Genomic DNA, 238990 nt, shown 5'->3' on the forward strand with positions numbered 1-238990 from the left:
GTACCTTGGTACACATGATAATAAAGAACCACTCAATCAGGAAGTGGCTTCTATACCCATGTTTGATTATGCCATGACAGTTCATGGGATGTGAAGTCAATGTTCACAGCCCCTAGGGTCACTACATCCTGATTATATGGTACCTCTGGTAGATCTGTCCTGTGCGTGGGAGGGGACAACACCATTATGTCAATGAGATCTGAGATGGTGGCTTTGAATCTGACTAGTCTGTGAGACACCCAATTTAGCCACCAGTTCCCAGATGCTTGTGAGGACTTTGCAAGGTCAATAGACCTGGAAGTGCCATTCGTTCAGACAAAGAAATGTTGATACAGCTGAGTGGTTTATGTTAGGGACATTATTGCAGGTTGAATTTTTTTTTCAAAGAGAACCGATTCTTTCACTAACAGAATTTTAATCCCACTGAACCAGCTGTGGAATTTCACCTTTCATCTCCAAATCATCTGTGCAAGCTTCTCTTTCGCTAATTCAGCAGTTTAACTGCTGTACACTGTCCTCTATATTAGTATTGATTGTTCGTTTGCTGTTTACACCTCCTTTAGAACATTTTTTTATTTCTTTAACACACACAAAGTGCTGGAATAACTGTATTTGACATTGTCACTTGTGCTTTGTCATTCCTTTTGTCCTATTAACTTTCTATGCTTTGAACTTTATTACACACTATTCCTCTTTGTTCATCCCTTCCCTCCCCATGTTGCTGTGTGTGTATTTGTTTTAAACCTGCTATACCTCTAATCTTTTTCCAATAATGATCTGTGACAATCCGTGTCAAAAGAGTAAGCAGTTTCTTTCTCCACGGGTGTTTAATTGTTGAATATATTCAACAATTAGAGTTTTTATTTTGCTATTTATAACATCTAATGTATTTTGGTTTTCAGAATCAATATTTTTTCATGTACAGGTATACAAAATGTATTAGCTTATTTTATTATTTTTTTCCATTTAAGATTCTTACATCAAATTCTTAGAAATGGATGAAATAACGCGTATGCTAAGCCTGACAGCTATGCTGAAATGTTCTAATTTCATCGGAAATTTAAACAGGCAAAAGTTGGAATACTCTAAACAATCTCGGTTGATTTATACAAGGGAGTACTTGCAGTAAAATTCAGATAATCTGTCAGTTGCCTATTCCAAAATACTAATGGTTCAATATTTGGTTCACTGGATGATGTTTTCACGCTCCCTTCCCACTCACTGGGGTCTGGTTCCCTATGTTCCTTCCCATTTGCTGGGATCTGGATACGGCAATCGCTTCCACTCATCGAGCTCGAAATCCCATGCTCCCTTTAAACTCAAAAAAAGACACAAAGTACTCGAGTAACTCAGTGTCTCTGGAGAATGTGGATAGGTGACGTTTTGGGTCAGGACTTTGTTCAGACTCGGTTCCCTTTAAACTTACCTGGCTCACTGGAACATTTATCGTAATACTGTTTAACATTAAAGGAATAACTGGAATACCGGGTTATTTATAGAAATAACATTCAACGATCCAGGGAAGCTGTCAGTCCAGCACCACTGAACCATCGAGCATGCTGGATTATAGAAGTTTCATTGGGCTTGATTTGGAGAGTCTAGTATGAAGGTTAATTTGACTGATGTTTGGGATTATGGAATTGTCATATGAACAGTGGTTGAGTGGGCTTTGCTTCCAAGTGAACAATCTCATTAGTCCCTTTCCCACTTTTTTTTGTAACGTTTATTCTTTCTCACTTGTGCCCATCTCCTCTTTGATTCAAACCCCTTCTGTGGTGGTCTTTACGGATGCCAATTAACCTAACAGCATGTCTTTGGGATGTGGAAGGAAACGGGATCACCTGAAGTAAATCTACATGGTCATGGGGAGAAAGTGAAAATTGCACACAGTGGCATCCAAGGTCAGATTGAACCCAAGTCCCTGGAGTCATGAGGCATCAACTATTCAAGGCAATGATTAATAAAGTTTTGTATTTTAGGTGATTAAGAGATTATGGTTGGAGTTGAGGGCAGAATGGTAGAGCAACTTGAAGGAATGAACTTCCCACATTTAATATATTGTTATGTATTTATTTTTAATGCAAATTATGAACAGCCACAGAAATGAAATTGTAGCTTGTGGCCAGAAATAAGTTTACTCCAAATAATTTTACATATGTGTAACAAATGAATTGCAATTTACACAAAAATATTATAGCTTTATTGCTGGTGCAAAACTTTTGCGCAAAATAAAATCTGTACATTTATATATGGGCAGGTGTATTAAAAGAAAGACAAAGCTTTGCCTCAAGCCATAAAGTATACCAGGAATACTTTACAAATATTCAGAAATCCATAAAACACAAGGAAAAAGTTTGAAAAAATTAACTTTCGTTGGTTTTGTTTGTAACAATTCCGAAAAAGGTGCAAGATTAATTCCATGCTATCAAAAGAGCTAAGTTCCAGCTTAATGGTACCAAATTATTTTGTAGCCCAGACATTAATGTATATCATTATGAAACTCTTATCAGAACTCCAAATGGTTTTGGTTTTACTTATCACTCAAGATCTATGTGTAAATTTAGAAACTCTTAATGTACTAATATATCTTATTTACATAATACATTTATTATTTTCTTTTGCATCCAATTCATTTAGTACTTTGATTGAACCTTAAATAGTTATTTGCTAAAAATGCATATTTTTGCAACTGCAAACTTTTTACCACATTCATAATTTAATATAGCAATTTAGGACTCTGGTTCTAAGTCACATCTGTTTGTATTTTAAAAATAAAATTACACTGATTGTGACCTTGAAATGCCACAGAGGGATCTCACTGCTGCAACTAATTTTTACTGATGACTAGCAAAATATTGAAGTGGAGCCAGGAATTGCACAGAGCTCTTTCACGCTTGGTATTTGATAAAACTCTGGTTACAGGCATTTTCCTTGTGATTTTTATTGAACACTTCTCCCATTGAAAAAGTACTTTTACAAGAAAATTTCAGTTACAATTTGCAGAATAAGCAGATACATTAAAAAAAATAGTATTGATCACGGAATGAACTTTCTCTAAATGAATATTGCGATTAGCGAAGTAAGTGAAGTTTTGGAATACAGCATTTTCTAATTTCAGGCGTTGTTTTGATAATAGAACAGTCTTATGTCCGGTACAGTACAGCAAAGCACAGAATAAAGCTTACTTGCATTTCCCCCAAAACGAGTCACAATTGGAACTGCAAAAGATTAATCACCTTTTCCATTTCTGGGTCAGCTTTTCTTGTGACAGAATTTACACTGTTAGTTTCAATGCCAAGTTGTACATTTTACAGTAGTAGGCCTCTCCCATGAGTTTGAACTCATAGGAGATAATCTATTTATTAACCCGTTATAGCATGTTAAAATTTAGCTCACTATTCTGAAAGATCGCAACTAAATGTTGCTATGTTTTTAATACCTTAATAGTTGGCTGTTAAGTTATTTATTTAAAAATTGAAGGGAAGGTCCACTGTTGAAATGATTTCTTCACATGTGCAAGAAAATTCTAATGGTTGTTTAAATGAGATTCCTTTCATTTGACAATTATTGTCATTTTTATTACAAAAATAGAGGCACACGTCGATTGATAACACAAGTCCAGTTGTCTGCACTTCAGCTGGAACCACAAAGATGATTTCATTCTCCAGATTAACAATTTCTCCATCGATCTTCTGGCCCACAAAGAGCCACTCATGGTCTACAAATGAAAAAAACATAAAATAGAAATTAGATGTCTGTATTTGAAGTTAATATGCAATATAATTAACCTTATAAGACAGATAAAATATTCATAATAAAAAGTTCTGCCTCAATTAATCATCACTCAAGACCAAACTCTAAAATGCGCATGAAGCTCTCAAGGGACCAAATTCTAGGATATTGCAATCCCTTTCATTCCTTTGCTTCATTCATTAATTTTCTACATGTATTGTCTTTTTTACATTAGTTTCATTTGTTCAAGGCTGTAAGAAGTGCAGCACTGCAAAAAATATATATGTCGAGCATCAGGGGAAAATGTACAGAATTGACCAGTACACGTGATTCAAACAGATGTGGGCGGTTCTGTTGCAAGGTTAACCATCTCATCTTTACCCTTTCTACAAACACTGCCTTATCTTTGGGGTATTTCCAGTATTTGCCTTCTGGTTTCAGGTTTCAGCAAGCCCTATCAACTGCATGTCACAGCTTCAAACGTCACTTGTCTATTTTCTCCCTTTCTCTGCCTCACTGTCATCATTAATCTGTTCATCAGATGTCTCCGTAACTAGGGCAACACTGGCCTTACTCTGACAGAAATATTTCCTAGTATTTACCCTCACCCCGTCTTAAAATTCACTTTGCCAGTTCTTAGAAACAGTCTTGACTTGAAATGTAAACCGTTTGTCTTTCCAACTACGCTGTCTGAGATGAATTTTATTGTTCTATTTTTATTTCAATATTCCAGCATCTGCAGTATTTTAATTAAAAAAATATCTTAGTCTATTATTCTGTCCTAAACCCAAAGGATATTAAATTGGAAGAAAATGTTTCTCTTGAAAAGATAAAACCTTACTGTCCCTTCTTTTCATAAACTGTGTTAAACTCCTACTTTGATCACTTGAAATAGAATGCCTCCGATACTGGAGACAATCTTGTTCCACTGAGGGATAAAAGGCTTCTATTTATGTCTAGGAAAGAACTGCAGATGCTGGTTTAAATCGAAGGTAGACACAAAATGCTGGAGTAACTCAACGTGATATCACCCATTCCTTCTCTCCAGAGATGCTGCCTGTCCCGCTCTGTTTGCTCTGCAGACCAGTAAACATGTACATTATTTTATACAGTGCCCTCCATAATGTTTGAGACAAAGACCCATCATTTATTTATTTGCCTCTACATGCCACAATTTGAGATTTGTAATAGAAAAAAGTCACATGTGGTTAAAGTGCACATTGTCAGATTTTATTAAAGGGTATTTTTACACATTTTGGTTTCACTATGTGGAAATTACAGCAATGTTTATACATAGTCCCCCCATTTCAGGGCACCATAATGTTTGGGACACATGGCTTCACAGGCGTTTGTAATTGCTCAGGTGAGTTTAAATGCCGCCTTAATGCAGGAATAAGAGAGCTCTCAGCACTTAGTCTTTCCTCCAGTCTTTCCATCACCTTTGGAAACTTTTATTGCTGTTTATCAACATGAGGACCAAAGTTGTGCTAATGAAAGTCAAAGAAGCCATTATGAGACTGAGAAACACAAATAAAATTGTTAGAGACATCAGCCAAACCTTAGGCTTACCAAAATCAACTGTTTGGAACATCATTAAGAAGTAAGAGAGCACTGGTGAGCTTACTAATCACAAAGGGACTGGCAGGCCAAGGAAGACCTCCACAGCTGATGACAGAAGAATTCTCTCTATAATAAAGAAAAATCCCCAAACAGCTGTCCGACAGATCAGAAACATTCTTCAGGAGTCAGGTGTGGATTTGCCAATAACCACTGTCCACAGAAGACTTCATGAACAGAAATACAGAGGCTACACTGCAAGATGCAAACCACTGGTTAGCCCCAAAAATAGGATGGCCAGGTTACAGTTTGCAAAGTACTTAAAAGAGCAACCACAGTTCTGGAAAAAGGTCTTGAGGACAGATGAAACGAGGATTAACATATCAGAGTGATGCCAAGAGCAAAGTATGGTGGAGAGAAGGAACTGCCCAAGATCCAAAGCATATCACTTCATCTGTGAAACACTGTGCTGGGGGGTGTTATGGCCTGGGCATATATGGCTGCTGAAGGTACTGGCTCACTTATCTTCATTGATGATACAACTGCTAATGGGTAGTAGCATAATGAATTCTGAAGTGTATAGACACATCCTAATCAACCAATCTGAACCCAATTGAGCATGCCTTTTATATGCTGAAGAGAAAACTGAAGGGCCCCCAAAACACGCATAAGCTAAAGATGGCTGCAATACAGGCCTGGCAGAGCATCACTAGAGAAGACACCCAGCAACTGGTGATGTCCATGAATCGCAGACTTCAAGCAGTCATTGCATGCAAAGGATATGCAACAAAATACTAAACATGACTACTTTTTGCATCACCCAATTTGCTGATCTGATTTCTAGCATTTTGCCCAAATTTGACCGGATCATGATTCTTGGTGACTTTAATATTCATGTTTGCTGTCCCACTAAGCCTCTTGTGAGTGAATTTATGCACCTGGTTGAGTCCTTCAATCTGACTCTTCACACCACGGGACCCACTCACAAGTTAGGCCATACTCTCGACCTAGTGTTATCGTCCGGATTCCCAATCAACAACATTGAAACTACTGAAGCCTGTCTATCGGACCACAGCGCTATCATTTTTGACGCATCTCTGCCTTTATCTCCCGCAAAATCTCATCTCCCTGTTCGCTACTCCCGCGACATAAATTCATTGACTGCCAGTAAATTCTCCGAGGCTCTCACAGCTGCCCCCAACATCTGCACTATTGAGGCCTCTCCCCCCCATCTCAGCACTGAGGATCTCGCCTCTTTATTTAATATCACTTGCTCTTCCATCCTGGATTCTATCGCTCCCCTTAAAATGAAAAAGCCTAAGCCCAAAGGTCGGCCGTGGCTCAATGACACCACCAAAGCCCTAAGAAGGGAGTGCAGAAAATCAGAAAGGAGATGGAAATGTGACAAGCTTCAAATTTCCTTCGAAATTCTGAGAAACAATCTTCTCAAATACCAGGAAGCAGTGAAGTCTGCTAGAGCACAATACTTCTCCGACCTTATTTCCAAAAACTCTCATAACTCCAAGGTCCTATTTAGAACAATTACCTCTGTCATATGTCCCGCCCCCAGTACCAGCTTAGTTGGGTCCCCTGCTAAGTGCGAAGAATTCGCTAAATTTTTCACCAACAAAGTTGAGAATATTAGAATGAACATTTCCCCTCCCACCCGTGACCTAGCTGTCTCACTAGTCTGCTCATCTAAATTGGACTGCTTCCAACCCGTCACTCTATCCTCCCTTGCAAAGCTTATCTCCGCTATGAAACCTGCAACCTGCCCCCTTGATCCTGCCCCCACTGCCCTTCTGAAGGATGTCATTGCAAAAGTTGGTCCCAGCATCCTCTCTATTATCAACAGTTCTCTGGCCACTGGCACTGTTCCAACCAGTTTCAAGCACGCGGTGGTCCAGCCCCTACTGAAAAAACCTAACCTAGACCCCACCTTGCCTAGCAACTACAGACCCATTTCCAAACTGCCATTCCTGTCAAAAGTCCTTGAAAAGGCAATCCTTAACCAATTAGTGCCCTACCTGCACCAAAACACCATCCTGGAAAGTTTCCAGTCAGGTTTCAGAGCCCACCACAGCACAGAGTCTGCCTTGTTGAAGGTACACAACGACCTGCTTCTCGCCATCGGCACCGGCGACTGTGCAATCCTGCTCCTTCTCGACCTCAGCGCAGCATTCGATACAGTGGACCACACCATCCTTATTGACCGTCTCCGGTACGCGGTTGGCATTGATGGCACTGCCCTGAGCTGGTTCGCTTCGTACCTCAAAGATAGGAGTTTCGCCATCAACATAGGCAGTTATTCCTCTGCTCCAGCTAGCCTCTCCTGCGGAGTTCCACAAGGCTCAATCCTAGGCCCCATTCTCTTTTCTCTATACATGCTCCCCCTTGGCCAAATCATTCAAAGGCACGGCATTTCTTTCCACTGCTATGCCGATGACACTCAGCTTTACCTCCCCCTGAAACCCAACAACCAGTCAAATTTAAACAGCCTCTCACACTGCCTTGAGGACATAAAATGTTGGATGGCACAGAACTTCCTCCAATTAAATGAGAGCAAGTCTGAGGTCATCCTATTCGGCCCCCCCGACTCTATCAAATTGATAACAGGCAGTCTTGGAAGCCTATCCTGCCTAGTCAAACCGCATGTCAAAAACCTCGGCATGATATTTGACTCTGCATTAAAATTTGATAAGCAAGTCAACGCTGTGGTAAAAGCCAGCTTCTTCCAACTTCGAACCATAGCTAAAATCAAACCTTTCCTCAAATTCGACGACACAGAAAAAATCATTCACGCTTTCATTTCCTCCCGCCTAGACTACTGCAACTCCCTATACACTGGGATCAGCCAATCTTCCCTGTCCCGCCTGCAACTGGTCCAAAACGCCGCAGCGAGACTCCTGACGGGTACCCGTAAAAGGGACCACATCACCCCGATTCTGGCCTCTCTCCACTGGCTCCCTGTACGGTACAGAATCAACTTCAAGCTCCTCCTATTCACGTATAAAGCCCTAAATGGACACTCCCCCCCCTACATCAAAAATCTTCTAACCCCCCTCTCTAACTCCAGGTCCCTCAGATCGGCCGACTTGGGGCTATTCACTATCCCACGGTCTAGGCTTAAACTCAGGGGTGACCGCACTTTTGCGGTTGCAGCTCCTAGACTGTGGAACAGCATCCCTCTCCCGATCAGAACTGCCCCCTCCATCGACTCCTTTAAGTCCAGGCTCAAAACATATTTCTACTCCCTAGCGTTTGAGGCTCATTGAGGAGGCGCTGTGAACTGTTTGCGTGCTACTGTATGTTTTCATTTTTTTTTCTATTGGAACCTAATCAAATGTACAGCACTTTGGTCAACGTGGGTTGTTTTTAAATGTGCTATACAAATAAAATTGACTTGACTTGACTTGACTTTCATTGACATGACATTGCTGTGTCCCAAACACTATGGTGCCCTGAAATGGGAGGACCTTGTCTAAACACTGCTGTAATTTCTACATGGTGAAACCAAAATGTATAAAAATGGTATTTGTTAAAGTCTGACAATGTGCACTTTAACCACATGTGATTTTTTCTATTACAAATCTCAAACTGAGACAAATAAATAAATGATGGGTCTTTCCAAACATTATGGAGGGCACTCTATATGCAAAATACTTGAAAGGAGAAACAAATAAATGTGTTTAACTCATTTTTATCAAAGTGAATAATAAATTCATTCTCTTAAGGAGTTTACAAACCCTCTTGAAAGTTTGGACAGCAATTATATATCTAATTACACCCTTACAATCTATTACACCTGGAAATTAAGACAAACAATATTTAACATTGTAACTTAGCAACTATATCTTGTACACGGAAGATTGCTTATTTGCAAAATTATTGTTGTAATTAGTTTGATTGTGTGGCATAAATAACTATGATGTACCATAATGATAACATTAAAACGTTACCTTCTGCCCAGAGAGCCCAGAAACTTGGTGCCCCCTCAGTGAGCTTTGCTCCTTCTGGAAGTTCAATTTTCAAACGGAACTGCAGTGTCTGACAAGTTCTTACAACTAACGGTGTCTGTTGCACTGAAACTGCAGATTTTGGCAAACTAGAACCTTTCTTAGGTTTTATAGATTGGGAAGAATCTACAGCATCGACGAAAGTGACTGGTAGCTACAGAAAATGAAAGATAATGGAAAATTACAACCATTGCTAAGATCGAATGGGAATTTATAATCCCGTTTTTAGGGTAATATAACTTTAAATTCAACATTCAGTTCTTTGTATAGAAAATTGATTTATGGTTTGCCAAAAGAAGTTTTGATATTCACAGAATTGTGATAGTCTGAAACAAATAGAGAATGAGTATGGAAAGTGGGGAAAGAAAAATGTGCTGGTGAATTAAATATTAAAAACATGCAAAAAGGGGTCAAGAACTGTATGTGGGATTGGAAATTGGCAAATTGCATTCCCGAGACAGGGAATCAAATGAAACCTAGTTTCAAATATTAGTATAAATCTGATTTACAATAATGGAATATACCAAGAATGGATTAGGAGAGAGGGATTGTGCACAAAGGGATTGTACACAAATTCCAGCGGTAAAAAAATGTTACTGAGCAAATATCTTGGTCTGATGGTTGATGCAATAAAATGCCTGAAGTGAAGGCATGGCATTGCTGTGGTGAAACTGGAAATGGAATTTTAAGGAGAATTAGTGTTGGCCACTTTTTGCTTCCTTGAATCTAGAAGAGGGAAACGATGATTTTCAAGGCCAAATGGTAAAGGACTCTGCAAATTCCTTCTCCAACAATGAGACAGCTACAAGATTGGAGATAATGGTGAAGTATTTACCACTAACTAACTACACACAATGAAAAGGTATAATGCTTTTTTCTTTGCATCATTCATTATGTGACCGTCCTTTCCTCTGCGCCTATTGCAACTTAACTTTATGATACTTTAAACTTACTCACATCCTAAAAAAAGTTAAAGGATGCTGCTTGCAGAAATGGTTAACCACGTATTTGATGCAAGATATGAAATAATTTGGTGAGAAATATAACTTACCTTGGCTGAGAAATATAACTTACCACAGATACTGTCTCCATTTCCAAATCCAGTACTTTAATTTGATGATTGTTGGTATCGGCTACATATAGGACATTACCATTTTCTCCAACACATACATCTCCAGGCTCATTAAATGTGGCTTGTTTGAAATTAGGACCAATTACATTACTGGCTTTGCCAGTTCCTGCCAGTGTAGTACAGTGTTTTGTTTTTGGATTTATTACTTTGATCTGAGTACAAAAGACGTAAATATGTATAACAGTGCCCCATAAAAGGGAAACATTTAGGTAGTCAATATAAGAGTGTAAAAACATTTTTTCACTAATCAACTTGATATTTTAAAAATACTTTAAGAAGTATGTGAATTGCTGTGTCCCTTGATATTCACGCAAAGAATGCAAACCTTTATAAAATGAACTATCTATAATAACTTATGAATACTTTTAGGATACTGGTTTATAGGACACTGTGCATGTTAAATAATCGAAATACCTTTTTGGTCCAGGTTGAAGAGGTCATTAATTTAAAGTTTCACTATCACACACAACCAATTAAAGATAGACATTTGATAATTTTGTTAACAGGCTCTCAAACCATAATCATCAAGATTAATAATCATTGCGTCTTGCAAATTTGCAGTTTTAATTTCCTCTCTCTGTTGATGGTATTCTTATAGCTGTATTGTACCTGAAGTGGTTGCAATAAATGCAGATTTTTAAATACCAATGAAACCATACATTACAGGGAGAGATAAATAGCACTTCATCATACCTTCATCATGTCCACAAAGATGTAACATTTTCATTTAAAAAATATCTTGACATTATACCAATATTATTCATATTTGTGAACCACCAATACAATTCAACTTAAACCATTTAATTATGCCTAACATTGCCAAATGAACAGAATTAAAAACCAATTAAATTGTTTGGCAATAAAAACTTGCCTTGTGATTGTAGGAATCAGCAACATACAGTAGATTTGTTTTTTCATTCCAAGCCACACCAAGAGGATGCTGCAACTTTGCATTGATACCAATACCATCAAGATCTCCAAAAGCAAACAGATTCTGAAAATTAACAAACACGTGATTTACTTTATTAAAATCAGCTTCAATAATATTTAGGATAACAATTAGATCTAGTTCTACCCGATTTACATGTCCGACAAGTTATCTCGAAAACCGTATTAAGCAGTGCAGTAATTAGTTATCTATTTTTCAGGCAGCAGTCTAAAATCAACTTTGGCTCCTTGTATTTGGCACTGAGGGATTTAATGCTGATTTTAAGGACCTGGCCAATTCTGAGCATTGTGAGCACGCATCTCAAAGATTTTCCAGGCATAAGTGCAGAAATCGTTACTGAAAAGATGGGTGTTGTTTTTTAAATTCCATGTGGAGGGAGGAGGAAAACGTGCTCCTTCCGACTGCAGGGCACACCTGATAGTCACGGCCAACAAAATGATTGGCTTGGCATCTCCTCATCTCTATCCTTTCCCAGTCTTTTTCATTAACTGTTGCAGTTAGTGCTTTGAAGTGGAATACCAAATAGAGTGAGGTGGCTGGAGTTACTTCAAATTATGTCTTCACTGCTCCAAAATAAGTGGATTCAACTTATCACACCATTTACATGAATAGATTGTTTAAAGCTTATGAAGGAAATGCTTTTCAAAAGTATTTCCTTACAAAATTGTCCACTGAGAATGCATTAGTGGGCTTGCTATCTAGGTGATATATATTTAACATAATTTTCTGTCCATTAACTCAAATACAGCTGAGCAATGATCTTCCATTACCCAATGTATGACTGAGAACAGTTCTAAATGGAGTCATGCTGGAAGATAAACTTTTCACACCACTTTAGCTTGACAGAATAGAAGATAGCAGTGAAACTCCCCTTTTCACTGTAATCAAGATGCGAGACTTCCAGAAGATGCAGTGAGCTAGCAATTGGAATCACATCAGGTCATTTTAAGCATTGATTCAGAAACCATGGCAAAATGAGCACTTTTGCCAATCTTAGGGATATGATTAAGGCTTTCCAAACAATTTGTCCTTGGGTAACTCACTAAAAGGGTGCTTGCTCTTAATCTTAAAAGATCTTCAGACCTTTTCAAAATGGTAGCAGATCATTTCTGCCCATTTAGCTTCAAAAGTTTCTTAAATAATTTTTACTGAGTAACACCATAAACAAGTTAGAAATATTGGAACTTACTAAATACAATATGACTTTGCATTATAGTTAAATACATAACATACCAAAATTGAAAGAGCCAAATATAAACATTTTGTTAATCACTTAACATACTTTTTTTCTGTCATTTTACAATTTAGCAATTAAGGACGCTACAGGAATCATCTTGAGTGGATGCACTTGTTTAACCATTCACCTAATACACATTCATTGGATCATATCTTTGATTCAATGGTCATAAGCCCAGAACCTTGTAAAAACCTACCCATAAAGATCTTGGTGTGAATATCCCATTCTATATCCCAATCTGGAACAAAATCGATTTTGTTGGTTATCAATAGTATCCAGCAACACTAATGTTATTCAGCAGGCTGCTGCCAAAAGGATTGAAGAATTCTTATAAATTAAAGTCACCAATTATATTTAATGACTTAAAACATTTTAGAAAAAAATGAACTGAAGATTGACAATAAACATGTGGGATTACGGCTAATGGAGGTACAATAATCAGCAGATACGGGAATCTTGCGAAACACACAGAGTTGGAGGAACTGAGCAAGTCATGAATTGAATGGACTTCAGTTCATGTGCCACTGGTGCCTCTAATGTAGAATAGGCTTCACTTTAATCAGTCTGAGAGCAGCATCCTGGTGAATCGAATAATTGATTCCTGAGGTAGTAGATTGGTTGTATGAGGAGAGATTATGCATGCAATGTTTATATTCTTAGTTTAGAAAAATGAGAGGTGATCTCATTGAAATGTATAAAATCTTTACACTCCTTTACAGAGTCGACAAGGGGATTTTGCTTCCGCTGGCAGTATTGTTTTGGACCAAACGTCAGTCTCAAAATAAAGAGGAATTTTGTCACCTAGAAGTTAATAGTGAATATTTGATTTTCTCAACCCAATTGGACTATGGCATCTCATTGCTCAGGATATTCAAGACGTAGAGGTACAGATTTTTAGGTATTAATAGTGGTGCGGGGGTGAAATTTGCACTGTGATCTTAATGACGAGCAGACCAGGTACGAGAGGCAAAACTTCTGTCTCTTGTATTATTATAGAGTTAAGATAGTGCCTTGAACATTCAGGTGAACTGACAACAAGTTGGACAGAGGGATTAAATTTGATGACTAAAGTGAAAAATAACATTAGCATAGACCCCATAGGCCAATTAACCAATTTAGTTTGTAACAGCATATTGATTATAATAATGACTCACTTGTGACTTTATAAACTTAAAACACTTGCTAAAATGTGGAGACGCATTCTTGGCTTGGTCTACTATTGCTTGTGCTAACTGTATTAACAGAAACAGCCAAACCACAGAAACATCTCGACAAACTCCAACCTTACTTATCTCTAGTTTGTACGTCCTTGCTACTAAATAAAGTCAGGAAATGTGATCATTTCAAACACAAGTTGTTCATCATTAATTTATTAGTTTAATGCATTGACACAATGATGCACATGGCCAAATTCAAATACCAAGTTAGAATTAATGGATGAATGGAAGGATGAACAATAAAAGTCATACACTTTATTTTCTCTAAATGGCTTTTCCACTGATGAAAGTAAAATGTCCAGTCTTAAATATAGATCAACACAACCATAACCCATGAATGTAATCATGGTTTTGTAGTGAGTCCAAAACGAGCGTTATTATCAAAAGACTTTATTCTTGGTAAAAACCGTGACAAGGCGCAACGCACTTACTTTGGACACACACTACTTAACTACTAATATAATCTAATCTAATCTCCCCAGTTTGGCGCCAGACACAACTATACCTCGCGCTCCCGCACCACGTGACCCGTTAGCCCAACCGAGGGTTCGAGACCCCCCCGCTAATCCGTATGTCCCTACAGTTTCAACATATATGCGTGAGAGGATTTGATTTAACTTTGCGAGCTTTGAACTTTCTCATATGCCATTATTTTTTTCAGTTAATTAAAATCGAGTTGTTTGCTTCATCGGACAGTTATAGTACCAGACCAAAACATCTTGGGTATCATGCTTTGTTTGGTCAGTTCAGGGTTTATACAATCAAGATTGTTGAACCCAGTTCAGGGTTTATACAATCAAGATTGTTTCAGGGAAATTTTACAAAAAACTATCTCTAAAGAAAAAGAGGCCATTATTTTGCAGTCAGTGATGAAACAAGTGTTCACAAAGCTGCTCACAAAGATCCAGCTAGCACTTTTCCTCTTTTCTTGTATGTTGCTCTTAGGTTCAGTAGAATCATAGAGCATGGAAACAGGCCCTTCGACTCAACTTGCCCATGGCGACCAACATGCCCCATCTACAACAATCCCACCAGCCTGTGTTTGTTCCATATCCCTCTAAACCTGTTCTATCCATGTGCCTGTCTAAATGTTTCTTAAACATTGTAATATTACCTGCCTCAACTATCTCCTCCGGCAACTCATTCCATACACCGTTTGTGTAAAAAAGTTGCCCCTCAGGTTCTTATTGAATCTCCCTCCCCATCTTTCCCCTCCCCACCTATGGTTATAAACCTATGTCCTCTGGTTCTTGATTCCCCTACTCTGGGTAAAAGACTGTGCATTTACCCTATCTATTCCTCTCATGATCTTATACACCTCTATAAGATCACCCCTCAACCTCCTGAGCTCAGAGGAATAAAGTCCTGGTCCAAGGAATAAAGTCCTAAAGTACTTCCCAAGCCAGCAAAGATCAGGAAGTACCGCTATAAAAAAGTAAACCTGCTTGTTAAGCAAAATGAATTAGGAAGTTATATATATGCGGCTGTGGAAGTAAACTTGTTTAAAAGTAGAATGGAATTTTTAATAGTTATTTGAAGAAATTACAACACACATAATTCTGGTGAAGTTACCGCTGTATGCTGCCTTTAGAATTGAAAGCAAATTTGAGATTTCCCCTCCTGTGTAATTTAGTGTGGAAATCCCAAAGTTGCTATCACCGGCTTATCTCCGTGCTACAGGCTCCACTTTGGTGGACTACCCCAGCATGAGAAAGGGAATTCAGTTAAAATCACTTTTTTTTTGTGCAAAGTATTCCAACTGTAGATATCCTGAGTATGTCGTACTTTGGCTGCTCTGTTCGCTTGATGATATAGTCATAGAGCTAAACAGCATGGCAACAGACCCGCCTTGACCATGCCAAAAAATGGACCCGTTTCCCTGCATTTGGCACACATCACTCTAATAATTTCTTATCCATATATCTGACAAATGTCTTTTGAAAATCATAGTTGGGTCTGCTTCTATAGCTGCCTCTGGCAACGTTCTAAAAATACTGTCTGTGTGAATAAGATGCTCCTAAGGTTCCTCTTAAATCTCTCCCTTTTCACCTTAAAGCTATGCTCTAGTTTTAAAATCCTCTACCCTGGGAAAAAGACAGTGAGCATTCATTTTATCCATGCACCTCATTTTTGCATACTTTGCATATGGTCACTCCTCAACCTACTATGCTCCAAAGATAGAAATCCGAGCCTATCCAGATTCTCCCTATAGCTCAAGCCTGCATTTTCTGGTGGTATCCTGCGGAAACTCTTCTGCACCATTTCCAACTTAATTGTATTCTTCCTATAGCTAGGTGACCAGAACAGTACAAATACTCCAAGTGTGGTATCGCCAACAATTTGTACAACTAACATGTCGTCCCAACTTTTGTACTCAATGCCCTTTCCAGTGAAAGTAAGAATGCCAAATGCCTTCTTCACCACTCTGTCTAGCTCAATCATCACTTTCAGGGAACCATGCACCTGTACTTCTAGATCTCTTTGTTCTGCATAACTCCCCAGAGCTCTACCATTTACTCTGCAAGTCCACCCTAGTTTGACATACCAAAGTGCAACACCTCACATTTGGCAGTGTTAAATTCTATTTTCCATTCCTTGCCCCACATTCCCAACTGATCTAGATTCTGATATAAACTAAGATATCCTTCCTCACTGTCTACTATACCATCAATTTTGGTGTAATTTGCAAATTTTCTGACATAAAAATTGTTAATGTAGAGAAGAAACAACAGTGGACCCAACACCAACCCCTGTGGCATACTACCTGTCATTGGTCTCCAATCAGAAAAACAACCTAACATCAGAGCTGTTAAGTGTCACCAGTCTCTTTGTTTTGACATTTGACTGAAACTGATATCTGAAAAACGGGAAACGTAGACGCTTAAGATCTGTAGACCCTTGTGGGCAGCTTTCCTCATTGCCTGAGTTCAGTGTGGTTGATCTGTTGCTTACCTCAAAATCCAGGCCAGTTGCTTACTATGGCATTAAAAACTCTTCTATCTCATGCAACAAAGCACAATATTTGTATGGTATTTTACAGTAATTTTCCTTTGTAATACCTAATTCACCGATTATGCTGAAATGACTGCAGGAATTAATGACATCTACTTCTGGTTTTCCGTGTTTGACTGTACCTGCATTTTCTACAAGGTGATCTTCACTGCACAGCACAATGACAGAGAAGATTTCCCACCTTCCCATTAAAATAATACCAAAATCCAGGCACTTCTTTTGTTGCAATTTCAGTTAATTAGGCTGGCACAGAGACCCCAGCTATTGAAGGTGATGGAAGACCATGTACATTTGAAGATTTAACACCTTTTATTCTCCATCAATCTACCTGGTGAGGCCTTTGTACCTTGATGCATTCTGAGTTTTTCTACAGTTAACCACTATTATAGGCTTCACAACTATGTTACCATTTGGAGACACAAGAGATTGCAGATGTTGGAATCTTGAGTAAAAGTCAAACTTAGCAGGTCAGGCAGCATCTGTGGAGGTTTTGGACAGATGGGGTTTTGGGTCAAGAGCCTTCTTCAGGACTGGAGAGAAGAGAGCCGGTAGAAGGAGGTGACAATAGACAATAGGTGCAGGAGGCCATTCGGCCCTTCGAGCCAGCACCGCCATTCAATGTGATCATGGCTGATCATTCTCAATCAGTACCCCGTTCCTGCCTTCTCCCCATACCCCCTGACTCCGCTATCCTTAAGAGCTCTATCTAGATCTCTCTTGAATGCATTCAGAGAATTGGCCTTCACTGCCTTCTGAGGCAGAGAATACCACAGATTCACAACTCTGACTGAAAAGGTTTTTCCTCATCTCAGTTCTAAATGGCCTACCCCTTATTCTTAAACTGTGGCCCCTTGTTCTGGACTCCCCAACATTGGGAACATGTTTCCTGCCTCTAACGTGTCCAACCCCTTAATAATCTTACACGTTTCGATAAGATCTCCTCTCATCCTTCTAAATTCCAGTGTGTACAAGCCTAGTCGCTCCAGTCTTTCAACATATGACAGTCCCGCCATTCCGGGAATTAACCTAGTAAACCTACGCTGCACGCCCTCAATAGCAAGAATATCCTTCCTCAAATTTGGAGACCAAAACTGCACCCAGTACTCCAGGTGCGGTCTCACTAGGGCCCTGTACAACTGCAGAAGGACCTCTTTGCTCCTATACTCAACTCCTCTTGTTATGAAGGCCAACATTCCATTGGCTTTCTTCGCTGCTGGTGAGGAGAGCGGATGGGGCAGGAGTCGGCAAGTGATAGGTGGATCCAGGTAAGGAGGGATGGGTTGATTGACAGATGAGTCAGTGGGGGAAGAGAAAGGTGCAGATAGTTACAAGAGCTGGAGGTAATCCCAAGATCAGTCTGTACATCAAAGATGTTAAGAGTTCTACCATCAACTGTATAATTTCCCTTCACATTTGTCTTCCCAATGTGTAACACTTCATACTTGCCTGGATTAAAATCCATCTGCCATTTGTCTGTGTGAATCTGTGACTTTACAGCCTTCTTCACTGTCCGCCACTCCACTAATTTTTTTGTGTATCATCTGCAAATTTATTAACCAATCCATCTACAGTTTCGACCAAGTAATTTCTATATAATCACAAACAACAGTGGTTGCAGCACTGATCTTGTCAATGCCCCAGCAATCTCCTCTCTTGAGTTTCTCAGTTACCTGGGCCCTTATCTACCTTAATGCTCTTCCAGAGACCCAACACCACCTCCTTCTTGATCTCAAAATGCCCAAGCATGTTAGTATAACCCACCCTGTTCTCACTATCCTCCATGACATTCTCCTTGATGAATATTGATGCAAAGTTCTTGTTTAGTACCTCGACTATGTCCTCTAACTCCAAGCATGAACTCTCTCCTTTGTCCTAAGGTGGTCCTACCCTTTCCCCTGTTATTCTCTTATTTTTTATGTATGTATAAAATCATCCCACTTGCCAATGACATTTCAGAGCCCCTTCTAATTTTCCACTTGAGTTCTTTCTTGCTTTCTTTATATTCCCCAAAGATCGAGTGTGACTTCATCATCCTAAACCTTGCACATGCTTCCTTTCTCTTTTTAACCAAGTTTACAACTTCTCTCATCGTCCAAGGTTCCCTTACCTTGCCATTCCTAACCCTCCTCCTAACCTGAATATGCCAGTCCTGAATGCTGATCAGCTAGTCTTTAAATGACTCCCAAATGTCAGACAAAAGAACCTGCAGATGCTGGAACCTTGAACAACGAATCCTGCACTTTGTGTTATGCTCCCAGATGTCAGATGAAGACCCAATAAAAACTGCTCCCTATTGTCCCCAGCTCCTACCTAATAATGTGTCCTTCCCTAGCCTGCTACCTAACTCCCTGAACTCCCTTTACAGCATTTAATTTCGCTTCCGGCCTGTGTCATTGGTATTAATAATGGACCACGATCACTGGCTGCTCACACTCCGCTCTCAGAATGTCTTGTGCCCACTCAGTAAACATCCTTGACCTTAGCATCAGGGAATCAATACACCATCTAAGAGACTTGCTCACAGCCATAGAAATGTGTGCCTGTACCCTTAACTATAGAGTCACTTATCACTAATGCTCGCGTAGACTTAGTCCTACGCTGCTGCTCAACAGAACTAGCCGAGGTGCCAATGTTCTGGCTGCTGCTGCTCTTTGCCCCGATCACTCAACAAACAATCCAGATAGAGCAGATGGTAAAATATAGCTGCTGACATCAGACCAAAAATACATTACTCTGGGGTGACATCTTTGAATTTTATGACCCTGAAGTGTACTGATGGGATAAAAATTATGTACCTTAAGCAATCAAAAAGCTGGCAGTTATGAATAATTATTACTGAGACATGGATTTATCTTCATGTATGAAGTCGAACCTCTCTTTATATCAGGTTTCAAGAATGTGATAATAATAAATTTGAAATAATATAATCTATTGAAAGCCTACAGATCAATCCGTCAGATCAAAACATTCACTGTTTTTTAACATTGTGATGAAAGACCCCCAGTGCGATGCAGCATTCCAGTATGTGGGGACTTGAGACATACATATGCAGCTTCCTGACAACAGGCTCCGATTAGCCAATTGTCCAAATATGGGTAGACCTGCAAATGCCTCAGCATTTACGTGTGCAGAGACAGTCAATAACACCGCTGATGACTGAAAAGAAATAAGGGGAATGAGTTCAGAGCAATATATTAAATAAAACAGAAAGGAAGATTGTTACTATGGCAATCCACAGACGGGCCCTTTTTAACAGTTTCCTTTCTGGGTGATGGAACACCCAAAACCGTTTTGAAAACTTTCTATATTTATTGTGTGAATTCCTCAAAGAATGAATGTCCAAGTCCTGTACTGTCCAGGTCCTGTCAGTTTTAGGCAGCAACCAGTGCATTGAGTTTATGCCTGAATGCTAAACACCCGGAGTTTTTAGGTTATCAAAGATAATTTATGGAAAAAACAATATTGAGCCTGGTACTGAGGTTGCCAAGCTCATATTGTAGAGGAAAGAAGTAGTTTAGATATACATTTTGTCATGCGTTTATAAACACTATGTAGTAGACTTTAAATATTGGTGACAACTATAATGGGAGATTCAAGCATTCCGATTTAGAAAATGGCTGGCAGCTTGTAGCTGTAAATGTACCCTGGGATAGCAGCCCAGAAGTATGGTTGTCTTTAGTCCAGTAATAGGCCTGTTCTTGGTGTGGAGTGTGGAAAGCTGAGGTAACTGACATAAATGCAACCCAGGTCGCTTCTGTGTCCCAATCCACAAAAGTGACGATAAATGTATATTCTGGACTTCTCCTTATCTGGACGGTCAGTGCATAATAGGGAAAGCACAAACAACTAATAATCTTTGCAGAATTGGCCTGAAATTACAAGATGGGCTACGTTTGATCGATATAGTTGAACAGCCTGTGGCTTGAACAAGTTTGTCACACCACCTCTGCTGAAACTGTTCTTGGTTGGAATGGGATGATTAAAATGTTTCTCCTTGATCCTTTTTCCACACAGAAATCCCAGTGAAAATCTACCGTTATTTATTGCTTAAATTATGTAAAATCCTCTCAAAAGCTGTAACGCATTCAACATTATAGCCAGAGTCAGGCAAAATAACCTGATGCCAAGTGTAGGGCTCTGTAGTACCTGGTTCCATTTGTTGGTTGGTGAATTGGATGATTCCATTTGTTGGTTGGTGAATTGGATGAGAATATCTCTCATTCCAGTCAATACAAGCATAAGAAAAGTAGGAATGCCTACCTGATTTACACAATAGGCTCTTCCATGATTTAGGAATTGGAATTTTGGGACATTACTGAGAAGAGCAGGAGTGAAGAGGCAATCCTGCCTGGTATTCTATTGTACTTTTCCCAGAAGTCAATAATGCAGTTTACTAAGAACAAGGCAACAGCGAAGGTCAAAACTATGTATACTATCTAAAAGACCCGATGAAAGTTAACAAAGACGAGGACAAACATTAAGAAAGTTGCCATTTTAGAGATTTATTTTGGTTGTGAATGATAATGTATTGAAAAGTAAGCATGCCTGCACAATTCAGTGAAAAGCAGTAGTACGGTACATCAGTGCGTAGTAGAAACAAAGAACTGCAGATGCTGGTTAATACACAAATGGACGCAAGTACTGGAGTAATGCTGCGGGTCAGGCAGCATCTCTGGAGAACATGGATGGGTGACATTTCAGGTCTGAAGAAGGATCTAGACCCAAAACGTCTTCTATCCGTGTTCTCCAGAGATGCTGCCTGACCTGCTGAGTTACTCCATCACATTGCGTCGTTCATCAATACATAGTGTTTTTCTTTCCAGTATCATTTGTTTGAAATTTGTTTTTTTTTTAAAATTACGAGTAAACCTTGATAATAATCATTTGCAGATCATGTTGCATCACTCTGGAAAATCAGTAGGAAAATAGGACACTTCTAAGCACAAGACAATCGGGCCCTTGACAATATTTCTGTATCGAAAGTGCCAAGGACAGTATAATACCTTACACAATGCTTCTTTTGCAGCACTGCAATAAAACTTTGACCATGTTTTTTCTGCTTGGAACCTCTTCCCATACACCCCATTGCACTATCAAGCATAGAACAGGGCCACAGTACTTCACCCCACCCTTCCTCCTTTAATCTCCATCAACCATAGCACACGGCTCTTCCCCAATCAAACCAAATCTGGGCCCATGATCACCAGCCATCCCTGACCCACATACTCCTTCCTATCTGTGATCCAATACCAAAGCAGCACATTTTTGATTGAGGAAGTATGCAATACTCATCCAAGCGCAGAAGTGAAGTTTGAAGCAGGGGTTGGGGTAGCCATAGCCACGGCAGTCTTTGGTCTCCAGGAATGCCTACTTACTCCGTTCTTTTGGGTGTACAATACATTTCTTTAGTTTTTTAGTTGTGAAATGGCCTTCTCGATTTCTTGTTAGGACTAGTGGCAAAACAGAACCAAACCGGCTGATGTGAAAAAGAGAACAGAACTTTCAAGTCAAGATCTGAATTGTGGCGGACGAGGTCTTCGAACTGTTCTTTCCTGTAGATGTTGACTGATCTCTTTGTGGTAAGTTCTTGGCTCTCAGCAGAATGGAGTCTGTCTATAGATGACCTTGAATTTATAGGTCATGCATTTCATAGCTGTCATTGATTTACAGGGCCTACTGTGCTCTTTATGTTTGGGTTTCTGGATGGCTGGAAGGCACAAGGTAAAATGATATGGAAGAGTCGCCATTAATTGTATGTTCTCCCCTTACATTCAACTCCTCAAAGTGCAACAGCTCACACTTGCTTGGGTTAAACTCCATCTGCAGAAAAATGGCAGATGGAGTTTGATCCGAGCAAGCGAGGTGTTGTACTTTGGGAGGTAGAATGTTAGGCGAAAATGTACAATTAATGGCAAGACCCTTAACAGCATTGATGTACAGAGGGATTTGGGGGGCCAAGTCCATTATTCCCTGAAAATGGCAACACAAGTAGATAGATTGGTCAAGAAGGCATATGGTATGCTTGCCTTAATTGGATGGGGCTTTGAGAATAAGAGTCAGGAAGCCATGGTGTAGATTTATGGGACTTTGGTTAGGCCGTATTTAGAGCATCTGATCTGATCGCCCCAAAACAGGAAGAATGTTGAGGCTTTGGAAAGAGTACGGAGGAGGTTTACCGGAATGATGCCTACATTAGGCATTAGGCAATTGGTACAGGGTGAGGTTGAATTGTTTTCTCTGGATGCCGGAGGTTGATGGGAGAACATAGATAGGATAGACACAGAACCTTTTTCCCAGGATGGAAACATCAAATACTCGAGGGCATTGTTTTAATGTGCGAGGGGCAAAATTTAATGATGTGCAGAGCAAGTTTTGTTTTACACAGTTGGTGATGTGTGCCTGGAATATATTGCCTGGGGACGTGGTGGAGGCAGATATGATAGTGGCATTTAAGAGACTTTTGCATGGGTACATGGATACAAAGGGAATGGAGGAACATTGGCATCATGTTTGGCACGGACTTTGTGGGCCGAAGAGATTATTCTTGTACTGTATCATTCTATGATACATATTGCATTACCTGCAGGAAGTGCCCTGAGAAGAGAACTGGTTAATGGAGATGGATGAACAAACTAGGGAGTCATGGAGTCATTGAAATTGGATCTGTTATAGGTTAGGATCATTTCTTACTTGCCAACATGAATCATAAATAAAGTGGAGATAAATTTCTACAGCCAACCGAATTTGAGATGAATGGCCCACTGTTTCCTCCAATTGATGGTGTAAAAGGCTTTAGTAGGGATGAACATCGTCACGGGTACTGTTGTCTTCATTTCATTTGAACAGTATGTGGTGGGGATCCTATCTGCTGCACCTATAAATGAATGGACTCCTTACTACAATTTGGGGATAACTCTTCAGCCACCAGGAGAAGATGGTTTAGGATCCTTGCAGTGGCACATACCAAGGAGATCTCTCAGCGGTTATCATTATCAAATTTGAATCCTTTCTTGGACATGATTGCTGCATCACTCAGATCCTCTGATATATCCTCTTCCCAGATGTTGGAAATGAAATTCTGATCTGTGACTGTTTTTTGTTGTGGCCAAATTTTAGATCAGCAGGGATACGATTTGCTCCCCATATTAAACGAAACCAGGCACAGGTAACCTTCATTCTACAATCTGAAGTGTGAGACTTGGAAATATCAGAATCCTCATGGACTATACCAACCCTGACTGACCCTCTGCTGTCAAAGGATAGTAATTCAGAACTTTTAAATCAACATTACCAAGTTGTGTGAGGCACAATCAATAGGAGACAATCAGTTTAAAGAATAATGTGCCAATTTCTGGAGAATCACACCAGAGAATGTGAGAATCACACCATTTTACCAATAAGGTGGGGGATTGGCTTTAAGGTCATGTGATAGGAGTAGAATTAGGCCATTCGGCTTCTCAAGCCTACTCTGCCATTCAATCATGGCTGATGTATCTCCCTTCTAACCCCATTCTCCTGCCTTCTTCCCATAACCTCTGACACCTGTAGTAATCAAAAATCTATCTATCCCTGTCTTAAAAATATGCACTGACTTGGCCTCTACAGCCTTCTGTGGCAAAGAATTCCACAGATTCACCACCCTCTGACTAAAGACATTTTTCCTCATCTCCTTCCTAAAATTACATCCTTTAATTCTGAGGCTATGACATCTAGTCCTAGACTCTCCCACTAGTGGAAACATCCTCTCCACATCCATTTTATCCAAGCCTTTCACTATTTTGGACGTTCCAATGAGGCCCCCCCTCATTCTTCTAAACTCCAGCGCCTTAGAAAAAAAGGGCGGCACAGTGACACAGTGGTAGTTGCTGCCTTACAGCACCAGAGACCCAAGTTCGATCTTGACTACGGGTGTCATCTGTACGGCCTTTGTGAGTTCTCCCTGTGACCGCGTGCGTTTTCTCCCACACCCCAAATACATGTAGGTTTGTAGGTTAATTGGCTTCGGTAAAATTGTAAATTGTCCCTAGTGTGGAAGATAGTGCTAGTGTACGAGGATCACTGAACGGCGTGGACTCGGTGGGCCGAAGGACCTATTTCCGTGCTGTATCTCCAAAGTCTAAATAAGGAACGGTACCTTCAAAGAATGAACTTTGCCTTGAGCTTCCAGTTGCCTGTCACCTTAAATCTTCATTCCACTCCTGTATTGACTCCTGAAGAGTTTTCTCATTTTACTACCTTGCAGATTTTTACGTGTAATTTATGTCGTTATGTGTAATTTATATTTTTATATGTTTGTCTGAGTCTATGTCCATGTAATACTGCTTCAAGTAAGATTTTTATTGTACCTTTATCCCACTGTACTTGTGAATTTGATAATAAATTCGACTTGATGTTTCAGATTTTTCTGAACCCATCCTTTCAGCAGCAATAGCTAAGTCACTACACATGAAGTTTATGATGAGAATTGCTTTTGCTTCCTATTCTCATAATTAGGATGGAGAACCTCAGCACTCTAAATGTGTGAGATTTTGTCTGTAGTTTTATTTTGGTATTTTTGTAAACTACAATTTCAGACACTGGCATTATTATAGAGAACACTTTGTTAACTTGAAATCCATGTTTATTCCAGCCAGAAATACAATGATATCTGACAATTTAATTCACTATATGTGGTAATTGAAAATATAACCTGATGTCTTGTTAAAGTTAAATTTCTTGCTTGTTTCCTTTTTCTGACAGATTGACAATAATTGGCTCCGACAATCAATCTCTCTCACCAATTCCTGCAAATCATTTAATGGAATTACCTATAGTGTCTGCTAAACAGTGCGTTGTTTCCTTGCTCATGTGTGGCATAGTGCATGCTCCAACAATTATAAGGAGACTCCAGGTTGAACAGCTCATTGAAAAGAGCAAATTGCAAATTTCAAATATGTACTCCAAATGCGGCTGCAATCTTGCTTACCACATACAAGGTCCTCAGATTCTCAACATCACAAGCGCAAAACTAATACTTAGTATTCAACAACACTGACACTAGCATATTTACTGCTGATGTTTAAATAAATTTGATAAGAAAATCCTGATTTGAAAAGGTATTTGCTCAGAACTGTTGGGGTTTCTTCTGTTATTAATATTACTTTGACCAGTAATAAAACAAAAACAGGACTTTTATGAATTAGTAATGAAAAAAAAAGAGGTCCTACATAGGCTATAGCAGTGTTCCGTTCCTGAAACCTGTTTGTAAACCCAGTGTGCAAGTCAAAAATGCAGCATTTCCACATGGCGGAAGATGCATGCTCCTCAGCAACCAGCAAATCCATATCACTGGTCACCCCAATATTCACCCCAATGTACAGGCAATGTACAATGTACAGATCGTAAGCTGGGGAGGACATGTAGGCCATTCTGTCTCTCATACACGGTTTGCTCAATTAATAATAGCAAGTGTACTTTGCCTCAGCGCCACTTTCCAGCACTCACTCATATTCTATTATTATCTTCCTGTCCAATTAAACCTATAGTGGCAAAATCATCTTATTTTGGCGATGTAGCTGCTATCCATTCCAACCATTTGAATATTTTTGTATTTCTTTGGTTGTAAGCCAAAATACCACGAGAAAATAATTGATGCAGCTGAACCTGTCTCAGATCTTGTATTTTACAACCGACTTGCTTCATCATTTTATGTACAAAATTTATGTAAACTTCACTTTAAAATGTGGAACTTACTTACCATAGGATCCCTTTCTCCTCCCACCAGGTTTTTTACGGCACCATCCTTTAGTGATACAGAACGGATTGTGCTGCTCTCACTGTCTGCAACAAAAAGGCAATTCCACTCCCGGGGAGCTACACACAAGCCTGATGGCTGAGCAAATCCTGCTTTGCGAGGATAGGAATTGTTTCTATTTTCCTCATGACCACTTCCAGCAAAACGAACGCAAGTTCCCTTCTTGTACTCACTAGGAGGCACAGGTAAATTAATACGCACATTAATAAAACAAATATAAATATATAAGCTGCATTACATCATTTTAGAGGTGTTTATTTAAAAAAGTGAAAATGTGGTAATTTTTTTTTTCTACGAGGCTATGTAGGTAAACCAAGCTATACACAAATTACTGCAATATTTGAATTAGATCAACAGTTTAGGTGATTTAAAATTTCTGTACGTGATCCAATTCAAATAATGAACAACATGTTCTCTGAAAAATAATTGGTACCTATTCATAGTGAACAAAGCAATTTATTTCTTCCGCATATGCTCCACTATTTTGGAAAGCACATTAACCAAGTGACACTGCCTGGAATGCATCTGAGCAGACTGGCAGCAGCCACAGAGGTATGTGAATGCTTTTAGATTTTATTTTTGGTTTGGACTCCCTGGTGGATCACAGGGATACAGAAAAGCTGCATCTAAATTTCCCAGTGCTGTCCTTGGCCTAAACCAATAACAGAAATTTGCTGTTCAACGATATGAAGCCACGAAATTGTGTGTTGTTTATGCATAAACTACGCAGTAGCTTGCATTAGGAGTATTGTGTTCAGATTTGGTCATCCTGCTATAGGAAGGATACTGTTCAGCTGGAAAGAGTGTAGAGAAGATTTACGAAGATGTTGCCAGGACTTGAGGGGCTGAGCTATAGGGAGAGGTTGAGCAGGATAGCACTGTTTTCCTTGGAATGCAGGAGGATGAGGGATGATTGTATAGAGGTGTATAAGATCTTTTAGTCGGGGAATCAAGAACCAGAGGACATAGGTTTAAGGTAAGATGGGAATAGTTTAATAAGAACCTGAGGTGCAACTTTTTCACGTATGGTGGTACGTATTTGGAACCAGCTGCCAGAGAAGGTAGTTGAGGCAGGTACTATAACAACATTTAAAAGTCATTTGGACAGGTACATGGACAGGAACGGTTTAGAGGGATATGGTCCAAACACAGGCAGTTGGGACTAGTGTAGATGGGGCATCTTGGTTGGCTTGGACAAGTTGGGCCGAATGGCCTGTTTCCATTCTGTTTGACTCCACATCTTCAGGTGAGCTTTTTGAGATGTGTCATCTTCCTGTTAGCTACAGGAAAATGGCATCTTGCTGTCTGTTTTGACATGAACTGCATTGAATGGCAGAAAGTTCCGACTTTTACATGGTAGCAATGAACTAAACATAGCAGAGAAAGTCATGTTAATTTTAGTAACTACCCTTTCAGAATGTGTACGAATTACTGCCCAATGACGTTTGCTAGCTGTGAAATCATGAAGAAGAAGTCTAAATTCCCTTATAAGTTAATTTCGGGTGGTGATTTAAAATATATAACATTTTAAACTTTACACGCTCCACTGTTCTTTTCCACTCTAATTCAGTCTCATTTTCCTTCTCATTCTCCACCATATTTTATGCCCATCATTCACTCTAACATGCTCCCTTCTCAAGTCCGTTCACTGTTAATTTCACTATCGTTTAATCTATCTGGTTAACTTTCCCAATTCACTTAGGTCCCAAATTTTCATATTCCCTTGCAGCAACTAGAATCAGGCTAGGATTCTATTCCTTGGAGCGCAGGAACATGAGGGGTGATTTTATAGCGGTGCACAAAATTGGGTAGAAGCACTGAGTCTATTGTCCAGAGTAGGGGAATGGAGAACCAGAGGTGATAGGTTTAATGTCGGGGGGGGGGGAGGGGGGGGGGGGAGACGATTTAAAGGGAACCCAAGGGGTAACCTTTTCACACAAAGGGTGCTAGCTGTATGGAACGAGCTGCCGGAGGAGATAGTTGAGGCAGGTACTTGCAACATTTAAGAAACATTTAGATAGGTACATGGATAGGACAGGTTTAGAGGGATATGGGCCAAACGCAGGCAGGTGGGACTAGTATAGGTGGGACATGTTGGCTGGTATGGGCAAGTTTCCACGCTGTAAGACACTGACTGTATAACGTGTACTTTTCGCATTAACAAAACAGGTGATTCTGGAAGTTCTCAGCAGGTGAAGCAGCATCTGTGGTATGTGAAACTGGTCCGAAAGCTTTTAGCATGCAGTGTAAGAGAGAAAACAAATTTATTTTTAGTGGTCAATAAGAAGGGAGGAAGTATGAGAATTAGCCTAGCAAAAAAAAAAGTTAAAAAAGTTAAATATTCAAAGGCAAATTGAACTAATAGCAGATAGCATTTCAATTTGCTCTCGGAAGAAATTATGGCAACTAGTTTAAGCTGTGGATTGTTTCCATTAGATTGTTTCCACTGTCAAGCTTTGTTTACATTTACTGATATTTAGCAGATATAAATAGACCATTCCTGATATAATAGCTGAAATACTCTAGGTAAAACTATTCCTTCGCAGTCTTCTTGGTTTTTTTTTTAATCACAAAAAATAATTATTTGAAAATTAGTTTCAACCTCAAAATATTTCAAGGTTTTACTAGAGCAACAATTAAAATAAATAAAATCATATAATTTTGATTGGATATTTAGGATACAGGACCCTAATGATCAATTCTTGAGCCGAATCCTTTTTTTTAACCGTTTTATTAAGAGGCATTATTTTTGAAAAACTCAGTTTATGTTGCACCACTTCTTATAATTACAAGATCTGAATACATTACAATGCAATTAATAATTTGATGAATCGCAGATGGTTTTCTTAATTAGTATTTTAATGTAGACAGAAGAAAAAATGATAACACAATGAAAAACTGAAACCAAATATCACTACCTAAACGAGCATTCTTGAAGACTTTGGTGTTCCAACCACATCATCGAACAGTTTGTACTGGAATTTAAATCATGCAGCTTCTATAAAAAGTGTGCAATTACCACTCGACAGAGAACCTATCCAGCATTGAATATAAATATCAATGCCAATCTGTTAATTTTAACTACAAATGAAGGTTATGTAAGTTAACTCAGTTCAATCCTGCTGCAGGGTGACTTCCAGAAATTACTAAAATATTATCTTCAATGACTTACGTTCCACCTGGAAGTTTTCCATCTTCTAAAAAAATGACCCATATCTGATGAGTGCCAGCCATTGCAATAAACAAAAGACTGTGTCCAGCATGACCTAGATGTAGAACAGTTAAAAGATTGGGAATTAATTTCAAAGTATAATTTTTTTGAGAGAACTTGATAAGGTAGAATGTGAAAGATAAGAGAGTCTAGAACTAGGGATCATAACTCAGAAGAAGATATGGATTGTTTAGGACTGAGATGAGGAAAATTACTTCAATGTGAGGAATGTGAATCTTTGAAACAGTTAATCTAGTCATGCACAAGGATATTCAAGACTGAAATCAAAATGCTTTTGGGGGACTAAAGGAAAGAAAATGGGGATAACATGGGACAGCAGAATTTATGTAGATATTCAGCCTTGATTTTATTGAATAGAAAAGCAGGTTCTACAATTGATCTACTTATTCATTTAAAGAAATATAGGCATTACTTGCAAGACCAGCATTTATTATCCATCCTTACATACTTTTATATTCTGCCAAAGGTATTAAGATCAGTTATTTTCTAGAAGAGGATCAAGGTTAGTACCTTGATTAAAAATTAGTATAATTAATCCTAAAATTAGTTTGTGGGAGCATGGTGGTTGTTAGTGTTTTAAACAATCTCTATCTTTGCAAGGACTTTAAAAGCATTGCATAGAAGCATTATCAAACAAATATTGACACCAAGCCATGGATAATAGGATGGATGAACATAAGATTTAAAAGGGTATGTTAAACGTTAAGAGAGAGGATGTGGTTTAGATAGATAATTCAAGAGCACAGGCCCTCAGCTGCCAGTGCACAGCCACCAAGGGTAAATAACAAATAACAACAGGAGGCTTGAATTAGAGAGCAGATATTTTGGCCAGGACTTTAAAAAGATTACATATTGGGTTAGGGTGAGTTATGAAAACAAGATTGAGAACTTAAAATTGAGGCATTGCTTAAATGAGCACCATGTAGGTCAGCAATGAAATGGTGTAATACAAGTAAAAGAACAAGCAGAAGTTTTGAGTAAAGTTTACCGAGAATAGAATAAGAGCGTGTTGCAATAGTCAAGTCCAGAGGGGAAAAAAAGTCATAGATGAGTTTTCAGCAAGAGTTGAACATCCACTTGCATAATTAACTGAAATGCTGCTTCAGCATTGAATTATAAACAAGGTAGCTATATGAAAATATTATACAATAAGAAAGACTTGCATGTAGATTAAGTGCAAATATTGTCAAGTTCTCCAGGAAGAACTTGATTGCTTTTCCTCAAAAAATAGTGCAAATCAATCTCATACAGCCACTTTTGGGGGCAAATTCACAGAAATAGCTCTTTTGGCCTAACTAATGCTACACTTAGGTTTTCTCTCTTACGTCCGAACCAACTCTATCAATGTAATATCCTATTCCAGGACTACCAAATACCTGTGCTTTACCCTTAAAAGCATCTTTACTATTTGCCTCAGCTACTCTGTGTGGAAGTGTGTCCCACATTCTCACCACTTTGGTTTTTCAAGATGGTTCTTCTGAATTTCCCTATTTGATTTTGCAATTAGTATGTTACGTTGATAGATTCTAGTTTACTGCATTCCTAAAGAAAATTTCTGGTCTTTGACAAAATTTTCATGATGTTAAAGATCTATGTATTCACTTTTTCCAAGAGAGAACAAATGCAAATCTGTTTATCCTTTTCTGAAATACAGTATCACTGTCATTGCAGGACTTTAAATTCCTCACTGACACTTCAGTCTGGATCCTGTGCTTCAAGTCTCTGAGTGGAATTTGTAACCACAACTTGTGTCTTAGAGATATGAGCCACCACTAAACCATTACTAATTATGGGGGAATACACCGTGATATTGCTAATCCATTTGCATTAAATTTGTTGTTTTGTGTTTAATAATCTTTTATGTGCTAAAAAGTGCCATTGCATACTAACTGAATTGAACTTATCCTGACCATAATGCCCACATAGAATTTGTATATATTCTTAAATTCAATAAATTCTGCAATAGAACCATTAAAAACACTGAAACTGATCTTCAGCCCACCAGGTCTGTCTTAACCAGCAATCACGCATTTTACATTAATTACATCTTTTTTCTTCCACATCCCCATCAACTCCCCCACAAATTGTACCACTCACCAAAATGCTAAGAGCAAATTAGAATGGCCAGTTTGGAATCTGCATGTCTTTGGGATGAAGTAGAAAAATAGGGTACCATAGGGACATCTATACATACATATGAAGAACATGCATAGTCCACACAGCCAGGACCAAATGTCAGGATTGAACCTGGGTTGCTGAAGCCATATAACATAACTCTACCACAGCGCCTCCCGGTATCCCTTGAAATTGGCATATTTAACATGGTACATCTAAATGTAAGTTTGGGGAATCTATTTATTTACTGGCATAGAAGGAGTCCACTCAGTTCAGTGGGTCCATGCAGTTTGTAGCAAAATCATCCCATTATTCCCATTGCCCCACTCCTACTTCCTTGCACCCCAGCAACTTATTCTCTTCGAGTGTCTATCAACTTCCCTGCAATTCTTTCAAAGTTTATCAATACTAAGGGTTAATTTACAGAATTAACCTACCAGCACATCTTTAGGATGCGAGAAGAAACCTGATCACCTGGAGGAAACCCACACAGACGTGGGGGAAAAGAATGCAGACTCCACACAGGCAACATGAATGAATCCGGAATGAAGGCAGGTCTCTGTGGCCGTGAGGCAGCAGAACTACTGTTGCACCACTGTACATATCGCTGCCACAATTTGTTGTGCTTCCTGAGTCACTTGCTGCATGATGTTGTGAACTATTCACAACCAAAACTATTACCTGATAGAACACATGTAGTAGCAAAATAATATTATCTTCAGGAGGAAAACAATCACACACTGACACAATTTGGTTATGGTTTGAGTAGAGATTTGGTTCTCACAAGGGAATATTACAAATACAAAACGTATAAAATTGCAAAGACGAATTATATGCAGCACATATTGAAAAGATTAAATGGGTAGCTGTTGCCAGTGACTATTCTCCAAAATACCATCTTACAAAATAATTCCTACTAAATTCAATATTTTAGCTTTTAGTAATACCAGACTCCTGCATTAATATCCTGGATAAGTTTAACAACTTTAATTCAGTTCCAAATCTGATGGTTGTTAAAATAATAAAGTTAAATGGGGCAAATCTCCTGTGGAGATCCACAATGAATCTCCCGGTGGATATTGTTGGCAATCCATATAGATTGTGGGTTGCCATTGAGGAAGTCTAGGATACAATTATATTGGGACTAGCAAAGACCCAGTTCCTTGAGTTTGACGGTGAGTTTGAAAGGGACTATAGTGTTGAACACAGAGCTGTGGTCAGTGAACAACAACATGACAAACGTATTCCTGTTGTCCAATTGGTCCAGAGCAGAGGAGAAAGCCAGCGAGGTCGCATCCACTGTTAATCTGTTGTGCTGGGAGGCAAATTGAAGTAACTGGTGCAGGAGTTGCTTTGCATCTTAACCAACCTCTCGCAACTCTTCATCACAATGGACGTGAATGCCACCGGTTGGTAGTCACCGAAGCATGACACTTTGCTCTCCTTGGGCACTGGCATTATGGATGTCCTTTTAAAGTAGGTGGTGTCCTCAGATGGAAGTAGTGAGAGGTCGAAGATGTTTGTGAAAACTCCAGTTAGTTAGTCCATGCAGGTTTTGAGAACATGGCTAGGTACACCACCAGGCCTGATGCTTTCCAAAGATTCACCCTCCAGAAGGATCTTCAGACATTGGCCTTGAAGACTGAGATTCCAGGGTCATCGGGGGCTGAGGTGGCCCATGAAGATACATTATTATTCTCCCTTTCCAAGTGAATATAGAAAGCATTGACGTCTGAGAGTGATGCATCACTGTCACTTTTTACCTGCTGAATAGATATATTTATTTTACAAAGAGCATCCTAAAATAGTTTGACGAATGTTTGAACAATTAAAATATTCAGGTAGATCTTCCACTCTGCAGTTAGCTGGACATTTGCACACGGTTTCCTTTGTAGGAAATGCTGATGTGCAAATGTCCAGCTAACTGCAGAGTGGAAGATCTACCTGAATATTTTAATTGTTCAAACATTCGTCAAACTATTTTAGGATGCTCTTTGTAAAATAAATATATCTATTCAGCAGGTAAAAAGATCATAGGTAAAGTTAGTTCCAGTTTTGTTCTGATCTATTACAGTTAATGAAAAAATATTAACTCAATTGACGTTTTGAGATAATAAAAATAGAAACTTACAAAACAAAATATAATGTTATCAAATAGTTTCTGTGCTTACAATTCATCCATGAAATCAATGCGTTTCACATCAAGAGTCAAACCCAACATCCGCTTAAAAATTAAATGAGAAGGCATACCAAACTAGATTTGCCCTGTTATCTTCACAGACAGCACTAAGTGGCAATGGCTAAATAACACCTCATTATACAATCAGACAGACACCCAGCTCATTTTAGCCAAATTATTAGTTTCACTAAACATCATGATTATTAGATTATACTGTTTAATCTTCAAATTGTAAAATAAATACTTCTTTCAGATGATTCTACAATCTCAAATGATCGAATGGTCCAAGAAAATACAGACAGGTGTAAGTGGCACTTTGTCACTTCTTGACAGGTTGAGTAAAAATCTTAAGTACAAAGCATCCCATTAAAGTTGTTTATCTTAAAATGGGTTGAAACCAAATAATAACAATGCCTAACAGTAGCATCCAAAAGTGTAAGAATAGAGATCTACATTGATGAGCCAAAACATTATGACCACCTGCCTAATATGCTGTTGTTCCTCCGTGTGCCGCCAAAACTGCGCCGGCTCACCGAGACATGGACTCTACATGACCCCTGAAGGTGTCCTCTGGTATCTGGCACCAAAACATTAGTAGCAGATCCTTCAAGTCCTGTGGACTTGTCGATCCAGCACATCCCACAGATGCTCAATTGGATTGAGATCTGGAGAATTTGGACGCCAGGGCAACACCGTGAACACTTCATCATGTTCCTCAAACCATTCCCGAACAATGTGTGCAGTGTGGTAGGGCACATTATCCTGCTGAAAGAGGCCACTTCCATCAGGGAATACCATTGCCATGAAGAGGTGTACCTGGTCTGCAATGATGTTTAGGTAGGTAACACGTGTGAAATTGATGTCCACATGAAAGGCCGGACCCAGGGTTTCCCAGCAGAACATTACCCAGAGCATCACACTCCCTCCTGCTTGTCATCTTCCCACAATGCATACTGGTGCCATCACTTCCCAAGGTAAACGGTGCACACGCACACGGCCATCCACGTGATCTAAAAGAAAACGGGACTCATCGGATCAGACGACCTTCCACTGCTCCAAGGTCCAGTTCCGACGCTCACGTGCCCAATGTAGGTGCTTTCGACGGAGGACAGGGGTCATCATGGGCACTCTGACTGACCGGTCTGCGGCTATGCAACCCAAACGCAGCAGGGTGCGGTGCACTGTGTATTGTGACACATTCCTCCCATGACCACTATTAAAATTTTCTGTGACTTGTGCCACAGTAGACCTGTCAGATCTGATCAGACGGGATAGCCTTCGTTGCCCTCGCGCATCGATGAGCCTTGGGCACCAAACACCTTGTTGCCGGTTTGTGGTTTGTCCCTCCACGGACCACTATCGGTACGTATTCACCACTGCGGACCGGGAGCACCCCACAAGCCTTGCCATTTCAGAGATGCTCTGACCCAGTCATCTGGCCGTAACAATTTGGCCCTTGTCAAAGTCGTTCAGGTCTTTACTCCTGCCCATTTCTCCTGCATCCAACACATCAACTTCAAGAACTGACTGTTCACTTGCTGGCTAATATATTCCACCCTTGACAGGTGCCATTGTAACAAGATAATCAATGTTATTCACTGCACCTGTCAGTGGTCATAATGTTTTGGCTCATCGGAGTATAACTCATACCAACCCCTATATCAAGAAAATAAATAATGACAGGAGATGCATCTTCTGCAGTTGCAGGGGAAGGTACCTGGGGAGGGGGTGGTTTGGTTGGGAAGGGATGAGTTAACCAGGGAGTACTGTAAATGGCCCTTGGTATACATTGCCCTCCATAATGTTTGGGACAAAGACCCAACATTTATTTATTTGCCTCTGTACTCCACAATCTCAGATTTGCAATAGAAAAAAATCACCTGTGGTTAAAGTGCACATTGTCAGATTTTATTAAAGGGTATTTTAATACATTTTGCTTTCACCATGTAGAAATTACAGCTGTGTTTATACATAGTTCCTTCCTTTTCAGGGCACCATAAATGCACCTTATACCTGTATTAAGGAGGCATTTAAACATAGGCTTCACAGATGTTTGTAATTGCTCAGGTGTGTTTAAATGCCTCCTTAATGCAGGTATAAGAAAGCTCTCAACACCTAGTCTTTCCTCCAGTCTTTCCATCACCTTTGGAAACTCTTATTGCTGTTTATCAACATGAGGACTAAAGTTGTGCCAATGAAAGTCAAAGAAGCCATGATGAGATTTGAGAAACAAGAATAACACTGTTAAGAGACATCAGCCAAACCTTAGGCTTACCAAAATCAACTGTTTGGAACATCATTAAGAAGAACGAGAGCACTGGTGAGCTTACTAATCGCAAAGGGACTGGCAGGCCAAAGAAGACCTCCACAGCTGATGACAGAAGAATTCTCTCTATAATAAAGAAAAAAACCCAAACAGCTGTCTGACAGATCAGAAACACTCTTCAAGAGTCAGGTGTGGATTTGTCAATGACCACTGTCCACAGAAAATTTAATTAACGGAAATACAGATGCTACACTGCAAGATGCAAACCACTGGTTAGCCACAAAAATAGGATGGCCAGGTTAGTTTGCCAAGAAGTACTTAAAAGAGCACCCACACTTCTGGAAATAGGTCTTGTGGACAGATGAGACGAAGATTAACTTATATCAGAATGATGGCAAGAGCAAAGTATGGAGGCGAGAAGGAACTGCCCAAGATCCAAAGCATACCACATCATCTGTGAAACACGGTGGTGGGGGTGTTATGGCCTGGCATGTATGGCTGCTGAAGGTACTGGCTCACTTATCTTCATTGATGATACAACTGCTGATAGTAGTAGCATATTGAATTCTGAAGACACATCCTATCTGCTGAAGTTCAAACAAATGCCTCAAAACTCATTGACCGGCGGTTCATTCTACAGCAAAACAATGATCCCAAACATACTGCTAAAGCAACAAAGGAGTTTCTCCAAGCTAAAAAATGGTAAATTCTTGAGTGGCCAAGTCAATCACCCGATCTGATCCCAATTGAGCATGTCTTTTATATACTGAAGAGAAAACTGAAGGGAACTAGCCCCCAGAACAAGCATAAGCTAGAGATGGCTGCAATACAGGCCTGGCAGAGCATCACCAGAGAGGACACCCAGCAACTGGTGATGTCCATGAATCGCAGACTTCAAGCAGTCATTGCATGCAAAGGATATGCAACAAAATACTAGACATGATTATTTTCATTTACATAATATTGCTGTGTCCCAAACATTATGTTGCCTTGAAATGGGGGGACTATGTATAAACACTGCTATAATTTCTACATGGTGAAATCAAAATGTACAAAACTAGCCTTTATTAAAATCTGACAATGTGCACTTTAACCACGTGTGATATTTCTATTACAAATCTCATATTGTGGAGTACAGAGGCAAATAAATAAATGATGGGACTTTGTCCCAAACAATAGGGAGGGCATAGTATGAATACATGCATTAGTTATTGTTTCCCTATCACGGCTAACCTTAGCTTCCCCAGGAAATATTTTTCAATATCGATTAAATAATTAAAAAATAGCCAATAAGCTTTATTTCTAATGCAGAGTTTTCCAGATTTCCACAATGTTCTGCTGTCTTACTTGTATTCCTTTTTATAAACAAGTGGTAAGACTTTGTGAAATTGGGAAAACAAAGGTCAACTGAAAATGAAGATAATATAAAATGTCTAATTAAGAGGAAATGTTTGCGAGCCTGTGAAGATTCTAAGTCACCGTTTTTTCCTCTACTTTCCTCCTCTTATCATACATTCCAACAATGCCAGCACTGATCAATGCTTAGCTCAGACGCATAACTGGTGTGGAATGAGAGAGAGGTTTTGTTTAATCAGCTCAACTGCCTCCTTACAGATGTTCCTTTGCCGTGAAGCTGTTCAGTCAACTTTTAAAGCTCTTTAAAATAGATTAAGAAGCTTTTTTGGTGAACAATAAACTAATTCTAATTGTTAAAAGAACATCAGTCAGCTTGCCTCTTCCGGCATGATCCAGACACAGCCTAATGCTCGGAGCCTGATTCTGTTTATCAGTGTGGCATAAGCAGTGGCTGGCAGCACTGATAGAATGGCTGAATGAGACCCCACACTAGATTGCTGCCAGTTAAATTAAAGTTAGAAATATAATACATTTTTAAAAATGTAATGATTTTTTACTTTTTAATTTAATAAATTAAAAGTTAAAAATTCAAAACCATATTAAAAAACTGTAATTATCAATGACATCAAATAAAAAGCTTCATTTACCTTTCATGCAACAACTAATGTTGCCAATTCATTTTGATTGCTAATATCAAAGACCCATACTAACCTGGCCACATTCACTTTTCACTGTGACCATCAGGAGCCTGTGAACTATTACCTCCAGGTTCAAGAACAGCTGCTACCCATCAACTATCAGATTCTTGAACCACTCTGTACAACCCTAACAACAACCCTACCACAGCAGCGAACCACTCCGACATTGCACTTCCATGTGGTTCTACATACTTTGTGATTTGCACTATCAGGGTCTGTTTTTTAGAATAACTGATAATTTATTGTATATTTATTGTTGTTGTTGCATCCAATGTGCCAGTAAAGTTGTAGCAAGTAAGAATTTAATTGTTCTGCTTCATATCTATTGTGTATGCCTGATAAACATTCTCTTGAAGTGGCCACTATACCTGTGTTAGGTTCATGTGTAAAAACAAAGAACTGCAGATGCTGGAGTATACCATAGATAGTCACAAAGTACTGGAGAAACTCAGCAGTTCAGGCAGCTTCTCTGGAGAATAAGGATGGGTGATGTTTTGCGTCGGGACCCTTCTTCAGACTTGACGTTTCGGGTCGGGGCCCATCCTTTTTCTCCAGAGATGCTGCCTGGTCGGCTGAGTTACTCCAGCACCTTGTCTATTTTAGGTGCGTGTGGTACAGGTTTGGCAGGCTTATTTTCCAGCCAAATACCTGGGAAATCAGTATATGTTCATGCAGTTGTGTTGGATTCCACAAGGTTTCCTAGTAAATCACAAATTAATATTGCAATAATAGAATGATACAGCATAGAACAAGCCTTTCAGCTAACTGTGCCCCAACTGTATTTTGAAAGAGCAATTCAATTAGTCTCTCTCTCAGTGCTCTTTTCCCTTAACTCTGCAGATATTCCCTTTCAAGTATTTAGCTAATTCCTTTTTGAAAGTTATCATTGAATCTACTTCCACCCTTTCAAGTTTTGCTTTCCAGATCATAAACATGTAAAACTGTTTTTCCCTTAAAGCTTCTGGTTCTTTTGCCAATCAACTTAAATCTATGTCCTCTAGTTACCGGCCCTTTTGCCACAGGAATATTTGCTTTAGTTACTCCTTCATAGTCTTACATTATTTTGAACATGTGCTGGGAGGAACTGCAGATGCTGGTTTAAACCAAAGACAGACACAAAAGGCTAGAGTAACTCAGCTGGTCAGGCAGCATCTCTGGAGAAAAGGAATAGGTGATGTTTCGGGTGGAGACCTTTCTTCAGACGCATGTTCTGGTCAATCTTTTTCACTTGTTGGAGAGAAGTTTCTCTAGCCTTTGTTCATAACTGCTGTGGTACTTTTCACTGTCCCACAGCCATATTCCAGGCAGGATCTAGAGAATTATTCTGCGAGTAGTTTACCACATTGATAAGTTACTAATGGTTTAAAAAATAAATGGGACAGTGCAACATTGGTCACATATAACAGGCGCACGTCCTTCAATCAATATGGTGGTTAGAATAGCCTGTTTTTTTCAGAATTCTCACAACCACTGAATGGTTGTGTTGATTGGAATGGAAAATCTTTTGGCCGGAATTGAGTGAGATAAATGGGCAGCATGTGAAATGTTAAGGAAAAAAACCTGCAGATGCTGGTTTAAATCGAAGGTAGACACAAAATAGAAGGATGAGGGGGGATCTTATTGAAACATATAAGATAATTAGGGGATTGGACACATTAGAGGCAGGAAACATGTTCCCAATGTTGGGGGAGTCCAGAACAAAGGGCCACAGTTTAAGAATAAGGGGTAGGCCATTTAGAACGGAGATGAGGAAGAACTTTTTCAGTCAGAGAGTGGTGAAGGTGTGGAATTCTCTGCCTCAGAAGGCAGTGGAGGCCAGTTCGTTGGATGCTTTCAAGAGAGAGCTGGATAGAGCTCTTAAGGATAGCGGAGTGAGGGGGTATGGGGAGAAGGCAGGAACGGGGTACTGATTGAGAGTGATCAGCCATGATCGCATTGAATGGCGGTGCTGGCTCGAAGGGCTGAATGGCCTACTCCTGCACCTATTGTCTATTGTCTATTGACTCCGCGAGTCAAGCAGCATCTCGGGAAAGAAGGAATGGGTGACGTTTCGGGCCGAGACCCTTCTTCAGACTGACGTCAGGGGGAGGGGCGGGACCGATGTGAAATGTTAATGTGTCTATAATTTTTGTATTTGTTTTGCTGAGGACAAGAATGTAATGAGATTAATTCAGAACATTACATAACATTGAAATGTATGATATGTGACTTTCCCCACACTACGTTACTGCCAAAATAATAAAGATGCCTCAAACATATCACTAACGTGTATTATGGAACGTGAGAAGGATTCTTGTTGTCCTTACTTTTTACCCCGCCATATTTTGCGTCATTCTTTGACATTTCCTCTAGCTGCAACAGGATCCCATCACATCCCAGTATCTACACATTCTCAGGGACCATCTCTCTATAACTCCCTAGTTCACTAATTCCTTACTGAGCACTTTTCCCATGCAATCTTAGGTGTTACACTTGTTCCTCACCTCCATCCGGGGACCTAAACAAATCTTCCTGGGGAGGCAGAAATGAATTTGCATCCTGTCCAACCTAATCTATTGCATTCAGTGCTTTTGATGTGGCTTCCTCTGCATTGGTGAGACTAAGCGACTGCTTTACTGAGCACCTGTGTTTAGTCTGCCATGGCCATCTAGAGCTCATAGTTGAAAGCCATTTTAATTCCTTTTCCCATTCCCACACCGACCTGTCTGCCACTGCCTCCTCCACTGCCAGATGAGACCAAACCTTAACGTGAGGAACAGCACGACATATTCCACCTGCACAGTCTACAACCCGATGGCATGGACTTTGAATTCTTTCATTTCAGGTAACCAGTTATCTCAGTCTTTTCTCTCCTTCTGATCTAGCCTGGATCTTTCACACAACCCCTTTTTCAATTCCATTCTAGCCCACTACAACCCAGTTTCTTTCCCCTTCCCCACTCCACCTATCCAACATCAACATTTCTCATTGGGCCCCCTCTCCCACCGTTCCTATTTGCCCGTGCTGCCTTCCTGAGTTGTTTCCTTGCTTCACCTTCCTTACCTATCAGATCCCATCATCTGCAGCCTGCGACATTTTTTTTCGCAGAGGGTACCTGAATCACTGGATTTCACTACACCAGAAATGCAGAGGCTATTTCATTAGAAGCATTTAAAGTAGAGATAGATATATTTATAAAAGACTGGTGGACTGAGGACAATGGAGGTCTGGTAGAAGAAGATCTGAGCTTTGAGGTAGAATTACATAGTTCTGTTTTGATTGCATATGACAATTAAACACTCTTGACTCTTGATCAGCCATGATCAGATTGTATGGGAAGCAGGCTAGAAGGGCTTGGTGGTCTGTCGTTTCAATTTTCTTCTGGGTTTCCAGCAATATGGCAATTCCCAGCATAACACACACTGTAAGCTTGACTGGAGAATGGCGATTATACCCAATGATGCACTAAAATACCATTAAAAACTATGAAATGTGTCCCATTTATTCAATTAAATGAAATAGTAAATAAGGTATATTTTACTTACTTTTCTGTACGCAGCCATTTCTACTCATTTGAAATTAATGGGACCGTGGATTTGCACCTAATTAATCTGGCAAAGGTTCCGTAGTCAATTTCCCAGTTTAAATACTAGGAAGTATTTGTGAGGAATCCAATAATGTTTAAGTGTCCCATGACTAGTAATTACACAAGCAGAAGTTCAAGATATTTAGCTTATTTTCAGTCCCAAGTGTCTGCCCAGTTAAATGGGTAAAAGTTGGTACTTCCATCATGTTTTTAACATAATGATTAATCTGGATCACAAACGCATGAGGAAATATATTTTTCCATTGACCACCTTTCCAATCCCCACATTTTAGTTAATTTTTTAATATATATTCCAAGCTTTTTTCATTGTTTATTATGGTGTTTACAGAGTACAATATTTACATATCTGTTGTGCTGCTGCAAGGAAGAATTTCATGGCTCTGTTTTGGGACATATGACAGTAAAACACTCTTGATTCTTGGCAGTCCCGTTATGACCAGGGCTGTACCTCCTAGAGAATTTTAGTTCCCTTATCCTTGGACATAATTTCTGCTAGAGTCAATACAGAACTTAGAATTTCGTACATTCACTGCCTACATACAGAAGTTCACACCTACATGATTATTCTACCTCAAACTTGTAATCTGGTGCCAACTCCAGCTGTTGAAGTGAAGGCCTGTGTATTGGTTTGGGCTGTTGCGATATAACCCAAAGGCATGCCACTCACAACTACCGAGAAAAGCTTAACAGTTAACGTGACCCCACTTTGCTACTAAATTGCCAGCTTTAAACAATATTGTCAGTAGAGTTTCAGAAAAATAACTTTCATTTGAAAAAGTAAATCAGAACTGAATAGAGCTAGAATCTACCCTCTTGGACTGGCTTGATCCGTCAATGTCCCATGTATTAAGATCTTCCATGCTGTTAAATTGCCAAGTAGGTGGGATCATATAGTGATTGATTGGTAATTTGTATCTGATTTAAGACATTACAACTCCAATGTCTCAATTTGTTAGTTTTCATGATCTTTCCCTCAATAAAAACGGATAAGTAATCATTTAATATCTATCCCACCTCTTGTGGTTCTGACCAGCAGGGTTCTATGGTGGGCAATTGTTCCCTATTTCCTGCCACATTCATAGCCTTTTTTAAAAACTCAATTTTTAGTCTATTACTTTCAAGCTTATTAATTGAATACTCAATTTTAAACTGCTCTCATTTTGAGATTCTGTGTGTTCTGATTTAGAAAGACAACAAAATTAAAAGCAAGATTTTCCATCCCTTTAAAATTCTATTGAGACTCATTCAGAGAATAAGAAATGTTAGCCTAATAGAATTACTCCAGGTTGCTATGGCAATGGTGTTCTACGTTGGACAAGAGTTATGACATAAACCTTTGTCTTAATCTAAATTAGTTATTACTCCACATTCCAAACACTTTACAAATGCTTCCTTTAATGATACAAACAAGAAATCAAATATTCCTTGATGTTCATGCATGCAAGATATATAGAGATAAATTTGCCTTCAAAAGCGAAAAACCAGAAGCCTGTCGCAGATAATAAACTCGAAGGAAACATTCAGTCTTCCTGACTCTGTGGCGTCTTTGTTCTTGTTCACACGCAATTAAAACTTTAGAGTAACAGTGTTTCAGGAGAGACAAATCCCTAATCTCTGGAAAGTTAACAACATGCATTCTAACAGTAGCAATTCAAGGGCCACTATCCACAAAATAAATCAGTGCTGAAGAGCCTCACCCTGAGTCCCTTCCTGCTTTCTCCCCCATCCTGATTGACAATGCTGTACACTGTGGACTAACTAGGATTCTATTAAAGAGAGGAAATTGCTGTTCACAGCCACTGCTCTCAAGAGAACTGCAAAACATTGCAACATGAGGGCACCAGTCTTTCAATAAAGAGTAGAACAAGGCAAAGAAAATATTTTGGAGGAGACAAAAGAGGGAAGTAGAGTCGTGGAACTGCACAGCATACAAACAGCGTTCAGCCCACCTTGTCCATGTCCATGCCAACAAAGTTGGCCTTCTGGTCCAATCCCATTTGTCTGCATTTGGTCCATAGCCCTTCCTGTCCATGTATCTATCCAAATGTCTTTCAATAAAGATATTTTAAATAAAAGAGAATGGAAAATAAATCTAGCAATAATTTGAATTTCGCTAAACAAGTACCAGAATAAACTCATTGCTCTCATTCCTTCAAAGAAAAGTAATATCTAATTCACTAAAGTGTTTTCCATGGAGACGTAGCATTTATTCACAAAAGGTGCTAAAGTACAGATTCTTAGATTGGTTTTTAATTCTCAAATTATGTATCTCTGATAATAACATCTACAATTTGATATAAAAAGAGTTTAAACAGCTTTGCTGACATTATCACAAATCTATGGGACAACTTACTCTTGGACACACCTATTCACATTTTGGGCTCTATTAATTGGCATTGGTGATACTTCAGTAATCCAAAAAGCCACTGTAGAAGCAATGATAGTTTGTGCAAGGATAGTTTTCATTGAATACATGAAAATGAGTTTGAAGAAGCATCGCTGGCAGTTGTTTTGTGGATTTATAAGCTTCCTGAACTTTCTCCACATATGTTTTGCTTTATGTCTACAAATAGATTTTTTTAGTTTATTTAGTTTAGAGATACAGCGCGGGAACAGGCTCTTTCGGCCCACCGGGTCCGCGCCGACCAGCAATCCCCGCACATTAACATTATCCTATACCCACAAGGGACAATTTTTACATTTACCAAGCCAATTAACCTACAAACTTTACGTCTTTGGAGTGTGGGAGGAAACCGAAGATCTCAGGGAAAAGACCCACGCAGGTCACGGGGAGAACGTACAGACTCCATACAGACAGCACCCATAGTCGGGATCGAATCTGGGTCTCCGGCGCTGCATTCGCTGTAAGGCAGCAACTTTACCGCTGCGCTACCGTGCCGCTCAGGTCAGCTTCTCAATCTCACTCAAGACACAGAGGATGGTTTTCAGGAAGGTGTTATCACAGGCGCTGTTTTTGCAGACATTTCAGCCGCTTATGATACAGTAAACCATCGCCGACTGTTACACAAAGTACTTAATTTGGCCACAACTTGCATCTAACCAACCTGGTGAAGACTCTGGTTGAAAACAGACGCTTCTTTGTCGAGCTGTCAGGAAAGAAAAGTCGATGGCGCAGGCAGAAAAACGGCCTCCCTCTAGGAAGTGTCCTGGCACCCACCTTGTTCAATATCTATGTTAACGACCAGCCTATCCATTCCAACACCAGCAGTTACATTTATGCCGATGACCTGTGTATTACAACCCAAAGTGCCGACTTCCTTGAGGCAGAAGCTACTCTGTGTGAGGCTTTAGTCTACCTGTCCTACAAAGAGAATCACCTGAGAGCCAATCCATCTAAAACCCAAGCCTGCACCTTCCACTTGAAGAACAGAATGCAAATCGAAGGTTGACGATCATATGGAATAGAGTCAGATTGGAGCACTGTGACAATCCAGTCTATCTCGGTGTGTCTTGATCGATCTCTGACCTACAAAGCACATATCACCAAGCTTAAAGGAAAAGTCGGTTCCAGAAATGCTCTTCTTAGCAAGCTGAGTACCTCAAGCTGAGGAGCAAATTCTAAAACCATTCGATCAACAGCTCTGGCTCTCTGCTTCTCCACTGCCGAGTCTGCCTGCGCAGTATGGGAGCACTCAGCTCATGCAAGGAAGATTGATCCTGTGCTAAACAAAAGCTGTCGCTGCATGTGGATGCATGAAACCTACCAAGACTGACAACATCTACCTACTCTCTGGCATTGCACCTCCTGGAATCAGAAGAGCTGTAGCCAGTCAAAAAGAACGTCTCAGACAATCAGAGGATGAAAGACACCCCCTACATGACCATCCTTTGCTACCTCAGAGTTTGAAATCACACAGAAGTTTCCTCTCTTCTGTCCATCCCCTGGACTGCAGTGCATCGTCCAGAAGTCTCAAACTCTGGGAAGAGAGACTAGAGAAATCTCTGGAAGACATTCACATGGCAATTGATCCCTCTGAGAAACTCCCACCAGGTTCCGACCAACCATGCATAACCCGGCGCAGTCTCAACAGACTGCGGACAGGCACGGGGAGGAGCAAAACGAACATGCTGAAGTGGGGATATACTGAAGATGCGGCAGACTGCGAGTGCGGACGGGGCCTCCAGACTATGGAACATCTCCTGAACTGTGACACGCTGCATGACACATGCACTCTAAAGGATCTTGCAGAGGCCAACCACGTGGCACTAAAGTTTGCTCGCTATTGGCAAATAGTTGTGCGATGACACGAATAAATAACCATGCCGCCTATGATATGATAGCTTGCCATTATTTTAGGTGCGTAGGAGCCTGGATGGCATGAAAACGTTAACTGATAAATAGGAACATGTATGCAATATCCTGTGCCATTTACTATTATATGAGATACACTTACTAATCTCTTTCTAGCCTGAGTCTTGGATTGCTTTTCTTGTTTATTATTCCACTAATTAATTATTTACCTCCTCTTCCATGGAACACAGAAACGTACAGCAGGGGAACATGGCCTACAACCTACCGTCTACACTGACTATAATGTAAATTAAACTAATTCCATCTGTCTGCACATGGACTGTATCCCTTTATTCCTTGCCTGTTCATGTGTTTGTCTCAATGTCTCTTAGAGAAGGCTGACGTATTTACTTCTGCCATCTCTCCTGGCAGCGTGTTCTAGGCACCTACCACTATGTGCAAAAAACACTTATCTATTCAAAGTATTTAAAAAAAAGTTAACATTTTTATCCTGGGAAAAATATTCTGATTATCTACCTTATCTATGCCTCTCATAATTTTCTGGATTTCATCAGATCCTTTTTAAAGGTGTGGTAACCGAAAGTGCTCACAATACTAAAAAAATATCACAATCAGAGTTTTAAACAAATGCAGCATGACTTGACAACTTTTATACTCAATGAGCAATGAAGTCAAGCATGCCGTACGCCTTCCTTACCACCTTGTACACTTGTGTTGCCACTTTCAGGGAGGTATACACTGCACCCCAAGATCCTTCTGCACATCATGCTCCTAAAGGTCCTGACATTCATTGTATACTTCCTTTTTCATTTGACCTCCCAAAATACTGAACCTCACACTTGTCTGCCATTCCCCTGTCCAAATTTCCAACTGGTCTAAATCCTATTGCTTCTTTTGACAACCTTCCCTGCTTTCCACAAACTCCACCAATTTTCATTTCATATGCAAACTTACCGATCAGACCAAATACATTTTCAGCAAGATCATTACTATGTATTACAAATAACAGAGGCCCCAGCACTGATCCTGTTCATAGGCCTTCAGCCAGAACCACCTATGGCTACAGAGGGTACCAAGATCTTTGTAACTAAATGCCGCTGTTTTTCCCTTCGTGTTACTTCTCACATGTAACCAGAATGCCAATGTGATTTTGAAAAGGGAAGGAATCCTCAATGAATTATAGCTGATGATGGAATTAATTAAAAAAGAGAACAAGATAAGGAGTGAATTGTTTGTTTCTGTGAATTGATAGTTTCTGTGAATTGATAACATTCAGTTATGGCAGCTGTGATGCAGTTAATGTTAAAATATACTAATGAAATAAAACAGGAAATAACTTTGTTTAATCAACATAATAATAATAATTATATGAAATCTATCAGAAACAAATAATACTCATAATTGATTGCAGTACCTAATGCTTGTAAGGAAGTAACAATCTCACCAATAGAGCCAAAAGCTAGATCCCACGGTGAACTAATCGATTGTATGACTCCTGTTTTGCCGCCTTCTTGGTCAGTTCCCTGAACTCCTGTTCCTGCTATGGTGCTCACCTTTTCAGTTGTAAGGTCAATCTAAACCAGGAAATAATGCCAGTCAAAATACATATCTTCAGCGAGTCTATGTACAAATTAGAGACAATGGACATATTTGACACTGCCCATTAGATTTCACCCTTAGAGGCGAAATTTTAACCATTGGGTAATCGCTTTTTAAAAAAGGTTCTTCACAGAACGTCACGGCAGGTTGTGTAAATCTGAGGATACGATAAATGAGTGAGTGAATCAGCATGAGAGTAAGAGTGCATGAATAACACTGTGTGTGCATTTTATAATAAACACAAGTCACTTGTTCACAGGCTGGAAGCCCTGGTGCATCAGAGCACAATGCATACATAACAGCCCCTATTGTCCACTGTATTCCTTTTAGGTTTCAGGTCAAGTAAGCGTTTAGTTCTGCTGGCCAGGGGACTATTGTCTTTGACATATTGGGTGCAAGAATTAGTACTATTGCTGAATAGTTCCAATATTCATAGTTCAATGCACACCTCAGGTAATCTCAGGGGAGATTCCCTGGGCTGATTTCTTCCAACATCCCAAAGATATGTTTGAAGGTTAACTGACTGCAGTATGTGTAAGAAGGAACTGCAGATGCTGGTTTAAACTGAAGATAGACACAAAAAGATGGAGTAACTCAGCAGTACAGGCAGCATCTCTGGAGAGAAGGAATGGGTGATGTTTCAGGTTGAGACCCTTCTTCAGACTGGTTAGGAATAAAGGAAACGAGAGATATAGACGGTGATATGGAGAGATAAACAATGAATGAAAGATATGCAAAAAAGTAACGATGATAAAGGAAACAGGCCATTGTAAGCTGTTTGCAGGGTGAAAATGCGAAGCTAGTGCGACTTGGGTGGGGGAGGGATAGAGAGAGAGGGAATGCAGCGGCTACCTGAAGTGAGAGAAATCGATATTCATACCATTGGGCTGTAAGCTGCCCAAGTGAAATATGAGATGCTGTTCCTCCAATTTGTGTTTAGCCTCACTCTAACAAGGAAGGAGACCAAGGACAGAAAGGTTTGTGTAGGAATGGGAAGGAGAATTAAAGTGTCCAGCAACTGGGAGTTCAGGTTGGTTCATGCGGGCTGAGCGAAGGTGTTCCGCGAAACAATCGCCCAGTCTGCGTTTTGTCTCGCCGATGTGGAGTTTGTAAAATGTGTGCAGGATAGTTTTTTGCAGCAATACGTAGAGGTACCTACCAGAGAAGGGGCAGTGTTGGACCTCCTGTTGGGAAATGAGACGGGTCAGGTGACGGAGGTATGTGTTGAGGAGCACTTTGGGTCTAGTGATCACAATGCCATTAGTTTCAATATAATTATGGAGAAGGTCAAAACTGGACCAAGGTTTGAGATTTTGGATTGGAGAAAGGCTAATTTTGAGGAGATGAGAAAGGATTTAAAAGGAGTGAAATGGGACATTTTGTTTTATGAAAAGGATATAATAGAGAAATGGAGGATATTTAAAGGTGAAATTTTGAGAGTACAGAGTCTTTATGTCCCTGTTCGGTGGAAAGGAAAGAATAATAATTTGAAAGAGCCGTGGTTTTCCAGGGAAATTGGACACTTGGTTCGGAAAAAGAGGGAGATATACAATAAATATAAGCGGCAGGGAGTAAATGAGGTTCTTGAGGAATATAAAGAATGTAAAAGGAATCTTAAGAAGGAAATTAGAAAAGCAAAAAAAAGATATGAGGTTGCTTTGGCAAGTAATGTAAAAGTAAACCCCAAGGGGTTCTACAGATATGTCAATAGCAAAAGGATAGCGAGGGATAAAATTGGTCCATTAGAGAGTCAGAGTGGACAGCTATGTGCTGAGCCGGAAGAAATGGGGGAGATATTAAACAATTTCTTTTCTTCGGTATTCACCGAGGAGAAGGATATTGAATTATGTGAGGTAAGCAAAACAAGTAGAGTAGTGATGGAAATTATGAGGATTAAAGAAGAGGAGGTACGGACACTTTTGAAAAATATAAAAGTGGATAAGTCTCCAGGTCCTGATAGGATATTCCCTAGGACATTGAGGGAAGTTAGTGCAGAAATAGCAGGGGCTATGACGGAAATATTTCAAACGTCATTAGAAACGGGGATGGTGCCGGAAGATTGGCGCATTGCGCATGTTGTGCCTTTGTTTAAAAAAGGTTCTAAAAGTAAACCTAGCAATTATAGACCTGTTAGTTTGACGTCTGTGGTGGGAAAATTAATGGAAAAGATACTTAGGGACAATATATATAATTATATGGAAAAACAAGGCCTGATTAGAAACAGTCAACATGTATTTGTGCCTGGAAGGTCATGTTTGACTAATCTTCTTGAATTTTTTGAAGAGGTTACCAGGGAAATTGAGAAGGGCAAGGCTGTGGATGTTGTCTATATGGACTTCAGTAAGGCATTTGACAAGGTTCCACATGGTAGGTTGATTAAGAAGATTAAATCGTTGGGTATTAATAGTGAGGTTGCAAGATGGATTCAACAATGGCTGAATGGGAGATACCAGAGGGTAATGGTTGACAACTGTATGTCAGGTTGGAGGCCAGTGTCTAGTGGAGTACCCCAAGGATCTGTGTTGGGTCCACTGTTGTTTGTCATTTACATTAATGATCTGGATGATGGTGTGGCAAATTGGATTAGTAAATATGCAGATGATACTAAGATAGGTGGTGTAGTTAATAATGAAGTAGAGTTTCAAAGTCTACAGAGAGACTTGGGCCTTTTGGAAGGGTGGGCTGAAAGATGGCAGATGGAGTTTAATGCTGATAAGTGTGAGGTGCTGCATTTTGGTAGGACAAATCAAAATAGGACGTACAGGGTAAATGGTAGGGAATTGAGGAATGCAGTGGAACAGAGGGATCTGGGAATAACTGTGCATTGTTCCCTGAAGGTGGAAACTCATGTGGATAGGGTGGTGAAGAAGGCGTTTGGTATGCTTGCCTTTATAAATCAGAGCATCGAATATAGAAGTTGGGATGTAATGTTAAAATTGTACAGGGCATTGGTGAGGCCGAATCTGGAGTATGGTGTGCAGTTCTGGTCGCCAAATTATAGGAAGGATGTCAACAAAATGGAGAGAGTACAGAGGAGATTTACTAGAATGTTGCCTGGGTTTCAGCACTTAAGCTACAGAGAGAGGTTGAACAGGTTGGGTCTTTATTCTTTGGAGCGTAGAAGGTTGAGGGGGGACTTGATAGAGGTTTTTAAAATTTTAAGAGGGACGGACAGAGTTGACGTGGGTAGGCTTTTCCCCTTGAGAGTGGGGAAGATTCCAACAAGGGGACATAACTTTAGAATTGAGGGACAAAGGTTTAGGGGTAACATGAGGGGTAATTTCTTTACTCAGAGGGTGGTTTCTGTATGGAATGGGCTTCCGGTGGAAGTGGTGGAGGCAGGCTCGATTTTATTATTTAAGAGTAAATTGGATAGGTATATGGATGAGAGGGGATTGGAGAGTTATGGTCTGAGAGCAGGTAGATGAGACTAGGTCAGAGAGAGTGGTCGGCGTGGACTGGTAGGGCCGAACGGGCCTGTTTCCGTGCTGTAGTTGTTATATGGTTATATGGTTATATGATGTATAAGAGTCCACATCTTGAAACACGGATACAGTAGATGAGGTTGGAGGAGTTGCAAGTGAACCTCTGCCTCACCTGAAAGTACTGTCGGGGTCCTTGGACAGAGTGGAGGGAGGAGGTATAGCGACAGGAGATGCATCTTCTGCAGTTGCAGGGGAAGGTACCTGGGGAGGGGGTGGTTTGGGTGGGAAGGGATGAGTTAACCAGGGAGTACTGTAAATGGCCCTTGGTATACATTGCCCTCCATAATGTTTGGGACAAATACCCATCATTTATTTATTTGCCTCTGTACTCCACATTTGAGATTTGTTATAGAGAAAAATCACATGTGCTTAAAGTGCACATTGTCAGATTTTGTTTAAAGGCCATTTTTATACATTTTGGTTTCACTATGTAGAAATTACGACTGTGTTTATACATAGTCCCCACATTTCAGGGCACCATAATGTTTGGGACACGGCCTCATAGGCATTTGTAATTGCTCAGATGTTTTTAATTGCCTCCTTAAAGCAGGTGTAAGAGAGCTCTCAGCACCTAGTCTTTCCTCCAGTCTTTCCATCACCTTTAGAAACTTTTATTGCTGTTTGTCAACATGAGGACCAAAGTTGTGCCAATGAAATTCAAAGAAGCCATTATGAGACTGAGAAACAAGAATAAAACTGTTGGAAACATCAGACAAATCTTCGGATTATCAAAATCAACTGTTTGGAACATCCTTAAGAAGAAAGAGAGCACTGGTGAGCTTACTAATCGCAAAGGGACTGGCAGGCCAAGGAAGACCTCCACAGCCGATGACAGAAGAATTCTCTCGCTAATAAAGAAAAATACCCAAAGTGTCGATTTGTCAATGACCACTGTCCATAGAAGACTTCATGAACAGAAATACAGAGGCGACACTACGATGCAAACCACTGGGTTAGCCGCAAAAATAGGATGGTCAGGTTACGGTTTGCCATGAAGTACTTAAAAGAGCAACCACAGTTCTGGAAAAAGGTCTTGTGGACAGATGAGACGAAGATTAACTTATATCAGAGTGATGGCAAGAGCAAAGTATGGAGGAGAGAAGGAACTGCCCAAGATCCGAAGCATACACCTCATCTGTGAAACACAGTGGTGGGGGTGTTGTGGCCACGGCATATATGGCTGCTGAAGGTACTGGCTCACTTATCTTCATTGATGATACAGCTGCTGATGGTAGTAGCATAATGAATTTTGCAGTGTATAGACACATCCTATCTGCTCGTTCAAACAAATGCCTCAAAACTCATTGGCCGGCGGTTCATTCTAGAGCAAGACAATGATCCCAAACATACTGCTAAAGCAACAAAAGAGTTTTTCAAAGCTAAAAAATGGTTAATTCTTGAGTTGCCGTCAATCACCCGATCTAAACCTAATTGAGCATGCCATTTATATGCTGAAGGGAAAACTGAAGGGGACTAGCACCCAAAACAAGCATAAGCTAAAGATGGCTGCAATACTGGCCTGGCAGAGCATCACCAGAGAAGACACCCAACAACTGGTGATGTCCATGAATCGCAGACTTCAAATAGTCATTGCATGCAAAGGATATGCAACAAAATACTAAACATGACTACTTTCATTTTGCATGACATTGCTGTGTCCCAAACATTATAGTAGCCTGAAATGGGGGGACTATGAAAAAATACTGCTGTAATTTCTACATGGTGAAACCAAAATGTATAAAAATGGCCTTTATTAAAATCTGACAATGTGCACTTTAACCACATGTGATTTTTTTCAAATCAGATAATACTATGCATAAATACAATCAAACCAAGTTCAAGTTCAATACAGTGTGTGGCGTGGTCTTTGTCCCAAAGAACACAATGTCAATAATGTCAATAGAAGTGATTGCTTGAAGATGCGGCAGACTGCGAGTGCGGACGGGGCCTCCAGACTATGGAACATCTCCTGAGCTGTGACATGCTGCATGACACATACACTGTAAAGAATCTTGCAGAGGCCAACGATGTGGCACTAAAGTTTGCCAGCTAATGGCAAACAGTTGTGTGATGACACGAATAAATAAAAGTTCAATATGTAGAGCAAAGGGGAAGATCCGTAGTGCAAAATATAGTTCTCAGCATTGTACTACCCCAGTTCCAGTGACAAAGTCCACCGTCCATAATGGGGTCGAGGTGAATCGGCCAGAACACTAGTTTATGGAAGGGCCATTCCAAAGCCTGATAACAGAGGGGAAGAAGCTGTTTCTGAATCTGGTGCTGCTTCTATTTTTTTTTCATTTGGGGTTAACTCATGTACTCTTTAACCACCCTAGTTGAGATTAATGAACTCAGAAAGGGTAAGAATATTATCATTATGTATTCCTGGACAAATGCCATTATCTTAAGTTTAGCTCGCAGCTGCAGGGATATCTACACTACTCTAGTTCCTCTGAATTTTCTAGCTACAAGTTCACCTCCAGGATGCAAGGCCCATTGTTCTCTTCATAAACTTCCCATCTCACTTCCTTTAAGAATGGGCTGATACCTACCTCTCAGATAAAGCTGTTTGTCAACTCTTCTAACACTTCTACATGTAGTTTTGATGTGAACTTTTGTATGAAATTGTTACTACTACAACATTTTACTAAACGATACTATATCATTATAATACTAGTTTAACTATAAAAACAAACTGCTGTTCTTGATAGATCTATATTGTATGTCATATGGCTAAGTAGACTACAGACAGTTTGCATGTGTATTAATTTCTGGTATAAATGTAAATTTATGTAGATAATTTTTAAAGTTTTTTTCTTCCTGCAATGGGCTGAAATGATATTTCCTTCTATTATTAAAATAAATACAAAATAATGATGAGAGTAATAATAATAATAATAATGCATTACATTTATATAGCGCTTTTCAAACACTCAAAGACGCTTTACAGGGATTACTAGAACATAGAGAAGAAAATAAATAGATAAATAAGTAAACGAACAGAAAAAGGAGACAGAAGGTGAGGTGACAGAAATAATTTATGCACAACCATAAGCAAGATCCATTTACATTTTTAATGTCAAGTTATGCAGTTAAACTAAATGACACAAATAAACAATGTTACTTTATAGAAAATAAACAACATACATCATGAGCCCAGCACTAAAGCTTTATTTAAATCTTTTTTTTCCCTTACCTTTCTAATTGCATGGTTCTCAGTATCTGCCACGTAGATGATATTATCATTCATCAATATCCCCTGAGGCGAATTAAAAGTGGCTTCTAAAATACTCCCATCTTTCCATCCGCTCTTTTTTCCTGGTTGTTAAAAAAAATCTTACATACTTAATTCTTTAACAATAACATTATAAACGTCTATCTGCACATATAAAGGTTATTATCACAAGCTTCGGAATAAGGAGCCGAAGAGAGTCGATGGAACAGATATACGAGCAGAAATTAGCCATATGGCCTCTTTGCATATTTCTGTCATCCAACATGAATATACATTGATTTTCTACTCATTAAAACTTCTTGTTCAATTCCCATAATCCTAAATATAAAAATCGATCAGTTAATCTCGATCTTGTATGTATTCTTTGACAGAGTACTGACAGCCATCGGGGAGAAGATATTTAAGATTCACACTTTCTGAGAAAAGGAATTTCCAGACTTTTGTCTTCAAATCTGACAAAAATACACACAAAATGCTGGAGTGACTCAGCGGGTCAGGCAGCTTCTCTGGAGAACATGGATAAGTAACGTTTATGGTCGGGACCCTTCTTCAGACTGGTATCATTATCTTTACTTGTGCAGAACTCGTTGATTTCATTAATTTTACAGGTGCAGGACGCATTGATTTAATTAACTTTACTTCTTGTTCCAAACACACACTGGCACCACCATCCCCCGACTCTTTCTCTGCTCCATCGGTGATGGCTTTGGGGCTGCTTCCTGCAACCGTGCAGAACTTGTTGACTTCATTAACTTTATTTCTTGTTCCAAACATACACTGGCACCATTCTCCAACTCTTTCTCTGCTACATCGACAACTGCATCGGGGCTGCCTCCTGCACCCGTACGGAACTCGTTGACTTAATTAACTTTACTTACATACCCTTCAACTCTACAATAACTTTCAATTCCTAGGCCCCCATTGCCTCATCTTTACCATGGACATCCAGCCCTTTACACCTCCATCTCCCATCAGGAAGTTCTCAAGACCATCCAATCCCTTCTTGAACAAAGACACAATCAGTTTTCCTCTACTAACACTCTCCTCTGCCTGGCTGAACTTGTCCTCAAACTTAACAACTTCTCTTTTGACTCTTCTTACTTTCTTCAAGTTAAAGGTGTAGCCATGAGCCCCAGTTATGCCTCCCTTTTTGTCGATTACATTGAACAGTCCTTGTTTCAATTGTACACAGGCACCGTCCCCCAACTCTTTCTCTGCCACATCGACGACTAAATCAGAGCTACTCCTGCACCTGTGCAGAATATGTGATTTAATTGACATAACTTGAGTCTAAAGAAGAGTCCCAACCCAAAACCTATCCATGTTCTCCAGAGAAGCGGCTTGACCTGCCGAGTTACTTCAGCACTTTATGTCTTTTTGTAAACTGGCATCTGCACTTAACTTTCTTCAAGTCCGATCCCTCAATGTGAGACTTTGGATCCTAGCTGAAGAATTTGTAATATTCAGACACCAAAACAGCACGGTTGTAACTCATTCCAAGTTTAAAGTTCCACAGTATGACTGTGCTAATATAAATAATTAAACTCATAAGGAATGCTCATCATTCTTTATCAGTTCTGTTTAATGTAATTTTACCATTGGTAGAAGTTCCTGCTTATTTTCTATCTAAAAAGACACAAATCTACAGACAGCATCTCAGGAGAGAAGGAATGGGTGATGTTTCGGGTCGAGACCCTTCTTCAGACTGAAACGTCACCCATTCCTTCTCTCCTGAGATGCTGCCTGACCTGCTGAGTTACTCCAGCATTTTGTGAATAAATACCTTCGATTTGTACTACCATCTGCAGTTATTTTCCTACAAATCTACTTACTGTTAGGATATCAGAGCCAGATGACTATTTTGTACTCAAGTGGAAACAATATTTTCAAATATGTGTATATTTTTGATAAGCATTTACTGCTAAAATTGTTTTCCAGAACTATTGCTTTCAAGTGTGTGGTTGGTCTCAATGAATTCAGCATGAGGATATATACTAAGAAAATAACAAATATTACTTAGATTGTATTTTGTATTTAATAATATGTACCAAAAGGTTAAGGAGAATTATTATATGAAACCTTTTCTCTTTTAATATGTTCCACAAAAACTTTAATCTTTGACCAAGATTTCCTGAGTGGTGCCTTTTATAAATGAGTTTCAACTTAGAAAGATCAATTTTGATGTAGAGTCAATATTTATTTAGGTAATCTTTACAATTCACATAAAAATGAACATATTCAGAGCTTATGAATTCTCATTATTATGTATTAATAAAAAGTGCTGGTTTGCAGAATTAGTTTTTCCTATTATGTGTAAAATAGCTGAGAAGACAAAATCTTTTTTCACAAAACAGATACTTTCCTGTTGAGCATCGTTAATTCAGTATCAAAACTACAATATTAGGATTGACGACAGCACCTTTAGTTCTCTTTGCCTGTATACCAACCTACAAGTCTTTGGTTTTGCTTTAGTTTAGGTATAGCCTGATTATGAAGGTAAACTCTATAGTTTTGTAACTACAGCTAATTGTTTCTACATGGAAGAATCCATCAATCTTATGTGTAAAGGTATCATAATTATTCGCCACTGAATATTAAGAAATGATTGTTTTCCCATCATTGCTAATATAAACCCTATAATGTAAACCATATAATTTTAGTTTTAACAGCTTGATTTTCACTGCCGATCCTCGATTGTACCATTAAAGGTGGAATGATAAGGATAAAAATATAGTCATAGATTCATACAGCACAGAGACAGGCCCTTCGGCCCAACTAATCCATGCGATCAAGATTGACTTCTCCAACTTCAGATAGCTCCTCTGTCCCTCTCTTTCCTCTCCCCCTTCCCAGTTCTCCCACTGTCTTCCTGTCTCCTACTACATCCTATCTTTGTTCTGCCCCCTCCCCTGACATCAGTTTGAAGAAGGGTCTCGACCCGAAACATCACCCATTCCTTCTCTCCTGAGATGCTGCCTGACCCGCTGAGTTACTCCAGCATTTTGTGTCTACCTTCAATTTGAACCAGCATCTGCAGTTATTTTCCTACACAAGATGCTTATCTGTGATCGTCCCATTTACCAGTTGTTAACCCATACCCCTCTAAACCTTTCTTATCTCTCAGAAATAAAAAGAACACATGTTATGGGAATCTGAAGTATTAAAAGAGCACAGTAGGAGTTAGCTTCCAAAAAAAACCCATTCTCACCATAACTGTTCATTGCATGTTAATCTACCAACTCTTTCATATGTTGATTAACCTCTGGTGTATTTGCAGAATTTATTTTATTTCATATCCCCCATTTGTATTTCCACAAACAGCATGTATTATCATTTGATTATTGAATAATAATTTATCTACTCTGCTTAGAAGTGGTATATTTGCTAGCATGCTTGATCAATGAAAACATATATTTACTTTTAATGTAAAAATCAGATTAGAGTCTTACCTCCAATGGAGTAACGAACTTGTCCATGTTTTTCTATTACCAAAATCCTATGATGGCCAGAGTCAGCAATTGCTAGGTTACCAGTAGAATTGTCCACTGCAATTTTACCCAAAAAAAGCAAAGAAGAAGGTGGCAAAGAGTCTTTGTATAATTTCAGTTTGATTCCTTGATCCTTAATTTTGCCTTTTTCTTTGTAATATTTCAATGTCACCGAAATTAAGGAAAAAAGCTTTTCTCTGTTTCCTTCTCCAACCAGGGTGAACAGCATATTTCCCCTTGGACCTAGAATTACAAGTGTTGGCCAACATGTCACCTGTAGTTCATGCCACAGGTTTGCATCAGCGTCATTTACAACTGGATGTGTAATATTATAGCGAAGAATAGCACTCTGAATGTTTTGAAAAACTTTTTCATTCGGAAACTTTGCTGAATGGACACCAACAACTACCAGTCCATCTGGAACAGATATAAACAGAATTATAATAGTAAAATACAGTGAGTTAAAAAACAAAGTTGTTTTAAATAAAAGTAATTAATATAATGTGATTGAAAGAATAGCAAAAGTAACTTATTGTTGTGCTGCTATAATGTGACGGTTGCATTCCTAAGAAATCTTTGCATTGTAGAAAACCGTGTTATAAAACAATTGCGTCAATGGGGAAAATAGGGTTGGGGCTGGAGAAGTTTCAGACTTGCAATAACAAAGTTTTTTTTCCTGCGGGCATTTAAAAAAAAGCTTTTTTAATAGCTATACATTTATTTTTGTTACTGCAAGCTAAATACTAGAGGCTGTATGTTTGTTACATTATTTAATGTCAATAGGAGTGATTACTTGTCAATTTCAATTAATGTGTTGCAGTGAAACTGATAGACTGCGTTCTTAAGAGCCACGATGTCCAATTACTGCAAGGAGGTTACAAGGAAATAGTTTTTCCGATTAAAAATATTAAAAAAATTAAAATAATGAACTACCATTTAGTCAATTAGAAGATTCAAAACAAACAAAAAAGCCGATTACATGCATTACATCCACAAAAATAATTTAATCTGCAGGATACATAGTTATTTACTTGGCATGGTTGGCATCTTAAGGCGCGTTAAGACAGCGTAATCTTGTGTTACTGATAGCAGTGTCGATGGATCATATTTAGGACTACTTGATTGATAAAATCAATGGAGCCTTTTCCTAATTTAGCAGTTCCCTTCTGCTATCCTACAGAAGCAGATCGGATCTGCAGGAATTTAGACACATGCAAAACCTCACATCAGGGACAACGATCTTACAAAACAGAGCAAATCTATAGGGAATTTGAAAAAAAAGGATGTTTTATCCTATTTAAAGTGGAAACTACAAATTAAGTATTTTTTTGTGCTGCATTCTATTATTACACTTTGTTATCCTACACACATATCCAAGTCAAAATAGCGTTTTAGTAGCAAATTTGCCTGGCCATTGAGATTTGGGTAGCATTTTCCATGCAAGAATATTGCCACCCTTATTATACACTCATAAATTTAATACTTAGGATTTGGTTAAAAATAATTGTATATTCCAATTTTAATTACAAACATGCACAGCCAAGTCCTCCCTTAGTCCGAGATGTAAAATTAATTAGAGCAATGACATTTTTTCACCATCTTTTCATATATTTCTTTATACTTTGCTATGCAATTTTTCCTTACAATTCATGACCTTGCACTTTGTTTCCCTACTTAAAGGGTTATCCTACTTTAAAATATCTTCAGTTGACCACAAAATGCATGCTGTCTATTTTTAGTGTTGTGGGCACCAAGTTGTCTGAGATAAAGTTGCAAGCAACTTGGATGGTCAGCAGTCCCTCTTCTGATATTTTACTCGTCTCACATATTAATGTTTGCTGAGTCACCTAACCTGATCAGTTTGATTACTTTATTGGCTTTATGGAAATAAGTTATACAATTATTTTGGCAATGCCAAATCTTTTGCTTGTTATGAATACCGTGAAGTCCTTTTATTCTACCAATATGCACCTTTTATGGAAATTCAAGCACATCAGGAACATGTTTATATTAAAAAACTACCACTACATTTGAATTGTTATTCAATAACTCATAATCTGCCATGCCTCCACTTTTAAGATTGAATTTCTTACTAGCAATTAATATTAACATATATTTTCTAAATGATATTTAAGCATGACATTAAGCTCCGTGTAATTTTAGAATTGGTTGTCAATTTGGGTAGTGATAAAATATATCATTGTATATGATATATACAATATGATATATCTCCGTCCATGCCTCTCCTCCACAGCTGCAGAAACCCTCATCCACGCCTTTATCACCTCCCATCTGGACTACTGCAACACCCTCCTCTATGGCGCACCCTCAAAAATCATCAGTAAACTTCAATACATTCAAAACTCCGCTGCCCGTCTACTCACCCACACCCCGATCCGTGACCATATCACCCCCGTCCTTTACAAACGCCACTGGCTCCCCATCCCCCAGAGAATCCAGTACAAAATCCTCCTCATGACCTACAAAGCCCTCCATAACCTGGCCCCATCCTACCTGACCGACCTCCTCCACAGGCACACTCCCACCTGCACCCTCCGCTCTGCTGCTGCCAATCTCCTATCCCCCAACATCCGGACCAAACTCAGATCCTGGGGGGACAGGGCTTTCTCCATCGCTGCTCCCACCCTATGGAACTCACTACCTCAAACCGTCAGAGACTCCTCCACACTCACCACATTCAAAACATCACTGAAGTCTCACCTATTCAGTACTGTATTATTATTATTATTATTATTATTATTATTATTATATGCATCACAGTTGTTACAAAAGTTTGTACTATTCGATAACGGGGGAAAACTTTAGTGAAAGGAAATAGATGAAGATTTTGTCTGACAATGCATTATATCTTATTACCAAGTCGGGAATGCGTTTCACTGAAAACTCATGAGAAACCTGCAACTGAACAACTTCTCCCCCTCTGTCGTGGGGTAGATTAGACTCCTCTTCCTCCCCCCCTCCCCTTCCCCCTCTCCCCAATCTTTGCACATCCCCAATCCTGGACTTTCCACTTGTCACTTTAATTTCATGTTTCATGTACCTTGTTGTGTTTTATGACTGTTGGCAGACCAATTTCCCTCCTGGGATAAATAAAGTTCTATGGTATCATATCGTATTGTAATATTTGCTATTTGTGAATGTGGTGTTGAAAGGTACTTTTGAAAGGTGGTATTTTGTAGTGAGAGAGCACCACTCTGGGAATACACACACCAATTATCATGTTGTTCATAAGATTTAGAATGATTTCTACAATGTTTTAAAATTTCAATTATTTTCCCTCAAGAATTTCGCCCAAATAAAGAGTTTAAACTAATAGACCTAAAAAAACATTGGCATGTTTAATGGTGCACTGAAGAGCTATACCATGATGTGTCAACAGCTATTATGATTATGGGGCTGTGGAGAATGCAAATGTAGATATGGGAAATCTGCAGTAGACACAAAATGCTGGAGTAACTCAGTATAAGAAAATAACTGCAGATGCTGGTACAAATCGATTTATTCACAAAATGCTGGAGTAACTCAGCAGGTCAGGCAGCATCTCGGGAGAGAAGGAATGGGTGACGTTTCGGGTCGAGACCCTTCTTCTGAAGTCTGAAGAAGGGTCTCGACCCGAAACGTCACCCATTCCTTCTCTCCCGAGATACTGCCTGACCTGCTGAGTTACTCCAGCATTTTGTGAATAAATCGAATGCTGGAGTAACTCAGTGGGTCAGGCGCATCTCTGGATGTATGTGAAATCTGCAATCAATGGTGGGGTCAGGGCACGACTGAGAAGAGGTTACAAGTAAAAAGATTAAAAGGGTGAATTCAGGAATATGTACTGCTGTAATACAAGTGGAAATCACATCAGTCATCCTATACAAGAGTGATAAGTGACAGGAAGTATCCAGTCAGGTCCTGAGACAACGTGTAGTAATAAAAGTTCTTCCACTGAGGCAATATGGGTAGAGCTCAAAAATAAGAAAGCTGCATTGGGTCTGATGGGATTATGTTATAGACCTCCCAATAGCCAACGGGAGATAAAGGAACCACTATGTCGACAGATTAACGATGTAAAAGCAAAGGGGTTGTCATAGTGGTTGATACTAACTTTGCCAATACTGACTGAGAGTTCATTAGTGCAAGAGGCTAAGATGAGGCAGTTTGTTTGGTGCATTCAGGAGAGTTTCTTGATATAGCAATTAGAGGAGAGTCCACACTGGATCTTGTATTGGGAAACTGGCCAAGTGATTGGCATTTCAGTGGAAGAGTATTTTGGGAACAGTAATCACAATTCCAGGAAGTGTTAAGATAGTTATGAATATGAAAAAGTCTGGACCTTGATGGAAAGTACTAAATTGGTGGGGGGGTGAGGGATTGTAAATTGATACATTATTTGGCAGGAGCCAGGTGAGTAAATTGGGAGCAGCTGTAATTGGGCAAGTACACATACAACTTGAAGGAGTCTTTTAAAGGCCAGCTGATCAAAGTTCAGGACCGATATGTTCCAGTGAGAAGGAGGGACAAGGACGGGAAGGTTAGAGAACCTTGGATCATGGGAGAGGTTATAAATTTGGTCAAAAAAAGAAAAGAAAACATATGTAACGTTTGGCAAAATGAAATCTGTCAGGATCTTTGAGGAAACTAAAGTAAGAAATAACTCAAACGGGGAATTAGAAGGGCTAAACGGATCATTAAATGTCATTGGCAAGTGGGATTAAAGAAAATAAAATGAACGGTTGGCCGAATGGTTTGTTTCCATGCTATGTAGCTCTATAACTATGTCTAACTCACCAGGGCCTGATGGGAAAAAAATCCAGGTTATTGAGAGAGGCAAGAGTGGAGATTGCTGTGGTCTTCACAATTATATTTGTATCCTTACTCTAGCCACAGGCAAGGTCCTGGAGACTTGAGAGGAACTAATGCAGTTCCTTGGTTTAAGAAAGGAAATAAAGATAACTAAGGAAATTATAGGCTGGTAAACCTCACATATGTACTTTGGAAGCCACTGAAGAGGATTTATAATAATAATACGATGTAATATATAATACAATAATATTTATAATATTTATAATAATACGATGTAATTGCATTTGGAGGAAAATGAGCTAATCAAGCATGGTTTTGTGTGGGGCAGATCTTGTCTTGCAAACTTGGTTGAGCTTTTTTGAGGAGCTGACGAAGGTGGTTGATGAAGCTAGGACAGTAAATGTTAGCTACTTGGATTTTAGTAAGGTTTATGACAATGTCCCTCATTGTAGGCTGATCCAGAAGATTAAGATGCATAGGATCTATGGTGAGTTGAGAGTTTTGATTCAGAACTGGCTTACCCACATAAGACAGAGGGTTTTGCTGGAAGGGTGTTATTCTGGCTGGTGATGTGTGGCCAGTGTCGTTCCACAAGGATCTGTGCTGCGACCTCTATCATTTGAGATATATATATGACTTGGACATAAATGAAGATGGGTTGATAAGTAACTTTGCAGACAACACCAAATTTGTTGGAGATGCGGACTGTGAAGTATATAGGAAAGAACTGCAGATGCTGCTTTAAATCGAAGGTAGACACAAAATGCCGGAGTAATAACGGGGCAGGCAGCATCTCTGGAGAAAAGGAATGGGTGACATTTCGGGTCGAGACCTTGTTCAGACTGATGTCAGGGGAGTGGACGGCACAGAGATAAAATGTATTTGGAGACAGCAAGACTGGTGGGAGAACTGGGAAGGGGAGGGGATGGAGAGAGAGGGAAAGCAAAGGCTACTTGAAGCTAGAAAAGTCTATGTTCATACCGCTGGGGTGTTAAGGGTAAGGACCAGCTCCGATAGGCAGAGTGTTAGTAGACGGAAATTTGCTGGTACTGCGGTCAAGGAGATTGACTGGCAACTATTACAAACCCACTGACTCCCGTAACTATCTAGACTACACTTCTTCCCACCCTGTCTCCTGTAAAGACTATCTCCTAATCCCAATTCCTCCGTTTACGCCGCCTCTTCCCACCCAAACACCCCCTCCCCAGGTATTTTCCCCTGCAACTGCAGGAGATGCAACACCTGTCCCTTTACCTCCCCCATCGACTCCGTCCAAGGACCCCAACAGTCTTTTCAGGTGTTGCAGAGGTTCACTTGCACCTCCTCCAACCTCATCTACTGTATCCGCTGTTCCAGGTGTCAAGTCCTGTATATCGGCGAGACCAAGCGCAGACTTGGCGATGGTTTCACTGAACACCTCCGCTCAGTCCGCCTTAACCTACCTGATCTCCCGGTTGTTCAGCACTTTAACTTCCCCTCCCATTCCCAAGCTGACCTTTCTGTCCTGGGCCTCCTCCATTATCAGAGTGAGGCCCAGCACAAATTGTAGGAACAGCACCTCATATTTCGCTTGGGTAGCTTACACCCAGCAGTATAAACATTGACTTCTCTAACTTCAAGTAGCCCTTGCTTTCCCTCTCTCTCCATCCCCTCCTCCTTCCCAGTTCTCCCACCAGTCTTACTGTCTCCGATTACATTCTATCTATCTCTGTACCGCCCACTCCCCTGACATCAGTCTGAAGGAGGGGCTCGACCCGAACCGTCACCCATTCCTTCTCTCCAGAGATGCTGCCTATCCCACTGAGTTACTCCAGCATTTTGTGTCTACCTGTGAAGTATATAGATCACTTACAGAAATGGGAGGAGAAATAGCAGGTGGAGTTTAATCTAGGCAAGTGGGCCGTTGGCACTTTGGGAGGTCAAATGTAAGGGAAAAGTATGCAATAATTGTAGCAATACTGATGTAGGGAGGGTTCTTGAGGTCTAAGTCCATAACTCTCTAAAAGCAGCAACAAAAATGGACAAAATGGCAAAGAATGCATGCGATATATTTGCTTTTAACAGACAAGCAATTGTTAGAAAGTTATATTGCAGCTTTATAAAACTCTGGTTAGGCTGCATTTGGAATATTGTGTGTGGTTCTGGTTGCTCCTTGACAGGAAGGATTAACAGATTTGGAAGGCATGCAGAAGAGGTTTACCAGGTTGCTGCCTGGATTAGAGGCTATAAGCTATCATGGGAAGTTGAATTATCAGGATGCATCACAGCTTGGTTTGGCAACAGCTCTGCTCAAGATCGCAAGAAATTGCAAAGAGTTGTGGAGATAGGTCAGTCCATCACAGCCCCTTCCCCCATTGACTCCCCCAATCAGCACCATTTTCACCCCAGTCATTCCCTCTTTTCCTTCTCCTGTTGGGCAGAAGATACAAAGGCTTGAAAGTACAAACCACCAGATTCAGGAGAGGCATCAACCTCAGTTATCAGACTACTGAATGGTCCTCTCTTAAACTAGGGTATAGTCCTGATCTCCCAATGTACCTCATTTATGCACCTTGTAATTGTAAAACTATAATGCACTATATTATGCACAATGGTATTTTTTCTCTTAGCACTACTTATGTATGGTTTGATTTACTCCTACATAGTATAATTTGATTGGATGGCACGCAAACATTTTTATTTTGCAAATAAACAAACTGGATTGTTTTCTCTGATGCCTTAGAGACTGAGGGAAGACCTGATGGAAGTTTATAAAATGGATGGAAATGTCAACTATATTGGATAGCTTTAATTTGAGAGGTGAAAATTTAAAGGAAATGTGCCAAAGGGCATGTTGTTGTGCCCTCTTGTTCTAAGTTCTTTCAGTGGTACCTGACAGAAACTGATTGATCTTTCTTTTCAGACCACCACACTGCAACTTACTCCAATTTTTGTTGTTATAGTTAAATGTTGTACACTTTATAAAATCAAATGAATGTATGTATGATATCAATGAGAAACTAAAACCAAGTATTTTATTTATCTACAATTCAAATGTAAGTATGAGGTTCAGCAATTCAACAATTTATTTTTAGTAAAATATCTAATATAGTTGCACCTCATTGAAAATTCAAAGCAAATAGGGTCCCAATGCTGGAGGTATTATTTTTGAGTTTGATATTTCACACCATGATATTTTATGATTTTCCAAAATGCAAGATGTGGTGAGAGCCATTAATTTTAAAGACTATTTCCAGAGAACAAAAAAACATTAAACTGCCTACCAAGAATGCTGGGGCCATTAGTCGAGGTGCGGGTGAATCATTCAAATACCCATAAACTGCAATTATAAATAGTAAAACTATTCCAGTTGTACATGAATTTCCATTTAAATTATAGACACGTGGCCACAACAATCACAATAACTGTAAAAACATATTAGTCCTTGTACACCCCCCTGAATAAGCCATATACTTTAACAGGTCAGTAACTTTACTTATATTACTGATTAATTCACGTATCACTAGTGAAGATCCATTGAGAATGATACCTTCATGAGAATATTTCTGCTCCAAAGCATGAAGATCTGGCAGCAAGTGCATGCAGTTGATACAGCAGTAAGTAAAGAAATCTAGCACCACCACTTTACCACTAAGGTCAGTGTGCAAGTGGAGAGGGCCATCAGTGTTTATCCATTCCAAACCTGTCAATAAAAGACACAAAAGATACTATTTAACATTTGCTGACACTGAAAATAGCAAGATGATGAAAATATACCAAAACAATTATCCAGGAAAGATTATATCCATGTTGCACTGGTCAGGTATACAAATCATAGAGTTGTAGAAGCATTGAGTGTAGAACACAGAAATGTTCCCTTTTTTGCCTGTCTAGTACTGTATCTTTTTATGTCTTGCCTATTTAAGTGTCCGTCTAAATACCTCTTAAATATAGTAATTTTGTCTGATTCCACCACTTCCCCTGGCGGCATGTTCCAACATTAACCACTTACCTCTAAGTGAAAAACTTACATCTAAAAGAACACCTTTAGATTTCTTCATATTAAAGGATCATACATTTTATGGGTCCAAGCAAATTTATGAATGTATCTGAAGGATGCTATATTGTGCCGATATATTTTTTTACAAAGCACAATTAATGTTACCCAATAAACAAGTAATTAGAACATAGAACAGTACAGCACAGGAACAGGCCTTTCAGCTCACAATGTCTGTTCTGAACAAGATGCCAAGACCAATTCTTATCTGCCTGCACGTAATCCATATCCCTCCATTCCCATATTCACGTGCCTGTAAAAATATCTCTTAAATGCCACTATCTTTTTTGCCTCCACCATCACCCCATGCAATGCATTCTAGGCACTCATCATCTTCTGTGCGAAAAACATGCCATGCACATCTGTTTTAAACTTTGCCTCTCTCACCATAAAGCTATGCATGCTAGTATTTCATATTTCCATCCTGAAAAAAAAGGTTCTGACTGCCTACCCTATCTGTGCCTCTCATAATTTTATATGCTACTATGAGTCACCCCTTAACCACTGGCATTCCAGGGAAATTAATCAACATCTGTCCAATCTCGTCCTGTAACTAATACCCCCTAATCCAGGCATCATTCTGGTAAGCCTACTCTGCACCCTGTTCAAAGCATCCACATTATTCCTATATTGGGGCAACCAGAACTGTACGCAATACTCCAAATATGGCCAAACCAAAGTCCTATAAAGCTGCATCATGACTTCCTGACTCTTCTACTCAATGCCCTGACCAATGAAGGCAAGCATACTATATTCTTTACCACTCTGTCTAATGTTGCCATATTCAGGGAGTTATTGACATGGACCCCAAGATCCATCTGTATTTTGTATTTTGTATTTGTATTTTTCATTGCACTGAATATGCATGAAACAATTACAGTAAATTTATATTAAAATACATATTAAAGGAAATTATCAGCATCTTCAGAATTATTGTCATGATTGTCATGTTTTTGACACGATCCTTACATAATGCATTCATGTATTTCAATTCACAACTATCCTATATTTGCTCTGGCCGAACAACTAGGAAGTCACAACTTTAAAAAAGAATTCACAAAAGTATTACAGTATAATAATTGCCAATTCAATTATTAATTGCAAAAAGCTATACATTGGTACCTTTGTGCTCAGGATGATACATATCAAGATGCATTACTGAAAGTGCTGGGAGCCTGGTGAACCCCTGCTGCTCGCTGATGTGCTGGTATTCTGATGTGATTTCAGCAATGTCTTGCCTATTACAGCTCAGCATGATGAGATTGCCTGGAAAAGGCTGGTGTTGGATGAACTGAGGCAAATGGTGCAGTCGCTCAGCTCTGAGGAATGGGTTAATGCTCGGGATAGGCAGCACCTGTTCCATTAATTGCTGGCAGCCCATTTCCTGCGTGTCTCTCATCACCACCTGTTTGTGATGGAAACTGCTTTTTCCTCCTTTTGTTTAGCTGCACAATTTTTCCTTTCTTACATAAGTTTGGAAGGCAGGTCAACCTCATACCTTGCCTGATATATTAGGATACATTAGGGTTCCACCTCCTTTTAGAAAAATAGAGGCAAAATCAGATAACAATGAATATTCAAATGAATATAAGATAGACACAAAAAGCTAGTGTAACTCAGCAGGACAGGCGACATCCGAATATATATATATTAGTAGTCGTTAACACTGTTCCTACATAGAATTGTCACTCAAAGGCGTGTGTAACTAACGGCCATAGTTAAAATGGGCCTATGCTCTTGACTTTTAACTTCATACGGTCAATCCCAAGGAGGTCATTTTGCAGGCTTCAACTTCTAGGCTTTGAATGATATCTCTCAAAAACTGTAAGTTCCTGCTTGGGTAAACAAATTAGTTTTCCCTAATTAGGTATGTGTAAGAAAGAACTGCAGATGCTGGTTTACACTGAAGATAGACACAAAATGCTGGAGTAACTCAGCGGGTCAGGCAGTATCTCTGGAGGAAAGGACGTTTTGAGTCGAGACCTTTCTTCAGATCTTTTCTCCAGAGATGCTGCCTGACCCGTTGAGTTACTCCATCCTTTATCTGTCTATCTTTCCCTAATTAAGTTTGGTCTTCAAAGTTTTTATAAATATTTATAATCGGCATGACTCTTAGCATTCTTCTCCTCCGGTGGCAAGTCCTGGAGCAGAAGTATCTTTTGGTTTCTGCTTTGAAAATGAAAGTAATCTCAGAAAATTGCTGTCAGTGCTGGTTCATGTAATGCACCCACTTTTAGATTAAAAAGGAAAAACACATTTAGTATCCATCTGAAAGACATAATTAGCTAAGTTATTTTCATTGCTATCATTAAAGTATGAACCCAATAGTGAGATCTCTTCAAGTGTATCATTTATTGCTAAATTAGCAAGATCAGAGTGAATTTGGAATTACTTCTTATACAGACTATTGAATACTGGAATCCTGTTGAATGACAATGACATATTCAAAATGTGATTCCAATTTCTCCATTAGTCTGGGGCTGCACTAAAGTACTTGCCTTGCAAATACTTCATTTGAAAGTGAATTACATCATGTCTTGCATGGTATAGAATTTAGCAATGCACAAAAACAGCTGAAGGAGCCCGACAACCTTTCATCCTACAGGAAGAGAAAGATAAGTCTGAATATATGACATAAATATTTGTCATATATTCAGATATATATCTATGGGTACTGTCTGATTCACCTCCACCCCTTTGTGGACATTGGACTTTGTCTATGGACCTGATGCTCTACAACGCTGAGAACTATATTCTGCACTCTGTAGCTTCCCCTTTGCTCAATCTATTGTGCTTGGGTTTGACTTGATTGTATTTATGTATAGTATTTATCTGATCTGATTGGATAGCATGCAAAACAAAGCTTTTCACTGAACACATGATAATAATAAACCTAAACCTAACAAATGAAGATCAAGACCCACAATATCTTAACCAGCCTGCATAGTAAAGTCAGACTAGGTGATCACCCACGCAAAACCATCTCTGCCAGCAGATATTTCTCTAAAAATAAGCCAAGGTTGCCCCATACAATCTCCTTAGTAAACACACATTCACGGCTTCAGTGCTTGTCATTGAGGGAATCCATCGCCCAAATGTTGCAATTATTGCATGATGCAGGAGCAATGTTACCTATTGAGTGACACCTTTGTAAAAAAGCATTGCCAAAAAGACCTATGTTGTTTCTGCTCTCTCTGCAGGTGTGATCTTTGTTTCAAGTACTGAGACACTTCAAACATAGAAAAACTGTACATTATGGCGAGTCTGGAAACTTGTTCTTTGTTGAAGAAGTTTATTGCGACAGCAATATTCGATTACAAAGTTTTCTTAACAAGATTACAGACAACCATTAAAACTAACTGTTCTCTTCGAAGACGTCTCCCAACTAACTATTTTCGGGCGCCAAAAGCGCACATGACCACGCTGTCCAATCAGCGGTGTCGCTCTCTGGACCAATCCCTACGGTCGCACCCACACGTGACCTTGCTGGCTAATCCGAGTGTTCGACGACTAGGAACACTCTCTATGGTCGCTACATGACCCCCCACAGAACCCGAGGTACGGAACCTAGCAGGGAGCCGGATTTCGTGACCAGAACGAGTAAGGAGAGGGGCAGCCTGAACCACAGGAGCAGGGGATTCCGGACCTGGTGGAACTGCCGGAGCGGGGGGTCCTGGACTGAGCGGAACTGCCGGAGGCCGGCCTAAGTGCGCAGGTTTAAGCCTGGACACCGAGACGAGCTCACTCCTGCCGCCCACGTCTAAGGTGAAGGTGACCGTCCCCTTACGCAAAACCCGGAACGGCCCTTCATAGACCCTCTGCAACGGGGAACGATGGGCATCCTTACGCAAAAATACAAACTCACAGTCCTTCAGGGCAGGCGGTTCGAGTACCATGGGACACCCATGACGTGAAGTCGGAACCGGGGCCAGGGAACCCATGCGTGCCAGAAGAGATGCTAAGACTGACGGCATGGTAGCGCAGCGGTAGAGTTGCTGCTTTACAGCGAATGCAGCGCCGGAGACTCAGGTTCGATCCTGACTACAGGTGCTGCACTGTAAGGAGTTTGTACGTTCTCCCCGTGACCTGCGTGGGTTTTCTCCGAGATCTTCGGTTTCCTCCCACCCTCCAAAGACGTACAGGTATGTAGGTTAATTGGCTGGGTAAATGTAAAAATTGTCCCTAGTGGGTGTAGGATAGTGTTAATGTACGGGGATCACTGGGCGGCACGGACTTGGAGGGCCGAAAAGGCCTGTTTCCGGCTGTATATATATATGATATGATAACTGGAGGCAGCTGGCCGGAGGGGTCCGGAAGCAAATCTCCGGGTACTCGAAGTGGCGAGCCATATACTAGCTCCGTGGACGAAGCACCGAGATCCTGCTTAGGAGCAGTCCGGATGCCCAGAAGGACCCAGGGAAGTTGGTCTACCCAGTCCGGGCCTTCCAGCCTCGCACTGAGGGCCGCCTTGAGTTGTCGGTGGAACCTCTCCACAAGCCCATTAGCCTGGGGGTGGTACGCTGTGGTGTGTTGCAACCGGGAACCGTACAGCTCTGCTAGCGTGGCCCAGAGGGTCAAAGTGAACTGTGGCCCCCTGTCGGTGGTAATAACAGCCGGAACCCCGAAACGTGCCACCCAATGGAGGGCCAAGGTCCTGGCACAAGAGGCAGCAGAGGTATCTGACAATGGGAAAGCCTCTGGCCACCAGGTGAACCGATCCACCACCGTGAGCAGATGGGTGTAGCCCCGGGAGGAAGGCAAGGGTCCGACTAAATCCACGTGAATATGGAAAAAACGGACCGCTGGGACCTCAAACTCCTGTACCGGGGGCTGGACATGGCGTTGGACTTTAGCGGTCTGGCAGGGAACGCAGGAACGGGCCCAAACAACTACCTGTTTACGCAGGCCATGCCACACAAACCGAGCAGCTACTAAGGCAGAGGTGGAGCGGATGGACGGGTGCGCCAGCCCGTGAATGGCATTGAACACCCGGCGCTGAAGGGAGGGCGGCACTACCGGCCTGGGACGGGGAAGGGAAACATCACACCAGACTTTTGTGCCCTCCAGCCCGCAGGCCACCTGAGCCAACTTCAACCCCGAAGTGGTGGACTGGTATGCCGAGGCGGTATCCGCCAGAAGCTGTGCCTCCGCAAGCTCCTGGGGATCCACCTCGCAGTCCACCGCTGAAATGGGGGAAAAAGCAGGCCGAGACAGGGCGTCAGCAACGGCATTAAACTTACCAGCGACATGACGGACATCGGTGGTAAACTCGAAGATGGTAGTCAGGTGCCGCTGCTGGCGGGCCGACCATGGGTCGGACAATTTGGTAAAAGCAAAAGTTAATGGTTTATGGTCCGTAAAGGCCACATCGGGCGGCCTTCAAGGAAATACCTGAAATGACGAACAGCTAAATAGAGGGCCAGAAGCTCTCGGTCAAAGGCGCTATATTTCAGCTCAGCCGAAATCAGTTGCCGGCTGAAAAACGCCAATGGCTGCCAAAGGCCACCGACCCGCTGCTCCAAAACCCCACCCACCGCCACGTCAGACGCATCAGCCGTCAGGGCCGTGGGGGCGGAGGCGCTCGGGTGGACCAACATGGTGGCCGGGGTCCATATCAACTCTACAGATTTACCCGCAAGGCACTGGAAGAGCGGGTGCATGACCCGCGCTGCTGCCGGGACGAACCTATGGTAGAAGTTAACCATGCCTACGAACTCTTGCAGACCTTTCACTGTGGTGGACCGCGGAAATGCTCGGGAAGCTTCTCTCGGAATGCCTGCTCGAACATGAGGCAATCCGTATGTTCACCTGCTAGCGTTAACATCTCAGCCATGAGAACGGACGGCAGCCGATCTCCGAGATCCGGTAGGTGCATAAGTTTCTTAGCTCGGTCATGCCTACTGAACCCGAAGGTTCGTAGTAACAGTGCCTTCATGGCCTCGTACTTGTCTTCTGCGGGAGGGTTGACGATGAACCGCATCACCCGTGTGGTCGTCTCCGGCGGTAGAGCGCTGACGAGGTAGTAGTATTTCGTCGCATCTGCCGAGATGTTTCTTAAGTGAAACTGGGCTTCGGTATGGACAAACCAAAATTGTGGTTGATGTGTCCAAAACGACGGAAGGTGAACGCTGACTGCGCTTAGCTCCAGTGCGCCGGGCGCAGCAGCCAAAAACGAGGCGTCGTGTTCACTCATGGTCGGTGATCGGCCAGATCACGTCGGGGTCACCAATATGGCGAGTCTGGAAACTTGTTCTTTGTTGAAGAAGTTTATTGCGACAGCAATATTCGATTACAAAGTTTTCTTAACAAGATTACAGACAACCATTAAAACTAACTGTTCTCTTCGAAGACGTCTCCCAACTAACTCTTTTCGGGCGCCAAAAGCGCACATGACCACGCTGTCCAATCAGCGGTGTCGCTCTCTGGACCAATCCCTACGGTCGCACCCACACGTGACCTTGCTGGCTAATCCGAGGATTCGACGACTAGGACCACTCTCTATGGTCGCTACAACATCACAATTTATGCATATCGGGAGATCACAACATTTGCTACACTCACGACTGTGTGACAAACTCCATTTACCAGTTTGCAGATGGCACCACTGTGGTGAGCCGGATCTTGAATACTGATGAAACGGAGTGTTGGAAGGATATAGAGAGCTTAGTAACATGGTGTCAATCTACCTCAATGTCAGCAAGATGAAAGAGCTAGTTATTGACTTCAGGAAAAAAGGTGGTGTATATGCACCAGTCAGCATCAATGGTGCTGAAGTGGAGATAGTCGTAAGCTTCAAGTTCCTAGGAGTAAACATTACCAACAAGTTGTTCAACCACATTGAAGCTGCAGCCAAGTAAACACACCTGCACCTCCACTTCTTCAGAAGACTAAGGAAGTTCAGCATATATCTCCAACGACTCTTACCAACTTCTACAGATGCACTGTAAAAAGCATCCTAAGGGGATGATCACAACTTGGTTTGACAACAGCTCTGCCCAAGACTGCAAGAAATTGCAGAGTTGTGGATGCAGCCCAGTCCAGTATGCAAAACAGCCTCCTCCCTGACCACACCCCCCCCTCCACCCCAACATTGTCTCCATCTACACTTTATGTTGCCTCGGAAAAACAGCCAACATAATCAAGAACCATTTACACCTTGATCATTCCCTCTCCAATCGGGCAAAAGATTTAAAAAGTTTGAAAGCATAAACCACCAGATTAAGGAGTAGCTTTTGACCTGATGTTCTGACTATGGAACATTCTCTCATATGCTACGGGTGACATTACAATCTCCCAACATACCTCACTGTGGCTTTGCATTTTTTTATCTGCACTTTCTCAGTATCAATATCTCTATAATACTATATTCTGCACTTTGAAACAGATCTCAAGAGCAAGCCAGGGAACTGCATACCAGTGAGCCTAACATCAGTGATGAGGAAGGTTACTGTAGGGGATTCTGAAAGACAGGATCTATCTGTATTTGCAATAACAAAGATTGATTAGTATAGTCAGCATAGCTTTATGTATGGAAAATTGTGTCCCACGAATTTGATTGAGTTATTTGAAGAGGTGCCAAGGGAATTGGCATTGTCTACATGGATATTATCATGGCTTTTGACAAGGACCTGCATGGTAGGCTAGTTTGGAGGATGAGATTACATAAGATCTAGGGTGAGTTTGCCAATTGGACACAAAATTGGTTTGATAGGACAGTCCTGGTGGGTTTGCTTTTCCACATTAGAGGCAGATGGCCAGTGATGTGCTGGTGGGTCCATTTATTTTGTCATATGTATTAGAGATTTGGATGAGAACATATACGTGGCAAGAAAATTTGTCCAAGGTTACAACAGGTTTTGGAGCACTGGGGAAGTAAGCAAAAGAATAGTATATCATATCATATCATATATATACAGCGCGGAAACAGGCCTTTTCGGCCCACCAAGTCCGCGCCGCCCAGCGATCCCCGCACATTAACACTATCCTACACACACTAGGGACAATTTTTTACATTTACCCAGTCAAATTAACCTACATAATATATGTTGGAATTTAACTCAGACAGGTGCAAAGTAATGTGTTTTGGGAAGTTAAAGTAGGGCAGGACAACCACAGTGAATGCCCAGGTCCTGGGGAGTATTGTAAAACAGAAAGACCTCAAGGTATTGGTACATAGCTCCCTGAAAATGGCAACATTGGTAGACAAAGTAGTGAAGAAGATGTATGGCATGCTTGCCTTCATCGAACGGGATCCTGGGTACATCATCCTGGGTATGTCATCTTACATCTGTGCAAGATGTTGATGAGACTGCATTGGAATATTATGTGCAGTTCTGGTCACCGTACTATTGGGTGGATGTGATTACGCTAGACTTGGTGCAGAAAAGATTCATAAGGATGTTGCCAGAATTGGATAGCTTAAGTTATAAGAAGAAACTTGAGACGTTGGGACTGTACTTCCTGGTGCAAAGGAGGCTGAGAGTGATCTTAAATAGTTTATAAAATCATGAGGGACATGGGTAAGGTGGAAAGTCACAGTCTTTTTCTCAAGGTTGGGGACTTTAAAACTAGAAGGCATATGTTTAGGGAAGAGAAAAAAATTAAAGGAGACCTGAGGGGCAGGTTTTTGACATAGAACGTGGTCAATGTATGAAATGAGGTGCCAGAGAAAGTGTTGGAGGCTGATAAGATTTCAATATTTAAATGTCATTTGGAAAAAATTGTGGATAGGAAAGGTTTAGAAAGATACTAGACCAAGTGGACCGTTGGGCCCAAACCACTCCTGCATTGGTGCAGCACCCTCTCTTCCCCCCCTCCCCTCTCCCCCCACTCCCCTCTCCCCCCCCCCCCTCTCCACCCTAGGGTTGCCTCTCCTGCATTGGTGCAGCACCCTCTCCTCCCCCCTCTCCCGGCCTCCTCCTCTCCTCCTCCCCCCCTCCCCTCCTCCACCCCACTCCTTCATCCCCTCCCTACCCCCTCCCCTTCCCCTCCACCCCATCCCCCTCAACCCCCCTTATCCTCCCTCCTTCCCCGTCCCTTGGAGATAGATTTAAACTTTAAAATGTGAATAACTTAAAAAATATAACACCGATTTCAATGAAACTTCCATTAGCACCAAAGGGACGATGGTGAGTAAGGTGGATCTAAAATGGGTGAGCTATCGTGTACCGTTTTGGCTGTAGTTCAGGAACAAACAAACAAACGAGAGTTTTAGTATATAGATATGAAGCCAATGCAGGCACATGGGACTAGCTCAGGAACGCATATTGGCCAGTATGAACGAGTTGAATCAATGAGTCTGTTTCCATGCTGCAAAACTCTCATGACTAAAAAATATGTTCAAAATCTCTGTTATTTTCATTGTTCCCCATTATTAATTCGTCAGCCTCATCCTCCAGAGACGATTGTTTTCCTTAGTTGCTCTCTTCCTATTTATACACTTTACAAGCTCTTGCTGTGTTTTTACATTCCTTGCTTGCTAACTCTCATTTTGTCCCTGTTTGATGTCAAATTTTAGAAACCAACGGGTGACAATCTTTTTTCCTACCATTAATATTTGCGGCATGATATGCCTTTTTTTTCATTTTTGATATTATTGTTAACTTTCTTGGTTAGCTGCAATTGATTGTCCTTCTCATTAAATCCTTATTTCTCAACTAAAAATCTTTATTGAAAATCATGAAATATTATTTTTAAAGTCTGCCATTGCTTTCTACTGTTTAAAATTTTAACCTATTTTCCCAATTCACTGTAGCCAACCCTGCTTTTATACCTTTGTGTTTGCTTTTACTTAATTTTTTAGACACTAGATCTAAAATAGCTGGTTCACTAGTTGTCTCTACAGTTTTGACGTCAAGGTTATATTGACTCTGAATTCCCTCACTAGGGGATTACATCAAGTGGTCATACCATACCTCTGTCATGTATCGCAGTGAGAGGTCACCCAAATGCTCTATTTGCAGAGAGTTAATTTTACATACTTCAGTTTTGGTGAGACATGGGTGTTGTCTTATCAGTGGGATTTGTTAACATTGCTGCGAGTGCAATTGCCAACATTCATAACCATAAGAATCCTACTTAATTATGTAACCTCCTCAACAGAGAAGGGTTTCACTCAGTCAACACATAGGTGATGTATGACTATTGGAAGATGTTCCTCATGTTCAAAGTCATATTTTCTGGCAGAGTCCACGGAACGTACATCTTTATGGGGAGTGAGCTGTCAGATATATTCAGTGGCTATCAACGCTTTAAGGTTTGGATCCTGAGTCAGAAAGGATACACTCTCCTTCCCTTCACCTCTGTGTGATTACCTAACGCAGCTAAACTTTTCTCTGCAACTTCGGAGATTGACGGTAGACTCGATAGAAGTATATAAAATTATGAGAGGCATAGATTGGGAAAGTCAGAACCTTTTTCCCACGGTGGAATGTCCAGCACCAGAGGATATAGCTATAAGGTGAGAGGGGGAAAGTTGAATGGAGATGTGCGGGGCAAGTTTTTTAAATTAAGATAGAGAGTGGTGGGGGCCTGGAAGGCATTGCCACGGGTGGTGATGGAGGTAGATACGTTAGTAACATTTAAGAGGCTTTTAAATAGGAACATGGACGTGCAAGGAATGGAGGGATATGGATCATGTACAGGCAGATGAGATCAGTTTAACATCATGTTCGGCACAAACATTGTGAGCCAAAAGGCCTATTCCTGTGCTGTACTGTTCAATGTACTATGTTCGACGTACACGGTGCCACTTATGCACTAGAACTTGGGGTGGCCCAGTGGTAGAGTGGCTGCCTTACAGCACCAGAGACCAGGGTTTGATCCTGACCTTCAATGCTGTCTGAAAAGGAATTTATACATTCTCCCTGTGGGTTTTCTCTAAGTTTCCTCCTACATCCCAAAGACATGCATGCAGGTTTGTAGGTTAATTGGCTTCCATAAATTGTACATTGTTCCTAGTGTGTAGGATGGTGCTAGTGTACGGGGTGATTGCTGGTTGGTGTGGACCCGGTGTCCAAAGGGCCTGTTTCTGTGCTGTATCTTTAACGTCTAATCCTTTTGGAGAATGAGACTGACATGCTCAAAATGTAATTCCAGTCTTTCCATCAGAAAAAAAATTCCCACACTGGCATGAACAGTGTTGAACAATATTTCTCATTTAAATATGTGTTTAAAAAGTAGGATTATAAATGTATGCCTGTCAGGGTGCTGTATAAGAAGTATTTCATTTGAATTGAAATGCACTCGTGGTTGGGAACATTGTACGTAATGCAGGAATTCTACATGGAACTGCAGATATTTCTCTTCATCAATGTCACAAATATGGAGGTAACATTCTTCTGCATAGGAGTCCATCAACAGATGCCAATTTCATGCAATTCCCTAGGTGATATAAATTTATTAACTACATTCAAAGGAAAGAAGATTGGAACATTTCATGTGATTTACATATTTCTGAATTAAACAAATTAAATGAATAGTATTTATTTAAAAATAATTAAATACTTTGAAATGCGATTGTTTTTGTTTGTTTGTTTACATGTATTTTTTAAATTTTAAAACCTTTTATGTGTATATTAATTTTTGAATATATATCTTTTTTTATGTTTGTAAATATCAGATGATGGAGCCAGCTTTGTCCAGAAAGTTGCTTCCTAAAGGTCTATTCTAGGATAACGCAGTTAGGAGTGGTGAGTCTACAAATTCTGGGCATCTGTTTTTCTGTAGTTAAACCAGCTGCGTTTAAACCATTACAGAATTGCCACTTGTGCTTTTAAAGATTATTCGTTTTAAATTTCCATCATGTAATAAGTATTTTGTTGTGCAGGTATAAATATTAATCACTTCAAAAACCAACGATCCTGATAATTTGTGTCTGTCACTAGACTATGTTGTGCTTGACTTAAGATATTCTTGAAACTATTACCGTCAATTGAGCTTTGCTCATTTACCATGCAAAAAACTTTCCAAATCAGTTTGACGAACTTTTAAGTGATTTTTGTTTATTCATAAATGAATTTTATACACAAAATGTAATTAATTACAGCTCAGTAAAGCTCAACCAAAATTTCATCAAAACTATCAACCACAACATTTTGTGAAAGAAAAATATGGGGTTCTTAGTCAGATCCAAAATCACTGAGCACAACAATTTAAAATTACTCGGAATTATAAAGCTACCTTTATAAATAGTCACTGCTAGAGGTAAATAAATTCTAAAGGTCAGAAAATTACTTGATACCATACTCAATTTAGTGTAGGAAGTAAAGTATATAAAGTGTAGGAGACTGACCAAATGGTGCCTTAACAACAACCTTGTTCTCAATGTCCGTTAAACCAAGCAACTGACTTTAGAAAAGAAAGGCTGAGTACCCACAAACTTGTCTTCATCGACTGGACGGTCAAAAACTTTAAATTCCTGGGCATGCAGTTGGCTGAAGATCTGTCCTGGACCCAACACATTGACGTAATTATAATGAAAGACCATCAAAGCCTCTACTTCCTTAGAAGATTGTGGAGATTCGGTATGTTGACAAATACTCTCTTGAACTTCTACAGGTGTACAGTAGAGAGCATATTGACTGGTTACATCACAGCCTGATTCGAAAACTCAAAAATCCAGGAAAACGATGATTGGAAAAAGTGGTGAACACAGAGGGAAGAAGAAAATCAATCCTGTCTGCAATGAGCAATGACAGAAGAAACTACAGATGCACTGCAGAAAGCCTACTATTGGGTTACAACACAGTTTGGTTTTGGAACAGTTCTGCTCAAGCCACAAGAAATTGTAGTGTTGTGGATGTAGCCCAGTTGATCACATAGACCAGACTCCCCACCTCCAGAAAGCAGCTAATATAATCAAGGAACTTTTCCATCCCGGTCACTCCCATTTCTCCCTGCTCCGTCAGGCAGAAGATACAGAAGCTTGAAAGCACATACTACCAGACTCAGGAACAGTTTCTTCCCCTCCGCTAGCAGACTTCCAAATGGTACTTCCATGATCTCGGATACAGTCCCAATTTTCCAACTTAGCTCATTACAGGTATTGAACCTTTTCTCTGGAGGTGTAACACTACAATGCTGAAAACTATATTCTGTGCTCTTGTATTTTTCTGTTTGCTGTGCCTATTACACTTGTGCAAGGCATGAATGTAGTCATGTATGGTATTACCTTATTTGATTGGATAGCATGCAAACAAAAACATTTCACTGTATCTTGGTACACGTGACAATAATAAATAAATACCAATTATGATTTAGAATTTACTCCTGAAAAAGATGATGGAAATAAATTTAGCAGCAGCTTAGAAATATAAAGGAGGGTTTTGATTGGCAGATGGTTATCTTTATCTCACACTTTTTATTTTTTCATCTCTAGTCCTTGTCCAACCATCGGCCAATCAAATGTCAAACCACCCCCCCTCCCCTAACCTGTATCCACCTATCACTTGACAGGTTTAGTCATGCCGCCAGTTCTTTTCCAGCTTTCCCCCTCTTCCACCCTCCCCCTCTTCCACCCTCCCAACACAATCAGTCTGTAGAAGGATTCTGACCTGAAACATCATCTATTCTGAGATGCTGCCTGACCCGCTGAATTACTCCAGCCCTTTGTGCCTTTTATTAATCCAGCGACTGCAGTTCCTTATGTTCCAGATTTCCAATATTTGAATAACTGATCAACAACATTTAAATAGGAACTCTCAGGAACCATGAAATCATCAGTACTTCAGTTGAAATCGTTCACCCATGGACCTGGAAACTGATGATACTGGAAATATTTCACCAAATTATGTCTGGCTCTAGAATATAGTTTTTACTTGGTAAAGCACGTTAACGATTTCAAACACTGTCTTAAGCCAAAATACATTTAAAATATTTAATTTTGTTGGAAAAACGTTGAAACTATCTACTACAGATAATATATGGAAAATACTAAAAACACCCAGCTATTTGAAAAATTAAAACTGCAAGGTCTTGACCCAAAATATCAACCATCCATTTTGCCTCCATAGATGCTGCTTGGCCAGCTGAGTTCTTTCAGCAGTTATTTTGTTAATTTGCACACTAATGCTTTTCATCCTACACTCTTCTATCAGTCAATATATTCGGCATTTTTAATAATCGAGGGATAACTTCTGATCAGAGGTCATTAAACTGAAGCATTAACTCTATTTCTCATTTCTCTTCCCGCGAGTATGGTATGTGTTGCAGAGGATTTGTACCAGTTTATACTTTCATTTATAAACTATACAAAATTATTTTATAATCAGAAAGTAAAGGCACAGGAGAATATTTAAATGGCGATCACCGTAACCCTCAGCAATAATTTTGGGATATCTGCTAGATATGCTGGTAAAGCCAAACATCTATGTTATTTGTTAGGGATTAAAATACAACTAGATAGTAAACTAGCAGTTAGGGCGATATATACATACTTTTTAAACAGTAAGATAACTTGAAACCATTGTAAGATGTAAAAACAGATCAGTCGAATGACTCAAATTAATGATAGTATTGAGGGAGCAATATTGCCTGAAATTATTAAGAACCACCCACTGAAATTCCACCTCCTGTGTGCCATTTCACCTTTTATGGCCATTTCAATACAAGTCGTCATCACGACATTTTCAGCTGTTACTGTTTTTTCTCCCCTTTAACGATGTACTTTTCCAGCAGATATTTGCGGATTCTGTGCACACTGCCAAATAATTGACCCTGATATAACTTTTTATAGATGTCATAACAGTGCTAGTGGACAATCTAATGCTGAACACTGAATGTACAAAATGTTACGCCTGAACAGGGAATGTACTGTACTGTAAGTCTCCATTACCCCATAATTTCACTATGTTTGACTGGGCAGAAAACTGCAAGCGCAATTAATTATCTTCTGGGGGGTTTGACTTTTAAAAAAAATGATCCCAACCGGATTACAGGCAAGAAAACTGGTGGCTGTTTCGTCTCAGAAAGATTAAAACCAACACTTCATTCTCTTGCCAAAGTAGCACCACGCACTTGCCCTAAATTAAACACTGTCTCAACATGTTACTTCCTCAGTGCTGCCGCACCTCTTGTCCAGCCCCTGCTCTAAACCCAGGCCGGGGACGAATTGGTGGCATATTTATCCATCTATTCGTCTTGTAGCCTGCTGGCAGGGGGAGGGGGGATGTTTATTGGTCTCTGCGTTATTCGAGAAAGTTGCCAGTCCAATTAAATTCTTGTATTAATATTTTTTGTACTACTGTCTGAAAGGTCTCGACCCGAAACGTCACCCATTCCTTCTCTCCAGAGATGCCGCCTGTCCCACTGAGTTACTCCAGCATTTTGTCTATCTTCGGTGTGAACCAGCATCTGCGGTCCCTCCTTCCCTCCCTCCCTACAGATCAGAACCACACAGCCCTTCCTTACACCCGAGCCGAGCTCCCTTCCTTCCTGATTGAGAGTCGATGTGTGTGTTTTGGGGGGAGGGGACAGGGAGAACTCACCTTCGTCAAACTCGGGGACTGTGATGTCGGCGCCGTCGACCCGCTCGACGTGCTGGCGGATGAGCCGCTCTCTGTGCGGCGGGTTGTGGGCGGTGAGCAGCGCGGCCTCTAGCTCGGCCTGAGCGGCCATCGCGGCAGCCATGGCGACGGCGACGGCGAGTGAGTGAGTGAGTGAGCGCGAGCGCCCTGCTCGGCCCAGCCCGGCCCGGCCCACATTCGCCACTGCAAACCACACTTCACAACCCCACACACTTCGCAACCCCACACTTTAATAACACGAATATTTCCCCCCCCCCCCAACACATACCGAGCAGTTAGAATACGTTTTATTTTTAAATTTGTCGTGCACGAGATCGTGTCGAATATGCGGATTTTGTTTTAGCCATTTTGTTGTTTGAACGCCCGCCGCTTTGGAGAGCGGCGGCGCGATGGAGAATGAGGAGGATATTTGGGATTATAAATGTGTGGGCCAACTGAAACGTCCTGGGAATAACGACGAGGACGGCGGCCTCCCGACGGCGGAGTCTGCCAGGCGGGGGAAAGCCGAGCGGAGAGGGGCGAGCAGAAGGGCGGCTGATCCGTTGCGGTCCAGGAGGACGAGGAGCAGGAGGAGGAGAGGCAGGAACCGCCACACTGGGGGGGCTGAGGAGCAGGATCCGCTCTCTCCCCAGCCCCTCAGCCCCTCCGCATCAAGCACACACGACCAAGCCGCCACCCCCAGCCCCAGCCACAGCGCTCCTTCAACCCCACTCAAGCAATCCAAAAACTCTGGTGGAAAATATACCCTCAGGAACTCCAAACCGGTCCACGCTGGCCACTGCCCAATCTGTCAAATGCCCTTTTCCTTGCTGCTCATAGAAACGCCTCGGTGGCATGTGGCAGAATGTTTGGAAACACCAGGTTGCACAGATAATGGTAAGCTGATAAATTGATGCAGGTTTTTTTTTTTTACAGAATCATGACATTTAAAAAAAAGTTCATATGATGTGAATGTTGATGACAAGGCCAACAAATAACTGGCATTGTAAAAGTGGTAGTGAGCAATTGCAATACATTTGGAGAATATATTCTCTCGGTGAAGTTGGCTCGAGTTCCAGGATTTGATCCAGTTATGAGGATTGAATAAATCAGGAAGGTATGTGACTTGGGAGGTACTGTGAGTGAGTACGTGAGGACATATGCCTGAAGTCCTTGTTCCCCAGGTCAAATTACATCTTGTATCAGGAGATACTGCAGTGAACTCTGTAGATCCTACATACTGTGGTGGATGGAGTATATTATTTAAGCCTTGAGTGATGTACCGCGTAAGCAGGCAGCGTATGAATGGTGCTGAGTTGCTTGTGTACTTTTCAAGCTACACTCCTCCAGATGAGTGGAGAACATTGAATCCACTCCCACTCTTGGTGTATGCATTATGGATGGAGAAAGGGTTTTGGAAAAGAAATTAAATCACTGTCCCAGAATGCTGACGTATTCTTATAATCTCAGTGTTTATATAGCTAGTCCCGGTGAATTTACAACATCCTTCCAGGAAGTTGATTTTAAGGGGCAATGGCAATGTCAATGGCAATGACATTGAATTCATGGAGAGGTGCTTAGCCACCTCCTTGTTGGAGATACAAGGTATTGTTGGGGATGATCAATACTTGGCATCTGTATTGGGGATGATCAATACCTCTCATCACATTCACTGCCATGTATTAGTTTGACCCTGAGATTTGTCCAAGTGCTGCTTCATTATCTCCTTGCATCTTCAACAAGGAGGTTATCTGAGGAGAAGAGAGTGAAACTGAACAGTGTGCAAACAAACCCCACTTCTGATTTTTATAGTGGTGGGAAGGTCATTGATGAAGCTGTTAAACATGGTGGGTTTGGGAGATTGGCCAGAAGATCTTCTGCATGTGTGAAAGATACATCTTCTGGATGCGCTGGGACGCATCCTCGGTGATGTGACCTGGGGTCATGGGGTGTTTCGGGTCTCAAAACATCACACACCCTCGCCCAGGCGACCCAGCCGGGGTTGATCAGGCCCCGACTTGCGTCCCAGCAGCAACCGCCCACGGATCAGCCCTCTTAATAACTACTCTGCAGTGGTTAGGAGACTCTGGTGCGTGGAGGGACTGGGCCTTGTGGGGTGAGTCCTGGCCGGGCTCCTCCTGCGTCTCATCAGGTTCAAGGCCTGTGCGCTGCACCTCTTCTTTTCCGAGCATTTCATTCTTGCCTGAAGATCTCCTGCATTAGTAACTCAGTGCTGAGATTGGTATCCAATGACGACAATAATTGTAATTTATTTTATATACGACTCCAGTTAGTGAAGGTTTTTCTTTCCAATTCCTACTGGCTAATTTTACAGAGGTTTCTTCATGTCAAGCTACCAAGGCATCCATTCTCACTCCTTCTGTCAAATTTAACTTCTTAGTCCATCTTTGGACTTAGTCTTCAACTCCTTAGTCCATCTTAGTTGCTTGCATTATTTTATTCACATTCATGCATATCCCATACCATACATCCACAAAATAAGCTTGTGCCTCTCTTTCTCCTACAAAAATTGATATGTTCCCACTTGATATGCACAGCCTGCATACAATTATCAGTAATTGCTATAATTCATAATTAACAGTAAGTGTCATTTAGTAACACTATTAACTCCTTCCATCACTTTGCTGATAATGGAAAGGAGGTTTTCAAGCCTTCACTTGGATTAGTGCTGTTTAAATATACGAGTATTTTTTTCCATTTTGACAAGTAGATCAAGTGTATACTCGAACAGTTGGCAAAGGATGTGACAAGTTCTTGTGGAATTGGCTTCAGCAATATAACTGAATTATTGTCAGGGCCCATTGCATTTCCAGGATTCAGTGTGTTTAACGGTTTCTGGTTACCATGATGTCGTGGAGTTCAGCAGTAGGCTAAGATGGATTATCCAATTGACAGTTCCAACATAAAATGTTTACAAATATTTCAGCTCTGAAGTTTCATACTAATGTTTCATCACTATTGGCCACAAGGATGTCATGGCACTACCTTTTTCCATTAGTTAAAATTAGAAATTATAGCACACGGGGGTTGAATGAATTATTCCTTCTTGCTCTGCAATTCATAAGATGATAGAAAATGATCTGATAAAATAATATAATGTGTAGGTGAGAGATAGAGAGTGGAAACAAGCCCTTTGGCCCACAGAGTCCACGCTGACCAGCGATCACTAGTTCCATCCTACACACTAGGGACAATTTACAAAAGCCAATTAACCTACATGTCTTTGGGATGTGGGAGTAAATTGGAGCACTTAGAAAAAATCCACGTGGTCACATGCAGACCGTGTAGGCCAAGGCGAACTGAGCATTGTTCAGAGACCAAGTGCAGACTGGGTGACTGTTTCACTGAACACCTGTACTCAGACCACCTATACTCAGTCCACCTTGGCCTACCCAATCTCCCAATTGCCAAACATTTTAACTTCCCTTCGCACTCCCAAACTGACCTTTCTGTGCTGGGCCTCCTCCATTGTTAGAGTGAGGACACATGCAAATTGGAGGAACAGCACCTTATTTTTTGCTTGGGGCAGCTTACTACCCAGTGACATGAATATTGATTTCTCCAACTTCAAGTAACCCTGGCATTCCCTCTCTCTTCGTCCCTTCCCCCCCCCCCCCCCCCAGTCCTCTTGCTAATCTCACCGTTTGTATTCCTTTGTTATCACCTTATCCCCAGCCAACAATGGACCTTTGTAGGCTCCACCTTTCCTGGGTCATCGATGCAGGCTCTGCTTTGTTCTGGACCTCCAGTTTCCCCCTCCTTTACTCTCAGTCTGATGAAGGGTCGCGAGCCAAAAAGTCACCTGTTTTTTTTCTCCAGCGATGCAGCCTGACCCGCAGAGTTACTCAGTATTTTGTGTCTATCTTCAGCGTAACCAGCATCTGCAGTTCCTCCTTACACCTCTACCACCACCCTTTGGTTCCTTCCATCAAGCCATTTGGTATCCAATTAGCTTGCTCACCCTGGAACCCATGTGATTTAACCTTCCAGAAAAGCTTACCATGCGGTACCTGGTTAAACGTCTTGCTAAAAACCATGTATTGAATGTCTACGGCAATTGGTGAGGCACGGTTTCCTATGCACAATGCCATGCCTACTATCTCTAATTAGCCCTTGCCTTTCCAAATGCACGTAGATCCTGTTTCTCAGAATTCCTTCCAATAACTTTCACTGGTTTATAGTTCCTAGGTTTTTCCTTCCTTTCTTAAATAGAGGCTTAACTTTTGCCACCCACCAGTCTTCTCACATGTGGCTATCAAATATTTCTATCATGAGCCTAGAATTTCCTAACTTCCCATAATGCCATGGATAATCTTGATCAGGTCCCAGGAACTTAACAACCTTAATACTTTTTAAGATCTCTACCACCTTTTCTGTAATGTGAATTCTCTTCAAGGCATCATTATTAACTTACTCAAGTTTCCTTGCATCCATGTGTTTTTTCCACAATATAGTAAAGCCTCGTTATCATGAACCATGGTGGGGGAGCGGGGGGTGGTGTCTGTTATTGCCGATTGTCCGCGACAACCGAGTCAGGGATTTGCTCCAACCACCTGGTGGTCTCTCCTTGAAACTGTTGTAAAGAGGTCTTTAATAATTGTGCAGAAGAGAAATGTAGATTTAATACATCACCCAGTAGTATAAGAAAATAACTGCAGATGCTCGGTCCGCATTAACGCAACTGATCTCCCGGTGGCCCAGCACTTTAACTCCCCCTCCCATTCCCAGTCTGACCTCTCTGTCATGGGCCTCCTCCAGTGCCATGGTGAGGCCCGCCGGAAGTTGGAGGAGCAGCACCTCATATTTCGCCTGGGCAGTTTGCGGCCCGGTGGTATGAACGTCGACTTCTCCAACTTCAGATAGCTCCTCTGTCCCTCCCTTCCCCTCCTCCTTCCCAGATCTCCCTCTATCTTCCTGTCTCCACCTATATCCTTCCTTTGTCCCACCCCCGACATCAGTCTGAAGAAGGGTCTCGACCCGAAACGTCACCCATTCCTTCTCTCCCGAGATGCGAGTCTGAAGAAGGGTCTCGACCCGAAACGTCACCCATTCCTTCTCTCCCGAGATGCTGCCTGACCTGCTGAGTTACTCCAGCATTTTGTGAATAATACATCACCCATCTCTTGTGGCTCCACACATAGACAGCCTTGTTGGTCTTGGGGCCCAATTCTCTTCTGGGTTACTCTTTTCTCCTTAATATACGTAAATTATCTTTGGATTCTTCTTTACCTTATCAGTCAAAGCTAACACATGTCCCCTTTCTGCCCTCTTTTCCCCTCAAAATCACTCTGACACCCACTATACCCCTCAAGGTATTCATCTGATTCTAGCTGCCTATATCTTTTTCTTGACCAGTGCCTCAATATCTCATCCAGTGATCCCAACTCCTGCCAGCCTTGCCCTTCACTCTAACAGGAACATGCTCGAAGTGAACTCTCACTATCTCACTTTTAAAAGCTTCCTATTTGGCAGATGTCTCTTTATTTGCAAAGAGCTCCCCAATCAATTTAAAATTATCTAAATGATCAAATTATTAGGAAAGTTACCCAAATCAAATTTAAGTTTAAGCAGTGTCCTGAGAATCTTCAGTATTTTTTTAAAGACGAGTACAAAACAGTTTATCGCTGCAAATATGAATATGCTTATGAAATAGGTCCAAGAGGCAGCTCTAAACTCTAGCAGAAATGACTGAAGGAAGCATGTTTTAAACCCAGAAATATTTTCCTACAACATTGAGTTGTATTGGCATTCTTGGTGTATTTCTGTGCTATAGTTGTTCTGAAGTAAGAAAACAGAAGGAAAGCTGTCAAAGATTTGAAGCTGCTTGGTACTAAAAATTGAAAGAGCACCTTCTCGGTTTTTTAAATTCTAATATATTCCACTCAACCTTATTATGAAGCTCCAATTTACAACACTAAGTCAAGTTGACTTTGGCCTTTTGACTTCTTCATGCAGCATTCCGTATGTTATGTTAGCAACCTCGCATAAAAGATAGCATACTTATCATCCTGAAATGAGTTGCCATGAGGATAGAGTGTATTTGGAATTAAAATTTGACAGCTATTACTTTATACGGTAGAATTTTCAACCCACACAAAAATGCTGATACTCCCTATTCCTACTTAATGCATTCTTTTCAAAGGCTCGGATCACAGCTGATGTTTTTCAAAGTTAGGTGTCATAGCTTCGTAGAGCCATTGTATTACTAATGTTCTGCATCATATTCCATGCTCGTTTAACTGATAAATGGAAGGTGTATACAATAATGACCCAGTGACATATACCTAGTTTGCTTTCCTCTCTTTAAAATTTTATATTATACTAGCACAAGTGTGCCCGTTGGGCCCGTCCTCGTAGGGTTTCCATTGTAACCGGGAGGGGAGTGGGGGGAGGGAAGGGGGAGGGAGGGAGGAGGGAGGTGTGGAGGGGGGAGGGAGGGGGGAGGGGGGAAGGGGGGGAGGGAGGGGGTAGGGGGGAGGGGGAGGGAGGGGCGAGGAGAGGGGGGAAGGGGGGGGAAGGGGGGGGAGGGGGAGGGAGGGGGAGGGATGGGGGAAGGGAGGGGGAGGGATGGGGGAAGGGAGGGGGAAGGGAGGGGGCAGGGGAGGGAGGGGGACCTCCCCTTTTCCCAGTACCCCTCTTTCCCCGTTGGGCCCGTCCTCGTAGGGTTTCCATTGTAACCGGGAGGAGGGGAGGGAGGGAAGGGGGAGGGAGGGAGGAGGGAGGGAAGGGGGAGGGAGGGAGGAGGGAGGGAAGGGGGAGGGAGGGAGGAGGGAGGTGTGGAGGGAGGAGGGGAGGGGGGGAGGGGGGAAGGAGAAGGGGGGTAGGGGGGAGGGGGGAAGGGGGAGGGAGGGGGACCTCCCCTTTTCCCAGTACCCCTCTTTCCCCGTTGGGCCCGTCCTCACAGGGTTTCCATTGTAACCGGGAGGGGAGTGGGTGAGGGAAGGGGGAGGGAGGGAGGAGGGGGGTGAGGGAAGGGGGAGGGAGGGAGGAGGGGGGTGAGGGAAGGGGGAGGGAGGGAGGAGGGAGGTGTGGAGGTGGGAGGGAGGGGGGGGAGGGGAGGGGGGAAGGAGGGGGGAGGGAGAGGGGTAGGGGAGGGAGGGGGAGGGAGGGGGGAAGGGGAGGGAGAGGTGAGGGAGGGGGGGAGGGGGAGGGAGGGGGACCTCCCCTTTTCCCAGTACCCCTCTTTCCCCGTTGGGCCCGTCCTCGTAGGGTTTCCATTGTAACCGGGAGGAGGGGAGGGAGGGAGGGAGGGAGGAGGGAGGTGTGGAGGGAGGAGGGGAGGGGGAGGGGAGGGGGAAGGGGGAGGGAGAGGGGAGGGAGGGGGGTAGGGGGGAGGGAGGGGGGAGGGGAGGGGAGGGGGGAAGGGGGGGAGGGAGGGAGGGGGACCTCCCCTTTTCCCAGTAGCCCTTTTTCCCCGTTGGGCCCGTCCTCGTAGGGTTTCCATTGTAACCGGGAGGGGAGGGGAGTGGGGGGAGGGAAGGGAGGAGGGAGGTGTGGAGGGGGGAGGGGAGGGGGAGAGGGGAGGGGGAGGGAGGGGGGGAGGGAAGGGGGGAAGGGGGGGAGGGAGGGGGACCTCCCCTTTTCCCAGTACCCCTCTTTCCCCATTGGGCCCGTCCCCGTAGGGTTTCCATTGTAACTGGGAGGCGGGGAGGGAGGGGGGAGGGAGGGAGAAGGGGAGGGGGATGGAGGGGGGGAGGGGAGGGGAGGGGGGAAGGGGTGGGAAACACTTGCCCCGGTGGCCCACGAGCATAGGGGCCCCATGCTGATCTGTGTATGTTAAGTGACTTGCAATAAAAAAAAACGTTAAAAAACAATCAGCTGCCTTTCGCAACAATGTAGCAACCATCTCACACAAGCATTGTGACGTCACAAGCTGAAGACCTTGAAAAAAAAAGGTTAAAAATAAAAAGATGTAAATTTGTAAAGAGTAGACACCCAATAGCAGCTGCTTGTCCATTGTGACATCACACGCTGAATACCGCGGGGGGGGGGGGGGGGGGGAAGGGGGGTCAGCTCGAGCTCATCTCACAGGGGCATTGTGACATCACAAGCTGAAGACTAAATCTGTAAATGTGCTATACAAATATAATTGACTTGACTTGACTTGACTTGACTTGCAATAACAAAACAATCAGTGCTTTTCTGGAAACTTTTCGAAACAATGTAGCCGTCACAAGCTGAAAACTAAATCCTTTTCTGGAAACTTTTCGAAACAATGTAGCCGTCACAAGCCACAAGCTGAAAACTAAATCTGCACCGCAGCGCCCCCCTGAAAAAGGGGGGGGGGGCAGCGCTTTAAAACCTCTGTAACTTAAAAAACACGCGACCAAATTAAATGAAAATATCACGGCCGAGCGAGCGCGAGATTGGCGATTGAGGCGGTGCGAAAACCGTCGCGCTACGGTCCGTCGTTTTGCCGCAATCGCTGTTACAAATATATCAGGCCAAACCCCCCAAAAAAATATACACAAGATCTGAGTTTTAGTATTATACTAGAACAAGTGTGCCCGTTCAAAGCGGGCCCGTTGGGCCCGTCCCCACACCCCCCATTTTCTCCTCCCCCAGCCCCACTCTTACTCTCCCCACACCCTCCCCTTGGGCGGAGTCCCACTCCCCGGTCCCCATTCTCAGTCCCCCCCCATTTTCTCTCCCCCAGACATACTCTTAGCATCATTTTGGGAGAGAGGAGAGAAGCAAGGGGAGAGAGGAGAGGTGCCACGCTGAAAGCCTTCAATAAATCAGTAGGAGGGGGGTTGGGCGAGTTTTTTGACCTCAGACCTTTCTCTCCCCCAGACACACTCTTAGCATCAGTTAAAGGCCCGGGGGGGGGGGGGGGGGGGGTGCGGGTTGCGGGAGAACGCATCATTCAAAGGCCCGGGGGTGGGGGGATAGCGGGGAGATGTTCTCCCGGGTGTGGGAGAGAGGAGAGAAGCAAGGGGAGAGAGGAGAGGTGAGCCGGTGATCGCGGGCTTGCGCCGCTAACGGCGTCCATTTTTTTGGTGCGAGTGAGGAGATGCCGCGCATGCGTGCTGAGTACAGAGTGGGGAGATTCCGCGCATGCGTACTGAGCACAGCCGCACCGCAGCGCCACCTATAGAAACCTCAAAAGGGGGGGGCAGCGCTTTAAGACCTCTGTAAGTCAAAAAATACGTGACCGAATTAAATAAAAACATCATTTTCCAGCAGCTGTCCGAGTGGTGATTAATGGTGTGCAAAAATCGTGGCGCTACGGTTTACCGTTTTGGAGAAATCGGCGAAATCAAATATACATACATATAAATAAAACGCACACAAGATCTGAGTTTTAGTAGTATACTAGAACAAGTGTGCAGCAAAACGATTGAGGCGGTGCGAAAACCGTCGTGCTACGGTCCGCCGTTTTGCTGCAATCGCTGTTACGAATATATCAGGTCAAACCACAAAAAAATATATACACAAGATCTGAGTTTTAGTATTATACTAGCACAAGTGTGCCCGTTGGGCCCGTCCTCGTAGGGTTTCCATTGTAACCGGGAGGAGGGGAGGGAGGAGGGGAGGGGGGGGAGGGGGGAGGGAGAGGGGGAGGGGGAGGGAGGGGGGAGGGGAAGGGGGATGGAGGGGGACCTCCCCTTTTCCCAGTACCCCTCTTTCCCCGTTGTGCCTGTCCTCGTAGGGTTTCCATTGTAACCGGGAGGAGGGGAGGGAGGGAAGGGGAGGAGGGAGGTGTGGAGGGAGGAGGGGAGGGGGAGGGAGGGGGGAGGGGAGGGGAGGGGGGACGGGGGAGGGAGAGGGGAGGGAGGGGGGTAGGGAGGGAGGGGGACCTCCCCTTTTCCCAGTACCCCTCTTTCCCCGTTGTGCCTGTCCTCGTAGGGTTTCCATTGTAACCGGGAGGAGGGGAGGGAGGGAAGGGGAGGAGGGAGGTGTGGAGAGAGGAGGGGAGGGGGAGGGAGGGGGGAGGGGAGGGGAGGGGGAGGGAGGGGGGAGGGGAGGGGAAGGGGGAACGGGGGAGGGAGAGGGGAGGGAGGGGGGTAGGGAGGGAGGGGGAGGGGAGGGGGAAGTGGGGAGGGAGGGGGACCTCCCCTTTTCCCAGTAGCCCTCTTTCCCCGTTGGGCCCGTCCTCGTAGGGTTTCCATTGTAACCGGGAGGAGGGGAGGCAGGGAAGGGAGGGAGGGGGGAGGGGTGGAGGGGAGGGGGGAAGGGGGAAGGGGGGAGGGAGGGGAGGGAGGGGGGTAGGGGGGAGGGGGACCTCCCCTTTTCCCAGTACCCCTCTTTCCCCGCTGGGCCCGTCTTCGTAGGGTTTCCATTGTAACCGGTAGGGGATTGGGGGGGGGGGTAAGGGGAGGGAGGGAGGAGGGAGGTGTTGAGGGTGAGGGAGGGGGAAGGGAGGGAGAGGGGTAGGGGGGGAGGGGGAGGGAGGGGGGAGGGAGGGGGGAGGGGAGGGGGAAGGGAGAGGGGGAGGGAGGGATGGAGGGGACGGGAGGGATGGAGGGGACGGGGGGAGTTAGGGGGGAGGGGTGAGGGAGGGTGGAGGGAGTTGGGGAGGGAGGAGGAGTTTTAGGAGGGAGTGGGGATGGAGGTGGGAAGGAGGGGGGAGGAAGGGGTTGAGGGGGGAAGGGGGACCTCCCCTTTTCCCAGTACCCCTCTTTCCCCCCACCACCAAGCCCCCTCCGCAACGATCTCTCTCCCCCAGACACACTCTCAGTGTCTTTTCACAAAATTTCCGGTCACTAAGCTTCCGGTCTTAAGCTCAGGGGTGACCGAGCTTTTGCGGTTGCAGCTCCTAGACTGTGGAACAGCATCCCTCTCCCCATCAGAACTGCCCCCTCCATCCACTCCTTTAAGTCCAGGCTCAAAACCTATTTCTACTCCCTCGCGTTTGAGGCTCATTGAGGAGGTGCTGTGAACTGTTTGCGTGCCACTGTATGTTTCATTTTTTTCCTTAGTACCTAATCAGATGTACAGCACTTTGGTCAACGTGGGTTGTTTTTAAATGTGCTATACAAATAAAATTGACTTGACTTGACCAAGTGCTTCTCATAAAAAAATGTAAATTTGTAAAGAGTAGACACCCAATAGCAGCTGCTTGTCCATTGTGACGTCACACGCTTTTCGCAACAATGTTGCACCCATCTCACAGGGGCATTGTGACATCACAAGCTGAAGACCTTCAATAAATCCGCACCACAGCGTCCCCTATAAATTAGGGGGGGGGGGGAGCGCTTTAAAACCTCTGTAACTTAAAAAACATGCGACCGAATTAAATAAAAAATAATTTTCCAGCAGATAACCGCGTGGTGATTAAGGTGGTGCAAAAATCGTGGCGCTACGGTTCACCGTTTTGACAAAATCAGAGAAACCGTTGTTACGCGCATACCAGGTCAAACCCCAAAAAAAAATATACACAAGATCTGAGTTTTAATAGTATACTAGAACATGTGTGCCCGTTCAAAGCGGGCCCGTTGGGCCCGTCCCCACACCCCCCATTCTCTCCTCCCCCAGCCCCACTCTTACTCTCCAAGTGTGCCCGTTGGGCCCGTCCTCCTGATCTGTGTATGTCAAGTGACCACTATAACCTTCTTTTTTTTTTTTTTTCCTAATCAGATGTGCAGCACTTTGGTCAACATGGGTTGTTTTTAAATGTGCTATACAAATAAAATTGACTTGACTTGACTTGACTTGACTTGCAATAACAAAACAATCAGTGCTTTTCTGGAAACTTTTCGAAACAATGTAGCCGTCACAAGCTGAAAACTAAATCCTTTTCTGGAAACTTTTCGAAACAATGTAGCCGTCACAAGCCACAAGCTGAAAACTAAATCTGCACCGCAGCGCCCCCCTGAAAAAGGGGGGGGGGGGCAGCGCTTTAAAACCTCTGTAACTTAAAAAACACGCGACCAAATTAAATGAAAATATCACGGCCGAGTGAGCGCGAGATTGGCGATTGAGGCGGTGCGAAAACCGTCGCGCTACGGTTCGCCGTTTTGCTGCAATCGCTGTTACGAATATATCAGGCCAAACCACAAAAAAATATATACACAAGATCTGAGTTTTAGTATTATACTAGAACAAGTGTGCCCGTTCAAAGCGGGCCCGTTGGGCCCGTCCCCACACCCCCCATTCTCTCCTCCCCCAGCCCCACTCTTACTCTCCAAGTGTGCCCGTTGGGCCCGTCCTCCTGATCTGTGTATGTCAAGTGACCACTATAACCTTTTTTTTTTTTTTTCCTAATCAGATGTGCAGCACTTTGGTCAACATGGGTTGTTTTTAAATGTGCTATACAAATGAAATTGACTTGACTTGACTTGACTTGACTTGCAATAACAAAACAATCAGTGCTTTTCTGGAAACTTTTCGAAACAATGTAGCCGTCACAAGCTGAAAACTAAATCCTTTTCTGGAAACTTTTCGAAACAATGTAGCCGTCACAAGCCACAAGCTGAAAACTAAATCTGCACCGCAGCGCCCCCCTGAAAAAGGGGGGGGGCAGCGCTTTAAAACCTCTGTAACTTAAAAAACACGCGACCAAATTTAATGAAAATATCACGGCCGAGCGAGCGCGAGATTGGCGATTGAGGCGGTGCAAAAACCGTCGCGCTACGGTTCGCCGTTTTGCTGCAATCGCTGTTATGAATATATCAGGCCAAACCACAAAAAAAAATATACACAAGATCTGAGTTTTAGTATTATATACTAGAACAAGTGTGCCCGTTCAAAGCGGGCCCGTTGGGCCCGTCCCCACACCCCCCATTCTCTCCTCCCCCAGCCCCACTCTTACTCTCCAAGTGTGCCCGTTGGGCCCGTCCTCCTGATCTGTGTATGTCAAGTGACCACTATAACCTTTTTTTTTTTTTTTCCTAATCAGATGTGCAGCACTTTGGTCAACATGGGTTGTTTTTAAATGTGCTATACAAATATAATTGACTTGACTTGACTTGACTTGACTTGCAATAACAAAACAATCAGTGCTTTTCTGGAAACCTTTCGAAACAATGTAGCCGTCACAAGCTGAAAACTAAATCCTTTTCTGGAAACTTTTCGAAACAATGTAGCCGTCACAAGCCACAAGCTGAAAACTAAATCTGCACCGCAGCGCCCCCCTGAAAAAGGGCGGGGCAGCGCTTTAAAACCTCTGTAACTTAAAAAACACGCGACCAAATTAAATGAAAATATCACGGCCGAGCGAGCGCGAGATTGGCGATTGAGGCGGTGCGAAAACCGTCGTGCTACGGTCCGCCGTTTTGCTGCAATCGCTGTTACGAATATATCAGGCCAAACCACAAAAAAATATATACACAAGATCTGAGTTTTAGAGAGAGATAGATAGAGAGAGAGATAGAGAGATAGAGAGAGAGATAGATAGATAGATAGATAGATAGATAGATAGATAGATAGATAGATAGATAGATAGATAGATAGATAGATAGATAGATAGATAGATATAGAGATAGAGAGATAGATAGATAGATAGATAGATAGATAGAGAGAGAGAGAGAGAGAGAGAGAGAGAGAGAGAGAGAGAGAGAGAGAGAGAGAGAGAGAGAGAGAGAGAGAGAGAGAGAGAGAGAGAGAGAGAGAGAGAGAGAGATAAGATTGATAGATAGATAGATGATATTTCAATATTTCAATATTTTTATTTGTAATTGAGATAGTTCCTAATAGTTGAATACCAAATAAATGTTAAGCAAAAGCTTTGTGATACGCATCAAATATCAGGCCAATTTTATCTATTCTGTGAAAAGATATTTGAGATCTAGAATTTTACCATTTGCCATGTTTGTGCATGTTCCATCTAATTCATGGCAATACAAAGCATTTTCTTGATAATGTTATAGGTAATTTATTGCTTTACCTGTTCAAAGAATCAAATGATGAGACACATTACATGAGCCGATGTTTCTGAGAAATTTGCTATTGTTTAGCAGGGTTAAACATGAAGTTTTAAAAAAATCATTCAAAGTTAAAGAAGATAAATCTTAATCATAAAGTATTTCAGATATTGTCATAAATGGCAGGCTGAGTTTTGGATCACTTGACAAAAATGTAGGAGAATAAGACGAAAATTCTTTTTAGGCTTAGAAAAAAAAAATTGTAGGCTAGATGATTGGGGAAATAAGTGTTTAGTTTTAGTTTAGTTTAGAGATACAGCACGGAAACAGGCCCTTCAGCACACCGAGTCCGCACCGACCAGCGATCCCCACGCATTAATACTTTCCTAAATACACAAAGGACATATTTATTTATGTACCTAGCCAATTAACCTTCAAACTTGTATGTTTTTGGAGTGTGGGAGGAAGCCGAAGATCTCAGAGAAAACCCACGCAGGTCACGGGGAGAATGTACAAACTCTGGACAGACGAACACCCGAAGTCAGGATCGCACCTGGGTCTCTGGTGCTGTAAGGCAGTAGCTCTACCACTGCGCCCCAATGCTGCCCTACATTCTTTATATGCATAACTCCATTTGTCCATGATGAGATTTTAAAGTTTGTCAAAGCAATGCAAAGTGTATTAGATTTTCTGTGCATGTTTTGTAATTGTCTCTTTCCTTATTCTGACAAAGAGTCTTCTGTCTGAAATATTGAGACTTTTTTTCCACAGATGCAGCCTGACCTGTTGAGTATTGCAACATTTTCAGTTTTTCTTTCAGATTTCCACATCTATATACTAAAACTCTTGTTTGTTTGTTCCTGAACTACTGCCAAAACGGTACACGATAGCGCGACAATTTTAGACCCACCTTACAGTCGTCCCTTTGGTGCTAATGGAAGAAGTTTCATTGAAATCGGTGTTATATTTTTTAAGTTATTCACATTTTAAAGTTTAAATCTATCTCCTAGGGAGGGAGGATAAGGAGGGTTGAGGGGGATGGAGTGGGGGGAGCAGGGAGGGAGGGGGGAGGAGGCAGAGAGGGGGGGAGGGGAGTGTGGGGGAGGGGTGGTGAGGGGGGGGGATGAGGTGGGAGGGGGGGAAGGGGGAGGAGAGGGTGCTGCACCAATGCAGGAGAGGTTTGGGCCCAATGGGTCTACTTGGTCTAGTCTGCAGATATTTTTTTAATATATAATTTGTACTTTGCTTCCAGAATTTATTTTAACTTCATTTGACAAGGTTCCGCTGGTAGGCTGCTCTGGAAAGTTAGATCGCATGGGATCCAAGGAGAGATAGCTGAATGGATAGCAAATTGGCTCCATGGAAGGAAGCAGAGGGTGATGGTGGAAGGTTGCTTCTCAGACTGGAGGCCTGTAACTGGGCCCGTTACCGTTTGTCATCTACATCAACGATTTGGATGAGAACATACAAGGCAAGATTAGCAAGTTTGCTGGTGATACAAAAGTGAGTGGTTTTGCAGATAGTGAAGATGGTTGTGAAAGATTGCAGCAGGATCTGGATCGATTGGCCAGGTGGGCGGATGAATGGTTGATGGAATTTAATACAGAGAGGTTTGAGGTGTTACATTTTGGGATGTCGAACAAGGGCAGGACCCACACAGTAAATGGTAGGCCACTGGGTAGTGTTGTAGAGCAGCGGGATCTAGGAGTACAGGTGCATGGTTCCTTGAAGGTTGAGTCGCAGGTAGATAAGGTGGTCAAAAAGGCTTTTGGCACTTTGGCCATCATCAGTCAGAGTATTGAGTATAGAAGTTGGGAGGTCATGTTGCAGTTGTATAAGATGTTGGTGAGACCACATTTAGAATATTGTGTTCAGTTCTGGGCACCATGTTATAGGAAAGATATTGTCAAGCTTGAAAGGGTTCAGAAAAGATTTACGAGGATGTTGCCAGGACTAGAGGGTGCGAGCTATAGGGAGAGGTTTAGTAGGCTGGGTCTCTATTCCATGGAGCGTAGGAGGATGAGGGGTGATCTTATAGAGGTGTACAATATTATGAGAGGAATAGATGCACGGAGTCTTTTGCCCAGAGTTGGGGAATCGAGGGCCAGAGGATATAGGTTCAAGGTGAAGGGGAAAAGATTTAATAGGAATCCGAGGGGTAGCTTTTTTCACACAAAGGGTGGTGGGTGTATGGAACAAGCTGCCAGAGGACGTAGTTGAGGCTGGGACTATCCCATCATTTAAGAAACAGTTGGACAGGTACATGGGTAACAGTTGGACAGGTACCTGTCTTGTTTGGAGGGATATGGACCAAGCGCAGCCAAGTGGGACTAGTGTAGCTGGGACATTGTTGGCCGGTGTGGGCAAGTTGGGTCGAAGGGACAATTTCCACACTGTATCATGCTATGACTCTATATCTAAAAGCCTCTTAAACACAACTATCGTATCTTTGTATCTGCTTCCACCACCACCAATCCAGCCCCATACTACACTGTTTAAAAAAACTTGCCCAGCACATTTCTATTAAACCCTTGGTATGGTAATCTATGGTATGACTTTTTACTTTCAATCCAAACCACTGAGTGATATTCATATTTTCCATCTTTACAGGAGAGCGTTCTTGATTTTAGCACTGTGCAATTAATGTCTGCACTTGTAGCTTTTGCAATACATCTAATTTACTAGTTATTTTTATGATCATCAGTTGTTTTTATGATCATCAGTTTTATTTTTTCTACATTATTAAACCATGCAACTCTAACTTCTTAACCTAATATAGAATTGATAATGTAGTCAAAAGGTTGTGCAGTCAAATAAGAGGGAACGAGTCTATCGTAATCAGGCCTGGCTCATAGTTGAATATGTTCTGAGTTCAAGTCAAAGAAACACATACAAATGTCTATGTCATGCACGGCCCAACTAAGACAAATGGGTCAAATTTGGTTTGTGGCAACCCTTGGTGTGTTCTTCTGAATAACTTTCAGGATTAAACATCTTGCAAAATGGGAACATTTCCTGCCATCTCCTGCTGTATGAATCGTCAAAATAAGTTTGGGCAGAGCCTTCTGAAGGTCAAAGAAGGATTTACTGCTTGGGTTTGGGGTGGTGGAGGCAGTAAGGATGGGGATGGTGAGCCATTGAAAGAGGATGAAAACTACAAATGGAGGGGATCAGTGGGGTAGCAAGAATAGAGTAAAAACAAAATAATGTTGGAAATATCAGCAGGTTGTGGAGACAACATTTCAGGTTAAGAACCTTCAATAAGGATCTTCACCTGTGAAGAATTGAGGATAAGATGGAAAGACTTGATCTGTTTCAATATTCAAGGCTTATGTGCCTTACAAGCCTCATACACACTTAACATTTACATACAATTCTATCTCCATGGTTTTGCATCACTGGGCATTTCAAGATGACTCCATTCACCAATAAATTCTGCACACAATTGCTGGCAATAAATTTGGCCTCAAGTCTTCAGTTCCAGCCACAAGGTGACTTTCCAGTGTCTCACGGGTAATTAATGTGCTCTTGAAGATGCCGTCAGTTGATCGAGAGTTGAAACTAATGGTTTTCAAATTTCTTTTTTCATGTAGCCCACTTTAACCAAATGATTCACCCTGCGTTTATTGAAAGGAACAAAGATTGCGGCACTTTATTTAAATATTTTGTATCCCCGCTTTGAAAACCAATGCTTTAAACCAAGGTTCCACAAGCCTTCACAGGTATTACATTAAAATTGTCTCATGACAGTGTTCAAAGGGCAGCAGCTTTGCATATCTTTCATTCATTGGTCTTTATCTCGCTACATCATCGTCTATATATCTCATTTCACTTATGCCCAACTAGTCTGAAGAAGGGTCGCGACCTGAAACGTCACCCATGCCTTCTCTCCAGAGTTGCTGCCTGTGTCCCGCTGAGTTACTCCAGCTATGTGTCTATCAGCAGTTTCCCTTGATGGCCTAGACAGAATGTTTCATAAAACAATATTAATCTAAATGATCATTACCCTGTTGAAATTTGAGATAATTCTGCATGCAAGTTAGTAGCTGTTCTATATTACAGTTATGGACGGTGCTTTAGAAGTATGTAATTTGCGGTAAATAACTAGAAATGTTAAAAAGTCATGCAAACCAAATCTCCCTTTGCAGCAGGAATTCCTAATAATCTAGAGTTGCTAGAATCCTCCTTCTGCCAATAATTATGATAAATTATTGCCCTTAAACAGTCAATAAACCTCCCATTTGAGAAAGAAATGCTAATCAAATCTCATCTTGTCGAGCATTTGGACGATAAGAATGACTAAGAACTATAAACAACGGAGGACCCGCGTGGGGGGGACTGCCGTGAGGGGGGAGGGGACCGCCGTGGGGGAGGTGGGGAAAAATAATGGACAATTGGGGAGGGGTGAGAGAACAAAGGACAATGGGGACCCAGCGTGGGGGAACCACTGGGGGGAGAGAGAGAGAGAGAGAACAAAAGGGGGAGCTGGCATGCTTTGTATCTTTGTCAGCACCGTGGATGGCTGCTATTTTTATACATTGTGCAAGCAAAGAATTTCATTGTGGCTAGTCACATGTGACAATATAGTATTCCATTCCATTCTGAAGTTGCCTGCCTTTTTAATTCTCACACTAACCTGTCTTTCTGGGCCTCCTGCACTGTTACAATGAAGCCAAATGCAAGCTTAAGGAACAGCACCTCAACTTCCTTCTGGACTTGTTGCACTCTTTCAAACTCTTCCAGCAGGCAGGGTGGTGGTGTGAGGGAGTAGGGGCAGGCAGGTGGAACCGGGGTGGGGTGTACTGTCTGAATCCCATCATATATTTTTTTTAATGGGGGGTTTCAGTTGACGTCAGCCTGCTGTGTGTGTGTATATGGTACAATTGTTCTCCTCGGGATTAGGTTACTGGCCAGAATGGATGAGGAAGAAACTCCTGGAAGATAATTAAAGTTCATCTGGAACATCTCTCCCATCCTTGGGTTCATTGCAGAAACATCCAGTTTCTTAGTTACCCTGAAACAAGAATTTTTAAAAGCAAAGCTTAGCAAAATACCAAGTTTTAAAAAAATGATGTCATTATTTGATTAAATAAATTTAATTATTTTCTTTTAAAATTATACAAGAATAAAGTGTTAATTTCATATTTTTTAAACTAACAGATCTATAATAAGTGTATTTTATTTTCAGAATGTCCAGATGGCTTGCTTTGTAATAATACAATTCCAAGACACTTCAAACGTTATTCCCACTTGCTGCTTGCTGAAAATAGAGCTTTGAACCAAAATGACACTCAATCTACATTTTGCAGTGTCTTGGAGAAAGGTAACCTTACCACTTCACCTGATTTTAACAATAATGACCAATCCTTACAAAGTAGTCAATCTCCTCAAATCGAAGAAAGTCTTACAAGCAAAAAGCAAAATGCCCTACTGCTGCTAGAATCGCCCAATAACAAAATAGTTACAAAAAACTCAAGTAAATTCAAATTTGTAAAAGGAGCATCTGAGATTCTTGCTTCTGGAAGTGTTTCAAAGGAGATAGTATCTGCGTTATCATCGAGTAACCTTCACAGAAGATTACCTCGTTCTGCATCACAATTAACAACAGAAGTAAAACCTGGGAATAACATGGATGGATTGTTTAAAGAGGCACCAATCAACCATACAACAAAGGAGCTGAAGAGCTTGTCAGACGATGAGTTTGCTTTTGCCCTTCCTTCAAAAGCCAATTGTGATGATGATATCAGTTACTCTCCACTTAGTAGTGATGATGAAATTCCTAACCAAAACTCCAGATCTTTCCCAAGGATGCAGTTGTTTCAAGATCAGACTATTAATCATTGTTATAACAGTGAAAATGCTATGTTTTCTGACTTAAAGCAGCTGCAGAACATTAAACAAGAGTTAAGGTGCAAATCTGGTGTCATTAAGGACATGGTTATGCCTGATGTTTATGCTTTTGGCATTGGCCCAGCTCCTGCTCTATTAACTGATAGTGTTAATACTTCAACAGCAAATGGAAAAGATTGTGAAACACGATTACCACAGTCAAAATCTGAACCATCAGCATATAAGTGGTTTCCATTAGATAATGGCAACAATAAAGAAGTGTATAATCAGTCAGAATCTAATTTAATAGGATCAGCCTTAATTGAATTGGAAACAGAAGACTCAAATTCTAACAGTTTATTAGCACCGCCCCAAATTAAAAAGGAACCAAGTGCTTCATCTTATTTTACTCAGTGTGCTGTTGCAGAAGAAGCTTTTGATTATCAGATGAGAAAAGAAAAGAAAGGTAATTCTAGCTGCCCTAAGGAGACTTCATTAGCTGATACTCAGGACTTAGTTTTGCCTATGTTGAATATGGAGAAACAGGGAAGCATTTTACAAAATGTCAACAGTCCAAAAAGCAGAACAAAGTCTTTTGCAATGGAATCACTAAGTTTATTGGGAAAAGGTTCCATAAACACCCCCAAGAGGACAGCTATTAATAAGGAATTAAAACAAACTGATATTGGAGTTTTCTTTGGACTGCCACCAAAAGTTGAAGAGGAAAAACAATCTCAGAAAAATACACCTCAAGGAAAAGCAACAGAATTATTTTCAGAGGTTTCATATGCTGACAAAAGACAAAGGCAAAGGAAGAGGAAGATAGATAGCTCTGTCAGTGATGAAACTTGCCTAGGAAATGTAGAAAAAAGCCAAACGGAGCCTATTGATGAACAACAAAGGGGAACTAAAAGACAAAGAAGAGGAATAAACTCATACCGCAAAAAAAAGCAATGTCCTTTTTATAAGAAGATCCCAGGTAAGTTATCAATCATTTGAATATTGCTCAAGACAAATTATTTTCTTTAGATGCTAGTTAGGAGTCAAATTCTAATCAGTTGTGTAGTGATATTTTGTTGTAATGTAGAAGAATGTCTAGCCAGGATCTATTAATATTATGTTTCTGAGCTGGCCAGTAAATCAAGACCAGCCAGCCTTGCACATCTTCCCATGATAACGTACAAATGCAAAAAACAGGAGTAAGATTTCAAATGCTGATGAAATTAAATGTGCTTAACTGTTTGTCCATCAAGATAATAAGTAACAGATGTAAATTGTACAGCTGGCCAAGAAGTAATATTGTTGCTGTGAAATTGTAGCTTTTTAATTAAGTACATGGAAATTACAAAACAGAAATAAATATTAAGCCCAGCCACTTCAACACAATTTTTCCTCTTTTCATCGAAATGCTCCAAATTATGTTTACCCATCCTTTCTTGTATTTTCTCATACTCAAACCTTTATGTATATTTTAATATGGTTTTATGGTGTGAATCTCTTGAATTCTGTATGCCTGAGTGTTATGGAGGCCTGATCAATGGGGTAATTAAAAGAAAATAGGTACACTTTTGAAAACTAAGGGACTTGGAGGCTATGGGGAACTGGCAGAAAAGAGCTGTGGGATATTTCAGCCATGTCGTATTGAATGGAGAGCAGGCTTGAAGGATTGAGTGGCTGAGCCTGCTATTTTTTAATGTTCTCATGAAAGCTGGTCTCAACACCTAGAGTCATACAGCGTGGAAACAGGCCATTTGGCCCAACTTGCCCACACCGACCAATATGTCCCATCTATACTAGTCCCACCTGCCTGCGTTTGGCCCATATTCCTCTAAATCTGTCCTATCCAAGTACCTTTCTAAATGTTTCTTAAATGTTGTAACAGTACCTGCCTCAACCACCTCCTCCGACAGCTTGTTCCATACACCCACCTTTCTTTGTGTGAAAAAGTTACCCCTCAGATTCCTATTAAATCTTTTCCCCTTCACAAACTACACTCTGGTCTTCGATTCACCTACTCTGGGCAAGAGACTCTGAGTCTACCTGATCTATTCCTCTCATGATTTTGCACACTTCTATAAGATCGCCCATCATTCTCCTCTGCTCCTAGCCTGCTTCACCTCTCCTTTTAGCTCAAGCCCTTGGGTCTTGGTAACTTACAAAACTTTTTTTAATTGAATTACTTCTACTTTAACTTCTGGTGATGGCCTATGAAAACTGTCTTCCATTCTTTCTCCTCCAATTTGCTCACTAGTCTGCATTTTAATAAAAAACAATACGTGTCTTTGTTTGTACTTCCTCAAACTAAGTACATTTACAATGGCTGTTTTCTAATTTTAATCACTTGCGTGAAGCCCAGTAGTCACTTTTTTAAATGCCCTCTACAGACTCTGTTCAGTCAAGCTTTAAGAGGAGGCTGTAAGAGAAGAAAAGCTTGCAACATTATTTGCTTTGTAGAAATCTGACCGAAATAACAAACTAAAGAGAGAAAGAGCAAAAACCAAAATGATGAGAGAAAGAACAAGGACAAGTGATGGGAGAACAGAAAATTAACTTGGCATTAACCTCAAATGCCTTATTTTCCCCAAGCAAACATTTGGCTACTTATGTGACTTAAGTGCCTACTATTTTGAAAAATTCTTAATATTTGTGTTGCACAAGTAATCTACTGTCATGAATTATCTTGTGCTTTCAGGAACTAATTTCACAGTGGATGCCTTCCAATATGGTGATATTGAGGGATGCATTGGCTACTTTCTTACTCATTTTCATTCGGATCATTATGGAGGTCTTACCAAGAATTTTGGATGCCTCATTTACTGCAGCACAGTAAGTTTGTGAAAGTCTGTTTAAGAAAGCCAATGAAACACAAGTAATAGACTATAATAACTGTTTTGATTGCAACATTGAATCTTTGGCTTGATCTATTCATAGTAGCACGGAATAATGTTAATTATTTGTCGCATGGTTTATTGACAATGCAGATGTATTTCTGATTAGTAAATAACATTGCTTCTGGCAGTGACTTGGATCAAACATTTATTACAATTCCATATTTTCTTACCTTTTTAGCCCTTTTTATGAAAACTCAAGATGATCAAGAGTAACTGTTTTGTTAACCAACCTGGTATGGATTTGGAATAGGATTGGGAGTAGCAGCACCAGCATAGACTAGATGGCCTAATGATATTCTACATTATGTCTACAATTTTTTTTTAGTACCATTACTACTATTCAATATGAACAAAACTCTTTAAAATTTGATTTTGCTGTTTAGAATATCAACTAGTTCAGATACAATCAAAATTTAAGATGATGTACAGATGGATATTCATTATCTGATGGATCTTAATGTTTTGATCCCCAGTTTTTGTGTGGCAAATTGTGTTTGCCCTATCAGTTTTTTCTGTAAACACAATCCTGTTGATTAAAATGTTCCTATTTTCTTAAGCCTGCAGCTTGTGGCTCTCTATTTTTGAATTTCCATTACTTTAGATAATTCAACTGGATGTAGTTAACTTCTGATTCTGACCTGAGATGTCACCTATTTGCTCCAGAGATACTGCTTGACTGGCTGAGTCACTTCAGCATTTTGTATCCATCTGTATAAACCAGCATCTGCAGTTCCTTCATATGTAGTTTACTTTAAAAATCGGCCTTCCATTTGCACTCTGGGAACCTGATTTGAATGCTAATTACGTATGTGCAGTGAAATGGGTCCCATCACCCATGTACACAGGTTTGAAAATTCTTCTTCCATTTTGAAATTTTTAACCCTGGCTCCATCCTTTCTGTTGAGGTGGTATCTTATATGGAGGAAATTGCATTCGTCGTGGGATTAACATTAGGGTGATGTTTGCTCAGCTAGCTAGTGATACTCAATATCATTCTAAGAATTTGCTGCAAAATAGTTGAAAAGGTTACTGAGAAGTCTGCAGAATACATACGTGTTCATAATAATTAGGTTGGTGATTCAAATTAATCTTATTTCCCCGTTGAATTGCAGATAACACGCAATTTGGTGATATCTAAGCTTAAAGTACAGGACCAATGTGTTATAAGTTTACCGATGAACACGGAATGTATTGTGGATGGAGTTAAGGTCATACTTTTGGATGCAAATCAGTAAGTGTTTTAACCACGTCCTGTTTAAATGTACTGACTTTACCATCAGTTACTATCCTACTTCCCACCTCATGTCTCACAGTCCTTTGACTTTAGTTCAGGTTGAAAATGATTTTAGTCTCTCATAAGAACTCTAGACACTTTGTGTTGCAGATTCATTCTGGATGCCAATAAGAAAATTTATTTACAAAACTTGAAATTTCTACAATCAGTAATTGAATAACTGCATGCAATATTAAATGACACATCCAATTATGCATTAATCCATTTATAATTTTATTCCCCTGCTGAAGGTTATTTTTTTGCCATAATAGGATTTTTATTGATTACATGATTTTTAAAAAAAAGTTGATATGGGTGCCTTTCAAACAAAAGTTAAAAATCAAAGGTGATGCTATGTTCAGGCACTGTGTAGGTAGCTTACCGATTTCTTCAGAAGTCTTGGTATATTCATATGTCAACTTTTACCCAGTAGCAGTGTTGAGGTGTTAATTTTTTCGGTGCCGGAGCTGTCACTGATGCCGGAGCAGCCGCTGTTAAATTCCCCACGAGTTTAAATTCCCTGCTGTTTATCTTGGCTTTTTATTACCGAGGTACCTCCCTCCGGTGAGCTTCGACAGCACTGCACCCCTGCTCAGTAGTGACGCTTTTGACTCTGGGTTTTGGATTTGCGTGCCTTTTTGGAACTGATCTAATAATTTAAACATGCAGTGCAACATTTAAAGCTACTATTTAATTAAAAAGATACTGCTTGAGAAATGTAAAAATAAACTTATGGCACCTCAAAGAAGAGAAGGGACCTACTTCAGATATTCTGGCAGCATTTAGCTATCACCCCACAATCGAGGTTAACTAGTCATTCATCCCATAACTATTCATGTCATTTTACTATGCACTGATCAGCTGCTTAATCTATATCTATATCTATATACTATTAAAACTCAGATCTTGTATCTATATATATATATCCCACTGATGTCGGCTGAAGACGGCAATTCCGGCAAAACGGTGAACCGTAGCGCCACGATTTTTGTACTGCCTTAATCAGCATGCGGTTCGCTGCTGGAAAATGATATTTTTATTTAATTCGGACGCATATTTTTTAAGTTACAGAGGTTTAAAAGTGCTGCCCCCCCTGATTTATCGAAGTTTTGACAGAAGGGGGGCGCTGCGGTGCGGATTGTGATGTCACAATGCCCCTGTGAGATGGACTCGAGCTGACCCCCCTTCCCCCCCCCCCAGCGGTATTCAGCGTGTGACGTCACAATGCCCCTGTGCTACATTGTTGCGAAGAGCTGTCAAGTCAAGTCCATTTTATTTGTATAGCACATTTAAAAACAACCCACGTTGACCAAAGTGCTATACATCTGATTAGGTACTAAGGAAAAAATGAAACGTACAGTGGCACGCAAACAGTTCACAGCGCCTCCTCAATGAGCCTCAAACGCTAGGGAGTAGAAATAGGTTTTGAGCCTGGACTTAAAGGAGTCGATGGAGGGGGCAGTTCTGATGGGGAGAGGGATGCTCTTTCCACCCTCCCCCTCTCTCCCTCCCCCCTCCCCCCTTTCCCCCCTCCCCCCCTTTCCGCCCTCCCCTTCCACCCTCCCCTCCCCTCCCCCCTCCCTCCCCCTTCCCTCCCCCCACTCCCCTTCCCCCTTCCCCCTCCCCTCCTCCCTCCACACCTCCCTCCTCCCCCCCTCCCCCTTCCCTCCCTCCCCTTCTCCCGGTTACAATGTAAACCCTACGAGGACGGGCACAATGGGGAAAGAGGGGTACTGGGAAAAGGGGAGGTCCCCCTCCCTCCACCCTTCCCCTCCCCCCTCCCTCCCCCTCCCCCTCTCTCCCTCCCCCTCCCCCTCTCTCCCTCCCCCCTTCCCCCCCCTTCCCCCCCTCCCCTCCCCTACCCCCTCCCTCCCCCTCCCCTCCTCCCTCCACACCTCTCTCTCTCCCCCTTCCCTCCCTCCCCTCCTCCCGGTTACAATGGAAACCCTACGAGGACGGGCCCAACGGGCACACTTGAGATGGGTGCTACAGTGAGAAGCACTATGTGACCGCGAATGTTTCAAAACAAGCACTTAAAAAGCACTTATCTCTTTTTAAAGTATATTTTTTTATTGCAAGTCACTTAACATACACAGATCAGCATTGGGCCCATATGCTCGTGGGCCACCGGGGCAAGTGTTTCGAAAAAAGCACTGAGAGTGTGTATGGGGAGAGAGAGAATGGGGGGGGGGGTCTGTGAATGGGGACTGGGGACAACAGGGGTCGTTGCGGAGGGGGCTTGGTGGTGGGGGAAAGAGGGGTACTGGGAAAAGGGGAGGTCCCACTTCCCCCATCAACCCCTTCCTCCCCCCTCCTTCCCACCTCCATCCCCACTCCCTCCCCCCCTCCCTCCCCCCTCAATCCCAACCTCCATCACCACTCAGCCCCTAACTCCCCCCCTCCCTCCTTCCCTCCATCCCACCCTCCCCCACTCCCTCCCCCCTCCCTCCACCATTCCATCCCTCTCCCCCTCCCCCCTCCTTCCACCATCCCTCCACCCCTCCCGGTTACAATGGAAACCCTACAGGGACGGGCCCAACGGGGAAAGAGGGGTACTGGGAAAAGGGGAGATCCCCCTCCCTCCCCCCTTCCCCCTCCCTCCCCCCTCCCCCCTACCCCCCCTCCCCTCTCCCCCTCCCTCCCCCTACCCCTTCACTCCCCCCTTCCCCCCTCCCCTCCCTCCCCCCTCCTCCCTCCCTCCCCCTTCCCTCCCTCCCCTCCTCCCGGTTACAATGGAAACCCTACGAGGACGGGCCCAACGGGGAAAGAGGGGTACTGGGAAAAGGGGAGATCCCCCTCCCTCCCTCCCCCCTCACTCCCCCTTACCTCCCCCCTACCCCCCTCCCTCCCTTCTCCCTCCCTCCTCCCCCCTTCCCCCCCTCCCCTCCCCCTCCCCTCCCCTCCTCCCTCCACACCTCCCTCCTCCCTCCCTCCCCCTCCCCTCCCTCCCCTCCTCCCGGTTACAATGGAAACCCTACGAGCACGGGCCCAATGGGGAAAGAGGGGTACTGGGAAAAGGGGAGGTCCCCCTCCCTCCCCCCTCACTCCCTTCTCCCTCCCCCCTCCCTCCCCCTCCCCTTCCCCCCTCCCTCCCCTTCCCCCCTCCCCTCCCTCCCCCTCCCCCCTACCCCCTTCCCTCCCCTCTCCCTCCCTCCCTTCCCCCCTCCCCTCCCCCCCTCCCTCCCCCTCCCCTCCCCCCTCCACACCTCCCTACTCCCTCCCTCCCCCTTCCCTACCCCCACTCCCCTCCCGGTTACAATGGAAACCCTACGAGGACGGGCCCAACGGGCACACTTGTTCTAGTATATTACTAAAACTCTGATCTTGTGAATATATATATGGAGTGGGTGAGTGGTGGTGGGGGGAAGGAACGGGGGCATGAAGTGGGTGAGGGAGGGGGGAAAATGGAGTGAGTGGGGTGGGAGGGCGAGGGGATGGAGTGGGGAGGGGAGGAAGGGGGGATGGAGGAGATTGGGTGAGTGGGGGGGGAGGGGGTGGAGTGGGTGAATGCAGTCTTTTACCCATAGGGGAATCAAGAACCAGAGGACAGGTTTATGGTGAGAGAGGAAAGAATCTGAAAGGCAACTTTTTCCACAAAGGGAGTGGTGAGTATATGGAATTAGCTGCCGGAGCTAGTAGTTGAGGCAAGTTCTATTACTTTTAAAAGACATTTGTACAGATTTATGGATGGGAAAGGTTTGGAAGGATATGGACCAAATGTGGGCAGGTAGCACAGGTGCATAAGGGGCATCTTGGTTGGCATGGGCAAGTTGGGCATTGGGCCTGTGTTCTGACTTTATGACCTATTTTGGATAGGACTTTCCCCTGTGTGTATACAAAACCATGAGGTCTTTGTGCTCCTGCTGCATTTGAGGCAAGGCTTAAAGTTCAATGACCTTTTCTCCTTCATTGGAAAAATGTGTTTCCATAGTCAAGAAAATTTCTGAAACTTTAACAATCAAAATAATTTAATATTTCAATGCAATAATTTACGTCAGCATTAATGCTTATGCTACAAAGGCATGTTGATGCCAATTCTATCTTTGCTTTGGTCAGCAATTTTAATTTTTGTATCTTGAATTCCAGTTGATTCATTGGTGACCAATTTGAATTGTAGGTCTAACAAAACACTGAATGAAGAAAATTAAATAGTGCTTTTCAGCTACTCTGTAGTCAGTTATAATGAATAATATAAGCAAATAATTTTTTATAACATTAGTACATCTCATTGTTGTTGTGTTTGTGATGGTGTTCCTATCTCTGCCACCCTAACTACATTTTCTGAAACCTTGAGGTTCAGTATTATATGCTTTATTAATTAAAAAGTGTTTTAAAATTTTGAATGAGTGCTACTACATTTCCTACTCGTCCCTAGACGCCTAAAAATCATGTTGGTGAAATCTGATTTTTTTTGTCCTCATGATTGTGTTCCCATTATACTATTGGGTGAAGAATTGCAGGATTTTAAATATTCTAAATATTTCTCTAAATTTTTATTCTACAGCTGTCCGGGTGCTGTAATGCTGCTGTTCCAACTTCCAAATGGCAAGACACTATTGCATACTGGTGATTTTCGAGCTAATTCCTCTATGGAGCGTTATTCTCATCTGATGGATCAAAAAATTCACATTCTTTATCTTGATACCACGTAAGGGAAGTTGCTTGTATATATTTGTGATAAAGTGTTCTCGTTTCAAATCGGTATTGTACAATGCCTTTCTCACTGGCTTTGTATAGTAAATCAACTGCTGTCATTTTGTTTGTGGTTGTAGCATTGCATATTCGCGTATTTTAGTTTAAGTGTCATTAATTGAAAGATAGAACATGCAATGATTGTATGGAGAGGGGAGCTGGGCCATACAGCATAGGACAGCTGGGTGACCCCATAAGGTAATGAACGGTTCCCTGGAGCACATGATAGCAAAGGGTATCCACAGATGTTCCAGATAGTTTTGTCATAATCCAATTCAAAATCCCTAGAACTTGCGCTTTGTCTAACAATTTTATGCAGATTTCCAAACTATGACAAAAAGAATTGCAGAATTGCATTTTACTGCAAATCAGGCAATGTGCTGATTTTGATGTCTGTTCAGTGGATGCTGAGTAATATCTACTCGAAATAATACGTTTTTTTAATCTAGAACTGCTGTCCGCTTGTGTCTGGAATATTCTTCAAAATAACAGTAACGAGAATAAGAGGGCTTGTATAATGTAGATATTTGGGATATTCATGTTGACCACATTGATTAAATAACCTATCTTGAATGCATTTTTTAAAAATTGGTAGATATTGCAGTCCAGAATACACCTTTCCTTCTCAACAAGAAGCCATCCAATTTGTGGGAAATATTGCTTTTGAAACTGTTACAATGAACCCTAGGACATTGATTGTCTGTGGTACATACTCAATTGGAAAAGAGAAGGTTTTCCTCGGTAAGGCTTCCATCTATAATCATTGTATACATACATGCATGTAAATGTTTTTCATTTCTCTTGCGTGTCCCAATACCCAAAAGCTGTTTGTATCAATTTGAAGTGAGTTAATTATATGCATTCGCAATGCCGTTTCATAGAACTGTTTCTGTTATATCTTCTGTATAATTTATGGTATGGTAATAGTCAGTACTTCTAATAAAGTTTGTTTCCATGTAAAATTAAGTAGCAAAAACTGTACAACTATACAATAAAGCATAAATGTGATTCTAGCCACATATCTGAAAATGGTGAGTGTTTGCAGACTCTGGTTTGTGGATCCTAATGCATAATACTAAAAAGGCCAGTATGCAGACATGGCAAATAATTAGGAAAGTTTGTTATTAGGAATGTTATTCTTTGCAGGGAGGAGAAATTAATGCAAAAGTGGAGAGATTATGTTTCAATTGTATAGGTCACTGATGAGATCGCATACAGAGAACAGTGCAAGGCATTAGTCTTTTTTTCATGAAGAATGTTAATATGCTGTAAGACATTTTTACTAGACTAATGCCTAGAATGGACATTTAGTCATACAGGAAAGGTTGTGCAGGCTGACTTTGTATCAAGCTCAGAATAGAGGAAAGAGACCTGGCGGATAGATCAAGATCTGTATAGGGTGAAAACAGAAGCTTTGTTTCCTCGTGAGATAATTTAGAATTGACTCATTGGTTTAAACTGAGTTGCCATTTAAGAGGTTTTATTTGCATTCGACAGTTGTGCCTTTGGAACTTTATCTCAAAGGGTGGTGGAGTCCTTAAATATTTTTAAGGTAGAGCTAAATTGATTTTCTATAACCTAGATGCGAAAGGTTGTCGCTGATGACTGAGAATGCAGAGCTCAGTTTACAGTGAGATAACCGTGATCTTGTTACATGCTGGAGCAGACTCATTAAATTTATAAATTTAAGAATAATAAAGGAAATCATTTTGCATCTCTCTGAAATGCTTTAAATGTTTGGGTGCATTAACTAAGTTTTGTTGATCTACACCAGTATTTCAGAAGGAAATAACAAGGGATAACAGGAAAAAATGGAAAATTGAAAGATGACAGCACAGTGAAAATGTGATTTTTCTTTCAAAAGTAAAGATTTTATGAGAATTTAGAACATGGTGCAAAATATGCCAATATGCTTATTCTTCCATTTTTCTAGTGCCATATCCCTCTCAACCTTTCCTGTCCATTTGCCTGACTAAATGTCTTAAGTGTGTGAGACATGATTTCCCTCACACCAGGCCATGCTGATTATCCCTAATCTGTTCTTGCTTATCCACATGCTGGTATATCCTGTCTAGGTTCAGAATCCTGTCTATTACCTTGCCTATCAGAACTGTCAGGCTTATTGGCTTGTCCCTGCAGCCTTTAAGTAGAGATACTACATTAGCCTCCCTCCAGTCTGATGGTACCTCCCCGTAGCTAAAAATGATGCTGATATCTCTGCCAGGGGCCCCAGCAATTTCATCCTGAGCTTCCCACAATGTCTGAGGATACACTTGTAAGCCCCAGGAGATTTACTCACCTTTAATATTCTTTAAGACTACTAGCACCTCTTTTGTAATTCTGATGTGGTCCAACACATGACTACTCATTTTCCTCATTTTTTTGCTTCCATTACCTTCTCGGTAAGAAGTATTCATTCTCCTGCTGCTCGACATATTAACAACCACATTGATCCATAAGGGAACCTCTTTCCTCCTTTGTTACCCTTTTTCTCATAATATACTGTATAATCTCTTGGGATTTTCCTTTATAACTGTCAGAACAATCTCATGTCCTCTTGTTGCCCTCCTGACTTCCCTCTTAAGTGTTCTCCTACATTCCTTGTATTTCTCAAGGGATTTGTTGCCTCTTCTGACATGACCCTCAATATCCCTCATCATCAAGGTTTCCAAAACCTGCCTCTTCATTTTAACAGCAACATACTGTCCTTGAACTCTCCCAATCTTAAAAGCTTCTCACTTGTTAGATATACATTCACCTGGTAAACAGCATCTCCAAAACAACCTCTGCCAGTTCCTGTCTAATATCTTCAAAATTGGCCTTGCCCCAGTTTAGAGATTACACGTGGATCAGTCCTATTTTTTTCCATGGCTATTTTGAAACTCCAACATTTTGAAACTGTTCCCCTATTGGCACATGAGATATTTGCCTTACTTTGTTCCCTCATGGGACGTCTAATGTGGCACCCTCTCTTATAGAGCCCTGTATATCTTGTTTAAGAAAACTTTCATGGATAGACATAAGAAATTCCACACCATCCTTTTCAAGATGAGATTTCCACTCAATGCATCTGCTTTATGATCCTATTGTTACAGCCATCGGCAATCTCGGTAATTCTCGCTTACTATTGGGTGCTTTACAATATGATTCCATCAAAGTTACCATCCCATTGATATCTCTAATTTCCGGACATCCTGATGAAACAGAATGGACAGATGTGACCAAAATATCATGTGTAAATTTCTAAAGAGTAATATTTCTCTAAAAGAATCTTTTGAGATCTGTAGTTGTGTAAAATTTGTTCACGTGTAAATATTGCATTATTTTAGCTTTGCTAATTTGCTCTGTTTTGTAATTACCCAGTAAATAAATTCATAATTGTAACTGTTGCATATTTCCAAGGGGGGGGGGGGGGGATTAAAGAAGCCTTACTAATTATTGTCTGTCATTTTTCTTAAAGCCATAGCAGAGGTGCTTGGATGTAAAGTCTGTATTACTAAAAATAAGCTTGATATTCTACGGTGCTTGAACTCGGAACAGATAGATTCTGTGGTCACTTTGGACTGGAAAAGCTCTCAACTTCATTTATTGCCAATGATGCAGATTACTTTTAAGGTAAGTTGCCTTGAATTCATTTTTCTCCAAGGAATCGTGGGCTATTGCCATTAAGCATTGACTATAATTGGTTTGAATAACTGGAGACTTTAACTAGAAATTGCAACAAAAGCATGTTTGATAATTATGCAAGTGTGAGATGTTGCTCTTTGGGAAGTTGAATATATAGTGAGGGGAAGTATACAAGTAATGGCAAGACCTGTAACTTTCTGGTTCGGGAGCAGCTGCTTCCCTACAACTATCAGGCTATTAAACACTATAACCACCACAACTACATAGACTTGGGTACGTTATTTTTGTCTTTGCACTATTTTTGTTTATTTGTTTTTAAATATAAATGTATGTATGTGTGTCTATATATGTATATATACGTATATATAATATGCATATTGAACTATTTTGTTTATTATGGGTCACAGTTTAAGAATAATGGGGTAGGCCATTTAGAACTGAGATGAGGAAAAACTTTTTCAGTCAGAGTGGTGAATCTGTGGAATTCTCTGCCTCAGAAGGCAGTGGAGGCCAATTCTCTGAATGCATTCGAGAGAGCTAGATAGAGCTCTTAAGGATAGCGGAGTCAAGGGGTATGGGGAGAAGGCAGGAACGGGGTACTGATTGAGAATGATCAGCCATGATCACATTGAATGGCGGTGCTGGCTCGAAGGGCTGAATGGCCTCCTCCTGCACCTATTGTCTATTATCTATTGTCTTGGAGTACTATGTAACATTTAAAGGAGATGTGTGGGTCAAGATTTTTAAATGGTGGGTTCCTGGAACATGTTGCCACGGTTGGTGGTGGAGGCATATAGGTTGGTGGAATTTAAAGAGGCTTTTGGATAGGCACATGATGCAAAAGTGGAGGGATATGGACGATGTGCAGGCAGAAGAGATTAGTTTAACCTGGCATCATGTTTGGTATGGACATTGTGGGCTGATGAGCCTATTTATGTGCTGTAGTGTTTTATGTTATATTATGAACAAATAAAACTCATTGTGCATATATTATTTAGCAAGAGAACAAATATATGTGATAAATTTCAAATAAAATGTTGTTTTGTGCATGCAAATTGTTTTTTCTGCTAGATAGCAATAGAACATGGAGCAGTTCAGCACAATAACAGGCCCTTAGGCCACAATGTCTGTGCTGACATGATGCCAAGGTGAACTGTAATCTGCCTGCACGTAATCCTTATCCTCCGTTCACTGCATAGCAAAATGCCTATCCGAAAGTCTCTTAAATGCCATTATCATATCTGCCTCAACCACATGGCCAGCAGTGTGTTCCAGGCACTCGCCACACGCTGTAGAAACAAAATACTGCCATAGAATCTCCTGTCTGCCCCCCTAACTAACTAGTTATCTCAATCACTCTGCCTGACTTCTCCCTTTCCCACAGCATCTCAGAGACGGGGTCTGCCACAGACCTAACTGCTGCAGCCCTCCATGATTGGACTATTTCCCCCCACAGTCACGAGTTATCCTTGATAATGCGAACTGTGATTTTTGCTTCTGAACGCTTGTTTAAACAAAATCTTCTGAGAAGGCTGTTCTCTCTGCTGAAGGTGGTAGCAGATGCTTTCCTGATGATTTAACACACACCTGCTAGAGAAGGGTATTTGAGCAAGTAGACACAAGAATAATTCTGTTGGCATATTTTAACTATTTGAATCTAAAGATATATGCAATCATCATTGCAAAGGATGGAACGGTGGCACAGTGGTAACATTGCTTCTTCACTGCGCCAGAGTCCTGGGTTCGATCCTGACTACGTATACGGTCTGGAGTTTGTACGTTCTCCCCATGACTGTGGTTTTTCCCTGGGTTTCATCTTGCATTCCATCGACGTATAGGTTTGTAGGTTAATTGGCTTCAGTAAAATTGTAAATTGTCCCCAGAGTGTAGTTCTAGTGTACGGGGGTCACTGGTCGGTGCCGATCTGGTTGATCTGCCTGTTTCCTTGCTGTATCTCTAAACTAAACTAAACTAAAATCTGGTTGACATTGTTAAAAAAATGCAATGTACTACAATTATTTATGTGATAAGATTGCAGTCCAGCTGGAGCAGGCAATCTAGCAACTTTGTTCTGAACATTTAATTTGCCCTCCTGACTGATAGATCCTCTTATGTGATTATAATTTGCCTTTTTAATTTTGGATGACTTTTGTCTTCAACTTTGCTGTTTGGGAGGCAGAGATCATTTCATACTGGAACCCTCATCCTTCCTGATAAAGTTTATTTCTTCGTGTCTTTGTCATGGGTAATTTGAGATATGAGAGTGTATAGCAAATGTAAACTGATGACTTTGCCCCACTGTCTTTTCAAACTTCACACTGGATTGCACTTGTAAAATAGGAGGGATCACATTTAGAGTCAAATGTGCATTTGAACCCCAAGCCAGTTGACTGTAACATCATTGAAACGCTTTTAAAGAATAGTTTTTTTTCCTTCATTCTGATTGTCTAATGCCTGCCTTTCTTGTAGTCCACTATCTGAGAATTTATGGCACATATTTGCAAGTACATCTGGCAGTTGCCTTTTTCAAATATAATTGTAGCATGAGTTTACGCTTATGACTTTTTGCTTTCCAAGTGATTAATACATTTTGAAGTTTGATCCAAGTTATTTTAAGTAAGTTATTTGCATTTGGTGTTTCACAAGGAACTGGGGGGTTGTAGTGGATCATGATTGTTACTCAATCAGTAATTTAGAGGCCTGGGCTAATGATCCAAAGATGCAATTCAGATGAAAACACTGGCTGTAGAATTTAAATTGAAGTTTGCTTTTCAAAATAAAAGTATCAGTTGTGGTGGGGCTGCAGTAAAATTCTTTTTGGATTGCTGATATCCTTTTATGGAAGGAAATCTGCTACCTTTCCCATTTTGGCTGATGTGTCCTTGTACTCCAGCATTGGGATTGGTTTTGAAATGTTCACTGGGAGCAATGACAGGCAGACATTAAATGTAAGTGTGGTCAATTCTGCTCATATCTTTCAAATAAATGTTAAAGAACTGACTAGTAAATGGAAAATAATAATGTAAATAGATATTATTTAACTTAATTGAAATGTAGCCTGGGAGGATGTTCACCTTCAATTTTGTCTCTTTGTACAGTTTTACTGCATGGCTTTAAAAAAAAAAAAAAAAAAGCTGATTTGACATTGTGAAATTAGCTGATAAGGGGTGGCATTTTTTAATTTTGATAACAGTACTTCAATTTTTTTTGCTTTGATTCCAGATGTTTTTCAATTGTATGTAATAATCATCGTTTAATTGTTTGAATTGTTGTTGCTTCCCTTGAATATTTTTTAAGAACAATTAAATATACTAACTTTATTTACTTTGGTCAGTGTTGCATACTGTAAGAAAGCTCTTCATCGTAACTAATGTCTCCTATTGTTTTCTATCAATATGTAACTTTGAACTAGTTCCATACCACATTTGATAAACTGCAAAAACTTGTTTGACTCGGTCATTTATTTTAATTAAAAAGCATAGGCTGCATTAAATTACACATGACCAGCATTTTTCAAAATCTTCAATCTGTGATGTTTATGTGCATTTGTTATTAGAAACATAGAAAATAGGTGCAGGAGGAGGCCCTTAGGCCCTTGTGATCATGGCTGATCATCCATAAATCAGCAACCTGTGCCAGCCTTCTCCCCGTATTCCTTCATTCCACTAGCCCCTAGAGCTCTATCTAACTCTCTTTTAAATTCATCCAGTGAATTGGCCTCCACTGTCTTCTGTGGCAGAGAATTCCACAAATTCACAACTCTGTGGGTGAAAAAGTTCCTTCTCATCGCAGTTTTAAATGGCCTCCCCTTTATTCTTAGACGGTGGCCCCTGGTTCTGGACTACCCCAACATTGGGAACATTTTTCCTGCATCTAGCTTGTCCAATCCTTTTATAATTTTATACATCGTTATAAGATCCCCTCTCATCCTTCTAAACTCCAGTGAATACAAGCCTAGTCTTTCCTCGTATGACAGTCCCGCCATCCCAGGGTTGAACCTCATGAACCTATGCTGCACTGCCTCAATAGCAAGGATGTCCTTTCTCAAATTAGGAGACCAAAACTGCACACAATACTCCAGATGTGGTCTCACCAGGGCCCTATACAACTGCATAAGGACCTCTTCGCTCCTATATGGAGGAGGAGACTCACTGTGATGGATGTTTCTTTTTTGTGTGTTTTGTGTTGTTTGGGGTTGTGTAATTTGCTTATCTTATTGCTCTTATTGTTGGACTGTGGATGACGAAATCACGTCCAAAAAAACTTGTTTTTTGGATGACAAATAAAGATATCCTGAATCCTGAATACTCAAATCCTCTCGTTATGAAGGCCAACATGCCATTAACTTTCATCACTGCCTGCTGTACGTGCTTACTTTCAGTAACTGGTGTACAAGGACACCCAGGTCTCGTTGCACTTCCCCTTTACCTAACCTGACACCATTGAGATGTCACCAGACTGACACCATCAGTCGGAAGAAGGGTCTCGACCTGAAACGTCACCCATTCTTTTTCTCCAGAGATGCTGCCTGACCCGCTGAGTTACTCCAGCATTTTTGTCTACCTTCAATTTATTCCAGCATCTGCAGTTTTTTCCTACACACCATTGAGATAATAATCTGCCTCGTTTTTGCCGCCAAAGTGGATAACCTCACATTTACCCACATTATACTGCATCTGCCCACTCACTCAACCTGTCCAAGTCACCCTGCAACCTCCTAACATCCTCTTCGCAGTTCACACTGTCACCTAGCTTTGTGTCACCTGCAAACTTACTAATTTACTTCTAAATCCATCATCTAAATCATTAATATATATTGTGAATAGTTGTGGCCCCAGCACCGAGCCTTGCGGCACTCCACTCACCACTGCCTGCCATTCTGAAAAGGATCCGTTTATTCCTACTCTTTGCTTCCTGTCTGCCAACCAATTCTCTATCCATGTCAATACCCTACCCCCAATACTACATGCTCTTATTTTGCTCGCCAACCTCCCGTGTGGGATCTCGTCAAAGGCTTTCTGAAAGTCCAGATACACTACATCCTCTGGCTCTCCTTCATCCACTTTACTTGTCACATCCTCAAAATTCCAGAAGATTAGTCAAGCAGGATTTCCCTTTCATAAATCCATGCCGACTTGGACCAATCCTTTTACTGTTATCCAAATGCGCCGTTATTACCTCTTTAATAATTGACTCCAGTATCTTCCCCACCACCGATGTCAGGCTAACTGGTCTGTAATTCCCTGCTCTTGCTCCTTTCTTGAAAAGTGGGACAACATTAGCTATCCTCCAATCCACAGGAACTGATCCTGAATCCATTCAACATTGGAAAATGATCACCAATGCATCCACAATTTCTAGAGCCACCTCCTGGAGTACCCTGGGATGCAGACCATCAGGCCCTGGGGATTTATCAGCCTTCAGTCCCATCAGTCTACCCAATACTATTTCTTGCCTAATGCAAATTTCTTTCAGTTCCTCTGTCTCCCTAGATCCTCTGTCCTCTATTACATCTGGGAGATTGTGTCTTCCTTAGTGAAGACAGATCCCAAGTACCTGTTCAACTCTTCTGCCATTTCCTCGTTACCCATAATAATTTCACCCGTTTCTGCCTTCAAGGGACCCACAATTGCCTTTACTAATCTTTTTCTCATAACATACCTAAAAAGGCTTTTACTGCCCTTTATATTCTTGGCCAGCTTCCCTTCGTACTTCATCTTTTCAGCCCGTATTGACCATTTTGTTACTTTCTGTTGTCCTTTGAAGGTTACCCAATCCTCTGGCTTCCCGCTACTCTGCTATGTTATACATCTTTTCTTTTAGTTTTATTCTATCCCTAACTTCCCTGTCAGCCAAGGTTGCCTCTTACTCCCCTTAGAATCTTTCTTCCTCTTTGGAATGAAATGATCCTGCATCTTCTGGATTATTTTCAGAAATTCCTGACTTTGCTGTTCCACTGTCATTCCTGCTAGGATCCTTTTTCAGTCAACCTTGGCCAACTCCTCTCTCATGCCCTCATAGTCCCCTTTTTTTAACTGTAACACTAACACTTCTGATTTAACCTTCTCCCTCTCAAATTGCAGTTTAAAACTAATCATATAGTGGTCCCTTTATCTTGAGTTCCCTTATTAAATCTGGTTCATTGGACAACACTAAATTCAGAATTGCCTTCTCTCTGGTAGGCTCCAGTACAAGCTGCTCTAAGAATCCATCTCGGAGGCACTCTACAAACTCCCTTTCTTGGGGTCCAGAACCAACATGATTTTCCCAGTCTACCTGCATATTTGAAATCCCTCATAACCACAGTGGCATTACCTTTGTTACGTGCCAGTTTTAACTCCTGATGTAACTTACACCCTATATCCGGGCTACTGTTTGGGGGCCTAAAGATAGCTCCCATTAGTGTCTTCTTACCGTTACAATTCCTCAACTCTATCCACAGTGACTCTACATTGTCAGTCCCTATGTCACCCCTCGCAAGGGACTGAATTTTATCCTCACCAACAGAGATACCCCACCTCTGCCCACCTTCCTGTCCTTTCTATAGGACGTATAACCCTGAATATTCAGTTCGTTAGATGACATTAATGTAAAATTTAAAAAAAATGCTTATAAAGTAGTTTTCCTTACAACATTCTATCCCTTGCTCTGCCTCTGTAGATTGGCAAATCTGTAAGAAGAGGGCATATGTAATATTAACTTTAGCTGTTTTTCTCAAATTATTAACTTATGGTAATATTTACTACCCAGTTCTGAAGAAAAGGATAAAGGCATCAGAATTTCAATAGTTTGCTTCATTGAAGCATTAGCACATCAAGATTTTTCATTGTATCTGGTTGTAACACAGTTTACGTGGAGTTTATTCAAAAGGTATAATTCCAAAATTGTCCTTCTCGGTAACAATGAAAAAGATCTGCAGTATTGGTATGGACAGAAACGGTAAGTGCTAAATTAGGGCCCACTAAAGTTTAAAATCTATGCAATAAATGGGAAAGCTCCCACTAACAGAAAGATTGGAAGTGAGATCATACAGCATGGAAATAAATCTTTAAGCCCAAGTCATCCATGCCAACACTGAGAACCCTCTATTAACTGTGCAGCTCACCTGAGCTCCAGGACACTAGTACAAGGATGGCTTAAAATAGTATCATAGACTTTGCCATCTACAGCTATTGCATTTAATGACCTTTCCTTCATATTGTCAAAATTGAGTATGTCTGGTGATTGAAATGTTCTATTTTTGCACTTGCTCCAATAATGAAGCAGTCCATAACATACAACAAGATCTGTACATCCACAAAAAGTGGACTGATAAGTGGCAAGTAACATTATCCCCACAAAAGTGCCAGACATTGACCATATCCAGTAAATTCTCTTGAATATCAATACAATCACATTGCTAATTGTCCTACCATCAACATTCTGGGGGGGGTTGGGGGGCGTCTTTGACCAAACGTATGGATGGATCATCCACGTAGCTTACTTAATGGGTTGACATACAGCTTGGAGGCAGAGTACTCATGCCGTACCATGTATAACTTTGTTTTGTTTAAACATTTATTTAAAAATTCAATTTCATCTCGCATATTCCTACAGAAGACCTAAAATGAATGCCACTTAAACTAATTTTTAAATTCCTTGTATCAGTTGGGAAATGTAAACATAAAACATGATTTCACTTTTTCTTTCCTAACTGATAGACAGCCAGTTTGAGTGGTTGTAAAGGTGGAGCTTGTGAAGGAGGTTTGTATGTGGAGTAGGGGGAGACCTTCCCTATTGACTTTCAAGAATTGCTTGAAGCACACTTGCCCTCTGGACCAGTTGTTAATTTCATCAGGCTCTGTAAACCTAGCTCACTGCTGGTAACTGTAAAAGGGACAAGGATTTATTTTCATGTGGAACTTGCTGAACCACGTCAAAGCAGCACGTGGAGCTGGTGGAATGGTTCGAATATTTTGGAATGTTATCTTTCCCTTTCCATCCTGACAGAGTAAACATTCGCGCTCTTTGCCCTTCAACCACCCCCCTCTTCGCACCCTCCCCACTCCACAACCAACTTCATTCAGCTTCCCGAGGAATTTGCAAGTTGCTACCGTAGTTGCCTCCCTTTATTATTATTCGGCACTTCCTCTATGATCTTATTTCTCTGATACGCTGTGTGTCGTGTTAATTCAGTGATTTTTGTGCATAAATTGGCCAAATAACTTAAATTAAGCAAAATGTAATGTTGAAAATTAATGACTAAATAGTTATTTTAAGGGTAAACTGTAGAATTTGTCCATCTTGCATTGTGACTATAACAGCATATACTTATGTCAGACTTTTAAGGGAGGAAGAGTACTGGGTGGTTGAATGTAAAGGTAATTCGCTGAAGGCCATTCAGACCATAATATCCATGCTATCTAAAAATGCACTTCAGGGAATTCTATTCCTGGCTCTTGTTCCATGGCTCTTCCGTTTATAAATCTTCTATTGTTTATTCATATTTTTTAAACATAATGAGGATTTATACCTTCACCACTCTTCCAGGACACCACAATTTGTTGAGTGAGTTTTATTTTCTGAGCTTCTCTACTCTTTCAACTGATCAACTTAAATCTTTGTTTTCTGATTACTGACCACCCTACTAAGGGAAATGGGTTCATTTAATTAATTAAATTGGAAATGTTTTATTTGAAACTGCCTCTTTTCATAATTATTCAACTATTATTCTTTTTTTCACTGAGCAGCAGCCAACATGGTACTTTCACTTGAATCACAGGAGCATTACTTGCTCAGAGAACCGTGTTAAGACACGGTCCGAAAGACTCACTAAAATTGTCCGTTTAAATCTAGAGGGAGAGATGGATTCAGAAAAATAATCTTACAATTTGGGGTGAGGCAGCCAAAAACAAGGCTATCCTTGATTGAGTCATGATATCTAGGTTTCCTCTAATGACATTTCATGCTCAGTATTTGCTGTTAACCACATGGAAACTATGGAATACTTGGACTAGACTAATATAGTGAGAAATATTTGAGTGCTAAATTAGTGTTGCCTTTTAAATTCTGCACGAAAGGGGACGATTTTCAAAGTGTTTTCTTGCAACATTTGTATTTGTATTGAAGAGGTTAAAAAGTAGAAGCTGGGAATCTTGTCTCATTTGAAACAGTCTTTAGCTGGGCAAAATACTTAAGTTATTTGAATCTCCTCACGTGAGAGAGAACCTTAAATTTTACTAGTCTCTGTGGGATATCCTCCATTTACTTCCTGAGTTTGTTTTCCTGAGATAGTTGATAGTGGCTAATTAAGTTGTTTTAACAAGATAGGATATTTATCCTACTCAGAGGTTTAAAAAAAATGAAGTATTAAATTATTGTTTACAATATAATTGGCATTGCAAAGATGTTTGTTCACGTTAAAAAATCGAAACAATTATCACATGGATTTCTGCTGTAATATATTTAGGTTTTGGAGAACAGAATGCAGTTGTACAACAGGAAAAATTATGTTGATCTCCATGATAATTAATCCAGAAGAAGCATAGAATAGCAGTGTGGCTGATATAAATGTTGATAATATATTTTTTACATTTTTATGGTGTATTTGAATTTTGCTTAAAGTTATGTACCCCTCATTGACTATCAAACTTTGACCACTTTGTAAATGTGTTGTCAGTAGTGTGTTATTTATTCCTACTTAAAAAAAGTTCAGAACTTGTATTTGTATGAATCTAGACAGCATGACCATATTGCCTGCAATTTGAGCATGAGCCATATAAGGTAACAATAATATTTTTAATTATTTAATGAGTCACTTGAAAATATGATAATGTGTTCTTTAAGTGGATATCTTAATAGTTTTTATTTTATCTATAGTTTTTGGAATATTTCTTTTGCATTTTTAATATAGTTGATTCAGTAATTGCAAGTAGTTTGTAGATTTTAGTGTGGAATTGCTCTTTGGTAATCTAGATAATTATGGTGTACCGTACTTTACAAAGTATTGACCTCCCAGTTTTATGGTTATGCACTGATCAGATCAGCTTCCCTAATTAATGGCAGCAAATGTTCGTGGAATATTTCCCCTTTTGGATTTTTAATTAATAAATTTATTTTGATGAGAAACGAACGATACAACACAGTGGCACAGCTAGTAAACCTGCTGTTTCATTGAGCCGGAGACCCAGATTCGATCCCGACGTCAGGTGCTGCTTGTGAGGAGTTTGCATGTGCTCCCACTGCAGGTTTGTAGCTTAATTGGCCTATACGTCACCCCTCGTGTGTGGGCAGTGGATGTGAAAATGGGATAACATAGAACTAATGAGAACGGGTGAACAATGGTGGGCTGAAGGGCCAATTTCTATGCTGTATCTCTAAACTAAATAACACTCTTTATTAATGTTTTGCTGGTGCTTAAAGAGTAGTTTTTACTGAATTAAATAGATGTGGAATCAAGAACACAAATTTAGAAGTCGAGATTTGCAGTTCAGTACAGTGCTGAGAGAGTACTACGGTTTCAAAAATACCAATTTACAGGTCAAACTTTGTGTTAAAGTCCCCCTGGTATTACTTTGAAGTATAGTGTGCAAGTTATCCCAGGGGTCTAAAACAGTGCTTTAGTCAACAAACCTAAAATCAGATTGATCATTATCACTAAACTGTTGATGGAAGTTTGCTATGCACATAAACTCTGCAAAATGCATCGGTGACAATGGTGCTGCAGGAGTTACAGGAAACTCCTTTGGAACATTGAGATTAGGAAAGGTGCTAAAACAATGAAAATCTTTCTGCATATTTGCACCAATTAATAGCCCACTAATAAAGAGGAAATATTCATTTTTTGCCTTTTCTTGGATTTGCAATATTTTGAAAGTGTATTCATTGAGATTTTCAATATAATGTCCAAGTGTACATTTGGATTATCAATAAGGGTGTTATTTTATTTTACAATATTGTACCTTTCTTTGCAATTCGACTAATTGACGTATGCTAAATTTAAAAAAAGTGCTTGTATTTCAATTGTCTTACAGATGTCCTAAATTGCTACAAAGCAATTGAATTCTGAAACTTTAGTTTGTAGAGAGATATGACAGCACTTTCCTCAACAACATGATGAAAGACCAATTAATCTGTTTTGATGGTGTTTGTTGAAAGATTAATGTTGGCCAGAACATCAGAAGAACTTCCTGCTTTTCAAAGAAAAAAGTCGTCCTTTAGAGTATTGTCGGCTGGACCCTGAAGTGGCACACTTGACTGAATTCTGTGGGAAACTATTATAAAACCAGGCCCTGTGTCTGAGCTTTTTCATTGTGATAAAAGGACACTCCAAGAGTGGTTAAACCTGTAATTTCAAATTTAAAGTGAAATATGCTGTTTTCACTTGGTTCTTCCCCCTCCCCCTCCCGTTACACAAACTAGCATGCTTTCTCAAAGAAAAATAAAGGTGGTAAATGAAAAACAAAAAAAAGCTGCAGATGCTGGAAATTTGAGCACAGTACATCTATAAAATAGCGGCTCTGCCCTAGTAGCTGTGGCGTACCTGTGGTCCGTTTGTTCTTTGTGTTTTTTGTTGTTTGTCTTAATTGTAGTGTTTAGATGTGATGTAGTGTTTTTTATGGTTGTGTACTATGTGTGGTGGGGAGGGGGGGGACTGTAAAATTGTCTCTTCCGAACGGAGACGCGACCTTTGTTTTCTGGGTCGTGTCTCCGTTCCCGCTGCGGCCTACCATCGGCCAAACACCTGGAGCTAGTGCCTCCAGCTGGGACCACCTGGGGCTCTGGTTCGCAGAGCCCGCGGACCGGACTTACCATCTGCGGAGTTGGCTGTCTTCGGAGGCTGCGGGAGCGGCTGCGACTCGCCTTCGGAGGCTTTGGCGCGGGCCGCGTGGACGTCGGAAGCTCGCAGCTACCTGGGTGGGGGCTGACATCGGGAGCTCAGCAGCGTCTTCGCCCGCCCCGAATCGTGGGGCTTGGGTCGGCCCGCCGTGGACCTTTCATCGTCCGGCGCGGCCTGAAATAGGCCGCCGGTTTTTCTCTGCTCGGAGGGTGCTTCAATGTCGGGAGCCCTGACCGCCCCGACGTGCAGCGGCAGCGTCTTTGCCCGCCCTGAATCGCGGGGCTTGGGGCGGTCCGCTGCGGACCTTCCACCGTCTGGCGCGGCCTGGAACGTGGCAACTTCAGCAGCCTGACCACGGGAGAAGACGGCAGGGAAGAGAAAAGACGTTCTGGCCTTCCATCACAGTGAGGAGGTGACTGGAGGAGACTCACCGTGATGAATTTTCTTTCTTTTTTTTTTGTGTTGGTTTGTGGTTGTCTGTGTAATTGCTTATTTTATTGCTCTTACTGGGACTGTGGGTGATGAAATCTCATCCAAAAGACTTGTTTTTTGGATGACAATAAAGGTAATTCTGATTCTGAACAGAATCTTCCTTGTTTAATAGCCATGTCGGGATTGTTGAGTGAGCGGAGGCTGTGTTCAAATGAGGTGAGATTGGAGTGGGTAAGGGGAATGGAGAAGTCAAGAAGGTTGATGACAGTTGGAAATAAAAAGGTCCAAAAAACAGGGGTGGCAGGAAAAGTCCAGCAGGAAGAGAAATGTTGGGGACGAACATTGCAAATCAGATGGTTGTTTTGTGGAGCATCTGCATTTAGTTCAGAGGAACAACGAGGTTTGATTGCCAGCCCCTTCAATTCTCTATCTCACTTCCACCTTGACCTCTCTGGCCTGTTGCACTGTTACAATGACACCCAACTGGAGCTTGAGAAACATTTTCCACCTGGGCATGTTGCAGCCTTCCAGACTCTATTGAATTCTCCTTCTTTATGTAACTTGCAATTTCTGTCTCAGACCAAACTGGCCATTTCTGCATGTCTCCCATCTGATTTGTGGCTGTTTTTTGTCCATTTGTATAGCCTGACGCTGAGCATGAACCACAGCCCTGGCTATTAATAACGCATGAAATCTGCTTTTAATTTTACATTAACTCTCTTGGGGTCACTCCATTAGAATTAATGCCTTTAAACACTCTTTCTCCATCTTCTCTGCATCTAAAACTAATGTGTTTTCTATTTCTCCCCGTTCTGCTGAATAGTCTTGTACCTGAAATGTTGGGGAAGTAAAAATATTTGATGCTTCCTGACCTGAGTGTTTTTAACATTTTCTGTTTTTTATGGCTGTGCTGCAGTCAGATTCAAATCTTGCTTTTAGATATTATAGGTTTCATACTATCATGATGTATGAAGGAGTGCACAATAATCAATGAGCTGATAAAGGTCCTAATCATGATGGCTCTGATCAGAGGTTCTGAGGGGAACAGTGAACTTCCATTTGCTCCCAGTTAATCAAATTGCAATTGAAGACCATTTATATTTCTAATAATTTTGGCATCCTTAAAGCAATCATAATTTTTAAACTACTCTGAATATCAGTGAGATTTTAACCTCGGGCCCATAACATTTGACAGTAGGCAAGGCAACATTTAAAAGGATACAAAGTGCTGGAGTAACTCAGCAGGTCAGGCAGGATCTCTGGAGTACATAGAGAAGTGACATTTTGGTGAAATGTCACCTATCCATGTTCTCTAGAGATATTACCTGACCCACTGAGTTTAGTTTGGTTTATTATTGTCATGTGTTGTGTGCTATCCAGTCAGTGAAAAAAGTATCTGATTACAATCAAGCCGTCCGCAGTGTACAGATACAGGATTAAGTAATAAGACGAGGCTTTCATTTCTGTAGCACCTTTCTTCATGTCAGAAAATCCCAAGGCTTCATGCAGTCAATAGAGTCATAGTCACACAACATGTAAACGGGGCTTTCAGACCAACTCGTCCTTGCCAACCAAGATACCCCCTTTAAGCTAATCACATCTCCTGTGTTTGCCCCCTATCCCCTTAAACCTTATCAATTTACATGTCTAAGTAAATGTTGTAATACTTGCCTCAACTTCCTCTGGCAGGTCGTTCCATATACCCATCGCTATCTGAGTGGGGAAAAAAACCCTTGGGTTCCCATTAAATCTTTTCCCTCTCGCCTTAAGCCTGTGTTCCCCGGTTTTCAATTCTCCTATCCTGGATAAATGACTGTGCATTCACCCTATCTATTCTCTGATTTTGTACTCTGTAAGATCACCCCTCAGTCTTCTGCTCTCCAAGGAATAACCTGCCCAACCTTTCCCAATAGCTCAGGCCCTCAAGCCCAGGCAATATCCAGCTTAATGACATCCATCCTATAGCAGGGTGACCAAAATTGAACCTGATAATCCAAATGCTACCTCACCAACATTTATACAACTTTAATACAAATGTTGTACATATGAAGTGTAATCAGTATTGTGATATAAAAATAGTGACCAATTTACTTCCACAAGAAGTGTTTTGATGATTGGATGATCTGCATTATTGTTTTGATTGAGAATGAAATAATGGCCAGTGTACCAGAGATAACTGACTGTCTTTTCTTCAGTAAAATTTCAATAATATGCTCTAACGCTGCAGAAATCCTGGTAGTTGGGCATCTGACTCATGATTGATATTTCTTATGCACTCCTGGAACCAAACAAGGCATTGCTCCCTATTCACCCTTTAATCTTACGAGGGTTCTCGCACACATTTTAAATTTTCTACGGAAAAAATTGTGATTTGTAACATCTTAAAAACAAATTAAACGTGCATTGGGATATCAAGAGGAATAATATGCAAAACTCTAGCAAACCTGATTCTGGTACTGACAAAGTCTTGAGATGCCATTTTACTGTAATTTTCTTTCAGGCCCACTTGAATAAGCAGTCAGGTTCCCAGTAAAGGTATGGGAGCACTGAAACGACTTGCTAAAGTTAGCAGCTTAGATTTTACAATCGGGTGTTTGGAGTGAAGCTTTGAACTACCACGCAGGAAGGCATAAGTTTGTGAACATGCTGTTGCTTGAAATTGTCTTTAGAAAATCAATTTTAACATGCTTTCAACTTTCTAACTTTTTAATTTGCTCTTGATAACGTATGTAAATTAACTTCCTATCAAAAATAGGAATAAATGTGAATAAATTTTTAATTACATTGGACAGGTAATATTTGTTAATGATCAAAATCTGATCGTTTTATCATTTTGTTTCATCTGCTTTTTCTGTTTAGGGTTTACAAGAACATATGAAAAAATTTCCAGGACAGTATGACCAAATTGTAGCATTCAAACCAACTGGATGGACATACTCGCGCCAGAGTGGTCCAGTTCTTAACATCAAGCCTCGTGTCCAAGGAAGGATTGCTATATATGGTTGGTACATTATTAATAAGCCATGTGGAAGTATTCTGTGTTATTTAAGAATTGTGTTTAGTAAAAGTACAGAAGTATAGTTTTCTGTTCAGATACAATTTACTTTTACAATAAGCAACGTACCAAAATATGGAAAATTAGACCCTATTTATGTTTGAATTAAGTAATGGTATAAACAGTTTCAATTTTGTTAAAAATTCTTGTAATTTGTTGTTCAATCTCACTTTCTAAAAAAAATAACTTAATCTATAGTCATGATTTCAGTGAGAAAATAAGCGAGAGTATAGCGAAAAAAACACAATTAAACCATGATAGTTTACACAAGTGTAGGAAAAAAGAAGGGTCTCGACCCGAAACGTCACCCATTCCTTCTCTCCCGAGATGCTGCCTGACCCGCTGAGTTACTCCAGTATTTTGTGTCTACCTTAGTTTACACAAGTGTTCATTGGCACATCAAAAATTATTGAAAATGTTAAGGATATGTTCAAAATAACAATTAATATTTATAGTGGTGTGGGGTTATCTATTATTAGTCCCTTATTAATTTGCTTTTTCGTTTTTGGAATTCCCATTTCTTGTAGGTGTACCTTATAGTGAACACAGCAGCTACCTTGAGATGAAGAGATTTGTACAATGGGTTAAACCAGAAAAAATTATTCCTACAGTTAATAATGGTAGTTGGCAAGAAAGAAATGTGATGGAAAAAATATTTAATGAATGGATGATTGAATCTGTGCAAAAGAATACTGTGTGATAATTAAAAATGTGTTCATGATTTTATAAATGGCCATTTTTGAATTAAGCAGAATATCTTTTCGAAAGATGTTTTGCGATTATTGAATGTATATTGAGATTTAAGAATGTAAATGTAGTAATTATACTGTAATATTTAAAACTAAGATTATTTGGATAAAATATTGACTATATTGAATTGCCTTATGATCTGCTGCATGTGAGTATGTATTATCACAATGTAGGAAGATTTTAGGGTTGTTATTTTGTGAGCAGTTGTACTGCACTTGCATATGAATTATGAAAGCAGACTAGATTTGGTCCAAGTGCTTATTGGTATTATTGACATTTTTTAATGGGATTTGATGATTAAAGACTTGTGACCTTGAACTTGGTTTTTATTTTGACTATTTCAATTACATAGGAATAGGAACCATGAGAAATAGCTTTAGCATTTTTCAGCAAAGGCAAAACCTACACACATGAAGCTGAGATATTTACCACACTGGATGGCCAAGGTCCTCAGCTGATACTCATTATCTCTGCTTTGCTTATACTGTGGAGAAAGACCCGCAGACTGGGGAACTTGGAGCAGTCAATTGATGCGTCTTAAGGGCAATCAGTATTACAGTCGAGGGGGTGCTGAGGATCCTGATGTGTATTGAGCTGGGCAAATCTCCTGGGCCTGATCAGATATATCCGAAGATGCTGTGGAAAGCTATATAGGAAATTATTGGCTGAGATTTGAGTCTTCATTAAATATGGGTGAGGTGCTGAAGACTGAATGGTGGCAAATGTTGTGCCTCGATTTAAGAAGGGCTGCAGGAAAAAAACTTGGGCACTACAGACCAGTGAGTCTAACATCTGTGGTTGGAAATGTTACTAGAGAGTATTCTGAGGGATAAGATATACATGCATTTAGATAGATAATGGCTCAAAAGGCATAGTCGGCACAATTTAGTACATGAGAGATCGTGTCTCATGAATCTGAGTTTTTTTGACGATGTGACGAAAAAGGTGGTTGAGGGCAGAGTTGTAGACATATGGATTTCAGTTAGACATTTGACAAGGTTCTGCATGATCAGCTGTTCTGGAAGGTTAGATCGCACGGGATCCAAGCAGAGAGCTGACTGGATAGAAAATTGTCTTCATGGATAGATGGAGAGGATGATGGTGGAAGGTTGCTTTTCAGACCAGAGGTCTGTGACTAGTAGTGTGCCTCGGGGTTTGGCGCTAGGAGCCCAATGCTGTTTGTCATCTGTATCAACGATTTGGATGAGAATGTACAAGGCATGATTAGCAAGTTTTCAGATGTCACAAAAGTCCGTTTGGCACTTTGGCCTTCAGTCAGAACATTGAGTATAGACTTTAAGAAGTTATGTTTCAATTGTATAAGACATTGGTGAAGCTGTGGCAGTGCCCGGGGGTTAGGCCATTCCCTGGGTCATTCCCCTCGGCACTGAGTGGATAGGGGGGATTAGGCCACTCCCTGGGTCATCCCCCTCGGCACTGAGTGGACAGGGCTGTAGAGGGGTCTGGTGCTACGGGGTTTGCCTGAAGGGGCTAGAGTTTACTCGTGCGGGAGACTGAAGACACTGGATTGCCCGATTTGGGGTGCCACTCGACATCACGTCTGACTGGGGGCCGCAATTCACCTCCGAACTGTGGTCGGCCATGGCTCAGTTAACTGGGGGTTAACCTGCACCACGGCGTACCATCCGCAGGCGAACGGCCTGGTGGAGCGTTTCCACCGCCAGCTCAAGGCTGCCCTGAAGGCCCGGCTCGTTGGCCCGGACTGGGTTGACGCGTTGCCGTGGGTTTTACTGGGCGTCCGCACTTGAAGGACTGTTCAAGGTACTCGAGCGTGGCTCTGCCACCTTTGTTTTGGACATGGGGGGTCGTCCTGAGACTGTCTCTATTTCGCGGCTGAAGCCGGCGCACGTGGACGTTAGCCAGCCGGTCCTACTGGCGCGGCCTCGCCCTCGGGGTCGTCCTGCGTCCCGGCCCTTACCCCCAGCGTCCCCGCGGTTGTCTTCCCCTGGCGGGGTGGTTCCGGTTCCTGCGACCGCCGTGGTGCGCACACGGGCTGGTCGTCTCGTACGTCCCCTGTCCGTTTCGTGCCTCCGGTTCTTTGGGGGGGGGGGTCCTGTGGCGGTGCCCAGGGGCTGAAGAGAGTGGATGTTCTGATGCTGCATTAAAGTCATTGTTAATCCTTACCTGGTGTCTTACCTGATTCCTGCTGCGTCCGGACCCACTACAAAGCCACATTTAGAATATTGTGTTCAGTTTTGGTCACCCTGTTATAGGAAAGACGTTGTTTAGATGGAAAAGTCACAGGAAAAGACGTGTGATGATGTTGCCAGGACTCAAGAGCCTGAGCTATAGGGAGAGGTTGAGTAGGCTAGGACTTTATTCCTTAGAATGTACATGGATAGGTTTATAGGCCAAGCACGGCAGGTGGGAATAGTGTAGATTGGGCATGTTGGTTGGCGTGGGCGAGTGGGGATGAAGGATCAACTTGGAGAGCACGAGATAGGTTGGGATCAGGCTAAGGCAACAACTCGGAATTGGAAAGAGCACGAACTTTACAATCAACAGGCAAAAAGTATAAACAAAACTTCCTGTCTTCCAATGAAGACATTAAAACATTAGCACAAAAGAAATTATATCCACTGCCCACGAAGCCATGAAAAAAATTTAGTTGCTTGCATGTGACAAAAAGTACCCTGGAAGAACACATCAAGGTAATATGTTGGACCGAGAAGGCCTCATTCATTCCACAGACAAATAAATGGATTCTCCAGTTGCTCTTGTTGATTGCCTTGAAAGTAACTTTCTTTTGTACAAATTAGCCAAATTACAAGAAAAGGCAAGAAGCCCTAGACTATCTAATAACCATAAGCTATTAAAAAAAACTGAATGCACTAAATGGTCAACTTCCAGTTAGTTGGTCAATTAAACAAATTAGATTTATAATACGTTTCCACACTCTATGACTATCATCTCTTGCTTATTTTTCATTCTGGCAGCTGCACTTTATACCAAAGTAGTACCTAAACATGAGAAGCTTTTTTTAAAGGATCTTAGAGGAGTATTAGTGTGGGTAATGGATGAAAAGTATGGGGAAAACCCATGACAGGAATTGACAAGATACATAAGAATTTTGAAATCTAGATGTTGGCAAATGAAATTAAACTGAAAAACACTAAACCGGGGTGTGAAGTGCTGAACACAAGTTAATTTACTTTGGACAAGTTGATTATGTAGGTTGGATGATGGAACATTTAGAATAGTCCAAGTATTTTGAAAGCAGTTGACCAGAGGTAGAGGAAGCATTATGCACTGTTACCGGAGGGAAAGCCAGCAATCTTGGTGATGCATTTGTGATCAGCAGCTCGTCGCTGTCAAGCTTGGGGATAGACTGGTTCAGTCTTTTGACAAGATGACGAATGACCCTTAATATTGCAGCAGGCCACCAACATGTTGTATGTTTATTTTTGTGCAATCCACTCTCCACAAATAGATAAAACAGTCACCTAAGAACCAAAATTATAGATTCAGTGGTTCAAACTGTAAAGTAAAATATACAGCCTATCAATTGATAAACTGTCAAGGATCATGATAATCTGAGATTATTATGAATGTTGGCAGTAAGAAGCATACTAAAGAAATAAACAACCCTAAAATACACACAAGATGTGCACTTTATGATATATTCTGATTGCATAGCATTCTTGCACTGTGGTCAAATAATGGTTATAAATCCATGAGCTTTGAGGTCCTGGAAAAATGTTGCTAAGTATTTTGAAAACCAAGATCTTTTTCCCGTTCCATCTTGAGTCCCTTTTATTTTTGATGATACTCAAAAAGAAATCCAGAATAATTGCAGCATTGGTATTATATTTATCCTTAATGAAGCCTTTCAGGCCACACATCTGCTCTGTTACCCTGGTCTGTCCCTGTTGTCCATCTTGTCCCCTGATTCAACTGCTGACACCATCATCTGTGCCAAAACTATTTTGATTAGAGTGAGGCAATTGTTAGGTTCAAGGATGATTAGCTGCCTATGCAGTTTGTGGAACCCAGAATGATGTGGCATTCAGACTCTTGATGGAGCAGGGAGGTTTTCAGGCAACACAGTGGCGCAGGGGTAGAGTTGCTGCCTTGCAGCGCCAGTGTCTTGGGTTCGGTCCTGACTATGGGTGCTGTCTGCACAGTGTTTGTATGTTCTCCCTGTGACCATGTGGGTTTTCTCTTTCTGCTCCCTTTTCCACCTACACTCCAAAGACGTACAGGTTTGTAGGTTAATTGGCTTCTGTTAATTGTAAATTGTCCCAAGTGTGTAAGATAGTGCCAGGGGATGAGGTGATCGCTGGTCGATGCAGACTCTGTGGGTTGAAGGACCTGTTTCCATGCTGTATGTGTAAAGTTAAGTAACTAAAGGCATCATGGTGCTTCTGCGATTTTGTGCAATTGAAAAAAACAACATTTGGTATTTTATTTGTGAATAGTTGTAAGGTGTGTGGGGGAAACTAGGTAAATTGAAACTTGAGTAAACCATGCATGTGACTAATCATTTATCAGATTGAAAATCTACAGGAATAATTGGATTGGTATAAGTGTGAATGTTGCATTAGAAAAATAAATACGATTGAAGAGAGATTAGGATGATAGCTTTACTTGATCATTTTAAGGCGGCAAATGATCTGTCCGAAGAAGAGGGAGTTGGAGGATCACCTGAAATCAATGCACAGAAACATCCAAAGATTTGAGCAGAGGGGGATACCTACAGACAAGGGCGGCACAGTGGCGCAGCGGTAGAGTTGCTGCCTTACAGCGAATGCAGCCCCGGAGACTCAAGTTTGATCCTGACTACGGGCGCCATCTGTAAGGAGTTTGTACGTTCTCCCCGTGACCTGCGTGGGTTTTCTCCGAGATCTTCGGTTTCCTCCCACACTCCAAAGCCGTACAGGTATTGTAAGATTTGAGAAGTTTTCCCTCATTCTGCAATCAACACCAAACCAAAGAGCTGCAGTTTGGACATTTTACACGGGAGACGGGCTGATAGCGGAGATAGGCTGTGGTCAGTTTACCAAGGGATGTCACAATCCGTGGGTCCCAAGATGGCCACGGGACCTCGTGACCAGCCACAAAAGCAAAAACCCCACAGCCCAGTCTCTAGGTTTCTGCAAAGCCACGGCCAGAACAATGGATGGATATTGGCCGTGCAGAAACCCCCGAAACCAGGTCGAAGTCCAGACACTGGGGCACTGACATCAGCATACTCACAATGCCCCAAGCCGACCTACACAGTTAATCCCGTTAAGGGGGCACAATAGCCCATAGAAACCTACCTGGCAGGTGATGGGAAACCAGTTAAACCCATCACCTCTCAACGAGAAACAGATTAACAGACCGTCTAGCCATCACCGGTACCCCCGGACATAACGCAGATCAAAGAGAAATCTCGAAACCTATCTTTGAAACAAAGAGATCCCGAGATCTGGCGGGAGATAGGACGGGTCAGGATTAGTATAACTGGCCACAACTTTTGGGTTTTAAACTCATGCAAGGCAGAAGTCGGAAACTGGAAAACCACGCAAGTCAGAAGCAAGAAAACTGAGGGCACGGAGAACGGAGACTCACCGAGAAGAACGGAAGGAAGAAACTCACGGAACAAGCACGACCCTCACGGAGAACAGCGGAGAAGCAGCACGAACAGCCAGTGACCCCAGTAATAGCCCCATGGTGAGCATGTACCCCGATCCTGCACATCCTGGACATAGTTCAGTATAGAGGGGAGGGTGGTTTAATTACAAGTAAAGATGTGTTGGCCAATTTTGCGATGTGTCGTACGTTCCCCATCTTACAGTCGTGTATATGTCTTGTAGAACTACGTTTTAGAATTCAGAGTCAAAAGTATTCATGTATATGTCTTGTAGAACTGTACGTTTTATGATTCATAGTCAAAGGTATTCATGTATATGTCTTGTAGAACTGTGCGTTTTATGATTCATAGTCAAAAGTATTCATGTAATTCGGTATGTGTCTTATAGATATGTCTTATAGAACTGTGAAGAGCATTCATCTACAATAGTCCCAAGCGCTCAATAAAAGCCTTTTCCATTTAAACCCTGGTCTTCAAATCTGGTCTGGTTGAGTTTTTCTGCACTATCAACGCTCCTGCATCTAAGGGGGGTGAGTGGGTTGAACCACTCACGGGGAACCAGTGTGTGCGGCCTGGTCAAGGGATCAGAGCAAGGCACGGGGACCTTAGGTCGGGCGAAAGCTCGGCGCAGAAAACCCCTTACAGTATGTAGGTTAATTGGCTGGGCAAATGTAAAAATTGTCCCTAGTGGGTGTAGGATAGTTTGCGGGGATCGCTGGGCGGCGTGGACCCGGTGGGCCGAAGGGCCTGTTTCCGCGCTGTATCTCTAAATCTAAAAATGCCACCCATTCCTCGACCAGAACACCAGTTGGACGACAGCCTCCCAAAGTGGAACGAAGTTGAGAAAACCGTATGGAAGGCAAGGACAGCTTCAGCTCCAGGACCAAACGGAGTTCCATACCGGCTGTACAAAAATGCTCCAAATGTCCTACGATTCCTATGGAGGCAAATGAAGGTGGCATGGAAAAAACAGACCATCCCAAAAGCATGGCGAAGAGCAGGGGGAGTGGCAATCGCCAAGGAGAAGGATGCCTCAAACATCGACCAATTCCAGCAAATCTATCTCTTGAATGTTGAAGGGAAGATCTTCTTTAGCATTGTAGCTCAATGGAAGATAACCTACCTGAAACAGAACAACTTGATTGACACGTCGGTACAGAAAGCTGGTATACCAGGCTTCTCTGGATGCTTAGAACACACAAGCACGATATGGCATCAAATCCAGTCTGCAAGAAGGGAAGGAAGAGATCTGCACGTCTTATTCCTGGACCTAGCCAATGCTTTTGGATCTGTTCCCCATTCTCTCCTCTGGACAGCCTTCGAGTTCTTCCATGTGCCAAAGACCTTTACAAACCTGGTCAGAAACTACTTCTAAGATTTGCAATTCTATATTACAACAACAGAATACACAACATCATGGCAATCACTGGAAGTGGGAATAATGGCAGGTTGCACCATCTCCCCGCTAGTCTTCACCATGGCGATGGAAGTGATCATCCGAGCTTCCAAATGGGTCATAGGTGGAGAGCGGCTGCAGTCTGGGCAGCGGCTACCTCCTATTCACGCATACATGGATGACATTACCACCCTAACCTCAACCATTGCATGTACCAAGCGCCTGCTGGAAAATGCAGGCTGATCTAGATCAGAAGCTCATATTTCCACCAGAGATCATCACAACTAATCTCAGGCCGGACCTGATCTTGTGGTCAACCTCACAGAAGTCCCTGTACATCGTGGAGTTAACTGTGCCTTGGGAGGCTGCAGTTTGTGAAGCGCATGAACGAAAATGCCTGAAGTATTCAGACTTAGCAGCCGAGGCAAAACAACGTTGTAGAGGGTTTGTAGCCATGTCAACAACCAGACTCCTGAAGGGAATGGGAGTCCGAGGACAGGCCTTTCGGCAAGCCGTCAGGTCGTTGTCAGAGGCTGCCGAGCGAAGCAGCAACTGGCTGTGGCTGAAGAGGAAAGACTCCAACTGGGCTGCAAAATGACCAGCAACAGGGGTAAAAACGGAGGGGAGCGCACCTGGGATGCCAGGTATCGCTGTTGAGCCCTCTGGAGGTGTCGTGGGCCTATCAACGAAACACCAAGAAAGGATGGTGCCCACCTGATGACCCCAATGAAGTCTTTACCCCTACCCCCACTCAAGAGATTAAGAAGGTGCCGATTACAGTAGGGATTGTAATACCAAGTTCTATAAGCTCAACTCAACAACTGGAGTCGAAGTGTCAGGCATGTAACTGATATGGTCTTCCCGAGGGTGCTGCTAGGATGCAATGAGGGCCTCAACACTGGAGATGTTGAGCCTGGGAGCGAATGCTGATAGTTTGCTTTGTCATGTTGGTAGATGTGGATAATTTCATGGAAACAATATTGTTTGTATCTCTGCAGTGCTTTGAAGTGGCTGCTGTAGGCAATTTGTGTCTTGGAAGTATATGGGAAGGGAAAACTCGCTGCTACACAGAAGATCATGCACTTTCTGCTTAGCTTCAGGTTTTGGGACCTTTGTAGACTAGGTCAATAATGTCCGTGAACTGATCATAATTTGTGTGATGAGCAAATTATAAAAGCAGGCAATATGATATGGAGAGATTACATTTTAGAACGGGATCCTCCTTCGGACTAAGGAATACATCTTTGAGACTTTGGAAATATCTCTGTGCATTTCCATCCACAGATTCTGCCTGGCCTGCCAAGTTCCTACAGCACTTTTTTCCCCCTCAAAATTCCAGCATCCGCAGTCTCTTGTGTCACTGGGCAATACAATATTATGATGGGGGGGGGGGGGGGGGGGAAGAGTATGATATGACATTTTCAAAGAATGTCCAAGTATAATTGTCCCCTTCATCCAGCATACATATTCTGGGTGCAAAGTGCGGGATGATGTGTCATAACCTGCCTGTTGTAACTGATATTTTCATTTGTGTGTGGTTTTATCCACATCTAAATACTGTATGTCTGTGTGCATTACCATTAACCTGAAATACAATCAGCCAAAGCATGTTTTCATCCCAGGACAACAGTGTTATTGCATTTCACTCCTCCGCCATCCACTGCCAAATTTCTCTTTTTTTATTGGTCACACTCTTCTCCAAGATGGCAATGGGTTCCAGGAATAACAGCAAAAGACTGAGCTTGGAATATACATTGTGGTAACGTCAAAGAATATATTTACTAATTTAATAAACTATCAACAAGATATTACTATAAGACATCCAATAATCTTTTCATTTCATGTTTAGGAAATGTTAATAGTTTAGCCGTATTGTAGTTAAATTTATAAGAATTTACTACATGCTATTGGCAAATTTATAATGTAAAACTATCTGAATAATATCCTTATGGCATGGCTTCTTTTGAGTCAACTTTAAGAAAAACAGTTTGCAAGAATCAAGAGATATTTTGGATCTCTTGGTCAGAAGAATTTGCAATCATTCTTTAGTGGTTATATTGGACACAGGTGGTGATGTTATCTTAGAAATGGACTCTTCTCTTGCGGATTGAATGTCCCTCTTCTTTGCCAGCATTACGGGGCTGGCAAAGAAGAGGGCCATTCAATCCACAAGCGAAGCCACAGAGAAAGCCATTAGGTGGCTTTGGATTAAGAGGGCTGATCCGTGGGCAGTTGCTGCTGGGACGCAAGTCGGGGCCTGATCAACCCCGGCTGGGTCGCCTGGGCGAGGGTGTCTGATGTTGTGAGACCCGAAACACCCCATGACCCCAGGTCACATCACTGAGGATGCGTCCCAGTGCATCCAGAAGATGTATCTTGCACGTTGCAATCATTCTTTAGTGGTTATATTGGACACAGGTGGTGGTGTTATCTTAGAAATGGACTCTTGCGTGCTGTTTAAATTATTAAGTTCTGTGCAATGCTTTGTATTATTAAACTTTGTTGATTGCAAAGACCTTTTGGTAACCTGTTTTAAGCACTTCTGTTATAACGCCAAACAATTCCTTCCATATTTCTTCATTGAAATCATTTAGCTTTTTTTGAAATGTGTTACTTATCTGTCGTGGGTATTTCATGGTTTCACTATTACCATAGCTTTTGCTCAAGTTAGTTGTCTTGTTTCTGCTTGGTAGAAATAATTAATATCTTCTTTTAGCTGATTTTGAATGGCATGATTTATTATTAAAAAAATTAATGTAGATTGATTTACAAAAACAGGAACAACTTGTGTTTAAGTTAGTAAAATCTCACAAGGTCCATCACAGGAAGATTACCAAAACAATTTGACACCAATCCACCCAATGACACATGAGGATAAAATGTAAATGGATCAATAAATTGGTTTTAAGAAGTGCTTTAAGTGAGCTGGAGATTTTTAAAAGTAAATTCTGTAACTTGGGACAGAGGCAGCTGAAGATAAGGTTACTAATGATGGAGCAAATAAAATTGGAGATACACAAGCCTAAATTTTGAGATGTACAGGCAGCCTGTGGGTAATGGGAAAGAGGAGATAAATGATAGAAAGGGAAGGGTAAGAGTTTTAAAAGTTGCTTCTCTGAAGCCAATGTCGTTTGGTGATCATAGGGATGATGGGTAGGCAGGATCTGGGCAGACAAGTAAAAATATAATTCTGTATTAAAACTAAGCAGAGACACGAGACTTCAGATACAGGAAGTTTGGGCAAAAACAGTGCTGACAGAACTCAGCAGGACTGGCAGCATCTGTGGAAGGAAATAGGCAGATAATGTTTTGGGTCAGGAACCTTCTTGAAGAAGGATTCCAGCCTGAAACAGTTGAAGACATTCCTGACCCAAAATCTCATCTGTCCATCTCTCTTCACAGATGCTGCCGGACTCACTGAGTTTCTCCAGCGGTTAAAAAAAAAAAGAACATCCATTGTAAGTGGCTGCACTGGGTGCACCGGGTGGCGCCAGCAATGGCTGCCTCACCAAAAGTATGTCTGTCCCTTCCTTCTTTGTGTTTTAATAGTGTGTGTTAAATATATGTTTTTAGTGTTCTTTAGCTTATTTTATGTGGGGGGGGGGGGGGGGGGGTTGTGGGAAACTTTTTCTAATCTCTTACCTCGATGGATATGCGATTTCTTTTTTCCGTATCGTATCTCCGTCCCCACTGCGGCCTAACATCGAGGAGTTGGCTGCCTTTGTTCGAGACAGACTTTTGAGTGCTCCACCGTGGGGAGCCTACGAGACTTTAACATCGCGGAGTCCGCGATCCCTTTACCAAGGATCAACATCGGAGCTCCAACTATGGGTGCTTGCGGACTTTAACCTCGTGAAGCTCGCGGTCTCTGGTCAGACACCAACTTCAGGAACTCCAAGCTGCAGGAGCTTCGACCACCCTGACAACTGCCCCGACGCGGGAGCTTTGGCCGCCCCGACGGCGGGAGAATAAAGAGGAAGAAGATTGGACTTTTTTTCCCCTCCATCACTGTGAGGAATGTGGGGAATCCACCGTGGTGGATGTTTATGTTAACTTTTATGTAGTTGTGTGCCTTGTTGCTTTTTTTTCGTATGGCTGTTTGGTAATTCGCATATCACTGTACCTTAATTGGTACATGTGACAATAAAAGACCTTTGAAACCTTTGCACAGTGGCTTTTTAATTTTTACTGGATAAACTCTGTTCAAGAGTTTATATCATAACTTCCAGCTCCTGGTTATTCCACTGACAGAAACAACTTCTGTAACACTTCAGTTACGTCCTAAATAGATATTACATAAATTGAAAGGAGAGATCCCAATTGAGAATGGAACAATCTACTCTTACTCTTGCAAGACAAGATAGCAGGAAGAGAGACAATGATAAAATGCAAAATAAAAGAAATTTTAGAAGCAAGATAATTAGAAATTTGATTCAATCTATCATTTCAATTTGGTTCATCATTTACTTAAACTAAAATTCAATATTTATTTACCACCCATTTGCGGTTGGGGTTATTTGATTCCTTAATGTATTTAGATTTAAATTACTCAAAATGATGAAAGGATATCAAGTAACCAATAGTTGCCCTAGTAACTACCTTAGACAAACGTGCTTCATTACTGATTAGGCTTAAAAGACTCAGTTGAAATTTCTTGATAAAGCAATTCTAGCCAACAGTCAGCGTTAATTCTTATTACTCAGGTTACATTCTTATCATTGGCTAGAAGATTCAAACAAATGCAGAGTACTCAGTCTACATTTATTTTCTGGACATTTAATTTTCTTCTGCTCACACTCTGCAATTGTCTGTTGATAGACAAAATAAAAAATCAATTGTGCCAGTTGTCTAGTCTTGAATGGAAAGGAACAAATCAGGAAGACACTTATTTTCTCTTTGAGATATTTTTACTTTAATCGGTGCTCCAAAGAATTGATAAAATTAATCCTTGCATTTAAAAAGGAACATACAATTCTCATTTGATACAAAAATATATTTTAGCTCCACTGAGTATTTTATAAAATAAGGTTACACATTACATAACTGTCTGCTTTAGCCTAATAATTTGTTAGAAATCAATAATGTCCATCTTTTAATTTATATGGTGGCTGTTTTGAGTTCCATTTTACCAATGTTGCTAATGATTTATTTAGGCACAGAAATACTAAAAAGTTATTTGAATGTTTTAATGGTTTTCTTTGTAGATGATCGATTCTAATCATTACATTGGTTTGTGATTTTTATTACACTATTAATTTCTAAAGTGTATCCCAGACATTAATATAATAATTAGACAACAGCATCATTATTGTCAAATGTGGAAAGTTTGTAATAAAAAGATCACACTAGAATAGCTGAGCTATAGAGAGAGGTTGGGCAGGTTGTGACTTTACTCCTGGATGCCTAGGAGGCTGAGGGGTGATCGTATAGGTTCAGAAAATCATGAGGGCAATAGATGGGATGAATGCACTGAGTCTTTTACCCAGCCAAACGTGATACCAAGGGGCTTTGGTGCCTTGGGGAATCAAAAACCAGACGGCTCACTATTTACGCATCGATTAGAAATGGCCATTAATTGCTGGCCTTGGCAGTGACATCCACATTCCATACATGAGTAGCAAAAGTGTTGTGTTGTGCTTACTCTCTTTTCCTTTATCTGAATGTGCCCTCAATAATCACCAAGTGATGAGATGACAAGAACCTGGAGATAATGTGAAACGGAACAAACACACAATTGCATGGTAAGTTCCTGGGGGTGTTGTAGAACAGAGAGACCTCAGAGTGTAGGTTCATACTTTCTTGAAAGTGGCAATGCAGGTAGGCAGGGCAGTGAAGAAGGCATTTGGCACATTTGCCATCATTAATCAGAATATTGGATACAGGAGTTGGAATTTGTGTTAGAGCTGTACAGGATGTTGGTAAGGCCACATTTGGAGTACTGGTCAGTTATAGTCACCCTGCTACAGAATGGTTGGAAAGGGTACAAAAATAGAAGGCTGCTACCGAGACTGGATGTTTTAATTTATAAGGAGAGGCTGAATAAGATTGGGCATTTTTCCCTGCAGAGCAAGAGGCTGAGAACTGAAGGGTCCCGTTGCAAAATATCGCTTTTTCGTGTTTCCCAGAAAAAAATAAACAAGGTCAGAGAAACCAGATCACATAAAGTAATGAAGGGAAACAAAGGTTAAATTGCACCTTTTATTTTAAGACATTGATTACACCAATCTTGGAGTATTATGTGCAGTTCTGATCGTCCCATTACAGGAAAGATGTGGAGGCTTTGGAGAGGGTGCAGAACAATTCCCAAACAATGTGCGCAGTGTGACAGGGCGCATTGTCCTGCTGAAAGACAATGGAATACCATTGCCATGAAGGGGTGAACCTGGTCTACAACGATGTTTAGGTAGGTGACATGTGTCAAATTGACGTCCACATGAATGGCCGGACCCAGGGTTTCCCAGCAGAACATTGCCCAGAGAATCACACTGATGCCTAGAGCATCACACTGTTGTCTTCCCACAGTGCATCCTGGTGCCATCACTGCCCTCGCGCATTGATGAGCCTTGGGCGCCCAACACCCTGTTGCCGGTTTGTGGTTTGTCCCTCCTCGGACCACTGTCAGTAGGTACTCACCACTGCTGACCGGGAGCACCCCACAAGCCGTGCCGTTTCAGAGATGCTCTGACTCAGTCGTCTGGCCATAAGAATTTGGCCCTTGTCAAAGTTGCTCAGGTCTTTACTCCTGCCCATTTCTCCTGCATCCAACACATCAACTTCAAGAACTGACTGTTCACTTGCTGCCTAATATATCCCACCCCTTGAAAGGTACCATTGTAACAAGATAATCAATGTTATTCAATTCACCTGTCAGTGGTCATAATGTTTTGGCTCATCGCTGTATGTTTACCTCTTGTCCAACCCAACTGCTTCCTTTGAGCATGCATGCCTTCATCTGTTAGGATATAGGGTGCATAACATTGTCTGTACATGTTTACATTGTGGTCTGACAGTAATCTGGCATAATTTGTCATGAAAGCTAATTCTAACTTTTGTTCCTTTGACCTTAAGATGCAGCAGATGATGTGCACATCCTACCACACCAAACACTGGCACAGAATTCAAAAGATCGCGTGCTTTGGATAGTTATTTTGAAGGGATGTGTCAGAAAAATCCTTCATCACGAGCAAGCAGGAAGACGTGACAATAACAAGGAAGGCCAAGTGAGTTGTCCTAAGCATCAGCGCATCAGCAAGCTCTGCTGAGGAAAAGGGAAATGTAGATCATTACAAAATTTGATTCATGTACACCAGGAATTATTAGAGGCCTTGGATTGCCTGCCAAGGGATTTGAAGGAAAAAAAACCTGCAGATGCTGATTTAAATTGAAGGTAGACACAAAACGCTGGAGTAACTCAGAGGGTCAGGCAGCATCTCGGGAGAGAAGGAATGGGTGACGTTTCGGGTCGAGACGCTTTAGTCTGAAGAAGCGAAACGTCACCCATTCCTTCTCTCCCAAGATGCTGCCTAACCCGCTGAGTTACTCCAGCATTTTATGTCTACCAAGGGATTTAAAGGTAATGTTGATTACAATAGTGAATTCTCCACAAGAAATTGCAGAGAATTGTGGACTCAGCATAGACCATCGCACAAACCAACCTCCCTTCCACTAACTCCATCTATACTTCATGCTACCTTGGCAAGGCCAACAGCATAATCAAGGACGAGTCTCGCTCCAGTCACTCTCTCCTCCCCCCTCTCCCATCAGGCAAGTGGTATAGAAGTGTGAAACCGCACACCTCCAGATGCAGGGACTTTCTTCTCAACTATTATCAGGCAACTGGACCGTCCTATCAACAACTAGAGAGCAGTCCCGAGCTACCATCTACCTCATTGGAGATCCTCAGACTATTTTTAATCAAACTTTACTGGACCTTATCTTGCACTATACATTATTCCCTTTATTCTTTATCTGTACGCTGTGGAAGGCTCGATTGGAATCATGTATGGTCTTTCTGCTAACTTGATAGCCTGCAATATAGAGCTTTTCACTGTATCTCGGTACACGTGACTATAAATTGAACTAAACCCTGTGGAAACAAAGGTATATATGATTATTTGGGAGTCTTTGCAGCTAAACTTCCCCTGGCCATGATTTTATCATTAATAAACTCTATCTGCACTGATCAAGTACTGCTTTGCACTGGATAGATGGAGCAGAAGTAGGACCTCCTCAATGCTCATTTGTTCAGTTCCTCAATCATAAAAGTGAAAACACAGTGAACAGCCCTTGTCAAGGATTCCTAAAATCCCAGCAGAGAGCACCATCTTGTTGCGTTGAGGATCTAGAAAGTGAGATATCTAAGCAGTAAGTAGACCTTAGTTATCATTTTGAGTACGGTCCCGACCTGAAATGCCACCTATCCATGTCCTCCAGAGATGCTGCCTGACCCGCTGAGTTACTCCAGCACTTTGTGTTTGTTTTCAATTATCTACCTAATAGCCTATCATGTTGATAATGCATTTGACAGCAGAAAGGAACCAGGAGAAAGAAAATTACTAACCTTAGCTGCAAGATGTTTGATGTATCGGCTGGTTGTAGATGCGGGTAAGGCTGACATGTATTACTTTCCACAATTACTCTTATTCTAAATTGCTTTCTGGGCCATTTCAGGAGCAGTTAAGAATCAAGCACACTGCTACCGATTATCGGATCACATATGGACAAGACCAGATGGGGTGGCAGGTTTCCTTTCCTGAAAGATAGTAATTTTGAAGAAGCTTTTAGACAGGCACATGGGAATGGGGGGATATGGATTATGTGCAAGCAGTGGAGATTAGTTTGCCTTGTCATGATGTCATGTCCGGCATGGATACTGGGGGGGGAAAGGGCCTGTTCTTGTGCAGTCCTATTCTATGTTCTAAACAATTGAGTGGTTTCACAATCGTCATTATTGGCACCAGGTTCTCCATCTGTCACACCAAGATTCAAACTCTCATCTCGGGATCCTTTAATTTGCTGATACAGCAAATGATCAGAGACGTACAAGTTGTTGATCAAACACGATCGAGTTATTGTCAGCTTGATTCTGACAAGATTTCAGGATTGGTAGAAAAATGTTTTAACCTGCTCTAGTCAGTTTTGGACTTCAACTGAGGGTCCTTTACAAGGCGACCAAAGAAAATAAACATTTATTTTAGACTTTGGAGATGCAGCAAGGAAACATGCTTTTCGGCCCACCGAGTCCATGTTAACCAGCAATCACTCTGTACACACTAGACGATTTACAACTTTACCAAAGCCAATTAACCTACGTCTTTAGAGTGTGTGAGGAAACCGAAGAAATCCACGTGGTCACAGGGAGAACATACAAATTCCGCGCAGCCAGCATCTGTAGTCAGGATCGAACCCGGGCCTTTGGTGCTGTAAGGCAGCGACTCAATCGTTGCGCCACTGTGCCTCCCACAAAGGATGTCTCATGAAGTTCCCAATCCTCTCAATTTTGTTTGGAGGTTCCCAGTATTGATGATTTGTATTCTGATCATATTACTGTCAACCGAGAAGAAATATTTTGCCGGAGTTTTCTTATCTGTTGATGTATATTATTTCATTTAAGAACTTGGCTGCCTCATGAGTGGTGTGGCAGTCAATCACTAATTGTCTGCTGCTCCTCCTACCCAGGGTGCTGCAGTTGTGGAATTCTGACTTGCTGAGTGTTTCCCATATTCACTGTTTTTATCCCACATTTCAGCATCTGCAGATGTATTGATTTTTCACAGAAACGGATCCAATCAAAGTTGACAACACTATTTCCTCCTCTGTTGCAAATGTGTTCTGTTCTAAAGCCAGGTACCCTCCAGGCATTTCTGTTGGCTCTGTCAAGACCTTTTATCAAAGGGCCTTCTCATGAACTTAGCTGGAGACAGGACATTTTCAGGTAAGTGTACCTAATCCAAATGTGTATATCTGTAACCCGTAGAATTCTGGCCCCATAACATCTGCTCCTATTGTTGATTTATTTTCTTTAAACCCATTTTGAGAAGTATTCTTCCCCCTTTATAAAATGTTGACTGGTTTATGAATGAAACCTTCCTCTTCAAAAATGGTAATAAATCCTGTCAGTAATCTACTTTCAACTTTAATTTTCAAGACAAAAATAAATTTAAAGATATAGCAATGAATTTTGAAAGAAATAATACATAACTGCAGTTCATAATTTAAAAAAACAATGAAGTAAGCTCAGTGGATTTCCTATTGAGAAAGTAACAATCCCCTTTTGTTTTGGTTAACAAGATAAACAAGAAATGAATTTAGACTGCTGTTAGAGTAATTATAATGGCCAATTTGTTGCTGGCGACTTTTGTTCTGTGGTCCATTTTTGACCCATTACATCAAATAGGTCCTAATTAACAGATGGCGCTGATTGATTAGGATGAAGCAGCTTCAGGCAACGCTGGAAAGCAACCACAGCTTTGATACCTTTAAATCTTTTTTTAAATTGAAAACTGATGTTAACAGACTATATTCAGAAATGCACACTTAGCCTAGTCTATTAGGCTGTGTGTACGTGTCAAACAACAAGCTTCTTAGATCTTTAGCGTGTGCTGGATAATTATTACTTTATGTTATCTTGCCAGAATTGCGGCAAGTTCTGCTAAATTAATAATCCAAAATTGTCTTTCACTGCTTGAGTGCAATATAAAGACTTTTATAATCCAGACACGCTTTTAATAACACTTTGATTTTTGGTAACAATGTAAAACATTTCTATAATGATCATATATTTTTCTTAGTATTTAAGAGCTTATATAAATAGATTAAAAATAAATTTAGCTATGTTGTGCAGTTTAATGAGTTGGAGCCTGATACTGTCCAGGCAGGTTAGCTGAAAATGAACGCACCAATGTTATCTGGGAACTTGGCTTTCTATGGTCAAAGCTCATGGTTAGGTTAACCGTTTCACTTTGTGACATGGAAATGAAATACCTGTATGTTTTTAGATAACTTCTAAATCTAACAAAATTACATAAAGGCCATGATTTTGATGGAACGGAGAACAGAGCTGGTTGGAATTACTCGGGGTCAATTCTTATCTCGTTATAAAGGGATAGTTATTTCCAAACAGTTTTATTACTCTGGCCAAGTCCTCCCCTCCCCTCCCCCCTCCACCCTCCCCCCTCCCCCCTCCACCCTCCCCCCTCCCCCGGTGCACATTACACCTGATCAAAACCAGGAACTTGTAGAAATAAAAGATATCTTATTTTTTAAGTAAATCTTTGAAAGGGCACATAACAAATTACCCAGATGTGGATTGCAGTCCGACAAAAAGCAGCAGCAAGCAAAGGGGACACAGTCGGAAAAGAAACAAAACATTAATTCTGGTCCCTTTATTAAACTTTCAGGTGAAGACAAACAGATGGGTCTGATTATTTTTATCAGAGAACAATATGAATCCGTTTGAAAGATAACAACGATTCATTGAAGCAAGATATTCACTGCAGGGGGCCAGGTGTCATATTTTAGACATTAAAGTTCCTTGCATTAACATCCTCTGTTATTCCTCGTGGACAGTCCTTTGCAGGGCCGGATTAACATAGTAGCAAAAGTAGCATTTGCTACGGGCCCCGTGCTTCCGAGGGCCCCGCGCTGTGTTGCGTGCGCCGCTCCCCAACCGCCGCGGTTAGAATGTGTTGCCAACGCCACGGTTAGAATGTGTTGGCAGCGGGGCTGCGCGGACCAATGGGCAGCCGGCCGGTCACCGCCCAACCGCCAACCCCGAGACACAGACCCGCACCCCCCCCCCACCAGGGCTGCAGTAATGGCGCAGCTCACTGGAGCGCCGCTCCGGCACCTCTGGTCTGAAGAAAGGTCTCGATCCGAAACATCACCCATTCCTTCCATCCAGAGATCCCACTGAGTTTCTCCAGCATTCTGTGTCAATCTTCGGTGTAAATCAGCATCCACAACTTCTTCTGACGCGTTCCGAAGGGGCCGCGTCTGTGGACTGGAAATGCGGCCGGAGGCCTTTATCGTGATGCTGCGTGCTCGATGCCTCCCGGATTGCCGCGGAGAAGCCTGGGTCGGGGCCTGGCCAGGGCCTCACGACTAGAAGCCCGGGTTGGGCGAAGCGGCAGACGGCGCCCGCAGCTGTGGCTCGGGTCGACAACACAGTAGTATGAAGTGGGGCGTCGGCAGCGGTGAAGCCTCGCGACGATGGGGCCGCGGTGGCGGCAATGCCTCGCAGGTCGACCCACGGTCGACGGTCGATGAGAGTGTGGATGACCGCCGTTAGGAGAGGGAGGGTAAGAACAATAGAGGACCTGGCGTGGAGGGATCGCTGTGGGGGGGGGGGGGGTACAAAAGGAGGAGCCGCCGTGCTTTGTAACTTTGTCATTTTTTGTACACTGGTTCAAGTTTGAGTTTGAAATGCATTAAAAGCTAAGACGCTTGAAATATGAAATAAAAATGTAAAAAATGCTGGAAACACCCAATTGGACAGGCAATATAATAAGAGAATCGTTTAGCTGCTGTAGGCCCCGACAGTGTAGGCCCGGACAGTGTAGGCTAACTAGGGTTGCCAACTGTCCTGTATTAGCCAGGACATCCTGTAGTTTGGGCTAAATTGGCTTGTCCCACACGGGACCGCCCATGTCCCGTATTGGGCCCGGTGGCGGGGGGGGGCCTCCACCTCCACCTCCACCTCCACCAATGCCCGGCCTCACGGCTGCTGCTACTGCTGCCGCCTTTCCCCTTGGCCCACCTCAGGCTCACAGTTACCCGGTCACGTCCAGGGCCAGGCTCCGGCTGCTTCCCCCGGCACCAGGCCTGGCTCTCCCACCGCTACGGAGCTGGCAAACCCGCCCCCAAGAAACAAGCGGCTCATGGAGGTCCAGCCAGAAGATGGGTGACGTTTCGGGTCGAGACACCTCGGAAGGATAGGAAAAAAAAACTGCAGATGCTGGTTAAAATTGAAGGAAGACACAAAATGCTGGAGTAACTCAACGGATCAGGCAGAATCACTGGAGAGAAGGAATGGGTGATGTTTCGGGTCGAGACCTTCTCCATCCCGAGATGCTGCCTGACCCGCTGAGTTACTCCAGCATTTTTTGTCTACCTCCAGACACTAATGGAGGTTGCATAGCAACCCGCCTCCCGGTCCTGGCGACCGTTATTGGTGGAGTGGGAGCACGTGGTCGCTAGCTGGGTGAAGTCACTTGGGGCCCGGGCAGTGACGTCACCATGTCCCATATTTAGGGCCCCTTTATAACATATGCTACGGGCCCCGCACTATCTTAATCCCGCCCTGGTCCTTTGGCCCACCTAGCCTGCTCCAAACCTGCCCAACCTCTCCCTGTAACTCTGGCCTTCAATCCCTGACAACATCCTTGTAAATCTTCTCAGCACTCTTTTCAGCTTAACTTCTTCAAAAACTCAATCAGATTCATGAGACGTGATCTCTCAAGCACAAAACTATGCTGACTAACCTTAATCAACCCTTTGTTGTGGATAACCTTGGCATTCCATAAGCATGTGCCTAGGTAATAATGTGCAATCTCCACGTAAATATGTATAAGTGTGACACTGGTACTGATTTTGAGATAATTAGCAAAAAAGAATCAGAAATAATAGCAATGGAAATCCATCATGTAGCTTTCATTATGAGTTTCTCAGACTCAAGTGTAGTAAATTAACTCACTAGCTAATTTGTCAATAATACATGAATTTTACATCTCGTGAAAAATCGCTGACAAAGCATCATAGAGTCATCGACTGATACAGTGTGGAAACAGGCCTTTCAGGCCAACTTGCCCACACTGTCCAACATGTCCCAGCTACACTAGTTCTGAAGAAGGGTCTCGACCCGAAACGTCACCCATTCCTTCTCTCCCGAGAAGCTGCCTGACCTGCTGAGTTACTCCAGCATTTTGTGTCTACCTTCGATTTAAACCATTTCCTAGTTTTACCTGCCTTCGTTTGGTCCATATCCCTCCAAACTTGTCTTTTCCATGTACCTGTCTAACTGTTTCATAAATTTTGGGATAGTCCTTTGCCTCAACTACCTCCTCTGGCAGCTTGTTCCATACACCCACTACCCTTTGTGTGAAAAAGTGACCCCTCAGATTCCTATTAAATCTTTTGGATTCACTTGATTCTCAAATCCTTGATTCGCCTACTCTGGGCAAGAGAATTTGTGCATCAGGGACACATAATCTGAAATGACTACAGGGTAGTCATTCCCCTTCAGAGGAAATGTTATGTTATTAGTAAAGAATTGTGGAAACTAACTGCACATTTTTGTGCCCACAGTTGCAGGGAAGATGTAGAATGCACCATTACAAATAAAACCAACTAGGAACAAGCAGCATGCCAAGTCCTAGCTTGACATTACCTCCCATACCATTTGAAAATCTCTGTTTTACACAACTTGAAACAATTATGCGATGATTTAGAACAGTGGAATTCAGAACTATAACTCAACAGATTGCATTCTTAGAAATTTCTCAATTTTTTAAAATCCTTTCAGAACTTCCAGTTAATCTTTGAAGCAGTACCACATGCAATTTATCATCCGTTCTGTGTGGCTTAATCACAGGCTATGCTTCAATATGTAGCCTGGATTTAAGTCTGTTTTATTGTTTATGCAGAAAGCAATCCCGAATGTAAGGTATTCAAAGTGGAATAAAAACTTCAAGATAAGATAAACAGATAAGATGGAAAGCAAACAAGAACAGCAGGATAAATGCCTTTTTGAACCCTCATTAAGACGTTCCAAAATAGAACATTTCTCATACTTGCAACTGATGAGTAAGTCTTATATATTACTTAATTAGGTGCAAGAATTAGGCCTTGGAATTTCTGAGCTGAGAGAGAGGAAGACCTCACTGAAGAAAAAACAGTAAATCAAATATTCTGATTTTTGCAGCTTAATTGAAAACAAAACCCAAATCTTTGGGGAGACAGAACGGAAGAGGTGCTTTACACAGCATTAAATGTGAGATTATAATCACTGGCACTGCTCTGTGAAATCCAGGCAGGAGAAAGAGACCGGTAAAATTGGATTTACACTGAGCACACGTGATTCATTGATGGAAGTTGAAGGTCAGGATGATAGTTATGAGTATTGTGCAGACCTGTGACCAGCTGTAAATCTTAAATTAAATTGGCCAGAGATTGCAGAGAGTTGTGGACGTAGCCCAGTCCATTACTCAAACCGACCTCCTTTCCATTGACTCCATCTACACTGGAGATGCCTCGGCAAGGCCACCAGCTTAATTAGGGACCAGTTTCACCTCGGTCATTTCCGCTTCTTCCCTCTCCCATCAGGCAAGAGGTACAGAAGTGTGAACACCTCCAGATTGTGGTGCAGTTTCTTCCCAGCTGTTATCAGGCAACTGAACTATCACTGACTACAGAGCGGTCCTGTGCTGCAATCTACTTCATTGGAGACCCTCAGACTATCTCTAATCAGACTTTACTGGACTTTATCTTGTACTAAACGTTCTTCCCTTTATCCTGTATCTGCACACTGTGAACATCTTGATTGTAGTCATGTATAGTCTTTTGGCCGACTGGTTCGCACGCAACAAAAAGCTTTTCACTATACATCAGTATATGTGACAATAAACTAAACTAAAACTAAAAAGTGTCACTGGAAAGCATGGATAAGTGACATTTCAACCTGATGTTGCCTGACCCATTGAGTTACTCCAGCAACTTGTGTCCTCTTTTGTAAACCGGCATCTGCAACTCCTTGTATCCTGAAATATAATGGTTTTTGTAAATTATATATTATTTAATTTTTTTTAATATTCATCTTTGTGGAGAGCAATTAAAAATTAGGTTTAGGTTTATTATTGTCATGTGTGCTGAGGTACGGTGGAAAGTTATGTTTTGCCTGCAATCCAAATAGATCAGATTAGATATACTGTACTATACATGAATACAATCAAGTCAAACTCAAGTAGAATAGATAGAGCAAAGGAGAAGAGTCTCCATTGAAGGGCAATTTTATAGCTTTACATCAAAAAAAGGTCAGTGCTTTGCAATTGTAAAAATACTGTAGCATGGATAAGTAAAATCATCCTCCAGATGCCTTCTACTATTTGTCACGTGTATTTAAAATTAGTAGTAGTATAATATTTACAAGGAAAGACAAACTTGCATTTAAAACAGAAATTGTTAGATCACTGTATATTGCAAGAATTTAGGAATGTGAGAAAAATTGATGTAAAATGATCTTGAGGTCCCATATCTGAGGAAATATGTCTGTTGAGCTTCTGATGGCTCTGGGCCTGTACTCGCTGCAGTTTAGAAGGACGAGGGGGGATTTCATTGAAATTTAAAGAACAATGTAAGGCCCAGATAAAGTGGATATGGAGAAGATGTAGAACCAGAGGGCACAGCCTCAGAATAAAAGGGCATACTTTTAAGAATGGTGATGAGGAGAAATTTCTTTAGCCAGAGGGAGAACAGACCCTTCGGCCTACAATGTCCACGCTGAACACGATGCCAAGTTAAACTAATCTTCTCTACCTGCATGTGATCTGTATCCTCCATGTCCTGCATTCCCATGTGCCTATCTCTAAAACGCACCACTATGATATCTGCCTACAAAATCACCCTGGGCAGCATGTTCCAGGCACCTACCACCCTCCATGCAAAAATCTTGCTCCACACCATCTCCCCTCTCAACTTAAAGCCGTGACCTCTAATCCTTGACATTTCCACCCTGGGAAAAAGGTTCTGATGGTCTACCATATCCATATCTCTCATAATTTTATATACCTTTGATTGATCGCATCTGAAAGGAAACCGCTTTACAATGCAGCATCCCCTCATTGCTATCGCAGGTACTATCACAATGTTTAAGAAACGTTTAGACAGGTAAATGGATAGGATAGATTTGGAAGGGTATGGGCCAAATGCAGGCAGGCTAGAGTAGATGGGAAATGTTGGTCAGTGTGGGTAAGTTGGACCGATGGGCCTGTTTCCCTGTTGTATGACTATCTTCATTATTGCACTAAAGCCAAGCTAGCAGTGGAGGGATATCATTAAGCTCCTTTTCACCTTTCAATAAAAATCTTAGCCTAAAATATCAGAACACCATCAGCAGTCCAGAGTTTTGTTAAATGTTACACAGTTCAAGGCCTTCGTACCCTATAAAAACTGCTCTTCGGTTCTTTGTACATGTTGTCATGGTATCGTAGCTTTTGGCAGCCAGGAGCTAGTATTAAGCTGATGGGAATGTATATGACTGTCCTGATGTTAATGTTCAATAAAATGTTCTGATCCTCTTGCTTTGCAATTACAATCCCTTCTAACGGTATTGAATTACAAAATTCCATCTTTGGTTTGACGGTTTTGGCTTCCAAACTTGTAAATCATCAAAATAGGCTATGTCTCTTTAAAAGTTTCAAAATTCCCCAGTTATATTGCAGATCAAGCTCATATGGAGTAGAACATGGAGACGGCCATGAAATAGAATTCTTGATATATGGTTCATTTTGGGGGCGAAAAGCAATTCCCTGTTTTATTAGTAACACAAACGCTATCGTCATTTTACATCAAAGCTTCAAAAGAAAATCACTTCATATCGATCCTTGTTGACTATTTCAGGTTTATTGGAAAAATGCCGTCGGTGCTCGAAGATTCAAGGCGCCCAGTTAGATAGAGTATTTACAACTGCAGTTGGCGTAACAATTAAGTCAGAAGTCTCCCTGCCCTGAATGAACAAGGTCGCATTTTTTAGAGTCAAAAGCATCTCCTCTCTTGGGATGACTGGGGAAAGATATTTTGGGTCTGTTTATTCTAGTCTGATTAAAATCTATTTGCTTCTGAGAGATTTTAAATACTAAATCAGGAGATGAGTATGTTTATTTCAAACTGAGATCAAAGTAAAAAGCTCTAAACAATTGAAGTTATGCCCACTGAATTTACATAACTATCTCTTTGCATGATTTTATTTTATACAGTGCCCTCCATAATGTTTGGGGCAAGGACCCATCATTTATTCATTTGCCTCTGTACTCCACAATTTGAGATTTGTAATAGAAAAAATCACATGTGGTTAAAGTGCACATTGTCAGATTTTAATAAAGGTCATTTTTCTACATTTTGGTTTCACCATGTAGAAATTACAGCTGTGTTTATACATAGTCCCCCCATTTCAGGGCACCGTAATGTATGGAACACAGCAATGTCATGTAAATGAAAGTAGTCATGTTTTGTATTTTGTTCCATATCCTTTGCAGGCAATGACTGCTTGAAGTCTGCAATTCATGGACATGGGTATCTTCTCTGGTGATGCTCTGCCAGGCCTGTATTGCAGCCATCTTTAGCTTATGCTTGTTTTGAGGGTTAGTCCCCTTCAGTTTTCTCTTCAGTATATAAAAGGCATACTCAATTGGGTTCAGATCGGGTGATTGACTTGGCCACTCAAGAATTTACCATTTTCTTGCTTTGAAAAATTCCTTTGTTGCTTTAGAAGTATGTTTGGGATCATTGTCTTGCTGTAGAATGAACTGCAACCAATAAGTTTTGAGGTATTTGTTTGAACTTGAACAGATAGGATGTGTCCATACACTTCAGAATTCATTATGCTACTATCATCAGCAGTTGTATCATCAAAGAAGATAAGCGAGCCAGTACCTTCAGCAGCCATGCATGCCCAGGCCAAAACACCCCCACCACCGTGTTTCACAGACGGTGGTATTTATTTACTTCTTTATTGATATATAATGAATGATCTCTTGCTCTCTTGCTATCCATTTTGCTGCTGTAACACTGTAAATTTCCCCGGTGTGGGACGAATAAGGGAATATATTATGCTTTGGATCTTGGGCAGTTCCTCTTCTCCTCCATACTTTGCTCTTGTCATCATTCTGATATGTTAATCCCCGTCTCATCTGTCCACAAGGCCTTTTCCCAGAACTGTGGTTGCTCTTTTAAGTACTTCTTGGCAAACTATAACCTGGCCATCCTATTTTTGCAGCGAAACAGTGGTTTGCATCTTGCAGTGTAGCCTCTGTATTTCTGTTCATGAAATCTTCTGCGGACAGTGGACATTGACAAATCCACACCTGACTCCTGAAGAGTGTTTCAGATCTATCAGACAGGTGTTTGGGTATTTTTCTTTATTGTAGAGAGAATTCTTCTGTCATCAGGTGTGGAGGTCTTCCTTGGCCTGCCAGTCCCTTTGCGATTAGTAAGCTCACCAGGGCTCTCTTTCTTCTTAATGATGTTCCAAACAGTTGATTTTGGTATGCCTAAGGTTTGGCTGATGTCTCCAACAGTTTTATTCTTGTTTCTCAGACTCATAATGGTTTCTTTGACTTTCATTGGCACAATTTTGATCCTCATGCTGATAAACAGCAATAAAAGTTTCCAAAGGTGATGGAAAGACTGGAGGAAAGACTAGGTGCTGAGAGCTCTCTTATATCAGCATTAAGGAGGCATTTAAACACACCTGAGCAATTACAAATACCTGTGCAGCCATGTGTCCCAAACATTATGGTGCCCTGAAATATAAACACAGCTGTAATTTCCACATAGTGAAACCAAAATGTATACAAATACCCTTTAATAAAATCTGACAATGTGCACTTTAACCACATGTGATTTTTTTCTATTACAAATCTCAAATTGTGGAGTACAGAGGCAAATAAATAAATGATGAGTCTTTGTCCCAAACATTATGGACGGCACTGTATATATGCCTGACTTGGACAGTCAGAAACTTTTTTCTGTGTGGGAAATGTCAAAAATTAGAAGGCATAGCTTTAAGGTAAGAGAGGGAAAGTTTAAATTAGATATATGGGACCATTTTTAACACAGAGTGGTGGGTGCATTGAATGTGTTGCCACGGGTGGTGGTGGAGGCAGATATTATAGTGGCATTTAAGCTTTTGAATGGGGACATGAAAATGCAGGGAATTGAGTGATACGGATCATGTTCAGGCAAAGGAGATTTAATTTAATCTGGCATCATGTTTTGGACTGTGGGTTGAAGTGCCTATTCCTGTGCTGTACTGTTTTGTATTCCATGTTCTATGTTCTATCTACTATATTCGATGTTTAATGCTCTACATTCTCTGAGAAAAACAGGAGTTTGGAAAACATTTTAACCTTTGCAACCGGTATGAGAATGATATATTCCTAGGATAGATAGAGTGGATTTAAATCTGAAGCACAGCTCTTGTCTTCTACCTCTGTAACATACTTTCACTGTCCTCAGTGGAAGACATACTTGTTTTTTTGAGTATGAACACATATTGGAGCCAATTTATATGGGCTTGCAAACAGATCTGAACATCATCCAACACCTAGAAGGAACTGATTCCTAATTGAACACTTCTCAGACTAACTAGATGAGAAGAAATATAATTTAATCAGTGTGGGCAACTTGTTTCTACGTATGAGGGGAAATGGAACATATTTTGCAATGGAAAGTGCTGGATTAATTCAGCAGGTCAGGCAGGACATGGACGGGTGACATTTTGGGTCGAGTCCCTTCTTCAGATTGCACAAAGTGTTGGATTTACACAGCTGGTCATGCAGCATCTCTAGTGGACATGGATAGGTGACATTTCAGGTCGGAACCCTGACCCATTGAGTTATTCTAGCACTTTATGGTCTATGCAAGATTCCAACATCTGCAGTTCCTTGCGCCTATACTTTGGCACAGATTGCTTTGCATTTTAAATTCATGTGAAATGCAGTTATTATACAACAGAATGGTTCCTGACCACTTCATGATAAAAAACATTTGTATAATATTTGTTTCGTGTGATCCTAATGTAGATTCTCACAAGTGGTTACACAATCTGAGCAGAGAAGCTTGAAGTAAGCCATTTGAAGCTCAAACTAGTTTATTTAATTAGAACCTCACTTCCTCCATATCTTCTGCATTTACTCAGCCTTGATTTTTATCACTTGACACCCTGACCTGATAAAATACTGTGAGTCACAACCTGAAAATATCAATTGCCATGGCATCCCCAAGCTCCTGGGTGAAGAATTCTACAGTCTCATTACATTTTTGTAAAAGTGCTCTCTGATTTCACTCCCCACAGGCTTAGTTCTAAACTGAAGAATCCAACTTCACCTCTGCCTCCTCACATGTCCAGGATTTCCCCACTGGAGGAAATAATATATATCCTTTTCTCTTGGAAGGAAACTGAGCTGCGAGACAATTATACCATGCAAAGCAAATGTCGACACTGAACATTGTCCCCCGATGACAATATCGCAACAAGAGAACTTCAATCAGACCATGTACTTATCCTTTTAAATTAGATTCTGGCTGCCTCCTGCATCAACTCTATTTACTCAGCCTTGAGACTTATTCCACGATACCTAATATGAGACTGTCAATCATGGTCTGAAAATATCAATTGAAGTGGGCATCGGCAGGCTTCATTTCATCATTTGAAAATAATTTGATTATCGTCCAACCTTTGTAAACTCAAGGGAACAGAAGCCAAGGTTATATAATCTGTCCTCATAATTTAACTCTAAGCTATGGTCTTGTGCTTGTCAACCTGCGCTTGTAACCCATCCAGGGCCCAAATATCCTTCCAGTGGTGTACTGTCCAGCAATTAATATAAAAGACGTCAGATGGGGGTCTAACCATTATATTCCAATCCCTCTTTAGATAATGGCGATGTTTTATTTGCTGATCCTTTCTATAAGTAGCTATCCAGTCTGAAATATGAAATCAGAGATCATCCAAAAGGCCACAGTAAATCATGACATGTGATACATGACTTGGAACAATAAAAAAAAACGTGTTTCTGTGCTGTATGACTATGACTCTAAAATGGTACAAAAATCACAAATTTCTGTGGGATTACTGCACGTCATAAGAGAAATGTGAAAATCTTGTAAAAAATGGTCTTTAAGTGTCTCTAATAGCAATATAAGAGCATAAGAAACAGTAGCTGGAATAAGCACAACTAATGTTACAACTAATGGTATTGTAGTAAAAGAGCAAAATATGCATCAGCACCAGAACTCATTCACTTGAAGTGCCTAGAAATTATAGTGTTGCTTTTCTGAGGCTTCTGACCTGCCTTAAATGTCAAGAACACTCACAAAGGATTTACAGCCACTGAAATCAGAGCAAGCTGGACTATAAATTTCACATGGCGTTCATAGCTTCCGATGGATTTGCAAGTGGAAAATCTTAAAATCTACCCAGTAATTTCTGGATAGTACTTCATGTGCACTCTGCATAAACAATGCACTTTATTTCATTACGATATTTTATTTGTGAATCACCATAAGATTGTTAAAAGTGGAAGATAAAAACGTAATCACAGAAAATTGTGCTGATGAAGGCGACTTTTGAACCAGGCAAATGGTTTTTAAAATTTCATCTGTTATCTAATCTGGATGTTCATTCCATATGATTAATCGTTTCTTTTGTGGAGGAGAATCTCCCAACACGAATTTGTCTTTCATAATGTGAAACCCTTGTAAAGGGGAAATAAGTGAAAATATTGCTCCAGAGATGTACGTGCTTTAGGGTATGGAAAGGGTGGAGAAGATTTATTGTGGTTCATTCATTTGCTCAGAGTCATTTTTGTCAAGAAGTGCTTTTGTTCCCTTCACAATATTTGTTCGAAGGTCTGAAGAATCAACTATATTTAGCTGATTCACTGGTTACAATGGTACTAAGGTGATGAATTCCCATGAATGCATTCAAAGAATCTGCATCCACAGCTCTCCGGAACAGATAATTCCCAAGATTTACTGTCCTCTAAGAGACGAAATCCTCCCTCCACACATTGTCATCATAGATAGGAGTTTGCTCACTCTGAAATATGCCTTCTATATATCTCCATTAGGGATCCCAGCACCCACTTTCAATCTCCTTCCAACTCTGCAATGTTTCAATTAGATGGAGGCACAGAGGTGGAGTTGCTGCCTTACAGAGCCAGAGAGCCAGGTTTGATCCTGACCACAGATGCTGTCTGTATGGAGTTTGTATGTTCTCCCTGTGACCAAGTGGGTTTTCTCCGGGTGCTCTGGTTTTCTGCCACATTCGAAAGATATGCAGGTTGGTAGTACGTGTAGGATGGAAAACTGGGATAACATAGAACTAGTGAACGCGTGATCATTGGTTGGCACGGACTCAGTGGGGCCTGTTTTTATGCTGGTTCCCAAAACTAAACTAAATTCACATCACCTATCATTGTTCTATATTCTCTCCAACCTGCTCAACACCAAAACACAAGGTGCTGGAGGAACTCAGCTGGTCAGGCAGCATCTCTTGAAACATGAACAGCCGATGTTTTGTGTCGGGATCCTTCTTCCATTCTGAAGAAGGGTCCTGACCTGAATTGTCACATATCTACTTCCCCCAGAGTTGCTGCCTGACCAATGACCTCTTCCACCACTTTGTTTTGCTCAAGATTCCAACATCTGCAGTTCCACGAGTCTCTGCAAAACATTAACTCTTTCATCCCAGGAATCAATCCCCTAAATCCTCTCTGCTCTACCTCCAATGCAAACGTACAGGGACCAAAACTTGCACTGCTCTTGGTGCAGTTTCACCGATGCTCTGTAAACTTTCTGCCCTAATGCTGATATTTCTTGAGTTTCTGTGGTACGCAACTCTGTCCTACCACCTCTGGTGTGGATAACGGTGGACAATTAAACATCTGACGGGAGGAGGAGACCAACCAAGAACATACACATTCTCAGGAGAAGCTAAGAGATGATTCACAGAGCTTGGGCCAAATACCAAGTAGAATATAACTCCAGCCTGAAATTAATTGTTGTTTAGCAGGTAATTAGGTAGTCCTTTGAACAGGTCCTTTAAACGTCCATGTTGCCATTTTAACACAAAGGCAAAACAAATGATGTCTCAAGCTGTCTTTTAAAATGGCTGTTAAAATAGCATTCTAGATTTGTTTTACACATATGCCAGAGTTTTGTTTTGTTGGGTGAAATGGAATCAACAGCCAGCCATTGCAGAATATCTTAGCATTACTTCACACAATATAGCTAACTACAGGCTGCAAATTAGAGGTTCAGCATTTTTACGTCTGGTTCAATTACTCTCAAAAGTTTCATACACAAATAAACGACTGAGAACTCACACATATTTCAACTTGTACAGCCACATATGAGAAAATAAGTACGCTTCCTCATCTGAGTGTCCAATAATGACTGATAGTATCTCTTCCTTATAATTCTCAACTGGGTTTAAGATAAAAGCAAGATTAACACAGGCAGAGTGGAAGTGCCAATGCCATTGCTGTTTCTAAAAATAGTTGTCAAAAGTGCTTGTTATCCTTCTGAACCAGGATCAAGCTATATCCTTGACAGATTGTTCGTTCCCCTTTTAAACCAGCCATTCTTTGACCTGTATTTTAAGTTATTGAGAAATATAATGTTAAACCCCGCAGTGAACTTTCCTACTGAATGACATGAACTGAAGTTGGTTGGATTTGCTTGTGTAGTCTTAATTTCCTCCTTGAAGCTAATTAATTTTTTCACAGAGAGCGAGATTTGCAAAATGTAATGCTTTGCTAATGAAAAATGCTTTGTGTGAATGTTTGGGCTTATTAGAATGAAATGCTTCACTGAGGGGTAATGAAATACGGTGGCATAATTATAATTAATGTCAAAAGATTCTTTAGTAGAATAGTTTTTTCTTAATTCACTTTTACAGATTAGTGCAATTGGGTGCTTAAGGATACTAAAAATAAATCCTTGAAAAAAATCCTGCACTAGGGCTGTCTCAGGTTAAAATGCGACTGACTGAATCGTTGATAACATCCTTTCAATGGGTATATTAGTGACTTGCGGCAATTTTGCTAAAGAATGCTTGATACGCCTCTGCGTCAGTAGGTCTTAGGTTCAAGTCTTACTCCACAGACATGAGCGTATAATTGAAGCTGGCAATTTAGTTCTATATTGAGTGAATAATGCTGTAAAAGGTGTTATCATCTCATGAGATGTTAAATAATGCTTTTTGAGATAGGTATGGAAAAAACCAGCAACAACTTTCGAAATATTATTTATGGGATTTGGAAACTGCTGGTTGAAGGACGTGGAATGTAGAATGTAAAACATGCACATAAAACAGTACAGCACAGCAGGGCCGTCTTAACGCATGGGCCTGATGGGCACTTGCCCGGGGCCCCACGAGCATAGGGGCCCCATGCTGATCTGTGTATGTTAAGTGACTTGCAATAAATAAATACTACTTTAAAAATGTAGGTTCAATAAGTGCTTTTTTCGCAACATTTTCGGTCACTAAGTGCTTCTCACAGCGATCTGTAGGTGCTTTTTGCAACAATGTAGCACCCTAAGCCCATCGCTAAGTGCTTTTCGGTAAGTGCTTTTCGCCGGCACGACAGGGGGGGGGGGGGCTGGTAGGGAAAGGGGGGTGGGGGAGAGTAACGGTAGGGGCCCCAGTACACTGCTTTGCCCGGGGGCCCATAATGCTGTAAAAACGGCACTGCAGCATAGGAACAGTTGCGTCGGCACACTGTGCCCATGCCAAACATGATGCCGTTAAAGTAATCTCCTCTGCATGCACATGATCCATATCCTTCCATATCCATGTGCCTACCCAAAAGCTTCTTAAATGCACTATCTTCCGCTACCACCACCCCTAGCAGTGTTTTCTCGGTATATTTCTATCCTGGGAAAAAGGTTCTGTCTGTCTACCCTATCTACAATACAATACAATACAACATATCTTTATTGTCATTGTACCCAGGGGTACAACGAGATTGGGAATGCGCCTCCCATACGATGCAATAATTTAAGTAATTAACAGCAACCCAACGAAACGAAACAATTGTAACAGTTTTTAGACAGGGTAAAGTGCAAGTTGATCTATGCGTTGTGGCCATCCGGCTCAGCAGGACCGGTTCATAACAGCTATGGCCCTGGGGATGAAGCTATTCCTGAGTCTGGAGGTGCGGGCGTAGAAGGCCTTGTATCGTCTGCCCGATGGAAGGAGTTCGAACAGACTGTTGCAGGGGTGTGAAGAGTCTTTGTGGATGCTGGTGGCTTTTCTGAGGCATCGTGTGTTGTAGATGCCCTCCAAGTCTGGTAGCTGTGTTCCGATGGCCCTCTGAGCTCTATGGACTACCTGCTGTAGAGCTTTCCTTTCTGCCTCCGTGCAGCTGAGGTACTACACAGGGATGCCATGCGTTAGGATGCTCTCTATGGTGCAGCGGTAGAAGGTCGTCAGCAGCTGTTGGGGTAGACCAGACTTTTTCAGTGTTCTTAAGTAGAACAGTCTTTGTTGTGCCTTCTTGACCAGCGCAGCAGTGTTATTGGACCATGTTAGGTCCTCCGAAATGTGAGTGCCCAGAAACTTGAAGCTGGACACTCTCTCCACACTGTCCCCATTGATAGAGATCGGGGCATATTCCCCGTTATGTGACCTACGGAAGTTGATGATCAGCTCCTTGGTCTTGGTGGTATTTAGGGACAGGTTGTTATCCGAGCACCAGTCCGCCAGGTTCTGCACCTCCGCTCTATAGTTTGTTTCATCCCCGTTGGTGATAAGCCCGATCACCGTTGTGTCGTCTGCAAACTTGACAATGGTGTTGGTGTCGAATGCAGGAACACAGTCGTGTGTGAAGAGGGAGTAGAGCATGGGGCTCAGAACACAGCCCTGTGGTGTGCCGGTACTCAGGGTGATAGTGGAGGACAGGTGCGGGCCTATTCTCACTGCCTGCGGTCGTTCCAGCAGGAAGTCCAGGATCCAGTCACATAACGACGAGCTGAGGCCTAGCTGGTGGAGTTTGGTGATGAGCTTTTTTAAAAAAAAAAAAAATTTTTTTAAAAAAATTTATTTTTTTAATCAAAAATATTTATTCAAATATTAAAATAATATATACAATACAATAAAACCAAAACAGAACCCACCACCAGAATATTATACAAACAAATATACCTATTGAAACTATTATACAATTATATTACAATCCCCATCCAGGATACATCCAATCCCCCGCGGTGCCCAGCGGTCCCGGAAATCCTCCAGGGCGCCCATGGACAGCGCGTAGTCCCTCTCCAACACCACCCTGGCACGGACGTAACCCCGGAAAAGGGGCAGGCAGCTGGCTCGGGCAGAGCCCTCTTCCGCCTGGCGCCGTGAGTCGCGGATGGCCAGCTTGGCCTGGCCCAGGAGCAACCCAACAAGGACATCTTCGGCCCTACCCTCTCCCCTACGCATAGGGTGTCCAAAGATGAGGATGGTGGGTGAAAAATGCAGCCAAAAAGCAAGGAGCAGCCCCTTTAGATATTGGAACAGGGGCTGCAACCTCACACACTGCATGTACACGTGGTACACAGACTCTTCCAACCCGCAAAAGTGGCAGGCGGCTGGCGAGTCTGTGAACCGCGCGAGGAACAGGTTGCAGGGGACTCCTCGATGCAATACCTTCCACCCCAGGTCCCCGATGGAGAGGGGCAGAATTCCTGCGTAGAGGGACCCCCACCACGGGGTCACCTCGCGACCGGAAGGCAACACCGACCGCCACTTAGTGTCCGGACGGTGGACCAGGGCGAGGAAGTGCAGGGTGTGGAGGAGGAGCCCGTACAGGACACGCCTCCCTGCGTCTCGGAGGGAGATGAAGGGTGTCGAGGAAATGCGGCTCATGTTGTGTGGGACCGGCTCCCGGGAAGGATTACGGCGCCTCGGTCCGACGAGTACTTCCGGCTGAGCGGGGGTTTGCTCAGCCGCAGGTGCTCCACACATTTGAGCCTCTCCGACACCCAGCGGGGCAGGACAAGGGCCGGCTGCTCTCACGCCTGGGCCGCCGCCCTCCGTCAGCGGAGGGGGGGCCCGGTCGACAGCAACCAGGTTCCAGACTCTCAGCAAGTCCCGGTAGAAGCCGGGCATCCCCAGCAGGATAGCACGGCTGACGCCCACCATCGGGATCCGCGTACCTGCTTGAAGGCAGCGGCCCCGTTGGAAAAAGTGCGTCGCCAGCACATGCCACCTGGGAGGACGCTCCGAGTACAGGTATCTCTGCAGAGTCCTGAGGCGGAGAGCCGCCAACTGGGTGCGGATGCACACCAGCGACTGCCCGCCCTCCTCAATCGGGAGACTCAGGACCGCTGCACAGACCCAGTGCTTTCCGTTGCCCCAGAAGAAGTCCACCAACTTCTTCTGGATGATCCCAGCAAAAGTGGCTGATGGGACCAATGTGGTCAATCTGTACCAGAGCAGGGAAGCCACGAGTTGGTTAATGACCAACACCCTGCCCCTGTAGGAAAGCACGCTGAGGAGACCTGACCAGCTCCCCAAGCCGGGCGACGACTTTCAACTCCAGCTCCTGCCAGTTCGCCAGCCAGGTCTCCGCGACGGGACTCAGGTAGACTCCCAAGTAAAGGAGGTGCGTGGTGCTCCACGTGAAAAACCGCATCTCCTCAGGGAGGGAGTCCACCTGCCATGGACCCACCAAGAGTCCAGAACATTTCCCCCAATTGATCCTTGCAGAGGAGGCGGCCGAGAAGACTCGTTGGCACTCGCGCATCCTCTGCAGATCAGCGGGGTCAGTGACCATGAGGAGCACGTCATCGGCATAGACCGAGAGGACCACCTCCATATCTGGCTCACGTAGAACCATGCCCGTCAACCTCCTCCGAAGCAGACTAAGGAATGGCTCCACGCAGATGGCGTACAGTTGGCCTGACATGGGGCAGCCCTGACGTACTCCTCTGCGGAAGGGAATTGGGGCCGTCAAGGATCCGTTGACCTTGACGAGGCACTCCGCAGTGGCGTATAGAAGTCAGATCCGGGCCACAAAGTGCGGTCCGAACCCAAACGCCCGCAGAGTCCTCAACAGATACTCGTGATCCACCCTGTCGAAAGCCTTCTCCTGGTCAAGGGAGAGAAAGGCAGTGGGTACACCGGTCTCCTGAGCCAGGTAGACCAGGTCCCGGACCAGATGGATATTGTCCTGGATGGACCGGCCCGGGACTGTGTAAGACTGGTCAGGGTGGATCACTTGGGCCAGCACTGGGCCCAGACAGTTGGCCATTGCCTTAGCAAAGACCTTGTAATCGGTACAGAGGAGGGAGACTGGGCGCCAGTTCTTTAGTAGGCGGAGATCACCCTTCTTGGGCAGAAGGACCACTACAGCCCTCCGCCAAGACAGGGGCATCTCCCCGGTCGCCAGGCTCTCCCTCAGGACCATGGTGTAGTCCTCCCCCAGGGTCCCCCAGAAAGTGCGGAGGAACTCTGCTGTCAGGCCGTCCAGGCCAGGGGATTTGCACCTTTGAATCTGATGGAGGGCCGCGGTCAGTTCGTCTAGTGTCAGGGGGGCGTCCAGACGCTCGGCACCCTCCGGGCCGACCGTGGTTAGACCTTCCCACAGATCACTGCACTCATCCACGCCGGAGCTATCCGATGAAAACAATGTCCCATAAAAGGAACGAACCGCCGCGTTGATGTCTTCTGGTTCGGTGACGGGGGAGTCATCATCAGCGAGCAGCTCCACTAACTGCTGACGGACTCCCCGCCACTTCTCCAGCGAGTAGAAGAAGGGTGAACCGCGATCCAAATCGTGGAGCATTTGGATCCGCGACCTCACATACGCGCCTCGGGATTGCTGTAACTGCAGCTCCTTCAGCGCGTCCTTCTTCTCCTGGTATTCCCTCCAGAGGGTCGGGTCCCCACCGGTCTGACTTAGACGCGAATCCAAATCGAGCAGCTCACTCCCGAGCTGTCTGACCTTGGAATCGCGTCTCTTGGTAGACCCCCTAGTGTACTCCTGACAGAAACACCGGATGTGGGCCTTGCCCACGTCCCACCATAGCCGCAGGGAGTGAAATCCTCCCCTCTTCCCCTTCCAAGTGGTCCGGAACCTCACAAACGAGTCCCGGAAGCGGCGATCCTCCAGCAGCCGGTTGTTAAAGTGCCAGTACGCGGACCCTCCCCTCGTGCGCAGCGGGATAAACTCCGCCCACACCAGGTGGTGGTCCGAGCAAGGCATCGGCCGCATGGAGGCCGCCGAGACGCGGGAGACGTACGCCCGAGAAATGTACAGGCGGTCAATGCGAGAACCACCCCCCTCTGACCTCCTGGAGAAGGCACTAGAGTCGGGGTGGAGGTTCCTCCAGGTGTCTACCAAGTCAAAGGAGCCCACGAGCTCCTTCAACTTCTTCACCGACTCCTGGCCGCGCTGGATACCAGAACGGTCTCCTTCCTCGAGGGTACAGTTGAAATCTCCCCCGAGGATCACGCAGTCGCCAGGGTCGATGGAGCTCAAAAGGGTAGACACCTCCCGGAACAGGCACGTCTGCAACACGGCGGGCTTGGGGGCATACACGTTGACAAAATGCAACGGCGCGCCATCCAGGCGCACGGCCAGGTGAAGCAAGCGGCCTGGCACCAATTCCTGGACCTTTAGGATTTCTGGCCGGAAATTCGGGGCCAGCAAAATGGCCACCCCACTGGAAATGGAGCTGAGGTGGCTCATGAAGACCTCACCACTCCACTCCAGGAGCCAGGTGGACTCGTCTCCTGGGATGGTGTGGGTTTCCTGCAGGAAGCTCACCGCATATTTCCCATCCCTCAGGGTTGAGAGATGGTTAAACCTGCGGAGAGGCCCCCTGCTGCCATTTATGTTATAACTGGCTATGGTGATCGCCATGTCAGGAATACACTAGATCCCCTCACCAGTCCCCTGGTCACTGACAGCAGAGTCGCCTTTGCCGCTACGGACCCTAGATGGATTGGCAGTGCGTTTCACCTTCCGGATCTTGGCAACAAGGGACGCTCTACTGATCCCTCTACCCTCAGCAGGAACGACGCTGCTCTGGGCCTCGGCGTCCTTTTCCAGGTCGTCCAAGAAAGACCTGAGCTGACGCCGGTCGTTCCCCTTCACCCCCATCCCTCCCTTCACCCCCGTCCCTCCCTTCACCCCCGTCCCTCCCTTTCCCCTCCCCTTCCTTCTGAGGATGAGGTTCAGGGAGCTGGTGACCCCTTGTAAGTTCGGCCACCGGAGGGAGGCCAGTTTGGGCCGATGTTGGGCTCCTTCGGTGGCCGCGATGAACTCGCGGATCTCCTCCACAGGAATGAGAGGAGTGGCGTCGGGGGCAGCGAGAACATCCATTGACTCATTGTCCGAGGAGTCCCCTTCCACCCCCCCACTGCAGATGGAGTCACCATTCCCATCCTTGGACACACCTTCTGTGCTTGAGACTCCCGCCCCACTCTGCGCAGCGGTTGCCTCTTCCCCACCCTCTGGTCTCACCTCCACCTCAGTCCCCACCGTGGGGCCAGTGGCAGAGGGGCCTTCCTCGGGTGTACCTGGGCAGTCAAGACCATTGACAGTGGGGTCTATCCCTCCACCAGTTGGGCCCAGAGTGGACTCTGGTGCCCCAGACTCAGGGAGTCCCTCTGGAGCCAGGTCCTGCGGGAGAGAAGGGCTGGTTTCCCCTTCCCCCTCCCCGCCTACTATCCCTAACTCCACAGGCGTGTTCTCAACCTCGTCCTGGGTGGGTTGCTCCTGGGCTTCGTCGGGTGCATGAATCGGGATTCCATCCCCAACAGGAATCTCTCCCTGCTCCATTACACCCGAGTGGTCCCCATCACCACCCTCCCCAGAAACCCCTTCAGAGCATGGAACCGGGGCCTGAACCAGAGGGCAGGAGTCATCCTCCACCACAGCACTCCCCGCCCCACTGGAAGATTCCCCTATGTCCCCCTTCTGCTCCTCCCTGGAGAGATTCCTCCTTCTTTTTTTCGAATGGGAGGAGCTCACAGACTCTGGGGTCACCTGAGCAACCCTAGTCTGCGGCTCCCCCTCCTCCCGCCCAATCCCCTCCGCCCCTGGCTGGATTATGGGGCTTGCGGACTCCCTAATGGGAGGTGACGGGATGGGTGGCGAGATCTTATCCCCGGGGGGTTTGTTCCCCAGGTGCCTTATCTTCTTCGCCACCTTGCCCCCCTTCTTTTGACCCTCCCCATCCCCAGGGTTCCCTGACTCAACTACAGGGGAGTGGGAGTGGGGGGGGGGGGAGGGGGGTTAGTGGCACCGGAGGCGGAGGCCTCCGCCCGGGATTTGGGGCAATTCCTCCGAATATGCTCCACTTCCTTGCAGGCGTGGCACCTCGGGCGGTCCGATGTCCAGAAGATGGTGAAGTCTCGCCCATCCTGCTGGACACAGAAGCGCCCGTCGACCACCTCCTCCCGGTCCAGCAACATTGTCAACTGGCGCCGGAGGGAGAGAACGTGCTGCAAGTCCTTCCTGCGGAACCCCATGGGTATTGGGGTGATGTCGGTGAGGATCTTCCCCAGGGTGTGAAGGTGGGGAAGGAGGGCCTCGTTCTTGATGCAGGGCGGGACGTTGGATAGGACCACCCGCTGCGCGGTGGACCCCAGGGGCTCGACCTGTAAGAAAAGTCCACCCACTGTGACCCCTTTACATACAGTCGCGTTCACCCCCTCAACGGACTCCAGAAAGAACACGCCCTTCCCAAACATTTTTCCCACATACACAATGCCTACAGGCTTGGCTGCGGCTGCCACAGCAGCCGCGCAGTCCTCCAGGTTCATTTGGGGGGGCATGTAGCACCTGACCCCATGTTCAAAGGGTAGGTTCCTCATGGGGAACCGGGCCCCCAGAGGAGCAGCCGAAGCAGCTGAAGCAGCCGCCTTAACATAACTCCCCGAAGGCCCCGATCCCCCAGAACGTTGACCCTGCATGGTTTCAGGCACTACAGTGAAACAAAACACTGATACACAAAGACAAAGACAATCCAAAAGGCACGGGGCCAAGTCCAAACACACAAACAAGTGTAGAACAGTTCAAGGGAGGGAGGCGAGTGGTGTTGCCTCGAACGTCAATAATGGCGGCTCCCACTAGAAACTGCTGCGTCACGGCCTCTTGGCCCGGGTATCTCAGCTCTCCTGCGTTCCCTGGTGAGCTGCAGACTTTCTCAAGCAATCCCCGCTGGTCTTCGCTGCTCCTGCAGCAACGAAAGGGATTCACCTGCAGTCTGTTATTGTTGGAAGCCTATCTCTGATAGAGAGGAGGCTCCTTCAGCTCCAGGACTCAAGGCCACAGAAGAAGGTCGAGGGTGTAGAAAACTCCCATACCGCACGAAAACCAGACCCGTCCGGTCAGTAGCGACGAGGCAGTGTGGGGAGGGGGTTGTTCTGGACACAGGTGTATCAGTCCAGACAGGTTTTTCTCCCCCTTTTTGTGCGCCACAGTTTCCTGGCAGGTTGCCAGCCTCAGTAGTGGGAGCTGAGCAGTCAGTTGATAACACCGCTTGCAGCCCCAAAACACACAGAAACCTTTTAAAAAGATTTCTGTAGCGCCGCAGCGATACCCAAAGATGTTTAGAGTACCGCTGCACCTCCTCCGAATTCCAAAAAATGTTTAGAACTCACTCGTTCGAGTGATTGAAACAGAGCTCCGTAGCACCACACCCCACACCTGAGCTTTTTTTTTTTTTTTATTTATTTATTTTTTTTATCAAAAATATTTATTCAAATATTAAAATAATATATACAATACAATAAAACCAAAACAGAACCCACCACCAGAGTATTATACAAACAAATATACCTATTGAAACTATTATACAATTATATTGCAATCCCCATCCAGGATACATCCAATCCCCCGCGGTGCCCAGCGGTCCCGGAAATCCTCCAGGGTGCCCGTGGACAGCGCGTAGTCCCTTTCCAACACCACCCTGGCACGGACGTAACCCCGGAAAAGGGGCAGGCAGCTGGCTCGGGCAGAGCCCTCTTCCGCCTGGCGCCGTGAGTCGCGGATGGCCAGCTTGGCCTGGCCCAGGAGCAACCCAACAAGGACATCTTCGGCCCTACACTCTCCCCTACGCACAGGGTGTCCAAAGATGAGGATGGTGGGTGAAAAATGCAGCCAAAAAGCAAGGAGCAGCCCCTTTAGGTATTGGAACAGGGGCTGCAACCTCACACATTGCATGTACACGTGGTACACAGACTCTTCCAACCCGCAAAAGTGGCAGGCGGCTGGCGAGTCTGTGAACCGCGCGAGGAACAGGTTGCAGGGGACTCCTCGGTGCAATATCTTCCACCCCAGCGGAGCTATAGTCTATGAATAGCATCCTCACGTACGTGCCCTGTCTCTCTAGGTGAGTCAGGACAGTGTGAAGAGCCAGAGAGATGGCGTCCTCTGTGGATCTATTTGCCCTGTATGCAAATTGATGTGGGTCCAGTGAGTCAGGGATGCTGGATTTATGCCTTTCATAATTTTATATTATACAGTGCACTTCTATCAGGTCTCTTCTCAGCCTCGTTGTTAAAGAGAAAACAATCCAAGTTTGACCAACCTGTCCTTATAGTCAATGTCCTTTAATCCATTTAGCATTCTGGTAAATCTCTTCTGCATCCACCCCAAAGCCTCTATATCTTTCCTGCAAAGGGGCGAACAAAACTGCACACAATACTCCAAATGCGGCCTAACCGAAGACCTATCAAGCTGCAACATGACTTCCTGACTCTTTTCCTCACTGCCCTGACCAATGGGAAGGCAAACATAGCATACTCCTTCTCCACCACTCTATCAACTTTTGTTCCCAAAATGCTCTTACACTGAAAGACAATCACCTGGCTAGGCTTGTTTCCAATACTGGGTCCAGTATGGTCCATCTTTGAGTTGGATCATCCATTGATCCATCTGTTTCAGGAAGCCCTCTTGGATACACCTAACAAATTCTTCCTTGTCTAATCCTTTTACACCAAATAAGACCCAGGCAATACTGTGGAAGGTAAAGTTGCCTACTATGACAACCCTGTTGCTTTGCATATTTCCTTAATCTGCCTGCACATCAGTCCCTCTATCCCCTGCTCGCTATTGTGAAGCCTAATGAGATAATTTCACCTTTCTTATTTTTGAGCTCTGTTGCCTGACAGGATGAACCCTCCAGTATGTCATCTCAGAGTGCCACCTTCACTAATCCCTGGTTACTAAAGCAACTCCTCCACCTATTTTACCTCCTTCTCTATCACATTTGAAACATTGAACCCTTGGGACGTTGGCTTGCCAGCCCTGTTCCTCTCGCAACCAAGTCTCTATAATCAGTGTTGCAGTGCTAATTATTTAGATGCCGGAGCGGCCGCTGTTAAATTGCCGCTAGTTAAAATCCCCCGCTGTTTATTTTGGCTTTTGTTTTACAGAGGTACCGGAGCGGCGCTCCACTGAGCTCCAGCAGCACTGCGCCCCTGTCTATAATGGCCACAACATCATAGTTCCAAGCACTGATCCAGCCTCTACCTTTAAATACTTTGCCCACCATACCCCTTGCATTGAAATAAGCCCATCAGTTTCAACATATTCTTTAACTTCTCTTTGCCTGTCCCTTACTTTGAGACAGAAGATAGACACAAAATGCTGGAATAACTCAGTGGGTCAGGCAGCATCTCTGGAGAAAAGGAATAGGTGGCATTGAGGGTCGAGACCCTTCTTCAGACTCCTTAATTTGAGACTTACTGGTCATAACCTCAACCTTTCCATCAGTCCTTCCAGATGCTGACTTTCTGGTCTGGTTCCCACCCGCCTGCCACTCTAGTTTAAACCCTCCCGAGTAGCACCAGTGAACCTCCCTGTAAGGATATTGGTCCCCCTACAGTTCACATGCAACCTGCCACTCATGTACGTCACCTCTGCCACAGAAGAGATCCTAAGTCTGAATCCTTGCCCACTGCACCCTCCTCAGCCACTAATTCCACCATCCTATTCTTCCTATTCCCACCCTCTCATTGTTATCGATTCATAGAAAACATAGAAAACATAGAAAGTAGGTGCAGGAGTAGGCCATTCAGCCCTTCGAGCCTGCACTGCCATTCAATATGATCATGGCTGATCATCCAACTCAGTATCTCGTACCTGCCTTCTCTCCATACCCCCTGATCCCTTTAGCCACAAGGGCCACATCTAACTCCCTCTTAAATATAGCCAATGAACTGGCCTCAACTACCTTCTGTGGCGGAGAATTCCACAGATTCACCACTCTGTGTGAAAAAAAACGTTCTCATCTCGATCCTAAAAGACTTCCCCCTTATCCTTAAACTGTGACCCCTTGTTCTGGACTTCCCCAACATCGGGAACAATCTTCCTGCATCTAGCCTGTCCAACCCCTTAAGATTCCTGATGGCCCCTGAGAGAACAGGAGCAAGTAATCTTCTTCAGATGCGAGAGTCCGTAGGGTGAAAATACACAACAGTGCTGTTCAGTAGAGCGTTCCATGATTTAAACCCAGCAATTAATAAGGAACAGCACTTTTTCCAAGTCAAGATACAGCATCACAAGCAGGAGAACATCCAACTGGTAGCATTCTGGTAAGTGTGTTATCATCCCTTGTAGGTGGTGGAGGTCTGGAATTCTGGAGATGCTGTCAATGGTCTAGGTGAGTTGATGCAATGCAATTTGAAGATGATACATACTGCCAAAGTATATTAAGTTCACATCAAAGGGACTGACCATTGTCTCGTCCAATCTATTCAGGTATTCTTTATGTGGCTCCACAGATGGGAGGCACGGTGGCTCAGCGGTAGAGTTGCTGCCTTACAGTGCCAGAGACCCGGGTTCGATCCTGACTACGGGTGCTGTCTGTATGGAGTTTGTACGTTCTCCCCGAGACGACATGGCTTTTCTCCGGGTGCTCTGGTTTCTCGTACAGGTTTGTAGGTTAATTGGCTTCAGTAACAATAGTAAATTGTCCCTCGTGTGTAGTGCTAGGGTACGGGAGGATCGCTGGTCGGCGCGGAATTGGCGGGCCGAAGGGCCTGCTTCCACGCTGTATCTCTAAACTCTAAATTAAATAATTCAAATTATTTCATCTCAGTGTGTCAACGTAGCCTTTTATTCATTTCCCTCCTATGTTCTTATCTGGCTTCCCAAGGTAAGTTGGCTTCTCCGTTGTCTGCCTCAGCCTCTTGATGTAGTATTGAGTTCCAGAGTGAAGAAGATACTTGAATTTCTTACTGGGTTTATTATTGACTCCTGGAATACGAACAGGGGTGCATTCCCTGTGTCCAGGCCAACATTCATCCCTCAACCTCACAACAGTCACTCATCAAATAACCTGACAATGTATCAAAATGCAATGGACCGAGCTATGTACAATTTTAGCTACCACATTTTAGCTGCTATGCTTCAAAGATGAAGTGAGTGACATTACAAAATGAAGTTATGCTCTAACTTTCCAGAGCATCATTAATTACTTAAGAGTAAGTTGAAATCAAGCATGAACCAGGTACATTAGAAATCACTTTTGGTAAAAACATCTTTTAATCTTGCTGTCCCTGTTCTTTGTCCTGTACTGTACTGGTGATCTGAATAAAAAACAAAACCATATCAAGATCCATAATCTGATGGGATTTTCCACAAGAAATTTTAGTCTGATCACAATCATTTGAGAAAAGACTGAATTTAACAATGCATTAAAAATCTAAAATTAAGTTCAATAAAATGTATCCAACCACTTGGCTGTTACTTCTGGCTTTTTTCTCTTCCATAATGTATAAAGGTACAACATGGACCTGTTTCATTCAGTCAAGCAGTCGTACGGCATGGAAATAGGCCATTCAGCCTATCTCATCCATTCCAACCTTTTCTCTAATCCCATTTTCCTGCGTTTGGCCTTTCTCCATCAATTTTTATCCTATCCGTGTAAATGTCCAAATGCTTTTTTTTAACCACTGTGATTGTACTGCCTCTTTCACCTCCTCTGGCAGCTGATGCCAAATACATACCGCCCTCTGTGTGAAAAACGTGCTCCTCACATCTCCTTGAAAAACTCCCCCTCTTGTCTTGAACCTATGTCCTCTACTTTTAGATTCCCCTCCCCTTTGAAATGTCTGTGACTATCTACCCCATCAATGCCCCTCATAATTGTGTAGACCTCTGTAAGGTGACCCATCATTTTCCAGCCAATCTAAGCTTTCATTGTAGCTAAAACCATCCATGTTAGGCAACATCCCAGCAAATCTCTTCTGTCCTATTTCTAGATGTACCACATCATTTTTATGGTGCATTGTGTGTTAATATTAATTTGTTTAAACCATAATGCAGGAATTTCAAAGGTTTATTATAAATATAACAAATACTTATATGTATAAAATAAATATAATATTTATATTATAATAGGGTAAGGATTTAACAACATGGATTATTTTACCAACCAGACCCAATTGAGCTCAAAATTGTGGTTTATATTAAGTAGTCTCTTTATGGAGAATTGCCATGTAATTATTGCCAATGCATCTTATGCTTGCATCTTATGATCAGTCTGAAGAAGGGTCTCGACCCGAAACGTCGCCCATTCCTTCTCTCCTGAGATGCTGCCTGACCTGCTGAGTTACTCCAGCATTTTGTGAATAAATACCTTCGATTTGTACCAGCATCTGCAGTTATTTTCTTATATTATGCTTACCAACATCATACCATATTTTAATGCTGCTTTTTTGACCATGGAGTTCTCACTGTGTGTCAAATACAGATTTCTGCCCCAAAAATGTGCTAAATGATGTGTTATACCCAAAATTCAGTATTAACGGGCAGAGCTTATAATAAATGCTCAGACTACAAAATTAGGGCACATGGTATTGGGGGTAGGGTACTGACATGGATAGAAAATTGGTTGACAGACAGACAGAAAGCAAAGAGTGGGGATAAATGGGTCCCTTTCGGAATGGCAGGCAGTGACCAGTGGGGTACTGCAAGGTTCGGTGCTGGGACCCCAGCTATTTACGATATACATTAATGACTTAGACGAAGGGATTAAAAGTACCATTAGCAAATTTGCAGATGATACTAAGTTGGGGGGTAGTGTGAATTGTGAGGAAGATGCAATAAGGCTGCAGGGTGACTTGGACAGGTTGTGTGAGTGGGCGGATACATGGCAGATGCAGTTTAATGTAGATAAGTGTGAGGTTATTCACTTTGGAAGTAAGAATAGAAAGGCAGATTATTATCTGAATGGTGTCAAGTTAGGAGGAGGGGGAGTTCAACGAGATCTGGGTGTCCTAGTGCATCAGTCAATGAAAGGAAGCATGCAGGTACAGCAGGCAGTGAAGAAAGCCAATGGAATGTTGGCCTTCGTAACAAGAGGAGTTGAGTATAGGAGCAAAGAGGTCCTTCTACAGTTGTACCGGGCCCTGGTGAGACCGCACCTGGAGTACTGTGTGCAGTTTTGGTCTCCAAATTTGAGGAAGGATATTCTTGCTATGGAGGGCGTGCAGCGTAGGTTCACTAGGTTAATTCCCGGAATGGCGGGACTGTCGTATGTTGAAAGGCTGGAGCGATTGGGCTTGTATACACTGGAATTTAGAAGGATGAGGGGGGATCTTATTGAAACATATAAGATAATTAGGGGATTGGACACATTAGAGGCAGATAACATGTTCCCAATGTTGGGGGAGTCCAGAACAAGGGGCCACAGTTTAAGAATAAGGGGTAGGCCATTTAGAACGGCGATGAGGAAGAACTTTTTCAGTCAGAGGGTGGTGAAGGTGTGGAATTCTCTGCCTCAGAAGGCAGTGGAGGCCAGTTTGTTGGATGCTTTCAAGAGAGAGCTGGATAGAGCTCTTAAGGATAGCGGAGTGAGGGGGTATGGGGAGAAGGCAGGAACGGGGTACTGATTGAGAGTGATCAGCCATGATCGCATTGAATGGCGGTGCTGGCTCGAAGGGCTGAATGGCCTACTCCTGCACCTATTGTCTATTGTCTATTGTCTATTGTCAATTTGTGGGAGTCTATTTTAAAATGTTTTCACTTGTCTCTGTCCTTCATTTGTCTTGCTGACCAACTCCTTCACCTCCTTTCCATTCACGGTCAACTGCTTTCAATGCTCCGCTCCGACTCCAGAAAATGTATTTTTCTCCTGTCTAAATGCTCCCAATACACCTCCCAAAATAATCACCCATTTACAAAAAGAGGCTAAATCCATTTTCTGCTGGTAAATCTTTACCTTCCATTTGATAAATGTGACTAATGTGTTCTGAAAACCTCATGAACTCAAAGGATAGAGTGATGATAAGTATAAGTGATGTATCTCCAGAGGCTCTCTGCAGCGATTGCAAGGAAAGGTATAATCACTGCATTTTGTAATCATGGTGGAAAGACATTTGGTAACAGGAAATCTTTTTTTTTTGTTGCCTCCTGCAGTGCAGAGGTTTCATGTTGAAATTGAATGAATGAATGAATGAATGAATGAATGAATGAATACATTTATTAGCCAAGCGTGTACACATACAAGGAATGTGCCTTGGAGCTCCTCTCGCAAAAAATATAATAAAATTTAAAGGTATCTCACACATAATCCTGGCACATTTTCATTCAGGGATTAGGTTTAATCAGCCTAGGGCAAAGCTTTCTGCTGCAATTTTTCTTGGTGGATATTTTCTTTCAAATACTGCTTAACTTAAAATTTATTAGACAGGAAGCGTAATGAGAGATGTAGGAGCAAAAGTTTTAACTGTCACTTATTTTAAATCATGAGAGAAAATGTACAATTTGTTGTGTTTCAATTTAAGAGGTGCAGCATGGAAACAGGCTCTTTGGCCCACCGAGACCATGCCAACCAATGATCACCCCATACAGTAGTTCTAGTCCTACACATTAGGAACGATTTGCACAGACCTGCATGTCTTTCGAATATGGTAGGAAACCCCGGAGCACCCGGACAAAACCCACGCAATCACATGGACAACGTGCAAACTTGCAGACAGCACCCGTAGTAAGGCAGCAACTCTACTGCTGTGCCACTGTTAGTACTTAGTGCTGAACTGCAACCCGTGTCATGATTTTGGTGCAGTAAAACAGGCAAGGTTGCTTCACTGGAGAGATTGTCAAATAAAATTTGATGTTAAGTTAGTGAAACCTTTTGGGATATGTGACTGAATGTTTGCTCAAAATGGTTGGTTTTAACCCATCTTAGTGTTAGATGACAGCTAAAGGCACGGAAAGATTTAGCATCAAATTTTCATTGATACAGAGGTGCATCAATAGCAGATTTTACTTTTAAAAATAGTCGATGCATTCATCGAGAGTAGGCTTATTACTCCCCGGCTCAGAAACATTTTGTTTCAGTATAATTAGCTGAGTGGAAATGTTAAAGCCCACTGAGCTGGTTTCTCATAGCAGCCTGTCTTGTCTGACAGTTTATTGCAGGCAAGGATAACCTTTTGAGCAGACTTGTGATTTTTGGCACAAGAACTGCTTGAACTAAAACCGCAAGGAAGTTTGAAAGCATAAATGCTGATTTTACTCAAATATGGTGGTTTCTGATAGCGTCTTTACTGCTAATTACCTCTTTAAACGTATGATTGTATTCAAAAGCATTAGCCATGAAAGTTGAAGCTTTTAAAAGCGAGGAGCGAAACACTTCAATAATTCTGTTTTAATTCCCTGGAATTTAACACTAGAGTCTGCATTACATCCAGCATGACCGGATCATTGCGTTCTTTCCAAATACATTGGGGAAAACAATGGGACCATGAAAAATACATCTAAATTAAGATTAAATAAAGAACAAGGCTAAAAGCAAACTGCTGGAGGAACTCAGTGTGTCAGGTCACATCTGTTATGGGAAGAGTCCAACTCTCTCCACAGATTCTGCCTGACCTGTTGAGTTCCTCCAGCAGTCTGTGTTTTGTTCCGGTTTCCAGCAACGCCAGTCTCTTGTGCCTTCATTATGCTGAAATATAGTTGTGAGGCATGCTTTTAACGATGAACTTTATTCAAGGGAATAGAGACTTTTCCTTCTTGATATCTCTCTGAAGGACAAATTACTCATTCCAGAAATCACCATGATAAATCTCTGTTACATCACTGTTGAAGTATGTCCTTCCTTCATTCAGAGATCAAGTCTGCACAAAGCACTCCAGAGATAGTTCTGAAAGTTATACTTATCAACCCCCATGGCAGCGAAGACCTTTGCACCATTGGCTTCCAAATTGCTTCCACAGGTGCATGTAATCTTTCTCTGCTTGAACTTACTGAATACAACATAAGCCATTCAGCCTAATTGGACCATACCAGGTCCATAGTTTCCCTTCCTCCCATTTCTTCCTTCTCTGCATCTGACATCTCATTCTCTCCCACATGCCCATTAATTTGCCAGGTACCTTCACTGAGGGATATTTCACAGCAGTGAATAAATCTTCTCGCACGCTTTTTTGATATGGGAGACAACTGGAGCATCCAGCAGAAACTCATGCAGGAACACGTGGAATCTGCAGGAATAGTTACACAGACTGGGTCTCCCCAACATCTTTTTTAAATGGACAGAAGTCCCATGAAGGCATATAGATATCTATATTTTACTAAAACTGTTTGGTTGTTATTTGCTATAAGGGTCAATGGTATATATATTTTAGGATGATTGTTATCAGCCGTGTTTTTGTGCCCCCGTCACATGGTAGCGATACAATTTTAGGACCACCTTACTCACCTTTGTCGTGGGGACCCTTTCATCCAAGTTTTATTCAAATTGGTCTTATATTTTTAAAGTTACAGAGATTTTAATGTTTAAAATTCCCATAAAAACGATTTCTTGCCACGTTCAGTGTGTGATGTCACAATGGGACCCGCCCGAGTGACAGCCAATGAGGGGGGGGGGTTCATGATGACGGCAGGGGACGGGACCCGCCCGAGTGACGGCCAATGAGGGGGGTTCACAATGATGGCGGGGTAGGGACCCGCCAGAGTGATGGCCAATGAGGGGGGGGGGGGGGTCGTTCATGATGACGGCGGGGGACGGGACCCGCCAGAGTGATGTCCCATGTGCGGAGCGCCGCCCATTTAAAAAAAATCTTGAACATTTTCCTTCCATCCAACTCGATGCCCGATTGGTCTGGGTCCCACGTGGGGGGAGCGCCGCCCATTTATTTTAAAAAAATCGATCAAGAGCAATGCCTAATTGGTCCGCGCCCCACGTGGGGGGGGGGGGGAGAGGGGGCGCCGCAACCGCTCTTCCCGCGCTTCGCCTGGGAGGGGAGGGGGACTGGGGAGGGGGAGGGGGGAGTTGGGGTGGAGGGGGGAGTGGAGGGGAGGGGGGAGTGGAGGGGAGGGGGGAGTGAGGGTGAGTGGGGAGTGGAGGGGAGGGGGGAGTGGGCGGGGGCGAGTGGGGGGAGAGGAGGAGTGGGGGTGGGGGGGGAAAGGGGGTGGGGAAGGGGAGAGGTGATGGGGGGAGGGGATGGGGGAGGGGAGTGTGCTACAGCGATGCAGGAGAGGTTTTGGGTCCACAGCTCGTTCTGCCTGCAGCACTGGACCGAGGTGAGTGGCATCCTCTCCCCTTCTCTGTCCCCCCTCGCCCGCCCAGGGCCCCGGGACACACTCCCCACCTGGCAACGGGCTTCGTCTGTTGGAGAGGGTTGCCGTGCCCATAGGATCGTCAGTTGGGGGAGGGTTGTCCCAGGAAAGGCCCGCAGGAGAGATTTGGACCCAACTTGGTCTAGTTACTTTTAATATTTAGCACCAGATCAGCATTGAAATCAGTTGAAAGGTGACTGGGGCAAGACTGTACATTTCCCAGGGGCAACCCATGGTGTTATTTTGAGTGCTGCTTTCAGTGCATAGATAGTATGGAAAGTCAGTAAATGGTAAAATCTAGACTCCCAATGAAGATTTGCTGTTTATGTTGGCTAATAATCGTTTCTGTGCAGTGCACCTACTGAAAATGCAGTTTTTAATTTTGTTATTGCTTTCCAAAGTCAGAGTATTCCATTCTTTATGTGGTGATGGTGACCACATACTGAAAGGCTTCACAAGATTAAATGGATAATGTTTTGCTATCCCTTTCTTTATTTTGCTCCAGCATGTGTGCTTTGGCACTGTAATGGTGGGGGGAGAAAGCTGCCTGTCATGGCATGGACTGCAAACTGTAGCACATGCTGAGAGTGAATACTATAAAAGGAGTAAGACTGAAACCATTTTATCAGAGATTGCCAATTTGTAATTGTACTATGATTGAACATTAACTTGCTCCCTTTATTTTCATGGACATATCACCCTCCCTAAGTTTTCATGAGCTTTAGAAAACAAAGCTAAGGGGTGCTACATATCAAACTGGTCTCCCGGCTGCAGTGAACGTAAATAGATTCATGAGGTGCCAGTCCAGTTCGCAGTAAGCAAGTCCTTGGCATAACAACATTAGCAGACATTAGCTCTGTGACAAATTGTGATGGGGCTTCCACTATTCACATGTGTAAACCACCCTTTCCAGCAATTCTCTCCTGCCATCCATGAGGTTACATGAGAGACCTGAATATTTCCACAGTTAAATAGAGTCACTTGTTAGCTGCTGCTCTGGTGTTAAAACGGAAGTTGACCATAAAGCTTTAAAAGACAATGGCTATCAGCAAAAAAAGGACTTCTCTTAAACTTTAAAATGTGAATAATTAAAAAAATATAACACCGATTTCAATGAAACTTCTTTCATTAGCACCAAAGAGACGACGGTGAGTGAGATGGGCCTAAAACTGTCGCCCTAACGTGCACCGGTTTGGCTGTAATTCAGGAACAAACAAACAAACGAGAGTTTTAGTATATAGATAAGGGGAAAAAGGGCGACTAGAGAGAGAGTGGGACCTCTCAGGAATCAAAGCGGTCACTTCTGTGTGGAGCCACAGGAGATGGGCAAGGTCCTCAATGAGTATTTCTCCTCTGTATTTACCGAGGAAAAAGAAAGTAAGATGGAGCAGTCAATGGAAGTGTCTTGAGAGCAGTCAGGGTTACTGCCGAAGTAGTACTGAAGGTACTGTCGTGTTTAAAGGTAGACAAATCTCCAGGGCCTGATCTGATATATATGAGGACATTGTGAGAAACTAGAGAGGAAATTGTGGGAGCCCTGTTTGAAATGTACGAGTCGTCCTTAAATATAGGAGAGGTGCCGGAAGAGTGGAGGATGGCAAATGTTGTACCTCTTTTCAAGAAGGGCTGCAGGGAAAATGCTGGGAACTATAGGCTGGTGAGCTTAACATCTGTCGTTGGTAAGTTACTGGAAAGTATTCTGAGGGATAGGATATACAGCCATTTGGATGGGCAAGGACTGATTAGGGATATTCAGCGTGGTTTTGTACGTGGGAGGTCGTGCCACACAAATCTGATTGATTTTTTTGACGACGTGACCAAAAAGCTCAATGACGGCAGAGCTGTAGATGTTGTGTACATGGATTTCACGGCATTTGACGGTTCCACATGGTAAGCTGTTCTGGAAGGTTAGATCGCACAGGATCCAAGGAGAGATAGCTGAATGGATAGCAAATTGGCTCCGTGGAAGAAAATAAAGGGTGATGGTGGAAGGTTGCTTCTCGGTCTGGAGGCCTGTGACTAGTGGTGTACCTCAGGGTTCGGTGCTGGACATGTTACTGTTTGTCATCTACATCAATGGTTTGGATGAGAACATACAAGGCAAGGTTAGCAAGTTTGTTGATGATACAAAAGTGAGTGGTTTTGCAGATAGTGAAGATGATTGTGAACGATTGCAGCAGGATCTGGATCGATTGGCCAGGTGGGCAGAGGAATGGTTGGTGGAATTTATTACAGAGAAGTGTGAGGTGTTGCATTTTGGGACGTCGAACAAGGGCAGAATCTACACAATGGGTAGTACAGCCTCTGGGTAGTGCTGTAGAGCAGAGGGATCTCGGAGTACAGGTGCATGATTCCTTGAAGGTTGAGTTGCAGGTAGATAAGGTGGTCAAAAAGGCTTTTGGCACGTTGGCCTTCATGAGTCAGAGTATTGAGTATAGAAGTTGGGAGGTCATGTTGCAGTTGTATAAGATGTGGTGAGACCGCATTTAGAATATTGTGTTCAGTTCTGGACACCATGTTATGGGAAAGATATTGTCAAGCTTGAAAAGGTTCAGAAAAGATTTACGAGGATGTTGCCAGGTCTAGAGGGTGTGAGCTAAAAAGAGAGTCTCTATTCCATGGAGCGCAGGAGGATGAGGGGAGGTCTTTTTGAGGTGTATAAAATCGTGAGAAGAATAGATTGGGTAGATGCCCAGAGTCTTTTGCCCAGAGTAGGGGAATCGAGGACCAGAGGACCTAGGTTCAAAGTGAAGGGGAAACGATTTAATAGGAATCCGAGGGGTAACTTTTTCATACAAAGGGTGGTGGGTGTATGGAACAAGCTGCCAGTGGAGATAGGTGAGGCTGGGACTATCCCATCATTTAAGAAACATTTAGACAGGTACATGGATACAACAGGTTTGGAGGGATATGGACCAAGCGCAGGCAAGTGGGACTCGTGTAGCTGGGACATTGTTGGCCGGCATGGGCGAGTTGGATCGAAGGGCCTGTTTCTACACTGTATCACTCTATGACTCTATATCTAAAAGCCTCTTAAACGCAACTATCGTATCTTCGTACCTGCTTCCACCTCCACCACCATCCCTGGCAATACAACCCAGGCCCATACTACACTGTTTAAATAAACTTGTCCTGCACATTTCTATTAAACTTTCCCCTCTCACCTGAAAGCTATGCCCTCTGGTGTTGGACATTTCCACCCTGGGAAAAGGATCTGACTGTCTAAGCCTATCATAATTTTATATACTTCTATCAGGTCTTTCCTCAACTTCAGACATTGCAGAGAAAACAATCCATGTCTATTCACCCTCTTCCTGTAGCTGAAACCCTCAAATCCAGGCAGCATTCCGGTAAACCTCCTCAGCACCCTCTCCAAAGCCCCCACATCTCCACGGGGGCATCACGGTGGTGCAGCGGTAGAGTTGCGGCCTACAGCACCGGAGACCCGGGTTAAATCCTGACCACGGGTACTATCTGTATGGAGTTTGTATGTTCTCCTCGTGACTGCGTGGATTATTGCTGGGTGCTCTGGTTTCCTCCCACACTCCATAGATGTACAGCGTTATAGGTTAATTAGCTTTGGTAAAAATTGTGTAGGATAGTGTAGGTGTATGGGGATCGCTGGTCAGCGCAGTGGGTCGAAGGGCCTGTTTCCACACTGTGTCTCTAAACTAAACTAAACTAAACGAGTCTTTCTGACAAGGGGGAAATCAGAACTGCACACAATACAACAAATACATTTAAGATGAAGATAGACACAAAAAGCTGGAGTAACTCAGCGGGATAGGCAGCATCTCTGGGGAGAAGGAATGGGTGACGTTTTGGGTCGACACCCTTCTTCAGACTTCTTCTACAAATAAACTTGAGGCATTAAGTAGAGAAGCACGTTTGGAAATGTTTGGGTCTGATCTTTAGCATAAGCAGAGCACGCTGATCGCAGATGGTGCGGTGTGACATTCATAGTTAGAGAGTGGTGGCAGATGTAAGAAGTGTTCCTGTCCTTTGGTTGGCTTTTGCACCGGACACCAATGTTTTCTCCCAAGATGAACCTAGATTCACAGCTGGAGCGGGAGGCATGATGGTGACAGGATTGTGAAGAAATGAAAAGGAAATATTTAGCTGCATAATAGTGGATAACTTCTGTTTTGTGTAACAGTGGAAAACATAAGTTATCCACAGCATTTAAAAGGAGATACAAGGAACTGCAGATGCTGGTTTACAAACAAAGACACAAAGTGCTGAAGTAACTCAGTGGGTCAAGCAGCATCTCTGGAGAACATAGATCGATAGCATTTCCGATCAGGACCCTTCAAACTGACATTGACTTGAGTCTGAAGATGGGTCCCAACACAAAATGTCAACTATCCATGTTCTCCCAATAGACAATAGAAAATAGGTGCAGGAGAAGGCCATTCGGCCCTTCGAGCCAGCACCACCATTCAATGTGATCATGGCTGATCATTCTCAATCAGTACCCCGTTCCTGCCTTCTCCCCATACCTCCTGACTCCGCTATCCCTAAGAGCTCTATCTAGCTCTCTCTTGAATGTATTCAGAGAATTGGCCTCCACTGCCCTCTGAGGCAGAGAATTCCACAGATTCACAACTCTGACTAAAAAAGTTTTTCCTCATCTCTGTTCTAAATGGCCTCTTATTCTTAAACTGTGGCCCCTGGTTCTGGACTCCCCCAACATTGGGAACATGTTTCCTGCCTCTAACATGTCCAACCCCTTAATAATTTTATACGTTTCGATAAGATCCCCTCTCATCCTTCTAAATTCCAGTGTATACAAACCTAGTCGCTCCAGTCTTTCAACATATGACAGTCCCGCCATTCCGGGAATTAACCTAGTAAACCTACGCTGCACGCCCTCAATAGCAAGAATATCCTTCCTCAAATTTGGAGACCAAAACTGCACACAGTACTCCAGGTGCGGTCTCACTAGGGCCCTGTACAACTGCAGAAGGACCTCTTTGCTCCCGAGATGCTGCCTGACCTCCTGAGTAACTCCATCACCTTGTCTCTTTTTTTTAATCCACTGCATTACAGTGAATAGTTTAGTTTAGTTTATATATGTACAGCACAGAAACAGGCCTTTCGGCCCAGCGAGTCCACCCCGACCAATGATCCCTGCACACTAACACTATCCTACACACTAGGGACAATTTGCAATCTTTACCAAAGCCAATGAACCCACAAACCTGTACGTCTTTGGAGTGTGGGAGGAAACCGAAGCACCCGGGGAAAACCCACGTGGTGATGGGGGGTCACAGAGAGAATGTACAGACTCCGTACAGGCAGCACCCGTAGGCAAGATCGAACCCCGGTGTCTGGCGCTGTAAGGCAGCAACTCTACCGCTGTGTCACTGTGCCACTGTATGCATTGGTGCTCCTCCTAAAGCAATTCATTTGGTGTGGCTAAAGTCCTTGATGCTAATATACTAGAGTGCTTTCACTTTTATAAAGTATTTACAGTGGATGCATAAAGGGAAAGAATGAAGTGTTCCAAAAAAGCAGTTGAGTCAAGTTGCACGTAATTAGCAAATCACATAATTTGACAGCAATTGAGACTGAGAGGATTACATTCAGGGTCACTTGGTGTCATTTTGAATTGCACGCAAATGTCTTTTGAAGAAAACACAAAGGAATTGATAATTAGAGCTAATTCAGGGTTTAATGAGTTTTTTTATTGTAAAAATGTATGCATATTATGTTTACATTCCACATTATTTAGACATTTTGCAATATGCAATAACTGCAGCACCTGCTGGAAATGATGGGAACTACAAGCAACCTTGATACCAAAATAGAACACTGATTCTCTTTGGCATTACTTCCTTCAGGTTTCTTTCTTGGCAATTCTATTATGACATGTTAGGAACATGATAGGATGCCATGTGGCTGACTGTTTTCATGCTGCATTCTTGTTTGAACAACAAATCAAAGTCATGTAAAACGGGACAGACAAGATAAACCTTGGCCCATGACATTATCAATAATGGTTGCAGTGGTGACATTAAAAGGCTATCGAGCTGAGTATTGAAAATTATCTCAACAGCAGGCAAGATGAGAGAGCCATGTCCTTGAACCTTCAGGTTTACTAACTGGGCTTTAACATGTCCTGTTTTATTTGCAACCAGCTGCTGACTTGTTGCTCCAGCTGGGTGGTGTGCTCCAAGCATTGAGCTGCTGCAATATCACTTGCCCAGACATTAATCCGGCCACTGGGAAAGAGGCTCAGTGGAGAAATAAGGGTGAAAGCACAAGGAGTCAGCCACGCACTAGACGCGGTAGGTCACGGCATCGAAGGCACTTGAGTTCTTTAGACACGTTAATTGGGCCGATAAATAAAGATTTCAGGGGAAAAAATGATGGAATGAACATAAATGAGACAATGGTCCAACTAACTCCAGTTTTAAACTTCTTAAGTCCTACTTCTGCCTGCTGGAGGGTGTTTTAGTCTTTGCACTAAATTAAATATTTCATGATTGGAGGAAGGACGTATTGGGCATTCTCCTTCACGTTACTTCAGCCACAATCTGTCCTGTAAAATACTTTTTTTTTGCCATAACTTTGACTTCTTGTTCATTATTTTCCATGATATTGGTGTTCAATTATATCATTTCAAGGCAGGAAATGGCATAAAGTATACATTTAGCCAGCCATGTACTCAAATAGATGTCATGGAACATATTTCAATGAGTAACTATTATATTGCAGTTCAAATGTAGGAAGGTTAGATAGCAATTGCCATTAAAGTTTGAAATATTTGATGGATATCTCAACCGATCATTGAACTATAATTGAGCTCTGAATGATCAGACATAATTATTTAAAAGGTGCCACATACAGGTGGTTGTTACATTTTCTTTCTTATAAAAAAGAATTTCTTTCATGGAAATCTACATAATGTTTGATTCATTAATCAATAGAAAGCATATTAAACACGACAAACCATAGTTTCAAGTTATTAATGAACATGTAAAATCTATGCTTTCCACTTTCATTGAATGAATGCCTAAATTACAACATTTACACAAATAATACAATATTACAATAGCTACATCTTAGACCAACTGAACCTCTGTGAAGTGATGTGTGGAAGACGATTATAATTGATTACAAGTGCTCTAGGTTTTGTGCCATTCTTTAGCTTTTGTACTTTGGGGAATTTCCTTTGAAATGCAGTAACTGGGAGCATACAATATCTTTCATGATCTAAGGATATCCCAAAGCATTTCACAACAAGCGAGTTTTTTTTTGTACTGTAGTTATTTGTGCGACACTGTGCTTAGTGTGTGAATAGAAGGGCTATGTATTTTGTAGCACAATTATGGCCAGATTATTTTGTTTGAGTAATGTTGGGCAAGGAACACGCATTGTCCAGATTATCTAAAATTACCATGGGAGTGTTTAATATCAATATGAGGTGGCGGATGGTTCAGCTTTTCATTTGAGCAATGGTAGCTCTGGTACTGAACCAAAGTGCCAATTAAGCACATGGTTACACAAAGACTCCAAAAGGAGCAGAATTCCAAATTGACAATTTGATAACCAATTAGCTTGGCTGCTTATTAATCTCTTAAATTTTGAGTCTGGGCTCAGAGCGATTTGATAGCATCAAGATGCACAATATTATTTTTTTGGCGAATGCAGCAAACTGCATCAGGTTTGGATCATCTCTGGACAGATGCGGGACAGCAATTAATGATTCAATTCTGCACAATATTTCAAGACAAAACCAAACTATTTCAATATCTGAAAAATATTCATTTTACAAGGAATAATTACCATTTTGCAATAGAGGGAAAAAGGTTAAACATCAAGTGCATGTTTATAGTGACGTTAAGTGTCTTACAAATGAAGGGCACATTTTGATAGGAGATATAAACACATTTTTTTTTTGTTCCATTAAAGTAAATGCTATAAACTGCAACAAAAATATACCCCAGAAATTTTATTCTTTATATGTTAGTGCTTAATCCTCACCTACTGGTGCCCAATGTGTACTTTAGTGATTATCGTACCTTTTTTAGTAAATTGCAGAGCTGATTAATTAAGACACTGCAGTGTAACTGCCTATAAATCAGCGATGATCATACAATATAAGGAAAGATTGCTTTACATATAATCTTAGCATTTGTCTCAGAGTGTAAAAAAAGAGGGGAAATGCCCAGAATATTGGGGGTATGGGGAGAAGGCAGGAACGGGAATTGTGAATGATCAGCCATGATCTCATTGAATGGCGGTGCTGGCTCGAAGGGCCGAATGGCCTACTCCTGCACCTATTGTCTATAATATTTAATAGAATCGGGATAGTGAACCTATGATAGGTGTCAATGAACTAAGATCGCATGAAGGTTTCCGTAGATAAGCATGGCAACGTTTTTTTCAGCATTAATCGACAGTGATCCACAAGATTCAGAAGAGCATACCAGTAAAATAATAATGATGGATGGTTGCTGGATGACTCAACATCATCTGTGCTGGTTTTGATGACAGCGAATAGTTTGTTGATGGTTCTCTGAAAATTAAAACCTTGTGCACAAAGAAACAAAATACAATTAATTTGCATAACTTTCCTTAAACCGGGTCTTACAATGGTTCAAATAATTACATTCAATATGCAAACCGATTTCAGAGATTTGGAAACTTTCTCTTCAGCATGATGATATTTGTTTATCATTACCTATTATTTGCTTTCTCAAGAATCTAGGGCGGAGCAGCAGTCGAGTTGCTGCCTTTTACTGCCAGAGACCTGGGTTTGATCCTGACAACGGGTACTGTCTGTACGGAGTTTGTATGTTCAGGTGGGTGACCACCTGGGTTTGATCCTGACAACGGGTACTGTCTGTACGGAGTTTGTATGTTCAGGTGGTTTTCTTCGAGTGCCCCAGTTTCCTCCCATAAATCCAAAGTAGTTCAGATTTTCTAGGTAATTGGCTTCTGTGGAATTGTCCCTAGCGTGAACTAATGATTAATGGTGGGCCAAAGGGTCTTTTTCCATGCTGTATCTCTAAAACTAAAGAATCCTGCCCCAAACATGGATCTTCATTATTTTATTTGAAAGATGACTTCAAGATTATTCTCATCCAGTCTTACCCATTTAACTTATTTTCTATACATTCACTTCCATTGGCACAACATAGAACCACTGTTTATAACTGGCATCCTATACTTGCATGTGTATTAAGCTCTGGCAATCAAAGGCAAATTTCAATCTCAGAAGTGTACAGTCTATTCTGCATTAAGTAGAGTGGCATGGTGGCACAGCGGTAGAGTCACTGCCTTACATCACCAGAGACCCGAGTTCGATCTTGACTACTGAACTATTGCTGTTTATACGGAGTTTGTACGTTCCTCCTGTGACCACGTGGGTTTTCTCTGGCTGCTCCGGTTTCCTCCTACACTCCAAAGACACACACATTTGTAGGTTAATCGGCTTCAGTAAATTGTAAATTGTCCCTAGTGTATGGGATACTGCTAGTGAATGGGGTGATCGCTGTTTGGCATGGACTCAGGGGGGATGGGCTAACCGCTCTGTATCTCTAAAGTCTAAAGCTTCCACAGTTTGGTGAATGGGAATCAACAGCTGTGAGACTTCATCCATTGTAGCTAAACAAATAAACTAATCCTGCAAGCAATACAACAGTTTTCTGCATAATATAGATCAACCAGAACATTTCCACTGTCTAATGAGAAAAAAAGCACTTACTTTTTTACTAGTTCTTCTCATAGCTATTCCGTACATTCACTGGTAACTGTTGGAGTTTCGAGCTGTCGCATTATGGTGGCCATCATCTGGGGGCGAGAATCAATTCCTTTAACTTCCAGAAGTATATTCCAACACACTTGCCAGTGTGTAAATAAGCATGATGCAAGATCTTTGCAGGTAATTTTAATTCACTCGCTTCATACTTTAGACATCTAACCATTCTAATCTTCACCCTCCAGTGTAGAATGTAGATTCTCCTTCAAGACTGGAGGGTGAAGATTAGAATGGTTAGATGTCTAAAGTATGAAGCGGGGCATTCGGAAATCCATTGATAAACCTCCCTCAAAATTGTTTTCTCAGGCTTCAACTTTTGTGATAATGTTTCGATTACTCAATTTCCCTCCTTTGCTGCTGTGGCATATAGTTTCCATCTACATGTCAGTGAAACTATTTTTAAAGTACAAGCGAAATATAGATTGATGTCCCAAGTTTACTTTCACTCCTCCTGTCTCATGTACTGTCAAAATAGTGCACAGCCAGTTCCCGCAGGCAGCTACGATATAATGTCCAGCAGCTGGCAGAGCTGCTGCCTCATAGTGCCAGAGATCCTGGTTCAATCCTGACCTTGGGCACTGTCAGTGTGAAGTTTGCATGCTCTCCTTGTGAATGGGAGGGTTTCCTCATGATTTGTACAGACATTGTGGGCTGAAGGGCCTGTTCTCCCACATTTCAAAGACATGCACGTTTGTAGGTGAATTGGTTGCCATAATTTGCCCCTGGTATGTAGGGAGTGGATGTGAAAGTTGGATAACATAGAACTAGTATTAATGGGGTGATTGATGATTGGCATGGACTGGGGCATTGGGCCTGTTTCCATGTTGGATCTACCTACCTACGTACCTACCTAACTACCAAACCAACCAACCAGCTAACCAACCAACCATATTTGGTGATGTTGATTGAATAATATGTTCACCAGAATACTGCAAAAACTTTGTTTTTCTAAATAGTAACATGGCACCTTTCACATTCGTTAAGAGGACATCTGGAGTTGTGGTTTAATTCCCTTGGTACTGTACTGAGATATGCACGAGTCCCTGGATTGAGGCTAGGCTACCAATCCCTGACGAGAACTTGGCCTTTGGGCCAGAATGGACTGGTGCCCGGTGGTGTGCTGACTGCCATGAACAGCACTAGCCTTTGACCTTACACCTTGTGTAAGATGGAGGTTTCTAGCACATACTTGGTGCAAACATTGCTTATGTTTTGGTGACCATTCCCATTCAGTCAGGGTGAACAGTCACATCTGTACTATTTTAAAATCCAATATGGGCTGACAGAACTAACACATTCTAAAGCTGCTGGTAAACCTAGGCATGCTTTAAGGAATAAAATACTTTTAACCAAAGTAAGATTTTATAGGGAAATTGCTTATGCAATTATGATATTCATTAACTCAGTACACTTGAAGTCATTTGCAGAGAAAGCTGGATTCTGAGATAGAGCAGAGGGAAACTGCATGCTTTGAGGTTAGAAAAGACAAGTGCCCCTTTCTTAGTTTAGTTTAGTTTATTGTCATGTGTACCGAAGTACAGTGAAATGCATGATAACCAGTCAGTGGAAAGATTATAGATGCTTATAATTGAGCCATCCACAGTGTACATATACATGATGAAGGGAATAGCATTTAATGCCAAATAAAGTCCAGTAAAGTTCGATTAAAGATAGTGTGAGGGTCTCCAATGAGATAGATAATTGCTCAGGACCGCTCTCTAGAGAGCTGATAGGATGATTCAGTTGCTGATAACAGCTGGGAAGAAACTGTCCCTGAATCAGGAGGTGTGCATTTTCACACTTCTGACCCTTTTGCCTGATGGGAGAGAAGAGGGAATGACCGGGGTGCGATTTGCCCTTGATTCTGCTGGAGACCTTGCCGAGGCAGCATGAAGTGTAAATGAAGTAAATAGAAGGGAGGATGGCTTGTGTGATGGTCTGGGCTGCATCCACAATCTCTGCAATTTCTTGCGGTCTACTTACCTGTTTCTCAATGACTTTGGAGAGACCCATTGTTTCTTTTGGTATTAAACTAGCAGCTGATAATGGCCAGGAATTATGTCTTCAATTTGTTCCTCAGGTGCCAGATGGTTATTTAAATTAAGACCATTTTTAAAAAATCTGTTTAAAATTTGAGAGAGAAGGGTGTGGAGGGACTGGTTTCTGAATGGCCTCTCATTGTGTGAAAATACTTGCCAGCTTTTCAGCAGCGGACCCTGGTAGCTTATTACACGAGGAAGTCTGAATGCACACATCAATAATACTATGCCACAATCTCTTAGAGACTGTAGTAATTGCAGTATCACAACCCATGAGGCTAGAATTCTTTGGATCATTCAGTGCACTTCCGCCCTCACTCTGGCACATTTTTGGGAAAATTTCGAAAATAGGAGACACCAGTCTCCAGCCTAATGTGGCCGAATCTTCCTCTGCCAGTGACAAGGGCCAAGGATAGAACCATGCTTATGGTTGGGGCTTCTTCAGACTCTGTATATGCTGTGAGGAGGCTCACTGAAGGTCTTGTTAGTGTGAGTGTAGACTGCCTTGGCAGCCTAGTCCTGGGAATTGTCCTAGATCCCTGAAGATCAAGATAGGTTGGACACAAAATGCTGGAGTAACTCAGAGGGTCAGGCAGCAGCTTTGGAGAAAAGGAATGTGACATTTTGGGTTGAGACCCTTCCTCAGATCCCACACATGGGTTGGAGGTAATTCCCTTTCCCAAACAAAGGACCTAGTGGATTCTACTGACTGTTTTCTAGGGCAGATGTTATAATTTCCAGCTTTCACCCAAACTGGCCTCTAACAGTGCAGTATGCAGCAACCTAGGATGTGCGTGTACTTAGTGTGCTCACTATCACCAACAACATACTGCAAAGGGATGGGACAACATATAATGGGATCAGACAAGTGGGGCTGGTGTTGGAGGTGATGTGGTGGTATTGTGATTCTTGTATTCTTCAAATCTTATTTCATTTTTACCAAAGTGCTATTGAACTTAGAAGCTGTCATTATTTAATACAAATAAATGCGACGTACCTCCTCTTCCATTGACCGGTTTATTAACATGTTCACTTCCTCCACATGATAAATCTGAAGCTTGTTGATTGCCACAATCTGATCACCAGGACGGAAAGCACACTTCTCATCATCCGAATGAATGACACTGTCAGCACAAGGGAAGAACTTTAGTACATTTTGGGAGGTGGTGAAGTAAGCCACAAGGTGGCACTATTATTCCTCATGTTGTTGGAAGGAACTGCAGAAGCTGGTTTAAACCCACAGATAGACATAAAATGCTGGAGTAACTCAGTGGGACAGGCAGCACCTCTGGAAAGAAGGAATGGGTGACATTTCGGGACGAGACCCTTCTTCAGATATCTGAAGAAGGGTCTCGTCCTGAAACTCACCCATTCCTTCTATCCAGAGATGCTGCCTGTCCCGCTGAGTTATTCCAGCATTTTATGTCTACCATTATTCCTCAGTTCCCCGAGCCCCAATTCAAGCTGGCTCTTTGTTGATGCCATTAGGTGCAAGTCTATTTGTCCTGGAGACAAGCATTTGGTTGGGTAGAATGCACACAGGAAAACTGTGAGGGAAACTCATACTTCTATAAAAGAAAAGAGCTGGAATTCTCAGTCATTTATCTTAAATAGATGTAAAATCTTGCAATTTTATTATTGCAGACCCACAACTCTTACTTCCTGATTAATTTTTTTCTAAGCATCGTATTGTATTTCAGGCCCTGAACTCAGTGAAGGTCTGAATTACCTTCATGTTTTGGTAGTCACCTAGGGTTAAGGATGACATGCACATTACCAATGTAAGTCATTCATAGGTGCCATCAATTGCTTTCAAAAGAAAGTCACCATTTTTCTCATTGTTGACACGGAATGTATACAGTACTTGAAATCTGCTGATGTAAACACGTAGTAACATCTTTGTAACATGCACAAAGCAATATTCCATGCAGTGTCAATACCTCAAGTGGCACCACCACTGCACATAATAACAACAAGCAAATGCTGCCATTTAGTCAAATTCTATTAGTTAATTCTGCTCAAACTTATGTACGGGTCAGGACCCTTACATAAGTACTTCTTTTTAAATATGATAACCACGATCAACATCATGTTTGGCATAGACATTGTGGGCCAAATGGCCTGTTCCTGTACTTTACTGTGCTCTTCTATGTTCATAACAATGTTATATGAAATATTTTGCAATAACATAGAAAGAACACTTTTATCATCTAATATTTTAAAAAAATATAGATCTTGAAACATTTTCAAAGAAAAGGTCAAAAGCTACTTACAAAACTTTGTCATCTAATTGCTGAAGTTCAAGGTTGTTTTTGAAGTAATCACGGCAAACTGTAATATCCATTTTTTCCAACTTGGTGTCTTTTGTAACTTCGCTGAAAAATAAACAGATGTATAAATTCTGAGAATGATTAGTGACAAGCAACATCAAAAAAAGTCTGGGGGTCATGGTGACCTGATACTACATCATAAAGCTACAATACTCTCCCCCTCTCTTTCCCACCCTCCACTAAATGACATTTAACTACTTCCACAGTTCACAACTATGGATCCCTCTTGGACTCACGCCTGTTAGCTTCTTGGGGAGTGACCCCGTCATTCCCATGCTCCAACTACTTCTTTCCCTGCATCAATTTGCAACCAATTTTCACTTCAGAGATTAATGTTACAATCCTTTTTGTAACCATGGTGAGTGACATACAAAATGTCATATACGATCAAGAGCATAAAATGCAGGAGTAACTCAATGGGTCAAGCAGTATCTGTGGAAGGAATGGACAGGCCACATTTGGAGTTGGAACCGTTCTTCAGATTGGTGGTCAACATTTTGGGACGGGACCACTTCTTCAGACTCAATTCCCGAATCTGTGGTTCCTTGTGTGTCCATACACTGTCAGGCATTGTTCTTCCACTCAATGACTATCTACATTGAACTCGGCTCATGAGAAGAACACTAAACAAGACTAGTGACAAGGCTGTCGCTCGGCTGCATTATTTAAATAATGGTGAATCCAAGGAAAATCTCCACATTTCCTTTTACACCACGCGAGTCAGTTATGCATGTTCCCTGATATTCCCAGTGCCTGATTACAGAACTGTTTTGACAGAAAATTAATTACTTGGCTACATGATCTATGAGGCCGAGGTGCAGGCAGAAATTTAAATTTGATTACTTTAGGGGGACACTTTTTGAATATAGTATGTGCTTAACTGGAGAAGGCTTCCATTTCCACTGCCGCCCACCCTATACACATATTCCCGCTGCGAGGAGAAACGAGAATATATATCTCAGCTTTTTTTTATTTTTTAAAGGACATTAAAGCCACAGTACCACAGCTGGCAGAGCTGCTGTCTCACAGAGTCAGAGACCCCGGGTTCGATCTTGACCTCAGGGACTATCTGCGTGGAGTTTGCACGTTCTCCCTGTGACAGTGTGGGTTTCCTCCAGGTGCTCCCATTTCCTCCCATATCCCCAAGACATGCGGGTCTGTAGGTTAATTGGCCTCAGTAAATTACCCCTACTGTATAACGAGTGGATGACAAAGTGGGATAACATAGAACTAGTGTGAACGGGTGATCAACGGTCAGCATGGACTCGGTGGGCCAAAGGACCTGTTTCCATGCTGTTATCTTTAAACTAGAACCAAAAACCCCAAAATAGACACGTTAAAATATCTACCTAACATTTAAACTTTTTAGTTGATATTTTCTTAATATTCTTTGACCTAAGGTAATGAAATACTTTGGAGCAGACTGAATATAGCTAAAATATATAGTAATATGGTAGATATAATGTGAGCAAAGCACCAAGTCAAATTCCTTGTATGTATACATATTTGGCCAATAAACTTATTCAGATTCTGATACCGATTTTGGTTCTGATTCTGATATTGCTGAACTACTGCTGATTTCAAGGATACCCTTGACCCAGCTAAAATGCAGCTCTGCTCATCCTACAACATTCCTTGGGCTTCATTATTATCAGGCAGCCAATCTTTAGTGGAACTATGAAGAAAGCAGTGCCACAGATCACAGGAGACATTTTAAACTTTGTATTAATTAAGCATCAATGGGAACTGTGCTCTTTAATAGGGCTTTTATAAATATCCCTTTTGATGTTTGACGCAATGGGTTCTATTAGACACAAAACTGACGGCTTATAATAAAATATTTGGTCAAAAGTGAGGAATCCATTGAAGTTTTAGAAACATCCATGAAGATCATGATTTCACACACTTAAGCCTGGCTATAAAAGTAAACATTCTATTTTGATGGATTTCTTTTACACTTAACTGAGATACAAATTGGCACAAACTCCAAAACTAAATAATCTGGCAATTGAATTTTTTGCTGAAGAGAGCATGTTGAAAATAGAAAACTATTTGACTATTAATTTCTGAATAAGTAGAAGTATCTCAGAGCGATTCATATCATAGATAAATTATGGATTATGGGGCCTGTTTCCATGTTGTATGACTATGACTCTAAGCTAACATGGATCCTGCAAAGGAATTGCCCATGATCCAAAATGTCAACAATTTCTTTCCACGCACAGATGCAGCTTGACCTGCTGAGGTTCTCCAGCAGTTTGCCTTTTTCTGCAGTGGGAAAGAGAAATTGGCACGATGATTGCAGGCGAGGAAGCAATGGCAATAGTTCCCGGTTGATAGTTGGGAGTTGTGATGGGGGTCTTGGAGCATTCAGGGAGAGTTCTAGATGTGATCAAGAAGGCGCAGCATAGATGCTTAGGGTAAGTGAGTCCCAATCTTCTCACCACTCTCCCTTTTAGACCTTCTGACTGAGAGTATAATAAGGACCAAATTAATGAAAATAAGCTTAGCTATTTGTGGGAAGTCGTGCATAGTATCGTGGGTGAGCCTAGCTTCAATCGGGAAGCTGCTGATAGTTCAGGCATTGGATTTTTTTTTTAATGGGATGCCTATTATACAGATTTAAGGTACAAATTTACTTCCAAGTGTTCTTGTTGTAGGTTAAAAGAAGCAGGTTCAGATTGGACGGAAAGGCAGTGGGACCAATGAGACCAACCTCATATTAAATTATCTTCATCCAACATTTTCCAGGTCGAGAGAATCAAAATCAAGAAATGATGTCACGGCATCTTATTGAAAAAGCTTATGTCAGTGCAGAAGAGCGGATTTCGTTCTTACCCAAGCGATGTTTTCAATGACTCCATGTTAATTGAACTTCCTTTGTTTGATTCTTCACGCGGTGCCTGATTTTCAGTGGTGAAAATATCTCGATAAATGCCACTCCTACAGAAAGAAAACTGTCCATCAGCCCTACGTTCATCATACAGTGTGCTACACCAAGTTTAAAGAAGTTTTTAATGACATACCAAACCTGGATTACAACTTAATAAATTAGTATACAGATTAATTTAAGGTACCTTAAATGTCCATTAAAATCCCTTCACACAAATATTTCAAAATAAGGAATCTTTAAACAAACATATAAAATGTAAAGAAAATTAGTCATGTTATTCTACATTTTACCTCAACCATATACTAATAGTTTAGTTCAGAGATACAGCATGGAAACAGACCCTTTGGCCCACCGATTCCACACTGACCAATGATCACCCGTACACTAGTTCTATGTTATCCCAGTTTCACATCCTACACTCCAGGGGGCAATTTATAGAAGCCAATTAACTTATAAACCTGCACATTTTTGGAATGTGGGAGGAAACCGGAGCACCCAGAGGAAACCCATATGGTCACAGGGAGAACGTACAAACTCCGGACAGACAGTACCCGTAGTCAAGATCGAACCCGGGTCTCTGGGACTAAGGCAGAAACTGTGCAACTGTGCCGCCCCAGTTGCATTTCAGTCTTTATGAAGTGCCCCGCAATGTTTAAAAGGAGGAAACTAAAATTGCACTTCTTGCTTCTTAATGTGGTGGGCACGAGAGTTCAATCGTGGACTGGCTGTCATCACAATTGTTGGGTGCCAGAGGGACCTTTGAAATATGCCCGACAGCAACAAGCACTGAATAAAAGAAGCCAACGCCACAGAGAGATAAACAGATGTTTGGGGATCTGGTTCCTTTCAATTGGCAAATAAACGCATTGGCTTTGCTGCTCACTGCAAATTCTGGGGTTATAAATGTAGATGGGTGCGAGTCAGTGCAATGGGAAAAATCTGTTGAGTAATCTGCTGCCTGATCTGTTGAGTAATTCTGTAATTTTCAGCCTTCGTTTCAGATAAAATCATAGAATCATACAGCATGGCAACAGGCCCCTCACCCCAACTCGTCCATGCCAAACAAGACATGCCAAAGTAAGTCTCCTTTGGCCATATTTCCCAAACCTTTCCTATCCATGTACCTGTCCAAGTGTCTATTTTTTAGTTTAGTTTAGACATGCAGCTTGGAAACAGGCCCTTCGGCCCACTAAGTCCACGCTGACCACACTAGTTCCATATTATCCATGCACACTCACTACATGCGAGGGACAATTTACACAGGGCCAATTAACCTACAAACCTGCACGTCTTTGGGATGTGGGTGGAAAACAGGACACCTGGAGGAAACCCACGCATTACAGGGAGAACGTACAAACTCCACACAGCAGCACCCGTGAACAGGATCAAACCTGGGTCTCTTGCGCTGCAAGGCAGCAGCTCTACCAGCTGCACCACTATGCTGCCCATTTTAAATGCTGTGATAGTACTTGACTCAACTACCTCCTCTGGCAGCTTGTTCCATCTTAAATTTTCAGTATCTGCAGTGTTTGTCTTCAAGAAATTGACAAAACGTGGAAATATAAATTTCAATGTAATTTCGCCACAGGGGTGGACAGATGACAAATGGAGTTTAGCTCCATAACCTGTATCCGATTGAATGTTATTTAAAGGCTGATCAGGTTGTTCAGATCCACACTGTACCACTCCCTGGTATTTAAATGGAAAAATGCCATCACATCAGAATTCCCACTGAAAAGCATCTCTTGTCATTTGCAAAGAATAACATTGTTACATGGTTATATTGGTTATACAACTCAGGTGAACTGTGGGTGGTGGCAGCTTCAACAAGGAAAAAAACAGCACCTGGAACTTTGATGTCAAAGTTTAAAGATCATTTCATGCTTTTTTTTCAGATATACTACAATTGTTGTAAAGCTATCAAGCCAATTTAGCAGAATTAGATAGAACTTTATCCTGAGATCCATTCTATATGCATAATGTAGTAAGCGTTTCAAATGTATTTTCATTTAAGAAATATTTGTCTGAAATATTTTTCCCATAGGCCAGAAACTAAACTGAAGCCAGTTGGCAATTCTCCACTAAACCTTGTTGCTCGTCTGAGCAGAGTGAAAACTGACTAGATGGTACCTTTAATCCCAGCTAAATATTTACTAGGGTTTGGAAGTATAAATACTGCATATGACTAGCAGAAGGAGTAAAATGGAGAACAGGCAAGGTGTACTTAGTGAGGTAAATTAACATCAAAAGTAAACTGCAGCTTATGGTTGGTGCCTAAAATGTCACATATTTATGCTAGAAGTACATACTTTGCCATATTATTGTCTTCAAGTAAATGCTCAGAAGATGCAGGATAGTTGATTGATGAAGCTGAACCACGCCAGTCTTTACTGCAATAAAAACATCAAAAAGATTAACTTACAAGAAACACAATTTCCCATTTTTAGTTTTAAAAAAAGAGTATAATGTAATATGGAATTCAAGGTCCGAATACTTATTTCTAACATACTTTCACAATCTTCACTTGTTGGAATTTAGAAGGATATGGGGAAACTTTCATTGAAACTTACCAAATAGTGAAAGGCCTGGCTAGAGTAAATGTGAAAAGGATGTTTCTACTAGGAGAGTCTAGCATTAGCTACCATAGACTCAGAATAAAAGGAAATGCCTTTAGAAAGATGAGGAGGAATTTCTCAATCAGAGGATGGTGAATCTGTGGAGTTCATTGCCACAGACGGCTGTGGAGACCAATAGATAATTTTAAGGCAGACATTGACAGATTCTTGATTAGTAAGGGTGTCAGGAATTATGGGGAGAAGACAGGATAATGGGGTTGAGAGGGAAAGATAGATCAGGCATGATTGAATTGCAGAGTAAACTTGGTGGGCTGAATGGCTCAATACTGTTCCTATCACTTATGAACTTCTCAATGAGATCTCAATTCCATCAAATCTGGCAGGCAGTTTAAAATAAGATTTAGGAAAGCGATTCACACAGCAGCCTGCTGATGTGTATACATTTCCCAACACTCACAGCAGCAGAATCCTATCATGGTTCTGAATGTAATATTTTTCTCGTATAGAGGAAGAATCCATGCTCTTGCACAACAGTGCCAGATGGAACCTCCATAGATACCGGTTGCTGTTTAAGAGTGCCGAGCTTACAGTTATAACTTATTCAGCATTTACGTTCATAATTCTCCTGACATGGAAGGATGTTTTAGCCCATCAAATCTCACAGATCAATGCCACTCCACCACTGCTTTTCCCTGTAACCTGCTCTTTCCACATTCTCAAAATCCCCCCCCCCCCCCATACCCAGCTCTACCATTCATGTAGATACTAGCTTAAGGTTAGAGTTTGAAGATACTGCATGGAAACATTTGGTCCACGCTGACTACCTATTCATTCCAGTTCTATGTTATCCCACTTTTTCATCCACTTCCTATATGGTAGGGCCGATTTTATAGAGGTCAATTAACAACAAATCCGTATGTCTTTGGGATGTGGGAGAAAATCGGAGCATCCCGAGAGGAAACCCACACGTTCACGTGGAGAACTTGCGAACTCCAAAGTATGGCCACTACATAGTGATTTTGTTGATTTTTACCAGGAGGGCAGAAGGTGCACTTTCAGTTTATAATAAACTTAAGCTTCCAACAGGTAAGGCAAGTTTGGGAAAGATGCTGTTTGGGCATCATAAAGAACAGGCACAGTGTAGTCACATTTCTGGCCCATCAGGCATTTTGAAACAGAATCTTTATGAAAGTTAAAAAACACATATGGATCAATTCTGTCTACACAATCTATAATACAATGGGCTTGCAATGTATGAGAGAAAAATACTCCTCAAAATGATCTTTCAGTATACTATCAACTATTACTTTTGCCTATTGGGTTGCCATTCAAATTCTTCTTTATACTCACATTGCAGCCATGGGCTCATAGATCCCCGAGTCAGCTGACATTGCTTTCTTACTTCTCCAATTCTAGATTTGTTTAAAAAAAAACATTAGCTTATAAAAGTTAATTCAGAAAAGAGCCATACTGCATATTCAAACACAAAATGTTTTAAATCTCCAACTACATAAAAGACCAGATCGGTGGGCTGGAATCACAAACAGACTGGATCAGGTAAGGATCACAGGTGTCCTTCCTTTGAGCATGTTTATAAGCTGGTTAACCATTCACATCAGTACAAGCCACCATGAACATTACCATCATCAATAACCACCTCCATCCCTTTACTCCTTATGCACGCATAAGTACATCCCTTTACTCCTTATGCACGCCAAGTACAAATCCAACTCAATTTACAAATTCACGGATGACACCACGCAGCAAGTCAGTTATCAAATAATGATGAGACGGAGTATAGGAAGGAGATTGAGAACTACGTAACCCAACCTTTCTCACTATGTCAGCAAGACAAAGAAGATAGTGATCGACATCAGGAAATGAAACGGTACATATACGGTACATATACATTGATGGTACCAGAGTAGAGAAGGTTGAAAGCTTCAAATTCTGATGAGTAAATATCACCAGCAACTTGTCCTGGACTAGCCATATTAAAGCAATGATCAAGAAAGCACATCAATGCCTCTAATTCCCGAGAAGGCTTGGAAATTTGGCATGTCCCTAACAACACTCACCAACTTCTACCGATGCGCCCTAGAAAGCATTTTAACGGGATGCATCACAACATGGTTTGGGAACAGCTCCATCCAAGACCGCAAGAAATTGCAGAGAATTGTGGTCGTAGCCCAGACCAACACGCAAAACAATCTCTTTTCCATTGACTATCTACACTTCACGCTGCCTCAGCGAGGCCACCAGCATAATCAAGGATGAGTCTCACCCCTGACACTCCCACTTCTCCCCTCTAACATCAGACAAGAGGTATAGAAGTGTGAACACCTCCAGATTCAGGGACAGTTTCTTCCCAGCTGTTATCAGGCAGCTGAACCATCCTATCACCAACTAAAGAGCGGTGCTGAACTACCATCTATCTGATTGGAGACTCTCAGGATATCTTTAATCAGATCTTACCTTGCACTAAATGTTATTTCCTTTATATCTGTACACTGTGGACGGCTTGACTGTAATCACGTATCGGCTTTCTGCCGACTGGATAGCACGTAACAAAAGCTTTTCACTGTGCCTCGGTACGCATGACATTAAACTAAACCAAACTAACAATACAAGGTTATTTTTTCATTTGACTGGCTGAAAATAAATTATAATCAATGATTTATATCCTTGGATACTAGTTCAGTAACTTAACTAATATTTCATCATACTATCAGTGTAAATAGACGTATTAGTAGGTAAGAAGCAGGAATTATTATTGAAAATCTCTGATAAACTTACTTGAGTTATAATCTTCCTGGGATCATCGTAGACGGAATTTGTGTCTGGAAAAGGCAGTGAATAACTACGTGGCTTCTCTTTGTTGTCCAGGTGTGGTGTAGGCTGCAAATGATAAAAGCTGAGTGAAACAACTTATTGTTTTGTCACTTTATCATAACAATTATATTCATGTCACAACTTAATAGACAATAGGTGTAGGAGTAGGCCATTCGGCACTTTGAGCCAGCACCGTCATTCAATGTGATCATGGCTGATCATCCACAATCAGTACCCCGTTCCTGCCTTCTCCCCATACCCCCTGACTCCGCTATCATTAAGAGCTCTATCTAGCTCTCTCTTGAAAGCATCCAGGGAATTGGCCTCCACTGCCTTCTGAGGCAGAGAATTCCACAGATTTACAAGTCTCTGAGTGAAAATATTTTTCCTCATCTCCGTTCTAAATGGCCTACCCCTTATTCTTAAACCGTGGCTCCTGGTTCTGGACTCCCCCAACATTGGAAACATGTTTCCTGCCTCTAGCGTGTCCAATCCCTTAATAATCTTATATGTTTCAATGTTGCTGATATCAATATTATTAGCATGTTTCCACTTCTGCTTTTACTACAACATTGCTGACAGGATTCAAATAAATCACTGAAGTATGACAGCGATGCAACCTTCATTCACATAGAATATGTAGTGTGGCAAAATTGTAGGTTTTATGCCATAGAAGGAAATAGTAGGGTGGATAAGCAAAAGAGATGGATTTTAGGGAGCATTTCAATGGAGAAAGGCATGAAGAGGCAGTGAGTTTCAGCATCTAGAGTCTTGATAGCTGTAAACGAGGTCTCAAGTATTAGGAGTGTTAAATTTGGAGATGAAATTTAATGGCAGAATGGGAGGACTGAAATTAGCATGGCTTATTACAGAGATAGAGTGAGGTGAGGCAATGGAAGAATTTGAAAATAAGGCTGAGAGTCTGAAAATCAAGATGGTGCTTAATGGGGAGCCAATGTAAGGTGTTGTTGAATAGGAGATGATTTCAGTTATGGTCTGTGCAGCACAGTTCAAGATGGCAACGTATTTGAAGTCAATGGATTTGAAGATGCAGAGACCGTTTAGAAGGCAAATCCTGCAAGTTCATGGCTGCTCACATGGCATTAACGCTAAGGGACTTTATGTAATGCTCTACTGAAATCCACATAGTTGATTATTTTAGGGACGATTGGAAAAGGAGAAGTCCTGAAGCCTAGGGCTGTTGACATCATCCTGTCCTAACTCGTACCTTGGTGGTCAAGGGGCAGCCAGATGATTTTCTAGTGTGCTCTCACCTTGAACAAAATTCAATGAGTCATCACAATGTATACAGCAGAGAAAATAGACCATTTGGCTCACCAAGAGCAGCACTGTGACGCAGCGGTAGAGTTGCTGCCTTGCAGCGCAAGGGACCAGGGTTTGATCCTGACTACAGTGCTGTCTGTAGGGAGTTTGTACATTCTCCCTGTCCCTCCCCACGTGGGGTTTCTCCGGGTACTCCGGTTTCCTTCCAGGTTTGTAGGTTAATTGGCTTAGGTAAAAAGTGTAAATTGTCCCTATTATGTAGGATAGTGCTGGTATACGGGAATCGCTGGTCTCGGTGGGAGGGCTTGTTTCCTCACTGCATCTCTAAACTAAGCTAAACTAAAAAATCCATGCCAACCATCAAACAGTCATTTGCACTAATAGACAATAGACAATAGACAATAGGTGCAGGAGTAGGCCATTCAGCCCTTCGAGCCAGCACCGCCATTCAATGCGATCATGGCTGATCACTATCAATCAGTACCCCGTTCCTGCCTTCTCCCCATACCCCCTCACTCCGCTATCCTTAAGAGCTCTATCCAGCTCTCTCTTGAAAGCATCCAACGAACTGGCCTCCACTGCCTTCTGAGGCAGAGAATTCCACACCTTCATGTTATGTTATTCTCCCCACATTTGCAACAATTTCCCATAGATCCCACTAGTCATCTCTACCAGGAGCAATTTACAGTGGCCAAATAACCTATCACACCACACTCTAAGATTTGGGAAGAAAACAGGGTACTCAAGGGGAAAATCACAAACATAGTGTTGAATATTGGTCACGAGAGCCAAGAAGCAGCAGTTCTATCGGGGTGGCAACACTTTATAATGAGGACATGAATATTACCTGTGACAACCTGTGGAGATGATTCCTGGGAAAATCATAAATGTCTTCTGTCGTTTCTGAGAAAGTATGTTCAACAAATGGCTTTGCATTTTCTTGTTTATTAGCCTGCAAACAAAGATACATTGATAATCTGTTAATAGAGTGTTTGTCCATCAAATGCATTGAAATCTGTAGCATCTTATGTGCTTCCTGCACCAGGTCAGCTCAAAATGGTTTCACTGTGTGATGTCTTGAGAGGTCAGGAGCTTTTCTCTTGAAGGTTGGGAGGTGTGGGTGCCGGAAATGAAGACAGAAAAGTTCTTGTTTTCAAACTTAAATTCCATATATTTAGTCTTTTCCAAAAACAGGTAAACTTAATTGTTTGCAGACAGGTACACAAAACCAAAACAGGTAGTTAAATCAAAACTGTAGCTTGCTGCCTTCTTACAAACTATAACTCAAACACTGCTTCTCTCCCTGTCTGCTCCAGTCATTGTCTCTCTTGTTAAATACACTGCTTCCCTTCCCTTTTAGCTCTCTCACTGAGGCAATCAGCTCACCTGGTTCAGCTGGGCAGCAATCAGTGTCAGCAGCAATCAGTGTCAGCAGCAATCAGTGTCAGCAGCAATCAGTGTCAGCAGCAATCAGTGTCAGCAGCAATCAGTGTCAGCAGCAATCAGTGTCAGCAGCAATCACTGTCAGCAGCAATCAGTGTCAGCAGCAATCAGTGTCAGCAGCAATCAGTGTCAGCAGCAATCCGTGTCAGCAGCAATCAGTGTCAGCAGCAATCAGTGTCAGCAGCAATCAGTGTCAGCAGCAATCAGTGTCAGCAGCAATCAGTGTCAGCAGCAATCAGTGTCAGCAGCAATCAGTGTCAGCAGCAATCAGTGTCAGCAGCAATCAGTGTCAGCAGCAATGAGTGTCAGCAGCAATCAGTGTCAGCAGCAATCAGTGTCAGCAGCAATCAGTCAGCAGCAATCAGTGTCAGCAGCAATCAGTGTCAGCAGGGCAGGCAGCCCTGCTGACTATGGGTTTTGTAGTCTTTTGCTGGCAACCATGATGGTTTGTAGTCCTTGTTGCATCCACCGGGAGAAAATGTATCTCCCCTCTATGACTCTACCTCTCATGATATCACAACTGTCAGATATGTCGCCTCATGATTTCAATACTTTCCACCACATCTATGAATTTCACTTTCAAAGTATCACTTTAGACTTGAGATACAGGCTCTTCGGCCCACCACTCTGACCACTACACTACACACTTGGGACAATTTACAATTTACCAAAGCCAATTAACTTACAAACCTGTACGCCTTTGGAATGTGGAAGGAAACTGGAGCACCCGGGGAAAACCCATTCGGTCACAGGGAGAACGCAAAACTCTGCATTGACAGTACCCATAGTCAGGATTAAACCTGGGTCTCTGGTGCTGTAAAGCAGCAACTCTACTACTGTGCCACTGTGCTGCCTCGTCGCCGATTACAATAATTTATGACCTCTAAACCTGTTGAACAAAAATGTCCCTGTTCATGTACATGGAGGTATTTCAGATTAGGCCATCTCAATGATTCGCTGTCAAAGATCATTTTGGTCTGTGAGATAAATTGACAATTTGGCCTTTTGCATTATCTTGATGATGCAAATTGTTAATTGTTAATAGCAATCTCCACAACACACAACATAAATGCAGACAACAGTTAGTGATCTAATAATTGTTTTAAAGTTTATGGCATGAATCGGTGTAGACAAACTTGTCCTTTTGGCATCAAAATGCAGAGGTACATTAAGTTCCACCTTTTAATCAGCTATTGAAACTTTTTTGTCAACCCTAGTTCTTGTTGTCATGATTTAGAAATTGTTTTCATCATTTGAAATGCATAAAGCTAATCCATGAAGTGTAATTGTAGTGGAGAACACATTAATGTTGTTATTTTATGTTATTTTCACTGGATGAATTTTCTAACTATTTTGTTTAGCGAAGCACGGGACTAGAAAATTTTACTCAATTACTGAAATATGCTTTGAAAAATCCATTCAACTGAATACAATGGAAAACAAATTTCAGAAACAGTGAAATACACTATTGGAATATTCTTTAACTAATTTTGAACAATTGCACTAAATGAATAAAAATGCATATTTTTAGTTCAGTAAAGATACAGCGTGGAAACAGAGCCTTCGGCCCAACGAGTCCATGCCGACCAACGATCACCTGTACACTAGTTCCACGTTATCCCAGTTTCACATTCTACACCCTCGGGGCAATTTACTGAAACCACGTAACCTACAAAGTTGCAAATCTAAGATAGACAATAGACAATAGGTGCAGGAGTAGGCCATTCGGCCCTTCGAGCCAGCATCACCATTCAATGTGATCATGGCTGATCATTCTCAATCAGTACCCCGTTCCTGCTTTCTCCCCATACCCCCTGACTCCGCTATCCTTAAGAGCTCTATCTAGCTCTCTCTTGAATGCATTCAGAGAATTGGCCTCCACTGCCTTCTGAGGCAGAGAATTCCACAGATTCACAACTCTCTGACTGAATTTTTTTTTCCTCATCTCCGTCCTAAATGGCCTACCCCTTATTCTTAAACTGTGGCCCCTTGTTCTGGACTCCCCCAACATTGGGAACATGTTTCCTGCCTCTAACGTGTCCAACCCCTTAATAATCTTATACGTTTCAATAAAATCCCCTCTCATCCTTCTAAATTCCAGTGTATACAAGCCTAGTCGCTCTAGTCTTTCAACATATGACAGTCCCGCCATTCCGGGAATTAACCTAGTAAACCTACACTGCACGCCCTCAATAGCAAGAATATCCTTCCTCAAATTTGGAGATATGGGAGATATGGAATATCCTTCCTCAAGATATGGGAGGAAACTGGAACAACTGGAGAAAACCCATGGGATCACAGGGAGAACATATAAACTCTATACAGACAGCGCCCGTAGTCAGGATGGAAACACGATCTCTGGTGCTGTAAGGCAGCAACTCTACCACTGCCCCACTGTGCCGCCCTCTAAATAAAACTATCCAAATGATCTCTATGAGATGGTAATTGGTTTTTGAGGCATTCTCAAAATATCTACTTACTACATATAGATTTTATAACACAAAAGGAGCTTTTGGCTCAACTCATCCATGACACTCTATGACACTCAAACCTTGTATCTTTCCTCATAATTCTTTTGCCTCCCCTCTATTCCCTCTATTCCCACCACCCTCTTATTCTAAATCAATTTGTCCTTTAATACTCCTTTAATATTCTTCTCAACCAATCCCTCTGGCATCAAATTCTACATTTGCATTTGGGTAACGATGCTTCATCGGAATTCCCGATGTGAGTTTTTGATGATTATTGTGTAGGATTTCTTTCTCTGCAGTGAAAAGCACTTCAGAATAAATAGGCTGAATGCACAGTCTTTTACCCAGAGCAGGGGAATCAAGAATCAGAGGACATAGGTTTAAGGTGAGAGGGGAAAGATTTAATAAGAACCCAGGGGGCAGCCTTGTCACTTGGAGGGTGGTGGGTATATGGAACAAGCCACTGATGTAATTGAAGCATGAGATGCTATGGAAGGTAGTTAAGGCAGGTCCAATAACAGAATTCAAAGGACACCATGAAAGGTATAGGGATAGGAAAGAGTGATATGGGACAAATGCTCCTGGCTTCGATGGGGCACTTTGGTCAGCATGTACGAGTTGGGCCGAACGTTGTGGTTCCAAACTCTATGACACACTGGGAGCCTGCTCTTTCAAAAACGTTCAGTTTTAAATACTTTAATTAGGTCACTCCCCCTCCCTCTGAACTTTCACCTGAATGCCAAACAGGCTGATAAGATAATGTTATGGGGTGGGGGCTGCTTTACGTCCTTGTCGTCCACCCTGGGTAGTTCTACGGAACTGGCAAAATTTGCAGAATAGCTTCAACTACGGTACTCTGAAGCACCAATTGCCACGTTTGATTGTTGTAGTTGATATACGAAAGAAGAAGATAATGTTATCAAATTTGAAACTCCAATTAATCAATAACTTTGAATATATGTTTAGCATTAATGTTACAGTGCAACATTGTGATACATGATGCCTTTTTATCGTGTGTGCATTTCCTTCCCCACTCCCATTAAGAGGTATCATCGTCCTGCAATGCAGCTCAAATGCTGCCCATGAACACACTGTATTACCTCTGCTTCCAGGAGCATGTCTTTGATTGAGGCGTAAATTGATTCGGCTTGGTTCGGTAAGGGAACGTCTTGTTGTTGGTTCGGCTCAGTTTTCACAAGTTCAATGGAAGTATTCTAGAAACAATAAGTATTTAACTATTGAAAACCAAGCATCCAATAAGTTGACTGGTCAGGCCTGTTCATTCAATTATTGATTTTTCAGTAGTATAGGACACTGTAGGATTACATAACTCTAACTAGGCTTTTCTGGACAAGGTGTTACCCGCATTCAAAATTACATCTCAGGGGTTTAGTATGAAATCAGATTCAATTTGTTTTAACCAATAATCCAGTCAACTACCAGTATTTACGAGATGATAGATACATGTTGCAAATGTTATGAAAGCAAGTGCCGCATTTGATATACTGTTTAGCTGATTCTAATGCAAGTGTACATTTGAAAGTTTGGACATCAAGCATTACAGCACAGGAACAGGCCCTTCGGCCAACAACATCCATGCTGAACACGATGCCCAATTAAACTCTCTCCTTCTCCTGCATGTGATCCATATCCCACTATTCCCTGCATTTCTGTGTGCTTATCTGAAAGCCTCTTGAATGCGATTATTGTGTCTGCCTCCACCACCTCCACCCACGCCAGTGTATTCCAAACATCACTCGCTGTGTAAAAACATTTTTCCCCTCATATCTGCTTTAAACTTTGTCCCTCTCACTCACCTTAAAGCTATGCCCTCCAGTCTTACCCAAGGAAAAAAAGGTTCTGACTGTCTACTCTATCCACACCACAGTTTGTTTTGCATGCATCCAAATAAGGGATTCTGTGTACATTTTGGTGTAAATTTGGAAATGAATACCTGTATTGAACGTGTAACCTCCAGAAATGTCGGAAGGGGCTGTTGAAAAGAAGATGTTTTGTAAATATTTATTACTTCGATAAAGTATTTTTTTGATATTTTTTTAAAAATCCACAAAAAAAAAATCATGATAATTATATATTTTTTCATGATAATGTCAATGTTTTATTACCTGACTTTCGCTTTCAGATGGAAAATTTTGACGCAGATTTGCGATTACTCTGTGCAATGATTCTATAGAATTTCTGAGGAGGAAAGAACACAAATAAAAGAGTAAATCCTGGAGGAAATGCTCACCATTTGCCCATGTAATATATTCCGCACGTTATCTGTTCAATCTCACAACTTTGTTTATTGACAGTCTTCCTGTAACTTTATGATACATTAAAACTTGTTTTAATGCCTGTGAAGGGTTTGAAAAACTGGAAAAGTGTAGCAAGGGAATGGCTAATGGAATTTAACTCAGGCAAGTACAATATGATGTATTTAGGGATGTTAAAGCCGGTCAGGACATACACACACACACACAACCCTGGGAAATGATACTGGACTCTTGTGTGCTATCTCAGTGTAATGTATTATTTCTACACTCTTGTACTTGTTACGTTGTGCCTATGTACAGTAAGATTTTTACTGAACTGCGTGCAAAAAAGGAATTTCACTCTACCTGCATACATGTGACAATAAAGTATCATTGATTAAACCATTTAACAGTGAGACCTTGGGGAACTACATAGTTCCCTGAAATGGCGATGCTGATAGTGAAGAAGGCATATGGTATGCCTGCCTTTATCGGCTGAGGCATTGATTATAGTAGTTGAGATATCACATTACAGTTGTACAAATCATTGGCTCAACTACACTTTCAGTACTGTGTGCAGTTCTGGTCACCATGCTAAGGGAGGATATCATTAAGCTAGGTTGTTAACCCTGGTCTGAGGGCTTGAGTTATAAGGAAAGACTGGATGTGTTAGGACTCTTTTAGACTTTAGAGATATAACGTGAAAACAGCCCCTTCGGCCAACTGAGTCCACGCCGAGCAATGATCACTCTGTACACTACCGCTATCATACGCACTAGGGACAATTTACATTTTCTACCAACGCCAATTAACCTACAAACCTGTGCGTCTGTAGATTGTGGGAGGAAACCGAAGCAGCTGGAGAAAACCCATGCGGTCACGGGGAGAACGTACAAACTTTGTACAGACAGCACCAGTAGTCAGGATCGAACCTGGGTCTCCAGTGCTGTGAGGCAGTAACTCTACCGCTGTACCACCGTGCTTCCATTTCTCTTGTGTGAAGGAGGCAGAGAGGTGAACTGACAGAAGTTTATACAGTCATGAGGGGCACAGAAAGGAGAGAGCGTGATAGCCCTATTCCCTGAAGAGCAGAGTCTATAACTTAAATAGGTTTAAGATGAGAGGGGAACGAATTAAAGGATTCTGAGGGACACATTTTTCACTCAGAAAATAGTGTGTATATGGAATGAGCTGTCAGAGAAGACAATAGAAGGAGGTCAATTACAATCTTCAATAGCTATTTAAAATAGTTTTTACTATGGGTAGTAAAAGGTTTAAAGGGATATGGGACAAATGCAGGCTAATTGGATTAGTGTAGACATCTTGGTCAGCATGAACATGTTGGGCTGAAGGGCCTATTTCTATGACTATAAGTGCGACTCTATGAATCTAACTCTGTTTATCTATTCTCAATTCCCACCATGAGCTGTTGAGATCGGAGATTCTGAACGAGGGCAATGCAAAATGATGAACAAGCAATCAAGATGACGATCTTATCTGATTATCCCTTACGCTTTTTGGCCTCCAAAAGGGCGGCACAGTGGTAGAGTTGATGCCTTACAGTGCCAGAGACTCGGGTTCGATCCTGACTACAGATACAGAGTTTGTACGTTCTCCCTATGACCGCGTAAGTTTTCTCCAGGTGCTCGGTTTCTTCCCACACTCCAAAGACATGCAGGTTTTTAGGTGAATTGGCTTCTGTCAATTGTAAATTGGCCCTCGTGTGTAGGACAGTGTTAGTGTATGGGGTGACCGCAGGTCGGCGCGGACTCGGTGGGTCGAAGAGCCTGATTCCACACGGTATCACTAAAGTCTAAAAAGTATAGGCTTGGATAAATAAACTACTCATTTGTCTTCGTAGCATTTAAATTACTAGGCAGAAAAACAAACATATAACATTCCAAACAAATATAAAGCGGGGAACACACTCAAAATTACTTCTTGTTAATATTTTAAGAAGTCCTTTGCCTTCCAAAGCATTCCTTGCATTTGATCAAATGCTCCAAAAGTTATTAAGATGCAATTAACTATTGTGTCTTAATCAATTCCTGCTTTAGATTAGAAAGTTAAAAGGAACTTCCGATTCTGTAATCTTCAGCAAAACACAAAGTGCTGGAGTAATTTAGTGGGTCAGGCAGCATCTGTGGCAGGAATGGATTGGCGACGTTTAGGGTTTGACCTTTCTTCAGTCTCCTTTCCAGTCGGGACCCTGCTTTAGATTAGTTAATTTCAGGACAAAACACATTCACTACATTTGTTCTTACACATATTTGTTCTTACACATATTTTCATTTTAAGATTTGTCATTCTTATACTTTTCATCAAAGCATGGGATATTAAATCAATTATTTGGCTGCTTCTTGACTCCACATTAGTTTATTTTTCATGCCTCAGATATAAGCGCTGCGAGGGTTTGAAGCGGAAGCATGTTCTTAATACTTGTAATCCCTACAATATGTGGTGGACCTGTTTTGACTTTCATATTTAGAAGTCACTGGAGAGCAAACAGGAGGTAGAAAGGATCAAAGACATGGTACAATGTAATTTATTAGCACCTCTGTTAAGTTTGTTTACATATGTTTCAGGATATCAATCCCAAGGGTGTTCTGTTCAGTGTATTTAGATAATCATAGGTCCACTGTGATTTCTCACTCAAAATAATCTGCATTTGCTGATATTTAAAACACCCAATGTAAATATTTTAGTCCTGAATACTCACCCGTCTCCAATAAAAAAGTATTCTCTTTCCTCTGTCTGCACAAGAATAACATTTTCAGAAGAGTGGATTGAAAAAAGTTCCTGAAGTATACTCCATTTGCGATGGTAATCTGGTCTTATGCACAATTCTATAATTCTGTTTAAATAAAGAGGAATATATTGAAGGCTAGCTTGAAAATCAAATATATTTGAAGTATTATAGTTATTGAATGCATTAATTACGCTTTAACAAGTAAAAGCAGTTATGAAATGTTAAAGACAAATCCCAACTTCTGTTGGAGCTGCATCATTCCAGGTTAAAGGTAAGTATTCTCTTGATTTAGACTTTTAAGTGACACAGAATTTGAGAGGGAAAGAGTTTTCATGTTGAAATGGTGAAACCCACTGGGTTGTGACCAATGTTTTCTTCAGGGACACTGATGGAAGAATGATTGCTAATAATGCCAACAATGAAGGCTAAGAATAGTAGATTGGGGTTTCTTTAGCCGGATGAGATTTGTCACTTATCAGCCCAAATCTGTATGTTTTAAGAAGGTATTGTCATAAGTGATAGGAGAAGAATTAGGTCAGTTAGCCCATCAAGCCTACTCCGCCATTCAATCATGGCCGATATATCTCCCCTAACCCCATTCTCCTGCCTTCTCCCCATAACCTCTGACACCTGTACTAATCAAAAATCTATCTCTGCCTTAAAAATATCCACTGACTTGGCCTCCACAGCCTTCTGTAGGAAAGATCTGTGGCATAGATTCTCCACCCACTGACTAAAGAAATATCTCCTCATCTCCTTCCGAAAAGAACGTCCTTTAATTCTGAGGCTATGCCCTCTAGTCCTAGATTCTCCCACTAGTATTGTGCTGTCTACAGAAGAGAAATGTCTGGTCTATAGCTTATTCCTGAACTAATCGCAGATGACTAGGCATGAATGAAACACCAAAAAGAGATTGTCAACTTCACACCCCAGAGGAATTCTGCACATGAGTAATGTTATCTGATTTTCGATAACCACAGCCACCTTGATTTGTATTAAGCAGATAGACACAAAATGCTGGAGTAACTCAACGGGACAGGCAGGATCTCTGGAGAGAAGGAATAGGTGATGTTTCGGGTCGAGACCCTTCTTCAGACTGGTTAGGGATAAGGGAAACGAGAGATATAGACAATGAAGAGAGATAAAGAACAATGAATGAAAGATATGCAAAAAAGTAACGACGATAAAGGAAACAGGCTGTTGTTAGTTGCTTTTTGGGTGAAAATGAGAAGCTGGTGCGATTTGGGTGGGGGAGGGTTAGGGAGAGAGGGAATGACGTGGCTATCTGGTTAGCGAAATCAATATTCATACCACTGGGCTGTAAGATGCCCAAGCGAAATATGAGATGCTGTTCCTCCAATTTGCGTTTAGCCCCATTCTGACAATGGAGGAGACCTAGGACAGAAAGGTCTGTGTGGGAATGGGAAGGAGAATTAAAGTGTTTAGCAACCAGGAGATCAGGTAGGTTCAGGAGGACTGAGAGAAGGTGTTCAACAAAATGATCGCCCAGTCTATGTTTGATCTCGCCGATGTATAAGAGTCCACATTACATGTGACACAGCCATTTCCCTCTGGCCTCTATTGGTTTCAGCTTTTTTTACGGCTATTCAATGTTTTCATTGGGTAAAAGTTGGCAATGTCCTTTCCTCGTGCGCTCAGGTTTTTCACAAAATTCATGAGTATACTGGGAGCAAGTTAATTTAAATCCAGCAAGAATAGTAGGAAGTTGGAGAAGAGAAGAAAGGCATATTTACTGTTCGAGAAAAGGACAAAAAAATATATCATAGGTGTTTTGTCAGTGTGTTTCCTTTCTGTAACCTGCTACATTACAGCTACACAACTAATTAACAGAGGCTTTACACTCGAGTCTTGGGTTCAGCCATTTTAAATCAGGATCAGCTTGGCTACAGCCTGATGGCTATATCCCCGGTACTGCACCACCGGGTGCGCTATTCCCATAACAATAGGAGCTATGACTTTTTAGGATCCGTAATTTGTTCCTGAAGTAGAGAACGAATCATTCGTATTGTGCCCTTTGTGGGTAGTGCAAATATTGAAAATTGTTAGAGGTACCATTCTCAACTGACACAAAGTTAGCAGTGCCTTTAATATTGCTCTCTATTTGCAAAAGTAGTTTGACTAGCCAGGCAAATTAATGAAAGGCGCATTATTCCAAAGTGTATAGACAGTGTTGCAGTGCTAGTTTTTTAGATGTCGGAGCTGTCACTGGTGCCAGAGCGGCTGCTGGTAAATTCCCCGCTAGATAAAATTCCCCACTGTTTATTTTGGCTTTTTATTTTACAGAGATGCTGGAGCGGCGCTCCACTGAGCTCCGACACCACTGCACCCCTGTGTATAGGTATTGTACAAAACAACTGGAGACCTTCAGTGCATCAAAAAGAATCAAAAATGAATTAAGGAATGCAGTGTTCTTACTTTCTTATAGATATTTCTCCACGTGAAGGTAATTTCCTGCTTCTTTCTTTTTTTGAGTAGTAAAACAAGATGTATTCATCTTTTGATTTTGCCAGTACAAAATATCGCTTTTTCCATGATTTCTGAGAAAATTAAAAAAAAAGTTTAGCCTGAATACTACCAAACCAACACCAAGAATAAACACAATATAAATACAATTTAAAAATATGTGCGGTTGGTTGGCAGCAGTGTGATAACAGGCCATTACCGACGAGGATATGTCATGAAGATTAACTTTAGCAAATGTAAATCTTACATCATGTTGAAGTAAGTAGATCATATGTGTTCATATTTTTGTCTAATAGTTCTTGTTCTTAGGCAGTCCCCTGGTATTGAGAATGACTAGCTTTCACTCAGGATTTATGGGTTCTTAAATAGGTGAGGAACCCCATTTGGAAACTATGGACCGTTCCACAGATGGGCAGAAGGTGGCAAATAGGGAGTAGAAACATTGAACTGCAGACGCTGGTTTATAGCAAAGGTAGACACAAAGTGCTGGAGTAACTCAGCAGGCTTTTGGTAGGTAGGGAGAAGATTTGTGAGATGATGTGCTCCTTTCCTACTAATGCAGGCTTTTCTTGTGGCCTCTTGATACACGGCCTTGAGGTTTGTCAATACCATCCTGAGTAAGCATTCCTTGAGGGGATTTTACAGGAGAAAAGAACATTCAAATAGACATACTTTGAGGACATTTTGCAGTGGAACGAGGTTTTTGTGTAAAGTGGTTACCCCTCAGGTTCTTATTAAATTTTTCCTTGAACTTCCTGCTGATTGTGTAAACATTTCCAATATTACATTATGTTTATATGGATTGTTATTTAGGAATTAGCTTTACTTGCAAAACCATCAATATCTTCATGAGTGCATAAAAAAAATCTAATTTCGAATATATTTCAATTATTATTCTGAATGTACCTTTTGTTCAAACAGAAGCGGAGGTGGTGATTTTATTAAATACCCCTCAAAGTAAATGTCCTCTTTCTTGATGATATTCTCGGTGTAAAATACTGCAGACCGGGCTCCTATTATGAAACATGGTAGTATCATTTTAACTGTATTTCATCAGATAAGTCATGTTAATATTATAAGAAATATATTATATATTATAAACATGAAATCAGTGCAAACACTACTCACAAGGAGTGAACAGAGTAGTGTATAAAGTGTCTCAATGATTTACTTTCATGATAGTGCAGTTTATAGTCATAAATGATAGGAGTAAAATTAGCCCATTTGGCCCATCGCCTACTTCCCCATTCAATCATGGCTGATCTATCTCTCCCTCCTAACGCCATTCTCCTGCCTTCTCCACATAACCTCCGACACCTGTACTAATCAAGAATCAATCTATCTCTGCCTTAAAAATATCCACTGACCTGGCCTCCACATCCTTCTGTGGCAAAGGATTCCACAGATTCACCACCCTCTGACTAAAGAAATTTCTCCTCATCTTCCTAAAAGAAAGCCCTTTAATTCTGAGGCTATGACCTCTAGTTCTAGACTCTCCCACTAGTGGAAACATCCTCCCCACATCCACTCTATCCAACCCTTTCACCATTCTGTATGCTTCAATGAGGTCCCCCCTCATTTTTCTAAATTGCAGTGAGTACAGGCCCAATGCCATCAAATGCGTATCATAGGTTAACCTACTCATTCCTGAGAAGCAAGGGGTGGGACACTACTAATCTTTAAACTTCCAAAGGTACACAATGCAAGTTCCATTACAAAACCATTTAATTTTTTTATGTTGCATTGCACTGATAAAATGTCCATGTTGGAATAGTCTGGAATTGCTAATGCAGATAGCTTATCATGAAAGGTTTTACCCACTCCCAAAAATTTCAGTCCTGTTCACAAATGAGATAATCAATTCTTTTTTGAAGCATTAGTCATCCAGAATGAGAGCCAACTCCTTTGGGGCAAATTTCTTGCATGCAACTTTCTTGCATGGGAGAAGGTTTCTTTTTCTTCACCAGTCACGTTCACATTGTTTTAGTCAAATCATTTGAGTGTTGGATTACAACCCAAGCTAAGTAATGCAATCATGCATGGGTAACTTAAAAAAAATGGAAGTCATTTGAAAATGTAAAATGCATACCTTTTTTATTCATTTTTCAAAAAAATCTTCGCAATCAGGAAGGGTCTGCTTGGAGAAAAATAAATCACACGAGTCAAACTCCACTTGAAATTGCAATGAAGCAAAATAAAAATGCAGTTTGAAAGAAGTATTTAAATCTTATTGAAACGTACAAGATTATTAAGGGGTTAGACATATTAGAGGCAGGAAACATGTTCCCAATGTTGGGGGGAGTCCAGAACCAGGGGCCACAGTTTAAGAGTAAGGGTTAGGCCATTTAGAATGGAGATCAGGAAATACTTTTTCAGTCAGAGAGTTGTAAATCTGTGGAATTTTCTGCCTCAGAAGGCAGTGGAGGCCAATTCTCTGAATGCTTTCAAGAGAGAGCTAGATAGAGCTCCTAAGGATAGCGGAGTCATGGGGTATGTGGAGAAGGCAGGAATGGGGTACTGATTGAGAATGTCAGCCATGATCACATTGAATGGTGGTGCTGGCTCGAAGGGCCGAATGGCCTACTCCTGCACCCATTGTCTATTGTCTAAGTATCTCAAGCCCTATTCAGTGCCAAAATGTCAGTGACGGCAGCACATCACTAAAGAACAGAACCTTCTATTGGCTCTTTGCTAACACTCACAAACACTATGAATTGACCTTGGATATCTTTCAACTTTAATGTTTAAAAATAGAACTTTATTAGTTTCATCCCACAACCCGAGTGGATTCCATTTAAGATCAGCTCTACCTGATGACAGATGGGGAAAAATATGTCCTTGGGAATTAAAACACACGAGCCCAAGTAGAAGTCATGACTGTGTAGCCAGGCACAACTCCAGCAGCATCTTTAAATTCACTGTGATACCACTATTGTTGGACGGATAATGGGTCGTGATGAGTCAAAGTACAGGACGGAGATTGATAATGGTGCCAGAACAATAATCTTGCTCTCAACGTTAGAAAGACAAAGGAGCTGATTGTGTCCAAAAGAACTGCAGATGCTGGTTTACACTGAAGATGAAGGGTCTGAAGAACCCTGAAGAAGGGTCTTGACCTGAAACATCATCTATTCTTTTTTTCCAGAGATGTTACCTGACCCGCTGAGTTACTCCAGCATTTTGTGTCTATCAAAGTAGCTGATTGTTGACTTCAGGAAGGGAGAGCTAAGTATTTGGTGGAGAGAATCAGCAACTTCAATTTTCTAAAGATCTGTCCTGGGCCCAGCACATCTTTGCAATCACAAGGAAAGCTCATCAATGCCTTCACTTTCTTAGAAGATTAAAGGGATTTGCCATTAGCAACATGCCAAATCCCCTCAATCTCCTTCTGCAGGTATACAGTAGAGAGCATACTGACTGGTTGCCTTAAGGCCTGGTTCAGTAACTTGAACACCTTGGAATGAGGAAGCTATAATATTGCCTGGTCCTTCATGGGGATTAACCTCCCTGCCATCGAAGGGATCTGCAGGAAGTGCTACATCAAAAAAGGCAGCTAATATCATTAATGACCCACACCAACTTGGCCACACTCTCATCTTGTTGCTACCTTCAGGAAGAAGGTATAGGAGTCTGAGAACCTTGCCCTCTAGTTTCAAGAACACCTTCTTCCCAGGAAACGACTGGCTCTGGAGTTTAATTCAGATGAATATGAGGTGTTGAATATTGGGAAGTCAAACCAGGGAAGGACCTTGGCAGTGAATGGTGGATGATGGGGATGTTGTAGAGCACAGGGATTGGGGAATACACAATTCCCTTTAAATGGCATTGCTGGGAGAAAGGTTGGTGAAAAAGGTTTTTGGCACACTGGCCATCACCAGTCAGGGATTGAGTATGGAAATTGGGAGGTTATATTACAGTTGCACTAAACATTGGTAAAGCTGCACTTGAATTGCTCTGTTCAGCTTTGTTCAACCTGCTAATGAAAGATGCCATTAAGATGGGAACATTTATGGGGATGTTGCCAGGATTTGAGGGCTTGAGCTATAGGATTGGGCAGGCTAGGACTTTATTCCTTGTAGTGCAGAAGGTTGAGGTAATAGAGCCTTACAAAATTACAAGGGTAATGGATAGAGTGAACACAACATCTTTTTCCCAGGGCAGGGGAATCAAGAAATATAGATTTAAGGTGAGTAGGGAAATATTTAATAGAAATATGTGGGGTAACTTCTTCACACAGATGATGGTAGGTAGATATATGGAACAAGCTTCCAGAGGAAGTACTTAGGGCAGGTGCAAAAACATTTAAAATACATTTTGGACAGGTACATGGATAGTAAAGGTTTAGAGGGACATGGGCCATACACAGGCAAATGGAACCATCTCAGATGGAACATTTTGGTCTGAATGGACGTGCTTGGGCCGAAGGACCCATTTCTGTGATGAATGACTCCATGATTCTTGAACCACACTGCACGATCCTGAGGACAACCCAACCTCAGCAACCCATTCTATTCCGGACTTTGTTTCGGTCGTACTCCATACTTCAGCTATTACGGTTACCTGGTACAACTGATTATTAATTTATGGTATAATTCATCATTCCATATTAAGGACGTACCTTTAGAAAGGATATGAGGAGGGATTTCTATAGTTAAAGGGTGGTGAATCTGTGGAATTCATTGTCAAAGATAAGTTACTGGGTATTTTTAAAGCGGAGATTGACAGGTTCTTGATTAGTAAGGGTGTCATAGGTTATGGAGAGAAGGCAAGAGAATGGGGTTGAGAGGGAAATATCGATCACCCACGATTGAATAGTGGAGCAGACTCGATGGGCCGAATGGTCTAATTCTGCTCCGATGACTTTATTTTATAGTTTAGAGATACAGCATGGAAACAGGCCCTTTGGCCCACCGAGTCTGCACCGACTAGCGATCCCACTAATGTTATAGAAACATAGAAACTATGTGCAGGAGTAGGCCATTCGGCCCTTCGAGCCTGCACCGCCATTCAATATGATCATGGCTGATCATCCAGCTCAGTAACCTGTACCTGCCTTCTCTCCATACCCCCTGATCCCTTTAGCCACAAGGGCCACATCGAACTCCCTCTTAAATATAGCCAATGAACTGGCCTCAACTATCCTACACTAGAGACAATTTACAATTTCACCGAAACCAATTAATCTACAAACCAGTGTGTCTTTGGAGTGTGCCGACGTGAGCTTATATTTATTTGTTGTGTTATTGCGTTCTTGGGTCAATAAAACTACAGCCAGTAAGAATGTCATTGTTCAGGTCCAGGTGCATATGAAAATTAAACACTTGCCTCTCTTTCAATCCTGGGCAGTTGGAGTCTTGCGTTATGGAGGAACTGCACAGCGGCGGCTGCGATTACAGACCGGGAAGTGTTTGCCGGCGAGGGATTGATTGCCCCGGTGCATTTAGTAACAACCGAGGGCCAAAGATCAGCTCACAACCCGTAAATAAGCTGGCGGTTTGGTCGCCTACTGCAAATCATCCGCAGCCGGGCGGCGGCCGATGGATGAGTCAATGCAAAGCAACGGGGACGTGAGAAATAGGTGAAACAGGAAGTAAATGAAGGGACGGCATCGCACTGGGAGCTGGCATGGACTATGGGCCGAGCGGCCTCCACTGAGGTAATAATACGCAGCAATGTCATAAAACATACAAATCAGAGCAAATAGAAATACATTTACACGAGTGCACACAGTGTTGTTTTTGACATTGATTAGTTTCCCCGTTAACTTTACTATTTTGCAAGAACGCCAAATACCTTCAGTCGGGATTTGCACCCTGAATCCAAGTTTCCAAGCTGCGTGTAAACAGGCTGTGGGTGTGTTCAGCGAGCAGTTACAGACGCCAGTGTCAAGCGCACTGCCTGGTCTACTATCCCTGACGCCACTGTAACCGCACTGGCTCCTCTGGCATTGGTCCACACTCGCCCTCTCCCTCGCCCTCTCCCCAACCACCACCTCCGGCTGCCTAGGAGATCGCTTGTGGAGGCGCACTCATCACCCTCTCTGGTGGCTCCCAGTGCCTCTGTGTCTACACCACGCTCAGTCTGCGCGCTGCTTGCACAGTTAAACTCACCTTGCAAATCCCGAGCCAAGTGTTTCGTGTTCAGGTGGAACGAGGCTGTCTGGAACCAAAAAAATGCTGACCCCGCCTAACTCTGGGGCTGGTCTGACTGTGTGCCACAGAGCTAAAGAGCTAAAGATCCACACAGCTAAAGATCCACTACACCTCAAAAAGGGGAAACCATTCGACCCGTGTTGGCAATCTGTGGAGTAATCCACTCGCGTTCATTTATTAGAGAGATCCAGCGTGGAGACGGGCCCTTCGACATACCGAGTCGGCGCTCACTACGACCACCCGTGCAATAGTTATGTCCCACACGCTAGGGGCCATTTAACCTACAAACCTGCAACCTACAAACCTACAACCTTTAGGATTTGGGAGGAAACCGGAGCACCCGAAGAAAACCCACGCAGGTCACGGGGAGAACGTACAAACTCCACACAGACGGCACCCAAGGTCAGGATCGAACCGGGTCTCTGGCGCTGTGTTGCATGTTTTTAATGCACCATTTATTCACCCAATAAAAACGATTTATTTAACTGGCAATCATAAAATTATCTCTCCCTTCCCCTCTCTCCTCCCCTCTCCCCATAACGCCCTGTAAGTTATTCGCAACCATCTCCCCAAAGGTCGTTTGAAAGTCCTGACTAATTCTGCGTCCAGTACTTTTATCTGTCAGACAGATGTGATACAACCGCAGATACACTTAGCTTCTTAATCGTACCGGGGCTCGGATTGAAAGCAAATTTATCCCGAACTTTATCCACGATTACCCAATTGTTATGGAGAAACTTCCAACACACAAAGCACCATCTACTACTAAAGATAGACACACGATGCTGGAGTAACTCTGCGGGACAGGCAGCATCTCTGGATAGAAGGAATGGGTTACGTTTCGTGTTGAGACCCTTCTTCAGACTGAGAGTCAGGGAAGAGGGAGGTACAGAGATAAGGAAGGGTAAGGTGCGAAAACTAGACATCAAAGGGGACACTGTTCAATGAAAATGTAGAATAGATCATTATTAGCTATGAGAAGATGACAACGAAGCATGCAGAGATAACATTTAACCTGGGGGACAGTCCGACTGGTCAGAGAACTAGGAAGGGGGAGGGATGGAGAGAGAGGGAACGCAAGGGTTACAAAGTTAGAGAGGTCAATACCATCAACTATTTATTGATTCTGTGTTTTGCCCCATTATTTAATTTGTGAAACATTTACAATTGAAATTAAATTCTGCCTTCATTTTTGTCCGGGGTCATTCTATTTCTATAAAAAGGAGACACAGGGTTCTGGAGTAAAACTCAGCGAGTCACTCCAGTACTTGGTGGCTTTTTGTTTTGCAAAGTAGCATCTGCAATTCCCTGTGTCTCCATTCTGTTTGTAAAGTCCACTAAAACCCTGTGTCCCTTCGTGAGGAGTTAACAATTGGAAGTAATGACTTACTGTGTGTACTTGGAGTCTTTGACTTTCTTCACTGTGGCCGGTGGGGGGTCCCGCAGTTACAATCCAATGTCTCGCTTCGCCAGTAGTGTGGAGCCGGCAGAGTCGTTGTGATGATCTTCACTGTGGCCAGACTTTTTAAACAGACCCAAAGGGGCATTCCATCCGGAAATCACGCACCGCGGTGTTTTTCTTGCCTCTCCCATATGCAGGCGGGGACTTTTCATTCACGGTAAAACAAAATCCGTAACCCGTGGACGGGTGATTTGGTCACCACTATTAACGAGCGAAAGGTGCAGTTTCGACGCATCCAGGAATCCTGCGGGAAGGAAGGGAGACCAATAAATGAAATGGTTTAAAAGTTCCAGTCATAGTTTTGTGAACTCGGGAGCGGCCAGAATCTCCTTTCAGGTATCGCATGGGCTTCCTTGAGGTTTGATTATGGTCTGAGGAGACCATAGAGTCATGGAGCCACACAGCGTGGACTCAGGCCCTTCGGCCGAACTATCCCACGCTGGCTGACATCCCACCTCTGAAGAAGGGTCTGAAGAAGGGTCTCGACCAGAAACGTCACCCATTCCTTCTCTCCCGAGATGCTGCCTGACCTGCTGAGTTACTCCAGCATTTTGTGAATAAACACATTCGATTTGTACCAGCATCTGCAGTTATCTTCTTATCCCACCTCCCAGCTTTTACTTCACATCCCTCTGAACATATCCTATCCATGTACCTGTCTAAATGTTTCCTTAAACATTGTGATACCACCTGCCTCAACTACCTCCTTTGGCAGCTCGTTCCATACACCTACTTCCATACACCTGCCCCACGGGTTCCTACTAAATCTTCCCCCTCTCACCAGTCAGGCCAATATCAATCAGGAAAAACTTCCTTCCTTCCACTTTTGGCCAAGTCAACTTCAATGGTTGAGTGAAACATTCTTAGGTGCCTCTGCACAGAAAAAAAAATCCTCAAAGAGCAAACTGTGGAAAGTCTGGAACAATGGAAAATTAAGAAAATTCAGCAGATGAGAGGGAACCAGTGCTGCCTTCAGTGCCTGGAGATGTTGACCAAGCTGCAGAGTACAGCCATCATTCTCTGCAACATCACCTTCACACATGATCAATGTATCATTTGCGTGCAAATTAAACTATTGCAGACCACTACATTCATGATAACAATAGAACATTACACGTGAAGTTGTTGGATGTCCTAACCATTACTGACATTTTTTGCTGGGAATATTATTGACTTTGAATCCAAACTTCACCAAACCGAGGTTCCCTTATTGTGCCGTGTAAGTGACCGTCCTGGAATGTAGGATTTGTTATAACTCGTGGTATCAGTTGTAACATCAATGCCGACCATATGCCCATGAAAAGGTTAGAGGGGGGCAGTCTATGACAATTTATCTATTTGAGTTTTGTTGTACAATACCAACTAGGTCATGAAGGGAGTTTCCACTGGTGCAAACAAAAATGGTCAGAGCTTCCTTCTGTAATCTGCCACCAACTATTTGAGTTGAGTTTTGTTTATTGCCACTGGTACAGTGAAATAGTTTTGTTGCGTGCTAACCAATCAGCGGAAAGACAATACATGATTACAATCAGACAATCCACAGTTTACAGATTGCATAGTTAAAAGAATGGAGCGATAGTAATGTGTGATTGTCCGTATATTGTAGTTCGGGAACGGCTCCTGTATGGTCTCTGATGAGATTTTTTGTTGATAATGGGAGACAGACACTTGCTTGGAAATGGGGTTTGGAGTCTCTCCCTCAGTAATTTTCTTTGAATGGACCCATGATTGTGGCATATCTTCCATCTTGCATTGAATTGGTGTGATGGGTTTGTGAAGTTCTTGATGGAGATTTCCCTTCCTTTAAATCTGAGACAACTATGTTCAGCAGTTTTGTTATCCTTTTGATGGTAAATGTATATGTGACCGGTTACAATGACACCTCCAGTGTTGACTCTCTATCCATGTAGGTTCCCATACCCCATCATGTAGTAGACCAAGGTCTCTTGCTTTCCATGTGGTTTCTATGGGCTTCAGTGAACATATCTTCACCTTTCAGTCTGAAGAAAGAGCCCAACCTCAAATGTCACCTATCCACGTTCTCCAGCAGGATGCTGCCTGACCCGCTGAGTTATTTTTAAAAATCAATTTGTGTCTTCTTTTTGTAAACAAGCATCTGCAGTTCCTTGTTTCTATATCTTCACCTTTTCCTTGGTTCCAAATGGTGGTGGTGGACTGTCCCCATTATAAGCACTGTCCTTGAACAAGAAACCACCGAAAGCACCATCCTTCAACAATAAACCTCCTGTATTCGATGGAGTGATCCCTATGGCTGATAATGGAGCAAGAAGATAAAGCCACACATGGTCATTTCAGTATATTGGTACTCTAGTCGGATTGAAATTGTTAATTAAGGAGGTGGCGCCGTACATTACAGCTGCACCAACAGCCTGTCTCATCTTTTCTTCTTTGTTTTGGTCTGTGTTTGTATGTTTTAGTGTACCTTTAGTTTTTGTATTATGTGGGGAGTGGGGGTTGGGGGAAACCTTTTTTATCTCTTTCCTCGACGGAGATGCAACTTTTTCATCATATCTCCATCTGCACTGCGGGTTTAACATCGTGGAGCTGGTGGTCCCTTTGTTAGGGATCGACTGCAGGAGCTCCATCTGCAGAAGCTTCGACCGACCCATCGCGAGAGCTTTGATCGCCCTGATGCGGGAGCTTCGATCGCCCCGACTGCAGAAGTTTTGATTGCCCCAACCCGCGGGAGAAAAGGAGGAAAGAAGGTAAAAGTTATTTGCCTTCCATTATAGTGGGAAATGTGAGGTCGCCGAAAAAACAAGATGGACGTGTTGCCTGCACTGGAGAGGACTCGGAGGGACTGCCGTGAGTGCAGTGACCTCGGTGTTTTGCGGGGACATCGCACCATGAGGACATCTCGTAGTCTGGTGCGAGTGTGGACGGCTTTCTGACTGTTCAGGCAGACAGGGACTGCAGAGAGAGTGACAGCGGTCGGCACAACTCTGGTCACATCACAGTGAAGGAGCGTGTGTGTGGCCCGGGCATTGAACTGATGGCTGTGGATCTCTGCTTATGCTGCGTGTCCTGAGGATTCTCACACACCGTTGTGGTGGCTGTTTAATTTTGATGTGGTTATGTATCTTGTTGCATTTTTGTATGTCTGTTGGCAAGTCAAATTCCTTGTATGTTTACGTACTTGGCTAATAAATTAATCACAATTACAATTACAATTAATTACAATTAAAAAGGAGGAGTAAATAAAATGTTCCATTATCCTCACATTTACTCTTGGAGATTCAGAGACTTTGCAGCAATATTAACAGACACTGACTGCACTATGATCAGAAGTCAATACATTACTGTCAAAGTCCTATTAAATTGTACTTTCCGGCATTTGTCCTACTTTGATAAACCATTAACACAAAGAAATATTGTTTTCTTTATGCTTAGAACACACCTGTGTTGGCACTAATGATGATACAAAACTTACTGGTTTTGCAGATAGTGAAGATGGTTATGAATTATTACAGCAGGATCTGGATCGATTGGCCAGGTGGGTGGAGGAATGGTTGATGGAATTTAATACAGGGAAGTGTGAGGTGTTGCATTTTGGGACATCGAACAAGGGCAGGACCTACAGAATAAATAGTAGGCCTCTGGGTAGTGTTGTAGAGCAGAGGGATCTCGGAGTACAGGTGCAAGGTTCCTTGAAGGTCGAGTCACAGGTAGATAAGGTGGTCAAAAAGGCTTTTGGCACTTTGGGCTTCATCAGTCAGAGTATTGAGTATAGACGTTGGGAGGATATGTTGCAGTTGTATAAGACATTGGTGAGACCGCATTTAGAATATTGTGTTCAGTTCTGGCCACCACATTATAGGAAAGATATTGTCAAGCTTGAAAGGGTTTAGAAAAGATTTACGAGGATGTTGCCAGGACTAGAGGGTGTGAGCTATAGGGGGAGGTTGAGTAGGCTGGGTCTCTATTCCATGGAGTGCAGGAGGATGAGGGGTGATTTTATAGAGGTGTACAAAATCATGGGAGGTATAGATCGAGTAGATGCACAGAGTCTCTTGCCCAGAATAGGGGAATTGAGGACTAGAGGACATAGGTTCAAGGTGAAGGGGAAATGATTTAATAGGAATCTGAGGAGTAACTTTTTCACAGAAAGGGTGGTGGGTGTATGGAACAAGCTGCCAGAGGAGGTAATTGTGGCTGGGACTATCCCATCGTTTAAGAAACAGTTAGACAGGTACATGGATAGGACAGATTTGGAGGGATATGGACCAAGCGCAGGCATGTGGGACTAATGTAGCTGGGACATTGTTGGCTGGTATGGGCATGTTGGGCCAAAGGGCCTGTTTCCACACTGTATCACTCTATGACTATGACTTTACTTCCTGGATGCATGCAGAACATGCAAATTTGCAATCTTCCTGAATCAATATTAAATCCAACAATTTCAAGTAATGTGCTTTCTCTGTTTGTCTCAGAACTACCCAGCTCTCTTATTGATCATTCACCTGTGCTGTTAACCTAATTTTTCTTTCTCCATTATCATCAACATATGACTTAACATTTCATAGCTTTTGTGTGTTCCTTTGTATATTTTCTCTTTCTCCAACTGCCCTCATTAACCTACCAACCAAATGGCTTCATCAACAGCCTATCACAATGATAATCCTGAACATAGTTAGAATTATTTCCTTTGCCGATCCATCTTTTCCTCGGCCTCTCTGTAGCTTAAAAGTAAAATTTTCTCTCTTACAACCCAATGGTATGAACATTGAATCCTCCAACTTCCTCACGTCACACATTGTTTTCTCTCTTTCCTAGTTTCAATGATCAGTCTTCAACCTGAAGTGTCTTGTCCTTCTTTCAACAGATGCTGCCTGATCTCCGAGGCTTTGGCACCATTTTCTGTTTTTATTTCAGATTCCCAGTATCTGTTTTCAGTCACTGTTCATTGCAGTTTGGGCCAGTAATTAAAAAACAAAGACTTGATGTATTGATGTATCTCCTTTGACAACATTGTGATATTCCAAAGCACTCAAAGTGTACTCTCTATTATTATGTTGGTTGAGTTTAATATTTAATATTTAATGATATTCGTGAGTCAAGATAATAACAGAATGCCTCGACTTGTTTCAACAACAGTGAAAAAGCAGGTTTGTCAGCTTACTGGAATGTTGAAAAGCATTGTTCAACAGACATCTATTAAAAACCTAGTGACTCCCACCGACATCTACTACAAACCTACTGATTCCCACAGCAATCCTGACGTCACTTCTTCCCACCCTGTTCCCTGTACCCCCTACTCCCAATTCCTCCGTCTACGCCGCATCTGCGCCCAGGATGAAGTGTTTCATACTCGGGCATCAGAGATGTCCTCATTCTTTAGGAAACGAGGGTTCCCCTCTTCCATTATAGATGAGGCTCTCACTAGAGTCTCCACTATATCCCGCAGCTTCACTCTTGCTCCCCCTCTCCCCATTCGTAACAAGGATAGAGTCCCCCTTGTCCTCACCTTCCACCCCATCAGCCGTCGTTTACAACAAACTATCCTCCAACATTTCCGTCACCTCCAACAGGATCCCACTACTGGCCACTACTCCCCATCTCTACCCCTTTCTGCTTTTCACGGAGATCGTTCCCTCCATAACTCCCTGGTCCACTCGTCCCTTCCTACCCAAACCACCCACTCCCCAGGTACTTTCCCCTGCAACCGCAGGAGATGCAACACCTGTCCCTTTACCTCCCCCCTCGACTCCATCCAAGGACCCAAACAGTCTTTCCAGGTGAGGCAGAGGTTCACCTGCACCTCCTCCAACCTCATCTATTGTATCCGCTGTTCCAGATGTCAACTTCTCTACATCAGCGAGACCAAACGCAGGCTCGGCGATCGTTTCGCTCAACACCTTCGCTTAACCAACTGCCTTAACCAACCTGATCTCCCGGTGGCTCAGCACTTCAACCCCCCCTCCCACTCCCAGTCTGACCTTTCTGTCATGGGCCTCCTCCATTGTCATAGTGAGGCCCAGCGCAAATTGGATGAACAGCATCTCATATTTCTCTTGGGCAGTTTATCCAAGCCAGTTTATCCAGTCACTGAACAGTTATTGTTTGTTTTCTGGAGGTGGCATTTAAAACAATATTTCTTCAAAATTGTTGTTATTTTTTCCTAATTTTATTGACGGACATAATTTGCCATAATTTTCTATAACAGAGTGTGTGCTTTTACACAGACTTATCCTGGCTTCCTACTCAAAACAAAGTTACCTATTACTGTAAGTTACTGAAAATACCAGCAGACAAATGCATGAAAAGGAAGCTGAGAAACTCAAAACCAGACTGTTCAATAGACAATAGACAATAGGTGCAGGAGTAGGCCATTCGGCCCTTCGAGCTAGCACCGCCATTCAATGTGATCATGGCTGATCATTCTCAATCAGTACCCCGTTCCTGCTTTCTCCCCATACCCCCTGCCTCCACTATCCTTAAGAGCTCTATCTAGCTCTCTCTTGAATGTATTCAGAGAATTGGCCTCCACTGCCCTCTGAGGCAGAGAATTCCACAGATTCACAACTCTCTGACTAAAAAAGTTTTTCCTCATCTCTGTTCTAAATGGAACCCCTTATTCTTAAACTGTGGCCCCTGGTTCTGGACTCCCCCAACATTGGGAACATGTTTCCTGCCTCTAACATTTCCAACCCCTTAATAATCTTATACGTTTCGATAAGATCCCCTCTCATCCTTCTAAATTCCAGTGTATACAAACCTAGTCGCTCCAATCTTTCAACATATGACAGTCCCGCCATTCCGGGAATTAACCTAGTAAACCTACGCTGCACACCCTCAAATTTGGAGACCAAAACTGCACACAGTACTCCAGGTGCGGTCTCACTAGGGCCCTGTACAACTGCAGAAGGACCTCTTTGCTCCTATACTCAACTTCTCTTGTTATGAAGGTCAACATTCCATTGGCTTTCTTCACTGCCTGCTGTACCTGCATGCTTCCTTTCAGTGACTGGTGCACTAAGACACCCAGATCACGTTGTACGTCCCCTTTTCCTAACTTGACACCAACTTGACAAATAATAATCTGCCTTCCTATTCTTACCACCAAAGTGGATAACCTCACACTTATCCACATTAAACTGCATCTGCCATGCATCCGCCCACTCACACAACCTGTCCAAGTCACCCTGCAACCTCATATAATCTTCCTCACAGTTCACACTGCCACCTAGCTATGTATCATCGGCAAATTTGCTAATGGTACTTTTAATCCCTTCATCCAAGTCATTGATGTATATTGTAAATAGCTGCGGTCCCAACACCGAGCCTTGCGGTACCCCACTAGTCACTGCCTGCCATTCTGAAAGGGACCCATTTATCCCCACTCTTTGCTTTCTGTCTGTCAACCAACTTTCTATCCATGTCAGTACCCTACCTCCAATACCATGTGCTCTAATTTTGCCCACCAATCTCCTATGTGGGACCTTGTCGAAGGCTTTCTGAAAGTCGAGGTACACCACATCCACCGGCTCTCCCCTGTCAATTTTCCTAGTTACATCCTCAAAAAATTCCAGTAGATTAGTCAAGCACGATTTCCCCTTCATAAATCCATGCTGACTCGGAATGATCCTGTTACTGCGATCCAAATGCTCCGCAATTTCGTCTTTTATAATTGACTCCAGCATCTTCCCCACCACTGATGTCAGACTAACTGGTCTATAATTTCCCGTTTTCTCTCTCCCTCCTTTCTTGAAAAGTGGGACAACATTAGCTACCCTCCAATCCACAGGAACTGACCCGGAATCTATAGAACATTGGAAAATAATCACTAATGCGTCCACAATTTCTAGTTCAGGTCAAGTGTACTATTAATCTATACCTGGAAGGATTTTGAAGGGAACAATTGGTCTGGAAGAAAGAGTGAATGAATTCTAGTCAAATCAAGTACAGAAACAAAGATAAAAATTACAAAGGGGTGAACTGGAAAAGGTGCAGAGAAGATTTGCGAGGAAGTTGCCAGGATTCGAGGGCCTGAGCTAAAAAGAGAGGTTAAGCAGACTATTCCTTGGAGGGCAGGAGGATGAGGGGGTGATCTTATAGAGGTGTACAAAATCATGAACGGAATATATTGGGGAGATGCAGAGTCTCTTGCCCAGACTAGGGGAATCAAGAACCAGAGGACATAGATTTAACGTGAGTGGGGAAAGATTTAATAGGAACCTTGAGTGGTAACTTTTTCACACAGAGGGTGGTGTGGGTGTATGCAACGAGCTGCCGGAGGAGGTAGTTGAGGCAAGTAATATTGCAACTTTTGAGAAACATTTGGACAGGTACAAATTGCAGGAAAAATGTTCCCAATGTTGGGCGAGTCCAGAACCAGGGGCCACAGTCTTACAATAAAGGGGAGGCCATTTAAAACTGAGGTGAGAAGGAACTTTTTCACCCAGAGAGTTGTGAATTTGTGGAATTCTCTGCCACTGAAGGCAGTGGAGGCCAAATCACTGGCTGGATTTAAGAGAGAGTTAGATAGAGCTCTAGGGGCTGGTGGAATCAAGGGATATGAGGAGAAGGCAGGCACGGGTTATGGATTGTGGACGATCAGCCATGATCACAATGAATGGCGGTGCTGGCTCGAAGGACCAAGTGGCCTCCTCGTGCACCTATTTTCTATGTACATGGATAGGACAGGTTGAGAGAGATATGGGCCAAACGCAGGCCGTTGGGACAAAGTGTAGATAGGACATGTGGGTCGGTGTGAGCAAGTTGGGCCGAAGGGCCTGCTTGTTGCCGGTAAGGGGACAAATTCTGTCCTGGTGCTGCCCTTCATTGTTTTTGAAGAGGAAAAAAGCGACATGGCGGGTGTGAACTTACATGTCTGATTTTACCAACGTGATAATTACAAAAGATGTAGGCCATCTGAACTCGGTGTTTTATTGGGGAACTTTAACATGATCACTTTTGACATTAATGACCTTCTCAGGGAAGTGGAATATCCTTTCTTCTCACAAAAAAAACATGAGACAGTGTTGAAAAGTGAAAAAGGGTAAATGCTGGAAATAAAAAGAGACTGCTCAAAATACTCAACAAGTTAGACAGCATCAATTGAAAGAGCAATTTAGTTACATTTCCACACCAATCATTGTCTGCTGTGAGATCCTTAACCTGCAAAGACAACACTGTTTCTTTCTGATGATTTGCTAACACACTTCCTAGGTACTTTGAAATTCAGTTTTTTACTCTTTATGTGAGAGGGAAATGTAACTGGCAGTAAATGTAAAATCAAACAGGCCTCTGCAGACATTGCAACTGCCCTGATGTGAATTAGTGGGGATTGGGTAGAGGCAAAGAGAAGGTAGAACATTCAGGTCAGATGACATAGATGGCTGTGGAAAATGGTTAATATAAAACTAGGGAGATGGTGGTGGTAACTGGGGAGTGAGCTGGTGGAGCCAAATGGTGGCAAAGGAAGAGAAATTGTTGGCCGCCCATGATTTTTGAACATTGGGTAATTACTTTTTAAACTTTTTTCCTTGCTTGTGGCCTTAAAGCCCATCCCTCTCAAGTGGAGTCTGAAGAAGGGTCTCGACCTGAAACGTCACCCATTCCTTCTCTCCCGAGATGCTGCCTGACCCGCTGAGTTACTCCAGCATTTTGTGTCTACCCTCTCAAATGGACGTGTTCACCTTGATTTTAAACTTGCATTGCTACATAAGGAATATGGGGAAATGGCGAGTATGAATTTTCTGATGTTATGGTGGACGCAGATTCAATAGCAATTTTTAAGAGGGAATGTGATGTAAGCGATAAAGAAAAATTTGGAGGGCTACAAATAAACTAATTGAAAGCCTTTCTAGGAACTTGCATGGACACAATGAATCAAATGGATTTCAATCCAACATGGAATTTTTTGCAGATAGATTTTCAATGTAAAAATTGCTATGACTCTGCTAAGACAGGTTAAGCTAGTCAACTATTAAACCAGGATCTTCTTAGTATGTACGATTATGCAAATAAATTAGTTTCCATTGTGATGTTAGGTGACGTCCTTTAAATTTTATTCTATTTTAAACAATTTGTTTTGTGAAGATTGCAAACAATTATTGTTACTCATAATTCATTGCAATTCATTGCCAAAATGGTGCAAACCACAGATGAATGATTCTTAGTTTTGGAGACAGAAGCCTTGATTTCCCTGAAGGTTTCTGCCAATGCTGTGAAGAGCTGGTGTCAGTTCCCCATAGAAGTGGGCGACACGTTGGCGCAGTGGGTAGAGTTGCTGCCTTACAGCGCCAGAGACCTGGGTTAGATCCTGACTACGAGTGCTGTCTGTATGGAGTTTGTACGTTCTTCCCATGAACGTGTGCGTTTTCTCCCGGTGCTCCAGTTTCCTCCCACATTTCAAAAAGCATATGGGTTTGTAGGTTAATTGGCTTCTGTAAATTGTAAATTGTCCTTAGCATGTGTAGGATAGTGTTAGTGTTCGGGGATCGCTGGTTAGCATGGACTCGGTGGGCTGAAGGGCCTGTTTCCGCACCATACCTCTAAACTAAGACTAAAGTGATGGGAAACTCAGAAGGGCGGCAGTGGTGCAGCGGGAGAGCAGCTGCCTTACAATGCTAGAAACCCAGGTTCAATCCTGACTACCGGCGCTGTCTGAATGGAGTTTGTACATTCTCCCTGTGGCTGCGTGGGCTTTTCCCAGGTGCTACGGTTTCCTCCCACACTCCAAAGACATGTAGGTTTGTAGACTTTGGTAAATAAAAATCATAAAATTGTCCCTAGTGTGTAGGATTGTGGTAGTGTACGGGGTGTTTGCTGGTCGGCGGAGACTCACTGGGCCAAAGGGCCTGTTTCCGCGCTGTATCTTACAAATCTAAAGAAAAGTCTAAACTCTTGCACCAACGTACATGGGTGCAGAAGTCATGAATTTCCTGATTGCACTCCAATGTTGGATTCCTTATGCAGTCTAGTGTAGTGTGTCAACACCCAGAGATTCTCTGGTAATTACGTTGGGAAATCTGTCTCAAGCTGAATCTGTTACAAGCTTCAATGTGTCCATTTATGTAAATAGGCTAGAGCAGCTGGAAGGAAGAGAATTTCAGATGATTGAGTTAGCAAATGAATTTAGCTGCTTGAAGGCGCTGCATATTTATGGGTGCAACAATTCAATTGCTGGTTCCAAATAGCTCCACTGTTGCATCACAAGGGATTTCACTGGCTGGCTCATCCCACTATTAGGGTAATTAATTGGAAGTGGGGAGAATCTTGTAGAAATTTAGATTTTCGCACACACTTAATCGTTTTCAAGCCATTAAGGCAGTGATGCAAAGTAATGAAAAGGAACTGCAGATGCTGGTTTATACCAAAGATAGTCACAAAATTCCAGAGTAACTCAACGGCTCAGGCAGCATCTCTGCTGAAAATAGACAGGTTATGTTTCAGGTTGGGATTCTTCGTCAGACTGTATGTTTTACAGAATAACACATTGAAGGGTAACGTTTCTGACGTACCTTGCATTCAGTGGGTGGAGGTTGCAAAAGTAGACACGTGTGTAGGTTCCTGATTTCATTGTGAGCTTGATTTTAATTGGGTCAGCTTGAGGAGTCTAGGTTTTACCATACAATATTTTCATTATGTAACTCAAATTTTGACCTAGTTTAAGTGTTGCATACAGTTCCTTTCATCATGCTCAGGGTGCATGTACAGCGAACATTCCAAACATTATGACCAATGACAGGCGAAGTGAATAACATTGATTATCTTGTTGCAATGGCACCTGTCAAGGGGTGGAATATATTAGGCAGTAAATGAACAGTCAGTTCTTGAAGCTGATGTGTTGGATGCAGGAGAAATGGGCAGGAGTAAAGACCTGAGCGACTTTGACAAGGACCCGATTGTTATGGCCAGACGACTGGGTCAGAGCATTTCTGAAACGGCAAGGCTTGTTGGGTGCTCCCGGTCAGCAGTGGTGAGTACCTACCGACAGTGGTCCGAGGAGGGACAAACCATAAACCAGTGACAGGGTGTTGGGCGCCCAAGGCTCATCGATGCACGAGGGCAACGAAGGCTATCCCGTCTGGTCTGAACCGACAGAATGTCTACTGTGGCACAAGTCACAGAAAATTTTAATGGTGGTCACGGGAGGAATGTGCACAATACACAGTGCATCGCACCCTGCTGCGTCAGGGCCGTCTTTACAGCATTATGGGCCCCGGGCAAAGCAGTGTACTGGGGCCCCTACGACAACTACTCACAGGAATAAAAATGTAAATGGTCGATAAAATGGGCCCCCTATGCTCGTGGGGCCCCGGGCAAATGCCCATCAGGCCCATGCGTTAAGACGGCCCTGTGCTGCGTATGGGGCTGCACACGGAGAACCAACAGCATATTAGGCAGGTGGTCATAATGTTTTGGCTCATCAGGTCATAATGTTTTGGCTGATCGGTGTATATCCTTGAGATTATCAGGTTAGTATTTGCTGAGACACTGAGTCAAATGTGTGCGGCATCTTTGGAGGGAATGGCGAGGGAACCCTTCTTCAGATTGATTGTAGTAGGGGGAACTGCAGTGGAACCTTGTTTATAGCTTATCCTTTTAGTCACCATGTTTACCTAACAGAGCTTTCACTTAAAGTAACCCCAGCATTCCCTCTCTCTCTATCCCTCCCCCCGCCCATCGCACCAGCTTCTCATTTTCACCCAACAAACAGCTAACAATGGCCTGTTTCCTTTATTACCGTTACTTTTTTGCATATCTTTCATTCATTGTTCTTTATCTCTCTACATCTTCTAAACCTCACGTTTCCCTTTCCCTTGACTTCAGTCTGAAGAAGGGTCTCGACCCGAAATGTCATCCATTCCTGCTCTCCAGAGATGCTGCCTGTGCCGCTGAGACAACTGAGGAAATTCAGAGTGTCTCTGAGGATCCTTCATTGCTTCTACTCTGGGGCTGTAGAGAGCATCCTGTCCGGCAACATTACAGTCTAGTTTGGGAACAGCTCTGCCCAGGACAGGATGGCCCTGCAGAGAGTAGTGCGTTCGGCAGAACGCACCATGGGAACTACACTCGTCCCCCTGCAGGACCTATACATCAGGAGGTGCAGATCCAGAGCAAGCAAGATCATGAGGGACCCCTGCCACCCCAGTAACGGACTGTTCCAGATGCTACGATCAGGCAAACGCCTCCGCTGTCACGCTGCGAAAACGGAGAGGATGACACGGAGCTTCTTCCCACAGGCCATCAGGACTGTCAACTTTTATAACCCCAGAGACTAAATTTTTGTCGACACTAATAGTAACTTATTAACTTTATTTATATGCTGTAACTGTAATTCTTTTTTGTGCACAACCCGCAGGCATTGCCACTTTCATTTCACTGCACATCGTGTATGTGTATGTGACAAATAAATTTGACTTGACTTGAGTTACTCCAGCTTTTAGTGTCTATCTTGGTTTGAACCAGCATCTGCAGCTCCTTCCTGCACCTTTACCTCACACCTTCTTGCAGCTTGATCAGCTTTGTCTGGCCTCCCTTTTTCAGTTTTCCTCTGTCGATCACAGTCGATCTGGGTAAGTGAATTACTGGAAGCATCACTCACTTTACCTCACTTTATTTAATATTTTTAATTGTTAATTAATTTTTTATTGCATCTTAATAAACTTGATTAAAAATAGAAATTTAAAGCTATTTTAATAGTGTTTAATCATCACTGTTGGGGTAAAGTGTAAAAACAAGACATCAAAGGGGATGGGATCATGGAAAAGGTAGAATAGATCATTGTTACCTAGGGGAAGATTTTAAATTAAATTGTATCCTTGTATGTTCCTAATTAAATGTTATCTTTGCAGGCTTCGTTGTCATCTTCCCCAGCTAACAATGATCAATTCCTTTATACCTGGCGGACTGGTGCTCTGATAACAACCTGTCCCTAAATACCACCAAGACCAAGAAGCTGATCATCAACTTCCGTAGGTCACACAACGGGGAATACGCCCCGATCTTTATCAACGGGGACAGTGTGGAGAGAGTGTCCAGCTTCAAGTTTCTGGGCACTCACATTTCGGAGGACCTAACATGGTCCAATAACACTGCTGCGCTGGTCAAGAAGGCACAGCAACGACTGTTCTACCTAAGAACCCTGAAAAAGTCTGGTCTACCCCAACAGCTGCTGACGACCTTCTACCGCTGCACCATAGAGAGCATTCTAACACATGGCATCCCTGTGTGGTATCTAAGCTGCACGGAGGCAGAGAGGAAAGCCCTTCAGCGGGTAGTCCATGGAGCTCAGAGGACCATCGGAACACAGCTGTCAGCCTTGGAGGGCATCTACAACACACGATGCCTCAGAAAAGCCACCAGCATCCACAAAGACTCTTCACACCCGTGCAACAGTCTGTTCGAACTTCTACCATCGGGCAGACGATACAAGGCCTTCTACGCCCGCACCTCCAGACTCAGGAACAGCTTCATCCCCAGGGCCATAGCTGCTATGAACCGGTCCTGCTGAGCCGGATGGTCACATCGCACAGTGAACCGGCACAGATCTACTTGCACTTTATTCTCTTTTAAAACTGTTCCAATTTGTTTCATTGGGTTGTTTAAATTAATACTGACTAGCTAATTAATTTATTGCATCGTATGGGAGGCACATTCCCAATCTCGTTGTACCCCTGTACAATGACAATAAAGATATATTGTATTGTATTGTATTCTACACTTTCCGTGACCTTCGTCCCCGTTGACGTCTCATTTTTATACCTTACCCTTCCATATCTCTGTGTCTCCCCCTCCCCTGACTTTCAGTCTGAAGAAGGGTCTTGACCCGAAGCATCACCCATTCCTTCTCTCCAGAGTTACTTCTGTCCCACTGAGTTACTCCAGCATTTTGTGTCTATCTTCTGTGTGAACCAACATCTGCAGTTCCTTCCTACACACTAAAACATCTCTGTATATCAAAGACATTTAAAAACTGTCACAAAGCATCGGAGACTTTGACAAAGCATCGGAGTCTCTGCCCCCAGCCTGTCAGGATGTTATAGGAATGTGGGGAAGGGGAGGGAATTCAGAGTGCAGATTGAGGCTTAGTCACCCCAGGTAATGCTACACCTCACCAACGATTCTAGGATCAAGAAGCTCAGGATGTCTGGACTCATACATGCACACATGGTTATTATGTGTGTGAATAAAGATTGGGGGATTATTCTGAGCAGCAGGTCTATTGTATATCGGCTATACAATTGACTTAGGTATGGAACAACGAAAGGTTTAAGGATGCTGTGCTGCATTAAACT

General features: G+C 42.3%; 3 protein-coding genes across 4 annotated transcripts; 1 reads left to right on the top strand and 2 right to left on the bottom strand.

Moving 5' to 3' along the window:
* Nucleotides 1–2143: 2143 nt before the first annotated feature.
* On the bottom strand, nucleotides 2144–82706 carry nhlrc2 (NHL repeat containing 2). The gene is made up of 11 exons (XM_078413470.1): nucleotides 82491–82706; nucleotides 66499–66651; nucleotides 58119–58574; nucleotides 54631–54752; nucleotides 47795–47924; nucleotides 29818–29911; nucleotides 26589–26817; nucleotides 11309–11431; nucleotides 10380–10589; nucleotides 9249–9459; nucleotides 2144–3718 (listed from the first exon to the last, which is right to left on the bottom strand). The coding sequence occupies exons 1-11, from the start codon at nucleotides 82630–82632 to the stop codon at nucleotides 3468–3470; spliced, it is 2121 nt and encodes a 706-aa protein (XP_078269596.1). The 5' UTR covers nucleotides 82633–82706; the 3' UTR covers nucleotides 2144–3467.
* On the top strand, nucleotides 82320–130999 carry dclre1a (DNA cross-link repair 1A (PSO2 homolog, S. cerevisiae)). The gene is made up of 9 exons (XM_078413469.1): nucleotides 82320–83405; nucleotides 101523–103142; nucleotides 104856–104989; nucleotides 106167–106285; nucleotides 110832–110975; nucleotides 111615–111760; nucleotides 114480–114634; nucleotides 129756–129897; nucleotides 130479–130999. The coding sequence occupies exons 1-9, from the start codon at nucleotides 82919–82921 to the stop codon at nucleotides 130649–130651; spliced, it is 3120 nt and encodes a 1039-aa protein (XP_078269595.1). The 5' UTR covers nucleotides 82320–82918; the 3' UTR covers nucleotides 130652–130999.
* Nucleotides 131000–186662: 55663 nt separating this feature from the next.
* LOC144600944 (pleckstrin homology domain-containing family S member 1-like) lies at nucleotides 186663–222067 on the bottom strand. 2 transcript variants are annotated; one of them, XM_078412837.1, is made up of 17 exons: nucleotides 221904–222067; nucleotides 218200–218244; nucleotides 217017–217123; nucleotides 216063–216184; nucleotides 213597–213731; nucleotides 210749–210821; nucleotides 210577–210615; nucleotides 209723–209836; nucleotides 205556–205660; nucleotides 203389–203490; nucleotides 201943–202004; nucleotides 200326–200406; nucleotides 197962–198066; nucleotides 195067–195168; nucleotides 193791–193917; nucleotides 190701–190786; nucleotides 186663–189523 (listed from the first exon to the last, which is right to left on the bottom strand). In XM_078412837.1, the coding sequence occupies exons 2-16, from the start codon at nucleotides 218210–218212 to the stop codon at nucleotides 190724–190726; spliced, it is 1350 nt and encodes a 449-aa protein (XP_078268963.1). In that variant the 5' UTR covers nucleotides 218213–218244; nucleotides 221904–222067; the 3' UTR covers nucleotides 186663–189523; nucleotides 190701–190723. The 2 variants fall into 2 exon arrangements, with proteins under 2 accessions (XP_078268963.1, XP_078268962.1); XM_078412836.1 differs by having other exon boundaries at nucleotides 218200–218247.
* Nucleotides 222068–238990: the final 16923 nt, after the last annotated feature.

The sequence above is a fragment of the Rhinoraja longicauda genome, chromosome 16 (genome assembly GCF_053455715.1).
Source record: "Rhinoraja longicauda isolate Sanriku21f chromosome 16, sRhiLon1.1, whole genome shotgun sequence".
Taxonomy (NCBI): Eukaryota; Metazoa; Chordata; class Chondrichthyes; order Rajiformes; family Arhynchobatidae; genus Rhinoraja; species Rhinoraja longicauda.

Bases quoted from the DNA above. Each gene is read 5' to 3' on its own strand.
- LOC144600944 (XM_078412837.1), bottom strand. The intron at 203,491-205,555 runs GTAATATTCATG...TATCATTTGCAG, and splicing joins ATCTCCACAGGTTGTCACAG to CCTACACCACACCTGGACAA. The intron at 193,918-195,066 runs GTAAGTAGCTTT...TTGTGCTGACAG, and splicing joins CAATTAGATGACAAAGTTTT to TGTCATTCATTCGGATGATG.
- nhlrc2 (XM_078413470.1), bottom strand. From the start codon at position 82,632: ATGGCTGCCGCGATGGCCGCTCAGGCCGAGCTAGAGGCCGCGCTGCTC. The intron at 66,652-82,490 runs GTGAGTTCTCCC...TTTTATTGACAG, and splicing joins AGTCCCCGAGTTTGACGAAG to GTTTGGAATGGATAAACACT. The intron at 26,818-29,817 runs GTAAGTCATTGA...TGTGCCTCCTAG, and splicing joins GGAAAACTTCCAGGTGGAAC to TGAGTACAAGAAGGGAACTT.
- dclre1a (XM_078413469.1), top strand. From the start codon at position 82,919: ATGGAGAATGAGGAGGATATTTGGGATTATAAATGTGTGGGCCAACTG. The intron at 106,286-110,831 runs GTAAGTGTTTTA...TTTATTCTACAG, and splicing joins ATACTTTTGGATGCAAATCA to CTGTCCGGGTGCTGTAATGC. The intron at 129,898-130,478 runs GTTGGTACATTA...CATTTCTTGTAG, and splicing joins AGGAAGGATTGCTATATATG to GTGTACCTTATAGTGAACAC.